General features: G+C 40.8%; 8 protein-coding genes and 3 long non-coding RNA genes across 15 annotated transcripts in view; 6 read left to right on the top strand and 5 right to left on the bottom strand.

The window, feature by feature from the left end:
* LOC134210707 (uncharacterized) overlaps positions 1–2,964 on the bottom strand; it is an 869,243-nt gene extending 866,279 nt beyond the window's left edge. For 3 of the 4 annotated variants that reach the window (XM_062686933.1, XM_062686936.1, XM_062686934.1), the window contains exon 1: positions 1,642–2,964. The gene's annotated coding sequence lies outside the window, so the exon portion shown is untranslated. The remainder of the gene's footprint in view (positions 1–1,641) is intronic. The other variant, XM_062686935.1, reaches the window with a different exon arrangement.
* Positions 2,965–73,879: 70,915 nt separating this feature from the next.
* Positions 73,880–76,570, bottom strand: LOC134209178 (uncharacterized protein K02A2.6-like). The gene is made up of 3 exons (XM_062685162.1): positions 75,696–76,570; positions 75,333–75,514; positions 73,880–75,276 (listed from the first exon to the last, which is right to left on the bottom strand). Exons 1-3 carry the CDS (start codon positions 76,568–76,570, stop codon positions 73,880–73,882), a joined length of 2,454 nt encoding a protein of 817 aa, XP_062541146.1.
* Positions 76,571–77,312: 742 nt separating this feature from the next.
* LOC134215005 (uncharacterized) lies at positions 77,313–80,056 on the bottom strand. Its single transcript, XM_062694270.1, has 2 exons — positions 79,707–80,056; positions 77,313–78,824 (listed from the first exon to the last, which is right to left on the bottom strand). The coding sequence occupies exons 1-2, from the start codon at positions 79,760–79,762 to the stop codon at positions 77,447–77,449; spliced, it is 1,434 nt and encodes a 477-aa protein (XP_062550254.1). The 5' UTR covers positions 79,763–80,056; the 3' UTR covers positions 77,313–77,446.
* A 529-nt stretch (positions 80,057–80,585) lies between these two features.
* Positions 80,586–81,209, top strand: LOC134215004 (uncharacterized). Its single transcript, XR_009979994.1, has 2 exons — positions 80,586–80,842; positions 81,033–81,209. It is a non-coding gene; the product is annotated as an uncharacterized LOC134215004 (long non-coding RNA).
* A 10,304-nt stretch (positions 81,210–91,513) lies between these two features.
* LOC134215003 (26S proteasome non-ATPase regulatory subunit 12) lies at positions 91,514–113,749 on the top strand. Its single transcript, XM_062694269.1, has 4 exons — positions 91,514–91,673; positions 91,791–92,492; positions 92,550–92,764; positions 113,178–113,749. The coding sequence occupies exons 2-4, from the start codon at positions 91,797–91,799 to the stop codon at positions 113,644–113,646; spliced, it is 1,380 nt and encodes a 459-aa protein (XP_062550253.1). The 5' UTR covers positions 91,514–91,673; positions 91,791–91,796; the 3' UTR covers positions 113,647–113,749.
* Positions 113,750–117,331: 3,582 nt separating this feature from the next.
* On the top strand, positions 117,332–117,941 carry LOC134215002 (uncharacterized). The gene is made up of 3 exons (XR_009979993.1): positions 117,332–117,605; positions 117,667–117,759; positions 117,886–117,941. It is a non-coding gene; the product is annotated as an uncharacterized LOC134215002 (long non-coding RNA).
* Positions 117,942–120,749: 2,808 nt separating this feature from the next.
* On the top strand, positions 120,750–250,599 carry LOC134210705 (ankyrin repeat domain-containing protein 12). Of its 2 annotated transcripts, none has more exons than XM_062686931.1 (6): positions 120,750–120,862; positions 121,291–121,447; positions 129,355–129,543; positions 129,680–129,937; positions 239,964–240,834; positions 249,014–250,599. In XM_062686931.1, exons 1-6 carry the CDS (start codon positions 120,842–120,844, stop codon positions 250,398–250,400), a joined length of 2,883 nt encoding a protein of 960 aa, XP_062542915.1. In that variant the 5' UTR covers positions 120,750–120,841; the 3' UTR covers positions 250,401–250,599. The 2 variants fall into 2 exon arrangements, with proteins under 2 accessions (XP_062542915.1, XP_062542916.1); XM_062686932.1 differs by having other exon boundaries at positions 120,850–120,975; positions 121,038–121,447.
* A 3,593-nt stretch (positions 250,600–254,192) lies between these two features.
* Positions 254,193–255,533, bottom strand: LOC134215000 (uncharacterized). The gene is made up of 4 exons (XR_009979992.1): positions 255,399–255,533; positions 255,159–255,238; positions 254,940–255,099; positions 254,193–254,669 (listed from the first exon to the last, which is right to left on the bottom strand). It is a non-coding gene; the product is annotated as an uncharacterized LOC134215000 (long non-coding RNA).
* Positions 255,534–259,870: 4,337 nt separating this feature from the next.
* LOC134210703 (cytoplasmic tRNA 2-thiolation protein 2) lies at positions 259,871–261,371 on the top strand. The gene has a single exon (XM_062686929.1). The coding sequence runs from the start codon at positions 260,024–260,026 to the stop codon at positions 261,347–261,349; it is 1,326 nt and encodes a 441-aa protein (XP_062542913.1). The 5' UTR covers positions 259,871–260,023; the 3' UTR covers positions 261,350–261,371.
* Positions 261,372–261,443: 72 nt separating this feature from the next.
* On the bottom strand, positions 261,444–262,909 carry LOC134210704 (probable malonyl-CoA-acyl carrier protein transacylase, mitochondrial). The gene is made up of 2 exons (XM_062686930.1): positions 261,947–262,909; positions 261,444–261,870 (listed from the first exon to the last, which is right to left on the bottom strand). The coding sequence occupies exons 1-2, from the start codon at positions 262,718–262,720 to the stop codon at positions 261,454–261,456; spliced, it is 1,191 nt and encodes a 396-aa protein (XP_062542914.1). The 5' UTR covers positions 262,721–262,909; the 3' UTR covers positions 261,444–261,453.
* Positions 262,910–264,849: 1,940 nt separating this feature from the next.
* LOC134210702 (uncharacterized) lies at positions 264,850–282,082 on the top strand. The gene is given in 6 exon segments (XM_062686928.1): positions 264,850–265,006; positions 276,458–277,146; positions 277,149–277,513; positions 277,515–277,752; positions 280,242–280,420; positions 280,580–282,082. Coding segments are annotated over 6 exon segments (2,103 nt in total). The 5' UTR covers positions 264,850–265,004; the 3' UTR covers positions 281,210–282,082.
* The last annotated feature ends 6,276 nt before the right edge of the window (positions 282,083–288,358 follow it).

Here is a 288,358-nt window from a genome sequence, read left to right as displayed (position 1 = left end):
ATACAACACGGCAGACTACGGTGGGCTGGTCACGTTGTTCGTATGCCGGAAGAACGTCAAGCGAAGATAATATTTAGTAGAGAACCCGGAAGAGGCCGCAGGCTTCGTGGAAGGCCGCGTACACGATGGCTTTTTGCAGTTGAGGAGGACATGGCGCTCAATGTTCAGGGCGACTGGAAGCGATTGGCCCAGGATCGAGTCCAGTGGAGAAGGATACTCCATTCGCCGTAGGTTCATCGAAGAGCTGTAGCCCATCAAGTATCAAGTAAGAAGGGGGAGGGAGGGGGTCAAGCCAAGCGTTACGATCCATACAAAAAAATAAAACCTTCCATACAAAAAATATTACGAGGGGGAGGGTGGGGGTCCAAAATCACCAAATTCAGCGTTACGTAATTTTAAAAACAACCCTGACAAGTGCTAAAAAAAACATGCGTTATCTACAGCTTCACTTCGCATCTATTATTAGTTCTGCATTAGGAAATCTTTTCAATGGTTTTGTGTTTTATACTAGATCATTGTAGTTGCACCATTATAAGCAATAAGCAGACACACTACGAGATTCTTGAATACACAAAAACCTTCCAACATTTGGCAATCAGCTAAAAAAATAAAAATTTAGCTTAAAACCGATGTTTTTATTTGATAACTGGCTAACCCTAACCTACAAAACTATCGTACTTCCGGACGATTATAATAATTATGTACCTACTTCTCAAACCTAAATAATAACACTAATGCATACGATACGAAATTAGCATCATTAACCGAACTACGATAACTGAATTACCTCGCTTGTAACACCGTGAATATATGCTGATAAGAAAATTCATGTTCCCATTCCCCACTTATTGTATGCGAAGCTCATCGATGCCTAGAGCAAGTTATGTATAATGGAAAATGTGGAAAAGGCTTCCTTTCAGGTGCCTCTAAAGGAACAACGCTTCAACTTCTGCTGTGTACGTGCACTAAGCAACCACCCACATATACCTAGGTTTGCAATACTCTTGGAGGCCACGCCACGTTAATTGAATACAGAGCCTCGATTCAGAACGAACGAGTGAACGACGAACGTGCGACACCATGGAAACCATCATCCTACCCCCACATGCAGGAAACCCAAACTTTCCCAATCATAATTGGCACTTGGAGTTCAGCGTGAGTCTGCACCACGGTGACGCAGCAATTCGCCAAGATATGTAGCTCATATCAGGATGACACAGATTAGGGCATGTTTGACTGCTACCGCTGGCTGCTGCTACCGTTCTTCCTATCGACGACGACGATGACGGTTTTCACATTTCTCTTCGCTTCACCCGAACAAGATAATCCAGCTGTTCGGCATTCTTTGAATTTTCTGGTTGCCCGCGTCTTTCAACGGGCTATCCAACAGACGGCGAACCACCTAACCAACGATCAGCCAGGCCCTGATTAGCATATCATTTTTTTTATTATTATCACTTTCCTTCTCGATGATGCACGCGCTCGTGTTCACCGCTCGCGCGCGCCTGGCCACTTTCTTCCATTCCATCATCTTCGCACCGCACCAGCTTACCCGAGCAAAAATAGCTCTCCAAACGGAAACTTCACTATTCTGGGCTGAGAACCCGCTGCAAATTTGTCTTCGCCAATTTCGATAATTACCTTCGAGAACACACGAGACTCACTGCACTGCTGACTGAACAACACGGTTTTCACCTGAATCCCTCCGGTTCGCTTGGGTAAGGACTCGTCTACGAATCTCCACGAAGTCCCATGAAACGCACCGGAATTCCACAGTTCCGCACGCACTCACAATCTGTGTACACGGTGAACTCTCATTCGCTTATACAGAATCTGGCTATCAGCGAAATACACACAAAATAAAGCTCACTGTAGCTCACCAGTCGGTAGTTGGTTGAACGACGACGATTGCATGCACAGAGATGAACGGAGCACGAGAGTACGGTCAGAAAAACGTCTCTCGCAGCAGCAGTAGCACCCGTCCGTAGTGGGACTTCTTTTTCAATATTTCTTAAGCTGGCCCGTGTCGTCGTTGTGTGACGTACCCTCTATCGTTAGCCGAGTACGCGACGTCTGTATATGTAGGGGAGATATCGGAGCTAGATCCAGACGAATAGCAGCGAGAAAAAATAACTCTTCACTTTTGCATATTTGTGCTTATTTTATGTCTAAATATTTGTATACACAAAACTCCATTCACACGGAGTGTCAAAACTGGTCACTAATTCGGCGGGAGTGTCGTTCTATGGGTTATCGATGCTGGATGTTGGTCTCGCTGATTAACTGGGGGTCCCTTGAGTGATTAAACACACGATGCAGCTCTAACAACACTGATGTTGTGGGTTTTCTTCTTTCACCTTGCGAACTCCATGCTTCGAAGGGGAGCAGTGCCTTGACTATTCACACTGGTTCTGCTGCACACACATATGTAGCTCTCGGAGCGCCATATCATACCGATGGCGAGCAAAAATGTCACTTCCAGACACCTACTGTGTGCCCAGGTGTGCACTGTGCGATTGATTTTCTCCAGTCTGCAGACAGATCCGAGTTCCTGCGTGAAGCTGGACGTTCCCTCCGCCGAGCACTAAACACTTCAGCTCCCTAGAATTCCCCCACCACCCAGTCGGATAGCACTCCAGTTAGATCAAAAGTTCAATATCCATCTATGTTCGGCCTAGCGCACGCAGCAAATTCTAGGACAACCAGTCGAGATGTCCTTAGCTCGCCCGTAGACTACAGTTCCCTGTAGAACAATGGCTTGCGAATACTCACAGCTAGATCAGCTGAATTTTCCTATTCTTTTCCAGTTAACAAAACCGCCGAAGGAAAAGGAAATTTCCTCCTTCAATAGATGTGTCCAAACCTCACTCTTCTTCAGAGGTGAACCGTAACGACGAAACGCGTATAACGTACTACAGCGAGCAGCCAATATTGTCCATCAGCTAGCTAGGTCGAGCTATTACTGAAATGTCTCGACTGCACAGACTTTGGAACATCTTTTGCTCGGAGCGGTCGCCTCGCCTCACTTATTGGCACACTAACACAACCAGGTCGGACACTTTTACGAGCTCCACCATGATCCACCACCGTGAGGGTATGCGGCGCATGCTGTCTCCTTATGGTGAACAATTGAGAAGCGTACTACGTTGACGTCTCATAGGTTCTCACTTGTGACATGCCGTCTTACAAAGTTGACCCTCTGGATCATGTTCTTCGAGAATCAAGACTATGTAGAGACATTAGAAGGCAGTGTTATGAACCAACAATTGCGATTGTTAGACTAATGAAGAATCGCTTTTGTCCGTCATTATTTCTATCATCCTTTCTGAAGTCTACAATTTGATGTCTATCTGTCCATTATTTTCATTAATTCCGATGAATTCTATCCTATCTTTTCTATCTAGATCGATAAAATTCGGTACGTCGCACACCCTGAATCCATCGCCGAAATCATCGCGCACATAGCAATGGCAACAGCACCAATACCCACACCCACTTCGCGAGGTCCTGTGTTTTGACGGGCACCAGTACCACTGGCACTGGTAGTGGTCCGTTTCCATAAACTTCCTTCGGCGAGCACCATCACTAATGCTTGCACCCACCGTGCCGTAGCTGTGTGGTCGTCGTAGACAGCAGCACGCCGATCGATAATAAATTATGAAAAATGTTTTCACTCACTCTCTTGGTCTCGGCTCCGTATCGGATCGGATGCCGTGCTGGCTGAGGCTGCGTCTTCTACAATAACAAACCGCCCCTTGTGGTGGTGTGCTCGGTTTATGCTCTCCCGGGAGCACCCGTCCACCGCGAGCGCACACGCAACCCACATTCATATCAGACATGTGCGATTTCCACTGCTCCGATGCATCTGTTTATCTCCAGCCTCTCTCAGGTCACGATGCACCTGACTGATGCTCTCTATTCTCTTGCCCTCTCTTTCTACTCTCTGGATAGTGGCCGTCGAACAGATAACAAACTTTGTTCCCAAAGCATAAAGCCACCCGTTATGCACACAAACGCAGCAACATAAAAGGGTTGAATGGGTGGTGGGTGGTGAAAGAATTCTTCCAAGGATATCGATGCTGTTCGACTATCTGGCAGAGTGGTTCGGGAGGTCATGTTTGAGCAACTAAAATATCGTCGGGTCCTTGCGGCGGGGAAAGTAGTTCTAAATCGATAAATTACTTAAAATAATTCGATGGCTGTTGTGTGTGTGTGTGCGTCATCCTCTATCCCTCACCCAGCTGGGGGTATTGATCAAGTAGTACTACGAATAATTTGATCAAATCTCATGCTCCGTAATGGTGCCCTTTTTGTTACGAATACTAGTACTACAAAAAGGATTCACTTCTGAAGCAAGAAAGGTTTCTTCAGGGAGTGTGGGGAATGGGATGTACTAATTATTCATAACAGATACAGCAAAACTTCACAAGAACGCCCTTATTTGTAGTAACTACTCAGGGAGTAGAAGGTCGAGAAGAGCCACCGTTGCAAACTAAAGCTTGAACCGGATACCTGGGACTCCCACAATATCCGCGGCAATAGCAGCAAACGATGCCCTGTGCGTATTTAGTAAAATTTCATAAACATAGTATTCTGAGGCACTAAGAGAAAGAACTGGAACATACTCACCAACTTAGTTTGTCCAGAGTTTTGCATTTTCTATCCTCCTTTGCTTCCATTGATAACGTGATCACAATGCCCAACTATGGCCGATTTGGAAGCTGCGTTTGCTTACGCTGGGTTAGCAGCTGTGGAAGTTCTGGTAGCTGATAGTGTCATGCCGCTGCCTTTGAATAGGATCAACTGCGTTCATGGTATTGAAAAATTGAATTTGAAATTGAATTCTTGAATTCTGAAAATATTTGTTCAAAAGTAGGGAGGCAGTATCAAACATTACGACATAATAACATGAGTGTTATTGGAGATCCTTTACCTTGGCACTATGTACAGCCTGCAACCGCATATTTGTCCCATCTTTACTGGGTTTTCTATTCATATGGGAGAGATATGCGATTACAGGCAGTGTACCCTCGGGGGTACTCAAGAAACATGAGTGAGTAATTAGTGATTTTATAGTAATAGAATTTTGATGGAATTCCGTTACACTAACGTCATCTCTTACACGCTTCATTTTAACTGTAGTCATGTGCGTCGCTATGCCACGCCTGCGAGGGTATTTTACTTCCGCTGCCGATCATTTGTGCGTCGCTATTACAAAAATAATAATAATTGATTGTGTGGTCACATGATTATGAAAATATATTTATGAAATCATTAAAACATAGAACATAACAAAAACATAACACATTAAAAAAATTTAACAAAAATATGGGAAAAATGAGAATATATAAGAATACAAAAGTATGAAAATGTAATGATATGGAAGTATAGAAAAATGAAAAGATAAAAATATTAAAAATAAATTTATTAAAATATAATATATGGATTATGATCACATGGAAAATAAAAGTATAAAAACATGACGTAGTGAGCTATAAAGTTAAATAATAGATTTGCAAATACAAAAATATAAATATATAAAAACATGAAAACATAAAATATGCAATAAAGACAGAGAAAGTTACAAGAAACCCGCGTGATAGAGTGAGTCTCTTTCCAACAGTGTAATGCAATAGACTATAACAATGGTACTCGCAATATTTGTTGGGTTTCCGAAGGTTGGTTTCTTCCTATAGACTCTGGTAGGCACTGCAATTCCATCGTCTTCCAATTGCAACTTTAGTGATGCCCTAACCTAACCTAATTTGTAACTAAATTTTATTTATATGAGTAATGCAATATAATACGTAAAATAAAAAAAAAACAATATAAATATTAACATATATTTGTAGGATAGAATATTTATTACTTAATGCTCTACATATCTTTTTCCTTTAGAAGTGTATTTGAAAACCAGAAATCTATATACATAAAAATGAATTTCTGTCTGTCTGACCCTTATAGACTCGGAAACTACTGAACCGATCGGCGTGAAAATTTACATGCAGAGGTTTTTGGGGTCGGGGAAGGTTCTTAAGATGGTTTGAGACCCCTCCCCCTTTTGGAAAGGGGGGCTCCCATACAAATGAAACACACATTTCTGCTTAACTCGAGAACTAATCAGAGAATAAATCAATTTTAGGCGAAACAAAGTTCGTCGGGTCTGCTAGTTGAAAATATAGTTGTTATGTAATACCGTCAAGCTTGTTTTGCTATGATGTTTTGTTTGTAAATATAAATCATTGATTTAAAAGAATAATATTTCTGAATATCAAACGAAAGAATTATTTATTGCGGATGTGAGCCAGCCTAGGGCTGAAAGTCTCCTTAATAAAGATACACACTTTTTTTTTACCGGGATCTCTGCAAAATGTTCATCTTTTACCGAGATTCGCACAGCCGTGCCCCAGCAAACATGTTTTTTGCCGAGATTTCTGTCAAAGTTGCTGAAAATCAGCAAATAATTTGCCGAAAATCAGCTAACATTGCCAAGCTGCAGAAATAAAAACTAAGTGTGTAAAAAAAGAATTATTTATACAATGAATAATAAAAAGAAATAATATAATAACTATCATAATAGTAATAATAAATATAATAAAATAATAATAAATTATATTAAATGTGGTCGACATGGTCGCAATGTGGAGAAGAAATTCTATAAAACACACTAATAAATATTAGAGCTAGAGTATACATATTTACGAAATGTTTTGTCTGTTGTAAAATGAATTGAAAAACAAACAAAAAATGTTTAAGCAGTCACGGATAAAATAATAATATTATTCATATGAAGGTTATAAAATATTGTGGAAATAAATTTATTGATCAATATGAGATATAATATAAGAAGTTATTTTTTTTTATCTATCATTTATTTGGAAGGCTCATTTGCCGTGAAGCGTTACGGAGCCGGAATCATGTTTTTAAATACAGTTTATTATGATTCTTATACACTAATGTTAGTTTTGGGGAACCGTAAGACTCGCGGTTTGGTCGATGTTAAGGAATACGAAAAGGAATAATAAGGAAGGGAATTTAGGGTGCTTAAATTAATTACATATGCTGTTGATATTCACATAGTTGATATCATTGGCGATGTTTCATATCTGTAACGAGATAAACATTTTTTGGAAGACAGCAGCGAGAGGAAGCCATACGAGTGGGATTTAACGGTAGACATTCTTAAAGGACTACGACAACGAAGGGGATGGGTGGACTACGATTACAGTCTAACATCAGCCACTTTCAGAAAATGGTGGACAAGGGACATGTATTCGAGATCAAGACCCGCCAACACTTCCCTAATAGACCTCGGCTGCTTTCCTCGGACCCGCAGATATTCAGTTAGGGCAGATCTGGGGCCACGATGCTCCTCGCACGCCCACACGACATGGTCAATGTCTTGGCAATTCGCGCCGCAAACACAGAGATTGCTTTCTGAGAGCCCCACTGCATTTAAAGAGTAGTGATTGGACATTAGACGACACATGGTTCGAATGAAATCTCGTCCCAAATTCAATTTTTTGAACCATGGTCGCCTCGATACCTGTTGACAAATTGAATACAACCATCTACCCATCTCCCCATTTGTCCATTTTTGTTGCCAGCTGATCAAGGTTTCCTGACGAACTAATGAGAAAAATTCATCAAGAGTGATTTGTCGATCATAAATATCACCTTCCATAGCGCCCACCTTAGCCAAAGAGTCCGCTTTCTCATTGCCCGGAATCGAGCAATGAGAAGGGACCCAGGCCATGGTGATTGTGTAAGACCTTTTTGATAAAGCACTCAAAGCTTTCAGTATCCCATTCAGGAGATACGCTGAGTGCCTAACCGGTTTCATTGACCGAACAGCCTCCAAGGAACTTAGACTGTCGATGAAGATGAAAAAGTGGTCAGGAGGTAGGGATGCGATTTGCTCGAGTGAATAGTGTATAGCTGCTAGCTCAGCAGTATACACGGAACAAGACTCTTTGAGCTTAAAATAGGCGCTATGGAAAACGTTAAAAACATCGAAACCAGTGGAGTCATTCGATTTTGACCCATCTGTGAAAAAGCTTCTCTCCTGGCTGGCGTGCCCGTATTTGCTTGCAAATAATGGAGGTATTACCTCCGCACGAAGGAAGTCTGGTATTCCATGAACCTCCTGTTTCATGGACAGCTCAAATGATACAGAGGAACTGTAGGAGTCTAAGAAGTTAGCACGATTGGTGTCAACTTCCAGCTTAATATACCAGTGATAAATACTCATGAAACGAGATTGAGAATTTTGTTCAAGCAGCTTCTCGAAATTGTTAATGACCAATGGATTGAGAACCTCACAACGGAGGAGGAACCGGAGCGATAATTCCGCGAAACGATCTGTCAAAGGAAGTACTCCCGCAAGTATATAAGAAGTTATGATGCACTAAAAACCAAAAGTTTATGGTAAATGTATTAAGTAAAATTTTTGATTCATCTACTGAACTATTGTTCGCCATTTCGCATCCTTTTCCATATTAATTCGGAACAACTTGAAAACTGGAAATTAAGATTCATTTGATATAGGATTTCTACATATTGTTATCGTGATATTCAACACTTATCTTACAAGCGGATGGTCATTCCCATTCCCAGCCCCTCCACGAAACCCTCATCAGTCGCCGGGTGTGCAGCTCATACGGTGGCGTTTTGGGTAACGCGCCTTACCGTCACGACTGCCTGATGAGGAATGACAACATTGAACGAACATGAAACATAAATATTTAAAAACATGAAATCATTAAAATGAAATCATAAGATGGACTGGTAACAACAACAACAATGATTCTGTGTGGATTCTGTACAGCAGCTACTATGGTATTATGCTCAGCACATTCAGGTCACACGGCCGTGAATGTCGTTTTACCGAACCTTATGACCCGTTCAGGAAATGACATCTTTGGCCGTATGATCCGTTCGGCCAAATGGCACTTTCTACCAAACGACCATTTTGGCTAAACGGCAATTTCGGCCAAATGATCGATTAAGGCACACGAATTTTTCGGCGTAACTGCCCCATGAGCCGTATGGCGCTTTCATCTTTAGAACCGTTTCGGCTAAACGTTAAATTCGGCCAAATGAAATTCGGCTTGATGACTTTTTGCTCAACGTGTAATTCGCCCAAGTGACATTCGAACAAATGGCTTTCCGTCGAATGACTGTTGGTTTAACCGACACCATGAAGCATTTAGCCGAACAAACCATTTGGTGGAAACCGGTTTCGCTGGGAATGTCATGTGGATAAAATATATTTTTATTCTACTTCATTTTTTGTGAATTTTGATATTTGGATCAGTTTTTCACTAATAACATAGACTGGTCATTTGGTCACTGGTCATTTGAATTATTATGGCATGATCGGTGATAAACAAACGCTAATGAAAGATCGAAAGAATAAAGTACGCAAGTACGAGCGCAGGACTAAAATTACTTTTGAGAATTCAGCTTGGGCCATATGATCAAAAGTTAATTGATAAGTCAGCTTGCATTCGTCCTGGATTGAAATCTTTTGAACGGCTTTTATAATATTGTAATGACATTACTACCGAGACTGGCGAAAGAAAGCTGTCTTATCACGCTGGTAACTGCTGTGGTGGATTATCTTACTCTATCGATATCGTTTACTTTCGTATCGTTTACTTTTGCCAGTCTCGGTAATAATGTCGTTACAACATTATCCGAGCCGTTCAAAGGATTTCAATCCAGGACGTTTGGCAAAAGCAAGCTGACTTATCAATTAACTGTTGATCATATTCGATCTTTCATTAGCGTTTGTTCATCACCGATCATGCCATAAGAAAATAAATCATCATATTATACAACGATGACCAAAAATAATAACTGGTCATTAGACCAAAATAGTCGTTGGGCAGAAACAAATCGTTTGGTCAAAAAATTCGTTTACCAAAAAAGTCGTTTCGTCGAATAGCTCATTTGCTGCTCTGCTGCTCTGCTCAATTGACTGTTCACTTCATAGTTGCTCACTGATCATTCTTTGGAGTTTCATTAATTCAAGAAGAATAACGATGCCAGACACGTCCTCACAGTCAATTTAGGGTTAGGAGAGGAAAACTAGCTGAACACTCATTACGACAAGAGACCGAGCAACCCTCTGCATCTCCGTGAGCGCCACGGGCAAAGGATAGTTGGTTAGATGAGAAGGTAACCTATAGAAAGTCGCCTTGGTAAGCAACCAAATAATTATTTTGTACGAAATTATGTCAAAATAATCCACTTTGGCAGAAAAGATCGTTTGGCCTAATAGGTAATACTTACTTGATGGGCTACAGCTCTTTTAAGAACCTACGCCGAATGGAATATCCTTCGACCAATCGGCAAATCCTGGGCCAATCGCTTCCAGTCGCCCTGAACAGCCTAATAGGTCATGTAACCTAAAATACCGTTTGGCAACAAGCGCCATTTTTGGCCATATTACCTGTTCAACAAATTATTTATTCGGCCGTTTGAACCGTTAGACTAAATTGCATTTTCGGCCAAATGGCCCTTTCGGTCAACCGAACATTCCCCGTAACGCTGGGTAGAAGCCTTTTCGTGATATGTTACGGTGTAAGTTCTACCATGGTCACATTGTCAGCTACAGGCAAATCCTGGCCCAACGAATACTTTCCCTAATATCTAACTCCGTGGTACTTATGAGGGTGTCGCTAAGTCGGGGCCTCGCATTAAGTAAGTATAACATCAACACTTTCTTCCCCTCCCAAGTTACGATGAAGACGGGTGTGGCCAGGAATAGTAATCCTCATGCTTTTATGATTTTTTTCCTAGATTGAAATCAAAAGAAAAACAGAGTATCCCGAGTAACAAATATTGCTTTAAGGCACATTTCGAATGTAAGCGTCACTTGATAAACCAGAAATAAATCTAAAATTCCTTTAACACCTTAATAAACTAATCGTAAATTACCCATAAGCTCAATTTAGCCCACTCTACAAGAAGTTGTGAAAAAATGGAATAAGAATATCTTAAAAAATATCAGATTTATCCAAAACATATTTCTCATGGTTTTTTAATCTTTCATAAAATTATTTCAAAGGTTATTTAGGCTAATTTATAATATTCACATTTGCAAATACTTTAGACCTATTTATATTTATTATTATAAAAGAAAAGGGGGAATCACAGAAAATAATGTAATGTAAATATTTCACACAAAATAATTTTCGCCATGTTTCTAAACACAAATAATTCATTTCATATTTTTGCAAATTTTAGTTTAAAAATAAAAAAAAATCTGTTTCAGTGCCATCCTTAGTGGATGGTAAGCAAAAGGCATCCTCTGTTGACCGAAACAACACCGGGTTCCAGTTGGAATCATTGATGCCGGGCGATAAATGGGAGAAGATGAACTGCGTTTCCAAGCTTATCTTCGTTCTGGTTAATATGTTTGTATCCTGTTTACAGAAACTCATCCTCCAACTGTTCTAGTGTTTCTTTTTTTAGTGAAACTGTGCGCCGACTGTTCGGCTATTACTGACTTGGGGACTATTGCGCTTTGGCCAAATGGCATTTTCAGCCTAATGTGGAATTCGAACCAGATGAGATTCAGCTTAACGTGTTATACGGCCAAGTGGCATTTGGCAAAATGGCTTTCCACCGGATGACTTTCGGCCAAACGACCTTTCTTCATTACAAAGAATTTCTCGTGAAAACTTCAAAGTATTCCTGTGAAAAATCCGAAAAAAAAATCAATCAAATATGTTGATGGAAAGATGCATTTACTCATCAACTGTCAGGCAACGATACCCTAGTTCAGCATTTCGAATGCAGCGATGCATTATTGCGACTGATGCATTATTTCAACATGTCAATGTTATTTTGGTCGTAAAAAAGCCCTTCTCCACTTGAGGCCAACTTTAGGGGTTATTTTATTTACAAGCGTATATAGCATCAAGATTATTTGGATTGTTTCTTTATTTTTAAAACCATTTTTCATGGGAAATCCCTTCAATGATTTAAGAGAACCTACAAGAACTCTTCATGATCCGTGGTGAAATTGTGAATGAGTTCCTCCGGTAATACCCCCATGAATCCTTTCAGGAATTCTTTTACAAACAACTTTTACAAGATTTTCTTCGAAAAACGAATTCCAAGGAAATTTCTCTCAATATTGATACTCAAGCAATAGAAAATCTATAAAAATAATCTCAGGAATTACTTTGGATATTCCATTGAGATCTATATTAGGAATTTTTTTATGTAGAAGATTCTTCTATTTTTTTCCCATAATTATTTAGATAATTTATTCGTTATTTATTCGGTAAATTATGGGACGACCTCTCTTGGTTTTCCTGTGGGAATTATTCTGACATTTTTTGAAAGCCTGATTCTTCATTCAAATACCAAAGCTACAAATCGTCCATTTCGGCAATCACGTGCTTTTTCCAGTTATGTTTTCAGGAGCACGGACTGACAGAACAATTACGGTGATACAATGGTAGATCATCAAAGCATAAGTGAGCGCTGAAAAATCGATTTTTATTTCAGCACTGCACGAAAATAATTACATCAGACTTGGGATTTTTTTTATTTGAGAGGCTCAGTCGTGTATTTACACTTTGTGGAGCCGCAAGCTTAATGTATATAAAAATTATACAAAAATATAAACTAATTATCAATGTAAAATTCAAGATCATCTACATTAACATTCATAGCTTTAGCTATACTTATTTTATCTTCTGCTATCAGCAGCCGACGTTCGTTCTCATCTGGTAGCCATTCATACGAAGCTATTCTACATCTCTCCTTCCCGGGCGATGCGTTTGCTACGATGGTATTAATACATGCTTTCTCGCTGGAAGATTTCTTGGTTGTACTTGTCGTTTCGGGTACATGGTCTTCCGTAGACGACGCATCTGATGACTGTTGTCGCTTTGTTTTTACTTTTATTAATTTAGTCTTTTGTTTGTTGCTGCCGGGCTCGGCTTGAGTCATCTCGGCGGCAGCTCTAATATTTTCTCCTCTTTCTGTAGCTTCTTTTGGTGTACCATCACCTTGCTCTATCACTACAGCTTGCTTTTGCACACTTTGCCGTTCCAACCTATTTGGACTTGACTTCTTTTTATGCGTGTCCGCCTTACAGGCAAAACACTTCGGTTTTAGTCCGTCATAATAAATTCTCCCCTTCAAAGTGCGGAAATAGAGAAACTCCAAGTAAACACCACGGACCCCAGTGAATATATTCAGGTTATATTCTGCTGGGAACCGTTCACGTATCGTGCGTCTTATTTTTCCGAATTTCGCCAACACAAATGATATGTCGGAATCCGAAATTTCCGGCGGCAGATCGAAGATCCTCACATAGCGGCTATTACCACCAGCCACAGACATCTGCACCATTACCACTGTACCATTGCTATAGTTGAATGGAAGCATTTGTTCATTGCTTTCAAAAGCAAACTTCATCGCTTCTTCCGAATTGAAACGAAAAAATACGGACTTTTCGTCCGATATTTTGTATGCTGTTTCCATCATTGTCTGGTCCCCTTTCAGCGATTTTATGAAACCAGCCATATCCACTAGATTTGGCTGAGTTGCACTTTCGGGGAATACGAAAGCCAGCGTGTTTTTTACTGCAACCTCACAAAACATTGCGATCGGTAGGTAGATACCACGTTCGATAAAAACAACGCCAAAAATTAACCTACGAGTGAACAAACGCGTGAACTCACATCGAGGTGTGATCGTCCACTGGACTTAGGATTTTGGAAATGGGAGTAGAAAAACATGTGGTGAATTTGAAATTCATTGGTAATGTAACTTGTATACATTAGGGTGGTTCAAAAAATTGATTTTGCTCCACAGTGCTCATCTTTATCATGTTCTGAGTATCCTCTGAAAATTTGAGCTCATTTGGATTAAAACTGATTTAGCACAAGCGATTTCAAGTTTGCATGCAAATTAGTATGGGGAAATTTAGTTTTTCATTATACTGTTGATGACGCTTCCCCATTAAGCGCAGGTTAAAAGAAAACCTACATAGCTAAATGGAATACTCATCATCTTTCACTCAGTGAAAACCGCATCTTAATTGATCGTTCCAATAATTAGTAATCAAATTTAATCTATACCATGGTTTTTTGGAGCTAATTGCATAACTCCTCAACAGGCAACATTGCTGCTCGTGGCGCGAAAGATAGCACACACAAATTCAGGCTACTATGTTGCACTGCACATTTCAGTGATGCCCTCAAAGAAGTTTAACGATCATGACTAAAGATTCGCAATCTGTATTAAAATCGATTACTAATTACTGGGACGATCAATCAACATGCGGTTTTCGTTGGGTGAAAGCTGTTGAGTATTACTTTTAACTATGTAGGTTTTCTTTTAACCTGCGCTTAATGCGGAAGCGTCATTTACAGTATACTGAAAAAATAAATTTTCCCATGCTAATTTGCATGCAAACTTGAAATCGCTTGTGCTAAATCAGTTTTAATCCAAATGAGCTCAAATTTTCAGAGGACACTCAGAACATGATAAAGAATCAGATGAGCACTGTGGAGCAAAATTGATTTTTTGAACCACCCTAGTATACATATTTTTGTGTTGGAGACCATATTTCATCGCACAGCTGTGTAAAACAAGTGGAAATGCATCATCACACAAAATAGCACAAAACTTATATGAACGAAATTTATGATCATTCTTTTTGAACCACTGTGAGCTACTGCACCACCCAATAAAAAGCAAGCAATCAATTGAGATGCTTGGGGAGAAAAGTACTACGCTGAGATGTTGTAGTGTGTGTATGTGACCTAAAAACCAATACACCCTGATGCGGTCGCCGCCGTCCTCGTCCGTTGCTTGGGCTCGAAACGTGAGGTCTTGATTGCTTTGCAGACCCCACGACCACCCGTCGACCGCAATCACCGACCCACTCTCTGTGGGGTGTAATTATGCAATGGATATGTATTTCGTGCGGTTTGCGGTGAGTTCGGGATACATTGAATGCATATTCGGATGGTGCCGGGTACAAGGAGGTGGTGAGTTTGTATCCCCTTGGGTGACCGATGATGAGTACGAAGATGACAGTTGACGGATGATGATTGGACTGGAAGAAGAAATCAGTTAGAGTTTTGTGCGGTTATTCCATTGTGCATCATCTGTTCAAACCACATTATGATGTTTTAACCACCGAGTAAACCTATACTAAACTCTATGTTACCGTGGTGCTTCGAATCCTGAACATTTATGTGCATATGAAATAGTCTTTAGAAAATACAAATCGAATGCAAATAGAACGTTCGTCATTGATACAACTGCACGAGGACCTCGATTTTTTATGTGCTCCACTTGATTGCATTGAAAGTAATAAAAAATATGATGAAATTACAGACAAAATCAACACATCTTGAATCGAAATCTGTCCATCATGGACGGATTTCGAATCATAGGATCATAATCCGTACAGCTATTTTCTAACAACATATTTAAATTAAAGCAGACCAATTGATTAGACTAACACTGTAAATAGCGCACTTTGAGAAGCGATCCTTTTGTTATTTATGCTGCTGATCTTACACTAACAATTGCGATTTACGATTTAAACACAGTCACTTTCGGTACTATAGCGTCCAATACGCAAATAAAATGGCACCTGAAACTTCGCGTATGCGGAGTGACGACTTGTTTAATTATGTTATTTTAATTTCAGAGACTACTTTCCATTTCAATGGCCACAACGTTTACTGTCAATTTTATGTTTACACCCAACAAGCGGGTGTTACTCTCTCTCTGACTATTCCGTATAAGCAAGGGGCCCTTATAATGATATTGAAAAAAGCTTGCAAAATTGCAAAGTGTCAAACAATCTTTAAATAACAAACTAGCAATTTAGCAAATTCTCACTTCTTCCATTCACCTTTGTATACAATGGAGCTCAGTAGACCCAAAAAATCCTATTTCTACTAAAAATGACTTGAAAAAAGCTATCTAAAGGCATACAAAATGATAGATTGTAAGTCATTTAAAGCTCGTCGTCTGATAAATTACCTTCCAATAACGTCTAAGTCTCTTAGGTCAGATGATCACAAAGTACGATAAGATTGGTTTTTGAGACTGTCGGCAATGAAGAAATTATGTATTTGAACAATTAGAGTTTGTAGTAGCCATCGAGCAAGTAAGTACAGTGCGCGTTTTAGTCGTCGCGAAGTAGTTAAGATATCGAATCAGTCTTCGGGAAAATACGATAGACACGAGTTGCTTTTCCATTTTGGTATAATCATCATTATGGCGACGTCCAAAAGAAATAATTTGTCGCTATTCCTTTCCAGGGCGCTCATAGAGATGCAGATGATTCCTCAATATTTTGTAGCAATGAGTGTCGAACTAATTTTCTTCCCCTTATCCTAATTGCTGCCTTTGAGGACGTGGTCAGCATCGTTATTGGTCTTGAATTAAAGAAACTCCGAAACATGTACAGTGAGAATAGCTTTCAAAACTATTCAATTTGTGTTCATATGTGTTGTTTCTCGGCCAATCACGAGTAGCAACTACGATGTGGACAGTCGATCAAGCTAAGCTAAGCTAATAAATAAATTATTTGAACGATTACGTAGGGATAACAGTCCAAAATGGACCTCTCAAGCTTTTTCGACGTTTTCACCAATGAAAACAAGAATACCGAACCATTCAACGTGCAGATGCAGAATTTACAGAGCCAACTACCTTTTATTACGCGATCTCCTATTCAAAACAACAAGGTTTCTGTGACTTTCTAACGCATTTGAAATATGTTTTAAAAATGGGCCGGGACAAAACAACCGAATAATGGTGTAAAATGACTCCATTGCATGTGAAATAATGGTGAACACATCTTTTAAACATACGGAACGATGGAGACGCGTGGTACTGAAAACAGATACCAGTCACTTTTTTAATTTATTTTACGTTTAAATCAATTCATACTAAGCACACAAGCCCCGTTTCTTCGTCTTGTTGTATTAATGCTTTTGACGTTGGACTATGTCTTTGTTTTAATACGGATATGGGGGTTCATTTCAAAATTTGCAAAAAATGACAACGTCACGAAAAAAAATAGTTTTTTAAGGTTAAAAAGTAGAAGATTTCTTAACGGATTTTCATGATTTTGTCATCAATCGTTTGCAAATTTCCCTAAGATTGATTAATAGGGTGAGGAAGAGATAACGCTTTTACTACATTTTTAGTGAAAATTTGAATAAAATTCGAAAATATTATTGATTGAAACAGGTCTTGATTTGGTCCTGAGACGAGCCAGCCAAGGGCTGAAAATCTCCTTAATAAAGAAAATAAAAAAGGTCTTGATTTTTACTATTATTGGCTGACTGGCCGTTCTACTAGCTTGGACATTAGATGATGGTTCAAAACGCTTAAAAAATCAACAAATTCTGCTCATGCAATAGTTTGCTATTTTAATACGTTATAAAGTTACAAAGGGCTAGTTGTTTTGAATAGTAGAACAATACAATAGGTAGTCAGTCTGGTAAATTTTATTTTTGGATTACATTTATAGAAATGGCGGGGTTTTGTTTTCTACGTCATACGTTTAGAGGTCAAACAGCCGATCCTCTTATAGAAAGAAAAACAGAGAAGAAAGAAGAAAAACCCTGATTAATCCACCTAGCGGCGTTGGTGCCTTTCTCGTGCAAAAAAATACAAAAAATAGTTGAGTATTTTTTTAGCATGTTTTGCGCCTAAAAGTAATATTTTGGCCACAACTTCTAATCCCATAGTCCAATCTGGCCAATTTTCAACAGTTTCAAAAAGTGTGTCTACAAAATTTTGTACACATACACACATCAAAGACATCATCTCAATTCGTCAAGCTTAGTCAATTGGTATATAATTCTATGGGTCTCCTTAGTATTCGAGAAAGGCAAAAAACGATTAACGAACAAGGGAGCAGGAAAAAGAAAGTAGGAAGAAGGAAAAAAGGAGAAAGAAGAAGGATGATGGAGGAGTAACAAAAAACAAGAAGGAATAAGGAAGAGAAATAAAGAAAAAGGAAGAAAGCAGACGAAATAAAAGAAAAGGAATAAAAAAGAAAGAAAGACAAAGCAAGAAGGAAAGTAAGAAGGAAAAAGAAAAGATGAAGGAAGAAAAAAGAAACAAAGAGGAAAGAAGTAAAAATAAATAAGGAAGAAAGAAAAATGCAGAAGGAGGAAGGAGGAAGATAGAAAAAAGTGAAAAAATAAGCAAAAACGAAAAAGGAGAAGTAAAGAAAGAAGTAAGAAGAATATGGAAGAGTGAAGAAATAAGACGAAAGAAGGAAGACGAAAAAAAAAGAGAAAAAAAGAATAAAAAAAGAAAACAAAGAAGAAGAGTGAACTGGCAACAGTAAAAAAAACTATTCGGTATGCTTATATGCCGTATTTTGTTTATTTTCAGCAGTGAGCATGTTAGCAAAAAGAAGCGACGAAATTGGTGGCGTATTTTTTTTTGTTTCGCGATGAGATGAATATATGTTCAGTGAGATGGAAAACGGAACACTACTAAAAATCCACACATATATATTGTCAAAAATCCATAGATTTAACTTATGATGTATATCAGCGCACACATAACCATTCTCCACGCGAACTACTAATAAAATATATATCCAAATAAACTTGGTCTAGAATTAGCAATTATTTAATTAATGTGTGGTTCTATATCGATTATATTAGGGTGCAGCTATTGCTAAAATTTATAACGGCGACACATATATCTTATATAGATATTTTTGGCAGTGAACATTTCCCCTAGTATTTCCACAAATAATGCAACATTCAGAAAAAAATATTTTAAGCTCTTTTTAGTGGAATGTATTCAACCGTCTAAGACGAGTTTAGTACTCTCCATTTAATTCCACTATGTTTTGTTATCTTTGCAGATACGTATTTCGACCTCAACTGTGAGGTCGTCTTCAGTGTCTTGTACTTGACTCGACTTAGATCGAGTTGTATTTTGTAGAAATGTTTTTAATTTTTTTTTATGGAAAAAATGTTTGGAACTTTTGCTTTATTTGTAGAAATTTTTGATTTGCTTATCGGCATTATCATTCATTTCAGTCACGGTCGTAAAATCTGTTTCAATTGTGGAAATTTTATATTTATTTGTTACTAGTATCCTGATTTATTTATTGGCAATTTCCTAATTTTTATGATTTTTTTTTAATTCTTCGTCGAAATTTTATTTTGCTGCCGTTTTATATGAGCATAGGAGACGCATTATGCAATAATTCACCAACTCATTGTAACTTCTTGCCTTTCTCGCATACTAAGTATATGTACGTAAAGGCTATAGGAACCTACTCCAAAACGGAACTTTTGATAGAAGGCTAGGATACCTATAGTGTTATATACCAATCGACTCAGCTCGACGAATTGACGTGATGTCTGCGATGCATATTTCTATTTTATACTAGTCGACCCGGCAGACGTTGTCCTGCATAGTAGGCGAAAATGCGCGTTCTGAACTACTCAAGCGAAATTCTTATACAAATCTTAATTTCAGTTTTCTCATCCTTACTCGTAATTTTTACATGAGGAAATATCATATAAACCCGTCGGAAACTGTAACGAACATATCTGCTGAAGAAGTGAAGAAAATCCCTCCAGCCGTTTTCGAGTTATGCGAGTACGAACACAGACCATTTTATTTTTATTATATAGATGGTACATAACGGACCCAGATTTTTATTGAAATGGTGCCTACATGTAGCATTGAGCAAAATAATCGTGTTTGTGAATGTAGGCTATTATATTTTAATTGTTTTTTAATGCTTTGGAACATCCATAAATTGCGTGACATTGTAGGAGTAATGTTTGAAATATATGTTACACATCCATTACACATAGTTATGCCTGTTACTACAAAAAGCGACGATTGGGGCTGATAGATTGCTACATTTTTACATGACGTATTTTATGGATTTCTCCTATACATTTTATTGGAATGAAAAGCACAGAACTGTCACTGTCGTTGCGACACCAAAGCGTCAAACTGCCAGCTATAGCAACAGTCCCATCCAGAGTGTAAAATAATCGAAAATTTTTAGTGAAGTTCATTTTTCTTCATTTGTCAGTTCACTTCCGACACATTCATAGTCGGCTCTGGACAGTCAATATTCAGTTGAATATTAGTCATTGAATATTTATGCACATTCTACAAAATGATAAATTATCTGAAATCTGAACACGTTTCAAATGAGTAAAGTGATTTATCACACAGGACTGAATCCGATTTTCATCCGCGAGGCACTTTCAGCGGTAAACGTCAACATAAATAATGATAATTATGTTTTTTTCTGCACATAGTAAACACATTCAGTGACAGTCGAATGAATGAGTTCGTGGAGTAGTCGTCTGACTATGTCATTCTATGTTTTGAATATTCATGCGATGTTTGTCAAAATTCGGACCGAAGTTGCTTCATGAAGATGAATATTTTAGGCTCTGGTCCCATCGCGTTGGTTTGGAGAAACCTTTATTATGCTTCGTAATTTTATGAGTATAATGTGAGTATAAGATGCGTATAAGATGTATAACATGAGAAAATAAGATGAGTATGAAGATAACAAGGTGGGCAGCAGGGACTATGTCCAAGGGCTTGACGATCCCTCCCCAGGCCATCTGCGAGTTGTGGGGCTTGCCTAGGATGTGGTGGGGTTTGACAGTGGGCCCTGTTAAACCTCTATAAAAGCTGCATGTATCCGCAAGTAGGCTCCACCAAAGCGACCGTGTGCCGCTCAAAGCGCACAAGCCCAAGTCCTGGTGTTAGGTGGGACGCTAAACAGCCCTGACACGACGGCCCTCCGACGAGACAGGAGGTTTGCGCAGGCCCAATAAGCCGCCTAGAAAACCAATCATTACGAACAATATAAGAGATAATGCGACTCGATATAATCGACAAAGACCTAGGCGACGAATACAGGATCACGATTGGAAGCTTGGAACATGGAATTGCAAGTCGCTAGGTTTCGCAGGTTGCGACAGGATGATCTACGATGAATTACATCCCCGCAACTTCGACGTCGTGGCGCTGCAGGAGATTTGCTGGACAGGACAGAAAGTGTGGAAAAGCGGGCATCGAGCGCCTACCTTCTACCAAAGCTGTGGCACCACCAACGAGCTGGGAACCGGCTTCATAGTGCTGGGTAAGATGCGCCAACGCGTGATTGGGTGGCAGCCAATCAACGCAAGGATGTGCAAGCTGAGGATTAAAGGCCGTTTCTTCAACTATAGCATCATTAACGTGCACAGCCCACACGAAGGGAAACCCGACGACAAGAAAGAAGCGTTCTATGCGCAGCTGGAGCAGACATACGATGGATGCCCACTGCGGGACGTCAAAATCGTCATCGGTGACATGAACGCACAGGTAGGACGGGAGGAAATGTATAGACCGGTCATCGGACCGGATAGTCTGCACACCGTATCGAATGACAACGGCCAACGATGCATAAACTTCGCAGCCTCCCGCGGAATGGTAGTCCGAAGCACCTTCTTTCCCCGCAAAAATATCCACAAGGCCACATGGAGATCACCTAACCAAGAAACGGAAAACCAAATCGACCACGTTCTAATCGACGGTAAATTCTTCTCCGACATCACGAACGTCCGCACTTACCGCAGTGCGAATATTGAATCCGACCACTACCTCGTTGCAGTATGCCTGCGCTCAAAACTCTCGACGGTGTACAACACGCGTCGAAGTCGGACGCCGCGGCTTAACATTGGGCGGCTACAAGACGGTAGACTAGCTCAAGAATACGCGCAGCAGCTGGAAGTGGCACTTCCAACGGAAGAGCAGCTAGGCGCAGCATCTCTTGAAGATGGCTGGAGAGATATTCGATCCGCCATTGGTAGCACCGCAACCGCTGCACTTGGCACGGTGCCCCCGGATCAGAGAAACGACTGGTATGACGGCGAATGTGAGCAGTTAGTGGAAGAGAAGAATGCAGCATGGGCGAGATTGCTGCAACACCGCACGAGGGCGAACGAGGCACGATATAAACAGGCGCGGAACAGACAAAACTCGATTTTCCGGAGGAAAAAGCGCCAGCAGGAAGATCGAGACCGTGAAGAAACGGATCAACTGTACCGCGCTAATAACACACGAAAGTTCTATGAGAAGTTAAACCGTTCACGTAAGGGCCACGTGCCACAGCCCGATATGTGTAAGGACATGAACGGGAACCTTCTTACGAACGAGCGTGAGGTGATCCAAAGGTGGCGGCAGCACTACGAAGAACACCTGAATGGCGATGTGGCAGACGAAGATGGCGGTATGGTGATGGACCTGGGAGAACGCGCGCAGGACATAATTCTACCGGCTCCGGATCTCCAGGAAATCCAGGAGGAGATTGGCCGGCTCAAGAACAACAAAGCCCCTGGGGTTGACCAACTACCAGGAGAGCTATTTAAACACGGTGGTGAGGCACTGGCTAGAGCGCTGCACTAAGTTATTACCAAGATTTGGGAGGGGGATGTTTTGCCGCAGGAGTGGATCGAAGGTGTCGTGTGTCCCATCTACAAAATAGGCCATAAGCTGGGTTGTAGCAACTACCGCGCAATCGCATTGCTGAACGCCGCCTACAAGTCACTCCCCAAATTGTATGCCGCCGACTAGCACCAACTGCAAGGGAGTTCGTGGGGCAGTACCAGGCGGGTTTTATGGGCGAACGCTCCACCACGGACCAGGTGTTTGCCATTCGCCAAGTACTGCAGAAATGCCGCGAATACAACGTGCCCACACATCATCTATTCATCGACTTCAAAGCCGCATATGATACAATCGATCGGGACCAGCTATGGCAGCTAATGCACGAAAACGGATTTCCGGATAAACTGACACGGTTGATCAAAGCGACGATGGATCGGGTGATGTGCGTAGTTCGATTTTCAGGGGCATTCTCGAGTCCCTTCGAAACCCGCAGAGGGTTACGGCAAGGTGATGGTCTTTCGTGTTTGCTATTCAACATCGCTTTGGAAGGTGTAATACGAAGAGCAGGGATTAACACGAGTGGTACAATTTTCAATAAGTCCGTCCAGCTATTTGATTTCGCCGACGACATAGATATTATGGCACGTAACTTTGAGAAGATGGAGGAAGCCTACATCAGACTGAAGAGGAAAGCTAAGCGGATCGGACTAGTCATCAACACGTCGAAGACGAAGTACATGATAGGAAGAGGTTCAAGAGAAGACAATGTGAGCCACCCACCGCGAGTTTGCATCGGTGGTGACGAAATCGAGGTGGTAGAAGAATTTGTGTACTTGGGCTCACTGGTGACTGCCGAAAATGACACCAGCAGAGAAATTCGGAGACGCATAGTGGCTGGAAATCGTACGTACTTTGGACTCCGCAAGACGCTCCGATCGAATAGAGTTCGCCGCCGTACCAAACTGACAATCTACAAAACGCTAATTAGACCGGTAGTCCTCTACGGACACGAGACGTGGACGATGCTCGTGGAGGACCAACGCGCACTTGGAGTTTTCGAAAGGAAAGTGCTGCGTACCATCTATGGTGGGGTGCAGATGGCGGACGGTACGTGGAGGAGGCGAATGAACCACGAATTGCATCAACTGTTGGGAGAACCATCCATCGTTCACACCGCGAAAATCGGACGACTGCGATGGGCCGGGCACGTAGCCAGAATGTCGGACAGTAACCCGGTGAAAATGGTTCTCGACAACGATCCGACGGGCACAAGAAGGCGAGGTGCGCAGCGGGCAAGGTGGATCGATCAGGTGGAAGATGAATTGCGGACCCTCCGTAGACTGCGTGGTTGGCGAAGTGTAGCCATGGACCGAGCCGAATGGAGAAGACTCTTATATACCGCACAGGCCACTTCGGCCTTAGTCTGAATAAATAAAATAATAAATAAATGAAGATAACAAGAAAACTGATTTCGAAGATGTAAGAAAGGATAACTTTCTAAGTTATTTTAATTTTCTTGTCTTTGCCTTTTCTTATACATCAAGATGTAACGGGAAGGCTGTATGCTCACTCAAAAAACAAATTTTTGATAGGAGATCCGGAGGGGTAACTTTTATATCAACTTAGCTCGATGAATTGAGGTGATGTCTATAGATAAAGTCTTTAAATCTAAATCATTGGATGGCGATCTACTCACAACTGCAACTAGCGTGGAGCTGATCTCTGGCTAAAAGTGTGATATGGAAAATATCTTTAGCAACATGGCCACTGGATCCCTTTCAACATATTCTCGGCCTACTAGTTATGGAAATGACCTAAAGCTACTACTACTACTAAAGCTAGTTGTTATTCAGAAAACTAAGAAATTGCTCATTGAGCGCCACCCCGAAATTATTTCGTATTTCAGACTGATTTTTTTTGAAAAAATCCTTTGGAACTCAAACCAGGAATCCCAACGCGAATTTCTTCAGGAATTGCTTTAGGATATTCTCCAGGAAATCCTTTGGAAGCTTTAGAAACTGCTGTGGGAATTCTGAAACGAATTTCCGGGGAATTCTTGAAGTAATTTTCGGAGGAACTTATAAAGATATGTATGGAGGAATTCTTAAAGTAATTTCCGGGAAAATCCTGACGGAGTTTTTGAGAGAATTCATGGAGGAGTTTCTGGAAGCAAAAGTGGTAGGTTGTTGTTTTGAAATATTGCTGCAAATTCCTGAGAAAAACCGCATGCAATTTTGAGAAAATCAGGCAATATTTCAGATGAAAATAACAGCATCGGCATAAATATTCTATATCCTATCAGGTCACGCATATTAAGGGGACTCTTGCTTACAGATTCCGTCTATGCTCCCTTGCATTATGTGGCCTACCCATTTCCACCAATGTTCTCGAACATCTACATATTGTTATCGGTATTTGATGGCTTTTATGTTGCTCGGCACACACTATCCAACTGAAAGCTCGTCCGAATTGTAAATTTTAAACATCATCTGCGTTATCTTTGCCTATATACTCCACACGTTTCAAGATTGAGTGGTACATTCAAACTTTGGTGCGTGGATCCAAATATTTCGATAACTCGCAAAGGTATCCCCAGCTCGTGGTTTCATGTCGATCCCAATTTCGCTATCTGCTGATATCAGACTGTCAAGATATTTAAATCCTCCGATCGCCCGGCTACTGTAAAGCTTGGGGGGCTGCTCCTGTCATCCACCTGGTCCTGCTGACTTTGATGGCAAGACGCCGCAAAAAAGCAAACGGTCAGTCCTTTGAGCCCACTCAGCATAAATGAGCGTCGCAGTACTAAAGCTTATCCAAGTAAAATTTCAGACACCCTCATCAGACATCTCATCAGGCAATTTTTGAAAATTTTCACAAACCACTGATCAATTTACATGCCAGCTGAATCGGTCTGCTTTATGTGCTGCTTTCAGATGTTTTGAACACGCCCACATTGATAAAAATGGCCACAAATCAACTGGACAGTACCTAAGTGTCCAAAATTTAACGTGGACAGGCTTTAATATAGCGTTTCGTGATCATTAGCCAATACTTCAAATTGTATGCCTCGGATGGGCGGTTTTTGAAGAACACTGGTTGAGACTTGAAGACGCTGTTCGAAGTTCTCGAACCAACACTTCAGCTGTCCAAGTCAAAGAGCAATTGAGGCAATAACCTCCGGTTGCTGCAGCCATCTTTTCTTCATCGGTCAGGAAGTCCACCTATGCCCGCCTGTGCTCTCTGCAGCAGCGTCCGACTTCCATTTACAGGAATACATACCGTTGACAGACTCTACTTTACTTCTCTGATTCTTCACTGTCCTCACCGTTTGCTTCTCTACGCTCCTCAATCTTCCGTCGGGTTACATCTGTATTCCATTCTTATCGCTGAGTGAGCAGCTCACCCAACTCTCAGAAAGCAAGCTTGTTTTCAGTGTATCGTACCTTGAAGTAAGCTGAACCAAAAACTGCAACCGACACTTGCCGCTAACAAGTAGCATGGCATTTCAATAATTTTAGGAACGTGATCTGTTATGACGTGCTTTACCGATTCTTCTTCAAACTTCACCTATCTATTCCGTATAGTTCGGGAAGCCGGCAATTCCGAACATTCATAAAACATCAATTTTCAGACAACACATCTCTGATTTTAAAAGTACACCTGACCATTGCCCCAGTACAACCAATTTGAGCTTCATACTTAACCTTAACAAAAGCTTATAATTCTAGCCGTACTTTAAAAATGTTAGTGTTATGGATTCAACAGTTTAGAGTCCATCAGCAAAAACTTTCCCAAAAAAAAACTAAAATTTCTACGGAAATAAGTTCTAGTATTTTTTTAATTATATAAGGTTTGTGCTAAGTTCATCACTGGATAAATATGTTACGAATATTCATATTGTTTGCTTTCTCTAACATTCTTTTACCATTAAATTCAAAAAAATTTCATGCATTTATTCCCATTTTGGACTGTTTTTTCGTTTCCTTGTTATTATATTTATCCCCCCTCATGTTTTCCAAGAGCTGTCGGACATAAAATAAATTTAATATTTGTATCGGCCTAATAAGTTTTTCTAAGAATATCGAAAAATTCCGGGATCCCGGGATTTCTCGGGATATATGGAAAATTTCATCCCGAATCCCGGGACAGCGAAAAAGATCAGGAAATGGAAGTAAATTCATTTAGAATCCATCATACATTTGTTGAGGATATCTTCAGTAATAGGGATGGAAAATATCAAAAGATAAAACTTGTAATCAATTTCAACTTCTACCTAAAAATGTCAACCAAAAAATGGATAATTTCTGACATAATAACACGATTGATGTAGGCACCAATGGATCTAATGATGCGCATAGTTCAGATTTCAGAGATCCTATCGAGCTGGGTTCGACTCAAATGTTGCGATCATCATTATGAAGCGTAACAATGTAACCGAGGCGGAAACGTACATTAGTCTAAATGATTGAGCCAGGTCGGTCGGGTCATTATGTATTATATATCAAATGCAGAAGGATATCACAAATAATAACAGGGAAAATAAAGTCATCTATAAATAATAATTTGAATACCACCTCGTTATACACTCCTGAATACCGATATCAACTGGAAGTCAATTGAAACAGAATAACATTTTGATCGGATCCGGTTGGAACTTGTTACCTAGCCGTTTTTTTCCCACCAAGCAAGCCCACCTGACCCCCACACTCCTCCCAATCATCTACTGTGTAAAAGTAAATATCTATGTGGGAAAAGGTCATCGAGGAAGTCGTTTTCCAGTTGAAGAAAGACCCTTTTTTTCTCTCTCCACAATGCAACCGTGTAGGAGCATTCTATGGGACCATGACCCATCGCCTTCCGCCTGAATGGCCTTCGTTCAGCTCAGTTCTAACTCGGCAGGTCCAATGTCAGAAAACATCTCTTCAGTGTTTGCAAAATAGACTCTACCCACTCTCGACATGGAAGTTTATCTTGCTTGCACCTGATGGCAGATATTTCCTCAGCTTTTTTTTTCTGCTCTCGCATTTCATTTCCATGCGCGCATCAACAGCCATTCCGGCCTGATTGATATGGACTTCTGGATTAGAAGGTTACCTGGTGACACCACATCGCACCGGTCGTCGGTATAGGTCGGGTCGGCGGCAAACGGGCAGGATGGCTGCCTACCGGGTACAACTGTCGTGATTGAAACGATGAAAATTGCGAAGGACGTTAGGTGATAATGGCAGGGTGGGGTAGGATTAGAGAGCTTGATTTTAATGGCAAAAGCGTTGTCGTCGGGGTGATTAAGCTATAGGCTATGAGATTTTTTTTTCGCTTTCAGTTGCATATTTTGAATTGGTTCGGACGGTTTTCGTTACGTGGGAACCCAGTGATTCGGGACTCAAGCTAAAAATAGTTAGCTGGGGCGAGGTGCGATTTGAGCAAGAGGTGTTGAGTAAAGCTTTGCTACATTAGCGGCAATTTTGATGATAAACTTTGGGACAAGGTCAAATGGCTGAGACGTCAGGATGGAAAATGAAGAAATGCTTTCAGCTGAATAAAGTTGTAACTAGAGGGAAACGTATTTCTCACTCCTTCCGGGAGGACAATATCTCATACATATGTACTGTGATTGAGTAAGATGCATCGAAACTAGACTTGAAAATGTGTAGGGCGTATGGAGAAAGTATTTAAACAACAGACAAGAGGATATGTAAAATTCATATTTTCCCGTGGGAAGAAACATCCTACGTTTTTGTGAAGCAAATCGGCTTCACAACATTCGCCTACAATGTACCACGCGCCTCCACACGGATCCACACGCTGCTGTCTAATGGTGTCCATACCATACAAAAAAGAGAAAAACATACTTTGCTCGTTAAGTGATTTCTTCCCTGCCAGACGGTGTACCTCAGTTGTTCTTGTCCTGGGAACAATATTGTCATAAAATCATGCATTCACTGGTTAGGTGTACACTGTACATTCCTACTGGAACTGGGCCTGCTTTTCAACTTAGGGTCTATCTCATTTGAAAAATTAAACTAAAATTAAACTTAAAAGTGACATTTCGATAATCATCGAATAACCCTGCTCGCAGAGCAAGATTACTTTTGACAGATATCGAATTATTTTTATCGATGTCTATTTAAATTGTTGGGTTAGCCATTCTTATGATCGGGTGAATTTCTAATATTCTAGTATTCCATTAGAATTTTATCAGTTATTAATTGAAAGCTGCTCTATGTCGCGACATCAGGTGTACCACAAGGAAGTCATTTTGGGCCGATGATATTTCTGGTTTATCTCAATGATGTAAATATGCAACTTAAATCTTTTAAGCTCTCCTTTGCTGAAGACTTTAAACTATACTAGATCATCAACGGCGTCTGTGATGCATTAGTTTTACAATCTCAGCTTGAAGTATTCACTGAATGGTGCGAATTAAATCGCATGGTTCTCAATGCTGATAAATGCTCCATAATTTCATTTTCCCGTAAGCGCACGCTAATCGACTTCAATTACAAGAAGAACTTTAAGTAGAAATTTCTTTGGAAATTCCGATAATACTCCTGTGCAAATTTCGGAGCATTTCCCGTAGAAGTTCTGGAGAATTTAGGTGGACATTAGGAAAAGAAACCCAAAGAATAAAATTTTAAAAAATATCTGCAAATTTCAAGCAACTTCTTTGGTAACTCTAAAGAACTTCTTGTGGCTTTTCCGTATAATTTTCCAAAGAAATTCTCAAGAAATTCCCGTTGAAATTCAAAGCATTTCTCATTGGATTTATGTTTTTAACGACGTAGGGCCGTTTGTCTAAGTTATTTGGCCGAAGACCACAAGGCTGAAAGTCGTTTGGTCGAACAAAACGTTAGACCTAAACTTATTTGGCCAAAGTCATTTGGCCATATTTGTCATTTGGCCGAAAAAGACAAACGATCATTTCTGCCAAATAATCTGTTACGGCAAACGTTTTGTTTTGACTAAATGGAAGTTGGCTTGATAACTTTTGGCTCAACGTGTTATTCCACCAGGTGACATTCGAGCAAATGGCAAATGGTCCTTCCTGTCAAAAAAAAAAACATTTTGGCCAAACTTTCTCGGCCAAACTACCAGTTCGTTCGTTTGTCACTTTCGGCAAAATGACATTTTCCGTCAAACTGTTTTCGACCTAAAAGCCTAATCAGGACAAACCATTAATTAGGCCAAATGTGATTCGGCTTGATGGATTTCAGCTTAACATGTTATTCGGGCAAATGGCTTTCTGCCAAACGACTCTAGGTAAAACGATCCTTCCCGCAGAATCCCGCAAAAAACCGGAGGAAAATGCTAAACAATTTTCCGTTGAAGTCCGAAGAATTTATTGTTGGAATTCTTATTTTGAAACATTTTCTCCGAAGTTTATTCAAAGCTAATGGCATATATTTAGCCACCCGGAGTGGTTATTAATTACCATGTCTGAAACTCGATTTATGCATATGCACAACCTGTGATAGATTTAGCACGAAACATTTTTTGGAGCGTCACCACTTTCTTCGGTGGGGTTTGATCCCACAAAACCAGTACGCTAGACAGGTGCTTTCCCTGAGTTCAGCGGTTCGCAACTTTTTTCTTGAGAGGTTCCCCTTCGAACTTTTGCGTGTATGGAGGTACCTCCTATTTCGGCGCTTACGCTAACTCATAAAACATGAAAAGGAAAATGAAAACTTACAGAGATTAATGGCTCTCCAAGCGGTTGTCTGGAATTTTCGTTACTCCGTGAAACTTTCCAATTCAGATTAAATTAATACTAATCACAAGTTAGTCCCATCTGTATCTGTGTATGAGGCTTCCGAGCCTCTTGAAAGGAGTCTTCCGAGCCTCTTGAAAGGAGGCTTCCGAGCCTCTTGAAAGGAGGCTTCCGAGCCTCTTGAAAGGAGGCTTCCGAGCCTCTTGCGAGGAGGCTTGAGCTTTCTTGAAAGGAGGCTTCTGAGCCTCTTGAAAGGAGGCTCTGAGCCTCTTGAAAGGAGGCTTCCGAGCTCTTGAAAGGAGGCTTCTGAGCCTCTTGAAAGGAGGCCTGAGCTCTTGAAAGGAGGCTTCTGAGCCTCTTGAAAGGAGGCTTCCAGGCCTCTTGAAAGGAGGCTTCCAGGCCTCTTGAAAGGAGGCTTCCAGCCTCTTGAAAGGAGGCTGAGCCTCTTGAAAGGAGGCTTCCAGGCCTCTTGAAAGGAGGCTTCCAGAGCCTCTTGAAAGGAGGCTTCCAGGCCTCTTGAAAGGAGGCTTCTGAGCCTCTTGAAAGGAGGCTTCTGAGCCTCTTGAAAGGAGGCTTGAGCCTCTTGAAAGGAGGCTTCCGAGCCTCTTGAAAGGAGGCTTCCTGGCCTCTTGAAAGGAGGCTGGAGCCTCTTGAAAGGAGGCTTCCAGGCCTCTTGAAAGGAGGCTTGAGCCTCTTGAAAGGAGGCTTGAGCCTCTTGAAAGGGGAGGCTCTGAGCTCTTGAAAGGAGGCTTCTGAGCCTCTTGAAAGGAGGCTTCCAGGCCTCTTGAAAGGAGGCTTCTGAGCCTCTTGAAAGGAGGCTCTGAGCTCTTGAAAGGAGGCTTGAGCCTCTTGAAAGGAGGCTTGAGCCTCTTGAAAGGAGGCTTCCTGGAGCCTCTTGAAAGGAGGCTCTGAGCCTCTTGAAAGTAGGCTTCTGAGCCTCTTGAAAGGAGGCTTCTGAGCCTCTTGAAAGGGAGCTTCCGACCTTCTTGAAAGTAGGTTTCCGAGCCTCTTGAAAGGAGGCTTCCTGAGCCTTTCTTGAAAGGAGGCCTGAGCTTCTCTCTTGAAAGGAGGCTTCTGAGCCTCTTGAAAGGAGGCTTCTGAGCCTCTTGAAAGGAGGCTTCTGAGCCTCTTGAAAGGAGGCTTCCGGAGCCTCTTGAAAGGAGGCTTCCAGGCCTCTTGAAAGGAGGCTTCCTGAGCCTTCTTGAAAGGAGGCTTGAGCTCTTGAAAGGAGGCTCTGAGCCTCTTGAAAGGAGGCTCTGAGCCTCTTGAAAGGAGGCTTCCAGGCCTCTTGAAAGGAGGCTTCCAGCCTCTTGAAGGAGGCTTCTGAGCCTCTTGAAAGGAGGCTTGGAGCCTCTTGAAAGGAGGCTTCCGAGCCTCTGGAAAGGAGGCTTCCGAGCCTCTTGAAAGGAGGCTTCTGAGCCTCTTGAAAGGAGGCTTCTGAGCCTCTTGAAAGGAGGCTTCTGAGCATCTTGAAAGGAGGCTTCTTAGCCTCTGGAAAGGAGGCTTCTGAGCCTCTTGAAAGGAGGCTGAGCCTCTTGAAGGAGGCTTCTGAGGCCTCTTGAAAGGAGGCTCTGAGCCTCTTGAAAGGAGGCTTCCTGAGCTCTTGAAAGGAGGCTCTGAGCCTTCTTGAAAGGAGGCTCTGAGCCTCTTGAAAGGAGGCTTCTGAGCCTCTTGAAAGGAGGCTTCTGAGCCTCTTGAAAGGAGGCTTCCGAGCCTCTTGAAAGGAGGCCTGGGCCTCTTGAAAGGAGGCTTCCAGGCCTCTTGAAGGAGGCTTCTGAGCCTCTTGAAAGGAGGCTTCTGGAGCCTCTTGAAGGAGGCTGAGCCTCTTGAAAGGAGGCCTGAGCCTCTTGAAGGAGAGGCTTCCGAGCCTCTTGAAAGGAGGCTTCCAGGCCTCTTGAAAGGAGGCTTCTGAGCCTCTTGAAAGGAGGCTTCCAGGCCTCTTGAAAGGAGGCTTGAGCCTCTTGAAGGAGGCTTCCAGGCCTCTTGAAAGGAGGCTGGGCCTCTTGAAGCTCTCTTGAAGGAGGCTTCCGAGCCTCTTGAAAGGGAGGCTCTGAAGGCCTCTTGAAAGGAGGCTTGAGCCTCTTGAAAGGAGGCTTCCAGGCCTCTTGAAAGGAGGCTTCTGAGCCTCTTGAAAGGAGGCTTCCTGAGCTCTTGAAAGGAGGCTTCTGAGCCTCTTGAAAGGAGGCTGAGCCTCTTGAAAGGAGGCCTGAGCCTCTTGAAAGGAGGCTTCTGAGCCTCTTGAAGGAGGCTGAGCCTCTTGAAAGGGAGGCTTCTGAGCTCTGAAAGGAGGCCTGAGCTCTTGAGGCCTCTTGAAAGGAGGCTTCTGAGCTCTTGAAAGGAGGCCTGAGCCTCTTGAAAGGAGGCTTCTGAGCCTCTTGAAAGGAGGCTTCCTGAGCCTCTTGAAAGGAGGCTTCCAGGCCTCTTGAAAGGAGGCTTCCGAGCCTCTTGAAAGGAGGCTTCTGAGCCTCTTGAAAGGAGGCTTGAGCCTCTTGAAAGGAGGCTCTGAGCCTCTTGAAAGGAGGCTTCCAGGCCTCTTGAAAGGAGGCTTCTGAGCCTCTTGAAAGGAGGCTTCTGAGCCTCTTGAAAGGAGGCTTCCGGGCCTCTTGAAAGGAGGCTGAGCCTCTTGAAAGGAGGCTTCCGAGGCCTCTTGAAAGGAGGCTTCCGAGCCTCTTGAAAGGAGGCTTCAGCCTCTTGAAAGGAGGCTTCTGAGCCTCTTGAAAGGAGGCTTCTGAGCCTCTTGGAAAGGAGGCTTCTGAGCCTCTTGAAAGGAGGCTTCCGGAGGCCTCTTGAAAGGAGGCTCTGAGCCTCTTGAAAGGAGGCTTCCGAGCCTCTTGAAAGGAGGCTTCCGAGCCTCTTGGAGGAGGCCTGAGCCTCTTGAAGGAGGCTTCCAGGCCTCTTGGAAGGAGGCTTCTGAGCCTCTTGGAAGGAGGCTTCCAGGCCTCTTGGAGGAGGCTTCCAGGCCTCTTGGAAGGGAGGCTTCCGAGCCTCTTGGAAGGAGGCTTCCAGGCCTCTTGGAAGGAGGCTTCCAGGCCTCTTGGAAGGAGGCTTCCGAGCCTCTTGGAAGGAGGCTTCTGAGCCTCTTGGAAGGAGGCTTCCAGGCCTCTTGGAAGGAGGCTTCCTGAGCCTCTTGGAAGGAGGCTTCCTGAGCCTCTTGGAAGGAGGCTTCCGAGCCTCTTGGAAGGAGGCTTCCGAGCCTCTTGGAAGGAGGCTTCTGAGCCTCTTGGAAGGAGGCTTGAGGCCTCTTGGAAGGAGGCTTCCAGGCCTCTTGGAAGGAGGCTTCCAGAGCCTCTTGGAGGAGGCTTCCAGCCCTCTTGGAAGGAGGCTTCCAGGCCTCTTGGAAGGAGGCTTCCTGAGCCTCTTGGAAGGAGGCTTCCAGGCCTCTTGGAGGAGGCTTCCTGAGCCTCTTGGAGGAGGCTTCCGGGCCTCTTGGAAGGAGGCTTCGAGGCCTCTTGGAGGAGGCTTCCAGAGCCTCTTGAAGGAGGCTTCTGAGCCTCTTGGAAGGAGGCTTGAGCCTCTTGGAAGGAGGCTTCCAGGCCTCTTGGAAGGAGGCTTCTGAGCCTCTTGGAAGGAGGCTTCTGAGCCTCTTGGAAGGAGGCTGAGCCTCTTGGAGGAGGCTTCCAGGCCTCTTGGAGGAGGCTTCTGAGCCTCTTGGAAGGAGGCTTCCGGGCCTCTTGGAAGGAGGCTTGAGCCTCTTGGAAGGAGGCTTCCAGGCCTCTTGGAAGGAGGCTTCTGAGCCTCTTGGAAGGAGGCTTCCGAGCCTCTTGGAAGGAGGCTTCCAGGCCTCTTGGAGGAGGCTTCTGAGCCTCTTGGAAGGAGGCTTCCAGGCCTCTTGGAAGGAGGCTTCCTGAGCCTCTTGGAAGGAGGCTTCCAGGCCTCTTGGAAGGAGGCCTGAGCCTCTTGGAAGGAGGCTTCCGAGCCTCTTGGAAGGAGGCTTCCAGGCCTCTTGGAAGGAGGCTTCCGAGCCTCTTGGAAGGAGGCTTCCTGAGCCTCTTGGAAGGAGGCTTCCAGGCCTCTTGGAAGGAGGCTTCCGAGCCTCTTGGAAGGAGGCTTCCAGGCCTCTTGGAAGGAGGCTTCCGAGCCTCTTGGAAGGAGGCTTCCGAGCCTCTTGGAAGGAGGCTTCCAGCCTCTTGGAAGGAGGCTTCCTGAGCCTCTTGGAAGGAGGCTTCCTGAGCCTCTTGGAAGGAGGCTTCCGAGCCTCTTGGAAGGAGGCTTCTGAGCCTCTTGGAAGGAGGCTTCCGAGCCTCTTGGAAGGAGGCTTTGAGCCTCTTGGAAGGAGGCTTCCGAGCCTCTTGGAAGGAGGCTTCTGAGCCTCTTGGAAGGAGGCCTGAGCCTCTTGGAGGAGGCTTCTGAGCCTCTTGGAAGGAGGCTTGAGCCTCTTGGAAGGAGGCTTCCAGAGCCTCTTGGAAGGAGGCTTCCGAGCCTCTTGGAAGGAGGCTTCCAGGCCTCTTGGAAGGAGGCTTCCGAGCCTCTTGGAGGAGGCTTCCAGGCCTCTTGGAAGGAGGCTTCTGAGCCTCTTGGAAGGAGGCTCTGAGGCCTCTTGGAAGGAGGCTTGAGCCTCTTGGAAGGAGGCTTGAGCCTCTTGGAAGGAGGCTTCCTGAGCCTCTTGGAAGGAGGCTTCCAGGCCTCTTGGAAGGAGGCTTCCTGAGCCTCTTGGAAGGAGGCTTGAGGCCTCTTGGAAGGAGGCTTCCGGCCTCTTGGAAGGAGGCTTCCGAGCCTCTTGGAAGGAGGCTTCCTGAGCCTCTTGGAAGGAGGCTTCCGAGCCTCTTGGAAGGAGGCTTCCAGGCCTCTTGGAAGGAGGCTTCCGAGCCTCTTGGAAGGAGGCTTCCGAGCCTCTTGGAAGGAGGCCTGAGCCTCTTGGAGGAGGCTTCCAGGCCTCTTGGAAGGAGGCTTCCGAGCCTCTTGAAGGAGGCTTCCTGAGCCTCTTGGAAGGAGGCTTCCTGAGCCTCTTGGAAGGAGGCTTCCTGAGCTCTTGGAAGGAGGCTTCCAGGCCTCTTGGAAGGAGGCTTCCGAGCCTCTTGGAAGGAGGCTTGAGCCTCTTGGAAGGAGGCTTTGAGCCTCTTGGAAGGAGGCTTCCGAGCCTCTTGGAAGGAGGCTCTGAGCCTCTTGGAGGAGGCTTCCGAGCCTCTTGGAAGGAGGCTTCCAGGCCTCTTGGAAGGAGGCTTGAGCCTCTTGGAAGGAGGCTTCCAGAGCCTCTTGGAAGGAGGCTCTGAGCCTCTTGGAAGGAGGCTTCCGAGCCTCTTGGAAGGAGGCTTCGAGCCTCTTGGAAGGAGGCTTCCAGGCCTCTTGGAAGGAGGCTTCCGGGCCTCTTGGAAGGAGGCTTCCAGGCCTCTTGGAAGGAGGCTCTTCCGAGCCTCTTGGAGGAGGCTTCCGAGCCTCTTGGAAGGAGGCTTCCAGGCCTCTTGGAAGGAGGCTTCCAGGCCTCTTGGAAGGAGGCTTCTGAGCCTCTTGGAGGAGGCTTCCGAGCCCTCTTGGAAGGAGGCTTCTGAGCCTCTTGGAAGGAGGCTTCCAGGCCTCTTGGAAGGAGGCTTCCAGAGCCTCTTGGAAGGAGGCTTCGAGCCTCTTGGAAGGAGGCTTCCGAGCCTCTTGGAAGGAGGCTTCCAGGCCTCTTGGAAGGAGGCTTCCGAGGCCTCTTGGAAGGAGGCTTCCAGGCCTCTTGGAGGAGGCTTCCAGGCCTCTTGGAAGGAGGCTTCCGAGCCTCTTGGAAGGAGGCTTCCAGGCCTCTTGGAAGGAGGCTTCTGAGCCTCTTGGAGGAGGCTTCCAGGCCTCTTGAAGGAGGCTTCCAGGCCTCTTGAAGGAGGCTGGAGCCTCTTGGAAGGAGGCCTGAGCCTCTTGAAGGAGGCTTCGAGCCTCTTGAAGGAGGCTGGGCCTCTTGAAGGAGGCTGAGCCTCTTTGAAAGGGAGGCTTGAGCCTCTTGAAAGGAGGGCTTCCAGGCCTCTTGAAGGAGGCTTCCAGGCCTCTTGGAAGGAGGCTCTGAGCCTCTTGAAGGAGGCTCTGAGCCTCTTGAAGGAGGCTTCCAGCTCTTGAAGGAGGCTTCTGAGCCTCTTGAAAGGAGGCTTCCGGGCCTCTTGAAGTGAGGCTTCCGGGCCTCTTGAAGGAGGCTTCCAGGCCTCTTGAAAGGAGGCTTGAGCCTCTTGAAGGAGGCTTCCGAGCCTCTTGAAAGGAGGCTTCCGAGCCTCTTGAAAGGAGGCTTCCGAGCCACTTGAAAGGAGGCTTCCGAGCCTCTTGAAAGGAGGCTTCCGAGCCTCTTGAAAGGAGGCGTCCGGGCCTCTTGAAAGGAGGCTCTGAGCCTTGGAAAGGAGGCTTCCAGGCCTCTTGGAAAGGAGGCTCGAGCCTCTTGGAAGGAGGCCGAGCCTCTTGAAAGGAGGCTTCCGAGCCTCTTGAAAGGAGGCTTCTGAGCCTCTTGAAAGGAGGCTTCCAGGCCTCTTGAAAGGAGGCTTGGAGCTCTTGAAAGGAGGCTTCCAGGCCTCTTGAAAGGGGGCTCTGAGCTCTTGAAAGGAGGCTGAGCTCTTGAAAGGAGGCTTGAGCCTCTTGAAGGAGGCTTCCTGAGCCTCTTGAAAGGAGGCTTCCAGGCCTCTTGAAAGGAGGCTTCCGGGCCTCTTGAAAGGAGGCCTTCCAAGCCTCTTGAAAGGGCTGAGCCTCTTGAAGGGAGGCTTCCAGGCCTCTTGAAGGAGGCTTCTGAGCCTCTTGGAAGGAGGCTTCCAGCCTCTTGGAAGGAGGCTTCTGGGCCTCTTGGAAGGAGGCTTCCGAGCCTCTTGGAGGAGGCTTCTGAGCCTCTTGAAGGAGGCTTCTGAGCCTCTTGGAAGGAGGCTTCCTGAGCCTCTTGGAAGGAGGCTTCCGAGCCTCTTGGAAGGAGGCTTCCGAGCCTCTTGAAGGAGGCCTGAGCCTCTTGGAAGGAGGCTTCCAAGCCTCTTGGAAGGAGGCTGAGCCTCTTGGAAGGAGGCTTCCGGAGCCTCTTGGAAGGAGGCTTCCAGGCCTCTTGGAAGGAGGCTTCCGAGCCTCTTGGAAGGAGGCTTGAGCCTCTTGGAGGAGGCTTCTGAGCCTCTTGGAGGAGGCTTCCAGGCCTCTTGAAGGAGGCTTCCGAGCCTCTTGAAGGAGGCTTCCAGGCCTCTTGGAAGGAGGCTTCCAGAGCCTCTTGGAAGGAGGCTTGAGCCTCTTGGAAGGAGGCTTCCGAGCCTCTTGGAGGAGGCTTCCAAGCCTCTTGGAGGAGGCTTCCAGCCTCTTGGAAGGAGGCTTCCAGGCCTCTTGGAGGGCTTCCAGGCCTCTTGGAAGGAGGCTTGAGGCCTCTTGGAGGAGGCTTCCAAGCCTCTTGGAAGGAGGCTTCTGAGCCTCTTGGAGGAGGCTTCCAGGCCTCTTGGAGGAGGCTTGAGGCCTCTTGGAAGGAGGCTTCCTGAGCCTCTTGGAGGAGGCTTCCAGGCCTCTTGGAGGAGGCTTCCGAGCCTCTTGGAAGGAGGCTTCCGGGCCTCTTGAAGGAGGAGGGCTTCCAGGCCTCTTGGAAGGAGGCTTCCGAGCCTCTTGGAAGGAGGCTTCCGAGCCTCTTGGAAGGAGGCTTCCGAGGCCTCTTGGAAGGAGGCTGAGGCCTCTTGGAAGGAGGCTTCCGAGCCTCTTGGAAGGAGGCTTCCAGGCCTCTTGGAAGGAGGCTTCCAGGAGCCTCTTGGAAGGAGGCTTCCTGAGCCTCTTGGAGGAGGCTTCCAGGCCTCTTGGAAGGGAGGCCTGAGCCTCTTGGAGGAGGCTTCCAGCCTCTTGGAAGGAGCTGAGCCTCTTGGAAGGCTGAGGCCTTGAGGCTCTGAGCCTCTTGGAGGAGGCTCTGAGCCTCTTGGAAGGAGGCTTCCGAGCCTCTTGGAAGGAGGCTGAGGCCTCTTGGAGGAGGCTTCCGAGGCCTCTTGGAGGAGGCTTCCGAGCCTCTTGGAAGGAGGCTTCCAGGCCTCTTGGAAGGAGGCTTGGAGCCTCTTGGAAGGAGGCTGAGCCTCTTGGAAGGAGGCTTCCTGAGCCTCTTGGAGGAGGCTTCCTGGCCTCTTGGAAGGAGGCTTCCAGAGCCTCTTGGAGGGCTTCCGAGGCCTCTTGGAGGAGGCTTCCGAGCCTCTTGGAAGGAGGCTCTGAGGCCTCTTGGAAGGAGGCCTGAGCCTCTTGGAAGGAGGCTTCCAGGCCTCTTGGAGGAGGCTTCCTGAGCCTCTTGGAAGGAGGCCTGAGCCTCTTGGAGGAGGCTTCCAGAGCCTCTTGGAAGGAGGCTTCCTGAGCCTCTTGGAAGGAGGCTTCCTGAGCCTCTTGGAAGGAGGCTCTGAGCCTCTTGGAAGGAGGCCTGAGCCTCTTGGAAGGAGGCTTGAGCCTCTTGGAAGGAGGCTTCCGAGCCTCTTGGAGGAGGCTTCTGAGCCTCTTGGAGGAGGCTTGAGGCCTCTTGGAAGGAGGCCTGAGCCTCTTGGAGGAGGCTTCAGGCCTCTTGAAGGAGCCTGAGCTCTTGAAGGAGGCACTGAGCCTCTTGAAGGAGCTTCCAAGCCTTGGAAGGAGGCCTGGAGCCTCTTGAAGAGGCTCCAGCCTCTTGAAGGAGGCTGAGCCTCTTGAAGGAGGCTTCCGAGCCTCTTGGAAGGAGGCCTGAGCCTCTTGAAGGAGGCTCTGAGCTGAGGCTCTGGAAGGAGGCCTGAGCCTCTTGGAAGGAGGCTTCTGAGCCTCTTGGAAGGAGGCTGAGCCTTGGGAGGGCTCTGAGCCTCTTGGAAGGAGGCTTCGAGCCTCTTGGAAGGAGGCTTCCTGAGCCTCTTGGAAGGAGGCTTCTGAGCCTCTTGGAGGAGGAGGCCTGAGCCTCTTGGAAGGAGGCTTCCGAGCCTCTTGAGGCTTCCTCTTGAAGGAGGCTTCCGAGCCTCTTGGAAGGAGGCTTCCGAGCCTCTTGGAAGGAGGCTTCTGAGCCTCTTGGAAGGAGGCTTCCAGGCCTCTTGGAAGGAGGCTTCCAGGCCTCTTGGAGGAGGCTTCTGAGCCTCTTGGAAGGAGGCTTCCGAGCCTCTTGGAAGGAGGCTTCTGAGCCTCTTGGAAGGAGGCTTCCAGAGCCTCTTGGAAGGAGGCTTCCTGAGCCTCTTGGAAGGAGGCTTCCAGCCTCTTGGAAGGAGGCCTGAGCCTCTTGAAGGAGGCCTGAGCCTCTTGGAGGGAGGCTTCCGAGCCTCTTGGAAGGAGGCTTCCGAGCCTCTTGGAAGGAGGCTTCCTAGCCTCTTGAGGCTCGGAGGAACTACTTTAGGAATCCACGATAGAATTCTTGAAGAAATATCCAGACGAAATCTTGAAGAAATTCCAGACGAATTCTTGGAAAATTGTCTTACTTGTCTTATTTGTCTTATTTGTCTTATTTGTCTTATTTGTCTTATTTGTCTTATTTGTCTTATTTGTCTTATTTGTCTTATTTGTCTTATTTGTCTTATTTGTCTTATTTGTCTTATTTGTCTTATTTGTCTTATTTGTCTTATTTGTCTTATTTGTCTTATTTGTCTTATTTGTCTTATTTGTCTTATTTGTCTTATTTGTCTTATTTGTCTTAATCGTCTTAATCGTCTTATTTGTCTTATTTGTCTTATTTGTCTTATTTGTCTTATTTGTCTTATTTGTCTTATTTGTCTTATTTGTCTTATTTGTCTTATTTGTCTCATTCGTCTTTTTTTGTCTTATTTGCCTTATTTGTCTTATTTGTCTTATTTGTCTTATTTGTCTTATTTGTCTTATTTGTCTTATTTGTCTTATTTGTCTTATTTGTCTTATTTGTCTTATTTGTCTTTATTTGTCTTATTTGTCTTATTTGTCTTATTTGTCTTATTTGTCTTATTTGTCTTGTTGTCTTATTTGTCTTTATTTGTCTTATTTGTCTTATTTGTCTTATTTGTCTTATTTGTCTTTATTTGTCTTATTTGTCTTATTTGTCTTATTTGTCTTATTTGTCTTATTTGTCTTATTTGTCTTGTTTGTCTTGTTGTCTTATTTGTCTTATTTGTCTTATTTGTCTTATTTGTCTCATTTGTCTTATTTGTCCTATTTGTCATATTTGTCTTATTTGCCTTATTTGTTTTATTTGTCTTATTTGTCTTATTTGTCTTATTTGTCTTATTTGTCTTCCTATTTATCTTATTTGCCTTATTTGTTTTATTTGTCTTATTTGTATTATTTGTCTTATTTGTCTTATTTGTGTCTTATTCGTCTTATTTGTCTTATTCGTCTTATTTGTCTTATTTGTCTTATTTGTCTTATTTGTCTTATTTGTCTTATTTATCTTATTTGCCTTATTTGTCTTCCTATTTATCTTATTTGCCTTATTTGTCTAATTTGTCTTATTTGTTTTATTTGTCTTATTTGTATTATTTGTCTTATTTGTGTCTTATTCGTCTTATTTGTCTTATTTGTCTTATTTGTCTTATTTGTCTTATTTGTCTTATTTGTCTTATTTGTCTTATTTGTCTTATTTGTCTTATTTGTCTTATTTGTCTTATTTGTCTTATTTGTCTTATTTGTCTTATTTGTCTTATTTGTCTTATTTGTCTTATTTGTCTTATTTGTCTTATTTGTCTTATTTGTCTTATTTGTCTTATTTGTTTTTTTTGTATTTATATCCTTGATCCACCAGCATCGCGATCATCACTTGAATCCTGCTTATTTGGACCCTGTATAAATAAACCTTTTATGATATTTTCCAATTTTGGACCAGCAAATGCACATGTTTTGATATTCCTAAACCAGCTGGAGTCTGTTTATTTTTAACTCCTCAACACGTTTTTCTTTCGCCGAACCGCTGCACGAAGGATAAAATTCTTCCCCATTGTTGCCAGTCCCTTTTGTTCTCCATTTGCTGAAAATTCTGAAGCAATTGTAAACTGAACAACAATAATTTTGGCGACTCTAAATGCTTCATTCTCGCGGGCTATATCTGGCGATTTTCTCTTTCGAAGAGAGCTGCCACGTGCTTTTCTTAACGGAAAACCATTCTCTCAGACCTTAAGGCTCCCCCAGACACAAACGATTCCATCGCCGCAACGGTGACAACGGAGATTTCCGGACTGAAACCCGTCCGTTAAGATCCGGGAAAAAGTCCATAATGACTGGTCCGATATGGGTCCTTCAGTACTTGGTTTTGCTCATCTGCGACGTTGGGTCACTGCAGGCAATGTTTCATTTACGCTTCCATACCAACGGCGACAGAATCGCAATCGCCAAGCGATAGAATCGCGTCGCAGGTGTTTAGAGTCTAACGTAAATAAAATGTAAAATGTTGAACGATTGTCATTCAGACTCACACTTTTGACCAGTGCATACAATAATTTCTTTCTTCTCGCTCACAACCATGTTATAATAACTGAGATTAAGAATACCTTCGATAAACTTTTCATTTTGTAATTAACAAAAAAGATCAGATAATTTGCTGACCTGGTTAACCTGGTGTCATTCACTCATTTCAAAGATCAGATCATCTAGACGGTTCCGGTTCAGAACGCCCATCTCTAGTTTCAGGTGGGTTTCGGTGTTGAACCTCACATCGATCTTTTTCCCCACAAGTAAACCACAATGTTTGATTATTTTGCCATTGAGTTGAGTGAGCAAGTATTCCAGTTGACCAGACGCACCCTAGCAGTCATTTTCGATGACAAAAAGTTCCAGAATGTGGACCGCAACTTGGTCGAAGAGTGGAGCCAACTGCTCCGGCACGAATCATCCGGAGGTAGAGGTTGCCCATATAGCAACCAGCGGAATCCAGAGGCAAGAAGCGGCGTCCATTCTCTGGTTGATGGACCAGATGTTGTTTGAATTGTGACTTCAGATGGGATCGAGGCTGCGGCAGCTACTAACCTTTTTTCGTTTGTGGCAGTCAGTGGAAAGAAATACGAGCTCGGTGGTCTAGTGGCTACCGCTTCTGCCTTATAAGCAGGAGGTCGTGGGTTCAATTCCAGGCTCGTCCCTTCCCTACTTTGTATTTCTATCTTAGTTCTTTCTGTGTTTCACGTTATACCAAAACGATTCCTACTGTTATAACCTTTCACACAAACCCAAAACCTCCCGTGGCATCTATGAGAGGTCGTAGAGTTCTCTACATCTTTCTTAAGTAGGTGTCCAACAAACCATCCTTCCCCTTCCTCAGCATTAGCAAGGACGTGGCCAGGACAGATCTCGACTATTGGAAAGTGCATTGCTTCCATCTAAGAGATAGTGGTTAGTCCCAAATCAATATCTGTGGTAACGGATGAAAGTAATGCTACTCTCATACAATAGTCTTGGCTTGTACCACCTACGAATTTGTGCGAATTGCTCAATGCTAATGCTAATGTAGCAGTCATTGGAAAGAAAGGGTGGGCGGAATTGTCGGAAATTTCGATCTTCGAGTGTTGGAGAAAAGCTCTGGTTTGGACCGTTTTTTGTAGACGCTTTCTGGCGGATTTTACAAAACTCCTCACGCTTCGTGCAGGTCGGTTCGTTGTGGCCCGGTGCTTGTCCCTACAGTAGGCGCTCTTGGGATCCGCTTTCTCCATCAGCTCGCAGCAGTCTACAGTCTACACCCTTTTTCTATTTGAAAAGTTATTTCGTTTTTCTATTGTTTCCATTTCTAGGGATCTGTCTCATTTGGAGAATTAAACTCAAATTAAACTTAAAAGTGACAGCACAATAATAATCGAACAACCCTACTCGCAGAGCTAGATTATTGTGTCGCCAGCACTAAATTGTATTCCGACTTCCGACGTTTTACTTCCGAGCTTACTTCCGACATCATGAACGTCAGAACAAAATTTGAATTTGCTACCAATACATTGTCGGAAGAGCGTTCGGAAGTGTGGAAATCGACTTCCGAACTTCAATTTGGTGCCAGCGACGTTGTCAGCGCCAAAACAAGCTCGATTTTGTGACAGATAAAACCGTGCAGTGCTGCATATTTATTTTATTTTTCCGTGTGAATCTCGTCGGAAGTGGGCCTTGCTGCCAGTTCATCAGCGTCATATAAACAGTTTTGATCTAAATGCACAATATTTTTGACAAATATCGAATCATTTTTGATCAATGCCTTATTGGAATTGCTGGGTAACATCAGCCATTCTTATTACCGGGTGATTTTTTTAATTTTCAAACTTTCACTTTCAAGTTTAATTCAGGAAATGTGACAGACCTTAAGGTTACGAGCTCAATTATTATTATATTTCTATCGAAATTGTTCATTTTACTGAAAGACCTCTGCTTAAAAAAGTTTCAATAGTTTACAAAGCAACAAGATTTAAAAGTTTAATCTGTACCTACTGTAAGAAGAGACTACTGATGTTATTTAATTCCTACCGGGAAGACTTTTTTCCTCTGATCCACCAGTTTCCACATCATCCCTCTGGGGTGGCACCATCCGCCCGGAGAGAGTGCCCGATCGTGGCGCATATAATAAAAAAGTTTGTTTTGAATACACGATTTTCCAGCTGGGAAAAGCGTGTCAAACACTCTGTCACGAAATGCTAAGCTCTGGCGGTGCGCTGAAGTCATGAATAAATGTATATTTTTCCTATTCTTGCCGCCCGGCCTGTTTGTGACACTCGTCTTCCATTCCAGTTAGTCGCCGGCTTCGTCCTTGCCACTTGCCGCCGCACTCCGAGTCATGTAGCATCGCAGCAACTACAGAAAGAACAGAGTCCAAAGAGCACCTCCATGCCATCGTCGTCGTCGTCGGGAACGGATTCAGGAAAAGTTTTGTGCGCGGCAAACTTCCCCCGGCGGGACCACAAACAATCGTGATAGCTACCTACTGGAGAAAAAAAGCGCATAATCAATTCAACAGATAGAAATTGGTGGCTATGAAGAAGGTACCCTGGGAGCGATGGAGAAACGGCCTTTCTTGAAGAACTTGTGTAGAACTGCGAGTGATTGACAGATTTCACGGATCCATACCCAACCCATCTGTGCCGGTGCGAGCATTGAGCTAGGTTATGTTCCTTCGCATGGCGCGAGGGAGTGTACCATCTTCTTTACTTGGGTTGATGGTTTTTGTGTGCGGATAATACTGCCTTTTGAATAATCATTCAAGTATGGCTCGAGATAGAGGGAAAAAAAGTAAATTGGGGGAAAATTGAAGGACAAGACCGAGAGGCAGATCATTCCGACAGATGAAGAGGACAAAGCCACTTGACCTTGCCGAGGACTACCTAATTGAAAACCGTTTTTGCGTAGGAATCTTCTTGCTTGGACGCACTTGATAACGATGACATGGGATGGGGATAGAGGCGTAAAGAAAAGTGAAGACGTCATCGTATTAATTCAGCACTTCAGAGAGCTAAAAGGTCAGAAGGATGGTGATGAAAATTAGGTTATGTCAAAGATGGAAAAAGGGATTTCGTGAATAGTATGTTGGTAGCTACGTTTTTCACCGGGTAGAAGGACTTCGTGTAGAAAAAGCGGTAACAAGTAAAATTTTCAGAACGTTTGGAATTAATTTATTTTACAACACTTGCGTCTTTCTCGTGCAATAAGTTTATGTGAAGCTTATAGAATCACTCCAAAAGCGAACTTTTGATATCAGGTCATGAAATTCGCACTAATTGAGTCAGCTCGGTGAATTGTGGTCATGACGTGTGTACATGAGGAGTCACTATTTGAGTTTTGCTTCAACCGATTTGCTACGATAGATAAGCGGTTTTCGAAATCCTGGGTGCTAACCCACTGGGTGGTCCTCCGAAAGATCCGGAATTCTAAAAGCAGAATCAAATTCATATTGATTCTTTGTATGTTGACTGTTGAGCATGGTGCATCGCCGCCAAGTAGTCCTCAAAAAGTTGCAAACAGCAGCAGTGAAGTAAAAATTCGAAAAACACATTCTATAAAGCACATCATTTTTTTTCGAAATCATTGAATCAATCAATCAATAACGTGCTACGTTTCTCTCTAAATCTTCCGTTGAAACAATAAACTGCAAAGTGGTCCTCGTTAATCATTTTAATAAATAGTGATGTAAAACGAAACTAAAGGTACGCACGCTAGACATATAATTCGAAGGTTCAGGTTTGCATGAAATCTTCTATTGGCTGACTAAAAGCCAAGTAATTACGGCAGCACGTTATTTAGCTGATGCCTAATGGCAAAAAAAAGTTTTTTTTTTCAGTTAGATACTGCAAGCATTTTAAGGAATAATGATCCTCTAGTTGAATGATAATACTTTTTCATTTCTCGCCATTCTTTAAACATCTTTCGTCTATTCTCTAATTCCATACACTTTCTTTATTTATTCATTTTTACCTTTCTCGTACAAAAAAGTTTTATCGAAATCATTTCACTTTAGAGGTGAACTTGTTATACGAGGCGTCGGTACCCATCCCATATGCTACGTTTAGACAAGGCAAGTGAATTGAGCAAGCCGCTTGCACCGAACGCGAATTGAACGTGTAAACACCTTAATTCAATTCACTTGAACGAAAAGAAATTTAAACTTTTGGTAAGTCAATTGAATTCAACTGAGTTGTTCAAATCACTTGCCATGTCAAAGCGTAGCTATAGTGTCATATTCCAATCGACTCAGCTACAGAAACTGAGCAAACGTCTGTCTGTCCGTGTGTATGTGTATGCACAAGCATCAAGAAAAACATTACCCAAGCAACCAAAAGTTCGTCATTGCATCACAAAATCTCCTTTGAAGTTTATAATAGTTCATATGAAGTTCCGACAGTACTTTCTAGCTGATTAAGAGACTAAATAAGTCTTAAAGCTACTTCTGACTCCCAAAAGTTCCAATGTAAACTTTTAGCAATATCAGGTTCTGAAAAAAGTTCCAAAGGTACTCTCTAGCAGCTACAAAGTAGAATAGAAGCTTCCTAATAGCGTTTTAGGAACTTCGAACATAAAAGTTCCAAAAAAGTTCACTCCGAACCTTTTAAGCGATAGGAGTCCATAGTTTCCAAACTGAAATTCCCATGCAAATCTTAATAAGAAAAAATATTTATACATTGTCATTTCATCAAAGTTTATTTAAAAGTTTAGGATAAAATTGATTCTTTATATTATATTTATGTAATATTTATAAAAAATATGGATATAGTAATATTCGAACCCGTAGACTTTGCATTAGAGCCGCAAATGCTAACCACAACACTGTCGAGGTGTTGTGATCTGGAGATGAAATGACTACAATTTCAATTTCATCATATTGACATTGACATTGAAGATTATTTGCAGTTAATCAGTAAGTGACATTACTCACTATAGTCATCTTTTCATGTAGTTTTTTCAACCGATTTCCCCACAACATGTTGCATTCGAAAGGTAATAAAGAATTTTTTAAAAACTGGAAAAAATGGTGTGTTAAATTAAAAAAGATAGGTGTCATTTTCTTAATAACGGCATTTTTCTTTTTTTTTGTCTTCATTGACGAGAACATTTTTCTAATATGTTGGAACCTGCCGGAAATACCCTCCGTAAACCTATATGAATTTATTTTGTTCTGAAAACTCAGATGAATATGTACATTATGTGGAAGATTTTGATTTGAAAAATGTATTGGATGTAACCACTTTCCCTTCGACGGGACGACTGACTGGCAAATAGCACACAACCACACTTGAACAGTACAATTTTTGTTCCTTCTTTTATACGTTCTTATTTTATATATTTTTTCTTTTCAATTCTTTTTTTATTTTTTTTTCACCTGTTAACATTTTATTTTTTTTTCTTCGCCTTGTTTCCTTCCTACTGTTTTCTGTTCTTTTTCCTTTCTTATTATTTTGTTTCTTCTTTCTTCATTCTTATTTTTTCTTTATATGGTCTTTTTTCACCTTCATTTTTTCTTCGCTCTTTTTTCTTATACCTTCATCTTTCTTTTTTATTTTTTCTTCTTTCTTATTTCTTATTTCATCTTCATCTATTCTGTATTCATCTATACTGTCTTCTTTCTCTTTTCTACTTTCTTTTCAATTCTTTCTAATTCCTTATTTCTTCTTTCTACTTTCTTTCTACTTTTTTCTTTTCTCTTCTTTCTTCTTTCTTCTTTCTTCTTTTTTCTTTTTTCTTTCTTCTTTCTTCTTTCTTTTTTCTTTTTTCTTTTTTCTTCTTTCTTCTTTCCTCTTTCTTCTTTCTTCTTTCTTCTTTCCTTTTTCTTCTTTCTTCTTTATTCTTTCTTCTTCCTTCTTCCTTCTTTCTTATTTCTTCTTTCTTCTTTCTACTTTCTTCTTTCTTATTTTTTCTTTCTGCTTTTTTCTTTCTTCTTTCTTCTTTCTTCTTTCTTCTTTCTTCTTTCTTCTTTTTTCTTTCTTTTTTCTTCTTTCTTCTTCCTTCTTTCTTCTTTCTTCTTTCTTCTTTCTTCATTATTTTGCCTAATGGCAATTCGGACTAATTACCATTCAGCCTTATGACCTTTGTCGTCTTTCTGTTTTTACATTGACATTTTGAAATTATAGATCAGATATTCTTTTTCTTCCTTTTTTTCTCGAAATAAAGAAGAGACATACCTACCTACCACCTACCTAGTTCAACACACCATTTTCTTCATAACTTTTGATTAAATTCAATAGTGATCAAATAGGGCTTGTCCCCCGTCGAATGCGAGAGAATCGATTGAGAATTACTATATGAAAAAGAGGCTAATGTTTTTCAGTTTTCGTGTGCACACCATGAAACCATAACGCCAAATAGATGATATAACGGGACTGTTGACAATAAGCTGATATTAGTAAAGATTAATGCACAGACAAACAGACGTAACAGCCTGAACATTTTTCGCGCAAGCAATCAAATCCAAATTGATCATTGAAGTCATGGTCGATGGTTATTTCTCTAGTGTTACGTCTGTTTGTTTGTGATTAATGTTTTAATGAAAGTTCTACAGTATGGTCCATAAAAAAATGCGAAAACATCAAAATTATAGTTACGTAGTTACATAGTTGAGAGACTATGTTACATAGTAACAATTGTTTTCATTAATACATTCACTAGATACAAATGTTTTTTTCATTATACGTTTGCTTACACACATATATATGAATAGTAGAAATAACCCTTTCATGTATAAAAACATAAGTTGAAAAATATTTTCGCATTTTTTTATGGACCATACTGTAATATCGTTTGAGTACAAAATTTAAGGAGTTGTTGCCGCCTACTGTTTTCACGTGAAAAGGTTTCACATGAAAATTGCAATCATTATCGTCTGATAATGATTCAGCACAACACTGGGTTCAACCAAGAAAAAAGATTACTTATCACACAATTATAGGTACGAGCTTATTTTTTGCCTTTCTCGTACAATAAAGTTGTGCCGAAATGCTATCATTTCACTCCGAAAACGAACTTTTTATAGAAGCCTCGGAGACCCATATACCAATCGACTCAGATCGTCGAGCTCAGCAAATGTCCGTCTGTCCGTGTGTATGTCAAATAAATATGTTTCAATTTTTCATTGATTTACGTTTTATTGGTATGCATCACAGTCCAAAAAATCCTGAATAATCACCATAGCGGTAATAACACCTTTCTCGTTCATTACAAAAAAATAATATTTTGGTCATAAATTTTTATCCCATAGTCCGATCTGACCAATTTTCAATAGGAAACAATCAGACAGGATTCCCCGTCGAATGCAACTTGTTGCAAGCAAATCGGTCAACGCTTTGTTCCAAAAAGTGTGTGTATAATAACTAGACATGCCTAAAAAACACATATATGAAATAAACTCTGATTATTTCAATCAATTATGTGTATAAAAACTGCATAAAAACGTTATTAAAAATAAGTTAAGGGACAACTAAAACGATATTGAATGATTTATCAATAAAATGAGGGTGCCCACAACCGAATTTCGCAGCCTTTTTGGAATGTGAAGAAAAAAAAATTCGCGCTAAAATTTTGATGGCAATCATCATTGAGCCTCAAAATAGAATTTACTAAATATAATAAATAAATTTACTGCATTACTCACATTTTGAATTAAAAATTTATAACAAAAAAGCAAAAAAAAACTTTCGTGTTGTTTTTCTTGTAAAAAAACTCTAATTGATCCACTTAGCAGTGTTTGTGCCTTTCTCGTACAACACTAAAAAAAAATGAGTGAGAATTTCTTAGCGTGTTTTTTTGCCTTTCGCGTATACTAAGTATACGTAAAGGCTATAGGATCACTCAAAACCGAACTTTTGATAGAAGGCTCGGAAACCCATAGTATTATATACCAATCGACTCAGCTCAACGAATTGAGGTGATGTCTGTATGTGTGTATGTATGTATGTGTGTGTGTACAAAAAAAAGTGAGACACACTTTATTGTACTTAACCTTATCCGATTTCCTTGCAACAGGTTGCATTCGACGCGGAATCGCGGAATTTTTCGCTATTGAAAATTGGCACAATCGGCCATTGCGTTTCGGAGTTATTAAACAAACATTTTTTTTGCCCCATTTCGAATTTTTTTTTAAAATCGATTTTTTTTTTCAAAGATTGCTGCGATGCATTTAAATGATTTATGTTCATGTGAATTGATGGAAATAACTGAATCTATCTCCCTAAAGGGCAATTTTGGCCTCTCTTATGTGCTTTTCTTGTTACTTTAATGCACACTTAAAATAAATCGCCGAATTCGGTAAAATTTTACCGAAATCTCAACAGCAGAACTGTTCGGTAAATAATTTAACCGATTTTCGGTGATTTTGACAGTTAAGCAATGGAAAAAATTACAAAAAATCTGTAAAATAAATTACCGAACAGTTCTGCTGTTGAGATTTCGGTAAAATTTACCGAATACGGTGAAATGAGTTAAGTGTGTGTGTTTTCTTGTTTCATAATACACGAGAAAGGTACCATCACCGCTAGGTGGATTATTCTGGGTTTTTGCAACAATCAAATAGGATCAATATGAAAGCCTAAAAGATGTTTGAGTTTTATTTTGCGCACACACATACACACAGACAGACATCATCGCAATTCGTCGAGCTGAGTCGATGGGTCTACGGACCTTCTATCACAAAATCGTCTTGGAAGTGAATATATAGCCTTTTCGTTACACCTTGGTGTACGAGAAAGGCAAAAATTGATTTGTTTCTAGTTCAAAGTAGAGATGCCTATCCGGTTTGATATTGACAAAGATGGCAAGAAGCAACAAGATACCCGACTTCTAGGATTTTACGGAGACACGATAAGCGCCGCAAGTGAACAAAACCCGAACTAGTACACTGTTAATTTTAATCGATCATCTTTTGAAGAAATCTTAACTTTTCAAAAGGACCTAAGTAACATTTTTTTCATGAATTAATTTGAGTAGTGCAATCAAAAGCATTCATATTGGTCTGTTGATTGCGCTATTCAAATTAATTCATGAAAAAAATGTTACTTAGGTCCTTTTGAAAAGTTAAGCGAGAAATGTCAATAAAATAAACAGTAACAGCTGAGCCATTGCACCATGCAAACAACTCATACAAGGCGATGGCCAAAAACAGTTTCTTTAAAAGTGAACTGGCAAACTGTTAACCAGTCTTATTATTTATTTATTTATTCAGACTAAGGCCGAAGTGGCCTGTGCGGTATATAAGAGTCTTCTCCATTCGGCTCGGTCCATGGCTACACGTCGCCCAACCACGCAGTCTACGGAGGGTCCGCAAGTCATCTTCCACCTGATCGATCCACCTTGCCCGCTGCGCACCTCGCCTTCTTGTGCCCGTCGGATTGTTGTCGAGAACCATTTTCACCGGGTTACTGTCCGACATTCTGGCTACGTGCCCGGCCCACCGCAGTCGTCCGATTTTCGCGGTGTGAACGATGGATGGTTCTCCCAACAGCTGATGCAACTCGTGGTTCATTCGCCTCCTCCACGTAACGTCCGCCATCTGCACCCCACCATAGATGGTACGCAGCACTTTCCTTTCGAAAACTCCGCGAAAGTGCGCGTTGGTCCTCCACGAGCATCGTCCAGGTCTCGTGTCCGTAGAGTACTACCGGTCTAATGAACGTTTTGTAGATTGTCAGTTTGGTACGGCGGCGAACTCTTTTCGATCGGAGCGTTTTGTGGAGTCCAAAGTATGTACGACTCCCAGCCACTATGCGTCTCCGAATTTCTCTGCTGGTGTCATTTTCGGTAGTCACCAGTGAGCCCAAGTACACAAATTCTTCTACCACCTCGATTTTGTCACCATCGATGCAAACTCGCGGTGGATGGCTCACATTGTCGTCTCTTGAACCTCTTCCTATCATTTACTTTGTCTTCGACGTGTTGATGACCAATCCTTTTAGCTTCCCTCTTCAGTCTGATGTAGGCTTCCTCCATCTTCTCAAAGTTACGTGCCATAATATCTATGTCGTCGGCGAAGCCAAATAGCTGGACGGACTTATTGAAAATTGTACCACTCGTGTTAATTCTTGCTCTTCGTATTACCCCTTCCAAAGCGATGTTGAATAGCAGACACGAAAGACCATCACCTTGCCGTAACCCTCTGCGGGTTTCGAAGAATGCCCTTGAAACTTGAACTACGCACATCACCCGATCCATCGTCGCTTTGATCAACCGTGTCAGTTTACCCGGAAAACCGTGTTCGTGCATTAGCTGCCATAGCTGGTCCCGATCGATTGTATCATATGCGGCTTTGAAGTCGATGAATAGATGATGTGTGGGCACGTTGTATTCGCGGCATTTCTGCAGTACTAGGCGAATGGCGAACACTTGGTCTGTGGTAGCGCGTCCCCCCATAAATCCCGCCTGATACTGCCCCACGAACTCCCTTGCAATTGGTGCTAGTCGACGACATAAAAGTACCCTGTAGGCGGTTTTCAGTAATGTGATTGCTCGGTAGTTGCTACAATCTAGCTTATCGCCCTTTTTGTAGATGGGACACACGACACCTTCCATCCACTCCTGTGGCAAAACTTCCTTACCAGTCTTATTTTCATTTATTTTATTTACCAATCATATTTTTATTTAATGAAGTGCATATATTAAATTATGTTTAAGGATGTGAGACCCTGGACTGAGTTTTGTCAAAACCCGGGTATCAATAAGAGCAGTCAAATCTGCTCGAAGCATTTCGCCAACTCTGCTTTACAAATCACAGAAATAAATCTCAAGGGTACGATTATAAGCTAATAAATCCATTTAGCTTAAGGCATTTCGCAGCTCCATCGCTTTCCCCGGCCAATCCGGCAGCAGTAGTATCAACTCCGAGGGAATATATGCTTCATCGAACGAAGAAGTAACTCCAATGGATTTAGACCACGAATATGAAGATAACGAAATTGATATTGCTGGAGAAGCTGATTTGGGAAATGTTGACATCCTAACACACCTAACTAACGAAAATACAAGGTAAACTCGCGACAATCATCTGGTCCATGATCATGATTACGCATTGGATGTGGAACGAGTTATTAATTCTTTGGAGCGACTTGTTGTCGTGGAAGAGGAGAACAGAGTTTTCTTTTAACAAATAAGGAGCTATTAGAAAAATATGTCTTAACAGAAGTCAAGAATCAATCTCGTTGCAGAAACAAAAACACAGATGGTGTTGCCGTGTAACTGACGTTTGTGTTCTTTACATTCTCGATACACGATGAACAAAGACCTTCAAAAATAGTATTAATGCTTGAGTTTTTGTGCAACAGATGGAAGCAGTGTGTCTCCGGTGAGATGTATGAAAAGTTTTGAACTCGGTTATCTTGTTGCTTTTGACATCTTTGATATTGAGCACAAAACATCATGCTACAATAGCAAAAAAATGACAGTTGTCAGAATGACAGCATCTCTTATCTGTCAAAAGATACATATGGGTGCCAATAACCGAACGGTGCCCACAACCGAGCCTCCTCCCCTACTTGTGATAACAGAAAGTAATCATTTATTCATTTCTTTAAAATGGTTAAACTGATCAATTTGACCCCGGTGATCAAAGTTCCCCGGAATGCCCCGGATTACGGTACTTATTCACTTCTCATGGGTTTTAATTTCTCAAATACTTATTACGTATTTCAAAAATTTTCTCATCTTTTACAATATAGGAGATTTTTCATACTATTCAGCCAAATCGCATTCAGTAAAATGGAGTTTGGCCAAATAAGCGTTAAGGGTAAATTTTTTTGATCATGTTGCAATTCAACCTTCTCACTACTGATAGCCTTAATTAATTGCATATTGTTTGACAACTGGGCCGTACGAAAATAATGTTTTTGTTAAATATCTTGGCTGTGCATATGCACAGAACATGTTTACAAATGAACAAATTGATATGAAATTTGCAAAAAGAATCCACGTTTCTCGGAGGCACTCGAACCCTCAATCTCCTACTCTCTAGATAGGCGCGATAACCCCTACACAACAAGACCACTTAACGGTCACGTTTGCGGAAAAGCTATCAGTCTACGTTCTATTTAACCTATATAGTGTCTCCTGGGGCCCTCCTTAGCCGTGCGGTAAGACGCGCGGCTACAAAGCAAGACCATGCTGAGGGTGGCTGGGTTCGATTCCCGGTGCCGGTCTAGACAATTTTCGGATTGGAAATTGTCTCGACTTCCCTGGGCATAAAAGTATCATCGCGTTAGTCTCATGATATACGAATGCAAAAATGGTAACCTGGCTTAGAAACCTCGCAGTTAATAGCTATGGAAGTGCTTAATGAACACTAAGCTGTAAGGCGGCTCTGTCCCCAGTGTGGGGATGTAATGCCAACAAGAAGAAGAAGAAGAAGAAGTGTCTCCTATAGCCTAAACGGATAATTAAAGGGCAATCACGACAGAGCTCAAAAACAAATACCACAATGGCCGCCCAGGCTCCCATATCATGTTTTTGACGGCAGTATACTGCCGTGAATCGCAAAGGTGATAAATGCATCTGAAAATCATTAGTGCATGCGTGTTCACCGAAGAATATATTATATTTTTTTCACTGTTGCCTGTGTTTGCTTTTGAAAATTTGTGTTTCTATTTAAGAAATTAGATTCTAACGCAGTTCATCTTAGTTTGCATAATCGTTTAAAAGATAAGTTCTGTGTGTTTCAACCCATGTTTAATTTGAATAATCAATAATATTCTAAATTTAAATTTTTCCCAACATTGTCCGCTTCTTATTTTCACTTTTTGTTTCACATTTCTCAAAACTAAATTCTTATGAATAGTTGGCAGTAGCTATCGAGCAAGTAAGTACGGTGCGTGATTTAGTCGTCACAAAAAGAATAGAATATCTATCTTATGTTCGGTGGCTCATGCGCATATGTATTGCGTTTTGCTCCGTCGTTCTTTGTTTGTTACAACAGTTTGCAGTAGCCATCGAGCAAGTGAGTACAGAGTGCTGCGCTTTCGTTCTGTCACCCAAAGCGCGATTCTCCTCAGTTTTCATATGCCACCGGGCGTACATGTTTTAACTTTTAACTCGTCGCGAGACAGCGTATTACTGTTTTTTCCCATCACATAGATCGCATCGCTTACCGAAGTGAATCCAGATAAATTATCCTATGTAACTAAAACAATATCCTATCCCAATACAATCATGGAGATGCAAAGATATACTCGGTCTCTAGAAGCAACAAGAGTCGGACTAACAATCCTTCCCTACGTGGTTCCCTACGCCGTTATTAACTTTAAATATTTGAGCTCCCGAAACGTGTACATTGAGAATGGGTAGCTAATCCCAAGTCCCATTTATTGTGTTCAGTCAATCACGGAGTAGCAACTACGAATTTTGCGGTCATGATGCTTAATACTCATGCTCACATTTCTCAATACTAAATTCTTGCTTTTTAATTTTTCACTTCGTATTTCTCACTCGGGATATTTTTTTTACTTTTGAGTCGAATGGCATGCAAAAAAGTTTCTCATGTCAGTGCCGATGTTGGTAATGTTGACTTTCTTACATTACGCAGCTGGAATCAATTTAAAATACCACGATCATAGCGTACAGGCTTCCGTTATTTTGATATGCAATTTGATTTTATCCTGATTTTATCCTAATTTTGTACATGATGTCTGCTGAGGATGAGATGAGCGTGATTTTCTCACCAAAAAGCCCAAAGTGAAAGTTGCATAAATAGAAATCATGTGATTTGAAAGAAATCTTTCTACCGAATATTCAAAAACATAAATGAGCTAGCAGCATAACTATGCGATGGAACTAAAACAACAAAAAACGGAATACATTGTGCTCTAAAAACCATCACAGAACTATCTGAATAGAAGTCCACAACTGGTTATCATTAACTGGCAGTGGCACCACCAATAATGCACCTGGATAATGGTTTTTGTGTTGGTACCCTCCTGCTCTGCGCGGCCCATGCGATGCAGCCTCACTGTTGGCCTTGGTCCTTGCGTTGCGAGTACCAAACACCTCACTGCTGCTAAGAGCATCATTTCACCTTTACGGCCCCCCTCCTGAATGGAAAAATATCCATTCATTCATCCAGGAACATCACCACTCTTCTTGCGCCCACGACCGACTTTCTCCGCCCCCTCCCTCCCCGTAGTGCACATTTCCACCGCCATTCTATAGCGCATCCCAACCAACCGGACCTGGCAACTGATAACCCAAGCACCGCCCGGTGTGCGTTCTTCTCGGCCTTGAAATATGCATTTGCACTGCGAGCGGACCACAAGGACACCTTCTGATCCCGATGCGGATGGTTGTTGGTGCTGGTACAGTTGGTGCAATGGATGATGACGACGATAACGAGGACGACAGCAAGGACGACGGTGGCGGTAATGATGGTGTCAGTGATGACGACGATGATGTGGCGTTTCTCGAGCGCGCTTTCCGGTCTCGAAAATGTTTGCTCGCGCTATATTTATGCACAAACAGGTGCGCGCAAACGAAATTCTATGAACCGCGTGGATTGATGGACTGGGACCTGAGGGGGGGATGAGCTGCAGGTTGTCTAGGGAGAGCGGGTACCGATTGAGATGGACCGAGAACGCGGCTTCTCATCAGCTGCTGCTGCTACTGCTACCACTGGTGGCGGTGATGCTGCAGTGCAGCCTTAGCAATGCCAGGTCATGTTTGCAGATACAACAAGGTCCTCGCTTCACTTCGTAACATTAGCATCAATAGACCGGTTTTCCACGTCGATATTTCCATTCACTCGTGCTGGTTTCCGAAGAAATTGCTGAACATTTGCCCCTGCTCTGGGCTCAATGCTATCCTGGGTGTGTGTTGATTGATTTACAGTTTCCGCTGAAAGCCTTGTGGGTATTTCCAAAAAAGCAAAGAACGGTTTCTACTTGTGTATAAGAGTATAAGAATAAAGATAAAACATCTTTATTAACCTATCCCAGCGGTTCTCAACCTTTTTCTTGAAAGGTACCCCTTCACACTTTTGCATTAATTGATGTACCCCCTATTTTTTGCTGTAAGTGGAAATAAGCGTAACCCACGAGATCCTTGAAAAATGGACCTGAAAACTAAGGGGCCATACACTAATTAGGTAAGCCTTTTTTCTGGGTTTTTCAACCCCCCTCTCCCCATGTAAGAAATTTTCATTATTCCGTGAAACTTTCCAATTGAAATAAGTCTATACATCAAGCTTCCGAATATCTTGAAAGTAGGCTTCCGAGCCTCTTGAAGGATGGTTTCTGAACCTCTTGAAGGCAGGGTTCCGATACCCTTTAAAGGCAGCTACTTAAAATGAGACTGCTGAATATCTTGAAAGGACGCCTCTGAGCTTCTTTGAAGTAGGCTCTTGAAAGAATAATTCCGAGCCCTATGAAGGGAGGTTGTCGAGCCTCTTGGAAGGGGGCTTTCGAACCTCTTGAAATGAGTTTCCAAATCTCTTAAAAGTTTGCTTCCGCGCCTCTTGATAGAGGGCTTCCGAGGCTCTTTAATGGCGGCTTTTGAGCCACTTAAAAGGAAACTTCCTAGAATGTTGAAAGGTTGTTCTGAGACACTTGAAAGTACGCTTCCAAGTCTCTTGAAAGAGGAATTCCTAGCTTCTTGATGGGAGGCTTCCCAGCCTCTTGAAAGAAGGCTTACGGGCTTCTTGTAAGGAGGCTTCCAGGCCCCTTGAAAGAAGGCTTACGGGCTTCTTGTATGAATGCTTCGGGCCTCCTGAAAGGTGGCTTTCGGGCTTCTTGAAATGAGGCTTCCGGGCCTTTTGAAAGAAAGCTTCCGAGCCTCTTGAAAGGAGGCTTCCGGGCCTCTTGAAAGGAGGCTTACGGGCTTCTTGTAAGGAGGCTTCGGGCCTCCTGAAAGGGGACTTCCGGGCCTCTTGAAAGGAGGCTTCCGGGCATTTTGGAAGGAGGCTTCCAGGCCTCTTGAAAGGAGGCTTCCGGGCCTCTTAAAAGAAGGGTTCCGGGCTTCGTGAAAGGAGGCTTCCGGGCCTCTTGAAAGGAGGCTTCTGGCCTCTTAAAGGAGGCTTCCGGCCTCTTGAAAGGAGGCTTCCGGGCCTCTTGAAAGGAGGCTTCCGGGCCTCTTGAAAGGAGGCTTCCGAGCCTCTTGAAAGGAGGCTTCCGGGCCTCTTGAAATGAGGCTTCCGGGCCTCTTGAAAGGAGGCTTCCGGGCCTCTTTAAAGGAGGCTTCCGGACCTCTTGAAAAGAAACTTTTGAACCTTAAAAAAAGGCTTTAAACCCTCTTGAAAGAAAGCTTCCGGACCTCAGGAAAGGAGTCCTCCGAACCTCTATGAATGAAGCTTCCGAGTATCTTGATAGGAATCTTCCGAGCTGTTTGGAAGAACATAGCAAAAAGTTTTGAAAGTTCAACGACGTGTTAAATTGCAATGGATATTCAATTAAGTTTGACTGGATTTTATAAGAAAGAACAACTAAAAATGTATTTCGATTTAAAATAACAGTACGCTTATTTTCATGCTCCAAATATGTGCATGAAAATACATTTAAAACCACAACATATTTTTATCTGTAAATGCTTCTTGGAAGAAGGCTTCCGAGAAACGTAGAACAATGCTTCCAATCCTCTTGCAACGTGGTAACCGAGCTATTCGAAAAAAAAGCCTTCATGCCTTTCAAACGGAGGCTTCCGAACCTTTAGACTCTAGATTTCGTTCAGAAGCATATTGTTAACATATTATTCAACATTTTGTTTCGATCAGGTTTTTTTTTTAAATTTGTTAATTCGAAATTTTGTCCTTTTGATCTTTTGTTCTACAGCCTGTCATACACTGATTGTTGAAAGCAGGATTCAATTGACTTTGATTTATTGATCACCATGCATATTATTTACAAGTTTAAGACAAAGTTATGAAATAAAAAAATGCACAAGTACCAAAACTTTATAAATGAGTTTTGATTGGAACTGTAATACGTCCGCCATTACGGATTTTTGCCCGAGGTACCCTCTGGGGCCAGCGAAGGTACCCCCAGGGGTACATGTACCCCAGGTTGAGAACCGCTGACCTATCCTATCGATGATGTTGCCTTTGATGTGTTTAATAGCTATTTATGCAACAAAAACATATTTTTACTTTTAGTTTTTTTCAACCACTAGCAGACCCGACAAACTTCGTTTCGCCTAAAATTGATTTGTTCTCTGAAAAGATCGAGTAATGAAGAAATTGGTGTTTCATTTGTATGGGAGCCCCTCTTTTCAAAGCGGGGAGGAGTGTCGAGCCATCTTAAGAACCTTATTATTATTATTCATTCAGACTAAGGCTGAAGTGGCCTGTGCGGTATATAAGAGTCTTCTCCATTCGGCTCGGTCCATGGCTACACGTCTACGGAGGGTCCGCAAGTCATCTTCCACCTGATCGATCCACCTTGCCCGCTGCGCACCTCGCCGTCTTGTGCCCGTCGGATCGTTGTCGAGAACCATTTTCACCGGATTGCTGTCCGATATGGCTACGTGCCCGGCCCACCGCAGTCGTCCGATTTTTGCGGTGTTAGCGATGGATGGTTCTCCCAGAAGCTCATGCAACTCGTGGTTCATTCGCCTCCTCCACGCACCGTCCGCCATCTGCACCCTACCATAGATGGTGCGCAGCACTTTCCTTTCGTAAACTCCAAGAGCGCGTTGGTCCTCCACGAGCATCGTCCAGGTCTCGTGTCCGTAGAGGACTACCGGTCTAATGAGCGTTTTGTAGATTGTCAGTTTGGTACGGCGGCGAACTCTTTTCGATCGGAGCGTCTTGCAGAGTCCAAAGTAAGCACGATTTCCAGCCACTATGCGTCTCCGAATTTCTCTTCTGGTATCATTTTCGGCGGTCATCAGTGACCCAAATATACAAATTCTTCTACCATTTCGATTTCGTCACCACCAATGCAAACTCGCGGTGGATGGCTCACATTGTCTTCTCTTGAGCCTCTTCCTATCATGTACTTTGGCTTCGACGTATTGATGACTAGTCCGATCCGCTTGGCTTCCCTCTTCAGTCTGATGTAGGCTTCCTCCATCTTCTCAAAGTTACGTGCCATAATATCTATGTCGTCGGCGAAGCCAAATAGCTGGACGGACTTATTGAAAATTGTACCACTCGTGTTAATCCCGTCGATTAGATTTACCGCCGATTAGAGCGTGGTCGATTTGGTTTTCCGTTTCTTGGTTAGGTGATCTCCATGAGGCTTTGTGGATATTTTTTCGGTGCTTCGGACTACCATTCCGCGGGGGGCTGCAAAGTTTATGCATCGTTGGCCGTTGTCGTTCGATACGGTATGCAGACTATCCGGCCCGATGACTGGTCCGCCTTTTATCGCCACTCACACATTCGGACGTGAGAATCTCACTTGCTCCATCTCCAATCGATTGCCAAACGCGGTCCCAATGAATTATTGACAGTGGCAGATTTTCCACCCGCCGCTGTCACATCCAGGCGCTATAGTATATGCACAAAATAGCCAGCATGAGTTAACCACCAGAAATTTGTATGGCGAAAGACATCTAACCCGGGTTTTCTCAAAATTAGAAACTTTTCATGAAAAACTATTTGGTACTGGTTAAATATGTAGGAAGGTGTCCGCTACTACGCCTACCAAATATTTTTTCGATGAAGGAGCTTATTTTCGAGATATTAAACATTAGATGCTTTTCGCCATACTGATTTCCAAAAGTTAACTCCTAGTGTGCCGCTGTAAGCACGCTCAAAGCAGGCGATTCATTTAAAATACATTTGAATTAACGGTTGCGGATGTTTACACACGTATCGGATGCCAGCTTCAATATCTGTTATCTGTGGTAGTACTTTCGATGGAAGATTCACCACCTGGAATAACACTTTGACACTTTTGTTGCCTTTCGTATGCCTCAATAGAACTTGGCCAACTGCGAGTTAGACCGGGACCATCGTCTCTAACCCCTAATCCCAAGGCGTTAAGGCGACCCGTGCGAGGGGATGCATGGCCAGGGGGGTGAAATAATGAGCTAGGCCTTTAACGGAGCCTGTGGGGTAACTGGGCACCCTCCACAGTAATTGTCCCTTACCGCGTCATGCTGGGCTCTGGCGTGGTGGACCTCTTTTCCCGAGCAACTCGTGGGACCAAAATGGAAAACCAAGTCAATTCTTCAATTAGTGGTAGTAGTGTAGGCGACAACCCCTTCGCAAGAGGTGGGTTGTTCAGGTCTCCGCCTAGGAGGCCAGAGGCAATAGTCGGCAGCTCAGTGCGCAGCGCCAGTGTGGGTCACTCAACCTTCCTCTCGGCTAGAAAAACGCCGGTAGGGGTTATTGACGGCCCATGGCTTGTGGGGGCGATGAACCGCAAACGCGATGGGCTTTCGGCCTTCGAGGTGGCGACGGAACAGCTGGACGTCATCATCGACTTTGCGTCATCGAAGCATAATATCAGCAAGGACCTCAAGAGGAGCTTGCAGAAACTTCGAAAGTCGATGCTGGACGCCAAGCTGGAGACCCGAGCAGCACAAGTCTGACAAAAACGGATGCAGCAACTTGATTGTGACTGAATACATATAAGTTACAGTAATCTATGTGGAACATGGGTGCTGCTAGGGGAGGGCGGTCGGAACGGCCAAGTGTAAACCCGTGAAATCGGTGGAGTCGAGGTCTACTCAGACTGAAGCCCAAGGATTCGCGGACTCGGGCAAGGTCGAATCGACCGAAGGCGTGCCAGCGAAGACGGTGGTGCCAAAGTCTACCCAGATTGAGGCTCAAGTATTTGCGGGTACGTCGGGGGTGACTGTTCCAACGGAGCAGACACAAAAACGGGGGAGACAGTCTCCAGGGGATGAGCTCCTGGGGCCGCTCCAAAACGCGGAGGGTTACTACCCCGAACAAGGGTAGTGGGGCTGGGAAGCTGAACCCCGGCCAGGTACCTCCAAAACCGGGGAGGAAAGACCTGGAAAGGTCCGTCCACTCAGGAAAGACGGTGGCAGGTTACGGCAGGCTGAAAGTTCTCAGCCGCACCAGACCAGGGAAATAGAGGGGATGACGCCTCCTGGACCCTGGTCAAGAACAAGAGGAAACCGAAGACGTCAAGGGCCGAAAAGAAGGCCCAGGCGAATGAGGGTAGCAAGAAGTCTAGGGTAGGCGCCAATAACTCCAGGGGCGATGCCCTAGTCATCACGGCGGACGAGGCTAAGTACTCGGACGTCTTGAAGGCGATGAGGAGTGACGTCAAGCTCGGTGAACTCGGCGCCGACGTACGTCGAATAAGACGTACCCGGATGGGCGAGATGATTCTCGAGCTGAAGCGAGGCGTCTCGCAAAAGGGCGCCGCCTACAAGAAGTTGGCGGAGGAAGTCCTAGGCGAGACGGTCAAGGTGAGGGCACTCACGACGGAGGTGAATCTAAGGGTTAAAGACCTGGACGAGATCACCGAAGTCGAAGAGCTCGTCACGGCACTGCGGCGACAGTGTGAAGTGGAAACGCCCACCGCAGCCGTTCGGCCACGGAAAGGTCCGGCAGGGACGCAGGTAGCATTGGTTCGGCTATCTGCAGCGGACGCCTCCAAGGTAGTCAAGTTAGGGAGCGTCAAAGTGGGATGGTCGGTATGCCCTGTGCGCATATACGAGCAACCCGAAGTTTGCTTCAAGTGCCTGGAACCGGGGCACAAGCAATGGGACTGCAAAGGCCCTGACAGAAGCAATTTCTGCCGACGCTGCGGATTAGAGGAACATAAGGCACAATGCTGCACGAACCCTCCCAATTGTTTGATTTGTTCCAGCAAAGCTGTGAACAGCAAGCACCCCATGGGGGGTTCGATGTGCCCGGCGTTTAACACTTACGTACCTGACCCCCTATTTCATGGAAAACTATTTTTTCAAAATGATGGTTCTCAGCAGTCTTGCATCGCAATTTGGTTCTGTTTTCTGCAATCGATCACAAAATTCCTATAGTTTTTGGAACATTGGTCATCGTTTGGAAAATGGCCATGGTTCCGGAGATATTGATGGGAGTACTGGGGTAACCTCCCATCCCGGAAAAATGGCCACTTCCTGATCAAGCCGGAAACATGACTTGCGACGTGTCAAACTTCATGGTTTTTCAAAAGAAGTTTATAGGAATGTGTTCTGAGGACATTCGGTCCATCTGACCTCATTCCGGCACACCCTGGGTTGCTGGTTCCCTGGGGGAAGTGGCTACTTTTTGATCAGTTCTGAAACCTGGGTTGCGACGTATCAAACTTCATGATTTTGCTAAAGAAGTTCATTGTAATGTGTTCTGAGGGCATTCGGTCCATATGACCACATTCCGCGACACCCTGGGTTGCTGGTTCCCTGGGGAAGTGGCCACTTTTGATCAGTTCCGAAACCTGGCTTTCGACGTATCAAACTTCATGATTTTGCAAAAGAAATTCATAGGAATGTGTTCCGAGGGCATTTGGGCCATCTGGCCACATTCCGGCATACCCTGGGTTGCTGGTTCCCTGAGGGAAGTGGCCACTTTTTAACAGTTCTGAAACCTGGCTTGCGACGTATCAAACTCCATGATTTTACAAAAGAAGTTCATAGGAATGTGTTCTAAGGACATTCGGACCATCTGGCCACATTCCGGAACACCCTGGGTAGCTGGTTCCTAGGGGAAGTGGCCACATTTTGAACAATTCTGAAACCTGGCTTGCGGCGTATCAAACTTTGTGATTTTGCAAAAGAAGTTCATTGTAATGTGTTCTGAGGGCGTTTGGTCCGTCTGGCCACATTCCGGCACACCCTGGGTTGCTGGTTCCCTGAGAGAAGTGGCCACTTTTTAACAGTTCTGAAACCTGGCTTGCGACATATCAAACTTCATGATTTTGCTAAAGAAGTTCATTGAAATGTGAAGTTCATGTGACGTTTGGTCCATCTGGCCACATTCCGGCACACCCTGGGTTGCTGGTTCCCTGGGGAAGTGGCCACTTTTGATCAGTTCTGAAACCTGGCTTGCGACGTGTCAAACTTCATGATTTCCTAAGAAACGTTCATAGGAATGTGTTCTGAGGGCATTCTGTCCATCCGGCCACATTCCGAGACACCCTGGGTTGCTGGTTCCCTGGGGAGTGGCCACTTTGATCAGTTCTGAAACCTGGCTTGCGACGTGTCAAACTTCATGATTTCCTAAGAAAAGTTCATAGGAATGTGTTCTGAGGACATTGGGTCCATGCGGCCACATTCCGAGACACCCTGAGTTGCTGGTTCCTGGGGAAGTGGCCACTTCTGGTCAGTTCTGAAACCTGGCTTGCGACGTGTCAAACTTCATGATTTCCTAAGAAAAGTTCATAGGAGTGTGTTCTGCGGACATTGGGTCCATCCGGCCACATTCCAAGACACACTGGGTTGCTGGTTCCCTGGGGAAGTGGCCACTTTTAAATGGTTCTGAAATACGTCTTGCGACATCTCAAAGTTCACGATTTTGCAAAACGAGTTCAAAGGAATATGTGTTAAGGGTATTTGGTCCATCTGGCCACATTTCGGAACATCCTGGAATACTGGTTCCCCGGAGAAAGTGGCCACTTTTTGAATGGCTCTGAAATCCGACTTGCGACGTCTCAAACTCCATGATTTTGCAAAACAAGTTCAAAGGCATGTATTTTGAGGGTACTTGGTCCACTTGGCCACACTCCGGAACATTCTGTGATGTTGGTTCCCTGGGAAAAGTGGCCACGTTTTGAATGGTTCTGAAATCCGTCTTGCGACATCTTGAAGTTTATGATTTTGCAAAACAAGTTCAAAGGAATGTGTTTTGAAGGTATTTGGTTCTCCTGGCTACATTCTTGAACATCCTGGGATACCGGTTCCCCGGAGAAAGTGGCCACTTTTCGAATGACTCTGAATTCCGACTTGCGACATCTCAAAGTTCATGATTTTGCAAAACAAGTTCAAAGGAATGTGTCTAGAGGGTATGGTTCTGAAATGTAGTTTGCGACATCTCAAATTTCATGATTTTTCAAAACAAGTTCAAAAGTATGTTTTTCAAGTGTATTCGACCTTATAATGCTTGTTTTCCGGAGCAAGTGAACACTTTTCGATAAGTATGTGAATGTGTTCCTAAAGAATGTGGTCATCTCCGGATCCGGATTCTTGGCTGTATACTATAAAGGTATTATCGATACTAGGTGATATTTTGGGTTTTTTGTTTTGTATTTGATTTTATGAGTAGTTTATTTCTGATCATTTCAACATTTCAACAACTTATACCATACAGGTCCGGCATATGTCAAAATATTTTGATTCTCGTTTTACATGTCTTTCGCAAATCGCACTGTTGCACGATACACAACTTATCATCGTTTTTACATCTTTTGTTTCGAGGGCAGAAACTACACCTTTTAGACTTACGGGTAATATGTTGCAACTCCGGAAACTCGTTTTGGGACTCAAAGCAGTTTGGGCATGCAAAACACTGAACTTTCCGGCAATGTGAGCTGCATGCTGTTTTACCACATGATTCACAAACCTTTAAATCATCCGTTGAAGTGCATGATAGACAAATAGATGTCGGTGAATTCGACTCTCCATACATGTCCTCGAAATTTCGAATGAATAGCTCGATTTTGCTTTTGACCTCATGGTGCAGACCTGTTTCATTTTTCCTCGATTTGACGTGTTTCAAAGCTAATTCCTTTGACAACCAGTCTAAGTATTTGCGCTTTTTACTGCGGTCATTCGGAAGATATGTTGGATGAGCTGCTAAAACGTGTGGAAAGAATTATGGCCGCAAATGTCTAAAAGTTTAGAAAAATTGCGAGAGGATATCTGTCCGTGCGCCTTTTGCATGAGTAGCTTCCTGTCGCACGATCTAGAGTGTCCACACCAGCCTTTAGAGAGTTATATAGCTCCACCACTTTCGGCTTTTCCTATAAAAAAAATATGTTTGTCAAAATATGCTCAATTGCTGTTGTATATCGAGTAATTTGTTTATCTCACATCAATAAAATAAACAAATGGATTATCTATGTTGCTTCAATCATTCTACTCACCACCACCGTTCTTGTGTCAGTTTTCGAAGAACTGGGAGGACACTCAGCATTCAGCTGATTTTTTCTCAATCGTTTCCACATCCGGTATGGCTTCAGGATCGGTCGATAATAGAAGAACGGTTTTGTTCTTTTCGCTGTCCATGACACTAACATTAATGGATCATGAAATCCATATCTAACCGTTCCTGGGGGTTTTGAGTTACCGAGAAACTCTACGGGAATTTCCTTTTTATTTGATCTGAGTGTTCCAATTGACACCATGTCTTTCTCCAAGAGTTCATATGCCAACGGAACGCTGGTGAAGAAGTTATCGAAAGTTATTCTTCGATGTGTGCTGCAAAACGGTTCACAAAGTTGTAAAACAACACGCATAGCTTGGTTTTTCTCCGGTTTGTTTCCAATTTTTCCTAGAATTAGGTAAAGTACTCAATTTTTGTAATTGATGAATATTTTTAATGGAATTTTTCAAACATTTTTAGTGAACTATCATTCGAGTGGTATATATATATATATATAAAGTATATAAAAAGTTAAATGCTTACCGGCGTATATATCGAAATTAGCAAGCATTGAGTTGTGAACGTCAACTGCGCACCACATCTTTATACCATAACGGCAAGGTTTTCCTTTCATATATACCCGAAAAGCACATTTTCCGCGAAACGGAATCATTCGCTCATCTACAGTAACATCTTTCGAAGGTTCATATATGGTCAAAATATTTGTTTGAATACGGTCAGAAACTTCTCTAATTAGTCGTAAGCGATCATGGCTATTCTGATCTTTGGATGGTTGTTTGCTTGTATTTGATCCACGAGCTGGGCGTCTACTCAGCGAATCATCAAACCGAATATATTTATATATTTGCTCATATCTTAAAATGCATAGAAAACATATCAAATGAATTTGATTTCTAGAAAATTTATCAATCATCAAACCTATCTCTTGACATTATTGCTGAGTAGAATACACGACTCGTGACTTCGTCTGTAGACCACAACTCTCGTATATGAGTCTTCGAATCGTGATTCTTGCCAGCTCCATATAACACTCCAATCCAAGCGAGAAACTCGTCATATTCCAATGGTTTGAATTTTGAATCGTGGGCACCTTCGGCGTTGGTGTAGCGGCAAATCAAATCAATTAACGATGAATCAAAAAATAATAAGAATGCATCCATTGGAGTTTTTATTTTACTAAGATCCACATTGAACTTGGGGCCAAAACCCTCACTACCAGATTTATTCTTATTTGGCCAAGGATACTGCTCCATTTTATATTTCCGCACTTTGAAACATATTCACTACTCTCTGCTTCGTCATCGGAATAAAATGGATCATCCTCAACTTGCTCATTCAGTATATCATTTTCGACACCAATTGCATCCGGATCGGCAATACTTGAGCTTTCCGACTCCGAATCACTTAACATTTTGAACACGAGATCGAACAGCGACTTAAACGTACGGATAATTTGTTTACATTGAATTCCCGGAAACAGTCATCGTAAGTGTGGTGGCTCATCTGATGCAGCAAAATAGGCGTTTTAGGGAAAAATGTTAACAATTGACTGATGAGCAATGCTCAGACACGTGATTCCTGTAACCTGGTGGAATACGTTCAAACTTGTTATCTAAATGATGATTTCATGTCTGAGGCTTACATATAAATATGTAACACTGAATCAACAATTTGACGCCACAATACATGATGCGAGACCACATCTCTCCATATTTGGTTGCGGCTCACGCTCGCTAAATAGTTATGTTTTGGTCCGTCAACCGTCAGCCCGTCGCTGCGCTCTACGCCTGTCGGTGCGGAAGTGGGTTTGCTGTTCAGCATTCTTGTACCATGTACTGCCCATCGTACCCTTCCAGCTTTAGCAACCTGAAGCATACTGGGTTTTTCTAAATGTTGAACGATTTTGAATAAAACAAATCAAGTTTGATGCGATTTATGTTATAATTGCATGTTGATACAACAATTAAAGGGATGAATTCAGGGACAGAAACAGTCACTTCAACTACTCCCAAACAGTTGACATTCAACACACAATCAAATCACCAGTCATTTACAAATTTGAATGTGCGAATGAATAGGACGGCATGTGCACGAACAGCAGCAAGCGTCTACTCTCGGTGTCAGCATTGTTGTGTGCGGTGTCAAAAGGGATCTTCAACTTGGCACATTGATATTCAATTTTCAATCTCAAAATATGAATATCGTTTCATACTGCAGTGCATGGATTTAACATTTTGAAGTCAGATTTCTAAAATAAATGCATCTGTTTAGTATATAAAGTAAAATAATCAACATTTTTCGGTGCAAATCAACCACAATTCCAAATATTCAATTCAGCCCCGGTAGATATTCATTTTTTACACTCGGTTATCAATCGGCTTTTGAAGATCGGATTTGGTATGGAAGTTTGACAGCATGCTGCGAGATATTCGTGCCTGCATTGCCGATCTTCTGATCAAAACAAACACGAGTCAATGACGAAGCTGCCTACCGAGCGTGGATGCAAGTGATGGTAAAACGAAGTTTTCCTTCCTTGCTTAAATGTACAAAAATAAACAAACAATGAGTGGACCACCTTCAAAATGAATAATACTAATAAATTTTAAACTTATGATAATCACACAATACTTAATTACAATTAGCATTAGCTGATTTATTCCATACACCAATGGTTTGTATGTAATGTGTCTGATTGACAGAATGGTGAAAGTATTTCGAATGATATTTCTAAATTTTATAAATTCCTAGAAACCAGCATTCCAAGATTTTAAGGAATGCACTTGGTCACTTGGTCACTTTTTTCCCGGGAACATCCTAGGATGTTCCGGAATGTGGCATGATGGACCAAATACCCTCAAAACACATTCCTTTAAACTTGTTTTGCGAAATCATGAAATTTGAGACTTCGCAAGCTAGATTTAAAACCTTTTAAATATTTGCCACTTTCTACAGGATACCGGCATTCCAGGATATTCCGAAATGTGGCCAATTGGAACCAAATAACCTCAAAACACTTTCCTTTGGACTTGATTTGCGAAATAATGAACTTTTAGATGTCGCGAGACGAATTTCAGAGCCAATCAAAAATGGCCACTTTCTCCAGGGAACCAGTATTCCAGGATGTTCCGGAGTGTGGCCAGTTGGACCAAATATCGTCAAAACACATTCCTTTGAACTTGTTTTGCAAAATCATGAACTTTGAGATGTCGCAAGTCGGATTTCAGAGCCATTCAAAAGTGGCCACTTCCCTGGGAACCAGCATCCCAGGATGTTCCGGAGTGTGGCCAAGTGGACCAAATACCCTCAAAATACATTCCTTTGAACTTGTTTTGCAAAATCATAAACTTTGAGATGTCGCAAGACGGATTTCAGAGCCATTTAAAAGTGGCCACTTTCCCGGGGAACCAGCGCCCTCTGGGTGTCTCGAAATGTGGCCGGATGGACGAAATGCCATCAGAACACATTCCTATAAACTTCTCTACGGAAATCATGAAGTTTGACACGTCGCAAGCCAGGTTTCGGAACTGATAAAAAGTGGCCACTTCCCCAGGGAACCAGCAACCCAGGGTGTCGCGGAATGTGGTCATATGGACCGAATGCCCTCAGAACACATTACAATGAACTTCTTTAGCAAAATCATGAAGTTTGATACGTCGCAACCCAGGTTTCAGAACTGATCAAAAGTAGCCACTTCCCCAGGGAACCAGCAACCCAGGGTGTGCCGGAATGTGGCCAGATGGATCAAATGGCCTCAGAACACATTCCTATGGACTTCTTTTGCAAAATCATAAAGTTTGATACGTCGCAAGCCAGGTTTCAGAACTGTTAAAAAGTGGCCACTTCCCTCAGGGAACCAGCAACCAGGGTGTTCCGGAATGTGGCCAGATGGTCCGAATGCCCTCAGAACACATTCCTATGAACTTTTTTTTGCAAAATCATGAAGTTTGATACGTCGCAAGCCAGGTTTCAGAACTGTTAAAAAAGTGGCCACTTCCATCAGGGAACCAGCAACCCAGGATGTGCCGGAATGTGGCCAGATGGCCCAAATGCCCTCAGAACACATTCCTATGAATTTCTTTTGCAAAATCATGAAGTTTGATACGTCGAAAGCCAGGTTTCGGAACTGATCAAAGTGGCCACTTCCCCCAGGGAACCAGCGACCCAGGGTGTGGCGGAATGTGGCCAGACGGACCAAACGCCCTCAGAACACATTACAATGAACTTCTTTTGCAAAATCATGAAGTTTAATACGTCGCAAGCCAGGTTTCAGAACTGGTAAAAAAGGCCACTTCCCCAGGGAACCAGCAACCCAGGGTGTGCCGGAATGGGGTCAGATGGACCGAATGCGCTCATAACACATTCCTATGAACTTGATTTGCAAAATTATGAAGTTCGACACGTCGCAAGCCAGGTTTCAGAATTGTTAAATAGTGATCACTCCCCTCAGGGAACCAGCAACCCAGGGTGTGCCGGAATGTGGCCAGATGGACCCAATGTCTTCAGAACACATTCCTATGAACTTTTCTTAGGAAATCATGAAGTTTGACATGTCGCATGCCAGGTTTCAGAATTGGTCAAAAGTGGCCACTTTTCCAGGGAACCAGCAACCCAGGGTGTGCCGGAATGGGGTCAGATGGACCGAATGTCCTCAGAACACATTCTTATGAACTTCTTTGAAAAACCATGAAGTTTGACACGTCGCAAGTCATGTTTCCGGCTTGATCAGGAAGTGGCCATTTTTCCGGGATGGGAGGTTACCCCAGTACTCCCATCAATATCTCCGGAACCATGGCCATTTTCCAAACGATGACCAATGTCCCAAAAACTATAGGAATTTTGTGATCGATTGCAGAAAACAGAACCAAATTGCGATGCAAGACTGCTGAGAACCATCATTTTGAAAAAATAGTTTTCCATGAAATTGGGGGTCAGGTACGTAAGTGTTGCGTGCTGCAAAATCAAAATGCGGGTAACGCAGCTGGCTTGCTCGGCCTCGCCCGAGGGTTTGGTGTGCGCAGGTTTAGAGGAAACGGCGGAACACGTGTTGTTCGTGTGCTCACGTTTTCGCGCAATGCGTGACCACATGCTTGCCACATGTGGTCTGGACATTATCCCGGACAACCTCGTTCGGAGGATGTGTAAAGATGAAGTTGGCTGGAACGCCGTTTTATCGGCTATCGCCCAAATCGTCTCGGAGCTACACAGAAGGTGGCGCGTGGACTCAAGGATGGCTAGCTCAGGCGCAAATAAGAGGTGGTCCAAGGGATCGGAGTCGGCTTCATGGGTCATACCGGTGGTCATGCTCTGTGGTCGAACTCGATCCTTTTAGCGAACAAGTGGCCGCGCGAAGAACAACATGGTATCGTCGCTTTCGCGGCGTTGGTCAACCAGGCGGGTTCCGAGCCCGAGGACGGAAAGGGGTCCTCGTCAAGGCTGGGGCAGGCGTAGGCACCGCGCCGCTGTGTGCTGGCGAATAGGCCCTATCGTAGAAAGGTCAATTTGGGGTGCACGCGGCATCATCATTCTTGATACCAGTCGTGCAGAGGGAAGCAGGCGCGAAGTCGACCCTGCCCACCTTCCGAGGACATAGGGCGTGGTAAGGCCACCTGGAAAGCCGGCAACGCGCTGGCACGATACCATGGTGTTCTTCTAAAAAGCGAGTTACGATGTTCGATGCTGCAAGGACACGCAGCTAACCTCGAGGGTGCGTTGTGCACTGGCCCCCCTTTGAAGCATTACTTTCTGGTTGTACCGAAGGGACTATTGGCTTGGCGGCAATGGAAACGGTTTAGCGGGTCGGGAATGTAGTCCTGCCTCCCTCGGTGATCCCTAACCCCGCACTTCCTGGTCAACTCAGGATGTCTGTTGAGCAGATTCCCCCTCCATTGTTTAGGAAGAAAAAAAAACCGCCGTGTCCAGGCGCTAACGTATATGTAAAAATAGCCGGCAAGAGTTAACCACCTGAAGTTTGTATAGCGAAAGACATCTAACGCGGGTTTTCTCAACAGTAGAAACTTTTCACGAAAAACTATTTGGTATTATTAATTGCATATTATTCGGCAACTCGGCCGTACGAAAACCATTTTTTTGTTAAATATCTTGGCTGTGCATATGCACAGCATATGTTTCGAAATGGACAAATTGATATGAAATTTGCGAAAAAGAATCCACGTGTCTTGGAGGGACTCGAACCCTCAACCTCCTACTCTCTAGATAGGCGTGATAACCCCTACACAACAAGACCACTTAAAGGTCACGTTTGCGGAAAAGCCATCAGAATCCGAGTACCAACCTCCACCGCGGTTAGCTCTCTTTTTGCAAATTGAATATCTTTCGGATGCTTGATTTGTCCAATCTCCACATGCGCTTTACTATTGTATATCCACAGCCAAGCGAGTGCACATTGTTTATTAAACGAGAGGATCGCACTCCATGCCCCCCAGTAACTGTCTGGGCGGGACGGTATAATAGAGGTAATAAACTATAGAGGACGCTTGTCGCTGTCGTCACTGGCGAAACATCTTTTGCTGGCGAGAATACGGCACCAAATGTCAACAAAGGAAAAATCAGAACGTTTTGACAGATAGGTACCCAACATGTTTGGGGACGATAACAAAGGGAACCGCAGCGACAATCGTCCTCTATAGTTTATTACCTCTATTGACGGTATAGAATGCGAATTCAATCGCACTCTGCTGTGCCAAAGGCTTGCTTGGCTAAAGCACAGATAACAGACATTGAAGCTAGAACAAATTTTATTGAAAATCCTGTGTAAACTTTTGAATTGATATACGTTGGCCCACTACTGCCATCTACTCAACTGATTGCGGCAGTACTTAAGGAAAAATTGAATTCATTCGATTAAGTTTTTGAGGTTATGTTTGTTTGGTGTAAAACCTTATAATCCTTGCGCCATCTCCAATCGATTTCCAAACGCGGTCCCAAGTTGAAATACATTTGAATTAACGGTTGCGGATATCCCGTAACACGGTAGATCACTTTGACGTAGTGTGTTGCGGTGTAAGATCTACCAAACAGAGCCCTAGCCTAATCCATTTTTCTAGCTAGGGCAATAAGTTGTGGTAATTAAGGATTCATCGTATTTAGTCCTCGCTACCAACAGCAGTCTCAAAAATAAAACATAATTAATGTTACCTTGCAGACAGTTGAAAGACTCGAATTCCTTTTGTTTGAGGCTAAACTGTATGCAGCGGAAACAACTTTTCAAGCAATTAGTTAAAAAACCTCGGTATCCGGTCCTAGGCTGAACTGACTGCTGGAAAAATCGAGTTAGGGGTTTAAATACGTACTAACTCTTCTTGAACTGGTGAACAATGGTAGTGAGAGGAAGACACGGAAGTTCTTATTACTGAACAAATTCTCTTGCTTGAAATGGTCTTGTAGACAGAGCTAAATCCCGGGTTTTTAAGAGTTTCACTGGTGATATTCTAGAGGCAAGACAAGGATGTGGCTAGGGCTCCGATGCATGGCCAAAAACAGTATTACGGTTCTGTTTTCTCAAGAAAGAATTGGTTTCCTACACACAAAAAACAAACATGGTTTTAAAGAAAGTTTTGTACTTTCTCCTTGAAAAGTACATTATTTTCTTGAAAATGAAAATGAATCTGGTCTTAGTAAAAGTTATTTTTTCATTTAAAAGTTGTTTTTTTGTTGTTCCTTATTTATATTTAAAAGTTCTTCCTTTCAACCTGAACATTGTAGAAGTGTCAAATCAATCACCGATAAACCATTGAGCAAAAAGAGAAAATTAAAAAAATACTCAGTGCTCCTCTCAGTTCCACTATGGAATACATGAAGTGGTTAAAAACCAAACTGTGGTAAATATCCAAATTTTCACCGTCCATTTTTCAAATTCCGAAGATTAGGAGAAATCGACTGTACGCTCCAAAACTAGATTTCTGAATGACGATGATGTGCTCACGTACTCAATTCATCAACTCTCTCTACCTCCTTTCTCACTCACTCTTTCATATTTTAATCCCGATCGGATGATTTACCTTTGTATTGGTCTAATTTTCAAGATCAATTTGTAGAAGAACACAACTTATTTTCAGCTCAAACTCATCCTGCGCACACACATACAATTAAAATAATGTATCTGTATATAGAATTACTTCGCACACTATTGTCCCTTTCCTTAGTGATTTATTTTACCTTTTACGTCAAAAGCTCATCTGGGACATCAACCCTACACATAATTTCTTTTCCATTCTGTTCCATTCAAAAGTCAAGGACGCTCAATGCTAAAACCATATTTACCCGAATCACAGCAATCGGAGAAAATGTCAATTTTTCATACTTTGTTTTGTCTCTAGTTCGTTCGATTCTTTTTCATTACTTCTATCTAGTCTGTATAGGTCTGTACGTAAATAAGCAAACGGTAAGTCAAGGTACAGTTATTTTCGTTTTATTTTATTGTTATGCTAATCCTCTACATTTCTTCCTTCCTCTACTCTAATAGTGATTGAGATCACCGTCTACTGGAACACCATATAAACAAATTTGTCATCGAATCTGCCTGGCCGCTTGAGGGTGTCTCGACGGCGGAGTTGTTTATGCGGCGAAGTGTGTGGATCCAAAACACTATCCGAAACGGATGCATCTGGATCACCGATATCCGTGCCACCATTTAAATCTCCTTCATCGTCAACATCTGGAAGTGCCGCACAACTGGAATTGCCGCGAAAATCGTCCCCGACTGAAGACTCGTTTGTCGACCAAGGAACTTTTTTGATGTCCTGCACATTGCGAGCGTATTGTATACCATTCCGGCTCATCACAACAACTTTGGGACCATCTCTCGCCACGACCTTGTAGTGTTCCTGTGAGAAGATTGGATCTGTTTTGGACCTCTTTTGCTGAGCCAGTAGAACCGTATCTCCAATTTTTATCACAGACTGTTTCGCACCGCGAGCTAAATCTGCATCCTGTTTGCTTCTTAATTTCGTTTCAGCGTCTTTTTCACGTACGTCCGTACGATCCAGCTGCTTACTTGAGCTTTCCCAGAGACACGGAAAATGACCACGAAACTTCCATCCACACATAAGTTCGAAAGGTGTTACCATTAGTCTGGAATGTGGAACCAAATTGTTATGATTATGTGTGTACAATTGAAGTGCGCGTCTCCAGTTCTGCCCATCAATCTTAGATGCTGCCAGTGCTTTCGTTATTCCTTGGTTCTGTCGTTCCACAGCCCCATTTGACTGTGGACTAAGTGGAATCGACTTGCGCACTTTAACGCCTTTGTCTTCCCAAAACTTAATGAATGTAGTTCCTTGGAAAGGTGGTCCATTATCGCTCTGTAGTATCAATGGGCACCCCCAGAGTTTGAATACTTCGCAAAGAGCAGAGTTCGTACTATTGGCATCCATGTGCTTCATTTCGATTACAGACAAATAGCGGGAATAGGTGTCAACAATCACCAAAAATTCACCTGAGCCAAAACCGGGAATACTGAGAAAATCGATCTGTAGTATCTGCCATGGCCCTTCCGGCAAATCTCTACTGCTCAGGGGAACAGGAGGATTCTTCCGTGATAGACGCAAACATGTATCACAGTTTTTAACAAATCGCTCCACGTCTGATGACATCCTTGGCCACCAAAAATAATCTCTCAGGGTTCGCTTCATCGCAATTTCCCCAATGTGGCCACCGTGTGCCGTATGCATAACACGTTGCCTTAACGAATTCAGCAGAATGGCTCGATTATCTTTGAATATTAAGAATCCAAGCGAGTGTAGGTGTTTCTTTTGTGCTTCGAATTTACGGAGCTCTGGAGGCCATTGATCAAGCTCGATAGCATCGTGTAGTAATTTAAGCTCCTCGTCGTTCTCGGAGTCGACTTCAATTTCTTCCCATGTTACATCCAAGGAACCTAATAAAAAAATATTTAGTTCAGTTTGTATAAATAGTGAACTATTTCAACAGTACCTGTGTCAATCGAAAACAAGAAATGGTTTTCGTCATCCTCTTCGAAGGGAATTGCTTTTTTTGATTGCTTTATTAATCTTGATAAGGCATCTGCTACGTTTGACTGCCCTGGAATTCTTTTCATCTTAAAGTCATATGGTTGTAGCCGGAGGGCCCATGCGTCTGCCCTAGCGATGGCTCGTCTGCCGATACGAAATTTGGACCCAAAAATGTACTCGTTTGCTTCCGCATCGGTTCTTATGATGAAGGTTCTACTCAAAAGGTAGGAAGCGAATCGTTCTACGCCCCAGACGACGGCCAATGCTTCTTTATGTGCATGTGGGTATTTCTTCTCGGTGGGAGTTAACGACTTTGAAGCATTACGTAATAACTCTCGGTACGCCAGCTTCGTTGAACTGCACCAAAACCGCACCGAGACCAATAGGAGAAGCGTCTACGTACAATTCTATAGCGTCTGTTGGACTATAGTATCCAAGTGTCTTTATAGTGTTAAGTGCAGCTTCCTGAAGATACCGAAACTCTTGTTCTTCTTGTCCAGTCCAGTAGAAGTGATTAGCATTAGCTAACGCTCTAAGATTTTCCGTCTTATCTGCTCTGTTTATGATGAATCGGTCAATGAACGTCACCAATCCAAGAAAACTTTTTACTTCACTGCAATTCTCTGGTTTTCGGAACGATTGTAGAGCTGTCAACTTTTCGTCGTCAATTTGCCAGCCTTCCGGTGTAAGAACAAACCCAAGAAAATCGACTGATTGACTTCCAAATACGCATTTGGATTCATTCAATTTTACGTTATGTTCCTTCAGTCGAGCAAGTACCACAGCTAGATTCTCGTCATGTTCTACTTTTGTTTGTCCATAAACCAGCACATCATCGAGATAGTTTTTGCAACCTTTACATCCACCTAGTATCTTTCTTTGTAAGATCTCCTGAAACAAATCCGGAGCGTTGCATAGACCAAACGGTAGCCGCACACAACGGAACATCCCGAACTCGGTAAAAAAATTCGTCAGATGGCGGGATTCAGTATCGAGCTCCACGTGGAAGAAAGCATTACTCAAATCAATCGTCGAGAACCATTTGGCTCCGTTCAGATTGGCAACAATACTTTCCAACGTGGGCATGCTGAACGGTGTCCGGTGAATGTACTGGTTAGGTCCTCTAAGGTCAATGACGAGACGAATGTCATGTTTTCCTTTGGGTACTACTATCATGGACGAGCAGAACGATGTGTCCATATCGTCTGTTACTTTTTCGATTATATCAGCGTTTGCTAGTTGCTGGAGTCGTTCTTCTACTAGCGGTCTAACTGCTTGGGGAATATTTAGATAGATGTTTCGGCATGGTGGCTTAGATGTATTATAGGATATTTTCACTGGGGGAATATTGAATTTTGGAAAAATTTCACTCGTATCTATCGTAGCTATTTCACCCGTAAGAAAAGATACTGTAGAATTTCGTTCATTGCTTATCGGTACCTTCACACCCAAAAGTAGTACACTATATCGTGTCGCTGTTGACCGACTCAGAAGTGATCTAAGCTCTCGAACGACGTAGAATTTCTCAAGGAATATCGGTCTGTCGTTTGAAATAAACAGATATGCCTCGAACGTTGCCAGAACTTCTATTTCGCCCACTGAAGCGTATGCTTTTAGTGAACGGTCTGCTTTCGGCTGTACGTTATAAATCCCGCTACGATATCTGGAATCCGAGGTTATCATGCGATATAGTCCTTCCGTGAGCGTATTGACCTGTGCTCCAGAGTCAATAAGGAACTTGCATGGCATGCCTGCAACGGTAGCCTCAATGATTCCTTCATCTTTTATTTCTTTAATCGTTGCAACCTCTCTAGTCTTCTCTTGTTTCATCGATGCAACAGCATGTACCTGTCGAAAGAATTCTCTTGTAGGGTAAATGTCATCATTTTTATATCTTAACTTTACATTTTATTATTCCATTTTTAGTTTATTTTCCTGAATATTTATGCAAATTATATAAATTAAACATTTTTTGTAAACTCAAAGCTATGAATAACAAAATGACAAAAATGAAACTTTTCGAAGAGTAAATTAAATGGTCTAAACTTCAAGTATTAGAAGGCTTCACACACAAACTTAATTCTCGTTCTCATCACTTACTTTTTCAACAGGAACATCATCACAATCTTCTTTCTGGATTGCGGCAATTTTGCGCGGAGGTGCCTCGGATGTGGCTGTGTCATACTCAGATTCCCGTTTAGTACCCGTATGATATGTTGACTCACAAGCAATTTGTATGTGACCCTTGCGTCCGCAGCTCCTGCAAATTTTGCTAATAGCATGGCACATGGCGGCATCATGGAAAACACTGGTACACCTCCAGCACCTGGTGCCTTGCGCTCTTTGGTTGCCTTGATGAACAAACGGGGTTCTGATGTTATTGGAGACACGCCTCCGTGATGTTTGACGCATTGGGTATCCACGAGTTAAACCACGTTGACGTAGAACGGAAGCATTGAAGTTCTGCCTTCTGTATTGCTGAGCATGATGTGGGAAGTCTGCACTAACCGGCGCTATGCTTGCCGGCTCCTTTGGTTCCTGTCTTTCCTTGAAGAACTGTTCGCTCAGCCTTATGCACTCGATTTCACGCACCTTATCGATGAGGTCCGTAAAGGATCCTTTGCGGTGTAAAATTTTAAGAGCAGCTGTACGGACCTCCTTAGTTCGAGCATGGTCTGCAACCGTTCCCAATATTGCCTCCGATTCTCTATCCTCGCCAAACTCGCACAACCGTGCAGTCGTTCCAACCCGTGTTATGTAGGCCGAATCAGATTCACTCGATTTCTGAAACATGAGTGATAGCTTTCGTCGCTGGAACATAGTGTCCGAACCGGAGCCGAAGAAATTTTTCAGTCGGTACATCGCATTTGAGAATGGAGTGGATCCGAAATCAGGTGCATTCTCATCTGATTTGGCATTTTTGTAAATGTCCAGCAAACGTCTCCCTGCTTTCACCTTGAAGATCATAAACTGTGTAGCTTCATCAGATATTCCAGCCAGTTTCAAGGAGTCTTCCAATAAATCTTTCCACTGCTCAAATGCATGTCGATGTATTTCTCCCTCTTCTCCTGTTGGCATGCATTCAGGGATATTCACCGACGAGATAGATAATTGGTTGATCGACGACATGAACCGGGACTCCTCCAAAGATGATTTGTCTTTCCGAGTGCTGTGTGGTCGGAAGTTTGCGCTATAGTCACTTACGCTTTGATTTTCAATATCAGTGGCCGGCGCAGAACTACCGGCATCTTCGAGCGGCTCCTTTTGCATTCGAATACGTTCCAGTTCTCGTCGAAGCTCATCCGAACGCAGCTTTTCTGCCTCCAGCTCGTTTGCCATTGCGTCGAATTCTTTGATTTTGCGGGCCATATCCTTCTTCTTCATCTTCTTGCTCGCAACGGCGGTTGTCATTGAAGTCGATTCTCCGCTCGCTGTGTTTTGTACAGCTTTTTTCCTTAAAATAGAAAACATATATTTTCGTTGGAGTAATTGGCCATTTGGTTTCTATTTTCTTTTTATATTTGGCTAACTGTATTCTAGAAAATTCTTTCTAGCCTATTTAATACCACTAGGCATACTACACATGTTAGGAAATAAACCCAATCTACAGATTACCATTTGGAAAAAAAATCTCTATTCTTCCGTTTTGTTCGATCTGTGTCCTAGTAAGCCTATTGGTAAATTGTACCAATCTACTTACCATTATCAGAAAACATCAAGGTTTATTTTTCTTTTTTTTTTATTATTTTGACCTGTGTCATAGTAAGCCTACTGGAAAATCTATTCCAGCCTACTTACTACCATCAGGGAGCATCAATTTTTCTCATTTTTTTTCGACCTGTGTCATAGTAAGCCTACTGGAAAATCTATTCCAGCCTACTTACTACCATCAGGGAAAATACATTTTTTTCATTTTTTTTGTTTTGCCTGTGACATAGTAAGCCTACTGGTAAATTATACCAGCCTACTTACCACCATCAGGGAGCATTAAGATTTCTCATTTTTTTCGACCTGTGTCATAGTAAGCCTACTGGAAAGTCTATCCCAGCCTACTTACTACCATCAGGGAAAATCTATTATTTATTAATTTCGACCTGTGTCATAGTAAGCCTACTGAGAAAATTATCCCAGCCTACTTACCACCATCAGGGAAAATCTTTATTGATTTGAGCCTTTGGTAACTGTACCACTAGGTTAAACTATAATACTATATCTCCATTTTGTTTTTTTTGCTGACCTGCTAGGAAAAGTCCACCAAACCAAAATGGCGGCACACAACCCTTTTATTAATAACTTTCTTCGATCCATGATTACATTACTGCGTTTTAATACTTACCCTTTGGGAGCATTTGTAGCGCCATTGTGGTAAATATCCAAATTTTCACCGTCCATTTTTCAAATTCCGAAGATTAGGAGAAATCGACTGTACGCTCCAAAACTAGATTTCTGAATGACGATGATGTGCTCACGTACTCAATTCATCAACTCTCTCTACCTCCTTTCTCACTCACTCTTTCATATTTTAATCCCGATCGGATGATTTACCTTTGTATTGGTCTAATTTTCAAGATCAATTTGTAGAAGAACACAACTTATTTTCAGCTCAAACTCATCCTGCGCACACACATACAATTAAAATAATGTATCTGTATATAGAATTACTTCGCACACTATTGTCCCTTTCCTTAGTGATTTATTTTACCTTTTACGTCAAAAGCTCATCTGGGACATCAACCCTACACATAATTTCTTTTCCATTCTGTTCCATTCAAAAGTCAAGGACGCTCAATGCTAAAACCATATTTACCCGAATCACAGCAATCGGAGAAAATGTCAATTTTTCATACTTTTTTTTTGTCTCTAGTTCGTTCGATTCTTTTTCATTACTTCTATCTAGTCTGTATAGGTCTGTACGTAAATAAGCAAACGGTAAGTCAAGGTACAGTTATTTTCGTTTTATTTTATTGTTATGCTAATCCTCTACACAAACCAGCTCATTTATTTAGATAGTTAGCTAATAAATTATTAATTTGTTGTTAAAATATCAATACATTCGGATTAAAAATGCTACTTATTTAAAAAAAATAAAAAAAACTTATTTCACAAGAAAATATATATTTCCATCGATTAAAATTATTTTTGACCATTAATTGATTCAGTGTCAGTCACAGTGCGCTCTAAACATCGATATTTAGTTGATTTGCATATCCTTTCCTCTCATTCGCTTAGCGTACAATAACAAAACAAAAATATGTTTTCCAACCGAAGCAAACAAGAGTGACCGCAGGACCGTAGAACAAGAGTCCGGTGTTGGCGATTGCGGAAAACTGGTGGTGCCGAGTGCTAACAGTTAGCAAAAGTGCCTCACAAATGTCCCATTTGGATTTCAGGCTTGCTGACCAGCCCATAATACGCCGCAGAAATGTCAGACCATCAGGCACGGCATTGCTCATCTCTCGGAGCCAGCAAAAGGTAAGGTAAAACATGAACATAAAAGGGATCCGTAGAAAGAAATTGGTACCGGTGTCGCGGTACTAATTCCAGCCAGCCAAAACGCTTAACTCCGGTGTTTCAATGACGAAAACAAACAAACAAAGGCGCTACTTTCGCTGGCCGAAATTTTTGCATATCATGGTATAAGATTTCTGTTTTCTGTTTCCAGATAATCTTTGTATTTCGGAGGTCGAAAAAAAAACCGGAAAAATGGTGCATGTTGACGACTACGATGCACACTCCGATGATTGCCTACATTGTTCTGGTGAAGCGGCCACATTTAAGTATAAAATACTGGAATAATCTCCGGAATAATTTATTACAGCAATAAAAAGAAAAAAAAACATTAAGACATAATTTTATTTGGAAGAAAAGGGTTAATCGATGGGGCTTAGGACGTACTTTTTGGGATAATGAATAATTAATTTGGGATTGAAAATAAATATACCACTCATATTTTTCACAGTGTGAACATTTAGATTTGACAGTTCAACAGTTTTGGTATGAGTATTCAAACTTTTAATTTCAGAGTGATACGCAGCTTTTAAAGCATGGTTGCCGTAAAAGTTGGCGCACTTTTATTTCAAACATACACAACTCTCTACGAAAAAGAACCAACGAAACTTTTTATTTTAACCAACGGTTTTCTTAATTTTATTAACGATTTTTCTTTCTGTGTATTGATAAGGGGCGCGCCTTCAATGGGATTGCTCTCTATGAAGGGTCTAAATCAGAGTGTAAAATAATCGAACATTTTTGGTGAAGTCCATTTTTCTTCATTTGTCAGTTCACTTCCGACACATTCATAGTCGGCTCTGGATTGTCAATATTCAGTTGAATATTAGTCATTGAATATTTATGCACATTTTACAAATTGATAAATTATCTGAAATCTGAACACGTTTTAAATGAGTAAAGTGATTTATCACACAGGACTGAATCCGATTTTCATCCGCGAGGCACTTTCAACGGTAAACATCAACATAAACAATGCTAATTATGTTTTTTCTGCACATAGTAAGCACACTCAGTGACAGTCGAATGAATGAGTTCGTGGAGTAGTCGTCTGACTATGTCATTCTATGTTTTGAATATTCATGCGATGTTTGTCAAAATTCGGATCGAAGTTGCTTCATGAAGATGAATATTTTAAGCTCTGGTCTAAATAGCTGGACCTTGTCATGGTGGTCTTGAGAAAACAAAACAACAACTGTATCGAAACCGATACTGCATTGCTTCTCAATAGCACTGGAGTAATTCGACATGCACTTAAACACTAAGGATACGGGTAACGCTACAATAGATCTAATAATTGGTCGCAGTGGCACACCCGAACAGGAAAAAAAAACCCAGATTAATCCACCTAGCGGTGATGGTGCCTTTCTCGACCTTCGTAAAATGTGTGTGCTTGAAAAAAGATGAGCTAGTGGCTAGGAGTAAAAAAGACAAATTTCTTTGTCCGTTCTATGAAAATCAGATTATTTATGGTAAAGATATTGTAGATCCAGTTGAAAACCGAAAATCATATTTTGTCCCATTTCCGGATGTCGCAACTGCATCGCGAGTGGTGCCCGACTATGGCACAGTTGCGCACTACTCGCGATGAAGTTGCAACATCCGGAAATGCGATTTCGCGAGACCTCGGTTCGGTTTTCAGCTTGATCTACAATATGCTAATAAGAATTTCGACATTTTGTTTCCTTTTCCAATCTTTTGACGTACATAACCCTGTTTTATTTCACCCAGTCATATATTTTAAGGATATCACTTTTGGATGTTAGTTGAACTGAAGCTCCGACTACACAAAAAGAAAACGAAAATGTCATTCCCATCACGCGAGCGGAGGGCAATATTTGTTATGATATAAATCTCATGACCGTCTTTCTGCCAAACTCCCGTATGAAGTGGGAGAGACAGAGACATCATCTCAGTTCGTCTAGCTGAATCGATTGGTATATAACACTATGGGTCTCAGGCCTTCTGTAAAAGTTTGGTTTTTGAGCGAACATACAGCCTTTTCGTATAAAAAGGCTAAAATGGTGTTTCGGCCATATCTTCCGATCCCATAGTCCGATCTAGCCAATTTTCAATAGGAAACAATGGGACAGGATTCTGCGTCGAATGCAACTTGTTTCGTGTGAATCGGTTAAGGTTAGGTGTCCGAAAAATAGGTGACATTTTTTGTGATTTTTATGAAAAAAGGTATTTTGGTCATAACTTCCAATCCCATAGTCCGACCTGTCCAATTTTTAATAGGAAATAATGGGAAAGGATTTTGCGTCGAATGCAATTTGTTGCGAGCAAATCGGTTGAGAATAAGTGCCTGAAAAATGAGTGACATTTCTTACGCAATATTTTCGTATGAATTTGTATTTTGGCCTTAACTCTCGATCCCATAGTCCGATCTGGCCAATTTCAAATAAGAAATAATGGGACAGGATTCTGCGTCGAATGCAACTTGTTGCGAGCAAATCGGTTGAGGATAAGTGTCCGAAAATGAGTGACATTTTTACGCGATTTTTTTGTATGAATTTGTATTTTGGCCATAACTTTCGATCCCATAGTCCGATCTGGCCAATTTCAAATAGGAAACAATGGGACAGGATTCTGCGTCGAATGCAACTTGTTGCGAGCAAATCGGTTGAGGATAAGTGCCCGAAAAATGAGTGACATTTTTTACACGATTTTTTCGTATGATTTTGTGTTTTGGCCATAACTTTTGATCCCATAGTCCGATCGGGCCAATTTCAAATAAGAAATAATGAGACAGGATTCTGCGTCGAATGCAACTTGTTGCGAGCAAATCGGTTGAGAATAAGTGCCCGAAAAATGAGTGACATTTTTTACGCGATTTTTTCGTATGATTTTGTATTTTGGCCATAACTTTCGATCCCATAGTCCGATCTCGCCAATTTCAAATAGGAAACAATGGGACAGGATTCTGCGTCGAATGCAACTTGTTGCGAGCAAATCGGTTGAGGATAAGTGCCCGAAAAATGAGTGACATTTTAACGCGATTTTTCAAATGAATTTGTATTTTGGCCATAACTTCCGATCCCATAGTCCGATCTCGCCAATTTCAAATAGGAAATAATGGGACAGGATTCTGCGTCGAATGCAACTTGTTGCGAGCAAATCGGTTGAGGATAAGTGCCCGAAAAATGAGTGACATTTTGTTGAGTAGTTTTGCGCACACACACACACATACACACACACATACACACACACACACACACACACACACACACACACACACACAGACATCACCTCGATTCGTCGAACTGAGTCGATTGGTATATAACACTATGGGTCTCCGGGCTTTCTATAAAAAGTTTGTTTTTGGAGCGATCATATAGCCTTTACCGTATACTTAGTATACGAGAAAGGCAAAAATGGTATAATTTTCGATCCCATAGTCCGATATGGCCAATTTTCAATAAGAAAAAACAGGACAGGATTCTACGTCGAATGCAACTTGTTGTGAGCAAATCGGTTAAGGATATGTGCCCGAAAAATGAGTGACATTTTTACGCGATTTTTTCGTATGAATTTGTATTTTAGCCATAACTTTCGATCCCATAGTCCGATATGGCCAATTTCAAATAGGAAACAATGGGACAGGATTCTGCGTGGAGTGCAACTTGTTGCGAGCAAATCGGTTGAGGGTAAGTGCCCGAAAAATGGGTGACATATTCTACGCGATTTTTTCGTATGAATTTGTATTTTGGCCATAACTTTTGATCCCATAGTCCGATCTGGCAAATTTCAAATAGGAAACAATGGGACAGGATTCTGCGTCGAGTGCAACTTGTTGCGAGCAAATCGGTTGAGGGTAAGTGCCCGAAAAATGAGTGACATTTTTTACGCGATTTTTTCGTATGAATTTGTATTTTGGCCATATCTTCTGATCCCATAGTCCGATCTGGCCAATTTCAAATAGGAAATAATAGAACAGGATTCTGCGTCGAATGCAACTAGTTGCGAGCAAATCGGTTGAGGGTAAGTGCCCGAAAAATGAGTGACATTTTTTACGCGATTTTTTCGTATGAATTTGTATTTTGGCCATAACTTCTGATCCCATCATCCGATCTGGCCAATTTCAAATAGGAAACAATGGGATAGCATTCTGCGTCGATTGCAACTTGTTGCGAGCAAATCGGTTGAGGATAAGTGCCCGAAAAATGAGTGACATTTTTTACGCGAGTTTTTCGTATGAATTTGTATTTTGGCCATAACGCTCGATCCCATAGTCCGATCTGGCCAATTTCAAATAGGAAACAATGGGACAGGATTCTGCGTCGAATGCAACTTGTTGCGAGCAAATCAGTTGAGGGTAAGTGCCCGAAAAATGAGTGACATTTTGAGTAGGTTTGCGCACACACACACACACACACACACACACACACACACACACACACACACACACACACACACACACACACACACACACACACACACAGACATCACCTCAATTCGTCGAACTGAGTCGATTGGTATATAACACTATGGGTCTCCGGGCCTTCTATAAAAAGTTTGTTTTTGGAGCGATCATATAGCCTTTACCGTATACTTAGTATACGAGAAAGGCAAAAATGGTATAATTTTCGATCCCATAGTCCGATATGGCCAATTTTCAATACGAAATAACGGGACAGGATTCTACGTCGAATGCAACTTGTTGTGAGCAAATCGATTGAGGATAAGTGCCCGAAAAATGAGTGACATTTTTTACGCGATTTTTTCGTATGAATTTGTATTTTGGCCATAACTTCTGATCCCATAATTCGATCTGGCCAATTTCAAATAGGAAACAATGGGACAGGATTCTGCATCGAATGCAACTTGTTGCGAGCAAATCGGTTGAGGATAAGTGCCCGAAAAATGAGTGACATTTTTTACGCGATTTTTTCGTATGAATTTGTATTTTGGCCATAACTTCTGATCCCATAGTTCGATCTGGTCAATTTCAAATAGGAAACAATAAGACAGGATTTCGCATCGAAGGCAACTTGTTGCGAGCAAATCGGTTGAGAATAATTTCCCGAAAAATGAGTGACATTTTTTACGCGATTTTTTCGTATGAATTTGTATTTTGGCCATAACTTCTGATCCCATAATCCGATCTGACCAATTTCAAATAGGAAAAAACGGGACAGGATTCTACGTCGAATGCAACTTGTTGTGAGCAAATCGATTGAGGATAAGTGCCCGGAAAATGAGTGACATTTTTTACGCGATTTTTTCGTATGAATTTGTATTTTGGCCATAACTTCTGATCCCATAGTTCGATCTGGCCAATTTCAAATAGGAAACAATGGGACAGGATTCTGCGTCGAATGCAACTTGTTGCGAGCAAATCGGTTGAGGATAAATGCCCAAAAAATGAGTGACATTTTTTACGCGAATTTTTCGTATGAATTTGTATTTTGGCCATAACTTCTGATCCCATAGTTCGATCTGGCCAATTTCAAATAGGAAACAATGGGACAGGATTCTGCATCGAATGCAACTTGTTGCGAGCAAATCGGTTGAGGATAAGTGCCCGAAAAATGAGTGACATTTTTTGAGTAGTTTTGCACACACACACACACATACACACACACACACACACACACACAGACATCACCTCGATTCGTCGCACAGAGCCGATTGGTATATAACACTATGGGTCTCCGGGCCCTCTCTAAAAAGTTTGTTTTTGGAGCGATCATATAGCCTTTACCGTATACTTAGTATACGAGAAAGGCAAAAACGGTTGCGGATGTTTACACACGTATGGGATGCCAGCCTCAACATCTGTTATCTGTGGCTAAAGCATTTGATGAGTTAAAAAAGAGTAAGTAAGAGTAAGAGTAAAAAAGAGATAAGAAATGATCTCCGCTTCGGTGGACATAAACAGTGAACGTTTGGCAGAAGATTTCCGGGATTTCCAGCAAGCGTGGGAAATTTTCGTGCTCGCAGCTAAGATTCAAACCACAGATAACAGACATTGAAGCTAGAACAAATTTTATTGAAAATCCTGTGTAAACTTTTGAATTGATATACGTTGGCCCACTACTGCCATCTACTCAACTGATTGCGGCAGTACTTAAGGATGCAGCTGAATTACAACCGTCGAACGCAGCCAATGCATTTGACAGCCGCAATCGGGCTGCGTTTTCAATAACAATGATCCTTGCGCCATCTCCAATCGATTGCCAAACGCGGTCCCAATTTAAAATACATTTGAATTAACGGTTGCGGATGTTTACACACGTATGGGATGCCAGCCTCAACATCTGTTATCTGTGACTCTACCTATTTATGGGTACTTGATTCACCCATATTTGAGTATACCATAATTATGGGTGAAATATACCAATAATATCAGTAAAGTTAACTTATAATGTTGGTGAAGCATGCTTTACCCATATATGGGTAAATGAGTTTACTCATACCGTGGACCCCCGATAATTTGAACGCTACCTCATTCAAATTAACGGGGTTCATTTTTAATTTGAACTTCTGGTTACTCTATTTGCATCAGAAAAACTGGTTTCTGGCTGCTCTCTTTGCTGGTTTGTTTTGATTCTGCGTTCCGTTTCACGATGCTCCATTTTTCTTTTCTCGATTTCACGTGGTAATGACGTTTGAACCATTTTTAATTTGAACGATGTTCAAACGAACGGGGTTCAAATTAAAAAGTGTTCAGATTAAAAGCGGTCATATTACCGGGGGTCCACGGTATTTGGATGAAAAATAAAACATTTTCGTTCAGCTCAGTCGAGAACAAGACAGACTATAAAGTGTGCTCCTCGGTCGTGTTCACAATTCATTCCTTGATTTGGAATGCTTGCATTTAAAGAAGTTTTAATCATTTACTGGTGAATATTCAACTGAGTAAGTAATGACAATGGCTAGAAGCATTTTATTTTTACTTTACGCGTACATTTTCTTCCGTAATTTCAGATTTTACTTTTGGCCGGACATCAACTACAGGGAAACTGCAGTCGGCAGTAATTGAAGCTAGTCTTCTTCTTCTTATTGGCATTACAACCCCCACTGGGACATTGCCGCCTCGCAGCTTAGTGTTCATTAAGCACTTCCACAGTTATTAACTGCGAGGTTTCTAATGTCGAATTCGTTTTTAAACCTGGGTCAGTGCCAACCCGAACCCTGAATAAAAAAACATTTTCAGTTCCATCTGTCATTGGATATGGTGGTGTGCGTGGCATCGTGTTTGTTTTGATTCGAAACATATGATCGACACCATACCGGACTTTACCAGTGCACTGGCAGTTTGTGGGCCACAACGAATCAGATCATGATAAAAATGATCAAGTACGCGCACTGATTTTCGCGAATTACGAAATTTGCTTTTGGATTGATATCTACCCCAGATTCTCTATTCCTTTTCGCTTCTTCAGGAATTCCTCCGCAAGTTCTTGCAGGCATTTACTCGGAGTTTCTTTCCGGAATTCCTCCGGATGTTTCTTCAGGTATTCCTTTGGAATCAGGAATCTATTCAGAAGTTCCTCTTCTTCCTGAAGTTACGTTCGGAGCTCGGGAGTTCGTTAGGAAAGTTCCAGTTCCTTAAGAAATTTTCTTCGGAAGTTCCTTCAGAAAATCTTTGGAACATTCCTTCAGGAATTCCTTTGAAAATTTCTTCATGAATTCCTCCCAAAAATACTTCAAAACTTCTTCCGGAAGTTCCTTCGGTAAAACCACCTTACACCTCGGGAAAATTTTCCTTCGGATTTTGGTCCCCGTGCATTTTAAATGGGGCCAGGATTTGAATTTTTCGTGTCTAAATCCCGGAAACATCGCATAAAAATGCATGGGGAAAAATTCCGCGAATCAAATTCCCGAGGTGTGAGGCTAACTTAAATCATTTGGAAATTCATTCACGAAATCCTACTCAAATTCATTTAGGAATTCCTCCAGAAGTACCGTCAGGAATTCCTCCGGAAGTTCCTCCTGAATTTCCTCCAGGTATTCTTCCGGTGGTTCCTCCAGGAATTCCTCTGGAAGTTCCTCCAAGAATTCCTCCGAAAGTTCCTCCAGAAATTCCTCTGGAAGTTCCTCCAGGGAATCTTCCGGAAGTTCCTCCAGAGATTCCTCCAGGAATTCCTCTAGAACTTCCTTCAGGAATTTCTCAGGAAAATCCTCCAGGAATTCCTCCGGAAGTTCATCCAGGAATCCCACCAGCTGTTCCTCCAGGTTTTCCTCAGGAAGTTCCTCAAAATTTCTCAGGAAATCCCTCCAGAAATATCTCCCGAGAAATTCGTGGAGGAGCCTTCCTGATAGAGCTTCCGAAAGAACATCCGGGAAAATGATGAAAATGATGATGGAATTTCGTGAAAAATTTCCGGAGAAATTTCTGGAGGAACTTTCGGAGGAATACCTGGAAGAATAGCTGGTGGGATTCCTGGATTAACTTCCGGAGGAACTTCCTGGAGAAACTTCGGGAGGAATTCATGGAGGAACTTCCGAAGGAATTCCTGGAGGAACTTCCGAAGGAATTCCTGAAGAAACTTCCGGAGGAATTCCTGGAGGAACTTCCAGAGGAATTCCTGGAGGAACTTCCAGAGGAATTCCTGGAGGAACTTCCAGAGGAATTCCTGGAGGAACTTCCAGAGAAATTCCTGGAGGAACTTCCAGAGGAATTCCTGGAGGAACTTCCAGAGGAATTCCTGGAGGAACTTCCAGAGGAATTATTGGAAGAAATTTCGTAGGAACTCGAGGAATTTCCAGATGAACTTCTGGAAAAAAATTATGAAGGAATGCCTAAAATATTGCTCTAATGCATTCTTGGAAGAATTCGTAATGGAATGCATACAAGACTTCAAGGAGGAATACCAGAAAGAATTATAAGAATTCTTTGAAGAATTTCCGTATGATTTTTTGATGAACTACTTAAATAAATAATTATGGGGGAATTTTAGAACAATTTGCAAGTTGAATTATCGAAGGCTAATAATATTTCCGTTTAAAACAAATTATCCTGGCCCTGGCCCCTGGCATTACTGAAAAAAGTCCTAAGGGAATTTAATTATAATGCAAACGTAGACAAATATCACGGGGAATAAAAAATTTCCGTAAAACGGCTTTCGATGCGCATTCTTTATTAAATGCACAAACAGTTTCGTTTTTACTCTGGTTTGTATTTCCCTTCGGCTTGTTTATTCCACCCATATGGTTTTGACAGTTGAAATGCAGTTGTATTGGTGAACCTGGTGCGAAACCGTGAAACAACACAGTGCGAACCCGACAGCTTTGGGGTTGGAACTAGTGCGAACTATAGATAGTAGAATCTATAGATGAGCGAAAGCATGGCTGAGTCGATTTTTTTGACCGTGCACGCGCGCATATGACGTCACAGCCCTTAGCGTTTCCATTGAAATCGTGACGTCATGCTCGTTTGGAGACACGTTTGACAGTTCGTTTGGAGACAGAGGATTTATCTTCGCTCATCTATATATTCCACTATCTATAGTGCGAACCTAGTTCCAACCTGAGCGAATAAAAAAACACTTTGACAGCACTTAGGTTGGAACTGGTTCCAACCTAGGTTGGAACTTTTTAAAAACGAATTCGACATAAGCCAAAATTGAAGCTAGTATTGCGAGTAAATTCGTTGAAGCTAGAACAAATTTTATTGAAAATCCTGTGTAAACTTTTGAATTGATATACGTTGGCACACTACTGCCATCTACTCAACTGATTGCGGCAGTACATAAGGATGCAGCTGATTAACAACCGTCGAACGCAGCCAATGCGTTTGACAGCCGCATTTGGGCTGCGTTTTCAATAACAATGATCCTTGCGCCATCTCCAATCGATTGCCAAACGCGGTCCCAATTTAAAATACATTTGAATTAACGGTTGCGGATGTTTACACACGTATCGGATGCCAGCCTCATTATCTGTTATCTGTGGTATAACGCTCCGTTTTATTTTCTGCAGAATTGAACCACGATTGAAACACGAGATTCAAATATCTTTCAATTCTTTGGGTGTATGAATGCGTCATTTTATCTACGGATCAATCCACTTTGCGCCTTTCTTGGTAGCAACATAACGATTTCATTTTATTGAAAATTTGAAAAACATGAATGGAACACTGCTGGGGAAACCAGCGAGTTTGTTCTATTTGGCTCCAGATTCAAACTAGAATATAGTGGTCGAAAATTTGGAAAAAAACTGAATCACTCCTGATTTCACAGAGCAAGATTACCGGTGGTGAGTTTAAGCCGTTTGGCAGCGCAGTATCATTACTTGACACTTTACCGGTTGCTATTAAACGCGCTGCTATAACAGTAGCGCAACTGACAGGTGACCAAATTTGGTAGCGCGATAAGAGCGCTGCTATTTGATGAACTGTCATCTGTCAAACGTCACCGGTACGGAATACAGCAACCAAATTGAGAGCCGAAAATAGTGACCGATACGGAAACGAGTTACGAAACTAAAATGAAAGCGCTGCGCGGGTGATTATTAATGCTCGCGACCGATAATGATGCTCTCATTGTATGCCGTTCGCTAATTTTTCAGCATTTTTTTACCTATATTGAAATAGTCGTGTTTATACCAGTTTTTGGCTGCGTTCTGTGTTGCCAACATGGAGTCACGAAACCATTTTCTAAATGCTGTCAGTTGAGAAACGTCAAACTGGTCAAACTGCTTTTGGATTCCGATTTCGCTTGCTCATGTTCGTTCTGTTTATCCGGGTTAGTTGCAAAAAGTCTTTAAAACAGAAAAATTAACAGTAGAACAGTATTTAAGTAATTACTCCTATTACTGTTTCAGTACTGTAACGAATTTAATTTCGGTAAGTAGTGGTTTTTTGATGAATATTCGTAGATACACTGTGTAATATCTTTTGTTTCGCGACTGCATATTCCCCTTCGTCATCCTGTCTATGGACTTGCTCTTGTCTCCCCCATAGATCATCATGGATCAAAACATGGACATAAATGCGTTTGAGGGTCGCATCGTCAAGATGGAAGTGGACTACTCGGTCACTTGCGATGAAAAGATCCCCCTGTGCAAGGAGATGGCCAAGACCGAGAGCAAATTCAACGAGGCGTTGGAAACGTTGCTTCAGCTGGAAAAACAGACTCGAATCGGTGCCGACATGGTGTCCAGTTCCAGGGTTCTGATAGCAATTGTGCAAATTTGCTTCGAGGCTGGTAACTGGAACTATTTGAATGAGTATATCACGATCCTGGTGAAGCGTCGCTCCCAGTCGAAACAAGCCGTGGCCAAAATGGTGCAGGAATGCTGTACCTACGTGGACAAAACGCCCGACAAGGAAACCAAGCTTAAGCTCATCGACACGCTGCGGACGGTGACCGAAGGCAAGATCTACGTCGAGGTTGAGCGAGCGCGACTGACGAAGATGTTGGCCGACATCAAGGAAAGCGATGGGGACGTTACGGGCGCGGCGTCCATTATGGAGGAACTGCAGGTGGAGACATACGGCTCGATGAATAAGCGAGAAAAGGTCGAGCTGATCCTGGAACAGATGCGGCTGTGCTTGGCCAAGCAGGACTTTGTCCGAACCCAGATCATCGCCAAGAAGATTAGCATCAAATTTTTCAACGATGCCGAGCAGCAAGATCTGAAGCTGAAGTATTACGATCTGATGGTAAAAAATGGTGCTTTGATTGAGCTTGAATTTTCAGTAAATGAAATTTATTTTTAGATTCGCTTGGACAAGGATTCGTCTTTCATTAAGACTTCGAGGCATTATTTGGCGGTGGTTGATTCGGAGCTAATTGCGAAGGAAACCGAGAGGCGTCAGAAGATGATGATCTACGCCGTGTTGTACTGCATTTTGTCCCCATATGATAATGAGCAGGTTGACATGATGCATAATTTATCTAAGAACAAACTGCTGGAAGAGCTACCCGTGTACAAGTAAGTCGATTTATGCTGTAATATTCTCTGCGATATGTCTATTTGAACTACCACTGCTCTGTAACATTATTAAACTAGTTTATAATCCAGGGGGCTCAAGAATCGGAATGTTTAGCAATCCCAATCGACGATCACCATGTAAATCTTATCAAAACCCATTTTCATCGGATGCTGTTTACTTTAACTCTGGATGTACCAGTCGTGGTTATAGCACCAGTAAAAATTGATTTTGCTTAATTTTTGGCGGCCTTTGCACCAGTTGTCGCACTAGTAGTCCCATTATGGCCAATCCCATAAGAAAACAATGGAATTTGCCATAGTAGGAATCAAAATTAAGAATAGTGCCAGAACTGGTACATGATTTCCTATTATGGATTTTGGGCACAAACACAAATTTTATTGCGGTTTTCACATTTGTTCTAAGGAGCAGGAATGGAAACCTTTCGTTTGACATATCAACACCATGCACATGTTTTTTTTTATTTATTTATTAAAAATAGTTGTTATTAAGTATGACGACGATTGGTACATCCACCCTATTTCTGTACCCGATTTGCGCAATAAGCTCAATTTAAAGCATTTTATCTTCTTTGCCTTTCTCACACAACAAATTACACCACCACTCCACAATGAACCACATGGGTGGTGGGGTGGTTGGAGACCTGAACCATCTGATTTTTAACGTTTGATAATATAAGAAGATCTGGACAAATAATATTTAATGGATGTATAAGAAGTAGTACACATCATTTAATTATCAAACTTCATAAACCTCTAGATTCAGTAGAAAATATTGGTATGTCATGTGTCATGCATCAAAAGCAATTTCCTGAAAAAAAACGCGGATTTCGAATACTTTTTTAAGAGAAAATTTCTTTACGCAGTTTTTGTACGCCTGTTTTGTCAATTTTGTGAGTTTCATTTTGCGCACATACAGAAGACGTGGGTTCAACTCCATGCTTGTCCCTTCCCTACCGTCGTGCGGGGTTTCTTTTGACAAATCGGGGGCTACTTTGGACATTTTGAAACAAGAATTACAGCGTGAATTTCTATCAAATGGCCATTATCAACATTCGGATGTCTTGCTGATAGTTGAATTGCAACTTTCTGTTTCAAATTTGATATTTTTTCAATTTAATTTTTCTAGAAAATCAAAAATCCAAAGTAGCCCCCGGAGTCAAAAGAAGCCCCGCACGACGGTACTTTGTATTTCTAATTAGGTTCTTTCTGTTTTTCACGTTCTACCAAAACAATTTCTACTGTTATAACCTTCCACTAATAATCCCAAAAAAAAACTCCCGTGGCACCTATGAGAGGTCGCATTCGTCAGCATTCGTAGCCCGGACAGATCTCGACTATTGGAGAGTGCATTGTTTCCATCTAGGAGATAGTGATTAGTCTCAAATCAATATCTGTGGTAACGGGTCTACTACGAAAGGCCGAATTACAAAAGGCTGAATGAACTCGGCAGAGCAACAAAGTGGACCGGAGCGAGCGCGCGAGTTGACCTTTACCTTATAACCAAGGATGTTAACGATCATTCAGTAATTTGCGTTCGATCATTTAGTAGTTTGTCAATAACACATTCCAGAAGCTGAATTTCAAAATATGTTGTATGGTGGACTTCTAGTGCGAAGGTTTTTCTACAACTCTGCCCAATGGTTCGTTGTTTGAATTCCACTAGAAACGGAGTTATAGCTATAGTTTCAGTAACTTAGACTAAATGATAACAAAATTCCAATCATTTAGTTCAAGTTACTGCAACTAGCGCTCTAACTCCGTTATTAATTGAATTCTAATAACGAACCATTAGGCAAAGTTGTAGAAAAACCTTCGCACTAGAAGTCTACCATACAACATAGTTTGAAATTCAGCTTCTGGAATGTGTTATTGACAAACTACTAAATGATCGAACGCAAATTACTGAATGATCGTTAACATCCTTGCTTATAACACACTAAATGACAGATAGTCGAATTAAATAAAATTAAGGAACAGGAGACTGATATTAGATAATTCTGGCGCAAATCTTTAGACTAGTGACCATCGATAGACGGTAAGACAAGAGACAGAATAACAATCAGAACATTTAATTTAGACTATCGCAGGGCTAGTAGCACCTCACTTTTTAGTGACTTTTTCATTTATTTTAAGTCTATTTGAAAAAATAGTGCACCAGTATCAAACATCATGATATAATTAGTAGAACGAATTCTATTTCAGATCCCACATTTTTTTCGTATACTGACTTAAATTATTTATTTATTTACTTATTTATTAACAAACTCCATATAGTAACACAAATAATCAGCTACTGATTTTCAAAGCTTATGCTACTATGCAACATCTAATACCAATGACTAAATAAATAAATTATTCAAATTTCTTTTAAAAGTAGAAAAACTTCTTTCACTCCTTTGTTTTCGAGGTAGATCATTCCAAATTTGTATGGCTCGTAAACGATAAGATTGTTTTAAACTATTTGAAAGGCATCTAGGAACGATGGGTAATGAACTTCTTGAAGAGCGTGCATGTCTGAAGACATCTCGAAGGTAAATTGGAGGGTCGTTTATAATTTTGAATATTTGGATACAGATTCTAAGCTTTAAATGACTTGAAAAATCACATCCAAGTATTGCCTTTTTATAATTAGATATATGGTCGAACTTTTTAAGACTAAATGCATATCTGGTGGCTGCATTGAACGGTTCTATGACACTAACCCGAATGTCACTGCCCCGAATGTCACTACCCCGAACGCCAGTACCCCGAAAGGTCACTACCCCGAATATTCCACTACCCCGAATGACCACTACCCAGAAAGGCCATTACCCCGAAAATCATATAAATATATTACGCAATAATTTTAATTATTACTTTTGCATATGCTAACAATTATCCTAATATTTGAGCCGGGAACGTTCGGGTTAATGCGAAAGAGCGAATGCCAGAGACCTTGCCACAGACGGTGCTTATATAGAGACCAACAAAGAGAATGAAAGCAAATCTGGCTTCACGACCTTCACGAGAAATTTGTGATGTGACTTTCAGTATAAGCAATTATTTCTTTTTCTTTAATACATGTCCTGTCTATGGAACGGATATTAATATCTTCAGCAACAATTAATGTTAATGCGCTTAGTACAATAAACGCACTTACCCGGGACAAGGCGAGAGAGTAAATTACTTTTTTCTTTCAAATTATGCACTTGCCCGGAATGAGATGGGAGAGTGAATGTCTCCTTGTAAAGCGTGCTTGCCCAGAATAATGCGAGGAAGTGAATGCCTCCTTATTTTAAAGCACGCATCTCTCCGGAAAAAGGAGGGAGAATAAATGACACCTTCTTTTAAAGCACGTGCTTGCCTGGAATCATGCGAAAGAATGAATTTCCCCTTCTTTTAAAGCACACATCAGTGGGAAAGTAAAAGACATCCTTTGAAGCACGTGCTTGCCCAAAATAAAGAGTCCTGCACAAACAGTGAACGCCTCCTCCTTTTAAAACACGCATTTTCCCGAACTAAAGCGCATTTTACACCTCCCGTGAACGTGAACGTGAACAAACTGTTTTTCGATAATAACTTCTTGATACATACTCAAATCGTGAGGGAATCATGTTAAAATGAAAGGCAGATGCTGCATTTAGTAGTGAGATGCATAAAAACATGAAAAACATCAATAATATCAGATTTATGAGCATTCCACGGTCATGCCTGTGAAATCATCGTGAAATCGTATCTGCGGTGAACTCATCGCAAGTGTAAACGCGACGGTGAACATGAACGTGGAGCTGTGGTGAATTCAAAAATACATGGAGAATAGATTGATTTGGATTGGGAGTTCACACCGACCGAGAGTGTTTACTGTTCTCGTTGAATCGGTTTCGGTGGGTTCCTGCTTTGTGTCGCTGTCGCTCATTTTAGTACTCGTATCGGTTTGGTCGGAAGGAAACTAACTCAGTAGTTTCTCATAAATGAATTGTATTTCTTTTTTATTATTTGGTAATATTATTTTTTCTTTTTAAATATTTTTTTATTTGAATACTTCAATCATTCGTATATTCAATCGAAAAATTTATATTTTCATAGATAGATTACTTCATTCATAAAAAAATTAATTCATTCTTCTTCTTCTTCTTCTTCTTCTTCTTCTTCTTCCTCTTCAATGGCTCTATATTACCACTGAATCTTGGCCTGCTTCTTTACTCAATTTCCATTAACATTTCAACAGTTATTATTTGATGTTTCTATTCTGTACCCGTCCATTGCATGGATATGTGTCTTATGTTGCAAGTACAAAGATATGCTATACCCAGTGAGTCGAGATTGCCGAAAACCCGAAAAAAAACTTTTAGACCGCAACGAAAATCGAGAATAATCCGCCTTTACTGGCAAGGCTAACTAGAAACCATTGTATTTATTCATAATTTTATTTTTTTTATTTTAAGATTTATATTTGATGTAATAGTTAATTTATGTACAAAAGAAATACGACTGGAAGATTTGGTTTTTTATTGGTGTTTTATTTTTATTAAATTATATTAATTTATACGGGTCTCCAGTTAGCCTTGCGATCAAAGGCGTAGGATTCCCAACACAAATTCCAACGAGTTTTCATATTTTTTCTATATTTTATCTTTAGGAAATTTCTCTAAAATGTGTTCATCTCTTCACTGTGGATCCATAGAGGTGCACTAAATATGACAATAGTTAGAAATTTAAGGGAAGGTCAAATAGGCATCAAAGTGCGTTTTATGTAAATTTTTCATGTATTCTGTAAAAATAAATAATATTTACAGATAATTGTTGATATTATTTTCCAAAAATGTTGTACAGACATTGATAAATGTTTGTGAAACAATAACCAATGAAGTAAATCATTTCGCAAATGTTTTGTTTTGTGATTTATTGGATTAAATACAATTTTAAATACTTCTTGATAGAGCCGATGTCGAACATTTCCAAACCATACCCGATCGCACAAATAGACAAGAGTTATCATATTATTTGAGAGTCGATGTGACAATAGATAGGATGAGATCGAAATATTCTTTTCTCATGCCTTTTCGCCCAAATTCCTCTATGCAATTATATAGTTCAATAATTTGTCAATTATACTATGAAAATAACAAATACTCGTATATTGCATTGAAAAAATGGATTCGAGTGTTTTTGAGGTCAACAAGCTCAGAAGCTTATTTTATATTAAAAATAAATTCACAAAAATGCGCTTTGATGATTATTTTACCCCAAAAACACTTTAATTTTCAACTTTTGACAACAAAATATGTATAGTGCTTTTTGAGGATCCACAATGAAGAGGAAAACACAATTTTAGTACAATATATTAAAGATGAAAAGACGAAAAATATGAATAAAATTGATTTATGGGACATTGGAGTAAAACGAGCTCAATAACTACATACAGTATCAGAAAAATATATTAAGCTCGTTTAGTGGAATGTATTAAACCGTCTAAGACGAATTAAGTACTGTCCATTTAATTCCACCAGTTAATTTTCGTTATCTTTGCAGATACGTATTTCGACCACAACTGTGTGGTCGTCTTCAGTGTCTTGTACTTGACTCGAGTCAAGTACAAGACACTGAAGACGACACACAGTTGTGGTCGAAATACGTATCTGCAAAGATAACGAAAATTAACTGGTGGAATTAAATGGACAGTACTTAATTCGTCTTAGACGGTTTACATACAGTAGTTTCCCGCGTCTATAAAAAATCACTCACTGAATATCTTTGAAAATTTTCTTTTAAATAAGCTCTCATTCTCCTCTGTCGTCCGTGAAAAATTTATCCTATTTTGTAAAAAAAATATATTTAATGAGCTTTTAGACTTGTATGGCCCCAAAGTCCCCTATAATTCAATACATTCAATGAAATATATGATTATTTGTTATTTTCATTATATCATTGGAAAATATCATTTAAATTAATAATATTTTCAGTTTCGCTGGTAACAAATCGCGTCGATCACTTTTTATGCACCTTTAAAATCGTCGCCAATATCTTTATTTTAAATCAAACAATTTTGTTCGTAGTTGATCTGACAGATCTTATGGCCATGTTTGCTGGCGACAATTTGCTTTGCGACGATTTCAAATTGACGCGGCCGGAGATTCAAATAAAATGCATTTTGACGCTTATTAAACACCAAAATCCCTGAAATTTTCAACTTTTTCCAGCAAAATATATGTAGTGCCCTTCTGTCGATCCACAGTGAAGAAATAAACACAATTTTAGAGCAATGTCCTAAAGATAAAATGACAAAAAAATGTATAAACTCGTGATGTATGGGACATTGGGGCAAAACGAGCCTCATAACTACATACAGAAGTGTTCCACGTTCTTGATTCTTAAATTCTTTGGAAAATTTCTTTTTGAATAAGCCATTAATCTCTTCTGTAAGTTGTCGGTAAAGAAAGTTATTATTTTTTCCTCTTTTGAAAGCGGATTACCTAATGTGCAATGAAGGAAAAAATATCATTTTTTTTGTATTTTGTATTTTTTACAACAACATCATTATTGTTCATTAATTATAATTTGTTCATTTGCTTATTTATTAAGTCACTGATTTACTAGGTTTCAAAAGAAATTTATTGATTTATTATTTTTTGTTGTTGATATATTAGATTTTTGAGTGATTAGTTTATTAATTTCTTTTTAATTTATTAATTTACTGTTCATAACAGCAAAACTTTTCCATATAGATAGCAAATCATGTAAATATTGGACAGTTATGCTTGCAGCGGCAGTTTAGTAATTTATTAATTATTAATTGATTAATTTATCAATTTTTTATTCATCAATTTATTAATTTATTATTTCATTGATTTATAAATTTATAAATTTGTTTATTTATCAATTTGTTAATTTAATCATTTATTAAAATACCTTTATAAACTTATTATGAAATATTTTTTATTATTTTACTATTTTATTTTTGATTATTTTATTATATTTATTTTGTTTTATTCGATAATTTATAAATTCATTCATTTCTGAATTTATTAATCTAAAAAATTATCCACTTATTAGGTTTTCAAATCAATAATTTTGTAATTTAATCGATTGTTCATGTTTTTAATTTATCAACCCATTAATTTGAAGTCATTTATTTAGTTATTAATTCTTTTGTTTATTCAAAGTCTTAGCTATATTGGTTATAAATGCTTGGCATACTTTTTCTGCTTTGCTACTACCGAATCATTTGATATGCTTCCGATATGCTTGTGCATCGTCTCTGTCGTTCACGGTGAACCGATTTTCAGAATGCTTTTGCCATTCGAACGTGAACGAGCTCCGCGGAATTTTTTAACCACATTTACCAGAGAAAGCTTCTCTCCTCTCTGATATATACACCATATACGCCATATATCCACCACAGCAATACAGGGAGAATGAAGAATCTAACAAGATGTGTAGATTGCCTCTCTGTCGTTTTCATCCTGCCTGTCTGTCTGCCCTCGTTTTTTGGTACACACATGCTCGTATGCTCTTTGCGTTATGACCATCCACGAGGTACAGATATTAATATTAATTATCATTCAGAATGTTTGTGATTAGGTATACCTATATTAGTTTATTCAATGAAGTTGTTCATTTGAAACAGTTTATGTGAGTAATTTACATAATTTGGATAATGACTTTGGATAATGATGATAATGAATTATTGAATACATATTAAGACTTTCAAAAGTAAACACAACAATTAAATACGGTACGGATATACGATACGTGATCAATTGAATTTAATACACGAAAACTTGAGCAAAAATTGGGTTTTTTTATTGGCGAACTGGTCAAATATTCAAACAGTAATTAACACTATTCGAACAAATGAATAATAAATTAAAACAAAAATGAGATGAAGAAAAGTATTAAACAAATGTAAGCCAAAATAGAAAGTCAAAAATGATATCTAGCAAAAGTAAAAAATATAAAAAACTCATCATCAAATTAAAATTGATACTACATGTAAAAATCAAACGTTCAAATGGGATAGAAGTCACTAGATAGAAAATTAGAAGAAATTACTTCTCTTTTCGTAAATTTGTATTTTCTTAACTATAATTGCATAATTGAACATTATTGTATTAATGTGTGGAACAGAATGAATCATGTGAATTACATGCTTCGTGGGTAGTTTTGCCAAAACTCCTTTGATGCGAACCAATCGAAAGATAATATTTGGATTCAGGTCAATTGATCACCGGAACTTGTTAATTCAGCTTTGAACGGTGCAAAATGTATACATTTGGTAGCACAGTTGAAAATTTGCCATTCAGAAATCATTAAGTACATGTACCTACTGGCTTTTCATAACAAAATTCCTGAACATTTAAACGAAAAGATGATTAAAATTAATCAACTTGATCAATATCGTTCCGTAGATTACCCACTCAAATAATTCATATACATATATGCGACAATATGTTTCATTTTTATTTTCTTCGTTTACTACTGCACACTTACTTGCTGCCTGCATTCGTGGGCAATAATTCAACACTTCCAACTAGACTCGATTGTCCACGACGATGTTCACTGTGAAATTATCGCTCTTTCTCACCTCTTGTTCATGTTCATGTTCACGGGAGGTGTACAGAGGGCTTAATGTGAAAGAGTAAATAACACCTTCTTTTAAAGCATCCGCTTCTCCGGAATAATGCTTCCTTCATTAAAACTAATGCTTCCTTCTTTAAAGGCACGCATCTGCCCGGAATAAAGTGGGGGAGTAAATGACACCTTCTTTTAAAGAACGCACTTGCCCGGAATAATGCGAAAGAGTGAATGCCTCCTTCTTTTAAAGCACGCATTTGCCCGGAATAAGGTGGAAGAGTAAATAACTTCTTTAAAGGAACGCATTTAACCGGGATGCGGCGAAAAAGCAAATGTTTCCTTTTTTTAAACAACGCGGTAGCCCGGAATAAGACGGGTGAGTAAATGACTCATACTTTAATTATTTTGAATATGTTATTTTTGACTGATTAGTTTCTATTTTCAATTTCATTATTGAAACGCAATCTAATAAAGTAATAAAGTGAGCAAGAAAGTGAGTACATGTTTTTTTTTAATTTTTGACAAATTCGGGGTAATGGTCATTCGGGGTAATGATAATTCGGGGTAACGGGTTATTCGGGGCAATAGCCTTTCGGGGTACTGGCGTTCGGGTTAGTGACATTCGGGGCAGTGTCATAGAATCCATTGAACACCTGGTTAAGTTTTCTTGAATTTTTCTTAGTTACAAGGCCAAACAAAATATCTCCTTAATCAAACAATGGAACTAAGAGAGACCTAACCAATTGAACCCGGATATGTTGGGGAGTACAATGTCTCAGTAAGACAAGCGAATGTAAGGCATTATAAACTTTACTGCAAATGGTATTAACCTGGGATGTCCAGTTTAAGTTTGAATCCATCATTAACCCAAGATTTCTGACTACATTAGAATATTCAATGATATCGTTACCCACTCTTATTGATGGTACATTAACAAGAACGTCACGTTTAGTGTGAAAAATAATCGTTTGAGTTTTTCCTCCGTTGACTATCAGTCCGTTATTCTCGCACCATAGCAAGATACTCTGAATGTCAGAATTAATTCGATTTACAATTTCAGATATTGTATCAGGCACTCCTGATATGTATAATTGACAGTCGTCTGCATATAGATGAAATCTACAATATGACAGATTTAAATGTAGATCCTTGATGTACAACATCGAGAATAGTAACGGTCCAAGAATTGAACCTTGTGGCATCCCACGTAGGATAGGAATCAGTTCGGATTGTTGGTTGTTGAAATCAACGTATTGCATTCGGTCGGATAGATACGACTTAATTTTAAGTATACTTCAACTTGTTGCACAACTGTCTATGAGTAATAGAATCGAATGCTTTATTGAAATCCAGAAGAGCCAATAAAGTGACAATTTTGTTGTCTAATGCTTCTCTAATGTCGTTTTCAATTTTAATAAGAGCAGTCACAGTGCTGCATGATTTCCGATATCCAGACTGGAAAGTACATAATAGATCGTTGTGTGTCAAATACTCATTTAGTTGCTTAGAGAGTAATGATTCGAATATTTTTTGATGCACAAAGAATACTTACTGGACGATAGTCTTTTTCAGTAACAGGGTGATCAGTCTTACCTATTGGAATTACTTGTGCGATGTTCCAATCGAGGGGGAAATCTGAGGAAGTAATACAATAATTGAAGATGTTTTCAATGTATTAAGGACATTTTTAAAACATTGAGCGAAATTAAATCGTTACTAACAGCATCACACGAAGCAGTAACGAACTCAGAGAGTATTTCATTATTTGTAACACACCTAAATGAGAAATTCGGATGTGTTCCAACATCATCATTTTGATTGAAGCTAACTGGTGTGTAGTGAGCAACAAAGAATGAATTGAGGGTATCTGCATTAACATCCCTCCACCCATATTATTATTTGTTTGTTTTAAGCCTAATCGTTTAATGTTTTTCCAAAGTTGCTTAGCAGGAAGGTCAACGCTTAGTTGGGAGGAGAAATATTCTCGTTTCGTACGTTTGACCTCTCGATTTGTTAAGTTGCGAAGACAGGTAAAATTTCTCCATTTACTCTGACTCTCTCTATCGTGTTTCCAACATTTATAAGCTTTGGACCGATTTTTAATCAATCGATGGATACGAGTGTTGACCCCAAGGAGTGCTTGGATCTTTGACCGTTTTTTTCCTGAGCGGGGCATGCTTATCAAGAATGGCGAAAAATAGATCATTGAAGCATTTTAGTTTCACATTAATCTCTGCATAGTTGAGTACAGCATCAAAATCTACGCAGCGCAAATCTGCCAAGAAAGAGGATTGATCTATTTTGTGATAATCACGTGTCCAATAAACATCAGCACAAGTTTTAGGAAGCTTAAATTTGTAATCAATGCAAATGAAATCGTGATCACTGATTCCACCCACAGACGATTGATAAACGTTGTTCAAGTTCTGAGTGCCATTACCTGTAAATATATCAATGGTTGATGCAGAACCGGGCCTGTGGTAAGTTGGATGAGTGGCAATAGACTTATGCAGAGGTTCATGAAATTCACTCACCCGATGGATTTTGACATTTGAGCGGGTCGTCTTCTCGAACAAAAGTTCATTTTGCGTTCATTATGCGACCCGCTCAAACGTCATAATTTCTTGGGGGAGTTCATTTTGCGTTAGTCTATAATGCACTTAAATAGTCGATCAGTTTCAATGTATTGTTAGAATTTTCTATCTTCAAATTTATGTTAAAATCGCCTGTCATCAGAATGTTAGGTTCTGTAGCTGCAATTTCAGAAACAATGCTAGAAATTGCATCGAGTTTCGTTATTGCAACGTCTGGGGGTTTATACACGACTCCACAGACTAAGTTAGCCTGTTTTAATTTGATAAACAAATAGTCAATTTCGCTTTCTTTTTCAGATTTTGTGATTACAGAGTATTTGATGTTTTTCCTCAAATAAAAAGCGACTCCCCTTCCTCTTGATTTTTTCCTATTTTTACGATCAGAACTGATAATCTTGTAGCCCTCAAGCTCTACTGACATGCTGGCGTTAGAAGGTTTGAGCCAGGTTTCCACTACAGATGAAACATCTAATTTTGAATTTACTACAAATGAGCGATAGTTTTCAATGTTGTTATTTAAACTCCTGGCATTATGGAGTGCTATTTTCATAAAATTATTAGAATGTTTCTCTAGAATAGTTTTCATTTTCAAATCAGGGTGACCACTGAACCGGGAATCACCCGAGAATTTGTTAGAACCGGGAGGAAAAACCGGGAAATAACCGGGAATTCAGTTGAAATTAAAATTATTAATCAAATTCAAAATGTTCAGCGTGCCAATTTAAATATTTTCGTAAAACTGGAATTTTTGATAGTTTTTAAAGATTCTTGATTGTTTGTAATAATCTTTTTTTGGCTCTGGGAAAATTATTGGGTCACTTTTTAAAGCCCTTGAGTTGATGAAGAAAGAAAGTTTATTTGTTTTAGAAGCCTACAGTGACACAAATTTAAAAACTAATGGCAAAATGAAAAAAAAGTTCTTGTATGTGAAATAGCTGATTCTCATACCAGCGCACTGCATGTGCACGGGACGATCACAACTACTCTCAGCCTAGACGCTTCTGGGAAGACGTAATAGCATTTCAATTTCGTGTTGTGTTCTTTAATGGCTCTCTGCTTACTTCTGTTATAGAATAATATTGCTTCCATGATATGGCTTTCTGTCTCTGGGTTTTTTTTTATATCTTTATTAAAGAGGCTTTCAGCCCTTGTCTGACTCACCTCCGCGCTATGTCTCTGGGTAGATCAAAACGAATATATTCCGAATGGCTTGACGTTTCGGCAGGATGTATTCTACCTTTTTAAGGGAATTTTTGGTTTTCATTTTCAATATTTGTCACTCCATCAGTATTTTTTTATTTTTTCGACATTTGGACCCTAATATTCGCGTTGTTCAAATGATAAATCTGTTTTTCGTTTTCTGTTTCGTGATTTGTCATTTTTCAAAAATAGACACCTTTGTAATCATTTCAAACAAATTGAAAAAGTGGACATCAGGGACTTTGGAAAAAACTGCTATTGTACAAGACTTGCCGGTTCACTAATAGCTGTTAAGTCCCAAACCATATTTTTATGGAATACAGCTTTTGCAGTATTTAATCAAAATCATTTTATTACTTTAAACTAGCAGCTGTGACGGCAGGCTGCTAAATTCAAGGATATCATTTAGAACAGGGTTTGTTAATACGATAAAAGGAATGTAAGCACAAGTGGAGGAATGTATACACGCTGGGGGTTGTTTTACACGGATTTCGTGAAACTAGCTTTGGAAATAATTTTGTGTTCAACATTTTTCATCTTGTCCTGATCCTTCCAATTTTTTGGAACTCTGCAATTTAATCTAGAATGCAAAGCTATTTCATTTACAAAGCATTATTAGAATGTTTTATATGTGCCATCATGTAAATATTGAGGTAGATTTTGTATGGCAACTTTGTTTCGCACAGATTTTTCCACAGTGATGAATTTGTTGAATAATCATTTCCTATAGACGAATCCAAGTAAAAATAAGAAGAAGACACACGACGGTGTTAACTTTGACAGATCCTACAGCACAGCATAGGAAGATCATTTTAAAATGCTTATAATAAATTCTAGACAAATTGTAATTAAAATCTGATTGATGTATGATACGGAAAAAGTTCCGAACTGTATGATAGATACATTTTTGGAAAATATACAAAAAATTGAGATAAGCTTCTAAATATGTAATTCAGAACTTTTTCCGTATTGTACATCAATCAGATTTTAATTACAATTTGTCTAGAATTTATTATAAGCATTTTAAAATGATCTTCCTATGCTGTGCTGTAGGATCTGTCAAAGTTAACACCGTCGTGTGTCTTCTTCATTTTTACTTGGATTCGTCTATATCGATACAGCTCAGTCGGGAAAATTTCAAAATTTGAATCGGGAAAACGCAGGCGCATCGAACAACAAAGGAGCTTAAGAAGTATTTGAATCAGTTTGTGCATTGGTATTACGAAGTGCATTACTTACGCTAATCATTTCGGAACTAGCCGGCTTGGTATGCTGTCCCAGGGTACGCTCACGTTTTTTGGCTGAAACTCGCGAATTTCTACACCTTCTGGTCAATAAAACGGATCGTTAACAGAGCATTTTTTATCGGATTTTCAGAAACAGAGAGTTTAAATGATACGAATGATAGTTCGTTAATATCCTTATTTCGTGGCACTAGCTTAACACAATTTAGCGTAGAACGGTCGACGTTGATGGTTTCTCGCAGATACTCGATGATATCATCTTCCGTTTGTTCGATGTGAAAAAGTGTGACGTAGAACGATTTCATCATTTCTACGTTTGGTGTCTGACGCACTGGTAGACGCAGGATATTTACCACTTTCAGTCGGCAATCTTGGTTTGGGCCATAGAGCGGGTGAGATTCAAGCCTACTGTGTGGTTGATTGAAGACGAATTAGTTGGAACACGATTCGAAACAGCAGCAACAGCGTTAGCTCCTGAGGCGACAGTGGCGTAGGTGGTAGCGGTGGATGGAGCGATCACAGTAGCGACGGGGTTGACGGTAGAAGTGGTGACGGAGGAGGCAGCGACGGAGGAAACGGTGGCAGTATTTATAGTTCTCGTGATGACTTCAGCATTCGTTCCCGTAGTTGATGCGACAGGCAACATGACGTCGGCAGCATTCGGCGGTACATTCAATTCACGATTGTTACTATCATCATTATCCAGAGTTACATCTAGATCTCCCAAGTCTGCAAGTGTGTTGTTGGCAGCACTAGACCGTAGCGATTGATCGAGGTTGAAACGCTCGATACTGGTGTGAAATTCAGTAGGATCGTGCATTGCCGGACCCGACATCGCGAACTATTGCAATCTCTTTGAAAAGTTTGAGTCACGTCTGACTGATGCGGAGATTGACATTAGCCCATTCAGTGTTTTCAGATTTTCGTCCAACTGACCAGATTTTCGCCAAACTGACCAACACGCAGATCCATTGAGTCAACACGCAACAGAAGATTCCTCATCGTTTTCAGGATCAAAGCTTCTAGGTCCATAACGCTCGGGTGGAAATTTACTCGGCAGTTAAACCAAAGCAAACCAACATTCGCTGCCCATGCTTTGAATTTTGTAGCATTCAGACCAACACAGCCAGGATGAAAAACCCTTCCACACGACCCACTGCACAAAACACTCCTATCAGACCGCACAAAATTCCTAGCATAGCGCACGCCTTACATGCCTCCGTGATTACAAATTATCTTCTATCCAACAAAAATACACCCCAAAATGTATTTCCACAAACACCGGCCAAGGAGCTTGGAAATCTACCGACAGGTACAAACGCGGTTGTTGAATAAAGATCAAGGAAATGGTAGCTCCTGGCTCTTCAAGTTTATACCTAAGCATTAAGCGCAACAAGCGAGTAGAAGTAAGCACCGTAGTAAATGTACCTAGATAAATTATTATACCTACGCATAGTATAAATAGTGTAAGCTGCGATCATTTTCTTCAAGTCGAGTCAAGTACGAGACACTGAAGACGGCCTTACTGTTGAGGTCGACATACGTCAGGGACTACTTCGAAAAATTCTTTGGAAATTACTTCAAATATTTTTAGGAACTTTCCATTTTTTTTTTGGAATTCCTCCGAAAATTTCTTTAGCAATATATTTGGAAATTCGTATTTTTTTTTCAAATATTCCTTCACCTTTGGAAATTATTTCAGTATCTCCTAAAGGAGATTCATTCAGGTATTCCTTTGCAGATTTCCTCAGCACAGAAATTCCTCCTCAAAAATTTCTTCACGACGTTTATAGAAATTTCTTTCGGAATTCCTTCGGGATTCCAATAAGAAATTCTTTCGGAAATTCCTTTTGAAACTCCTTCGGGAATTAGAAATTCCTTTGCAAATTATTGCATTATTATTTCTATAAAAATGTATTTTGAATTGTTTTGGATTCTTCATCAGAAATTCCTCATTCACGAGTACTTTCGGAAATTTCTTCAGAAATTGCATTGAAAATATTTTCATGAGTTTTTTCAATAATGCCTTAAGCAATTTCTACGGCATTTACTTCAGCTATTTCTAGAAAGATTCTTTATAAAATAGCGTATGGTTTAAATAAGGAAAGTTTCGAAGTAATTCAAAGGTTTTCGAAAAATTTCCAGAGAATTTTCAGAAGGATTTTTCGAGGAAATATTTGATGAAATTCTTCCTAATTTTTAAAATAACTCTTGAAGAAATTTTCTAGAGGAGTTCCCGATAGTATTCCCAATGCGATTCCCGAATAAATTCTAGAAATTTCTGAAAAAATGAAGATTTCTCCAGTAGTTTTAAGCAAATGCCTCAAGAATTTCTTACGGAAGTTCTCCAGATATTAATAGTATCAAAATTCGTTTTTTTTTGCAGATACATTTTGGCGTATATATTCAAATTTCAAGAATACATTCAATTTGGTATGCCTCATCGTGCTTCAGTTTAATTCTGCTAGTCAACAATACTTTAGTATCCAAACACGTTATATCCAAATAACGTTTCAATTATCGTTTGAATGTTTCTGCACTCTTCACGATATTCCGTTAAGGGCACTCCTCATGGAATCCAAATTTCAACGTACTCACGATTTCATGGACACACCACTCGATACGGAAGTAACGAACAACTGTCATTTCTTTTTTTTTTTCACGCATGCTGCAAAGCTGAAAAAATAGACTGATCGTATTATGGGCCAAACACAATAGATACGTTTGCGTAACGCAAACGTATCTATTGTGTTTGGCTCATTACAATTCTGAATCTCCGGAACGCCGAATTGTGCCAAGAGCTTAGTCTTTGTCTCTGAAGCTTTTGGCAGTAGTTCCCTTAATAGTTGTTGTGACAATTGTGGCTTATTATTACGTTTTGGTCCCAAATATCTAGTTTCTTCGTTTGCTTATGCCTGCTCTAGCATACCCATCCGCTTCAATATTGTCCAATTTTCCGAAAAACCGTTGATCTTACATTCGTTTCTGTTCGTATCTGCATTGTCAAGCTTTGTTGAGAAGGATTTTCGAATCTCTCTGGAGAATTGCACATGTTTTAGAAGTACCTTAAAAATATACACCTTTTAAAGCAAATTTCAAATTTTAGCCAAATATTGTCTGAAGTACAGTTCTTGGCGTTTTGTTTGGAAACTAACTTTCTTCAATGTATATTTTGGCTAAATTTAAACTGGAAAAAAGGGTGAACCCAAACTTTTGGCCGATGCTTACCATGCACTTGAGTAAACATTTTGATTTTTTTTTAAATAAAACTAGATTTTTTCGCTGAAATTCTATCAATGCATCTCAAAGATGGATAAAATTGGGTTCCGTTCCACTTCTTATTTCGAATTTTTTTGTGCTCAATTTTCAGAAAAATCCACATATTTTTACAACATAAATATAAGAAAAATAAAATGTGTATCTTAATGTAATATTTTAACTCATAAAAAATCAAAATTGTTAGTTTAAAATACCTACGATGCAAGATCTACTCATATTCTTTGTATTAAGCTAACAATACCGGATGTAAGACGGTGAAAATACGACCAAAACTTTTGCCTATATTTTTCGAGGGTGAACCCAAACTTTTGGCCGGGAGTGTATATCATTTTTTTTTGTGATGCTCATTTTTCCCAAACTTGTGAAGTGTGCTCCTGTATCCCTATAGAAAACCAAGAAGTATTCAACTTAAAAAAACACCTAGTAGTTTCAGTCAGCAGGTTTGCACTACTCTACATCGAACACCTGAAAATTTCCTTCTTTTTACCAACGTTTTGGCGAAAATATTGAGCAGAGTTTTCACGCGTTCAATGTAGTACAAGCCACGATTTTTGGGAAAAATAAATTCAATATCCAACATTTTATGAGCACTAATGACTGTCTCGCTTGAGCTCAGTCAAAAAGCGTAATAATTTCAAAGCTCCATTAATTCTCGTACATTGAAATTTAGTATTTTTTTCTGGCAAATTTCTAAGACAAATAATCTTAGTTCCAAATATAAGGTCATCATGCGCATATTTGTCCCATGTTTGCTGGAATTCTCATGTACATGCGACAGGCTTTTTAATAGTATCATGCTCAATGTTTGGCCCTCAATATCACTTCACTTTCAGAGAACATTGTGTACAATGTAGAATACTAGCTACATGTGGAAAAGGCTTTTGTTGGGAATAAAGTTACGGCAGAGATCACTAAATTGAAAGAGATCTTTAAACTCCACGTTTTCAATAATGCAAAGATGCTGTACACACGTAATGGAAAAGTCTGGTTTGAAGAATCGTTTATAAAACATTCCCAATGTCTTAATCCGCCAGCCGTTGCGTCCAGTGAAAGCTTCAAGTATATTGTAGACATCTTCAAGTTACTTTCGATTCAAGTCAACTACCGTGCTGTGCCCTTATTCCAATCAGCGCCTAATTCCGTTCACGCAAGACAAAATGATAAATAATAAAGAGTTTTTGTCTAAAAACAACAGAAAAATATCCTTGTATTTTTCTATGGTTATGTATGCATGAAATGAAATGAAAACCAGCGTCATTTTTAGCGAATGATAGTGAAAATTTAAACAAAATTTGTTGGTCGTCACTACGAGCGCCATTTTGACTGTTTTCATTAACCCACTTGCTAAGAACGTCTGTCATAAATTATGAAAAAAATCAGATCATGAGTAAAAATCGGCTAAATTCATGCCAACTTGGTGCTCTACTGCGGTCTAATCACTGATGCTTTCTAGATCGTTGAAATTTGGTGTTCGTTGATTCTATGTTTAAAGATCTTCATCGCTCACCAACGGGAGACAACTGAGTGAGGCAAATCACTTGGTAACCTAACAATGAGTGTTGTTACCACACGCTGTTAGAAAAATCTTTTCAGACATTAGGAAAATTACCTCCGATATAAGAATGGAACTCTGATACACTGCATCGAAGGCTTCGATACTTTCTCTCCTCCATCCCAGCTACTTGAAAGCAGAATGAATAAAGCAGAACACCTGATGTGTTTTGGTTTTATTCTAGTAGAGCGAGCGTAACACAAATGCTCCAATCGTAGCTTCCCTGGATACCATACCAAGTTTGGCTTGGCGAACTCTGTTGCTCGTTGTTTACGCAGCAACGATCGCTCATAATCATTGTTTGGTGTCCATCTGAGCAAGGCTGTTCACTCACTGGCAAAGGATGCTATGATTCAATTAGATCAATGCTCGTCCACTTCACTCACGCTTTCAATGCCTGGTCATAATATTTAAGCATTTTTAAGTGAAAATTTGCCTTGGATTTCAAACATAGCAGCATAACAAAACAAAACAGGTAACATTGCCTGTATTTTCCCGATAGAAAATGCTGAAAAGTGTAAAATATCTTGACCGGAATAAGGGTACATCTAAATCTACTCGTTCCTTATTCCGATCATTGGGTTTGGAGGATGGATTCCGAAAACTCTGTGTTTGAGAATAAAATCTATGAGCAAGAAAAGGTACATCGTACATGAAGCCATATGAATGGTGAACATATGAAATTCTATCCCGCAAGCAGACAGACCGAAAGGAATTCCGTTAACGATAGGTTATGGTCCCATAACCTATCGTTAACGGAATTCCTTTCGGTCTGCCTGCTTTTTCAACTCGTGCCGGGAAAATACAGTTTTTTTTAGTTAATGATTTAATGATGATTTATAAAGTGAATGCTGGACAATGTTAAGAAAGGGTTTCCGGAGAATACGGACAGTTTTAAACAGCACAATCCATAATTTCGGCTTTCTTGTTTAAAAGCTTCATCCGGAAATTTCTTGGCGAAATTCTATAAAAAAAACTGCCCTCTCTGAGCTGCAAATAAGGTTATGTTTTACCGAAATCTGTTAATACTTCGTAGAAGTAGGGTTATCCGGTACTTTAAAGAACTAGAAAAACTTTTAAGAATATTCCATTTGAACGAAACAGTGGTACGAACAATTCCAAACAAACAGAGACATTGCTTTGGAAGGTTAAGGTCAGAATTAAAGGCCTAGTATCCAGGCTCTAGTCAAAATTACGTTGAGGATAAGGTGTAAAACTCCGATAAGGAATCGTATATGTCCTTTTCTATGGTACCTAATGCAACTGGGCAGCTAGCATCAATGTTCATGTTGAATATATGTATCTCGAATGGTAAGTGAAACAAACGAAAAAACAGTCAACTTGGCTATACCAAGGAAATATCATTCATTGTATTTTAAATTTGGAAGGAAATTACATTTTAAGCTTTTTATTTGAAATATTATAATAAATGAAAAGATGGATTTGTGAAAAAATGATGCCTGGTATTAGCATCTCCATGAAATCAAATGTTTTTCGGGTGATTGGAATTAGGAACACGAATGAACGGAATTAGGAACAATGTCATTTCAGATGATTGGAATTAGGACCACAGAATTGCTCAAGTTTGTTTTCACTATTCGAACCTAAGTCTATGAATGCATCCCAACATATTTTATTTTCAATTGTATATAGCAAATGATACTATGTAGCGAAATTGCAGCTTCAAAATACTAAACGGCTGTTTTTTAGAGCTTTTAGACATAGCGCATTGTCTTAGGTGAACGGAATAAGGGCACAGCACGGTATGATCTAATTCGTAGCGAATGGAACTTGTTAAAATGCGAAGTGCTGACCTAAAGTACAGAGTACGGAATTTAGGTGTAAGGGCCTATGTGTACATAGTCCTACACCGAAACCATTTCAAAAAGGAATTTTCTACTGAATCCTCTTACATTGACTGATTTGAACTTATTTGAAACATGTTTTTTTACAATCCTTTTCATTCATAGGGAACTGCTTCGTCTGTTCATGTGCAAGGAGTTAATCAATTTTGACGCCCTATGTACCGTATACGGTGCCGAACTGAACACGCTCGACATCTTCAACCAAGAGTCGACCCACGGCAAAAAGTGCTGGGCCGAACTGAAGAACCGCCTAATCGAGCATAATGTGCGCATCATCTCCAACTACTACACCCGCATCAACCTGAAACGCATGGCCGAGCTGCTGGATCTGAGCGAAGGCGAGTGTGAGGAGTATCTCTCTCGGATGGTCAATGCCGGCACGTTGACGGTGAAGACTGATCGCCCGGCCGGAATCATCCACTTCTCGACCAAGAAGGCCGCTTCGGAAATCCTGAACGATTGGGCCTTCGGACTGAACGAACTGATGAATCTGGTGAACAAGACGTGCCACCTGATCAACAAGGAGGAGTGCATCAACAACGTGATGCCGGCCCCGACTGTCACGTCGTCCTAATTCGCTTGAAATTGATAATGCATTAGGGTTAGCTAGAACTGTTGCACTGAGCAGTATGATAATTTGAGTACATAAAGCTTCTGATCATTATATGTATATAAAAGTCTTATAGATTACTAAAATATCCGATATTCTTAAATCTTCAGTTATGATGGAAGTATTCATCTCTACAACGTTCTCAACAAGTACTTACCTGATTTTCGATCCTTTCCACAATCGAGAACCGAACGGGAAATTCGACATTCTCAACTTGTACCCAAAACTCGTCGTGTTGACGTGCACCCTCACTTGCATTACCATTTTCACCATTTAGTATACGCCGACCTTGCTGCCACTTTCTGCGACCGATATTTATGTTCCACAGCATACAGGTGGTGTGGGGAAACATTTTTTCTTCCACTTGTTATATCTGTTATCAATAACTTTCTAGAAGATTGCCAAATCTACTTTAAATGTGATAGGAAATTAACACTTTCTGGATATGTAGAATTATGTACGATTCATACCACATTCACAGGAAAACCAAACTCTAAACATTAATTTACAATTAGCTTATGTGTATTTTTAGCGCACTGTGACCACCACCTACAATATCACAAATTCTAGAATTTATCTTCCATCTTTGCAACTCACTTGCCTAGAATCGCCTAAACTCCCTGCTTTCGCAAAACACTAATCAGAGACATTTTCCAAGTTCTCTATGCAAACAAAACGGATATGTTGTGTAAATACTAAGGTACTCAGCATGCAAAAGAGCGTGTCCTGGTGCACAGCAAATGATGCTGATAATTATTACCTATATAGAATATGAGACTCTACTAACTCCGTTTCGTTTCGCCGCAGTTCGCGCGAACGAGAGCGAAGCAATGCATCAAGCGAGAAAGGATCGTCCAGTTCAGTTTAACACGAGCTGTGCTCCTTCAAGCCGGAGCGTGTTAGCACGGTATGCTCATATGCTGAGGGGGAAATTGTTTGTGTTTTTTTCCATATCCACCCCATTCGCCACCCACTTAATGGTGCAATCAGCTGTGAGGGTTGTTAAATATATCTTACGCTAACGGTGTTGCTGAAGCAGGAGGTAAAGGTATTTTTTACAATTTCTCAAGAATTGGAAAGAAGCAATACATATTCGTTATAAAAGTCGTGTGATTACTGTGTGAAAATTTCACAATGATAAGTGAAGGTTCTTCGTTACTGAACAGGCATTTAACAGACACTCCGGGTTGAACATCATATAAGCCAGCCAAGCTGAGATTGCTTCTACGTGTTCGCAGCTGTTGGAATCGATTTGCAGGCGGGTTTTTGTTATGTTGCTCTTGGGTATAGGACAATCAGAGACGTATTAGCAGAAGTCAACTGACTACCAGTAGGAAGTACCAAAACATTTTTATTTTCATTGCCAACAACACTGGTTGCAAGATTTTCAGGCGTTCTCCAACATTTGCTCGCCAGATTCCATGCATGTTAACATGCCACTGCAACCTGCAATATCTATTATCTTTATTGTAGAGATTTCCAGCTCTAGACTGGCTCTTCTCTAAAGCTCGATGGGGCCCTTGAGAACTACTGGAGTTCAGCTAAAGCAGTCATCAACGTCAGATTCTGGAGGAGAAGATCGCAGCGTGGATGGTCGCGTTGCAGTAAGAGCGGCAGAACGTGGAACCACAGACAAACAGACGTAACACTTCTCACTTCAACGTCGTTTACGTGTTTAACGGTTCATTTGAAATTCATCTGTGTTACGCGATTGTGCCAAGAGAGGCGCTAGTGCTCAATCGCTTTGACTTTTGATTAGTGTATATGCTGCTGAATGTTTTATGTGTTGATGACGATGATGATGATAATCATGGCCGACTGCGTTTCTCGCGATTCTGATAATAGATGGCAGTAGTGTTCTCTGACCTTTTTCAGATGACGATAACAATTTATATGAAGAGTTACGTCTGTTTGTCTGTGGTGAAACGCTATACACGCACAGCTGAAAGTATGCTCTTTTTGGCAGAAATACACTCTTTTGCGGGAGAATGGGACTACCCACAAAAGGGAATAAAATTTGATGCATAAAAAGGATATGTTGTAATTGTAATTGTGCATTATATTTATTCCTTTTTGTGTGTAGTCCCATTCTCCCACGAAAGAGCGTACTTTGAAGTCATAATTGAATACTTTATAGTCAAAAGAGCACCCGAATAAAAAATACAGTAGAATAACAATTCAATTTATTGTAACACTACTATTAATAACATTAAATTGGCAATAGATTATATTGTAAATGAAACCATTGAAATACATTAGAATGCATTGTTATGAACCATTTACTCAAATGTAAATGAAGTTTTCGCAATAGAATGTACGGGTTGTTAAGTATCGTAACTATACAAATTCTGAGATTTTTCCATACATTTTTTTCGTCACACAATAGAGTGTATGGTTAATATATTGTTGAAATATCCGAACAAAACTGTTCAAAATACAATGGATTGTATTGTATTTGTATAGTAAAACAATACGATTTTTGATTTCTCAGTGGTGACAGCTTTACAATGAGGCAAATATTGTAATATAGTTTATATGCAATGTAAAGAAATGTTTCAAAAGTTATCAATGTATGAATCTTATGTACGAAAACGTTTTAAAAACAATTGCAAATATTGTTACATTAGAGAAATATGTTGATGTATTGTATCCTCAGTGTTGATACAATCTGTGCAACCATCAAGAATCAACATATCCTATTGTATATGGTACATTGTATGGTAATTAAATTGTTTACACTATTGAGCCAATAGTACATTTTTATCCGGGCATACTTCAAAGTCTTTTGTGTGTAAACTTTTTTAGCAGTGTATGGAAACGGTGACTGCCCTCAGGAAAAGAAACGCCGTCTGGACGAAGTGGATTGCGAGAAGATGGAACGGATGGAACAGCTGTGTCGCGCTCAAGAAACCAGTAAGTTCTATCAGAAGCTCAATGCATCCCGCGAAACTTCGTGTCGCGAGCAGAAATATGCAGAGATAAGGATGGGAGCATTTTAAGGTCACTCCTGACGGAATCCAATTTTCAAAGTACTCGCGTTTTCAAGGGCACACCATTCGATACGGAAGCAACGCACAACTGTCATTTTTATTTTTCAGCTTTGCTGCGTCGTGAGCATGCAGTTTGCGTTGGGGAAATACCGCTTTCCACAGATTTGGAGCAATGGAAATGGATACCAACAAAGATGAATCCAGCGGACGAAGCTACAAAATAGAGAAACGGTCCCAGCCTCCATCCAGCAGCTCCGTAGTTTTGCAGCCCTACAATTCTCAAACAGGATGATTTTTTTTGTAAAACAAAAAACCAACACCGCCCAAGAATTGCGAACTATATATATGTGTACATTAGGGTGGCTCAAATTAGTATGGGAAAAACTTTTTTCAATTTTTTTGATGGGCCGCCCTCTTATTCGATTCTTTTTGATGCCCTGATGCTCTGGACAAAATTTCAGCCAAATCAGTCAACGTTTGGGCGGTGCTAAACTCGTTGGAAGTTTATATGCAAAAATGTATGCAGAAACCAGAAACATCCAAAAACAGTGAATTGCAGTTGAACGGCACAACTTATGAAGAAGGACTGTGATAGTCATGCAGATCTTGAAGAATTTAATACATCACGCAGCTAAATTTCGTACGATTAAACTAAAAAAGTATATTGTTGATTCTAACAATCGATTGATTATTGAATCAAAAAGATTTGATTGTTGATTCAACAATATTTTATGTTTAAACAACAATATTATTTTTATTTCAACAATTTTTATTGTTGAGCCGAGTTGCGTCCATAAAAATAGCCGTGTATGTTTACCTTTTATATTTGTTCTTTGTTTTAAAAGGTTTTAAACAAATTAAACGATTCCTTCGTGGTAGGAAACAAACTGTTTCCACGAGAAGTGAAAAAAAATGTTTGGTGCAAACATGATTGTACGTAAGTTAAACTCAAACATTATTATTATTTAGTTACACGTTTTTGTCTCATTTTCAGGATAATGAGGATCCGGAACCAGAAAAGGAAAGAGATACACGTAGATAAGTCGTCTTCATTCACTCCCGGCTGAACGGATGATGAAAAGGCCAGGTATGAAGATTTATTTTAATCATTATTTCGCAGTTAATCAAATTATTTCATTATAAAAATAAACCTATAGTTTCAAAAGATGAGTTTCAAACGGCTTCAAAAAGTAAAAAAGTATTTCATTTTCAGGGCTTTTCTGCAGAGACATCAGTATCCTCTACTTCCGTGCCCAGCTTCGCTTCACATTATAATCAACAACAGAAGATTGGCCAACAAAATAATATGAATATTGTAATCAAATGATAAAATAAAAATATTTTATGTGCATTAACTTGTTTTTGTTTACTATCGAAATGAAGAAATAAGGTACAAACATATACATAATTATTTCAACAATATCATATCGTTGAATCAATCGTATTCATACATTTAATCAACAATATTATAACAATTATTTCAACAATAATATTGTTGTTTTTACAATAACGCGACTGGTTGAATGATTGTAAAAACAACAATATTATGGATTGATTCAAACGATAAATATTATTAGCCCTCAGCTAACAATATTTATTGTTGAATTTGATCCAGAATATTGTTGTTTCTACAATAAATTTTTCTGCGTGAGAAGATTAGAGTTTGCCCGGCTAAGTTACTAGCATTTCTTTTACCTTTGAAAAGAAATAAATTCACCCCTACAACACTCCAGTAAAATGCTAATATCTTTGCCTAATAAACTCTAATCTTCTCGCGGTTTTCAGCATAACATTCTGTATTTAATTCTACAAGAACTGAATGAGTATCACTGTTCTTGATCGTAAATTGTGCCGTCTAACTGCAAATCACTGTTTTTGGATGTTTCTGCATACATTGTTGCATATAAACTTCCAACAAGTTTAGCACCGCCTAAACGTTGACCGATTTGGCTGAAATTTTGTCCAGAGCATCAGGGCATCAAATAGAACCGAATAAGAGGGCGGCCCATCAAAAAATTTGAAAAAGTGTTTTTTGAGCCACCCTTATGTACATACATTACTCCATCGTTGATGCGACGCTGTTCAGTAAATGGACGAAATTGCGTACGTCTATCGATATACAGACGAACTGGCAAAAGCAGAACGCTTCCTTTGGAAATTAATACAAGTCAAAGCATTTCCTGAAGAGCTTACCGTGTTGAGTGGTACGAAAGGGCGTCCTGAAACACGACATCGCACTGTTTCGAAGTCAAATATCATCTACAGGAAATCGGCCTTCCTGGCCGAATACGGGGTTCTCCGAATGGCGGGAAGGATTGGCGCTGCTCCCTTTGTCCAATATGAAGCAAAATATCCAGCTATTCTGTCTTCTAAGCACCCATAAGAATTCTGTTAGTCGATTCGATATTCCCAAGCAGTAAATAAAGTGATGCGTAGTTGCACATGGTGCTAAATAATGAAGGCAACTCCTCAACCTCCGGTAATGGGACCTCTGTCAGAAGCTCGCGTTAGACCGTTCGTCCGACCTTTTACGTACGTAGGGCTATAGGTGGCTGTAGATTACTTTGGCCCGGTATTCGTGAAAATCGGAAGGAGTCAAGCAAAGCGGTGGGTGGCATTTTTCACTTACCTGACTATCAGAGCTGTGCACCTTGAAATAGTCCACAGCCTGAGTGCAGTATCGTGTATAATGACCATTGACCATACGTAGATTCGTCTCTCGGCGTGGTATATGTACCTGCAGAATTTTACACAGATAATGCCACTTTGTTCCAGGCGGCAAGTAAAGAGCTAGGAGATAAAGTCGCAGAGGGAGGCCATCGCCCTCACGTTTGCCAGCGCACAAACTAAGTGGAATTCCATTCCACCCTCCGCTCCCCATATGGGCGGGGCGTGGGAGCATCTGGTGCGTTCCTCTGATAACATACTGGCAAGCTGGCGGCCATTACCGCTCGCGGAGAACTATAGGAGATAGGCTCACACGCGAAGGCTTTTACAAAAATCAAATCGGCCATATCTGCATCAGCTTTGGAGTACCAAATTTCTTTTTTTTTCTGAATCGTCCTGAGCCGACGTTCTGATACCTGAGTAGATGGCATGCATAGTAGTGGGCCAACGTATTAATTCAAAAGTTTACACAGGATTTTCATAAAATTTGTTCAAGCCTAATTTAATATCTGTTATCTGTGGTGTTATATACCAATCGATCCAGCTCGACGAATTGAGGTGCAGGTGATGTCTGTATGTGTGTGTACAAAAAAATGTGAGACACACTTTTTTGTACTCATACTTATCTGATTTTCTTGCAACATCGACGCGGAATCCTTCCTAACTTTTCGCTATTGAAAATTGGCCCAATCGGCCATTATACGTTCCGAAGTAATGAATCGACTGCATTGAGCGTGCTTACAGCGGCACACTAGGAGTTAACTTTTTGAAATCAGTATGGCGAAAGGCATCTAAGGTTCGATTTCTCAAAATTAAGCACTTTAATTGAAAAAAATATTTGGTAGGCGTAGTAGCAGACACCATCCCTCATAACCGGTACCAAATAGTTTTTCATGAAAAGCTCCTAATTTTGAGAAAACCAGCGTTAGATGTCTTTCGCCATACAAACTTCTGGTGGTTAACTCTTGCTGGCTATTTTGTGCATATACTATAGCGCCTGGATGTGGCTGCGGCGGGTAGAAAATCAGCCACTGCCAATAATTCATTAAAAAAAATATTTTTTTGCGCCATTTTTCCCAAGGGTCCCTTGGATTTTTTTTTCAAAAACTGCTGCGATGCATTCAAATGAACGCAAATAAATGTAAAATATGTAATGGTAATAACTGAATCTATCTCCCTAAAGTGCTATTTTGACATCTCTTATGTGCTTTTTTGTTACTTATGTTATGTGTTTTCTTGTTTTATAATGCACAAGAAAGGCACCATCACCGCTAGGTGGATAACCCTTAAACAAAATAACAAAATAAGAAATAATAATCTATGTACAATGTACATTCAAAACCACTGTGATGCAACATTTTTATACAAGAAATTGTCATTTGGACGCAGCCATTTGGCTGCCGCACTGCAAAAAAACTGACAGCATACAGTAGACAAAATTTGCCAGCTTGCGAAAAAAAAACGATCCGAGCATTTTGCTGCGCTGCATTTGTCACTTTGAAATGAACAACTTCCAAAAGAAAGTGAGTCCCGTTTTTTGGTAACAATTTTTCCAGTTCCGTCGGCCGAATCTGAATCATTAGTGCAGTGTCCCATTCATCATCCGTCCGCGCGCCCTGAGAAAGTGCCCGTAAAAGTGCTCCATTCGCCATCGAGCTGTGAATTGCGTGTTAATTTTTCTGTCTGCTTCTATCCCAGAAAGCTGTTGTTGCTTCCCTTCCCTGGTGGCCTACCGCGAGTGCTAGATTTTGACGTTTGGTTCGATATCTTCCAGACGGTTTCGTTTGTGACGAGCAAAAACCTTCCCAAACTCAACGAAAACGGCCCCACGGCCGGTGAAACCATCGGGACTTTCTTCGGGCCACATCCGAACGTCAACTGGCCGTGTCAGCGATCGGTGTTCCTCCCGTAGTAATTCAGTTTTCCGTTTGTTTACGTTCGCGTCTCGCAGGATGTAAGCGGAATGCCTTCCCAATCGAGACCACGAGGAATGACTGGCACTGGATCGGGTGGATCTGGACGACCAGCGGTACCGGCACCAATGTCCGAACGGCAGCAAATGGCCCTACTGATGCAGATGACTTCCACCAGTTCCGGCAACGAGGGAGGTAAGTGTATGGAATTGGGATCCCGTGCGGATGTTGCACGCGAGTTAACGCAGAAGTTGCACGAAGTCTTGTTCTCTGTGTTCATAATTCATAATATTAAGTTTTGTGTTTACAATTATAGGGGCCTCTCGTTGCTCATCAGATACAGAACAGGTTATGCTGTTCGTGGATGGGTTCGAAACCCATTCTAGTCTATGTAATTTTTTGATGGAAAATGGTCATGTATACGCATTGTACTCAATATACGGATGCATAAATTGTGGCCAAGGATGTTAACAATCATTCAGTAATTTGCGTTCGATCATTTAGTAGTTTATCAATAACACATTCCAGAAGCTGAATTTCAAAATGTGTTGTATGGTGGACTTCTAGTGCGAAGCCAGGTGCGAAGGTTTTTCAACAACTCTGCCTAATGGTTCGTTGTTTGAATTCCACTAGTAACGGAGTTATAGTTAGTCTAAATTAACTAAATGATAACAAAATTCCAATCATTTAGTTTGAGTTACTGCAACCAGCGCTCTAACTCCGTTATTAGTTGAATTCTAATAACAAACAATTAGGCAAAATTGTAGAAAAACCTTCGCACTAGAAGTCTACCATACAACACATTTTGAAATTCTGCTTCTGGAATGTGTTATTGACAAACTTCTAAATGATCGAACGCGAACATCCTTGATTGTGGCAACCCTAAAATTAAAAGCAGGAGAAAAGTTTAAATGATGAAGCTTAACTATTAATGTACATAAGGGTGGCTCAGATTAGTATGGGAAAAACTTTTTTGAATTTTTCTGATGTGCCGTTCTCTTATTCGATTCTATTTGATGCCCTGATGCTCTGGACAAAATTTCAGCCAAATCGGTCAACGTTTGGGCGGTGCTAAACTCGTTGGAAGTTTATATGCAAAAATATATGCAGAAACATCCAAAAACAGTAAATTGCTGCTGTACTACACAACTTACGATAAAGAATTATGATTCTCATTCAGATCTTGTAGAATTTAATACAGAATGTTATGCACGAAACTGCGAGTAGATTAGAGTTTGGCCGGCTAAGTTATTAGCATTTCTCTGAAGTGGGTTGTTTGTTTGTTTGTGTATTTACGACACGTTACACCGGAAGGGTGCCCTCGTGTCGGAGCTGGGGTTTGAGCAAATTTCGTTTCTTTTACCTTTGAAAAGAAATAAATTCACCCCTACAACACTCCAGTAAAATGCTAATATCTTTGCGTAATAAACTCAAATCTTCTCGCGGTTTTCAGCATAGCATTTTGTATTTAATTCTACAAGAACTAAATGAGTATCATGGTTCTTGATCGTAAATTGTACCGTCCAACTGCAAATCACTGTTTTTGGATGTTTCTGCATACATTTTTTCATATAAACTTCCAACGAGTTTAGCACCGCTCAAACGTTGACCGATTTGGCTGAAATTTTGTCCACAGCATCAGGGCATCAAATTGAACCGAATAAGAGGGCGGCCCATCAAAAAATTTGAAAAAGTGTTTTTTGAGCCACCCTAATGTACATACAAGTTAATATTAATGGAAGCAAGTTTTCTAAAAGAAAAAGTCGAGAAAGACAAAAATATAAATAAGGTATGGTGGGACAGAAAATGAATGAACTGTATGTTTAAGTCCAGTTGAGCATTAATTCATTCATTTATTTAGTTTACATCTTAACAGATAACACTGAATCAACTATTTGACGCCACAATACACGGTTCGAGGCCGCATCTCTCCATCCTCGAATGCGCCCCACGCTCGTCAAGTCGTTTTGCACCTCTTCTGCCCATCTCGTTCGCCGTGCTCCACGGCGTCTCGTACCTGCCGTTTCGAAAGCGAACACCATCTTTGCAGGGTTATTGTCCGGCATTCTTGCAACATGTCCTACCCATCGTACCCTTCCGGCTGTAGCTACCTTCTGGATACTGAGTGCTGGTCGAGCTCGTGGTTCATTCTTCGCCGCCACACACCGTTTTCTTGCACGCCGCCAAAGATGGTTCTAAGAACCCGTCTCTCGAATACTCCGAGTGCTTGCAAGTCCTCCTTGAGCATTGTCCATGTTTCATGTCCATAGAGGACAACCGGTCTTATCAGCGTTTTGTACATGACACATTTGGTGCGGTGATGAATCTTTTTTGACCGCAGTTTTTTCTTGAGCCCGTAGCCCACAACTAACATTGTTATCAGCCGTTAGCAAGGATCCAAGGTAGACGAATTCCTCGACCACCTCGAAAATATCCCTGTCTATCATAACACTGCTTCCCAGGCGGGCCCTGTCGCGCTCGATTCCACCCCCTAGCATGTACTTTGTCTTCGATGCATTCGCCACCAGTCCAACTTTTGTTGCTTCACGTTTCAGGCGGATGTACAGTTCTGCCGCGTTTGCAAATGTTCGGCCGACAATGTCCATGTCATCGGCGAAACAAATAACTTGACTGGATATGTTAAAAATCGTACCCCGGCTGTTACACCCGGCTCTCCGCATGACACTTTCAAGCGCAGTGTTGAACAACAGGCACGAAAGTCCATCACCTTGTCTTAGTCTCCGGCGCGATTCGAACGAACTGGTAACTGGAGTGTTCGAAATCTTCACACAGTTTTACACACCATCCATCTTTGCTTTGATCAGTCTGGTAAGCTTCTTCCCTGGGAAGCTGTTCTCGTCCATGATTTTCCATAGCTCTACGCGGTCTACACTGTCGTATGCCGCCTTGAAATCAATGAACAGATGATGTGTTAGAACCTGGTATTCACGGCATTTTTGAAGGATTTGCCGTACAGTACAGAGACGAGCCAGCCTCGGGCTGAAAGTCTCTTAAATAAAGATAAAAAAAAAAAAAAAAAATGCCGTGCAGTAAAGATCTGGTCCGTTGTCGAGCGGCCGTCAACGATACCGGCTTGATAACTTCCCACGAACTAATGGTGAAAGACGTCGGAAGATGATCTGGGATATCGCTCAAAAGTTCGCACACTCCAGCTTGTCGCCTTTCTTGTAGATGGGGCATATAACGGCCTCCTTCCACTCCTCCGGTGGCTGTTCAGTTTCCCAGATTCTGAGTATCAGTTTGTGCAGGCAAGTGGCCAGCTTTTCCGGGCCCATCTTGATGAGCTCAGCTCCGATACCATCCTTACCAGCTGCTTTGTTGGTCTTTAGCTGTTGGATGGCACCCTTAACTTCCCTCAAGTTGGGGGCTGGTTGGCTTCCATCGTCCGCTGAACTGACGTAGTCATCTCCTCATTGCCTGTACTCTCAGCGCCATTCAAATGTTCTTCGTAGAGCTGCTTCCACCTTTCGATCACCACACGTTCGTCCGTCAAGATGCTCCCATCCTTATTCCGGCACATTTCGGCTCGCGGCACGAAGCCTCTGCGGGATGCGTTGAGCTTCTGAAAGAACTTGCGTGTTTCTTGAGAACAGCACAGCTGTTCCATCTCCTCACACTCCGCTTCTTCCAGGCGGCGTTTCTTCTCCTGAAAAAGGCGGGTCTGCTGTCTCCGCTTCCGTCTATAACGTTCCACGTTCTGCCGGGTACTTTGTTGCAGCGCGACCGCCCGCGCTGCGTCCTTCTCCAGAATCTGTCTGCACTCTTCGTCGAACCAATCTTTCCGTCGACTTCGTCCCATATACCCGACGTTGTTCTCCACTGTGTGTGTGTGTGCGTCATCCTCTACCCCTCACCCAGCTGGGGGTGTTGGTCAAGTAGTACTACGAATAATTTGATCTGATCTCATGCTCCGTTATGGTGTCCTTTTTGTTACGAAGACTAATACTACAAAAAGGATTCACTCCTGAAGCAAGAAAGGTTTCTTCAGAAAGTGTGGGGAATAGGATGTATTAGTAGTTCATAACAGGTACAGCAAAACTTCACAAGGACGCCCTTATTCGTAGTGACTACTCAGGGAATAGAAGGTCGAGAAGAGCCACCGTTGCTTACTAAAGCGTGAACCGGATACCTGGGACTCCCACAATATCCGCGGCAATAGCAGCAACGATGCCCTGTACGTATTTAGTGTCGAATTTGATGAATTTATATATTATAAAAGCAATTAAAAGTAAAGAACTGGAACGTGCTCACCCGATTTGTTCGTCCACTATCAAAATTGCTCCAGTTTTGAACAAGATAGATATCCAGGAAGAAAACATAATTCACATGCATTTTGAACTTTTCACCCTCCTTTGCTTCTATCTGAACTGTGGCCGCAATGCCCCATTGTCGCCGACGCAGTTAATTGGTTCATCTCCGCAAAATTATGGTGCGTTCACATTGAGTCTTGCAATATTGTTTTGCTCTATGATGAAAATTATCATATCGAATGACGTTTTCTACAAGTAAATGAAAATTAAAGTTTAGCGGTGATTTTAAGATAAGTTAATACGTTTAGAAAACCTCTTATACAAACTACAAATGCATTTTTATGTTTTCAAATTTTCCATTATGAGAAAAGGGTTTTGACATTATGATCACAATCCAAAATTAATCAAATAACATATAATAAATCATTGCTTAATTTTTGAGCAGTTGGGTGAATGTTCCTTCTTGATGACAATGAAGCACAAATTTCACATGTTTTAATATGTTGATTATTGAATAAAATTGAAATAAAAAAAAATTGATACTATAGGTTAACATGAATTGTTATAAGACAATATTATTGTTTCAATCTAAAACGGTTAAATTCAAAGTTAATATTGTGCTATATGAAAAAAAAACCTTTATCAAAAACATATTATTATTCTGAAATGAGATCTGACTAATATTGGATTGTGGTCACGTAACTTCAGTATAAATGTACCTAAGTCAAAAAGAGTAAATAAATGTCATAGTTCACATATCTTTTTTACTGGAAATAATGTATGAACTTACTTTCACGCAATCGCGATTGAGTAAGATCGAGTCTCTAGATTGAAGAAAAAAAATAAACCGATTGTTGTACCCAGGATTTACATCAAGCTACAAAACATCAAGTTCACTATATATGGTTCATCACATTAACTTACTCTACCACACCATATACCCAGTATCAACAGAGTAGACACATATAATTGAATCGTAAAGTACATTGATATCTATTTTTAGTGCCGTTGACTTTGCCGTTTGCTTTCTGTAATTCCTGCGAAATTATTTACGATATATTAAGTTTTTGATAAGTTGGATGCATTATTCTGTGGTGTTATGCCAACGCTAATACAAAAAGGAAACGCGAGTGGATACGACGCGATACAATTCTACTCTTTATTCGCATAGTAAACTTCAATGGTTAAATCGTAAAATAAATATCGTTTTCCCTGCGATAATCCATAGCACATTTGTCATTCGTTTATCGACGTATTAATTTATAATAATACTCATGGTATAAATACTGATAAATCAATATATGTAATTAAGCCGATCACGTCAAAGTTATCAAGAATTTGGGAAGAAAATTTGTGACATGAAATTCGATTGTGTGAAAATCTAGGAGCTCTTGCTACTCTCTCAAGAGACGTTGAAATCAAAATTTGAAAAAAAAAAAATGTTGCATTAGTGGTACATTTTGAATGCATTATTGATACATTTTTTCATATGTGGAAATAATGAATGAGGAAATGTAATAATGGAGTAATAAGGAAAAATATAGAAGAAAAAAGTGAAGAAATTAAAACACAAACAATTGAATTAAAATTATACTTAATGAATCCAACAGATCAAGGAAGATCTTGAATTGATCACCCAAAACACGCCGAATGCCAACTGCCCAGTCAAGTCTTTTGAACGCTATCTCACTGCGTTCACCCGGTCTTCGGTTTCCGATGAGCCTTCGATTTGTCGATGTGGATTGCCAATTCATATCCATCGGATTGCCAACTGGTTCAGTTTCACACAACGGCTTAGTATGGCGATGACTTGATGACCGATAACCTACGGCCTTTGATCTCACTCCGGGAGTTTAAAAAGGGATCAGCCGATTTTCATCCGAATATAGGTAAATAGAGATTCAATATTTTTGAAACCACCAAAAAAATACGTCAACCGCTAGGCACGGCTTACTATGCTCTTCTCATACCCGACGTTGTTCTCCACTGCATCGTTAATGGCTGCTTTGACTGTATTCCATCAGTCCTCAAGAGGGGCCCCATCGAGCTCACCCTCTTCCGGCAACGAGATGCTGCGCGTATGCAGTGGCGACATCAGGTTGCTTCAGTCGCTCTAGGTCGTATCGCGGTCGTCGGTACCGAACATTGTTGATGACGGATAGTTTTGGGCGCAGTTTAACCATTACCAGATAGTGGTCAGAGTTGATGTTAGCGCCACGATATGTCCTGACGTCGATAATGTCGGAAAAGTGTCGTCCATCAATCAGAACGTGGTCGATTTGTGATTCTGTCTGCAGTGATGATCTCCAGGTGTACCGAAACGGAAGGCTGTATTGGAAGTAGGTGCTGCGAATGGCCATATTCTTGGAGGTGGCGAAATCAATTAGTCGTAGGCCGTTTTTGTTCGTCAGCCGGTGAGCGCTGAACTTCCCAATAGGCGGTCTAAACTCCTCCTCTTGGCCAACCTGAGCGTTCAAATCTCCTATGACGATTTTGACGTCGTGGCTTGGGCAGCTGTCGTATTCACGTTTCAGCTGCGCGTAGAATCCGTATTTATCATCATCTGTGCTTCCGGAGTGTGATTCCGTTTTAAACTTCGCACCATTGATCCCTTCCAACAAACCTCTTGCAGCGCTACGATGTCAAATCCACGGTCCTTGAGCACATCGGTGTGTACGCGTGTACTCCCGAAGAAATTGAGAGATTTTTTCAGTTCCACGAACCGAGATGCCTTTCGAAAAGGTCATTTGCGCATATACGATAGCGCCTGGATGTGGCAGCGGCGGGTAGAAAATCACCCACTGCCAATAATTCTCGCTTAACTTTCAAAAGTTAGGTCCTTTTGTAACATTTTTTCATGAATTAATTTGAATAGCGCAATCAACAGAACAACATGAAGGCTTTTGATTGTAGTATTCAAATTAATTCATGAAAAAAATGTAACTTAGGTCCTTTTAAAAAGCGAGAATTCATGGGTGAACTTAGGCATAAACATAATAATAAATATTTCAGGATCTCCGTAACAACCCTGAAAGTGTATTTCGCGGTAGAGGTTGGTACACGGATTCTTTTCCGCAAAACGTGACAATTGTTGTGTTGGGATCATTGTTGTGTTGTGATGACATTGTTGTGTTGGGATCATGATGCCTTTCTTTACACGGAACCGTGAAACAACTCACTTTACGGTTCCTTTCACTCAAATCCGCCCTTGCGTGGAAGAAGCCAAAAATAAGTAGAATGCGAAAAAATCCGGTGAGTACTTTGCCTTTACTCCCGTGTTGAATTTTCACCCACTATGAAGTTTCACCAACTCAAATTTATGTTATTTTCACTCACTCGAGACTATGGTGAAAACTAGCAACCCTATAACCAGAGTATTTCTAGTGAAAACAACTCAAATTTGGCTTCTTCTACGGAACAGCACACGTTGAGTCGATGCAGCTCTCTTTGTTTATAATATCATTCATGAGAGGGAGTGAGAAAACTACCTAATATTGAGTTAAAATTTTGAACTTCGTAGTCAAAGTTGAGTTCTTTAAACTGTTTTTTTAGGTTCTTTATTTTTTCTGTGGAGAGACTAGAGTAAAGAGTAGGACGTTGAGGGTTCTAGTTCCTCCAAGACACATGGATTCTTTTTCTCAAATTTAGTATCTATTTGTCCATTCCGGAGGCATTATCTGTGCATATGCACCTTCCAGATATTTAACAAATAGCTTTAGCCACATTAAAACCGTCCCAATACGTTAGTGGTTCTAATACTTTAAACAATGTATTTATATTAGTCCAATAGTTATCCATATCCTAAACGTGGTTTCATTTTTTTCGTTTTAGAAATGAGTCCCGGCTCCAGTGGAGGCACGGGAACGACCCCAATTGGTGGAACCAGCGGTCACTCGCGCCGTGATCGGATCAATGAACGAGGCGAAACAGCATTGCATTTGTCAGCGAAGAAAGGTGACCAGGAAACGGTCAAGAAACTACTGGAACAAGGTTCCAATCCGAATGTGACGGATTTTGCGGGTAAGTTTACTGGTCTAACACTATTAGTCGCATCGTGTTTTGAGGTTTTGATTTTTCTATAAATGATGTCTATCTATAATGCTAGATTTATTTTGCTGGATGTTATTCTTAATTTTTCTCCCAATTTAACTTGTAGGTTGGACACCGCTGCACGAAGCGTGCAACCACGGCCACTATAATGTGGCGCTGGCATTGATCAAGGCTGGAGCCAACATCAATGCCACCGGACTGGAAAACGATACTCCCCTGCACGATGCAGCTATCGTGGGGCAGCTCAAGCTATGTAAGATGCTCGTTGAACGGGGCGCCGATCCAACGTTCAAAAACCAGAAGGGAAAGATGCCGTGCGACGTGGCGGCACCGGCAGTTTACAACTACCTTTTACAGGCACGAGGTAAGTGGCAAATATATGTATGCGTTATTCTCGAAAAAAGGGGTTTCAAGGTTACCCTCGATGACCATAACTGTCTCAGTAATGGAAGTTATCAATTCATAAAAATTTATTTATGAGACTTCATAATATGCGCTCAATGCATACAGACATTGAATTCTTGCCAATTTGCAAAGATATGAAGATGCTGATATCATTTTCACATTTAGACGTACATTTTTATGATAGAATTAGAGGCGAAAGTATAGATTTGATTCGCGTTACGGGATAAGTTTGCTTCAAAATCTACTTCTTCTATATAGAAAAAAAAATTCATGCTTGCCCTATCTTAACGGAACTATCTAATCTATACTTTCTTCTCAAATTATGTCATGTAAAAGAGATGATTAACATCTTTATTTAAAATGAGTTTCACTTCACGTAGAAGTGATACACTCAACCAATAAATAAAGTTTCCAATTTAACTGGGAGAGAAAGTGGGGAAAATCGTCTTATAGGGCAGGATTGCCAACGTTGATTATGACATTAGTGAAAAAACATCATTTTTGTTTCAAAAAAGTATAAAAAAACCCAGATTAATCCACCTAGCGGTGATGATGCCTTTCTCGTGCGGTAAAAAAAATAGTATTTTGGGCATTACTTCTAAGCCCATCGTCCGTTTGGGCCAATTTTCAATAGGAAATAATGAGACAAGATTCTGCGTCTAATGCAACCTGTTGCGAGGAAATCGGTTCAGGGTAAGTGCATTAAAAGTGAGCTAGATTTTTTTACGCGCTTTTTTCTGAGAAAAAGTATTTTGGCCATAACTACCAAGCCCATTGTCCGATCCGTCCAATTTTCAATAGGAAACAATGGAGCAAGATACTGCGTCGAACGCAGCCTGCTGTGAAAGAATCCGTTTAGGGTAAGTGCATTAAAAGTGAGCTAGACTTTTTTACGCGCTTTTTTATGAGGAAAAGTATTTTGACCATAACTTCTAAGCCCATAGTCCGAATCGGCCAATTTTCAATAGGAAACAATGGGGCAGTATACTGCGTCGAATGCAGCCTGTTGTGAGGGAATCCGTTTAGGGTAAGTGCATTAAAAATGAGCTAGACTTTTTTACGCGCTTTTTTATGAGAAAAAGTATTTTGGCCATAACTACCAAGCCCATTGTCCGATCCGTCCAATTTTCAATAGGAAACAATGGAGCAAGATACTGCGTCGAACGCAGCCTGCTGTGAAAGAATCCGTTTAGGGTAAGTGCATTAAAAATGAGCTAGACTTTTTTACGCGCTTTTTTATGAGGAAAAGTATTTTGGCCATAACTTCTAAGCCCATAGTCCGAGTCGGCCAATTTTCAATAGGAAACAATGGGGCAGTATACTGCGTCGAATGCAGCCTGTTGCGAGTAAATTGGTTGAGGAGTAAATTGCAAAAAAGTGAGCTAAACTTTTTGCTCTTTTGGTGCGCACATACACACACATACACACACACACACACACACACGCACACACACACAGACATCACCTCAATTCGTCGAGCTGAGTCGATTGGTATATAACACTATGGGTCTCCGAGCCTTCTATAAAAAGTTTGTTTTTGGAGTGAACATATAGCCTTTACGTATACTTAGTATACGAGAAAGGCAAAAACTTTAAGCTTGTCATCTCTAATAATTCTTGAAAAACGTAATGCACTACCACAGTGTAGCACTACCAAATCATCTAAATATGTTTTGCCTTCATCTGAGATGGTTTAAAACTACTATGGCTGTGACCTTCAGAATTAGCGACAAAATTTGATTATTCTCGAGTGACAGACTGACCAGGTGTCCACAATTAAATTGCATTACTTTGAACTACCTACTCGCCAAAAATTAGCATGTTAATTGATTGTCATAAAACTTTCAGGGACTGAAATACAATACCTTGGTTTACATATAACTATTTCATGAACCACAAGAAGCATAGTAGAAATATTGTCCTTATATATCAACATACGTCAAAGCAAAACTGTGTCTTTTCCGAAACATTTTATCATGTAATCCCATAGTGAGCCGTAGCCAGTAGTCACGCATCTAAACCGGGCAGAAATGTTCCGAATGCACGCGATGTTTACGGTAATGGGATCTGATTGTTTTCTTTGTAGATTGCATTACGATGACTTATCCAAGGATCTCCAGTAACCTTGCCGGCAAAGGCATATGATTTCCAATCCGGAGATGGCGAGTTCGATTCTCGGTCCGATCAAGGATGTTTTCGGGTTGGAAACTTTCTCGAATACCTGGGCATAGTGTATCCATTGTACTTGCCACACAAGATACATACTCATGCAATGGCGGACATAGAAAAGCTTTCAATTATTAACTGAGGAAATGCTAATAGAATACTAAGTTGAGAAGCAGGCCAAGTTCCAGTTGGAATGTAGAGCCATTTATGAAGAAGAAGAAGATTCGAGGGTAAATCATTTCTATGACACAACTGCATAAAAATTACGGTGTAGCAAAGTTTACAATATTGCTTCAAGCTGACACATATTCAGAGTTTTGTATCATATAGCAATCAGGAATGCTGTGAATCTTCTCAATGCATTAATCTGGATAGGCATAATCATTGGTAAATATCATGTTTAATTTTTGAAGAATATTACTAAATTATTGTATAAATCTTTTTATTGATTATTTACCTACCTAGGAAAAAATCTCTGCTTTGCCTGGGTGTTTGTGTTGCAAATGTCACATTAATACGCGTACTTTTAGTATGTATAAACCTTGCGGATTCTAAAACGAATTGATTAGGAAAAAAATCTTGCAAATCGGTCAACCCGTTTGCTTAGCTTAGTCTGACTGTACTTATCAATGGTTGCTACTCCATGATCGAACAGAACTGGTGCAAATTTCACTACGATTCAAGTGAATAGTGGTTGGGATTTACCATCTATTCTCGGAGTGCACGTTTCAGCATGCTCGCAAATAACGGCGCCGCTCAAATCCTTACAGTAAGTTGGGGAAGGGAGGGAATGTTAGTGTGTGGTTATTGTTGCTACTGGAGACCGAGAATACCTCTGCAACTCCACAATTACCACGGGAAGAAAGTTGTGTAATTGGGTAATTAGTAACATAGATCGGTGTTCTCCATTGAAAGTGATGTGACCTATGCAACTTCTACACACACAACAGTATTAGCATTTCCTTAATTTGTTCAATTGTTCATCTTTCGCGAGAATAAACAATCAATCGCTCAAAGCGAGCGATTGTTCATTTGAATTTCGGATTGGGCACCCGCGTCCTCATTTCTTTAACGTAAGGAAAGTAAAAAAGAAACGGGATTAAAATTGAAAATAAAGTAATATTGACGGCCTTTCAACCACATTGATAGTAATCGAAAAGCTAATGTCAATCAGCAACCCTTATTTGATCTCTATTTGATGTTAGCCAGAAATATTTTGTAAATTTACGTTTATTTTACATGTCGTTTATTTTGCATTACTTTCACGCGCGTGTGTGTTGTTTGCCGTGACCAGTATACAGTAATCAGGATCTCACTGGTATTAATCATGATGTGCCGGTTGGCACTCATGTAAACGGTCGCTGTCTGTTACCCATCAATTACCCATTATAATTGTCTATTACCCATCATTATAATAATGTGAATACAATGATTACTGATGTCATACTCAACTTTGGCTATATTGACCCATAAAGCGATCTTACCCACATCTCGTGACATTTGGAATTTTTTTTCATGGCTCAAATAAGGCCCATCCCAAAAGGTATTTTTAGCGTAGCCCATACCAACAGAAATAACGTACGTCATAAAGCTTAATATCGTAAATAATAAATGTCAGCCTTGATCAATATGTAATTTAAATCAGGGATATGCACCCAATATGACTAATGAGTTTAATTAATTGAAAACTCATTCTAAACGAAGGAGTCTGATGGGGATGTCTATAGCCTGACCAACCCCTTTAAAGCTTTATTTATTGTAATTCGTGTTCAATGAGTTAATTTGTTGTGGTCATTAGTGTCATAATATACTGTGTATGTAACAAACGGTAAGTAAATATATCCTATTATATTTTTCCTATCAGAAAACATTCACCGATGACCAAAAATTCAAAAAATATACCAACCTTGCCGCTTCTTTTTGCTAACACGCGCGCTCACTGCTGTAAAAAATCACAAAAATTAGAAACAAATCGAACACCTTTTCATTGCTTTGTTTTTGATGGGATGGACATTGGACAATAATTCCACACTTCGCGAGATGAGAGGCTTACCAGATGATTTTTTCTGAAAGGAGGACATGTGGTTCTACGGGTGGTTAAAAAGGAGGACATATGAAAAAGTACGATTTTTACTGTTCTCAACATTATATTTTCCCATTTCTTACAATTGTTGTCAGATTTTCTGAAAGCATTCTACAATAGCGGTATATAATACCTGATTGAAAACAAAACTAAACAAAATATCGATATATTTTTGAACAACGCAAGGATCATTCTTTGACCCTAGGTACGCAGTAATTGATCCTCCGGAAGCTCCTGAACATCTATAAAAGTGTCTTTTTTTATTTGTCCTAGAAAGCTACCTTTTTTTAACCATTGATATAAAATCTAAGAGCTAAATCAGAGCCTGCGGAGTGACTTGTCAGGGTTGTTACGACTTCGCGGATTTTGCGGTTTTCGCGGATTTGGCGCGGATTTACATAACGATTTTAGGACTTCGCGCGGATTTGGCGCGAATTTATTTTTTGGTGAAAATTGATTTTTTCTTTTAAACTTATTTTATTTGCTAATTAATACATGCATTTATCACTTAGACTAGGTGTTCCGTGTTTTCTTAACACTATCATCCTTATTTGCTATGTTGCGCTTTTAGTTATTATTAATACATTTCAATTGCCTCTGGCAGTTAGGATATTTCCTCTGGTAGAATCAAACCATGAAGGAATTACAATGTTTTCTACTTAAACTAAACTTAACCTAATTGATACTAAGGGTACAAGGAGCTAATCGTTGCAATAGAAGATTGCAACGATTTTTGTCTAAAATTGGATATTATTTTGTTGGACATTTGTTGCAATGTCTCAATATTAGAAATTCTATGAAGTTCATTGGTACTATACCACGGAGGCAACTTCAGAATCATTTTCAGAATTTTATTTTGAATCCTCTGAAGTGCCACAGCATACAACATGGCTGGTCTAAAAATTTGTTTGTAAATCAAAAGTTTGTTCTTAAGACAAAGTTTTGATTTTCTATTAATAAGTGGATATAGACACTTAATATATTTGTTACATTTGGCTTGAAGGCCTTCAATGTGATTTTTAAAAGTTAATTTTTGATCTAGCAGAAGTCCTAAATATTTAGCTTCGCTAGACCAATTAATTGGAACCCCATTCATAGTGACAATATGTCTGCTAGAAGGTTTCAAATAAGAAGCTCTCGGCTTATGTGGGAAAATTATAAGCTGAGTTTTGGAAGCATTCGGGGAAATTTTCCATTTTTGCAAGTAAGTGGAGAAAATATCCAAACTTTTTTGCAATCTACTACAAATGACACGAAGGCTACGCCCTTTGGGAGAGAGACCTGTGTCATCTGCAAACAAAGATTTTTGACACCCTGGTGGTAAATCAGGTAAGTCAGAAGTAAAAATGTTATACAATATGGGCCCCAGTATGCTGCCTTGGGGAACACCAGCTCTAACAGGTAATCTATCAGATTTAGAATTCTGATAGTTTACCTGCAGTGAGCGATCTGATAAATAATTTTGGATCAGTTTAATAATGTACAGAGGAAAATTAAAATTCATCAATTTTACAATCAAACCTTCATGCCAAACACTGTCAAATGCTTTCTCTATATCAAGAAGATCAACTCCAGTCGAATATCCTTCAGATTTGTTGAGCCGAATTAAGTTCGTAACTCTTAATAATTGATGAGTGGTTGAATGCCCATGGCGAAAACCAAACTGCTCATCAGCAAAAATAGAATTGTCATTAATATGAACCATCATTCTATTTAAAATAATCTTTTCAAACAGTTTGCTTATTGAAGAAAGCAAACTGATTGGGCGATAACTAGAAGCCTCAGCTGGATTTTTGTCCGGCTTTAAAATTGGAACAACTTTGGCGTTTTTCCATTTATCTGGAAAGTATGCCAATTGAAAACATTTGTTAAATAAATTAACCAAAAAGGATAAAGAGCTCTCAGGAAGTTTTTTGATAAGTATGTAGAAAATACCATCATCACCCGGGGCTTTCATATTTTTAAATTTTCTAGGAATTGGCTTTTGAGGTTTTTTAAGAATTTTCGTTAATTTCCAAAAAGGTTTCGAACTGGGATCCAATTTCGAGATATTATTCTCAAAGTTGGTATTTCTCAGAATAGCGAAACATTTTTTAATTTCATTTTGCAAATCTCGCCAAATAACTTTCAAAGCGGGATCGCGAGTTCTTTGGTATTGCCTTCGCCTCACATTTTTAAGACGGATCAGTAGCTGAAGATCGTCGTCAATAATAATGGAGTTGAATTTAATTTCACATTTAGGAATTGCAATGCCTCTGGCTTCGACAATTAAATTTGTCAAAGATACGAGCGCATTGTCAATATCACTTTTGGTATTCAAATGAATATTAACATCAAAATTCCTATCGATATATGTTTTATATAAATCCCAATCAGCTCTATGATAATTAAAAGTAGAGCTGATTGGATTATAAATGGCTTCTTGTGAGATTTCAAACGTCACAGGAAGGTGATCAGAGTCAAAGTCAGCATGAGTTACCAATTGGCCACACAGCTGACTTGAATCCGTTAAAACTAAATCAATTGTAGAAGGATTTCGACTGGAAGAAAAACAAGTTGGTCCATTGGGATATTGAATAGTATAATATCCCGCAGAACAATCTTCAAATAAAATTTTGCCGTTGGAATTGCTTTGAGCATTATTCCATGAACGGTGTTTGGCATTGAAGTCACCAATTACGAAGAATTTTGATTTGTTGCGAGTCAGAATTTGAAGATCAGCTTTCAACAAATTCTTTTGCTGCCCATTGCATTGAAAAGGTAAGTAGGCTGCAATGAAGGAAAATTGTCCAAAATTTGTTTCAACAGAAACTCCCAAGGTTTCAAAAACTTTGGTTTCAAACGAAGAAAATAATTTATGTTTGATACGTCTATTAATGACGATGGCGACCCCACCACAGGCGCTGTCAAGACGATCATTTCAGTAGATAAAATAGTTTGGATCTCTTTTAATGGAGAGTCCTGGTTTTAAATACGTTTCAGTTATAATGGCAATATGCACATTATGAACTGAAAGGAAGTTGAATAATTCATCTTCCTTACCCTTTAGAGAGCGGGCATTCCAATTTAGAACTTTCACACAATTATTTGGATCCATTAAAACGGAGTCCGATAACAATTTTTTGTGTGTACTTTATACCAACCTGAACAGCTTCAGGTATGGTATTTGCTTTGAACATTGCATCAACCATCTGATGTAGTTGTTCAGTTAAAAAATCAAAATCGGAAGCGGACATGCTACCTGAATCGGCAACATGACCGGTATTTTCCTTTGGGACATGGGTATAAACCTCATTTTGAATTTTGGAAAAATTGGAATTTACTGAAGTGCTTGCTACCCGTTGACGAGCGGCAAAATTTGTTTGTAAATTGTGGTGGGTATGAGTTGCTCGACCGGTAACTGGTTTCGAATTTTGAGCGTGTGAAAAATTTCTACCCGTCGAATCTGGGATCCGATTGGAATTTCCCGTCATCAAACACGGGAATTCAAAACTTTATTGCGTGAAGGGCATTCCCAGAAATTGGATTTATGATTACCCCCACAATTTGCACATTTAAATGTATTGGAATCTTCTCTCACAGGACATGCGTCCTTGGCGTGAGAGGTTCCACCACAAATCATGCATTTAGCATCCATGTGGCAATGTTTATTTCCGTGACCCCACTTTTGGCACTTACGGCACTGAGTGGGGTTTTGGAAATTTCCCCCAGGCCTGCGGAAATGTTCCCATGTAACACGGACATGAGACATAATACAGGCCTTTTCCAAATTTTTCATATTATTTAGTTCACGTTTGTTAAAATGAACTAAATAAAATTCTTGAGAAATGCCCCTCTGGGAAGTACCAGAGTGGGATTTCTTTTTCATCTTAATTACTTGGACTGGTGAAAATCCAAGTAATTGAGAAATTTCAATTTTAATCTCATCCAGTGATTTATCATCACTGGGGAGACTTTTCAAGACGACTTTTTGAACAATCGCTCAGTTTTGTTATCGTATGAGAAGAATTTATGGCGCTTCTCAGTTTAATACTGAAGAAGACGTTTGCGATCGTCAAAGGATCCCGGCAAAACGCGGCAGTCACCCTTCCTAGCAATCTGAAATGAAACCTTGATCCCCTGAAGGTTACTCAAGATTTCATTCCGAAAGCCAGAAAACTCGGCAACAGATACCACAATTGGCGGAATCCGTTGTTTCTTCGCTTGAATCGAATCACCTGGGCTAGAGGAAGATTCGATTTCCTCAATTTCATCATTAATCAAATCGAACTGATTGCTCAGTTCGATAGGAGAAGAAATAATGTCAACGTTAGATTTAGAAGGAATATCTGAAGTCTCCAGCTTCCTTCTATTTTTTCCGCGCTTGGGCAAGACGGTCTTGAAACCTTGTTTCTTTGAAGGAAGTGGAGAATTCAGAGACTCCCCCTTCCTCTTGTTTTTATTAATGCTCATTGCTGAGCGTGGAGGCGTGACCTTCTAAGAGTTTTTTTTCCCAGAACGGTGTCCCTGCAGGATTACTACCGCTTGCCGGAATTTTACTTCCGCAAACGGGTCCAACGTAAAACGAAGGCACGGGTCCTTGCAAAGATCGTAACGGGATCAGTGGGTACAAATAGCGCTAAGAAGTACCGTTGAAATTAAAATAGCTTCGGGTAGTATTAAAAACTTCTTTCCGCAAAGAGAAAAGAACCGCACAGCACGAAAGCACGATGCGGTCTGTGAAAATTGAAATAAAATTCTAGGTCTAAGGACGTTTATTTAAAAATTAGTTTTATGTCTATCCTAGATGGGCTTCATTATCGTAGTTTTCGAGAACTTAATTTACGTTTGTAGCTAATAAATCACATTATTTTTCGAAGCCCTGCCACTCTAACAATGATTACACTCTTGAGCATTGTTGTCATTTTTGCCTTTCTCGTGCAACAAAGTTGTACTGAAAGGCTATCATTTCACTCTCCGCTCGGAGACCCATAGTGTAATATACCAATCGATTCAGCTCGATGAACTGAGTAAATGTCTGTCTGTCCGTGTGTATGTGTGTGTGCGTGCATTTGTGCAATAAAAAAACATTAGCCAATTTTTCACATAAGTGCTGTCCAATGAGCAGCTCGAAGTAGCTCGAAGTTGTTCCCATCCCTCTCATGCCCATTTGTTGACAAAAAAGAACGAGCAGGACGGGAACAACTTCGAGCTACTTCGCTCATTGGACAGCATTATAGTAATTCTTAACCGATTCTCTCACAACAAGTTACATTCGACAGAGGATAAAGCGTAGTTGATTACTATTGAATTTCATAACTACAGTCAAATTTCACTCGTTGGGCTATCTTTAGATGGGCTACGATTTAGTTGGGCGCCCGTTAGTTGGGCTGTAGCCCACTTAAAACGAAGGTGGACGTCAAATTATGACATCAACGGCAGTTTTTTTTTTCTTTTTCGCAGTTGGCAGCTCTGAATTTCTATTGTATTCGCTGATTTGACAGATGAAATCTCAGCCCAACTAACGAAAGTCTTCCACTAGATGGGCTACGAGTTTAGCCCAACGAGCGAAAGTTGACTGTATTGCGCATTCCAAAAAAAATTTCAATATTAGAATAGTTAAGAAACTTAATAATTAAGTTATAGCATGCCATAAAATACCTGGAAGTTAAACTCGATTTAGTACACGACTTTAGTACAACAATTGAAACGCAAGCTTTGATTGCATGCAAATTACGACGCATAACGCTATAACGTTTCTGCAGCTTTATGGTATAATAAAAAAAAAAGTTCGCATTAAACGCGCACGCTAATAATACTTTACTTAGTGATTTTAAAAGTAATATCACAAATTATTCAGCATTTCAACAAATTTCCCGATAATGCATTTAATTGTTTGATTGGGTTGTTTATTAATGCACGAGAGAGGCGCAATCACTGCTAGGTGGATCAATCTGGGTTTTAAACCATTCTGATACATGACGCATACAAAACATGCCTGTTAAAGGACATGAAAACCCCTTTTTACCCCGGGAATTCGTCGTAATTCCGAGATATTTGTCAGTTTCTGATTGAGCATTTCTCGAAACTTTTTATTTTTTAGCAATCTAGAACAAATAAGGGTTATACAACACAAACATGATTTCTGATTTTATCCAGATTTTAATAAGTGCTTCCGCAGAAATTTGTTCAAACATTGAAATGTGTTCTTTAAAAGGTGTTTCTAAAAACGCAATTATTTCAGGAGCAGTTTTTGTGAAACTTTTTAGAAATATTTTGGAGGAATTTTCACGGAAATTCTTGGAGCGCTGATCTTAGGAATAACTGTTGAATAATCCGCCTGATTGATGGACGGCACTTCTCCGACATTATCGACGTCAGGACATATCGTGGCGCTAACATCGACTCTGACCACTATCTGGTGATGGTTAAACTGCGCCCAAAACTATCCGTCATCAACAATGTTCGGTACCGACGACCGCCGCGGTACGACATAGAGCGACTGAAGCAACCTGATGTCGCCACTGCATACGCGCAGCATCTCGAGGCAGCGTTGCCGGAAGAGGGTGAGCTCGATGGGGCCCCTCTTGAGGACTGCTGGAATACAGTTAAAGCAGCCATTAACGACGCAGCGGAGAACAACGTCGGGTATGTGGGACGAAGTCGACGGAACGATTGGTTCGACGAAGAGTGCAGACAGATTCTGGAGGAGAAGGACGCAGCGCGGGCGGTCGCGCTGCAGCAAGGTACCCGGCAGAACGTGGAACGTTATAGACGGAAGCGGAGACAGCAGACCCGCCTTTTTCAGGAGAAGAAACGCCGCCTGGAAGAAGCGGAGTGCGAGGAGATGGAACAGCTGTGCCGTTCTCAAGAAACACGTAAGTTCTACCAGAAGCTCAACGCATCCCGCAAAGGCTTCGTGCCGCGAGCCGAAATGTGCCGGGATAAGGATGGGAGCATCTTGACGGACGAATGTGTGGTGATCGAAAGGTGGAAGCAGCACTACGAGGAACATTTGAATGGCGCTGAGAGTACAGGCAGTGAAAGTCAAGGCAGCGGAGGAGATGACTACGTCAGTTCAGCGGACGATGGAAGTCAACCAGCCCCCACCTTGAGGGAAGTTAAAGATGCCATCCAACAGCTAAAGACCAATAAATCAGCTGGTAAGGATGGTTTCGGAGCTGAGCTCATCAAGATGGGCCCGGAAAAGCTAGCCACTTGCCTGCACAAATTGATAGTCAGAATCTGAGAAACTGAACAGCTACCGGAGGAGTGGAAGGAAGGGGTTATATGCCCCATCTACAAGAAAGGCGACAAGCTGGAGTGTGAGAAATTTCGAGCGATCACTATCCTTAATGCCGCCTACACAGTGATATCCCAGATCATCTTTCGTCGTCTGTCACCATTAGTAAATGAGTTCGTGGGAAGTTATCAAGCCGGCTTCGTTGACGGCCGCTCGACAACGGACCAGATCTTTACTGTACGGCAAATCCTTCAAAAATGCCGCGAATACCAGGTCCCAACGCATCATCTGTTCGTTGATTTCAAGGCGGCATACGACAGTATAGACCGCGTAGAGCTATGGAAAATTATGGACGAGAACAGCTTCCCTGGGAAGCTTACCAGACTGATCAAAGCAACGGTGGATGGTGTGCAAAACTGTGTGAAGATTTCGGGCGAACACTCCAGTTCGTTCGAATCGCGCCGGGGACTAAGACAAGGTGATGGACTTTCGTGCCTGTTGTTCAACATTGCGCTAGAAGGTGTCATGCGGAGAGCCGGGTGTAACAGCCGGGGTACGATTTTTAACAGATCCAGTCAATTTATTTGTTTCGCGGATGACATGGACATTGTCGGCCGAACATTTGCAAAGGTGGCAGAACTGTACACCCGCCTGAAACGTGAAGCAACAAAAGTTGGACTGGTGGTGAATGCGTCAAAGACAAAGTACATGCTTGTGGGCGGAACCGAGCGCGACAGGGCTCGCCTGGGAAGCAGTGTTACGGTAGACGGGGATACCTTCGAGGTGGTCAAGGAATTCGTCTACCTCGGATCCTTGCCAACGGCTGATAACAATGTCAGTCGTGAAATACGAAGGCGCATCATCTGTGGAAGTCGGGGCTACTACGGGCTCCAGAAGAAACTGCGGTCAAAAAAGATTCGCCACTGCACCAAATGTGTCATGTACAAGACGATGCTGGGTCATTAGGCCGAAGGCCATTAGGCCGAATGGTCACTAGGCCGAACGGTCATTAGGCCGAATGAGAACTGGGGAGGGAGAAGTTAGTATTGCGCAATGGGAAAGAAGTAGAAAGGAAGAAGGAAAAAGGAGGAAGAAGTAAAAAGTAAGAAGGAAGAAGAAAGAAGGAAGAAGTAGGAGGAAGAAAAAAAGAAGGAGGAAAGAATAAAGAGAAGGAGGAAAGAATAAAGAGAAGGAGGAAAGAATAAAGAGAAGGAAGAAGGAAGAAAGAAAAAAGGAAGAAGGAAGGAGGAAGAAGGAAGAAGTGAAAAGAAAGAAAGAAGAAGGAAAAAGAAGGAAGAAGTAAAAAGTAAGAAGGAGGAAGAAAAAAGGAAGAATTAAGAAGGAAGAAGAAAGAAGAAAGAAGAAAGAAGGAAGAAGAAAGGAGGAAGGAGGAAGAAGGAAAGAGGAAGAAGGGAGAAGGAAGGAGGAAGAAGGAAGGAGGAAGAAGGAAGGAGGAAGGAGGAAGAAAGAAGAAGAAAGAAGGAAAAAGGAAGGAGGAAGAAGGAAGAAGGAAGAAGAAATAAGGAAGGAGGAAGAAGGAAGAAAGAAGAAGGAAAAAGGAAGAAAGGAGAAGAAAGAAGAAGGAAAAAGGAAGTAGGAAGAATAAAGAAGGAAGAAGGAAGAGGAAGATGGAAGAAGAAATAAGAAAGAAGGAAGAAGAAAGAAAGAAGGAAGAAGGAAGAAAAAAGAAGAAAGATGGATGAAGAAAGAAAACGGAAGAAAAAAGAAATAATAAAGAAGAAGGAAAAAGGAAGAAGAAATAAGAAAGAAGGAAGAAAAGAAGAAGGAAAAAGGAAGAACGAATAAGGAAGAAGGAAAAGGGAAGAATGAAGAAGGTAGAAGGGGTAAGGTGAAGAAAGAACTTCTCTCTCATGGCCATTCGGCCTAATGACCGTTCGGCCTAATGGCCATTCGGCCTAATGACATTAGGCCTAATGGCCGACATTCCAGTAACACGGTAGATCACTTTGACGTAGTGTGTTGCGGTGTAAGATCTACCAAACAGAGCCCTAGTGTAATCCATTTTTCTAGCTAGGTCAATAAGTTGTGGTAATTACGGATTCATCGTATTTAGTTCCCGCTACCAACAGCAGTCTCAGAAATAAAACATAATTAATGTTACCTTGCAGACAGTCGAAAGACTCGAATTCCTCTTGTTTGAGGCTAGACTGTATGCAGCAGTTAGTTAAAAAACCTCGGCACCCGGTCCTAGGCTGAACTGACTGCTGGAAAAATCGAGTTAGGGGTTTAAATACGTACTAACTCTTCTTGACAATGGTAGTGAGAGGAACACACGGAAGTTCTTATTACTGAACAAATTCTCTTGCTTGAAATAGTCTTGTAGACAGAGCTGAATCCCGGGTTTTCATTGTTTTACTGGTGATATTCTAGAAGCAAAACAAGGATGTGGCTAGGGCTCCGATGCATGGCCAAAAACAGTAACACTGTTCTGTTTTCTCATGAAATGATTGATTTCCTATTGACAAGGGGCGCACCTTCAATGGGATTGCTCTCTGTGAAGGGTCTAAATAGCGGGACCTTGTCATGGTGCTCTTGAGAAAACAAAACAACAACTGTATCGAAACCGATACTGCATTGCTTATCAATAGTAATGAAGTAATTCGACATGCACTTAAACACTAAGGATACGGGTAATGCTACAATAGATCTAATAACAGGTCGCAGTGGTACACCCGAACAGGGAAAAAAAAAATGGCCTGACACCGTACAAGACGCTGATAAGACCGGTTGTCCTCTACGGACATGAAACATGGACAATGCTCGAGGAGGACTTGCAAGCACTCGGAGTTTTCGAGAGACGGGTGCTTAGGACCATCTTTGGAATGAAGAATGAAGAATGAACCACGAGCTCGCCCAGCTCTACGGCGAACCCAGTATCCAGAAGGTAGCTAAAGCCGGAAGGGTACAATGGGCAGGGCATGTTGCAAGAATGCCGGACAACAACCCTGCAAAGATGCTGTTCGCTTCCGATCCGGCAGGTGCAGAACGACTTGGCGAGCGTGGGGCGTATTCGAGGATGGAGAGATGCGGCCTTGAACCGTGTATTGTGGCGTCAAATTGTTGATTCAGTGTTATCTGTTTAGATGTAGACTAAATAAATGAAATGAATGAATAGGGAACAAGAACGTCCCGAAAAGAAACATGAAAATCAAATGAAGTGTCGACTATAGGGAAGCAATTTCCGATTATGGACCCCCAGGGGGTCTACTATACGGCGAATTCAGTCAGACTTTAAAATGTTAATTTCAACGAAGAACGTCGTGTTTTTGAGTGTTTTATGTATGTATCGTGAAGAGGAGATGCATAACTTTTTATTAGACATCAAGCAGTATTAATATGTTGAAAACTTCTACTCCTTATGACAGGAATAACAAAATTCCGCTACTAGGGGGTCCACTATTGGGCATTTTACCCTATCACTATGGGTCTCCGGTAAACAGTTCATACAGTTAGTGTAAAGGCAAAAAGCATCTCTCGATACACATTGTCACATTCTTTTACAGTTCTGTCTTGGTGTCATATATCAAATGTGATTAGATCTTATGCTATACATAAACGTATTTTATTGTTAAACTGAACTATAAACTAATTAACGTTATCTTGAATTGAAGCAGACTTCATCCATTTTCATACTTCATATGAAAACAGTGGATTTGGACATGCGATTTTTTTTGCGAAATTTCTTACAAAGCTTTTCATTAATAATTTCTTTTGTCGAAATACACACAAAACCTCTGATAAAGCCGCTGACGATGGATGCACATCCTATTGCGTGTCTGACGATCGATTTTATCTTGGTGCGTGTATAAATAGCTACACTCATTCGTTATCGTCTTCGCCTGACCTTTACTAATTAATTGGCACGATATTCCCCATTGCCCATTACGGAGTAACACTGCTCTCGCTATAGGAAACTCATCACGTGCGACTGTGCGCGGGGTATCAGTTGGCCTGACGAAACGTAAACTTTTGCCTTGTCTCTTCTGGTTAGACATAGCATTTATCATTTTTTTTTGTTTGCGATCATACCTATCCCTTTCGAGGCAACGCAACAGCAGTCGAGGGACATATTGCGGTGAAATATGAATATGCTAAAATTTAGTCCCAGTGCTCGTATAAAATGCTTCTATTTCAGAAATAATATTTGCATTTTGGATTTGTAATTTTATACTAAAGTTTACAAAGTTAAACTGTTATCTCCAATAGAATATTGAAGAGATGTTTTGCATGGAAAAACAAATCTGGAGTTATATGAAAAAATAAATAAATAATAAGGTGAATCGTTTGTCCCAGAAGGGTTCGTGGCGTTAGATTGTCGTTTTCGCCAGTTTCTCCAATCAAGTTGATCTATCTTTAGAATCCCGCTCCTTCATTATACACTTCAGGCCATAAGTTTGGGATAATCTCCTATAAACAAGACATTGTTTTTGCGTTTCGTGTTATGCATATAGCAATCAATCAACTCCACAAAGTGTGTCTTGTGTAGCAAATTGCATGATTTTGCTTTGTCCAATTCATTTGTGCCTTTCAGTATTTATTGACATAAGTATACGAAAGTGTAGGAAATATTTCCCGGACAAAAAAAATGAAACAAGTGTACCAAAGAAAATTAACACGATCTTACATAACACGCTTTATTCGACTTGAATTTTCAGGATTTTTGATTAAGATGAATAGTGTAATTAATAAAATGTATTATGTTTTCTCTAATAATCTTTCTTTTTAATGACACATATAGCTGTAGATATGAATTCGAATATAAACTTAATTATATTACTCAGAATGCGGTCTCAAACATATGGCCGTTGGTGTACATAATATCGGCTTCATATAATCGGCAATTTGCTCAATATTTCAATATACTACTCGATTCACCAGTTTTCCGCAGGTCCACCTTATTATCATGCGACATTCAACACCAACACAATAATCTTCACTCAGATTCCCGGGTGAACTTTGTGCGCCCGCAAGATCTTCCATTCCCGCAGTTTCATCATCGGCTTATTAAGCTGTATATAGACATAGACGCAAAACGCAAGATTGCTCACGGTGTGGTTCGTTTTTGCCGGAAAAATATGATCATTTGCGATTGCGAGAACGAATCGAACGAACGCCTTGCCTCTCCAAGCAAGGCTGGCAAAAAGTTTGTCGTCATTCTCCTTCACCTTCCTATCATTTGTTGACTGAAGATATTATTGTTTTTTATATGCCTATTAAAAATCGTACCGCGAAGCAGGCCTAATACATAACTTTTAAAACATATTGCGCTTACTAATCTAGAGACTGACCTGTTTCGAATAGAGATATATGCATTCATTTTGGTATGGTTCTTTATTTCTTATGGGAAAATATTCGTTATTTTTTATTTATAGGTTGCCAATTCATTCGCTAAAATATTCTTTCCCTAATTAGTAAACCCAAAAAAATAATCTATTAAATGTACCACGTCTGAAATTTCCCTGTGGGGAATGTAATGTCACTACCCGGAAAACCTGGAATTATCAGGGAATCATTTTCAACCTGGAAAATTCATGGAATTATCAGGGAATTCTTGGGACAATCAGGGAAATCTGCAAGTGAGAAAGTGAACATGTTGTATTCACATAATAAAGGAGTCGTTTATACACGTTTTAATGCAAGAATAAATAATGCATATGTCATAGGCCGACAGTGAGTCACAAATAAGCTGTCAAACAACTCGCCTTACAATTGAATCAGAAAAGCATTTGTTTCTTGTGGATTTGAACACTGGCGAAGTTGAACCATGCCCCTTCAAATTGAATATTTCTCCTCAAATTTGGAAATATACTCCACGATTTCTCTGAAAAAAAAGGATTTTTCACCAATTTAATCAATTTTTGTATGAATTTTTGAAAGAATTCCTGCAAGAATTGACGACGGAATTCCAGGAGGTATTGAGAAATATCCTCGGAACTTGTAATTGGAATTAATTCTGGAATTTCTTTAGGAATTCTTTCAGAATTCCCTCCAACTTCTCCTAGGAAAATATCATCAAAAATTCTTCCAGAATTTTTTTTAGCAATCCGACAGAAATTCTTTTTGGAATACCTCCTCAATTTTTTTTGAGAATTCCTTCTGAAAATTTACTTAGAAATAATTTAGAAAATTCCTCCAACGATTTCTTTATAAAATCCTTCGGAAATTCCTTCGAAGTTTCTTCTCCAGGTATTCGCTTAGAATTTCCATACGGATGTTTTTCCGGATTTTCCTTCAGGAATTCAGTGGAAAATTAGTTTAGGAATTCTTTCGAATAGAACCCTTCTAAAATTTCTTCATGAATTTATTTGAAAACACATTTCAAATATACTTTAAAATTCCCTTCGGAAAGTCAGTCCTAAAAAAAACCAAAGTAATTCCCAAAAGGATTTTTGAAACAAATATTAAAAGTATTTCCGAAGAACTCCTAAAGGAGTTTTCGAAAGAATTCCTGAAGAAAATTCCGATGGAATTCCTAAAAGAATTTTCGAAGTAACTTTTAAAGGCATATTTAAAGGAATTTCTGGGAGAATTTTCGGAGGAATCCTTCAGGAATTCTTTCTGAAATTTCTTTAGGAATTTATTCGGAAATTTCTTTAAAAAAATATTAGAAAATTTCTAGATTTTTTTAAGGAATTCCTGGAAGAAATTTCAAAAAGAACAGAATTTCCGAAGGATGGATTTTACGGAATGGATTCTTCAGAGGCTCTCCAGAAATAATTGCCGAAGGAATTTTGTGAATGTATTTCCAAAGGTTTCCTTCGGAGTATTTTGTAAAAAAAATCCGAGAAAATTCCTTAAGGAGTTACTTACTACATTTCAGAACGAATTCCCGAAGGTGTTTTAGAATGAAATCCTGATAGATTGGCTGGAATAATTTCCAAATGAATTTCCTAAAGAATTCTTTAAGGATGAATTTCTGAGATAACACCTTGAAGATTTTTTCAAGATATTTCAAGATGAATTTTTGAAGGAACTCCTGAAGCAAGCTCCTAAAGATTTCATGGAATTTTGAATAGAAAATCCAAAGGTGTTCCAAAAGAAACAATCCAAAGAATTCCCGGAGGCTTTCGCAGTTAATTTATCGTCTGGTTAGATAAAATAAAATAGAAAGTTCGTAATGTTTAAAACTGCCTAAAATGAGCCAAGAAAGAATTTAAGCATTCAATGTTATTAAATCTTCATAGTTTCAGAATTAATGGCAGTCGTCTTTAGTAAACACAACACTTTTACTGATTGTTCGCTTATCTGATTAATCTGCTTTTATAATGACAACCACTTCTATATTTATCGATTTTCTATTTCTATAAAAATAGTAAAATAATCTGCAACATGTGCATCATAAAACCGCGAAAGCTGCTTCGAAATGTTATGTGTTTATTAAAAGTATATTGTTGAGAGGATTTGATATTTATTTATTACCAGACTAAGGCCGGAGTGGCCTGTGCAATACATAAAAGTCTTCTCCATTCAGCTCGGTCCATGGCTGCACTTCGCCAACCACGTAGTCTGCGGAGGGTCCGCAAATCATCCTCCACCTAATCGATCCACCTTGACTGCTGTACACCTCGCCTTCTTGTTCCCGTCGAATCGTTGTCGAGAACCATTTTCATCGGATTAATGTCCGACATTCTGGATACGTTCCCGGCCCACCACAGTCTTCCGAGTTTCGCGGTGTGAACGATGGATGGTTCTCCCAACAGCTAATGCAACTCATGGTTAACCTTCGCCTCCACCACGTACCTTCCGCCATCTGCACCCCATCGTAGACGGTACGCAGCACTTTCCTTTCGCAACACCCAGTGCGCGTTGGTCCTCCACGAGCATCGTCCAGGTCTCGTGTCCGTAGAAAACTACCGGTCTAATGAGCGTTTTGTAGATTGTCAGTTTGGTACGGCAGCGAACTCTATTGCGGAGTCCAAAGTACGTACGATTTCCTGCCACGAATTTCTCTACTGGTATCGTTATCGGCGGTAACCAGTGGGCCCAAGTACATGAATTCTTCAACAACCTCGATTTCGTCACCACCGATAGAAACTCGTGGTGGGTGGCTTACATTGACCTCTCTTGAGCCTCTTCCTATCATGTACTACGTCTTCGACGTGTTGATGACTGTTGTTTTAGCTTCGCTTTTCAGTCTGACGTAGGCTTCCTCCATCCTCTCAAAGTTACGTGCCATGATATCAATGTCGTCGGCGAAACAAAATAATTGGACGAATTTCGTGAAAATCGTACCACTCGTGTCAATCCCTGCCCTTCGTATTACTCCCTCCAAAGCGATGTTGAATAGCATACACGAAAGACCATTGCCGTAACCTCCACGCACCGTCCGCCATCTGCACCCCACCATAGATGGTACGCAGCACTTTCTTTTCGAAAAGTGTGCGTTGGTCCTCCACGAGCATCGTCCAGGTCCCTTCGTATTACCCCTTCCAAAGCGATGTTAAATAGTAGACACGAAAGACCATCACCTTGCCGTAACCCTCTGCGCGTTTCGAAGGGACTCGAGAATGCCCATGAAACTCGAACTACGCACACATTGATCAACCGTATCAGTTTATCCGGAAATCCGTTTTCGTGCATTAGCTACTATATCTGGTCCCGATCGATTGTATCATATGCGGCTTTGAAGTCGATAAATAGATGATACGTGTGCACGTTGTATTCGCGGCATTTCTGCAATACCTGTCGTACGGCGAACACCTGGTCTGTGGTAGAGCGTTCACCCATAAATTCCGCCTGGTACTGCCCCACGAACTCTCTTGCAATTGGCGTTAGTCGGCGGCATAAAATTTGGGAGAGTACCTTGTAGGCGGCGTTCAGCAATGTGATTGCGCGGTAGTTGCTACAATCCAGCAATCGCCATTTTTGCAGATGGGACACACGACACCTTCCATCCACTCCTGTGGCAGACCTTGGTAATTACCCAGTGCAGCGCTCTGGCCAGTACCTCACCACCGTGTTTAAACCGCTCTCCTGGTAGTTGGTCAACTCCAAGGGCTTTGTTGTTTTCTCCATCTGGATTTCCTGGAAATTCGGAGCCGGAAGTCGCATGTCCTGCGCCCGTGCTCCTAGGTTCATTTCCATACCGCCATCTTCGTCTGCCACATCGCCATTCAGGTGCTCTTCGTAGTGCTGCCGCCATCTTTAGATCACCTCACGCTCGTTTGTAAGAAGGTTCCCGTTTATGTCCTTGCACATATCGGGCTGCGGCACATGGCCATTACGTGAACGGTTTAACTTCTTATAGAACCGTGCGTTATTAGCGTGGTACAGTTCCTCCGTCTCTTCACGGTCTTGATCTTCTTGCTTGCGCTTTTTCCTCCGGAAATTTGAATTTTGTCTGTTCCGCGCCCGTTTATATCGTGCCTCGTTCGCCCTCGTGCGGTGTTGCAGCAATCTCGCCCATGCTGCATTCTTCTCTTCCACTAACTGCTCATATTCGTCGTCATACCAGTCGTTTTTATTTTATCCGGGGGCACCGTGCCAATTGCAACGGTTGCGGTGCTACCAATGGCGGATCGAATATCTCTCCTGCCATCTTCAAGAGACGCTGCGCCTATCTGCTCTTCCGTTTGGAGTCCCATTTCCAGCTGCTGCGCGTATGCTTGGGCTAGTCTATTGTCCTGTAGCCGCGGTGTTCGACTACGACGCGTGTTGTACACCGTCGAGAGTTTTGAGCGCAGGCATACTGCAACGAGGTAGTGGTCGGATTCAATATTCGCACTGCGGTAAGTGCGGACGTTCGTGATGTCGGAGAAGAATTTACCGTCGATTAGAACGTGGTCGATTTGGTTTTCCGTTTCTTGATTAGGTGATCTCCATGTGGCCTTGTGGATATTTTTGCGGGGAAAGAAGGTGCTTCGGACTACCATTCCGCGGGAGGCTGCGAAGTTTATGCATCGTTGGCCGTTGTCATCCGAGTGTGCAGACTATCTGGTCCGATGGACGGTCTATACATTTCCTCCCTTCCTACATGTGCGTTCATGTCGCCGATGACGATTTTGACGTCCCGCAGTGGGCATCCATCGTATGTCTACTCCAGCTGTGCGTAGAACGCTTCTTTCTCGTCGTCGGGTCTCCCTTCGTGTGGGCAGTGCACGTTGATGATGCTCCAACTACAGGGAGAAACGGCCTTTTATCGTCAGCTTACACATCTTCTCGTAGATTGGCTGCCACCCAATCACACGTTGGCGCATCACTCAGCACTATGAAGCCGGTTTTTAGCTCGTTGGTGGTGCCACAGCTTTGGTAGAAGGTAGCCGCTCGATGCCCGCTTTTCCACATTTTCTGTCCTATCCAGCAAATCTCCTGCAGCGCCACAACGTCGAAGTTGCGGGGATGTAATTCATCGAAGATCATCCTGTCGCAACCTGCGAAACCTACCGACATGCAGTTCCATGTTCCAAGCTTCCAATCGTGATCCCTTATTCGTCGCCTAGGTCTTTGCCGATTATATCGAGTCGTATTATCTCTTAAATTGTTCGTAATTATTGGTTTCCAGGCGGCTCATTGGGCCTGCGCAAACCTCCTGTCTCGTCAGAGGGCCGTCGTGTCAGGTCTGTTTTGTGTCCCACCTGACACCAGGACTTGGGCTTGTGCGCTTTGAGCGGCACACGGTCGCTTTGGCTGGGCCTTCTTGTGGTTACATGCAGCTTTTTATAGGAATTTAACAGCCCACTGTCAAACCCTACCATATCCTAGGCAAGCCCCACAACTCGCAGATGGCCTGAGGAGGGATCGTCAAGCCCTTGGACCCTTGGTCCCTGCTGCCTGCAAATTAATTTAATATGTCGGATTAAAAAAAAATGTCACACTTAATCATGTACAAGGACAATAAATCTATAAACTCTACTGAGAATTACCGAGCAATGATATACAAAAATATCACAGTACAGTTTTAGTTGAGGCAGCAAACTAGGACCTACATTGGAGCTTTTACACTATATTTCTTGAAGCCAGAACACTCATATTTTCCTTCAAAATTAACCCAAGAAAAATGTATAGCGAAAATCCACTAATATCGAGAAATTATTCTTTCACACTTGTTCGGCTATCCAGCAATTATTGCTTCTGGAGGAAAAGTGTTTCCCATTTCAACTTGAGAACCGCTGACTAGGCACTTCCGACAGTGCTTTTCAGGGTCAATCGCGATGATAGCGATGGTTAAAAATTGAGATTGCTCACATGGTTCGGTATAAAAATACACAACTTTTATTATTCAGTACAGGGTGTCGTGCGGTGCTCTAATTGAGTGGATGTGGTGATAATGAAGTCTAATTGAAACTATACACCACTTCATTGGACGTCCATAAAAAAGTGCGAGAGAGCAAGCTCTGGATGAACGAATCTCAGCATCCAACCAAACGTTCGTTTCCGTGTGCGGTGAGCACAGTTGTAGGATGCTTCATGAACCGTTGTGCTGCCCGCTCTCGGTAGTAGAAATAATAAATAATTCAAATGACTCGATGTAAAGGTTATCGACAAGATTAATGTGTGTTGTGTTTTGTTTTTGTTCTGATGATACCCGCTTGGCGTTCAGCACTGGGCCATGTCCTTTTCGATTCAAACACGCGCGGCTCGTTGGCGCGACCATTTGAAATCAAATGGACACTGCACGAGGCCTGATGACAGCGATGCTCTGTGCATACATCGCCGAAATGTGTTATCGAACACTTTCCTCGTAGGGTTGCCATGTACAAATGACTGGAATTAAACTGCTTGGTAGCTGGTTTAGTTAGCAAATTACTGTCCGTTTGCAAATAGGCATATCTTATATAAATAGTTCGCCTGTTGTAAGAAATTACTACGAGTTAGACGGACAAGATATTTAGAGTTGTGTAGAATAAGCTCCTAATTTTCTATTCTTTCCAGATAAAAATATAATACCGTTGTAAGAAGTGCAGCGAAATAGAAACAATTATTTTATATCCTTAACGTCTGAGAGATTCAAGAGTTATGGTTTCAAACGAACAAATTACAATTCTTGAACTTTATCTGGAAACCCTAGGATCACGTTGTATTTCTTATTCCAACCATCTCTACCATTCCAACGCTGCGTTCCAAGTTACTCGCGCAAATTCTTCTCCAGAACTCACGTACCGAGAGAAGGTGATATCGCAATCGCGATGTGCTTTTTTGTTTTCCAAGTAGGGGTAGACGAGGCAAGATGAGAATCCCAAGGGCACAATAATTGGTGTCGTCACGCCGAATCATTATTATTTCGCTAGATATACCTAAGAAGTAATCATCAAAGTGTAAGAAGTTTGCTTCTGAATTACTTTACCAAATATAGTTGATGAAACGTATGTATTGCTCGATTTGCTATGCACCACATCGACCAACAATAAGGCTTTAAATATGGTATGGTTCTACCAAATTTGCTACCACCTATCCATGATGAGACTTGTAATGCGTTTTGATCAATAGATGCTCGATTCATTACTTATTTCATTCTTTTGATTCACTGTGAACATGCTTAAGGTAAAGGAAAAAGTTCTAGAACAAAAACGCAAATAAGGGAAAATGTTTGAGACTTCACATGTCGAAAACAGTATGCAATCCATCTCTCTTTGTATCAAAATGGTTGAAAGGCAAAGCGTGCCTACATTGCTCCATGATCCCCTGTGTTTCCATTCCATCCACCCGGTCGGTCGGTGCCGATGCGAAATGCGATGCGCGTTGTGGTGGATTCAAATCGAGCTGGCCGTAGCCGTAGCGTACGTGTGTAGAGTTAGTTGATCCTCTGAATCACCGCGCGTCGGCCTGGCCGTGAAATGCGCTCTAACGGAAAAGGTTGATCACCTCTTTCGCTCCGCTGCTGGCCCGTTTGCACCGATTGTCGGGGTATTGCGCGGCGCGATGACGCATTACCCTTTAAATGAGCTCCTATTACGCTTTCCCAGGCGCTACTGGCTGACTGGTAGGTTATGTGGGTAATTGGTGCCCGGTGTGCAATACTCTTTTTCCTCCAACATTTGAGTGCATTTTGGGATGATTTATAGGGTATCATACCACCGTTGAAGTTCGCCGCATAATGAATTCTCAGTTCCCACAGTATTCCATAGACCTTTAAATTCAATGGCATTTAAATTGAAAAGCTTTTTTAAAGTCAATTAAATATATTGTGCTGGGAGAGTGCGAAAGTGCGTAAAGCAATGAAAAAATCTCCGAAGTCAAAGACAGCTCAAAGATTTCGGATTTAAATTCTCTCGGTATGGAAGACCAACGCATATTAGCTTTTATTTTTCATTTATATTATGCTTGATATGCCGTCTTCATCGATTGGACAATACATGTTTGATATTTTTCCATAATTTTGAAATTTTGGCTTGGTCATTCATTTGTCATTTGTTTATATTCTGCCGAACTGAACTGACATGGACAGAAGGAGATATGCACGCTATATTACGAAACCTCGTCAGCCCGTTAAAGGCTGTTCCTTATACATACCACGTGTACAATTCAGACAATTCAGGGAGAAGGGGGTTTAGTGATTGTCCGCAAGTCATAATTTTAAATTGAAAATTCGTATGATAAACCTAGTCCACGTTTGGGAGTGGTACTCAAATATTAACTAGGGGAACGGTTCGGCACTTCATCCTATAGGTCCTATTTCCATCCAATTAAAATCAAAGCAATGAAAATGAATTTGGTTTGTATCTTATTTTTGTGATTTTTTCACCTGTAAGCACGCGTGTTAGCAAAAAGAAGCGACGAGATTGGTGCTGTATTTCTTTGTTTTGCGATGAGATGAATATATGTTCAGTGAGATGGAAAACGGAACAGTAACTGTAACTCCTATTACAGCGGTTCTCAACCTTTTTCTTGAGAGGTACCCCTTCAAACTTTCGCATTGATTAAGGTACCCCCTATTTTTGGTGTAAATGAAAATAAACGTAACTGAGATCGAAGTATGTTGTGAATCTGTAAGGATGCATATTTTTTCTCTAAACTGTGAAAATAAATTTGAAAAAACGAAAATTTCACGCTCGCTAAAAAGTAAATTCAAGCTCGCAAGACCAAAGACCTCTTATGGATGATCGGAATGAAAAATTGAGAGCCTTTCCAGATGTTCTACTCAACCAGACAAGTTCACGCCCCTATTGGAATCTGTTGCCCATTGTTTATGGCATCGCCCGTCGGAACTAACAATAACGTTTAGCGGACAGATTGGATGAATGCATTATCGCTAAGGTTTTGTCATCTACCTTCCTAATGCATACCGATAAGGACCAAGTAAGTTCACACCATTCCACTGGTAGAGAAAGCAACGTAGTAAGTACACTTGGAAGCCAAGTAGGTAACCTTTCAACATGTTTACTATATGCATTCATGTATCCATGCAGTGTGGATCGATCTTCGTTTCTAGTTCTTAGAAAAACAAGATCTGTTCAAAGTTTCTATTATTTTATTCAGCATCCCAGTCGCAACTACTCATAATTATATTAGTATATACACCCAACCAGAGATTGCAACATTTTATTGCAATCTCGCATTAGTTTCGTGTACAGTTTGCCATAATTTTCGACATATGCACAGATTGTATTAAGTAAACGGCAGGCCCTTGTATTAGGTCTCCGGTCACGAGAAAATAAGAACTGGTTATGTGTCAGTGTCTAACATTGAATCTAATTTTACACTCCCCCACCGAGAAGTGAAATGCTGCATACTTCGACAACCTCAGCAACCATACAAAAAAAAATCGGCCAAAGACGGTAATTGAACCCGAACCCTCCACCCTTAGCACATCTAGAGTGACGCGCTAACCATCTGGACTATTTACCAGTTGAGGAACCACGCGACCAAAGGCAATCATAATCTACATTTCATGCTATGCGGATGTGACAAGTGGAAGGGTAACAGGGATAGCAATGAGTGATACGAGAGGAATAAGCACCATGCATATTTGCGTCCTTTTCAGTTATCAAGCTAAATGGAATCGGGAAGATTGTGTGGGTTAAAGTTATACTGCTGTACGGAATTCATATACTTGTTCTAGGAGGAGCCAATAAGATTCGTTTGGATGTATTGATTGAAACCAAATAAACCGGCTTAATACAATGAGCTGTATTAACAAGTATGACATTCTCTGATCGGTTTGCATGCGAGATTTGATACAAAATACTTAATGCAAAGAATGTCACACAGAATTGTTTTGGGTGTACATATTACACAGTGAAAATCTACAACATGAACAATAGTATAATAGAAGAAGCCGGATCAATTCTTTTTGTGTGGTATTGGGCGTATTTCTTATGTAGCGTAATAAGTAATAACGGGACCACCGTAACCATAAGAATAAGGGAGACAAGCTTTTGAGTGAATCAATAACTATTTTGCATTGACTAGTTTGAGAAGAATTTAAAGAAACCAAATTATATTTGATTTCATTACGACAAAAAAGTTATTTGTATAGTAAATTTTCCCCACTAAATCACCTATTAGATAGATCACTGCGGAGTTATTGTACATACCTGGACTTCTGGATACTTTGAAAATCTTACATATCCTCGGAATATCACTTGACCCTCTTCATTAGCTGGTTGTATGCAAACTATCCGGTCCTTTCCCTTGTAGATCAGGTTCGCGTTCTACTACCTTGAATTTTGATCAGAGAACTTGTCAGCGAGATGTGCTAGATTTCGTTTTTTTCTGCTTCTTCAGTCAAGCAGGTACCCGGGAACCATCACACAGGTCATTTGGAAGTCAACCAACAATCTGGTCACTGACTGTGTTAATTGCCAACCATCTTGTTTATTTTCAACCCGTCCAATTATCTTCTTCCTTGAAAACTTATCCAGTATGGCGAAAGGCATCTAAAGTTTATTTTCTCGAAATTAAACACCTTAATCGAAAAGTATTTGGTAAGCGTAGTTGCGGATACCTTCCTGCATAACTGGTACCATATATTTTTCCCGATAAAGTTCCCCATTTCCAGAAATCCCACGTTAGATGTGTTTCGCCATACACATTTCTGGCGGTTAACTAATGCTGGCAATTTGCGCATAGGTATACGATAGCGCCTCGTTGCTGGCAGCGGCGGGTAGAAAACCAGCCACTGTCAATAATTCATTTTCACAGGAATTTGTTCTGAATTCCTTCAAGAATTCATTCTGAATTCTCCCAGGAATTCACTCTGAACTCCCATAGGAATTCATTTAGAATTCCCCCAAGCGTGTGTTATTCAAAGAATTCTGGATAAGCACTAGGATTAACTCTAAGATAAGCTTCTGGAGAGACACAAAGATGATTTTTTGAACAAACTTTAAAAAGAATTCCTGAAAGAACTCCAGAAGGAATTCCTGGAAGAGCTCCTAAAAAAAACTCCGAGAGTATTGCTTGGAATAACTCCAGGAGCAATTTCTTGAGGAACCTCTGAAGTGTTTTCTGAAGGTGCTTCATGAAGAATTTTCGTAGAAACTCCAGGAAAGATTCCTAGATGAACTCCACTAAATCACCTATTAGATCACTGCGGAGTTTGTTTTTGTTGAATATTTTTTGTTGAATACCAGCCCACCACAGTCCAAAATATAGGGGAACTGTTCCGATCTCCATCTCACTGTATATATATCCATCTCATCGCTAAACAAAGAAATATGGCACCAAATTCGTGGCTTCTTTTTGTCAACATGCGTGCTCACTAGAGTGATTCAAATTTTGACTTTTTCGCTCCCCTGTGCTTAAACGATTGTTTTTGTTATTTTAATAGTCCTCCCAAATTTTTAGCTGATTTGGATGTAATTTGGTTGTGCACGTGCCGTTTGAAGGTTATATGAAAATTACTATGAGAATTGCCACTCATGTAAAGGATCGTTTCGGGAAGCAGTTCAGAATCTATTTGAAAATATTTAACGCATCGCCATCATAGAGTAGATCCTAAGCTAAAAGTCGGTTGTTGTTGCGAAGCAATCTGACTTTTGTGAGCAAAATTATAAAGAAAACAAAAATGCTCATTATTGATATTGATGTTATTCTTTTACGTGTTAAATTGAATTTCCCACAATTCAGTATTTTCCTAATAACTTTTGTTGTCAGCATCAAATCGTTTAGCAACAACGACGATATTTTCCCTTGTGAAATTTCCTATGTTGCTAATGTATTCATACATTTTTAGAGCTCAATGGGCAATGATGGGGAACGGTTTTTCATAAAAGTTACTGTTTTCATGGTAATTTTCATACAAACTTCAAACTGGTTGTGCTCAGTCAAATTACGTCCAAATTAGCTTAAAATTTGGGACGACTATTAAAATAGCAAAAGTCATCGTTTTAGCCTAGGGGAGCGAAAAAGTCAAAATTTGAATCACTCTAGTGCTCACTGCTGAAATAAAATCACAAAAATAATAAACAAACCAAATTCCTTACCATTGCTTTGTTTTTGATGCGATGGAAATAGGAGCTATGAGATGAAGTGACGAACCGTTCCCCTAGTTGTTTTGTACTTATCACGTTTATAAATCCTCTGATTACAACGATATTAGAAAAAGAAAAATAATGTCTTTGAAAAAAAAAGTTCGTTGTACGAGAAAGGCAAAAAAATCAGAATACATTTTGATATTAATCAAAACAGTTATGTTATTATGTATGATACTGCCATCCGTCTTTTTATTTTATTTCATCTTTTCAGTAATCAAGAAGTCTATTTTTCTCTTTTTGAACAAGAATGAAGCATATTCCCCGATCCAAACCAGCACATATCTTGAAGAGCTATTGGTTTTCTATTTCTGAAGACATAAATCTAAAACTGGCTGGCGTTGAAGAAAGGTCCTTTCTCGTCCAGGACATGGAATTGAAACTTGGTGAGAGAATGCCATTATATATATATTTACCAAATTATATTGAAACTATACGATTATATACCATAAAAAACCATCAGGGCACCCGATTGAAGCGATTTGGATAGGAAGAGTGGAATCGCCAACTTCCTATTGTTAACATCTCGTGGATAAAGGGCGGGCACTTCTCCCCATCTATTGGGTCAATCTGGAAACGAGGGCTAGATTATAAAATTGTATGTACGAACTTTCTTCTGGAAGGAGATTCTCTATTCATCCCGTGGATTCGCATAAGTGTCTCTGCTTATGGAACCACCCCACCCATTTTTGGCCCTTCATACAGGAGTCTGATGAAATACAAGCAATAGTATAATCATGATCAAATCGTTTGTCAGATATGGCCAGTGCTATCGGCAGGTGCCTTGCTACAATAGATGGTAGTATCATCATCATCATCATCATCATCAAATGAAAATAAACGTAACTCACGAGATCCATGAAAAATGGACCTTGATAACTAACGGGATATATGGCTCTCCATAAGTTGGGCTGACATTTTCATTATTCCGTGAAATTTTCCAATTCAAATTATATCATTTATTAAAATATCAAGCTTCCGAATATCTTGAAAGTAGGCTTCCGAGCCTCTTGAAAGAATAATTCCGAGCCCTTTGAAGGGAGGTTTCCAAGCCTCTTGAAAGGGGGCTTCCGAACCTCTTGAAAGGAGTTTCCGAATCTTTTGAAAGTTGACTTCCGCGCCTCTTGGTACAAGGCCAATGAGCCTTGAAGGGAGGGTTCCGAGCCTCTTTAATAGCGGCTTTTGAGCCACTTAAAAGGAGGCTTCTTAGAATGTTGAAAGAACGCTTCTGAGACACTTGAAAACACACTTCTCAGCCTCTTGAAAGGAGGCTTCCGGGCCTCTTGAAAGGAGGCTTCCGGGCCTCTTGAAAGGAGGCTTCCGGGCCTCTTGAAAGGAGGCTTCCGGGCCTCTTGAAAAGTGGCTTCCGGGCTTCTTGAAAGGAGGCATCCGATCCTCTTGAAAGGAGGCATCCGATCCTCTTGAAAGGAGGCCTCCGGGCCTCTTGAAAGGAGGCTTCCGGGCCTCTTAAAGGAGGCTTCCTGGCCTCTTAAAAGGAGGCTTCCGGGCCTCGTGAGAGGGGGCTTCCGAGCCTCTTGAAAGGAGGCTTCCGGGCCTCTTGAAAGGAGGCTTCCGGGCCTCTTGAAAGGAGGCTTCCGGGCCTCTTGAAAGGAGGCTTCCAGGCGTCTTTAAAGGAAGCTCCCGGACCTCTTTAAAGGAAGCTCCCGGACCTCTTGAAAGGAGGCTTCCGAGCCTCTTGAAAGGAGGCTTCCGGGCCTCTTGAAAGGAGGCTTCCGAGCCTCTTGAAAGGAGGCTTCCGAGCCTCTTGAAAGGAGGCTTCCGGGCCTCTTGAAAGGAGGCTTCCGGGTCTCTTTAAATAATACTTCCGGGCCTCTTTAAAGGAGACTCTGAGCCTCTTGAAAGGAGGCTTCCGAGCCTCTTGAAAGGAGGCTTCCGAGCCTCTTGAAAGTAGGCTTTCGAGTCTTTTGAAAGGAGGCTTCCGAGCCTCTTGAAAGGAGGCTTCCGAGCCTCTTGAAAGGAGGCTTCCGAGCCTCTTGAAAGGAGGCTTCCGAGCCTCTTGCAAAGAGGCTTCCGAGCCTCTTGAAAGGAGGCTTCCGAGCCTCTTGAAAGGAGGCTTCCGAGCCTCTTGAAAGGAGGCTTCCGAGCCTCTTGAAAGGAGGCTTCCGAGCCTCTTTAAAGGAGGCTTCCGAGCCTCTCGAAAGGAGGCTTCCGAGCCTCTTGAAATGAGGCTTCCGCGCCTCTTGAAAGGAGGCTTCCGGGCCTCTTGAAACGAGGCTTCCGAGCCTCTTGAAAGGAGGCTTCCGGGCCTCTTGAAAGGAGGCTTCAGGGCCTGTTTGAAGAAAGCTATTGACCCTCTTAAAAGTAGGGCATCCGAGCAATTGAAGGCGGCTTCCAAGCCGCTTGAAAGAAGGCTTCTGGGCTTTGGAAAAAAGGCTTCCGGGCGTCTTAGAAGGAAGCTTACTTGTCTCTTGAAAGGAGGTTTCAGGCCTCTTGAAAGGAGGCTTCGGGGCCTCTTGCCGTAATTTATGGATCTTCTCAAAGAGGCTTCCGAGCTGATTCGAAGAACATAGCAAATAGTTTTGAAAATTCAACGACGTGTAAAATTGCATTCCATATTCAATTAAGTTTGACTGAATTTTACAAGCAAGAACAATTTAAATTTATTTCGATTTGAAAGAACAGTAAGATCGATTGATTGTTACGCTAATTTCCATGCTCCAAATATGTGCATGGAAATACATCAAAAACCACATATTTTTATCTGTGAATGCTTCCTAGCTACTTGGAATATGGCTTAAGAAACGTTAAGAAACGTAGAAGAATGCTTCCAATCCTTTTCCAACGTGGGAACCAAGCTATTTGCCAAAAAGCCTTCATGCCTTTCAAATGGAGGCTTCCGAACGTTTAGACTCTAGTTTTAGTTCAGAAGCATATTCTTAACATATTATTCAACATTTTATTTCGAACAGGTAGATTGCATTGAAGAGTTTTTTTTTAATTGGTAATTCGAAGTTTTGTCCTTCTGATCTATTGTTCCGCAACGTTTCATACACTGTGCTGGTTGTTGAAGGCAGGATTCAATTGACTTTGATTTATTGATCGCCAAGCAAATTATTTACAAGTTTAAGACAAAGTTATGATATAGAAAAATACACAAGTATCAATACTTTATAAATGAGTTTCGATTGGATTTGTAATACGTCCGCCATTACTGATTTTTGTTAGAGGTACCCCCTAGGGCCAGCGAAGGTACCCCCAGGGGTACATGTACCCCAGGTTGAGAACCGCTGTCCTATTATGTCCAGAGGCGTATCCACATTCCGAGTCATGGGTAGGACATATATGATTTGGATGGATATTCAGTTGGACACCTACTTACGAAAGGTTCAGAGAGTTCAACGACAATATGAACAATTTTAAATTAAAAATAATCAGGACTTTGAAACATCTTTGAACATAATTTTAGCAATTTTCTTCGATTTTCATGACAAATAATGCTTTTTAAGACTATTTGAAGATTTCCAAGAAGTATGACATACATCTTGGAATTCTTACGATACGATTATCGAATATCTTTACAAGCTTCACAAGCAGCAAAGATCACAGACCACAGACAGTCTATCAAAATATGTAGTGCGTATGCCGGAAGAGAGACCAGCAAACGTGATGTTTAGCAGAAAACCTGGAAGAGGACTTAACTCCGGGGTAGACCTCGCACTCGCTGGCTGTGGTGTGCAATCGAGGAAGTTGTGCGTGCGGCCGGTGTGCTGGGATTTGGCCGGCAATTGGTGGACCAAGTGTGCCGATCTACTATAAGCCCGCGCGGCGGCAGCGTGAACGCAATTTTCTAACGGCGGCGGCGGCTCGGATCTGCGCGGTTCAAGATTATCGTTCAAACATTTCGTCGGTGGGTAACGAAAAATACCTACGTTGAATTTTAGCTTTTCTCGTGCAGAAAAGAAAGAAAAAGGAGGTTCCAAAATTCTCAAACGGGCAATTCCTTAAAATTCTTTGAGTTGGAATTCTTCAGAATTCCTGTAAAAAGAATCGCTGATGGCGGAGTTTCCAGAATTGAATTTTCTTAAAAATGATACCAGGAGGATTTTCTGGTTTGGTTCCAGTTATGTAAAAAGGTGTTCGCTAATATGTCTAGCTCTTTTGTGTGAACTGCTTCAACGTATCGCACCATCTGATGGCACATCACATTAAAATATATGTGTTAAGAGTAATCAAATCAGATTTCTTTAGAAAAATACCCAGTGAATCACCCGACAAACAAATTTGACAAATTGATATGAAATAAGCGAAAAAGAATCCACGTGTCTTGGAGGGACTCGAACCCTCAACCTCCTACTCTCTAGATAGGCGTGAAAACCCCTACACAACAATACCACTTAAAGGTCACGTTTGCGGAAAAGCCATCAGAATCCGAGTACCAACCTCCACCGCGGTTAGCTCTCTTTTTGACGTAAACTACGTCTAAGGGGAAGACTCGGATACAGGGTGACAAATGAAAATTTCCAAATCCGAGACCGTCACGAAATCATGTAAGATTTTGAACGTTAACAGTTCCATTATCTTTCGATGGACTTTCGAGATTTTATCATCAATCGAATCGGAAACTCTCCAGCAATTGTTTAAGCCCATTGGAACTATTGATTATCAACGTAAAAACATTGATAATTCCAATTCTTTACCAACCCAGTAAAATTTCAGAGTTTCGTTACGACCGCCGTCTGGTGCCGTTGGTTCTTGCGCTCTGCTTTTGTGCAGTGATTCGCACAAAAAGTACAACAATAGAACCAGAGCAATGACTGCGGTCGGAGCAAAAAAGTAGTGATTATGAAAAAGTTCTACAGATGCTGGACATGTTGATGTAAGCAAGAAGTGATTATTAAAATTGATTATCAAACAAGGTTATCTTACTATTTAGGCAAAAAAACACTTCAAAAGTCACACAACAGTCGGAGAAAGGAAAGGCATCATCTAGACTGGCCCAGGAAACAAAAAGTTGTCTAATTCCACGGGGCACCCCCCAGGATTGTGTCTTTGAGTGAGAAAATTAATCTCTGAAAATTTCAGCTCAATCGCTTGTTGCATAAGCTGGCGCATTTGATTTGAAGTTTGTATGGGGATTTCAGCCAAAATGTATAGGAAAATACACCTCCGTCACTCATTCGATCTGGAAATTGGTTCTGATTGCTCGATTGACCTCAGAATTGCAAAAATGGCAGTTGGTATGCTACAGAACAATTTCACAGAACATTGTATGATGATTAAATGAACTTTTATATAGGTTTCGGCTGATGCGATTCGATCAAAAAACCCAAAAATACACAAATCAGCTCCTAATAAATCAGCCGAAAATTATATAAAAGTTCATTTCATCATCATGCAATGTTCTGTGAATTGTTCTGTAGCATACTAACTGCCGTTTTTGCAATTCTGAGGTCAATCGAGCAATCAGAACCAATTTCCAGATCGGATGAGTGACGGAGGTGTATTTTCTTAAACATTTTGGCTGAAATCCCCATACAAACTTCAAATCAAATGCGTCAGCTTATGCAACAAGCGATTGAGCTGAAATTTTCAGAGATTAATTTTCTCACCCAAAGACACAATTCTGGGGGGTGCCCCTTGGAATTTGACAACATTTTTTTCTCCCCATAGTAATCTGGGCCAGTCTACATCACCACTGCGGAATAATAAATTTGGGGTTTTTAAATGAAAATTTTAAATTGACATATCCCATCATTTTCATATATTGAGTTACGCTAATTTTGTTCGAAACACAAATGAACTGGTGTGCGATCAAACATGATTTGCCGAAAAACTACACATTACACGCGGCAAAACGTTTACCAAAACGAACCTCGCTACCTCCCGACCCCATATATCCCAAATCCCAATGGTTACTCGTGGAAGTGCAGATGACTCGTCGGCCTCTATTAATGCGAGTATCACGTCAACATATTCCTACCCATTCATTAATTGGTTCGCGTTCGGGCAATTGGGTCACCCGTTTTTATACATTGAAGGTGATATTAGTCTCAAATATCATCTGTTGGTTCTCTTTGTAATTACATCTGGCCTGGCAGAAATAGAAACACGCTAAAAATGAACTACTCAAAATTGAGTCGAATCCGACTCATTTTTATTAAAAACGGGACAACTCAAAATTTGAGTAAAAGATACTACTTCAATAAAATGATGATTTCGCGAAAGTTAAGCTTGGCCTTCCATCAATTTTTAATACGCCTTCCATCAATTTTTAATACGACAGATGCGAATCAAGTTTATCTATCTATCTAAGTGCATTTTACGACAAACAGACTCCTAGTTTAAGTGCAATCATCATTTTATTGAAGTAGTATCTTTTACTCAAATTTTGAGTTGTCCCGTTTTTAATGAAAATGAGTCGGATTCGACTCAATTTTGAGTAGTTCATTTTTAGCGTGAATAGAGTAATAACCGTGACAGTCAATCATGCTCATAAGAGTGGTTCAAATTTTGACTTTTTCGCTCCTCTATGCTTAAACGGTGGTATCATTTGCCTTTATGGAACTTCCCTATTTTTCAGCAGATTTGGTTGTAATTTGACTTAGCACGCGCGATTTGAAGTTTGAGAATTACTATGAAAACAGTAACTTTTTTGGAAAACCATTTTGCAATGTTGCTCATTAATATCTAAAAATATATGAGTACGTTGGCAACATAGGAAATTTAGCGAGTGAATAAATCGTTTTTGTTGCGAAACAATTTGCTGCTTGCAAGAAAATATATTAAGGAAATACTAAATCGTGGGAAATTCAATTGAGCACGTAAAAGAATAGCATATCAATAATGAGCATTTTTGTTTTCTTTATAACTTTGCCTACGAAAGTTCGATCGGTTCGCAACGACAACCGTCTTACAGATTTGGAAATATTCTTCGAAGTCTTCGGGTTGATTATATTTAGGGGGAAATCCTCCAGTGCCGGACACATAAGCCATGTGACAAAAATAACTCTAACTATCCGGATTATGTTTCTTTTTATACCTTATTCATAAAATTTGGCCATTGAGGAATCATACAAGCTATATTTAATCATTTGAACGCGTTTTACGACGATGAATTTTGGAGAAAGATTTCACGGTTCAGAAAAATGTCTCCTAGTACCGGACACTATTGCATCAAATAATATTGTCCAAATGTGACTGTTACATGAGTAGAGACATCATTCAGAATAATCATATTTTTTACGTGCTTCAAGCTGTAAATATTAAAAATTGTAAGAGCTTATTCTCTTCAGCTAAATTTTTTACATCATAATCAAAATTTTTACCTTTTTGAATGTCCTCTTCAATTTTTGTTTCTGCCAACTTCTGTGGCTTTCTCAGCAGGAAGAAACAATTGAATTGAAGTAAGTGCAACAAAACAGGTGTAAAAAATGGCTATGAAAAATCTCAATGTCCGAACACCACAATTACATGGTACATCTAACAAATCATCATCATTATTTGAAACATGGCTCATATGGACCATCTTCACATAATCAGAATGCATTAGATTGATTTTAATATTGTTGGTTCAAACCTTCTAAAATAACGCGAAACATCAAAATTTTAAGCATTTTTATTCAATTTCAGATTTTGTACAAAGCTTACCACATGAAGATCTGATACCCCATGCCATTAAAAGCCTTTTAAATAGCTTCCTTTTGTACTTAATAAGCTGTAGAGTGGGAGCTCTGCAAGTATCGTTTTAAGAAGTGTCCGGTGTTGGGAGGTGTCCTGCGCTGGGAGGTCTCCCCCCAAATAGTTAATGAGTTGCCTCACGATACGATCATTCACACACGGGGCGATTTCCAAACAAACTTCAAGCTGCTCGTACTCAGTTAAATTACAACCAGTTCAGTTGAAAATTTAGGAGGTTCATCAAAACAGCAAATATTATCGTTCAAGCATAGGGGAACGAAAAAGTCAAAATTTCAATCACTCTAAGCTCTACCCAAATTAATTATTAGGGGGATTCACTTAACGGCGTAGGTTGCTGCGTATCTGATTATAGAAATGTTTCACACTCATTCACAAGGGACATATTTCAAATCGCCTATGAAACATTTCCATAAACAGATACACAGCAACCTACGCCGTTAAGTGAATCCCCCTATTATCTTATGATCTGTTTTACGTAGTTTACGTCGGGCGGTTGTATCTTGTATATAACCCTTCTGATTTTTGCAAATTGAATATCTATCGGATGCTTTATTTGTCCAATCGTCACATGTGCTTGACTGTTGTATATCCACAGTCTACAAATTTGACTGAAAAAGCTAGATTGTTAGCTGAAAAAGACTATTTCTGGCCGAAAAAACGCTGAAAATGTACTGAGCTCGATCAAACGAAATAACAACTAAAAGTTAAGTTTCTGCTCGACATTGTGACCTCCGTTGTTCATATACAATGACTCACAATCTTTTCGTTTCCTAAGCTGCTTTCGAGCAAATAATAGTAGTTTGTGCAACAAGTTGCAAAAAGATGAGGCTTGAGTTTTGCAACGAGTTGCACATGCTATTTTTTGCATTGAAGAAAAATTAACTTTAATTTGAAGGTGCAATAATGTTTACTATGGGCTCAAAAATTTTCGGAAAATCTTTGCTTGTGTATTAAAATAGAACTTTTTATGATAGAAATTTAGTTAAATAATTTTTGGACATAGATTTAATTTGACTCACTTTTTCTCGGAAAAAGTCACTATTTCAACTATTTTGAAACTACTGACTAGGTTTCGTTAAGAGCATCGTCGCATAATGAAAAACAAAAGTTGAAGAATTTGAAGCTATATCCATCGGAAAATGCGTTATTCATGACGGATATATTAAAAGAACGGAATTAGGAAAAAGACCACTTAGTAATTTTTGGCCAGAAAGCTGTTCGCAAATTCTTAGTGACTTCAAATTCGCTCTGCTACACAATTTTTGATACATATTTTGTTGTTTCGGGAAAACCTTGTAAAATAGTGAAACTCTTTCGGATTACGTTGATTTATCCGTGTCTTTTACATAAGTACCAGTAAACACTGATTAATGAAGTTTCAATATCTTTTGAACTGTGTTTTAAAAAGGTGTTTTTATGATGCTTACATTTCTGTTTACTGTTTTTCACTGCTTGGCGGTTGTGTCGATTTTTGCTCCGTTTTCTAAAGTGATTGTTGTTGTTCGTACCTATGCTTTAAATTAATGTAGAATTGATAACTGTTCGCCGAAGGTCTTGAGTACAAAACTGTAGTGGATCCAAACAAGTTTAATCTTGAAAACCGTGAAAAAGTACGACCATTTGCTGATCGACGTTATTAATTCGGAAGCCATAATGTCTACAGTGGAGAGTGACAAAGTTTGCCGAGAGTGCTCTCTTATAGTCAACGATGACTTCTACACCGTGTGTAAAGGAGATTGTGCTGGATTTTTTCATGGCAACTGCGTTGGACTGAGAGACATCCATGTAAATATTCTCTTCCGATCGCAGAATATCATCTGGTTATGTGATACATGCATGAATGATTTTAATCGAAAAAAGAACTCTTGCCTTTGCGATGATGCTGATGCGAAGTCTCAATCATCGATCGAAAATGACGTTAAAGAGCTGAAAAATAATGTAACCGTAATTATGGACATCATTTCTAAACTGGTACCGAAGTCATCTGAAATCAACCCGCCTCCCCCGCCTCTGCTTCATTCCACGCCAATTTCATCGTTTACATTGCTTCATGGATCAAATGAGTGTAATCAAGGAGATTTATTGGAACAACGTACAAAGGAAGACGATTGCTACTGAATATGATGTTAAGCAGCTAGTTTCTCGTGCTATTGTTTCGCTGGATTCTGAACAGATAGATGTCACTAAGTTAGTTTCATATTGGAAACGGAAACCAAAATTAGATTACATTTCATTCAAAATTATTATACCACGACAATATAAATCATACGCAATGGACCCTGTGACATGGCCTAAAAATGTTAAGTTCAGAGAATTTTTCAACAAGAACGATGCATAGAAACCTTGATTTTGATTCTCTTACTAATTTTGTCTAAAATAATTTAAATGATTATTTTGTACTTCTTATGTATTATTGTGTAGTTGATGATTGCTTGTGAGATTGTATTATAAGGATTGATGTATCTTTGTATGGAATTGTTGTAATGTGGATGTTTATAAGTAAATAGATTTTAAGTGTGTTCTCGGCGTGTTCAGTAGAACAATATTATCACAAAAAAATGAGCATGGCTAAAATTTCAACTACGTGAAAATATAGCTTCTTATCTTTGGTTCAATCAAAGGTAATTGCCTATTTCCGGGGATTAAACAACCCGACTTGGACGTTAATTTACAATGTTATGAAAACTCATATGTGAATATGTACGTTATGTGGAAGATATTGATTTGGTAAATGTATTGGAGGTAACCACTTTCCCTTCGATGGGACTCGAACCCATGACCCTACATGACCTTTCACATCCTGGGTATTTCAAAAAAAAAAATCTACCGGGGGGTCCCGAAAAACTTTTTTTTCCTTTCCAAATGGAACCTGCATTCTAATCTAATACCAGCTGCCAGTAACAAGTCCCTCACGAGTTGACTCGTCATTTATTTATTTTTTTAACTATTTTTCATGAATTAAATGCAAGGAATGAATATTCTTCATGTTCTTTTATTTTGAACCTAATTTAAAAGGCTCAAATATGGAAAAGCATGACGGAGCCAAAATTATTAAGTTCAACATTTGGCTAGCAAACATACTGCTTCGCAAGGGTTGAACCCACTAATACTTTTAAACAGTGTTTGTTTAGCTTCAATTTTATACTTTTTGGATTTAAATGAAAATTAGCGAAATTCGTAGAAATTATTCCAGATAATTGAGAAATTTCAAATTGATTGTTTGAGCTCAAAAAACGACAGGATTCCGACATTCAAGACATAACGATTTCTGAAAACCTAATGATTTTTTAAAACATTTCCAAGATAATATAAAACTATTTTAACCTACCGAGATAAGCATGCCAAGACCATGCTGCAGGTGGCTGAGTTGTATTCCCGGTTCGGTCTAGGAAATGTTTAGGTTGGACATTTCCTCGGCATTTCTATGTGGGATGGTTTTATAAAGATATTTTTGGTTTTGAAAGTAAGGAATACATTTTATTCTATGGAGTTTTTATAAATATTAACGGGGCTTAATAATTAGTAAAGCTTTTCTAAATTACGCTTCTGATCATTGTTGAGCTAGATTTTTTCCACTAGATAGATGAATAAAAGTAAAGCTCATCGATTACTTCAAAGTCTGGTGGTTGTACCAAGAGTCATGAAAATAAGTGTCTTTTTAGAAGAAGATACATTTGATGCATAGGGCAGGAGATTGATTTTCGTTCACTGGTTAACTTTTCTGAACTCTTAGGCAATTTAGATTTTATTAGAGTCATCCCTTCAGCACGATTTTTGTGTCTAAAAATTCAAATTCTTCTCCAAAAACTTCTAAAACTACCCTGGTTCTGATCGTCCAGGTTTTGTGTTTGCGTTTTATGTTGGTGGTATTCGGCTTGACCAAATAGTTGAACGTTATTGAAAGTGATTGCAGGGTTGTTACGACTACGCGGATTTCGCGATTTTCGCGGATTTCGCGGTTTTCGCGGATTTGGCGTGGATTTACATAACGATTCTAGGGTTTCGCGCGGATTTGGCGCGGATTTAGTTTTAGGTGAAAATTTCTAAGAAAAAATCTATGGAAGTTTATTTGAAAATTAGTTTTATGCAGGCATTGGGATATTATCTTTGCTTTGCAAAGATATTATCCCTAATCAAAGAGCACTCTGGAAATATATTATCATTTGAGCAATTGATGATGATCCTGATAGCCAGCGCGATTCGGGGTTTGTTCACGTTGCGAGGCCGTTGCTACAACAAAAGTAGTGAAGCAATGTTTCTCCATGTCGAACATTGCACTTTGTTTACTGAGCAGATAGATAACTAAGATCGATATCCCTTCATAACATCAGTATCTTTGCTCAGAAGATCGAATGATGGGATAAATTGCAATGCCTGGTTTTATGCCTATCTAGATGGGCTTTATTTTCATTACCAAATGTTGTTAAGAACAAATTTACGTTTCAAGTTTATTAACATTATTTTTTGGATATGTCCAAGTCCTTATTTAATAGCATGCATTACACCCTCAAGCATCATTTAAACAAATGTTATGAGGAGAGATACGCCACTTGTTTTCATTTTAATCCATTCTAAAACACGACGCACATAAAACATGTCTATTGAAGGACATGAACACCCATTTTCATCTTGTCAATTTCTTCGTAATTCCAAGATATTTGTCAGTTTCTGATTGGTTGTTTCTTTTACGATGAACCACTCAGCATATCATTTTTCAAAAGTCGTCAGGAATTCTTTCATAATATTATATAAAATTATAAAGACATTTTTGGAGGAATTTCCTGGAGCGGTGACCGCAGGAATGACTATAGAAATCGAAAAGAATTGAATTTGAATTTACAAAAGAGTTATAGCCATGATCACAGATATTTCTTTAATAAGTGCTCAAAAATTGAACCGGGAGTTTTTCCGCAGGAAGTCACTAATAAATTTCTGCAAGAATTTCTAAAGCGATTTCCGTAGGAATTCATGAAGGGATTTCTGCAAGTAAGCTCTGAAGATATTCCGCAGGTTATTTGTGGAGAATTTACTTGAACTCACGACAAAATTCCCAAATGAATTACAAAATAATTTCCCAGGGGAATTTTTGTAAGAATACTCGGAGAAATTCTCACAGATGTTCTCGGAAGAATTTCCACAGACAATTTGGAGCAACTTCTGCACTTCAGCAGATCCAAGGGCAGTTGGATATCTGCAAACATTCCCATGAAAATTTCCGGGAGAATTTCCGGAGGATGATCCGCAGAAATCTTTGGGATGAATCAGCGCACGAAAAATGAATTTCTACAGGAGTTCTCGGAGTTTTTGAATGAAATTCCAGTAAGAATGGTAAAAAAAATCGGCGTGAATTTTTAGAAAAGCTTGTGACAAGAATTGAAGGAGAAATAGCGGACTAATTTCTGTTGGACTTTACGCAAATTACTCTGCCGTATTTCCAAAGAAATTTCTTCTGAAATTTCTAAAAAAAATTCCTCTGGAATTTTTGAAGAAATTTACGTTTGATTCTGACTTAAAAATCAACGGAGCTTGAGTAACTATGTTAGATTTTGTATTATTTGTTTCTTGATATGAATTCAAATATTTGTTTCACAGAAGTTTTGTTTAAAACGGAGCTTCATTGTCTAATTCCTTAATATTCCTTAATAAGTTTGTCAATAACTACAACAAAGCTGCCTAATTAATTACTTTAAAAGAAATTGCGGTTTTGGCAGATATTTTAATATTTGGCACGTTTATCTTTAATCAATTAAAATCAAATCTGGCCTTAACATTCATTTGTAATCAACGTACCTTGTTTTTATGAAATTCTATCAACAAAAAAACTGATAATAACGGAACAAATCATGCCAAAGCCATCATCTAATCCAAAAAGCGGTGCTTATGCAAATAGTTTTGACTGTTTAGTTCTTGTTCCCTTAGATTCAGTACTTCTAGTGGCGAATAAGGCCATTTTGAAGGGTGCCGGTTTATTAGGCCTATTAGCATTTTGATACAAACATATGTTGCAGTCTTGAAACATATTTAAAATCAGTAATAATTGTAAAAAAAGAACTTTTAGAGAAGACGCTCAAGAAATTGTTATACAAAAATTGACATTTAACCTGTATTTGCTTAGAATTTAGATCTGGATCGCACGGATTTGGCGCGGAATGGATTTCATGTCGCGCGGAAATGGCGCGGATTTGATTTTAGTCGGCGCGGAAAATATTTCAGGATCTTCCAGGGGTATAGCAAAAGTCAAAATCACCGAAGCAAACATAAAATACATACCTAAATATGTTTAGTCTTTTATTCGTTGACTTACACAGATTTATGACTCAAAAATGATTTATTCCTCTGAGTCGTGTAGTGCACTCACGTACACGCCAAAAAATAACGAGTCGTTTACAAGAATTAACCCCGTTGAAACTCATGGAAAAAGGTCAACTGAATTAAGCGTGCACAAACCGAGAATGTCAGAATGCCCAAAACTGTCAAAATTTCCAAAAATGTCAAATTCATGTTTACTACGGTGCATATGTATGGGGTTGACAGCTGCGCTATATCCCTGGGATCTTCGTAACAACCCTGTGATTGCCAAAAGCAAAATAGCAATAATGCGACAACACAATGAAAAGTGGACTAATTTTTAAATTGGTAATGAATTTCGAGTGAAAATAATCGTTTCGAATGAGTATTTCTCCAAGCTCACGCAGTGCAATATCATAGAAAGTTGCATGTTTGCCACAACATTTGTAGTAAAATGAATTTGCTTGTCTGGATGAATCACTCGTTCTCATCAACTATGCATCGCAGCGATATGATCTCTAGGACAAAATACAGTACATATTTTTAAGTTTTTTTTATACCCATGTCTCTTTTTGTTGAAATCAGAAGAGATTTTATTTTAAACTAAAAGCTAGATATTTACTTCCATTTTTGCCTTTATTGTGCACTTAGCATGACTCATTTTTGCGCTCATCTGTTTACCGTATATCAATTGAAATCTGATTTCTATTTGAATGAGGTATTAAGGATTTCTATGAGCATGTTGGATAGTTTTTAGTGATAAATTGAAGTTACACAATCAAAAATACGACAGAAAAAAAGTGTAAAAAGTGAATTATGTGTATCTACATTACTTCTCCTTCTTCGTTTTGGCATTACATTCCCCACTAAGACATTGCCGCCTCACAGTTGAGTGTTCAATCAGCACTTCCACAGTTATTAACTGCGAGGTTTCTAAGCCAAGTTACCATTTTTTTACTATCAAATTTACCACCAAAGTTTCAACTTTGGTATATATTTGGGAAAGAATTGGGTGTATATGTGCATAAGATCACGATGCAGACAAGGATGTTATCGATCATTTAGTAATTCGCGTTCGATCATTTAGTAGTTTGTCAATAACTCATTCCAAAAGCTGAATTTCGAAATATGTTGTATGGTGGACTTCTAGTGCGAAGGTTTTTCTACAACTCTGCCTAATGGTTTGCTGTTTGAATACCACTAGTAACGGAGTTATAGCTATAGTTTCAATAACTTAGACTAAATGATAACAAAATTCCAATCATTTAGTTTAAGCTACTGCAACTAGCGCTATAACTCCGTTATTAGTTGAATTCTAACAACGAACAATTTGGCAGAGTTGTAGAAAAACCTTCGCACTAGAAGTCCACCATACAACATATTTCGAAATTCAGCTTTTGGAATGAGTTATTGACAAACTACTAAATGATCGAACGCGAATTACTAAATGATCGATAACATCCTTGGATGCAGAGCATAATCTCCATCCAAGCCTTTCTTAGCTGTTTGCAGGGGATAACATAAATATATCGAGTTCGGCTTCGTCATGCACTTTGACGCTTGAGCTCCAACAAACTATTAATTTAGACTATAACTTGGTAATTTCGGTACCCCTGAGTTTATATACGATTATTGGAATAAAAAAATCCAGGAATCTCATTTTAAATGGGACGCGATAAATAATAATCGTTGGTCTTCCAACTACAAAGATCCGTTTCAGGGAGAAAAAAAGTTGTTCGAGACCCCTCGGTAGATTTTTTTCAAATAGTCACGAAATGAAAGCTTAAGAGCTATATTTTCACGTAGTGAAAGTTTTGGCGATGCTCATTTTTTTTGTCATAAAGGTCCCCCATACACACGCCGTGTGTTTGATAAGGCTACACAAAGCCAGTCGAACCTAATACAACAAATAAACAATTTTACTATAAGGGGCGATATGGACACCTCTTGGGGCAAGACGAGCAAGGATCAAAAATTATATCAAAAATGTGCTGAATTTATTTAGAACGGGTGACACATTTCTTGCACTTCTAGCAGGCTTGGTAGCGAGTCACTTTTTAGTGACTTGGTCACTATTTTGAGTCTAGTCACTAAAAAGTCACTATTTGCATCCAAAAGTCACTATTTTTCGGAAAATGGTCACTAAAGCACTATTTTTGCATTGCCTTTTTTATTTCTTTATTTATTTGATAGGCACCGCTACTGTGCCGAGATCTACTGTGGTATTCTGCAGCCAGAATCCACACAGAATCTATTTTTAGATTTTTCCATTATTCATTGTTGTTGTCGCTGCTGGTCCATCTCGTCGTGAGTCCATTGTGTTCGTTTTGTCCATGTCGTGTATCAAATGATCGTTGCATTGTCCGGTTGCCATTTATCCGGGTAACGTTGGAGGAATGCCTCCGAGAAGAACAAGTTGTCAGTCGTCATCAGGCAGCCGTGACAGTGAAGCGTGCACCCCAATACGCCACCGCATAGACTGCGCATCCGACGACTGACGAGGGTTTTGGTGGAGGGGCTGGGAATCGAACCCATGACCATCCGCTTGAAAGGCGAACGTGTAGCCAACTACGCTACGGGACCCCCCAAAAAGTCACTATTTTTGCATTGCCTGTTGTAAAAAAGTTCAAAATAAAAATCATTTGTACCTAGGTATTATGATCTACCAAATCAAATGTGTTAACGGGCTTGGTGGTCATGGTATGGCTACCACTTCTGCCTCTTACGCAAAAGGTCGTGGGTTCAATCCCAGGCCCTTTCTATTTCTATCTTCTACGTTACATCATGACTAGTTCTGGCGGTTCGATATCTGAGCGACAAAGCTCGTTTCTGGCGTCCAATTTACATATACCACCTTTTCATCACTACCACATTAGCAACAACCCGTTAACCAAGACGAACCTATGCCATGAAAACCTCTAGATTTCAATAAAATTCCGCATGAACTCGTGGCGAGTCCAGAGGCGTTCTCGGCTTACAGTGGGCGAGTGACTGCAGCATCAATTCCTTCCCATCCTCGATAGACCGTGAGGACGTGACCAGCGCCGTTATAATTCAAGAGCTCTCGGACTGCGTACATTGAAGTTGGAGAGCAAATCCCATGCTTCTATCAATTGGTTCCCTGTGCAATTACGATTGTTCTGGTCAATCACGGAACTACAAAGTGCACGGTCATCTTACCCATGATCAATCAAATCAAATGTGGATCTGGTAGCAATATATTATATTAGGGATATATGCACCCGAAAAGTTCCAAGTGTGTTGTGGAAATCGTGAGGTTATTTCCGATTCATGTCAACTATGATCTTTTTTTCACGAATTTTGTTAAAATGCAGAATGCGAACCTCAAGTAAAGAGTACAGAATTTAGAAGTTTTGGTAACAGAACCACATAGTCTGCGTAGAATAATGAGCAATAAGGGCGTCGATGTTAAATGGTTGTTAAATCCGTTTATGATTGTTAAATCCGCCTTGCGACCCTTCGAGATAAGTCTCGAAAAAAAATTGTTGAAGTGATTCTATTTATTAACAATTAAGAAAAGATACCCAAAAAACTAGCGTGGAGGTGAATGAATTGGTCGGATTTTTTAAATCTAAAACAAAACAAAAAAACTAATTAGATTTAAAAGATTTTTTAACTCGAGATTATTTGGCCACCCATTTTTAATTAACTTTAATACTAAAGTCTGCCATTTAGAAATTAAAGTTTATTAGAATTTTTGGATTGGTTTTATTGGATTTAAAAATTTTTTCATTATTTCAATTACTTTGTATTTTTTCAAACAATAATCATACCAATTATTTATAAACTTTGTGAGTCCAAATAGTCTAGGAATCTATAAGATAAATTTATATAATTCTTTAGCTGTAACTTCGAGCTCATAGTAAACAACAAATGTTGTTGTAATCATCCACGTCATTTTGTGATACTCATGAGAGTGTCGCAGACGCTGGCCTCTTGCTTTCATCCTCTCCCTTCTTACTTCTTCTGATAGCATTCTACATAAGGATTTCAAAAAATAACACACTAGTTTGCAATCTACGAATTAACAATGCTAATGCAACTTGTAGTTCTATACCCGGTTCAAAACAACATACAAAAGTCACTATTTGGTCACTTTTTTTGCAATTGGAAAGTCACTATTTGGTCACTTTTTTGTCATCGTTGGTCACTAAAGTCACTATTTTGAACGGCATTCATCGCTGCCAGCCCTGTTCTAGGGATTATACAAATGATGTTTCATTTGGGCTTATTCTACGAGTCGAGTGACGTGAGGTGAGTCGATTTTAGCAATTCTCACGTGAGGTGACCATGTAATTAAATGGGGCTATACGACTCTTCTCACGCCATTCGAGCATTCTCACGTCACTTCACTCGTAGAATAAGCCCAATTTAAAAATTCCCTATTCCGTGTTGACTTTTGGCCTCAGGCTCTACCATAATATATTATGATGACAATTTAGACATTCGAAACTGCATAAACTTTGGATATTCCATTAGAAAAAAACCTTGTTTTTTAAAGATTTTTATTATTTTCAGTTTGACTCACCGATTAGTAGCTTGAACTTCTTGTTGAGGCTTTTCGAAATTATGAACAAAATCCTTTAGGTTTCGAAATGATTCTTGGGTTTCAGATTTATAAATTTTGTGAGTCATATTTAATCTATGTTCAAAAATTATTTAACTATATTTCTATCATAATAAGTGCCATTTTAACACACAAGCAAAGATTTTCCGAAAATTTTTGAACCCATAGTAAACATTATTGCACCTTATTTTGTACGACTTGCCTTACATTGTGTTTTCCAGTGAGTAAAGGGGCGGAAATACAAAAAATGAATATTAAAAACTTTGTTGTACGAGAAAGGCAAAAAAAATAAAATAAAACAAACTCATCAGATTTCATTTGTCTTAAGACGAACTATTCTATTTAATTCCAACAGTGTCTCATACTTGGGGCCCTCCTTAGCCGTGCGGTAAGACGCGCGGCTACAAAGCAAGACCATGCTGAGGGTGGCTGGGTTCGATTCCCGGTGCCGGTCTAGGCAATTTTCGAATTGGAAATTGTCTCGATTTCCCTGGGCATGAAAGTATCATCGTGTTTAGCCTCATGATATACGAATGCAAAAATGGTAACTTGGCTTAGAAACCTCGCAGGTTATAACTGTGGAAGTGCTTAATGAACACTAAGCTGCGAGGCGGCTCTGTCCCAGTGTGGGAATGTAGTACGTCCCGAAACGAAAGATGAAAATCAAATGAAGTGTCAACTATAGGGAAGCAATTTCCTATTATGGACCCCCAGGACGTCTACTATAGGGTGAATTCAGTCAGACTTTAAAATGTTAATTTCAACGAATAATATCGTGTATTTGAGTGTTTTATGTATGTATCGTGAAGAGGAGATGCAGAACTTGTTATTAGATATCAAGCAGAATTAATATGTTGAAAATTTCCACTCCTTATGACTAGAGGTTCTTGTTTCCCTGACTATGAAAAATCCCGGGATCCGGGATTAAATTGTTCGTTATACTGGATATCCTGGGATCCTGGATAAAAAATAAAATACTTGCAATTTCAATTTCTTATATTTGTTACATTTTTAAGAATGGTAAAATATGTATGAGTTCAATTTTCTAACAAATCGCCACTTGTCTACTCGCTGGCAATACGGTTTAAGAAATGTTTAGACGTTGATATGCTTGAATCCGACAAAAAAAATCTTCTTAGTGCAGTTATTTCAGAATTATAGTTAGTCAAGTTTTACGCGCTGTTTATTTTTCATAATTATTTTCTGTATAGTTTTCAGAACATCCTGAACGAGTTGAAGTTGTTGCCTAAACCGTTTTTCATCCTTTCTCTGGAACATTGAGTTCTCCACTGGTGAGCGACGGAAAATTCGAGCAATGTTTCGGATCCGTTTAAATGTTTCTCCAAAATCGGTTTTATATAATCGTGAATTAAATTCAGCAATTGGTCAAGAAAATTAATATAATATAAGTTCAGATATTACCAAATGAGAACGAATTGAATTCGTCATCTGATTCTTCACTACCATTACCACTAGCATTATCTGAAAATTTTGATTCCGACATGATCGTCTTGGACTTGGGCGCTTCGATCATTGTGAAATCTGGAAAGATGATTCTTTATTTTCATCAGCTCCAAAAACAAGTTCGCTCCAAAAACAAAGTCAGAAGGCTAGGAGACCTATAGAATTGAGAAGATATCTGTGATTGCTTGTTTGTGTATGTTTGTATGCATGGGTGTGCATAAGACATGCGGGCAAAATAAAAGTCGATGAGCTAACAAACTAGAATCGGTGCAATTATGCAGAACATACATACATTAATTTTTCTTAAATATTTTTGTTAAGATCAGGGTTTCAACTTTTCGTTTCAGTGAAACTAAAGCAAGCGTTTTTCAGTCCAAGGAGACTCTTTTTCGTTGTTTATGTTGAGGATCATCTTTCACCCATCAATCTATTCTCTAGAATTAGCCTTGGAAGATAAACGAAAATCTTGCCTATTAGATGAAAATCCTTCTTTTAATCACTTTTACCTCTCACCCTCTTTTCGCGAGAATTATCGCAGAACAATTACAAAATTGTATGGCCGCGCCGGGATTCGAACCCAGAATAGTAACAATAATAGCCGTAGGGATGCGCTTACTCTAGCCACATCACCACGCTATCTGTATGAAAGCATTAAGTTATTTGTTCCACATAAGCTACTACCATTTGAATTGATGATGCCACGAAAAGTCTCGAATATGAAAGAAAAAGAGCAAACCAACGTTTGGCGGAAATCGAAGTGAGGGAAAAATGGTTATCACTCTCCGGGCTGTTTTTCTTTCCCGAAAAGCGATTTCCCCCCCAAAATTTTGGTGAGGGAGCATCCTGTGCTCCTGAGATTGAGTGAGCATTACGAACCCTGGTTATCATGTATTTTTTTTTTTCGAGAAATCCCGGGATTCACATAAAAAAATCCCGGGATCCGGGATGCATTACATCCCGGGATATCCCGGGATTTTTGTCCCGGGATTTCCCGAACAAGACCCTCTACTTATGACAGGAAGAGCAAAATTTAGCCACATTTGAACATTTAGGCTTAAGGACAAGCATCACAGAATCCAAAACTAAATTCTGTCACGTTTTCACTCAATACGTGCCCTTGAAATCGCGAGTAAATTTTCTTTTGGAATCCGAGATGCTTGTCCTTAGCCGTATTTTTCGGTTCAACATTTATTTTTATCCGCCAAAAGTTGCATAATTTACTGAATATTCGGTTTGTATTCAAAATGTTTTTAAGAAAACGAACGACTAGTAGTTTCATTGCTAAAAACCGACCTTATTTGTTTAAAAAAAACTAAACCGAGTTCGGTATTATATTTTAAGCGTGTGTTCAGATTGAACCTTTCAGGGCATCGTCGCGTCACATGCACGTGTTAAAACCATTGACAGAACTACTATTTCGATTAACAGCGCTTGCTTCATCTTGGTTGATTTTACATATATATAAATACTGTTCTCATTAGAGGTGTGCGCCGGTTCGATATTCAGCGGCGGCGGCGTTGGTCCGAATTTTGGTCGGCGGCGGCGGCGTTTTCGGCCATTTTAGCCGGCGGAGGCGTGAATCGGCGTAGCGTTTTTTTAAAACGTTCCTTTGAGATTTTCAAGACATTAACGAAACAATCTTTCGAATTTCGCCTGAAAAATCTGATGAACTTCTTCAAAAAATTCTTTAAGTTTTTCAAAAATATTCATTTGGAAATTAAACTCGGATTGTTCACGGAAAATACTTTGAAGTTTAGAGAATTTTACGGAATCACCAACAGAAGCTATTTGGTAATCCAAAAGAAAATTGTTTTGAATTTCAGCAGGAGATTCTTTGGAATTTACATAAGAAATTGTTCCAAATTACTACAGGAAAATGTTCGGATTATCCGCGGAAAGTTCCTGTTGAGTTTCTGTTGAATATTTTTCGAAATTTACTCAGAAAATTCTTCATAATTGTAGAAGAGTGCGGCTAGTAGAATGTGTGTTTTAACGTTAGCTTGCTCAGTCTAGAAAAACTAAGACGGCTAATTTGGCATGGTCATCGTTAAAACAGAAAATTCTTCAGAATATTCGCGGGAGACTTTGGAGTTTTCATAGGAATTTCTCTGAAATTTTCACGAGAAATTCTCCGGAATTTGAATGGAAAATTCTTTAGAATTTCCGCGCAAAGCTGTTCAAAATGTAGATTTCAATAATAAAATATTTGGATTTCAACGGAAAATTGCTCGGAGTTTTTAAGGAATTTCATTGGTTTTCCAAGTAAAATTCATTGTACAGCAGACGTTCGATAATTCCAAGTCTTTTCGACTGCAATTCGATAGTTGCAACAGTTTTGCAGTTATCGGACCTCTGAACTTTAAAACGATTTCAAACCAAGTCGATGATAGCTACATTGTGCTGCACAATCAGGTGCACTTCTATTGCATCTGACGTCGACTGACAACCGTTTGATGTCTAGAATGCGTTGCAGTTATCGAACGACATTCGCTAACTGAAACATAAACATGTTGCAGTTATTTAACGACTAGTGTATTGTCCATAAGAAATTCTTGGGAAATTCCATAGGGGCCGTACACATATTATGTAAGCATTTATGGGGGGAGGGGGGATTCGTCATTTTCCTACACACCATATAAATAAAAAATCATTTGTATGAAGAAAATCTTACATGGGGGGAGGGGGGATCGAAAAACCCAGAAAAAATGCTTACGTAATATGTGTACGACCCCATAGGGTAAAAGCAAAATACGACCGAACTGGTAATTTGACAAAAAAAGTCGTTTTCCCTAACAAGTCGTTTGGTCGAAATGGTCATCAGCCCGAAAAGCCGTTTCGACGAAATGGTCGTTTGACAGAATAGGGAGTCTAGCCGAAAATGTTGTTTGGCCCAACTAGTCACATGGCCAAATGTCAATTACTGAACGGATAATATGGTTAAAAATGTCCACCCATTTGGCCAAATGACATTTACTGCGAAATGGCCTTATTGCAACCTCTCAATTTCGCAACCTCTCTACTTTGTAAGCTGATTTAAGGTAAAAAATATCTAACCAAATCGCATTAAGCCGAATTGAACGTATATCCGAAACCGATATTAGGTCAAAAATGGTTTGTCCGCAAATGTTGTTTGGCCGAAAACGACATATGGTTGAAAGGGACATTCGACGTAGTTTGGCCGAAGAAATCATTAGACTAAATAGTTTATTTCTAGGAACTTTTTTCAAATAGGCCTAATTGATTCTGACCTTGATTTTTGAAATGGCGATTGTGCTCTGAATTCAAACTATTTTGCACAACTAATACACCCAACAGAAAGAATAGATTGCGATCTATCAGGTAGTAATGTCAATTGAACGAAATTTGGAGAATAGAGAGAGTATGCGTCCTTTCCAAATTTCATGGTCAAATAAAGCTAAGCCCCAAACGCAATTCAATGGAACGGCGACGGAAACGAAAATTTGACAGAAAATATATGGGCTAACTTTCAAATCTGCCGTTTCCGTCGCCGTTCCGCTGTATTGCGTGGGGGCCTCTTACGCCTATTTGAAAAAAGTTCCTAGATTTGACCAAGAATATGCCGTTTGGTAGGGATGGTCATTTGGCAGATAAAGCCATTTGACCTGAAAATGTCCTTTCTGCAAAACAACCCTTTTGGCCAAACGGAATTTTCCGTCAAATTACCTACTCGGCTAAACGACTTCTTACAAAATTTAATTCTTACCAAATAGCATTTTTGGTCAAATGATCTATTCGATCATACGAATTTTTCGGCCGAACAGCATTTTTAGTCGAATGTTCCTTTCGGCTGAATGTTGCTTTCGGTCAAACTACATTTCCGGTCAAACAATTTCCGACCTGATATCAGTTTAGATAAACGTTCACTTCGGCTTGGCTAAATGGAAATTGGTCAGACTATTGGCTGAACCGCCAGTATCGGCTTAAAAAATAAAAAGGTTACGGAATTGTGTTCAACTGTCATTTGACAATTTCGCCAACGAGTGGCCATCTTTTACCATATCTAGGAACTTTTTTCAAATGGAATTTTGATGTTTACTGGCCTTGTTGTTTTCTAATTTCTTTGCAGCGAGAAAGAGACAAAGCAGTCCGTGCAGTGCCCTATTCAAACAATTTTGGTCAACTCATGCACCCAACAGAAATAATAGATTGCGACCTATCTGACAGTAACGTCAGTTTAGCAAAATATGCTGCATAGAGAAAGTAAAAATCGTTTCAAATTTTAAGGTCAAATATAGTTACGCCTATTTGAAAAAAGTTCCTAGATATTATCCATTCAGTAATTGACATTATGCCAAATGCCGTATGCCAAATAACATTTTCGGCCAAATGGCCAAAAGGCATTTTTGTCTAATGACTTCTGTGGCCAAACGATCATTTCGGTCAGACGACTTGTTAGGGCAAACGGCTTTTTCAGGAAAATTACCAGTTCGGCCGTCTGGTGCTTTCGGCCAATCGAATTTCCCAAGAATTTCTTATGGACAATGCAAAGAATTTTTTGTAGAAATCCAAAGAAAATCCTTAAAAAAGTTCGAGCAATTTTCCGTTGAGTTTTCCAAAGTTTTTTTTTTTTTAATTTACATTTTGAATAATCTTCCGCGGATATTCCGAAGAATTTTCTGTTTTAATGTTGGCTATGCCAAACCAAACTGACCATCCTCATTAATTCAGATTGAGAAAATCAACGTTAAAGCATCTTCCAATCACAAGAAGCATATTCTGTGTAAATTTTGAGTACACAAAAGAAACTCAACAAAAACTTTCCGCGGATATTCATAAAAATTTTCTGTAGAAATTTGGAACAACTTCTGACTTCAACAACAATATCCTGATGAGATTCTCATATAATATCTGAAGAACTTTTTGCTGAAATTCCAAACAATTTCCGTTGGGAAATCCAAAGAGCTCCACTTGGTAATTCCAAAGAATTCTCGAAACTTCAAATTAAAAAAATAATTTCGGGACTTAACGCGAGTTTTTTCTTAGTTTTTACAGAGAGTAACGTATTTCCGTGGTGCTTTATTTTGGCAATTTCTGCATCGCTAGATATCAGCCGCAAGGTAAAGTTGTGTGTTCGGGTTTTTAACAAAGCTGAATGGAATTTGAATAGATATAAACTATTTCATCAATTATGTACATTGGTGGTAGGTTTTGATTTTATATTCGGGGTGGAAGCAGAGGCGCGTCGGTGATTGACTGCACACCACCAACCTTTACCTTAAATCAATCACATAACTCAGTTTTATGATCTGCAGGCTGCAGTATGTCGAAATTCCAATATGATGATAATCTCTATTAGACTGAGTATTTTCATTGATGCTGTTTTTTTTCGCTATTATTCAACTATTCAATGCATTGATTATTAGATTGGCTATTTTATGTATAGCATTCAGTTCACATATTTCATCCCAAGGGTGTCCAATCAGCTTTGTGCCGTATCACACAAGCTAATTCCATCGTATCAATTAACTGTCATTGTTCAGAAACTTTCCCCATGGTAAGCTCACTGACTGATTGATAAGCACGTTCATTCATTCGTTTCTTGACTAATGAATGATTCACTCCGCGTAACGAAGGAAGAGCGCTTTGGCGTGCGCTCTCTTCGTTCAAGTACATGAGTATACGGTACGAGAGAGAAAGCTTCCTTCCCCTTTGTGCCGGCACTTGACTCGCAACTGATTCGCTCTCCATATTGATGGAAAGCTGCTACCGCAGCCATACACCGTTACCAAATATCGGCATTCTTGCGTGTATGAATGAATGATTGAATGAACGTAGCGCCTCCCTTTTGGCGTTCGGAGGAGCATTTGTTGTACCATCACTGACTGGCTCCGTAGCGCAGAGAGTTCTGTCTGCAAACGCTACGCGCTGGTTGATCGGGAATTTCGAGAAGCAGTGTGTATAGTAAAGCAGAAGCGCTCTGTGGTCACGACGAAGCCAGCTCACAACATCGCCGTCAATGCCGTTTTCGGTCTCGCCGTAGTCGCACACAGCAACAAGCGCTAAACGTACTAACTAGCTTACATATAGCGTGCGGTGTTTCATCGTCCGTCGGTTGGTTCGGTTTAGGATCTATACAGCAGTGCTTCTGCCATCTCTGGAGGTTCTGTTCTTGCTGATGCCAATAAAGAGTGCAACAATATTCAGAATTGTTCCCTGGTGTATCGTTGCCGGGGTGGTGCAAAATGTGTTAGTACAGTTTTTTTATATCATGTTAGTTGCTTTTTAATGTTCGACTGTGTCGAATTACAGTGTTGCGTGTTTGGTGTCCCTTTCGTGTCGTTGATCGCTTGCTGAAATTTAATCAACATTTTCTTATTTATTTCTTTATGCTCGAATAGATTGAATGTGTGTACAAAAGAAGGAAAAGTAGAAGTGTGAGACCCATAGGAAAATTCTGAGAGTATATTGCCCCTATGATGAGTATGGATGTGGAGTGAGTGCAATCGGAGAGAAGAGTTTCGAACATGGAGAGAAGGGAAGTTTATTGATGCGACTAATAGCTCTGTTACATTTTGTTTTAATCGCTTTTGGTGCGTTTTGAATGTATGCGCGATTCGATAGAGGAAGATGTTACCGCTGTGCTTCGATAGGTTTTTGAGTGAATTTTGCATTCCTGTCAGTATGAATGAGGGAAAATAAATTAAAATATGTTCATTTGCCATGGCGGGCGGTGGAGGTGCACGGCAAAAGGACAAGAGAGCAAGATGAATGGGAAAAACGAGTGAGACATTATATCTACTCGAAGGAATAGCCAGCCCCCTTGTTGTTCTCTGTTCGATGTGTAGCCAGAAGTGTATAAACGGTGTCAGTCAGTTAGTTGATCTGTAAGGAAATGAGAACAGAATGAGCGTATGATGATTCGCGGATGAAATGATAAAGAGTTTGGCTAAGAAGATTGCTGAAGAATAATAGTAGTGCGATTAAGTGATGATTTTGGAAGAATATCTTTTTAATGTTATCTCAATTTAATTTTAAACCTAACAAAGTATATGAAAATCAAATATAGTTAAGTGGAATGAAAAGAATTTGATGGTGCACTTGGAAATGCCAGGTAAATGGGGAATGACCAGATATATCAATCAATCACATTGATTAATGATTGTTCCGTCATTTTGCTAGTGAATGTCCAAAGAATTTATGTGACAAGCAAAATTAATAGCTTTTCGTTGTTGAAGTAGAGTGAATGAACACAGTGCGATCGGAGCTCCAATTATGGAGTATATGATAGGGGTCATGAAAAATCCGAGTGACGAAACGCGAAGCCCCAAACTGTCGGATATCGGTTTCTGAAATGATTCTTTGTTTTACTTCGAGTGATTTATAGTGCTGCTGAAATTATTTCAGATTATAATGGACGATTTCCCAATAACTTTCTTACCAACACAATCATTGCCAACATGTGTGATTCGTTCATTCTGGCTCTCTCAGTAGAACGTTAGCTTTTTCTCTCGTATGGTTTCTCTCTTGCAAAAAGTTCATTCACCTACACACATCGCGGCGGATTTCAGCGTCCATTGTCCAGTTGTTTTGTTCTGGTACCTCCCACTTCCGAAAAGTGTGCAGTACTAGCTTACACATCACACGTACAACGTCGAGCATCTCGGTATTTACACATACTACACAGTTCGATATGCCTCTGTGTATAAAGGAAAATGCAAAGTCGTAATATTGACATTCTTTAGCAATCTCTTTTCCTTTCGTTGGCTTTTTTTTGTGCTCCATGTTGCAAACTTGCCCAACCGGAGACGAAGAGTAGCGTATCGTTCGTTGATGGAAAGTGCCGAGCGGTAGCCGGCACGAAGTATTATAGATGGTGGTCATGGCCGGACGATTAAGTCCAATTGCACAGAGGATGACCACCACGTTGGGACCTTCTGATTTCTTCGGAGAAATTCGCCTGCACCGTTGGATGCGCTCTGAATGCACCGCATGCGCTCCCTACGTATGATACAGTTCACGTTTATTGCACTCCAGTTGAATGCTTTTATGACGATCATCAAAAGTTTTGTTATTCCCTCGAGAGCGCTACTGGTTGGGCTGGCGGGGCCTTTGGAAGCCCACGGTACTATTATCAACCTTGTCAGGGTCTCGTGAGCGGCGTAATAGAAGAGCTTGCTTTGCGCACTTATCGCACTCGTCATCATCCTCCATGGCGACCTGCCTGGTGGTGGATGGTGGGTGACTATTTATCGCTGCTAGACGACTAACTAAATGCTGCATCACAGTGACGGACAGAAGACGAAATCGGCAACGGCAACTTGTCGTGACCCATTATCTTTATTCCATTTCAACATATCTAATAGTTACTCTATGTCGCAGTGGTGTTGAGTGAAGTGGATCGTCCCGATGCTCGATTTGTACATAACTCAATTACTTAGTTCGGAGTGCTTAGCTTACGCGTTTTCGCTATTGTTTGTGTTTTTTTTTTATCCCGCCGATTGTAAATGTTAATTTGATGAAGTGTTCTAGCTGTGCTAATGTTTTCTGCATTCATCGTTGCGGTTGGTAATGCTTCAACTATTTCATTTTCAACATACAAATTACTCTCCTTTCATTTAGGGTTCTTATAATAGAATGTAACCCTTCCTTCATAAGTATCTATAATTTCGCTTTATAGGCGCAAAGTTAGATTCACTAAATAAAGGCGAGCTCGGTGGTCTAGTGACTTCTTCTACTAGAGCCTCGGAAGCCTCCTTTCAAGAGGCTCGGAAGCCTCCTTCTAAGAGGCTCGGAAGCCTCCTTTCAAGAGGCTCGGAAGCCTCCTTCCAAGAGGCTCGGAAATCTCCTTCCAAGAGGCTCGGAAGCCTCCTTTCAAGAGGCTCGGAAGCCTCCTTCTAAAAGGCTCGGAAGCCTCCTTCCAAGAGGCTCGGAAATCTCCTTCCAAGAGGCTCGGAAGCCTCCTTTCAAGAGGCTCGGAAGCCTCCTTCTAAACGGCTCGGAAGCCTCCTTTCAAGAGGCTCGGAAGCCTCCTTTCAAGAGGCCTGAAGCCTCCTTTCAAGAGGCCTGAAGCCTCCTTTCAAGAGGCCTGGAAGCCTCCTTTCAAGAGGCCTCAAGCCTCCTTTCAAGAGGCTCAGAAGCCTCCTTTCAAGAGGCTCAGGCCTCCTTTCAAGAGGCTCAGAAGCCTCCTTTCAAGAGGTTCAGAAGCCTCCTTTCAAGAGGCTCGAGCCTCCCTTTCAAGATGCCTGGAAGCCTCCTTTCAAGAGGCTCCTGGAGCCTCCTTTCAAGAGGCTCAGGAGCCTCCTTTCAAGAGACTCAGGAGCCTCCTTTCAATAGGCCTGGGAGCCTCCTTCAATAGGCTCAGGCCTCCTTTCAAGAGGCTCGGAAGCCTCCTTTCAAGAGGCTCGGAAGCCTCCTTTCAAGAGGCTCGGAAGCCTCCTTTCAAGAGGCTCGGAAGCCTCCTTTCAAGAGGCTCGGAAGCCTCCTTTCAAGATGCTCGAAAGCCTTTTTTCAAGCGGCTCGGAAGCCTCCTTTTAAGAGGCTCGAAAGCCTTTTTTCAAGCGGCTCGGAAGCCTCCTTTTAAGCGGCTCGGAAGCCTCCTTTCAAGAGGCTCGGAAGCCTCCTTTCAAGAGGCTCGAAAGCGTTCTTTCTAGAGGCTCGGAAGCCTCCTTTCAAGAGGCTGGGAAGCCTCCTTTCAAGAGGCTCGGAAGCCTCCTTACAAGAGGCTCGAAAGCGTACTTTCTAGAGGCTCGAAAGCGTACTTTCTAGAGGCTCGGAAGCCTCCTTTCAAGAGGCTCGGAAGCCTCCTTTCAAGTGGCGCGGAAGCTTCCTTTCAAGAGGCTTGCAACCCCCTGTTTCAAGAAACTCGGAAGCCTCCTTTCAAGATGCTCGGAAGCCTTTTTTCAAGCGGCTCGGAAGCCTCCTTTTAAGAGGCTCGGAAGCCCCCTTTCAAGAGGCTCAGGAAGCCTCCTTTCAAGAGGCCTCGAAAGCGTTCTTTCTAGAGGCCTCAAGCCTCCTTTCAAGAGGCTGGGAAGCCTCCTTTCAAGAGGCTGGGAAGCCTCCTTTCAAGAGGCCTGGAAGCCTCCTTTCAAGAGGCCTCAGGCCTCCTTTCAAGAGGCCTCAAGCCTCCTTTCAAGAGGCTCGAAGCCTCCTTTCAAGAGGCCTGGAAGCCTCCTTTCAAGAGGATCGAAGCCTCCTTTTAAGAGGCTCGAAAGCCTTTTTTCAAGCGGCTCGGAAGCCTTTTTTCAAGCGGCTCAGAAGCCTCCTTTCAAGAGGCTTGGAAGCCCCCTTTCAAGAGGCTCGAAAGCGTTCTTTCTAGAGGCTCGGAAGCCTCCTTTCAAGAGGCTGGGAAGCCTCCTTTCAAGAGGCTGGGAAGCCTCCTTTAAGGGGGCTGGGAAGCCTCTTTTCAAGGGGCTCAGGCCTCCTTTCAAGAGGCTCAGCCCTCCTTTCAGGAGGCCTGGAAGCCTCCTTCAGGAGGCCCTGCCTCCTTTCAAGAGGCTCAGAGCCTCCTTTCAAGAGGCTCGGAAGCCTCCTTTCAAGAGGCTTGGAAGCCTCCTTCAAGAGGCTCAGCCTCCTTTCAAGAGGCTCAGGCCTCCTTTCAAGAGGCTCAGGAAGCCTCCTTTCAAGAGGCTCAGAACCTCCTTTCAAGAGGCCTGGAAGCCTCCTTTCAAGAGGCCTGGAAGCCTCCTTCAAGAGGCCTGGAAGCCTCCTTCAAGAGGCCTCAGAGCCTCCTTTCAAGAGGCTCAGAAGCCTCCTTCAAGAGGCTCAGAAGCCTCCTTTCAAGAGGCTCAGAAGCCTCCTTTCAAGAGGCTCGGAAGCCTCCTTCAAGAGGCTCAGAAGCCTCCTTTCAAGAAACTGGAAGCCTCCTTTCAAGAGGCTCCAGCCTCCTTTCAAGAGGCCTGGAAGCCTCCTTCAAGAGGCCTGGAAGCCTCCTTTCAAAGGCCTCAGAAGCCTCCTTTCAAGAGGCTCGGAAGCCTCCTTTCAAGAGGCTCGGAAGCCTTTTTTCAAGCGGCTCGGAAGCCTCCTTTTAAGAGGCTCGAAAGCCTTTTTTCAAGCGGCTCGGAAGCCTTTTTTCAAGCGGCTCGGAAGCCTCCTTTCAAGAGGCTCGAAAGCGTTCTTTCTAGATGCTCGGAAGCCTCCTTTCAAGAGGCTGGGAAGCCTCCTTTCAAGAGGCTGGGAAGCCTCCTTTCAAGAGGCTCGGAAGCCTCCTTTCAAGAGGCTCGGAAGCCTCCTTTCAAGAGGCACGGAAGCCTCCAAAAGTCCGCTTGTAGGAAGCTTGATGTATAAACTTGTATAAATTTTAATTGATTTTTTGCCACCTGTGTAGGACATCTCTGATAGGGGGTACCTCAATAAAAGAATAAGTTCAAAGGTTGAGAACCGTTGCTGTAGATCATTCGAAAGCCTATTAGTCTGATTTTCTTTATGGAAAAGTAAACAATGCATTTAAAATTCTTACATAAAGACTGTGATTACAAAGACCCAGTTGGAAGTTTACGACAATTTGATCACAACATACTGTCGATGAATAATAAGGTGAATACTGTATACTGAATACGCTACGTGGGCATCGGGCCTTAACTCAACCGGTGATTGTTAGATTCTCGAACAATTATGTTTAAGAGCCTACTGAAACCTGTATGAGAAGTGAGCATATGCGAAAATGCTAGATTATTATACAAATATTGTGAGACCTTACAATTTTGCAAGCTTTTTCTACAATATTTGTTTGAGAGCTTACATTTGTCGTATAAGAATCGTAACAATTTCGCATATGCCCAGTTCTTATACAGGTTTTGGTATAGATTCTTGTACAGAATTGTTAGAAAATCTAACAGTCACTAGTTGGGTGTATACTTTGACATTGTCTATTCAGAGATAAACATAACATTGCCCTTCTATCGATGCCGACGTCTAGCATCGATCTTTTAGTTTACTATATTTGGTAGTGCAGTACACCAACTTTTACCCTTTCATCATATTTTTTTTAAACCTTCGTTTATTTCTTCACCATAATGTTCAACTTCAAATCAAAAGAGGAATAACTCCTAAATACCTATCAAAAATAATATCGATTTTTGCAGCATTCTGACAAAGCAAATCATTCGAGTTATCAACATGTCGTGAAAGATAGATTACAACCGTTTAGGAACAGTTTTACCTTCCTACCAACTTAAATTCATAAACACCCGAAAACACCAGAGGAGAGCCGTAGAAGGCGTCATTCCAATGCCTTGTTATGATGCGCTGCTGGTAGTCCCTATAGTTGTGCTGCTCCACTTTTGCCGGATTATGATTTTACCTGTTATTGGCTGTAGCAGTGCCAGGCAGGCAAAAGCAGATGCAATACACCAACCAACAACGCCGCCGTCCCATCATCACACGGTGGGTTGGCATTGAGCCAATTTTGATACTATTAGCGTAATCACACCAAGCACACATGTGCCGCCTGTCGCCGCGCCGCGCACCGCGAGCTCTTTTCTTGCTTCCCGCTTCTTGTCGTCGTCGATTGGAGTGTTTGGGTTGTTGTGTCCTCCGTCGTGCATTTGGCGCTTCACCAGTACCTTACATATAATGTACAATTCGATACGATGGTTTCATGGAGCGCCCATGCAGAAGGTGTGTAGGTGGGCTGGTAGTAAGTTTTCGTTTTTCATGGCTCGGTAGCCGGTAAACGTTCCCCACAAGTAGTTTTGGGGTTTAAATGGGATTTGAGATCGGTGTGTCGTTCGTCGTTCGGTTCCGGAGTTTATTAGGACATGAATACAATTGGCAACGGATGTGTTTGAAGGTGATTAGATTGAACAGAAGCCAAATAGGCGATTTAGTTATGATTGCTTGTAATCCGTTGTTATTGTTCTGAAATTTGGAGAGAGCCTTGGAAATATTTGATCTTTTGCCTTTCTCTTACACTAAGTGTATCCATATAAACGATCGAAATATGAAAACAGAGAAATTGTTGATGAAGACTTCAATTATTTGAATCAACACAAAAAAAATCCACTAAGCGAAAATTATTTGCTATAGCAACTCAATGCAAAATACGAATGCAAGTAGGTATAACGGCACACCATTATTGACCTGCCCTAATTTCCGCGAAAGGAAAACACCTTTCCGAACTGCTGCACCTCTGGCTTTGTCACCAGCCACCACCACACCGGACGACAACGTTGCAATCGCACAACTTAAGCCAGGCAACGATGTCAAGAACAAAGCCGATTGACCGATCCGACTATTCCCCAGTCCCCCACTTCCATGCTAACTTGCTGCTACACGTGCCTTCTGTGGGGAAGGTCTCAAGCGACTACGAAGCCGAGGCCAAAACGTAGCGGTACGGGATGGACTCGGGTGGATTGTGCTGTATTATGGCTGGGCTGCTGTTGCTGTTGCTGCGCTACCCACGTCACCAAATTTGGCTTCGAGAAGTTGGCAAACAAAATGCAAATTCCGCACTTTTGCGGTCGGATTGGTGTTGTAGAACACTGATTGTTTTATTTATTTATTTGCTTCTTTGGTTTTATGCCTGATCTCGTACCTCGTTGTTCTGGGCGGGTCGCTGGAACGGCTACTGATGGAATTGAAATTACGTTATGGTTACGAATGCATTTCAATTGTATACATATTGATTCGAATTAGTTCTTCTGAATTGGTTACTTTTGACACATATCTTTCTACGATATTGATTTGCTCAACATAACTCACTCATTTTACATTTATACATCTTCTTCTTCTTCTTATTGGCATTACATACCGCATACCCACACTGGGACAGAGCCGCCTCGCAGCTTAGTGTTCATTAAGCACTTCCACAGTTATCAACTGCGAGGTTTCTAAGCCAGGTTACCATTTTTGCATTCCTATATCACGAGGCTAACACGATAATACTTGTATGCCAAGTCGAGATAATTTTTAATCCGAAAATTGCCTAGACCGGCACCGGGAATCGAACCCAGCCACCCTCAGCATGGTCTTGCTTTGTAGCCGCGCATCTTACCGCACGGCTAAGGAGGACATTTATACATATGTAGAGTAATATATCATATATCTAAAAATCGATTAGGGGCAGCAGGGACTATGTCCAAGGGCTTGACGATCCCTCCCCAGGCCATCTGCGAGTTGTGGGGCTTGCCTAGGATGTGGTGGGGTTTGACAGTGGGCCCTGTTAAACCTCTATAAAAAGCTGCATGTATCCGCAAGTAGGCCCCACCAAAGCGACCGTGTGCCGCTCAAAGCGCACAAGCCCAAGTCCTGGTGTTAGGTGGGACGCTAAACAGCCCTGACACGACGGCCCTCCGACGAGACAGGAGGTTTGCGCAGGCCCAATAAGCCGCCTAGAAAACCAATCATTACGAACAATATAAGAGATAATGCGACTCGATATAATCGGCAAAGACCTAGGCGACGAATACAGGATCACGATTGGAAGCTTGGAACATGGAATTGCAAGTCGCTAGGTTTCGCAGGTTGCGACAGGATGATCTACGATGAATTACATTCCCGCAACTTCGACGTCGTGGCGCTGCAGGAGATTTGCTGGACAGGACAGAAAGTGTGGAAAAGCGGGCATCGAGCGGCTACCTTCTACCAAAGCTGTGGCACCACCAACGAGCTGGGAACCGGCTTCGTAGTGCTTGGTAAGATGCGCCAACGCGTGATTGGGTGGCAGCCAATCAACGCAAGGATGTGCAAGCTGAGGATTAAAGGCCGTTTCTTCAACTATAGCATCATCAACGTGCACTGCCCACACGAAGGGAGACCCGACGACGAGAAAGAAGCGTTCTACGCACAGCTGGAGCAGACATACGATGGATGCCCACTGCGGGACGTTAAAATCGTCATCGGTGACATGAACGCACAGGTAGGAAGGGAGGAAATGTATAGACCGGTCATCGGACCGGATAGTCTGCACACCGTATCGAATGACAACGGCCAACGATGCATAAACTTCGCAGCCTCCCGCGGAATGGTAGTCCGAAGCACCTTCTTTCCCCGCAAAAATATCCACAAGGCCACATGGAGATCACCTAACCAAGAAACGGAAAACCAAATCGATCACGTTCTAATCGACGGTAAATTCTTCTCCGACATCACGAATGTCCGCACTTACCGCAGTGCGAATATTGAATCCGACCACTACCTCGTTGCAGTATGCCTGCGCTCAAAACTCTCGACGGTGTACAACACGCGTCGAAGTCGGACGCCGCGGCTTAACATTGGGCGGCTACAAGACGGTAGACTAGCCCAAGAATACGCGCAGCAGCTGGAAGTGGCACTTCCAACGGAAGAGCAGCTAGGCACAGCGTCTCTTGAAGATGGCTGGAGAGATATTCGATCCGCCATTGGTAGCACCGCAACCGCTGCACTAGGCACGGTGCCCCCGGATCAGAGAAACGACTGGTATGACGGCGAATGTGAGCAGTTAGTGGAAGAGCGAGATTGCTGCAACACCGCACGAGGGCTAACGAGGCACGATATAAACAGGCGCGGAACAGACAAAACTCGATTTTCCGGAGGAAAAAGCGCCAGCAGGAAGATCGAGACCGTGAAGAAACGGAGCAACTGTACCGCGCTAATAACACACGAAAGTTCTATGAGAAGTTAAACCGTTTACGTAAGGGCCACGTGCCACAGCCTGATATGTGTAAGGACATAAACGGGAACCTTCTTACGAACGAGCGTGAGGTGATCCAAAGGTGGCGGCAGCACTACGAAGAGCACCTGAATGGCGATGTGGCAGACGAAGATGGTGGTATGGTGATGGACCTGGAAGAACGCGCGCAGGACATAATTCTACCGGCTCCGGATCTCCAGGAAATCCAGGAGGAGATTGGCCGGCTGAAGAACAACAAAGCCCCTGGGGTTGACCAACTACCAGGAGAGCTATTTAAACACGGTGGTGAGGCACTGGCTAGAGCGCTGCACTGGGTCATTACCAAGATTTGGGAGGAGGAAGTTTTGCCGCAGGAGTGGATGGAAGGTGTCGTGTGTCCCATCTACAAAAAGGGCGATAAGCTGGATTGTAGCAACTACCGCGCAATCACATTGCTGAACGCCGCCTACAAGGTACTCTCCCAAATTTTATGCCGTCGACTAGCACCAACTGCAAGGGAGTTCGTGGGGCAGTACCAGGCGGAGTTTTATAGGCGAACGCTCCACCACGGACCAGGTGTTCGCCATTCGCCAAGTACTGCAGAAATGCCGCGAATACAACGTGCCAACACATCATCTATTCATCGACTTCAAAGCCGCATATGATACAATCGATCGGGACCAGCTATGGCAGCTAATGCACGAACACGGTTTTCCGGATAAACTAACACGATTGATCAAAGCGACGATGGATCGGGTGATGTGCGTAGTTCGAGTTTCAGGGCATTCTCGAGTCCCTTCGAAACCCGCAGAGGGTTACGGCAAGGTGATGGTCTTTCGTGTTTGCTATTCAACATCGCTTTGGAAGGTAATACGAAGAGCAGGGATTAACACGAGTGGTACAATTTTCAATAAGTCCGTCCAGCTATTTGGTTTCGCCGACGACATAGATATTATGGCACGTAACTTTGAGGAAGATGGAGGAAGCCTACATCAGACTGAAGAGGGAAGCTAAGCGGATCGGACTAGTCATCAACACGTCGAAGACGAAGTACATGATAGGCAGAGGTTCAAGAAGACAATGTGAACCACCCACCGCGAGTTTGCATCGGTGGTGACGAAATCGAGGTGGTAGAAGAATTTGTGTACTTGGGCTCACTGGTGACTGCCGAAAATGACACTAGCAGAGAAATTCGGAGACGCATAGTGGCTGGAAATCGTACGTACTTTGACTCCGCAAGACGCTCCGATCGAATAGAGTTCGCCGCCGTACCAAACTGACAATCTACAAAACGCTAATAAGACAGGTAGTCCTCTACGGACACGAGACCTGAACGATGCTCGTGGAGGACCAACGCGCACTTGGAGTTTTCGAAAGGAAAGTGCTGCATACCATCTATGGTGGGTGCAGATGGCGGACGGTACGTGGAGGAGGCGAATGAACCACGAATTGCATCAGCTGTTGGGAGAACCATCCATCGTTCACACCGCGAAAATTGGACGACTGCGATGGGCCGGGCACGTAGCCAGAATGTCGGACAGTAACCCGGTGAAAATGGTTCTCGACAACGATCCGACGGGCACAAGAAGGCGAGGTGCGCAACGGGCAAGGTGGATCGATCAGGTGGAAGATGACATGCGGACCCTCCGTAGACTGCGTGGTTGGCGACGTGTAGCCATGGACCGAGCCGAATGGAGAAGACTCTTATATACCGCACAGGCCACTTCGGCCTTAGTCTGAATAAATAAATAATAAATATCTAAAAATCACCGGTTGGTTGTTTTTGGTCCGAATCTGGCAGTTGACCGACATTCCAATTAAAAATGGCCAGATGTGAGCACTTCAAAGTTGTTTGCATCAACTGACATCTCCATAATCGGCCAGGAAATCAGACAAGCGTCCACCTGCACAAGAAGAGTGTTAAAGTCCTGAATAGTCGATGGGTTATCACCGATAACTTTGAGGATGTGGATCCTCGCTGATCGCACTGCCGATTCCCAAATGGCCTCCAAAATCGGAAGTAACAGAAGAATTAAAATGCAATTGTATGCCATTCTGAGCATCATCTTGCTATCTGGCGTTCTGATATAACTGAAAAAGCGTTGAAATATTTTTTCTGATGTTCTAGGCCGTCCAAACTGTTCTGGAGTACATATCCTGGAATGTATCATGAAATATGTCTAGAAACAAAATGCAGGCTTGCCAAAAACTCCACAATGGATAACAAATCCATACGTAAACATAAAACGTTTCGATTGGGTATTGCCACTTTTTGGAGCGAAATCATTTGTCGGCGAATGAGCGAAACGATGCGATTCTGCGTGAAAAATTCATACGCGATGCTCTCCATGCAGAATCGCAAGCGAGTCAGCTCGTGCATGAGGCCTCGAGATTGAGATTTGAAGATGATTCTACCAACACTGGTTGCAGCTAGACCTGTGCGCCGCCACGCCACGCCACGTGATTTTCTCACATCGCCGTCGCCGTCAAAAATGCATCGGCGCGCCGCTGCTTGAAAATTTTCCACGCCGCCGAATAATTTTGTAGGACTATTAAGCCAGTTTCGCAATTTTTTTTTTACATTTTTACTAGTGAGTTCATTCTATCGGAAATACATATTTTCAGTCAAGTTCATATTACATTTATCTACTTCCAAGTATGCAGAAATTATTAGATGGTGACCTACTCACATAACTGTAACAACTTTCGGAAAGAATTTCTGTAAAAGTTTCTGTGAAAATTGTTCAGAGAATTTCAAATATTATTATTAATATCTTTATTTGAGAGGCTTTCCGCCCTTCGCTGGCTCAAATATATAGAATTTTGGGAGAGATTTTCTTGTGCATTCCACAGGATTTTGTTCATGAATGTCCAAGGGATTTTCTGAAGGACATACTGAAGAATTTCAGAACGATTTTTCAAGAGGCTTGGAGGAATGTTTTGGAAAATACCTGGAGGGATTGCCGGGTTAATTTCTATAGGAAGGGGGGGGGGTGAAGTTGGTTTAGAAATTTTATGTGATTCGAAAGGAGTTCAGAGGAAGTTTCTCGAAGTAATTTATGAAAAGTTCTTGGAGGAATTTCCGGAGTAACTCAAGGGAGAATTCAAGGAGAAATAGCTCCTATGGAATTTCTGGACTCCAGAAAAAATGTCCTTTGGAGGAAATGCTTGTGAATCTTCCGAAAGAATTCCTGCATGAATATCCGGAAGATTTATTTGAGGAACTTACAGACGAACTTCCTGAGAAGCTTTTATTGAATTTCTGATGAATTTTTATACAACTTTTGTAGGAACTCATGGAAGAATTCTTGAAGGACCATTCCGAATAATTCTTGGAGAAGCTTTCTGGAGGAACTGGAGAAACATCTCAACTAATTTCTGGTGGAAACGTCGGGAAAGTTTCTGGAAAAACTTCCAACGAGCAAATTTTAAAGGAAATAATGGAGGAAATTCCGGACGAATTTCCGGAGGAACTTCTGGAGGAATTCATGCAGAAACTTCAGGAGAAATTCCTGGTGAAACTTCAAGAGGAATTCTTGTAGGTATTCCTGGAGAAGAGTCGGTAGAAATTCCTGAAGAAACTTCCGGAGGAAATCCTGGGGAAACTTCAGAAGAAATAGTTTTAGAAAATTCCTGAAGAATCCCTGAAGAAATTTTGATCGAAGCTCCGTAGGAGTTCCGGGAAGAATTTTTGGAGGATTTTTTCGGGGAATTCCCGGATGAACTTCCCGACTAATTCCTGGTGGAAATTCGGAGGAATTCCCGAAAGAACTTCCAGAGGAATTCCTGGAGCAACTTCCTGATGAATTCCTGGAAGCACTTCCGGAGGAATTCATGGAAGAATTTCCGGAGGAATTCCAGGAGGAACTTCTGGAGGAATTCCATGAGGAACTTCCGGCAGAATTCCAGGAGGAACTTCCGGAGGAATTCCTGGAGGAGCTTCCGGAGGATTCCTTGGAGGATCTTCCGAAGGAATTCCTGGAAGAACTTCCGGAGAAACTACCGGATGAATTCTTGGAGGAGCTTTGGGAGGAATTCCTGATGGAACTTCCGGAGGAATTCCTGGAAGAACTTCCGGAGGAATTCCTGGAGGAACTTCTGGAGGAATTCCTGGAGGAGTTTTCGGAGGATTCCTTGGAGGATCTGCCGAAGGAATTCCTGGAGGAACTTCCGGAGAAACTAACGGAGGAATTCCTGGAGGAACTTTGGGAGGAATTCCTGGTGGAACTTCCGGAGGAATTCCTGGAGGAACTTCCGGAAGAATTCGTGGAGGAACTTCCGGAAGAATTCGTGGAGGAACTTCCGGAGGACTTCCTGGAGGAACTTCCGGAGGAATTCCTGGGGAACTGTCCAAAGGTATTTCTTGATAAACTTTCCAACGAACTCGTGGATGAACTTCCTGTGGAATTCGTTGAGAAAATTTCGAACAAATTTGTTACGCTTCAAATTAGTTCACGCCGACTCACACCGCCGCGCCGCCGATTTCCAACGGCGTGACGCCGCCACACCGCCGCCGCTGGCTGAAAATGATCTATCACGCCGCCGCCGGTAAAATTTCAATCGGCGCACAGGTCTAGTTGCAGCAACTCATATATGACTGAATGTGGTCCATGGGTCACAGTAACTCGTTTATGATAATCGATTAACATGATTGTCGATGAAATCCTGATTAACATTTTTGCTGAAGAAACTGGGACCTAGCTCTCTTCTTTGATTTTTCTCAGTCAATCTAAAACGTTGTGCAAATATGAAACTCACGGTCCGTGTTGATAAAAAACGGAACATATCTGTATCACTAAAATAGAAAATCGATCATTATAGTTACGCCCTTATAATTCTAAGCGCAAGATATGTTTTATCGCTTTTTATACCACACAACGCAGGCATCTATGATTGCATGGGTATGTTTTTCAAGGAATTCAATGAATTCCAACCCAGTTCCTAATAAATCATACGAAAACTAAATAATCCATTTATTCATTGTACAATTCTTTGTAAAACTGTGCTTTAACATACCAACTGCCAAATTCCAGAAGAAAGAGTGATAGATATGTATTTTCATATATACTTCGAGTGAAAACCTCATATGGTCGAGGTTCTGCCAAATCGCACAAAGCGCCAATAAAAAATACCCATTTTCTTGGGCAAGTTTTCGTTTAGCAGATCTAACTGGTCACAAATCGTATCGGTTATCCTTCTTCCCTATAACTGATGATATTCAACAACAAACGTAGGAATAAATTGAAATGAATTCTTTCCCTTTTTCATTCTACGAACAAAATATCACAAGTCAAAAAGGCGTTTAGTGCGTTTGCGCTGAGCCACGACCATATTACCTTCGAACCAAATGCGCCAGTATATGAAACAATCGATCAAGCTGAAATTTTCAGAGATTGATTTTCTCAGTCAAAGGCACAATCCAGGGTGTTTCCCCATAGAATCCGACAACTTTTTGTTCTTCGCATACTAGGCTGGCCCAGTCTCCAAGGCATATTAGGCCAAGATTTTTGTCCCGTATACATATATCAGCATTTTGGCATCCCAAAAGGCCAAGGGCTAATTGCATTTAACCTTCTGTCTGTGCTCTGGGGTCAAATTGACCCCAAATTGAAATTGCTATAACTTTTTTATTGTTTGGCCAATTCGCAGTTCGAAATGGGTAGGATTTTCAGATATAAGTAAAATAAGCATAAAAAATCAGTGTTTTTGTACCCTTTTTTACAAAAACCCCTCATCGCGATGTACCCGCTCGCCTATAGTCAATCTTTGGTTACGACCTGAAAGATGATTAAAATTATCTTTTGAAACAGCCCCAAAAATAAAAATTGGCCAAACATAAAAGTTATAGCAATTTCAATTTGGGGTCATTTTGACCCCAGAGCACAGACAACGTAAGTTTTTTGAAAAAAGTACACTGTACCGCATATTTTTAAGATTTTTCAAGATTTTTTTGCACCTAGGAGACAGATCTCGGCGAGTTTTACCAAACTACCAAAAATTATGAGAATCGGTTGAAAACTAAAAAATGGCAGCCACTCAAAGTGGCCTGGGGTCTTATTGACCCCAGAGCACAGACAAAAGGTTAAGCTCGCACTATAGTCGCTTTGATTTTAATCCACATCACTACTATTTACAATGCAGTAGATAATAATTTTTCGCTCCATTATTGCGCTGTCATCGTTTTCCGTACAAAGGTAGGTGGATATAAACAACTTTCCCTTCACATTTTTGCATAACATTGTTTTTGCCAGAATTAGCATCCACCGCCGCAGCATCACTCTTTGCTTGCTATCGCTATTTCCTTTCCTGTCGCCTGCGCCTCTTTGCGACTGACTTGGTTGGCCGCTGCTACTGCTAATATAATAGCAGCGACTGAAGAGCCACTTCATGCATATAGAAGCGAGCTTCTTCACAAGTCAAGAACGAACGATCGACATCCGACGAATTCGACTGACTGGACTGGGCGAGCTCGAAAACACAGAATTGGGATTTTCCTGCTTCGCAGGTCGTTCATTTCGCGTTTAGAATAAATCTGCAAACGATATTAAAACCAGTGGCACGCCACGGGTATTATTGATACAAATTGCTCAACAACGTGATTCATGTTCCGCTCGTGTGTGAGAGAGAGTGCTGGCTCTGGTGTGTCCGGCTGAGGATGAGGGGTTGTTCGTTCATGGGACGAGAACGTGTGTAGTGTCAGGATGGAGGCGAGGAATACCTTCGGTTCAGGTTTGTGTGTGCATTTGCGCCGATGATAAGGTGACCGTTTCGACATGTGTGTATTTGAACAACTGGAGCCACAAACTCCGGCGTGCTCAATGAATGTAATATGCTAAGGGATAAAACAAGCCTGTGGCACTCTAAATTTGTACTCCGCAGAATCTGTTTTCTTCCATGTCCCTTGAATGTGAAGAAATTTCTTAAATCTTGGACAGTAATTGCATCTAATCGTTGAGCTACGGAATTATATCACTGTTTTATTTAAGATCGATAGTAAATGAATAAATGCTTTACTGCCGCAAACCGCAAGTCAGTCCCATCTGTATATGGCAGCCATATACAGATGGGACTGACTTGCGGTTTGCGGCAGTACATAACGAGATAAATTTGACTATACGTGCGTGGGACCGAGATGTCAATCAAGTGCCTTTGCAAATTTACATAGGCTAGATGTACCAGTTGTGGCTATAGCACCAGTTGTCGCACTAGTGCTTTATTTGCCAAATGGCCAATCAAATCACTGCAAACCAAGTTCATATCGATAAAGCATATTCATATGATACGATAAAACCTTTGATCTCCTCCAAAACAAGCAAAGCATAATTGTAAAAATTGATTTTGCTTAATTTTTGACGTCCTTTGCACCAGTTGTCGCACTAGTGGTCTCTATTTGGCCAGTCCCATAAGAAAAAAAATGGGATTTGACAAATAAAGAACCAAAATTAAGAATAGTGCCACAACTGGTGCATGCGTTCCTATTATGGATTTATCAATTTTGATGATTATAACAAATTTTATTGTGGTTTTCACAGCTGTTCTAAGGAGCAGGGAGTAAAACCTTTCGCTTGATATATAAAGTCCACCCACATGCCTTTTACTTAATTAAAAAAAATAGTTGTTCTTATGTATGGCGACAATGGGAACACCCACCCTAGAATGAAATGGGAACTGTTATTTTTGATAAATTCAATAACAATGCTATGGCGATGAAAACATGATATTTCTCTTGCTAAATTTGTAGTATAGAATAAGTTTTTTGGCTTAGCTTTGCTCCATGATGTACTATTTATTTCTCATTTATTCTATGTCTATGGGCAAAGAAACTAAAGGAATTCAGACGAACGTTTACCTAAAACTTGAAATGTTCTGTACACATTTAAGTTACCCATATGCAGAATGGGAACCGTATAGATGATGGCCCTTTCAAGTACTGTTTCTATCCATAACGAGCTACAACGGAAGCATACAAAACGAATGAAAAATAGTTGTGTGTCATTTATTATTATAATGCTCATACAACTGATGTATATTCAGCATTTTTTCTTCATTCCTGCCTCAATCAGTCTATCCCCCCCGGACAACATTCACGGGATTATAACTCTATGATCAGCAGACAAGTGTGCAGCACTCCCAGAGATGATTGAAGAAATAGTTACCATTACACAACTTTAGTAGGTAGTAGTGCAGTGCAGACTATAATAATATAGCGAAGAGAAGAGAAAAAAGTGCACTCAAGATAGAAATTATATTCAAATTAATTGAACTGGAAAAGCTGTGTTCGGTTTTAGTTCCGAGTGGTAGCAGAAAAGGTGACACAGAACGACAAGAAAAGTAGTGTTTCGCAACGACCAACAACTGTACAGCACCGGCCAACGCAACGCAACGGTGTGGCCGTCGGGGTGGTGGTAGCTAAGCTATAAACGACTTCGGAGAATTTGCGTCATGCAACGACGTCCGCCAGCATCGTCGCAGCAGAATAATAAAGGTAAATAAGGCTCCCATAACAACGAAACAAACCAGAAGCTTGGGTTCTGCTGTATATGGACTCACTGTGCGCGAATCCGATAAAAGTGGGTGCCATGGTAGCGCCCGCCACCGCCGCCACCACGTACCCGTCCCTCAGAAGCGGTGTGCTTCCAAATATAAACTTTATCACTGGGAAATAGGAGTTATCGGTTTTATTCTTACCTACTTATCGATGTTCCCTTCTCACCGGTTGTTGTCAATTTCGATTTGGTTTCCACTGATGAAATTGAGAAGCTTCAACTTTAGGAGGTTGTGGGTTTGAGTTTAATTTATCTATCTGAAAAATAAGTGCGGTGTATGTACGAAGTCAAGTAATTTAAAAACTTGATTTATTGTACGAATATCCGAAAACTACGCAAACTGTTGCGCGGTATTGTTTTCCATAAAAAAAACTACAAGAGACAGCCCTATGATTGGCTTTACGAACTGTGGACGTAGAATATGAAGCTACTATAAAATTTGTAGCCGAATCTAGTAGAACATGCAGCAAAAAGCCGAATCTAGTAGAACATGCAGCAAAAAAACTCATGCCTGAGGGTCGTACACTAATCACGTATGCATTTTTCTGAGTTTGTCGACCCCCCTCTCCTCCATGTAAGGTTTTACCCATACTAATTATTTTTTGTATCTATTGAGCGTAAGAAAATGACAGACCTCCCTCCCCCTGTAAGTGCTTACGTAATTAATGTACGACCCCTGAGTTGAATCATCGTAGGTTTTCTTCGGCTATCCTTTGTAAAAAAATAGCGCATTGGCGTTTGTCGTATAGAACCTTAAGATACCCGTAAAACGCTTCTTGGAGCGAAATGACTTTTTGGCAAATGAGTGAAACGATGCGATTTAGCATGAAAAACTCGGTCGTGATGCATTTCTTCAAATTTGCAATCGCTAATCCTCCATGATGTCCAGGAATTTGCGTTGATTTCTTGGTCCCATCCAAAGTTGCCGTGCATGATAAACGGTGATAGCAACCCAGAAGGATCGGAAAACTCCATAGTACAGCTTTCGACTACCGTCGTCGGGGGTGACAATGGGTCAAATGGGGGTGAGAATAGGTCACTGTTTCAAATACTCAGAATGCTTATAGAATAGATTGAATGTATCTGAGGGCGAGAAGACTAAAATATAAGAGACCTTTTTGAACGATTTTGCTATCCGACCTCCATTCTCACCCCCAGACCCATTGTCACCCCCGATGGCGGTAGTTGTTTTGTCGGCCACTTTCCTTCCAGCAGGTACGGCTACAACTCATCGCGATGCGGCGTCGAGAATGAGAACTTGGCCTCTTTCGGGTAACAAATCACTCGAAAAAGTCTCTCCTTGGACGTTTGCATGTCTCGACAGAAGTGTACCGGCGCTTCGGACTTTTGCTCCCCCAGACTCCGTAGAAATGCTGGCGAGTTGGACACCAAATTCCGAACCTTATATTCTCTTTTCTGGTGTATGAATCTAACCTCATGCGCCAGATTGGCAGCCGCTTTCACAGAGTCGATGCTTTCAAAATAGGCTGTCGACGTAATGGCGATGGATGATCGCCGTGCCGTTTGGTAATAAAATACCTGAGCATGTTATGCCTAAAGTACTCTGGCGCTGCAAGCTGCTTCATTTTTCGTCTTCCACAGTAGCCCGGCTTCGAAACGATTGGCGACTCGTTGTACGATCCAGGATTCCCCAAGCGACCCAAACGATTCCCCTTTTAACGACTTGGGAAACTCTTGTTGAAGAATGTGTCTACGTTGCCCCCCCACTCCCCTTCAACCTGTTAACCTTGTCGAGCAAACTCTCGCTTTACTGTTCGGGCAACCATAATGCCGATGTAGCTTCTCTAGGTCTCTTTTTCGGCATCACGCCGTAAGTCATGTAAGCCGGCGGCAGCGATCGGCGTGGAAATATTTAATAGCATTCACTTGCCAGGAAGTTTTCTAAGATTTTTCCAGGATTTTCTTTCTGAAATTCGTTGACATATGAAAAATATCCCGATTTTTTAAAGGAAATTCCTCTAAACTTCTTCAAGCAAATTCTTCGTATTTTTTTCTAAAAATGCTTTGGAGTTTCCCCGTGAAAGTTTTTCGCCAGTTCCTTGGCAAATTCTTTGGGATATCTACGGAAAATTTCCGTGGGAAATTCTACGAGATTTCCTTCGGTGTTTCCTCAAAAATTTCTCTGAAAATTCTTCGGGAAATTCTTTGGAAGTTCTTTGTCAAACTCTTCGAAATTTCTCCTGGATTTACTAAGCAAGGATTTGGATTAGGCTCTATGGGTTTTCCTCGGCTAATTATTTATAATTTCCTCCGGGAGTTATTCGACAATTTCTTCAATAGTTACTTGGGAAACCCGGAATTACTTAGCCAAATTCCTCGGGATTTCTTTGAGATTCAATTCTTTCGTCAAAATTTTCTTAGCTGTTTCTTTGGAATTTCCTCAGAAAAATCTTCCAAATTTTGTCCGGAATTTCTTCGAATTGGTCGGGAAACTCTTCGAATTTTTTTCGGAAATTTTTGCGGAAATTCTTCCAGATTTTTTTCGGGAAATTATTTGGATAAATCTCGGGAAATTCTCTGCAATTTATTTGGGAAATTCTGCTAAATTTCGCCAGGAAATTTTCTGATTTTTTTTTTTGGAAGTTTGCTCCGGAACACCGTCAGGAGACTCAACCAAATTTTCTCTGGAAATCCTACGGAATTTTCTTTTGGAAATTCTTCGGAATTTCATCGGTGAATACTTTAAAATTCACATTTTTTTTGGCAATGCATAGGATTTTCATCCGGGAAATATTTAGGCGCGACCTTCCGTTTCTTCGAAATTTCCACAGCATGTTTTTGGAATTCCCGCAGAATTCTTCAGATTTTCTACGAGGAATTCTTCGGAATTTCCACTGATTTTTTTTCGATTTTTTTCCAATCATGTGAATTTTAATAATTTAAATCAGTTTGGAAATTTTTGAAAAATATAGGCTTCTAAGAATTTTTAACCGGCGTGAGAAGTTTTAGATCAGCGGCGTGACAAACAGCGGCGCGCGTCGATGCTTTCACATATTTTGATAAAATTTGCTGGAATTTCAAAGTCGACACTCGACATCTGTTTTATGGTCGCCATTTTCTTCTCGAATGTCTTCTGGCTCGCCTCGCCTCTAAGGCATGGTTTCCCAAACTGTGGGTCGCGGCCCCCAGGGCTGATCATAGAGGGGTCGCGAAAGACAAGCCTTGCTTCATACTTTAGTTCAGTATTTTGCCCAAAAATCTATACCAGATTTCAGATCTTAGTAATGGATAAATTACTAGAACAAATTTTACGAGGTCGATAGTCTTCTTTTGTTATCAGAAAAAATTGAATAAACAGTCGACTATCTACATCTCGATGTTCTACATCTCGATATCTCTCCCTATGTCGATGGTTTCCTCAGTCCCTTCAATCTACACACATTTGAGCTTTCTATATCTCGAACCTCCCTATCTCGATGTGTTCTGATCATATTTTGTTCATGATTCACTCTCCTTATGTCGATATGTTCAAATTTTTAGGCTACTAGACCATCTTTGGACAATAACAAACACATCAACAACAGGAAACGACATTTGTTTTGTTGTCATTTTTCATAGCAACGAGCTTTTTGGATCTAGTACCCATTTCAATTTTCCTTCCATTCCTCGATCTCTCCCTATCTCGATGGTCCCTTCAATATCGAGATGTGGAGAGGCGACTGTATAAATACTGAACTGAGGTGGATACTCCGAAATAGAATAAAAAGTTGCTGTTATTTTGGCCATTAAAATCCAATCCAAATCGAATTCCAATTCAATTCAGATCCAGAACCAACCCTAATCCATATTCATTCCAAGCCCAATCCAATTCCAATTCAAATTAGATACAAATAAAATATAAATCCGATTCGAATTCAATCCAAATCCAATCCTAATCCAATCTATATTAAATTTAAATCTAATGCAAATCCTATCCAATTCGAATCCAAATCCAATTGAAATTTATCCATCAATCCAAATCCATTTCAAATCAAATACAAATCTTATCCAAGTGCAAATCTTAATCCAATCCAATTTAAATCCAAATCTAATTGAAATTCAGTACAAACCCGATCTAAAAATAATCCAAATCGTATCCAAGCCCAATCAAATCTAATCTAAATTCAATCCAACTCCAATCTAAATCCAATCCAAGTCCAATTCTAATCAGATCCAAAGCTAATCTAAATCTAATTCAAATTTAATTCAAATCCAATCCAAATTAATTTTAAATCTAATCCAAATTCAATCTAAATCCTATCGAATTTAAATATAATCTAAATCCAATCGGAATCCAATCCACATTCAATCTAAATCCACTCCAATTAAAATCTAATCAAATTCCAATCCAAATCTTATCTAAATCCAGTACAAATCCAATCTAAATAGAATCAAAATATGTATGAAGTATGAAGCAATTTACAACTTGCTCAATCTAACGCAAACTCATTTTATCCAATTTCTAAAAATCGATTCTCGGTTAACTTTTCAAAAGGACCTAAGTAACATTTTTTTCATGAATTAATTTGATTATTGCAAAGAACAGACCATCATAAAAGCTTTTTACTGCAGCACTAAAATTAATTCATAAAAATTTTTTTTACTTAGATCCTTTTGAAAAGTTAAGCGAGAATTCATATTGTACCTGGTGGGCCCCAAGCAACGTGGGATTCTGGTAGGTAGGTTAAACAGTTATATCTCTCTCTTCTTCCGCAGTTCCTCCTCAAGCTCCTCCATCCGCTGCACCTGTCCATATGAGTATTCGAGTTGTATTTGTCGGATTCATTGGCTCCCTTCTTGGTACGGGTCTAATGCTTCTTGACGGCCTTCTACCTTTGAGGCTCTTCAGCAATCTCCTGACAGGCGTCGCGTGGGCAGAACCACTTTTTCGGCAAATTACAAATACCTAATTCGTGAGGGAATCTCTAAAGTAATTTTTGAAGGAATATCAGGAACAATTGCTTGAGATGTTTTCTAAAGGTTTTGTAAAGGAATTTTCTAATGAAATGCTGGAGGAAGCTTCGAAGGAATTCCCAAAGGGACTCTTGAAGCAATTCTTAGAATTCCCTCTTTGAAAGAATTTCTGAATTCCTTTCCGAGGGATATTCCGAAGGAATTCCTGGAGAAACTTTCGAAAGAATACCTGGAATTGTTTATGAAATGTCTGAAGCAATTTCTGAATGAACATGTGAATAAATTCCTAGAGGCATTTCCTAAATAATTTTTAAAGTAAATTACGGGAAATGTCTGGAATGAAATTCTCAAGGAATTCCAGAAATTTGAAGAAAAATTTAGAGTAATTCGTAGAGACTTTTTCAATGAAAAAACCTCAAACACCCCATCGAAGGAAGTGGTTACCCTCCAATACATTTTTCGAAGTAAATCTTTCACATGCTGTGCAATTGCACAAATCGAGTTTCAGACATAGTAATGAATTACTTAACAATATCAAAATGATAAACTATAATTAAAATAAGTGATGAACCTAATCTCAAATATAAAAATCATATAGTGGTAGAAAAAATACAGTCATAATTTCGTAATAGGTATTACAAACTGCTTGAAAAATGTGACCAGATTCAGTCAGAATAAGGTTGCTGCAACCAGTTTTACCTGACGTGTGCTGCTTGGGTTGAGAAAAAAGAATATATGGATGAGTGTGATTGAACCGCAATGCCCTTAGTTGGTGGGACTGTATTTATCACATTAAGATAGCAAAATGAGGTGGTTAAGGTGATTATAGAATGAAGCCCGTGGTGAATTTCAAATTCACCACACGTTTATCTACATTCATTTCCAAAAGCCCAAATCTGGCGTAATAGTTTTCGTACAGTGCCGAAATTCAAATTATGATTGTTCAGCATAACTAAGCAAACGATCTTCCATTATTTCAGCCCCATACGCGTTATGGTTCTTTCATCTCGTGCTCTTGAAAAAAATATTGGAAAAGCACGTGGTTTACAAAATGGCCGATTTCTGGCTTCATTCTATAATCACCTTAAATGTTCGAGATTTTTTGAAAAGAAGTTGAAAATAGAGAAAATAGATGAAGGGGCTGTTTGTGCTGTTTGTTGAAAATTTTTGAACGTTCAATCCACACCACCAATTGAAAGATCTTTATCCTGGGCCTTTGCCAGCTATCGTCAGAACCAGCTGGTAGAGATTAATGAGGAAATTTCTCGAGAAACTCGAAGAACAAGAAATTCTCAAACGTTCCTTATGGAACTTTTTGATGACTATCTTCAAAAGTTTCAAATAACGATAAATAATTTCAGAAGATGTTTTCATGAAAACCAAATAATCCACTTAGATTCAAAGAATTTATTTAAAAAAATGTGGTGGAACTTGAACAGCTATCAAGCTATTTTTAATAAATTAGGCCGATACAAATATTTGAAAAAAAAATTGTCTTTTCGGATTTTTTTGCCAAAACATAATATTTTGAGGGGCCAACAAAATAAAATTTTGAGGATTTTCAAAACATTCTTCAACAAATCCGAGGATATTTTTATTTTTTTATTTTAATATTTATTTTCTATTATCTCCCCCCTTGATCTTTCGGAGACCAGTTGGACAAAATGTTAATTAGGGGAAACCGCCAAATGTTGAACGGCTGTAATTCTTGCCTATTGTTGAACCCCCATAAGAAATGCACGTGCGTTCAACAATAGGCGAAGAAATTAGCCGTTCAACATTATTTAACGAATTACCCTAAATATTTGTAACGGCCTTATGTTCGAAAAAAATCTGGAGCTCAGAAAGATTTTATGGTAGAATTAAAAAAAAAACAAGTTTCAAAACTCTAAAAATTCTAATTTGCAATATTGTATGAGAAAGATTTTAAAACTTTTAATATGGCGAAAGCCCGGCAGTGATGAACAGAATCCAGAAATGAGCGATGAGTCAGCCTAGAGCCGTAAGTCTCTGTAATAAAGACATAGAAAAAGATTCCAGAAATTTTTTAATTGGATGAAAAATCTTGAAACCCTTGTATTACCCAAAACGTACCAAGAATGATTTAAGAAAGTGTTTTTGAAAATGTGGGTCTTAGAGGGTTGAAGAACATCATAATTAAATTTCTGAAGCAATTCCAAGAGATTCTAGAATTATGGAGATTGAACCTGTCTTGAAGAATTGAGAGGCAAAAAGAAACCTAAGTTGCTTCAATAAATTTTGCTTCTACTTTTCTCTATTCTAATAAAAGTTATATGTGTAGGAATTTCTTGAATATGGTTTCCAACTTTTTTGTTTGTGGATTTAATTTAACCGGGTTAAAATGTGACAAAAAAGGGATTGATTCATAATGAAAGGCATCTAGTCCTCTTCTAGACAGTTATGTGTATAACGGCAGTATAATACATTCAAAAATATTTTCCTAACATGACAAATAAGAAATTCTTTTATGATAAAAATGATCTACTCAACAGATAAGACCAACATAAAAAAAAATTCAGATGAATTTTAATGGTTAGTTGCGTCCATCTATTTAAAAATATCCAATTGGTTTCATCATATACTCGGGCAAACCTTCTGATTGTTTTTTCATGGACATTTGTATGATCCTGGTATGAATAGTGGAACTGGCACAGTACCAGCAGGAATTACTTATGGAAAGTAAGCTGGAAGGTAATTTAATACAACTTCTATTGCTTGAAACTCACAAAGTTGCGGATAGTTGCAGCTGTGATGTATATGATTTCATATATGTCTTTTTTCTGAGCTCCAAACTACATTACATTTAAGCATTTTTTATCGAACAATATTTTAACAAACTTATCATTTCTGTTTCTTGAATTCATAGTCTAATTGAACTGATTGTTTAATTTAAATATATTGATTTTTGCTTAAAATCAGATATTTCATTTAGCAATTTAATGACTTCATGCAGCATAAAAAAATTAGAAACGTGTTCATAAGTGTGTATGCTAATCAACACTCGTTCACATAACAAGCACTATGTACAAATAATTTTTTGTACAGAAAATGCTAGACAACGAATTTTTTAAATTACATTTTTGCCAATGAGTCAACGCACTGTGCGTTCCTCTGAAAAAAAAGTTAGCTTTCAGCACAACTTTGTTGCATTAGAATGGCTTCAGTCTGCTCATTCGTGTTCCATCCGTAATTTTGCATGTGTCAAAACATCACACTTAACCATGGTGATGATAATTATATTTATGGGGCCCTCCTTAGCCGTGCGGTAAGACGCGCGGCTACAAAGCAAGACCATGCTGAGGGTGGCAGGGTTCGATTCCCGGTCCCGGTCTAGGCAATTTTCGGATTGGAAATTTTCTCGACTTCCCTGGGCATAAAAGTATCATCGTGTTAGCCTCATGATATATGAATGCAAAAATGTTAACTCTGGCTTAGAAACCTCGCAGTTAATAACTGTGGAAGTGCTTAGTGAACACCTAAGCTGCGGGGCGGCTCTGTCCCAGTGTGGGGATGTAATGCCAATAAGAAGAAGAAGAAGATAATTTATCGCAGCTCAATCGAATCGGTGGTATCCGTCGCTGGTTGCACTGACCGGTCAGGATCGATGGTACTCCCGCAGTTATGAACGTCGGGCAATAATTCATTTCCACCGTCACTCGACTACAGTAACGACAACTTGACGCAACGGCAGCCGTTAAAATAAAACCGCCCAGATATTCTATTTTCTGTAAGATTTATGATGCTGTGTAATTCTTTTTGTTCCTTCTTTTGTGGAACATTAACGACTACAAGAGTGTGTGAAGGGTTGGCCTTGATTTGATGGAAGAGCACGTCGGGTATCACAGGCACCATAAGGGTAGAAACAGTGCAGTGCAGTAATTGCACATTGTAAAGCTGACAAAAGGTCGTAAAACATTGTGGCAGCACTGCAATGATTCACTTCCTTAACCGGATGTGCCTCAGAAAGGAGTCAGTGTGGGTTTTGTGTCCAGCAGTAAGCTACCAAGCGATGGATGACATTGCTTTGTATTTTGAAATTGTGAAAGCTTGTTCCAAGCACAACATTCTTAATCACACTTTACTAATAAAAGAGTTATGTTGTGAATTTCAGCATACGAGAACAAGATAAAGTTGTGGAAATAAACATATCCACGGTTATCGTAGATTATGCCACAATCTACAATTAGGCGGACCCAATTTATTCCACAAACCTTGCTACGTGCTTACAAGTGTTTTTATTTTATGATTGTCCTATCATTTGCCTAAGAAACATTCGGCAGTCAAGATTAGGTGTGCAGAAATAAACGCCAAATACAACCGAATTCTTAAAAGAAATTATTAGTCGAACTGTCAACAGTGCTACAAATAAAACGACCAATAATATCAAATTTATAAAGTACTCTTGTATACTGCCTCAAAAGGTAGTCACCAGAAGTAGGAAAATGCACTCACTTATTTAGCAAGCACTGGGCTGCCACCAGCGACGAAACACCGACGGTTGACTATGTGAGAGGTATTTGCTATGATGATAGCAACTACGCGCGATGGAGGTGTTTCCAAAGATCAAAGTAACATCATTGCAAGCGAACAACAGCGCTGCATTATCTACAGTGTGCTGGTTACAGTAAATAATACGCAACACAGCAGCCAAATGGCGGTATGTGGCCGCTATTTCTATCTACCCATAGCACATTTCCTTTGAGCCCTTGTTAACACCATGCAGCGCTTGGCTGACGGACTGGAGGAAAAGATCACACGCGTGCTACTGCTGATGTTCCGCCGCTACTGACACGACACGTAGCTATGCTATAGCTATAGTCCTACATATATCTCTGCCGTGCCTACAAAATGTCAAACTAGGCCCAGCAACATCAACGGGAGTAGAGACACGGACTGCATTCGTCGCACAGCCTGAATGGAGATGGCGCATGGGAAAAGGTTGCCCGCTTGCCACCACCAAAGGCCGGATAGATGGAATGACGGAAGGAAGGAAAGTATTTTGCGGTTTCGCGGTTGGGACGACCAACCGGGAGTTGAGTTGTGGCGGAGAACGGCAAAAAAGGTGGTGCGGTTACACAAGTAAGAAAGAGGAGAAACATTTGAAGAGCTTTAGCTGTGCCGTGGGTTGACGCGGCATGACGGCGATGATGATGGTCTACCTACTGCTCCCGTTTAGTATAGTGGGTTTCCGATTGCCATATCCCCTTGAATGTGTTGTAGCGGTGTAGATGGCTGGGGAATAGTACTAGATTGATTTACCATACCACCACTACTATCGCGTCCCGGTCATTTTATTTCAACATGTAGTAGTAATCTGGTACCACGAGCATAACATTTGATTGAAACGGAGATGGCCCGGCGGCGCTGTATTGATGTTGAGTGACACTCAAAATGTTCATCGAGACTGTGCTGATAGAAAATATGGCATTTTTATTTGCAAGCCTCTGAAACTTTATGAGCGATAAATGCACAAGCAATTTTGGACAACTTAAACAAAACATACTTCCTGTGACATCTGTGATGATTCAGAGGCATTCTCGCTTTGTTATTCTGACCTTACTACCGTTCTTGGATTCCACTGACAAGGGATGTAATAGATGATGACTATTTAATAATGATACGGCAAATATTTCTAAATCATATTCATCACTCTCCTCGTCCCGTTTCAGCATTACGTAATGTGGCTAAGTCAGTACTCCAGATAGTGTAGTTACCATACTATAGATTAGTAAACAATTTAACCATCCACTGATTTTCCTTTACCCATGTTAACATACTTTCCGGTATGCATTTCTCTACAAACCTGTTCCGGAGCATCCTGTACGTTTTATTGCCACACTTGCGAATGAACTTCGCTAATAGCGGTGCAGATGAACATCGATCTTCTCTCGGCGAGGAGTTCGCCACGACGCGACGTGAACAGCGGTGACTCAAAAAAAGCTATTTAAATCTTCATTTCGCGTGTAAATACCCTTTTGGCGAGAGCAGTCAGCGAAAGAATACGTATCTCGTTTCAGTTGATGTTCCAATATACATACGGCTGAAAGGGCGGGTGCATGCGAAACGCCAAGAGGAGCGTCACTTCGGAAAGAGGAATATGAAACGTTGCCACAATGTTGTTATTTTTATTGCATAAGTTTTTATGACCATTTTTTTCGTTCTAACGATGAAAATTTGTGCCAGTTTTCTCCGCTAGGATGTGCTGTGGCGCACAACATTTAACTTTGTTCTATGACAAAGGCCACCCACAACCGAAGGACTTTATGGAATGCGCTGGATGCTCGTCTAATTTATGCTAATAAGTTTTAAAATTGTTCCAGCCAAGGACAAATTAATTACAGTTCTTTGGTAACTTCTTTGGCACCTCTTCCAGATAGATGGCTTGACCGAGCAAGGTGTGTCTTCGTCTTTTGCAGGAAAAACTTAGACCACAGCGACCGTAATGGTGGCAATATGCTCAAAACTTGGCTTAGTTGAAATATTCGTTCAATTAGAATCTTGTGTATTGTGTGAAAGTCGGATTTAATCCGTGGTTGCTCGAGACATAACCAGAAATAGCTAGCCTTAAGTTAGAACTGTAATATTGCGTTGAATTAGTTCTACCTCCTGTTTGAAATTTGAAGATAACTCTGCATCACCATTTGCATAAAGACCATTGACCGAACTTTTTTTTTTAAACAAAAAAGTGAATACGTGGGTAGGATTTGTAGAAAATTTTGTCGTTTATGGTGATTATAATACAAAGCTACAATTCGGCCATCCTGAAATCACGTGCTTTTTTCAGTGATTTTTTAAGAACACGAGTTGGGAGAACCATAACACTCATCGGGGTAGAACATTGGTAGATCATTTGATTATTTTATGCTATACAATCGACTTTATTTCCAACACTGTATGACAATTATTACGCTAGTTTTGGAATTTTTGAAATAAGAGAAAAAAATTTGAAAATCATCACGGGTTTAATTGCCCAGCAAACCAGCAGTCGTATAAGGATGTCAAATTAAAATTATATAAATATCCAGATGGAGTTAGAATCATATAGAATGCAATATAAAATTAATTTAAATCGTATATGATACGAATTTGTGATTTTATTATGATCTTGTTGACGAAAATATATATGAGTTTATTGGATGTTAAGATGAAGTTATTTAACTTCTTACATAAATAAAGTTATAAATGAAGTTATTTCGAATCATTTTAAATCATATCAATAATTTTAAACATATGAAGTAGAATGGTGTATTCTACGATTGATGTGTTTTCCGTTGAAAATAAATTGTCATGTAGATATATGAAAACTATTTCAAAGCATAATAACTTGCGCGTTGTTGTTCCACGCTAAAACCAATAGAATCATTTGTTTGAGAAACTGTATAAGTCAATTTTACACAATTCCGAGAAAACAAAAAAACTGTTTTCGAACAAATTCGCACCGAATCTTTCGATTTCTTCGATACAGATCAATAGTTTTGGCAAAACTCAACACCCTGGGGCAATTTCAGTGCAAAAATGTAAGCAGTACTCCACAATTGCTCTTCAAAGTACGTGGACTTATGTAGTTTTTCAAACAAACGAAAAAATTTCATACATTCCTGAACAAAAAAAATTTTTTCAAGTGTTTTTGCCAGAATACGTTTTTGGACGAGGATTCAGAATATATAAAAATCTCATTTTGGCCAAAAATGTTACATATGCAGTTTCTCAAACAAACGGTTCAAAAGTCCTTGCGAGTTTGGGAACCAATTAGAAAAAATCGTAAAGAACGAAATAAATATCCGAATCAAATTGTATAAAGGTTATTTTGAATCATATATGAAGCAGTAAAAAGCATTATAAATGAAGTCATATTGAATCAGATTGAGTTACTAATCCACACTTTATAATGCGATGTGCAATTTTTTGTTCACAATGTATATGTTCATGTGGCTTTGAGGATTGTTGGAAGACTGGCATCTCGAAGATCTTTGAATCGGAACTGGGCATGTCCGTTATTTCAAAATTTGTTATTGCAGAATAATTAGAAGAGAACTTTAAAAAACATTATAAGAATTCATCATGGATCAGTGGATTTTTTTGCCACAGTCATTCAATTTACCTTATATTGCTGAAAAAAAAGCATATTGCCAAAAAGATTTTTTTAGATATGGGTACTTTTAAGTTGTTAATGTTACAATGTTGAGTTATAAATTGATACATACGAAGTCATAAAAACCGACAAATATAGTTATAAACGAAGTTGTATAAAGGATCTTTTTACTTCATACGTAATCATTTAAACAACAAAATTTATTCCGCATGTACGTATATGGCCTCCAAATTTGTACGTATAGGTAGAATCTATACAATTTATATGATCTTTTTGACCGAATAAGTATCCACTTAACAAATGGCATAAGTATCCACTTGGCAAATGAGTTATACGGACAGAAATGTTGGCTGGGTGTATAATCACCTAAATTATTTTTAACCCAAGCCGTCGTGGCATTTGCAGTACCGTGGATAATCAAATTTCGGAGATATTAAAACTTCGGACGCTTCAATTCGAATGGGAAATTTTTTGAAACATTTATTTCATCGAAATGTTTTATCAAACTGGATTGAAAGGACTAATGGTTCAAGCTTTTTATATCGAAGTTTACCAGTATTTAACGTTAAATTTAGAAAATATTTAGCTTCTATTTTGGGCCCTGAAAATTGTTTGCATTAAATTGACAATTTTACGGTGCCTTTTTGTTAAAAATCACCTAGTAAAAACGTAGAGTCAAATTTTCATTGGAAGTGAATAGGAATGTTAGTATTGTCGTCTAGAAGTGGTTGCAAATATGTTGCGAAGGTTAGAAAACCTCGAACAAGTGTGGCATTAAGGCATCATGTTATAGTGCATCTTTGGTTTCATCGCCAACATCGATTTGACACTTGTAGTACCAGTACTTTGGCTGCCAGGTCGAAGTGACCTAGATGTTACACCCAACCGGTGGTTGCTAGATTTTCTAACAATTCTGTATAAGAATCTACCAAAACCTGTATAAGAATTGATATATACAAATTGTAAGATTCTTATACAAGTTTTCTATAAGAATCTAACAATTTTGTAAGTTTTTCTAACAATATTTGTTCGTTTTTTTGTATAAGAAATAAACCATTAGGCATATGTCTAGTCCTTTTACAGGTTTTGGTAGATACGCATACAGAATTGTTAGAAAATCTAACAACCGTCAGTTGGGTGATAGTCACGCAAACAGGAACGACATCAGCCATTTCATACTTTTGAATTAACTGAGTTGAACGTCACTTCAAACAATTGATTATCTGAAGCTCTGCTCAGCACTTCATTTTTGGGTGAGAAAATCAATCTGTAAAAGTTTCAACCCATTCGGTCACTGGCGTCACTGTTTCGCTCTTGAAATGGCCTTAGATGCAGGGCCTTGTTTATCCTTGCTGACTTTCTTTCCATCTAGTAGGGGACAACTCTATCCACGCCTGGGTCGAGATAAAATCTTAACCTTTATAAAATCATTTCTTTATGTCTTGTTTGACAACATTGGGCGCTCGCATTAGTAACGCTTTCTGGCTTCCGAATGGTAAGTTCCTTGTGCCTTCGCGATGTGAGCGATCTGCAATTCAATCAAATCGATTTAATTACAGCTATATTCGAAATAATTAGGTTGACTTACTTGGCCATTTTTTAAATCTGATGAGCGTTGGAAACACTTTTTCAGAATATTAGTTGGATAACACCTTATGTAGATGTTTTCAAGCCTCTTTTGTCGCTAGTTAACAAATTCATTTCCCAGTTCGGCAAATTGAATTGAGCTTTTTATCAAAGGTAATATGCTCAGAAAGACAGAATTTGTAAAAGGTAATTCATTTGTTCATATGGCTATTTATCCAATTTTAACATTTTTGCCTTTCTCGTACAACAAAGTTGTACCGAAAGGCTATCATTTCACTCCAAAATCGAACTTTTTATAGAAGTCTCGGAGACCCATGCTGTTATATACCAATCGACTCAGCTCGTTGAACTGAACAAATGTCTGTCTGTCCGTGTGTATGTGTGTGTAAAAACATAAAAACCAAAAACATTAGCCACTTTTTTCAGATAGTAATTCTAACTGATTTTCTCGCAACAAGTTGCATTCGACAGGGACAAAGCCTTGTTAATCACTATTGAGTTTTATAACGATCGACCATTGCGTTTAATAGTTATTAAGAAAATGGAATCGAACTATATAAGCACCATATAAGGTTGGTGTCTTGGCTAAATGCGAGAAAGGCAGTACCACCACTCGATGAATTAAGTTGGTTTTTTTAAGAACATTTAGTGCCTCCCCAATCCACTAAGTGCCGCAAGAATGGTTAGTTTAATCCTCACCCAACGTTTCTGGTGGCACACATGTCAATAAATTAATTCTCAATAAAATTGTGAATCACTTTTTCACGCATGCTGCAACACAGCAAAGACGAAAAATGTGTTGTTTGTTGAGATTTCTACTTTTGATGTTGTGAGGCATACTTTCGTCATGAAAGGGTTAAGATGAATTGACTTTTTATTTAACGTCAATCAAGTTACGTTTTTTTTTCACTGGATCCTGCCAAAACTGTAGTGTAGAAAAAATAAAAAGGCCTTGAACAATTTTTCTCGGGTATCCTAGGCCGGCCAAACAGCATATATGAGTAGAAACAAAATGTCCTAGACATATTCCGAATAATATGCGTATGTAATTATGCAGTTCTTAACATTCGATCTCCGATCAACCATGTCGTGAATGATGTATCCGCGTACCGAAAATGTTCCAGCAGGTCCATTGAATGCATAGTAGAAGCATAAGTATTAGAACGCTAGAGCCGCTGTTATCCCATACACCTTCCAATTTTTTTAGGAATTATCACCATAAGCAAGTGATAACAAAATGGGGTCAAATACTTTGGGAGTTGTGTTGTTACAGGGGCCAATTTCTTCACCTCCGCTTAACTCTTAAGTGATGCTTTACTCCATACGCTTAAACCTGGTTTAAGCACTAAGCGGAGTTGAAGAAATCGGTCCTAAGAAAGTTAACTAAAGAAATGGATTTCGAGTGATTTGACTATGCGTCCAATTTGGGAATCTCGAGCTCGTTCAGTTGCCGCTAGGTTGCGAAGGCCGACGGAGGTCTTCCGTAGCTTAGTTGGTTAAAGCACCAGTCTAGCGTACCGTAGGGTCATGGGTTCGAGACCCATCGAAGGGAAAGTGCTACCTCCAATACATTTTCCAAATCAATATCTTCCACATAATGTACATATTCACATATGAGTTTTCACAACATTTTAAATTAATGTCCAAGTCGGGTGGTTTAATCCCCGGAAATAGTCAATTAACTTTGATTGGACTGAACCTGAGTTGCGTGCTCTTGCCTACGCAATGCGGTCGGGTCCAGTGTTGTAAAACGTCATTTGCATTCGTTTGTATAATTTTCCCAGAACTTTTTCCAGAAGGTAGCTATCAACTCATGATGTATGACGAACTTATAGCGCTTAAATGTGCCTACAACTGAGCTTGACGACCGACTGGCAAATAGCTTACACAACCTCACTTGATCAGTACAGTTGCTGATGAAGAATGTGTAAAGAATGTCTAAATACTTATGCTCCTCTAATGTGAAAGTGTACTACACACATGTGGAATAGTTGGTTTGAGAAATGGATTTCGAGTGATTTGACTATGCGTCCAATTTGGGAATCTCGAGCTCGTTCAGTAGCCAGGGCTGCGAAGGCCGACGGAGGTCCTTCGTAGCTTAGTTGGTTAAAGCACCAGTCTAGCGTACTGTAGGGTCATGGGTTCGAGTCCCATCGAAGGGAAAGTGGTTACCTCCAATACATTTTCCAAATCAATATCTTCCCCATAATGTACATTATTATTATTTATTTATTCAGACTAAGGCCGAAGTGGCCTGTGCGGTATATAAGAGTCTTCTCCATTCGGCTCAGTCCATGGAACAATATACGAACAACAACATTACGAACAAAATAAGAGATAATGCGACTCGATATAAAACGGCAAAGACCTAGGGCGACATAATGTACATATTCACATATGAGTTTTCACAACATTGTAAATTAATGTCCAAGTCGGTGGTTTAAGGTCTGAGGGAAGCTCTCTCGTGGTAGAGCGCTATATTCTTTCTAAAATGTGTATAACTCGGAAATGGGGAACGAATTTCGCTTATCTCAACTGACAATCTCTTTGGAATTTTTTAAGGCATGTTCCTAGAAAATTTTGTGGACCTACTATTTCCAAAATTTGAATTAAGCTCTAAATACTAAACAATTGTACAACTAAAATTTTCGCTTCTCAGTACCTCTCCGATGATTTGAGGCATAAAGAAACCGAATTTTGCAAAACCCAACTGACAAAAGTTTTGGAATTTTTCATCTATCATTTTGATGTAATAAAAAGTATATGTGACCGCATTAAATTTTGAAGGAAGCCCTTTTTACTTCAACCAAGTTTTCCAAATTCCATATCAAAATTACCATTTCGGAGAGCAGCCAACAGCATATTTTCTTGTGGCGCACGGCAGGAAAGGAGCGATGAGAGCGATAGAAAGTCCGTCAACTTTGTATGTAGCGTGACACTAGAAAAAGTCTATTCCCATTTATGTAAACACGGAGATACCAAATAAATAAATAGAAAGGAAATGTAGGAATTTAGCGAGATTAATGATTGATGATAAATAAGACAAGAAGTTCCTCCAGGAATTTCTCTGGAAGTTTCTCCAGGAATTCCTCCGGAAGTTCCTCCAGGAATTTCTCCGGAAGTTCCTCCAGGAATTCCTCCATAGGAACTTCGGAAGGATTTCCCGGTGGAAGTTCCGGAGGAACTTACGTAGGAATTCCCGGAGGAACTTCCGAATGGATTACCGGAGGAATTTCCGGAAGAATTCCTGGAGGAACTTCCGAAAGAATTCCTGGAGGAACTATGTAATATGTTCAGAAAGACAGAATTTGTAAAGGTAATTCATTTGTTCATATGGCTATTTTTCCAATTTTAATATTTTTGCCTTTCTCGTACAACAAAGTTGTACTGAAAGGCTATCATTTCACTCCAAAATTGAACTTTTTATAGAAGCCTCGGAGATCCATGCTGTTATATACAAATCGACTCAGCTCGATGAATTGAGCAAATGTCTGACTGTCCGCGTGTATGTGTGTGCACATAAAACCAAAAAACATTAGCCACTTTTTCAGATAGTAATTCTTAACTGATTTTCTCGCAACAAGTTGCATTCGACAGGGGACAAAGCCTTGTTAATCACTATTGAGTTTTATAACGATCGACCATTGCGTTTAATAGTTATTAAGAAAATGGAATCGAACTATATAAGCACCATATAAAGGTTGGTGTCTTACCTAAATGCGAGAAAGGCAGTAACACCACTCGGTGAATAAATTTGGGTTTTTAAGGACATTTAGTGCCTCCCCAATCCACTAAGTGCCGCCAGAATGGTTAGTTTAATCCTCACCCAACGTTTCTGGTGGCACACATGTCAATAAATTGATTCTCAACAAAACTGTGAATCACTTTTTCACGCATGATGCAACACAGCAAAGACGGAAAATGTGTTGTTTGTTGAGATTTCTACTTTTGATGTTGTGAGGCATATTTGGAATTGGATTCTATCGCGTTTCATCTTAACCACTTTCGTCATGAAAGGGTTAAGATGAATTGACTTTTTATTTTACGTCAATCAAGTTACGTTTTTTTTCACTGGATCCTGCCAAAACTGTAGTGTAGAAAGAATAAAAAGACCTTGAAATATTTTTCTCGGGTGTCCTAGGCCGTCCAAACAGCATATATGACTAGAAACAAAATGTCCTAGACATATTCCGAATAATATGTATGTAATTATGCAGTTCATAACATTCGATCTCTGATCAACCATGTCGTGAATGATGTATCCGCGCACCGGAAATGTTCCTGCAGATCCATTGAGTGAATAATAGAAGCATAAGAATTAGAACGCTAGAGCCGCTGTTATCCCATACACCTTCCAATTTTTTAGGAATTATCAGCAAAAGCAAGTGATAACAAAATGATGTCAAATACGTTGGGAGTTGTGTTGCTAAGGGCCAATTTCTTCACCTCCGATTAACTCTTAAGTGGTGCTTACCCATACTCTTAAACCTGGTTTAAGCACTAAGCGGAGTTGAAGAAATCGGTCCTAAGAAAGTTAACTAAAGAAATGGATTTCAGTGATTTGACTATGCGTCCAATTTGGGAATCTCGAGCTCGTTCTAGTTGCCGCTAAGGTTGCGAAGGCCGACGGAGGTCTTCTTCCGTAGCTTAGTTGGTTAAAGCACCAGTCTAGCGTACTGTAGGGTCATGGGTTCGAGACCCATCGAAGGAAAGTGCTACCTCCAACACATTTTCCAAATCAATATCTTCCACAAAATGTACATATTCACATATATGTCTTCACAACAATTTAAATTAATGTCCAAGTCGGGTGGTTTAATCCCCGGAAATAGACAATTGACTTTGATTGGACTGAACCTGAGTTACGTGCTCTTGCCCATGCAATGCGGTCGGGTCCAGTGTTGTAAAATGTCATTTGCATTCGTTTGTATAATTTTCCCAGAACTTTTTCCAGGAGGTAGCTATCAACCTGCGATGTATGACGAACTTATAGCGCTTAAAATGTGCCTACAACTGAGCTTGACGACCGACTGGCAAATAGCTTACACAACCTCACTTGATCAGTACAGTTGCTGATGAAGAATGTGTAAAGAGAATGTCTAAATACTTATGCTCCTCTAATGTGAAATGTACTACACATGTGGAATAGTTGGGTTTGAGAAATGGATTTCAGGTGATTTGACTATGCGTCCAATTTGGGGAATCTCGAGCTCGTTCAGTAGCCTTTAGGCTGCGAAGGCCGACGGAGGTCCTTCGTAGCTCAGTTCGTTAAGCCACCAGTCTAGCGTACTGTAGGGTCATGGGTTCGAGTCCCATCGAAGGGAAAGTGGTTTCCTCCAATAGATTTTTCAAATCAATATCTTCCACAGAATGTACATTATTATTATTTATTTATTCAGACTAAGGCCGAAGTGGCCTGTGCGGTATATAAGAGTCTTCTCCATTCGGCTCAGTCCATGGAACAATATACGAACAACAACATTACGAACAAAATAAGAGATAATGCGACTCGATATAAAACGGCAAAGACCTAGGCGACATAATGTACATATTCACATATGAGTTTTCACAACATTGTAAATTAATGTCCAAGTCAGGTGGTTTAAGGTCTGAGGGAAGCTCTCTCGCGGTAGAGCGCTATTTTCATACTAAAATGTCTATAACTCGGAATTGGGAATGAATTTCGCTTATCCCAACTGACAATCTCTTTGGAATTTATCAAGGAATGTTCCTAGAAAATTTTTTAGACCTACTATTTCCCAAATTTCAATTAAGCTCTAAATACTAAACAATTGTACAACTAAAATTTTCGCTTCTCAGTACATCTCTTCGATGATTTGAGACATAAAAGAATCGAATTTAGCAAAATCCAACTGACAAAAGTTTTGAAATTTTTCAACGATCATTTTGATGTAATTAAAAGTATATGTAACCGCAATAATTTTTGCAGTAAGCTCTTTTTACTTCAACCAAGTTTTTCCGAATTCCATACAAAAATTACCATTTCGGGAGAGTAATCAACATCATATTTTCTTGTGGCGCACGGCAGAAAAGTCCGTCAACTTTGTATGTAGCGTGACAATAGAAAAAAGCCTATTCCCATTTGTAAACACGGAAATACCAAAAAAATAGATAGAAATCAAATCTAGGAATGTGAAGCGAGATTAATGATTGATGATAAATAAGACAAGAAGTTCTCCAGAATTTCTCCGGAAGTTTCTCCAGGAATTCCTCGAGTTCCTCCAGGAATTTCTCCGGAAGTTCCTCCAGGAATTCCTCCATAAAGGAACTTCGGAAGGATTTCCTGGAAGTTCGGAGGAACTTACGTAGAATTCCCGGAGAACTTCCGAATGGATTACCGGAGGAATTTCCGAAGAATTCCTGGAGGAACTTCCGAAAGAATTCCTGGAGGAACTTCTGAAGGAATTCCTGGAGGAACTTCCGAAGGAGTTCCTGGAGGAACTTCCGAAAGAATTCCTGGAAGAACCTCCGGAGGAATTTCTGGAGGAACTTCCGGAGGAATTCCGGGAGGAACTTCAAGAGGAATTCCTGGAGTAACTTACTTGTTTTGTCTTCTTTGTCTTATCCATCTTATTTGTCTTATTTGACAACAACAAATTAAAATCTCCTTTCTCCACAATTTTCTACGTGTGGCGTATCCCCCTAAGGTGTGGCGTCTCACCATATAAAAAGTAGTCCGATTTTATTTGCTTTGCAAATGATTTCTATACAATGTAGTAGGATCCCTAAACTATCAAAAACAATAAGAAAAGTTTGAAATTTACTTTTTGTTTTGGAGAAATGTCGATTTTAAAAAAGGTGTGGTATCTCACCCAGATTTACCCTACATGAAAAATTATCTTCTTCTTCTTCTTTTTATTGGCATTACATCCCACACTGGGACAGAGCCGCCTCGCAGCTTAGTGTTCATTAAGCACTTCCACAGTTATTAACTGCGAGGTTTCTAAGCCAAGTTACCATTTTTGCATTCGTATATCATGAGGCTAACACGATGATACTTTTATGCCCAGGGAAGTCGAGCCAATTTCCAATCCGAAAATTGTCTAGACTGGCACCGGGAATCGAACCCAGCCACCCTCAACATGGTCTTGCTTTGTAGCCGCGAGTCTTACCGCACGGCTTATCAATTGTGTCCTAAAGCCCAACCCCATTTATAATTACAAACGATAGTGTATCGGTCAAAAATAAACCGGTGTTTTATAAATTCAGTAAAAATTATATATTTATGTTTTGAGACATTTTAAGACAATATATAAAAAAAAACAAGTTTTGGGCTAAGCAACTTCTGTTGCTGAAAAGGCAACATTTCAGATCTAATCATCAGCCAAAAACGTCAAATTATACAAAGCATTTTTCATCTACTTTTAAATTTCAAATTAAACCATTTCCCTTCGACTTCTGAACTTGAAAAAAAAAATCTAACGCGTTCCGGATGATTAGCTTCATCGTTTCCTGAAAGAAAATCGAATATCGATTATTCATTTTGGGACCAAATTTTTATTTTGAGAATTTAGACAATTTTCATACATTTCGTGTTACTAATCTAATGCGTGATGCTAAATAGATAATAAAAATTTGCGTTTCTGGTAGGGTAATTTGTGCACAATCCAGCACAAAGAATTCGCTGCTTCTATCAGTGGTGTTGGATCACGTGAGTGGACTCAAATTGACCCACAAACGACGAGAGATGCTCTTGTTTACAATAGCAGTGTCGCCCTTTTGAAATGTTGGTGCCGAATTCATTCCGAAATTAGTACATTTAATATTCAGGAGCTGCTGGGGCACGCTTGTGCAAATCTCGGTAAAAATTCAAAAAAATTGATGAGATACCGGTAAAAAAATTAAGTGTAATTGAGTGTAAAAAAAATCTATCTATAATATGGGACTGCGCAGTCCTTAATAATTTATGGTCAAAACTTGCCATGCGGAAAGTTACACTATTCTTCGCTGAAATGGCCCTCTTCCTAACAAGATTGCTTACAACTCGTATGCAAATAGACGATTCACGTCAAATATTGTATACATTTAGGCTATATCCGTTCTGGAATTACGCTAATAATGACGTTCCATTTATGTGCATAATTTTTAGCGTAAATTTCAGTGGATTTTTCTATTTGTGTAGTTTCCCATGCGAAAATAACGATATTTAGATGAAATTTTAATGAAATTAGTTTATGCAAAAAGGCATGCGTTGCGCTTCAAAGCATACATCGCTGAAAATCTTAGAATGCACACAATAAGTTAATGTCTAAATTGAGAATTTAAAATGCAGAAATCATCTTATTAAGGCATGCTAATCGAGATATAAGACTTCGCTTCGGCTTAATTGACCAGAGTGAATTGTAAATTCGCCTTTTAAGAGACTTAATTGGGGGTGTCCAAAATGTGTACATTTGAAAATATGTTGCACTATCCAGAACGAAGAATATTTTCATTTCATGAAGTTGCAAATTTCACCGGTATATCAATAACTTCAATAATTTCATGAACAAGATTTTCATCTTTAAAACCGTGTGATTTTCGCCCGTATCGAACCCGTAATTTGATAAGTAGGTATAAGCAGATATTGAAAAGGACTTCCTCTGGGGGTCCAAAGTCGGACATTTACCATAATATAGGAGATTTTTTCAAGAGGTGTAATGAGCTAAATATTCACCTTAGTAGTAGTTAGTTACAGTCGATTGTTTTTGCCTCTTCGTAGATCAGTCAGCTCGAGAGTGTACCTTTTCCCTAGAAGATCAATTTCTTGTCAAAACTTGTTTTTTGTGTTCGACTGGTAAGTTTTAAAAGTTTGAAGAGGATTTCGTTTCTCTTACTAGTTTCACTGTTTAGCTTCAGTGGATGGGTGCTTTTTCACTTCATCTAGGGTCAAGATCGAGATATCCAAAGAACATTCCAAATTCAGTTTGTACCCTTCCTTCTCGCCTGTTCGATTAATAACATAAGTATTTCTCCATCTGGCATTTATTCTTATGCGATGGCTTTAATAGTTATGTTTATATCATGATTTCGGCATGACATTTGTATGGAGAAATTACAGAATCAGGAAGGCCTCGGATCCATTTTCTTTCAATTATTCAATTCATTCAATCATGTTCGTTCGGTATCAACGTGTTCCTCTTCTCTTCGACATTCTTTTGATCTTCTCGTAAAACTTTCACTCAGGGATGTAAATTGTACTCACTAACAGTGTTGTGCTGAATCATTATCAGACGATAATGATTGCAATTTTCATGTAAAACTTTTCACGTGAAAACAGTAGACGAGTTGTCGCCGGCGACAACTTCTCAAATTTTGTTCTCAAACGATAATAAACACAGAAGTTTCATTCAAACATTAATCTTTACTAATATCAGCAAATTGTCAACAGTTCCGTTATATCTTCTATTTGGTGTTATGGTCTCATGGTAGTGAGAAAAGGAGTTCAAAATGTAACGGTAAATGCTTCAAATCAAGATACGATTTTCAAACGATTCTTAATCAATAGCGAGCATTTATCACTTGAAAATTTAAAAGTTAGATAGCGGGTGAGTTTGATCATCCTCGATTTTTTGAAAATTTGATTTTTCTTATCCCTGCTCACTAAGAATATTGCTGCTGTTAAGTGGCTATCAAGAAATTGCATTATTCAATGCATGTGTGTCGAAGTTTTTTTTACTTTATTAATGTGTCGAAGTTTATCTTATTGGTTGTGCCTGTTGTGGAAAAAATAAACAATATTCAAATATGTTGTTTTATAATTTAAAATTAGTCTAAAATAATTCAATTTGGATTTGGGCGGGTAAAATGGTCAGGCGGTGAGGCAAAGTGAACAATCTTGTAAATAAAGCAAATCATGTTCTCTGACCGCAGGAGAAATTATGAATTATTTGAGGGCATGTCAAAAATGATAGCTTTTGTGCGCTTAGTTTTTTTTTAATGGGTGAAATATTCTTGCTTATTATATTTTGGGGCCCTCCTTAGCCGTGCGGTAAGATGCGCGTTTACAAAGCAAGACCATGCTGAGGGTGGCTGGGTTCGATTCCCGGTGCCGGTCTAGGCAATTTTCGGATTGGAAATTGTCTCGACTTCCCTGGGCATAAAAGTATCATCGTGTTAGCCTCATGATCAGGGTTCGGATTTCTCACTCACTCACGCGACAACTGATCACTCCACCATGCATTTTATCCGGATAAATTACAGTGCGATAAACTCCGGCACAAGCGATGGTGCGAAAAATTGTTATCCTTCTTCCCATGTTTCGCGAAAATCAAATGCTGCTTACTTTGCCTCTCCAAGCTGATTGAATCTGACGATGCGCCACGATAAGCAGAAGGTTCAATACAGCAATTTTTCCCTTCGCTTTCAATCAAATTATGTGGTGACGTGGTTATAGTGGGCGCTCTAAATATTTTAAAATTGTTTTGGGTTCGAATCCCGTTGCGGTCCTAAATTTTTGTAAATATGCTTGTAAAATTTATCTGGTGAGGCGACGAGAAGGAAAATTTGTGGATTAAAATTAAATTATCCAGCTAGCCGGCGCTCACGAATTTATCACCCGCTATTCTATCCTGATAAAAATGTTGTGTGAGAATATTTCCTCACAGGGGGACCATGAAAAATCACACTCCGCTTAATGGATTAATCGCAGGTTTTTATTCATATGAGTGAGAATTCCGAAGCCTGCTCATGATATACGAATGCAGAAATTGTAAAATACTTGGCTTAGAAACCTCGCAGTTAATAACTATGGAAGTGCCTCATGAACACTAAGCTGTGAGGCGTCAATCTCCCAGTTGAAGATGTTAGGCCAATGAAAAAGAAGAAGATTCTATTTTTAATAGAAGTTAAAGCTTCTACTGCGTTAATTGTTATATTGATATGAATGTTATGCTGAAAATCACTAGAGTTTACCCGACTAAGTTATTTAGCATTTCTCTGAAGTCCATCAACAAATTTCAAAAGTGTTCTTCCGGTTACCTTCATAAATATTTTTAACTTTGATCTTATGGCCCACCTTATAATGCGTCAACTGCTAAACCGTCAAAATCGTAAAAAAATCCGTCAGTTTTATGATTTCAACCCCATAATTTCACTCATTAGTAAATACTATTTCACTAGGCTATTTATTTGTTCTGCCTTTTCCGCTTCCCATGCCATATCGCATCTTGTCGTCACTGTTTTTTTTCTACTCCAACCTCCTTCACCGATGCCGCCAACCTCCTTGATGGTACTTATTTGGGTGAGTAATCCGCGCCTGGCTTTGGGAAACGGATTGCCTTTCGCTGTTGCTGCAACAAACTTCGCCTGTTCGGTGATGGGCAAAGGAAAACATTAGACGAAGTGCATGCGGATGAGGCCGGACACGTTTGTTGGGTTGTTGAAAATTGCGATGCCGACATCGACCGACAGCCAGGGCGCAGATAGGCGATAGGCGACGGCCGACGACGATGGGAACCACCGACGAAAGAGCGCAATTTCGAATTTATTAATAACAAAAGCAGTGTTGTTATGCTCATACAACAGACAATATTTGTTTATTTAGTCTGACTGTCTGGGCCGCGGCGTGCACCCGATTTATGACAGAGTGCGCTTTTTATAATTATGTAGATTTACTATGCACTACCAATTTTACGTTGTTTGAAGGAATGCCGGTATCGAATGGTCCTAGGTCCGGATGGAAGATGTTTAGTTTCGCTGCAATAGCAAACGTGACAAATAGGTACGAATCATCATTTCAGAAACAGCAAGAACGCTTTAGTCATATCATAATATGTTTTGTCTTGAAACTCATTCATTCAGTGGAGTATCATCTGTGAGAATGATTGTGGCGGGTTGTTGCCACAAGTACAATAGTTCATAGGAGCCACGGATGTTACTAGAAACTGTTGTTCTTGTGCTCAGATGTGGCAATAAACAATATTGTTATCTTCAGAATAAGAATTTACATTCAAAACCAGTAAGGTTTAATTTTTTTTATTAAATTATTGGTACATAGTACTATTTACTACCCCAGTTTCATCGATTCTGTTTGCTAACTTGCATGCTCAGTGCAAACGAAATCACGAAAATGTGGAGTCCATTTGCTTTTCATTGTTTCGTGTTTGATTGAATGAATATATGAGTTATGAGATAAGCTACCAGAACAGTGAATTTATTGTTTGGTACTCTGTCGAACAGTATTAGTAAGAAAACAAATCAAATTCCTTTTCATTGCTGTTTTTTCTGGGGTGAACATGGGAGCTATAAGATGAAGTGTCGAACCGTTTCTCCATTAGAACAAATCTGTATTGTTCATGGTTATAATACTGCTACTGAGAATCTAATCACATAATCCTCTCTGCTTTTTAATTTAGGTCTGATTATTGCATTTCACTTCGTCAACGTTGTATCTAGCATAATCAAGATTCATGCTATCTACCTCATTGTCAACAGAACACATTCTGTAAGCATTTACGCAAGTCGCAACGCGGTATGGCAGTCACAATTGTATGAGCCTTGTAAATGTGAAATGTGTATGCTCGACAACGTGTCTGTCCATTCCCCAGCTACGCCCTTCATCCGTTACATCTTTGTTTGGTTTGGACCCGTCCGTGCCACTGAAGTCTAGAAGCTGGGCACTCAAGCCGTACTATAATCCAGTTTCATGAAATTTTATTTATTCGAACGCATTTACGCGCAAGTGCTGTAATATAAATCATAACTTTGGCTTTATTATCCTGTGTACGATGGTGGCATACCAAAAATAAAGCATGTACACAATATCGGCTCTTTCATTTAACAGTATAACAATATTATCATCTCAACAGCTCCGGTTCAGTTCGAGCAGAGCTTATTCACTGTAGACATCATCAAGTGCGCTTCCCGGCTTTGCGTTTGTTTCATTTTATTCGTCGTCAACTAAACTGCCGTCGTTCACTTCCGTTCGTTGACTATCGTACTCTATCAACGATATTTTTCCGCTCACTCGGGCTAACATAATAAATAATATGGAAGTTTCATTGAACTTGTTCGTCGAACGCTAAGGGCACCTATTTTGTCTATTCTGAAATCTTAAAAAGATTTCTCAAACAGCACAGTTTACAATAGCAATCATAAAGCTAAAACCCTTGACTGATCCACCTATCGGTGATTATGCCTTTCTCGTGCATTCTAAGTACTAAAAAATAGTCCGATTGGGCCAATAGGAAACATGGCTAAAGAATAAGCTTCATTTAGGCGCTTATCTGGCGAATAACAGTCTAAAATTAGATTTCAGCTCTCCTTGTTTTTTTATTGAGGCGTTGAAACATTCATTCATTCATTTATTTAGACTACAACAGATGACACTGAATCAACAATTTGACGCCATAATACACGGTTCGAGGCCGCATCTCTCCATCCTCGAATACGCCCCACGCTCGCCAATTCGTTTTGCACCTGGTCTGCCCATCTCGCTCGCTGCGCTCCACGTCGTCTCGTACCTGCCGGATCGGAAGCGAACACCATCTTTGCAGGGTTGCTGTCCGGCATTCTTGCAACATGTCCTGTCCATCGCACCCTTCCGGCTTTAGCTACCTTCTGGATACTGGGTTCGCCGTAGAGTAAGGCGAGCTCGTGATTCATTCTTCGCCGCCACACACCGTCTTCTTGCACACCGCCAAAGATGGTCCTAAGCACCTGTCTCTCGAATACTCCGAGTGCTTGCAAGTCCTCCTCGAGCATTGTCCATGTTTCATGTCCGTAGAGGACAACCGGTCTTATTAGCGTCTTGTACATGACACATTTGGTGCGGTGGCGAATCTTTTTTGACCGCAGTTTCTTCTGGAGCCCGTAGTAGGCCCGACTTCCACAGATGATACGCCTTCGTATTTCACGACTAACATTGTTATCAGCCGTTAGCAAGGATCCGAGGTAGACGAATTCCTCGACCACCTCGAAGGTATCCCCGTCTATCATAACACTGCTTTCCAGGCGGACCCTGTCGCGCTCGGTTCCGCCCACAAGCTTGTACTTTGTTTTTGACGCATTCACCATCAGTCCAACTTTTGTTGCTTCACGTTTCAGGCGGGTGTACAGTTCTCTCACCTTTGAAAATGTTCGGCCGACAATGTCCATGTCATCCGCGAAACAAATAAATTGACTGGATTTGTTGAAAATCGTATCCCAGCTGTTACACCCGGCTCTCCGCATGACACCTTCTAGCGCAATGTTGAACAACAGGCAAGAAAGTCCATCACCTTGTCTTAGTCCCCGGCGCGATTCGAACGAACTGGAGTGTTCGCCCGAAATCTTCACACAGTTTTGCACACCATCCACCGTTGCTTTGATCAGTCTGGTAAGCTTCCCAAGGAAGCTGTTCTCGTCCATAATTTTCCATAGCTATACGCGGTCTGTACTGTCGTATGCCGCATTGAAATCAACGAACAAATGGTGCGTTGGGACCTGGTATTCACGGCATTTTTGAAGGATTTGCCGTACAGTAAAGATCTGGTCCGTTGTCGAGCGGCCGTCAACGAAGCCGGCTTGATAACTTCCCACGAACTCATTCACTATTGGTGACAAACGACGGAAGATGATCTGGGATATCACTTTGTAGGCGGCATTAAGGATAGTGATCGCTCGAAAGTTCTCACACTCCAGCTTGTCCCTTTTCTTGTAGATGGGGCATATAACCCCTCCCTTCCACTCCTCCGGTAGCTGTTCAGTTTCACAGATTCTGACTATGAGTTTGTGCAGACAAGTGGCTAACTTTTCCGGTCCCATCTTGATGCGCTCAGCTCCGATACCATCCTTTCCAGCTGCTTTATTGGTCTTTAGCTGTTGGATGGCATCCTTAACTTCCCTCAAGGTGGGGGCTGGTTGGGTTCCATCGTCCGCTGAACTGACGTAGTCATCTCCTCCGCTGCCTGTACTCTCAGCGCCATTCAAATGTTTCTCGTAGTGCTGCTTCCACCTTTCGATCAACACACGTTCGTCCGTTAATATGCTCCCATCCTTATCCCTGCACATTTCGGCTCGCGGCACGAAGCCTTTGCGGGATGCGTTGAGCTTCTGGTAGAACTTGCGTGTTTCTTGAGAACGGCATAGCTGTTCCATCTCCTCGCACTTCGCTTCTTCCAGCCGGCGTTTCTTCTCCTGAAAAGGCGGGTCTGCTGTCTCCGCTTCCGTCTATAACGTTCCACGTTCTGCAAGGTACCTTGCTGTAGCGCGACCGCCCGCGCTGCGTCCTTCTCTTCCAGAATCTGTCTGCACTCTTCGTCGAACCAATCGTTCCGTCGACTTCGTCCCACATATCTGATGTTGTTCTCCGCTGCGTCGTTAATGGCTGCTTTAACTGTATTCCAGCAGTCCTCAAGAGAGGCCTCATCGAGCTCACCCTCTTCCGGCAACGCTGCCTCGAGATGCTGCGCGTATGCAGTGGCGACATCAGGTTGCTTCAGTCGCTCTAGGTCGTACCGCGGCGGTCGTCGGTACCGAATATTGTTGATGACGGATAGTTTTGGGCGCAGTTCAACCATCACCAGATAGTGGTCAGTGTCGTAGAAGTGCCGTCCATCAATCAGAACGTGGTCGATTTGTGATTCTGCCTGCAGTGGTGATCTCCAGGTGTACCGATACGGAAGGCTGTATTGGAAGTAGGTGCTGCGAATGCCCATATTGTTGGAGGCGGCGAAATCAATTAGTCGTAGGCCGTTTTCGTTCGTCAGCCGGTGAGCGTTGAACTTCCCAATAGGCGGTCTAAACTCCTCCTCTTGGCCAAGCTGAGCGTTCAAATCTCCTATGATGATTTTGACGTCGTGGCTTGGGCAGCTGTTGTACTCACGTTCCAGCTGCGCGTAGAATGCGTCCTTATCATCATCAGTGCTTCCGGAGTATGGGCTATGGACGTTGATTATGCTGAAGTTGAAGAACCGACCTTTGATCCTCAACCTGCACATTCTCTCGTTGAGCGGCCACCACCTGATCACGCGCCTTTGCATATCGCCCATCTCTATGAAAACTGTTCCCAGCTCGTGTGTGTTGCTGCAGCTCTGGTAGATGGTATGATTATCTCTACACGTTCGCACCATTGATCCCTTCCAACAAACTTCCTGCAGCGCTACGATGCCAAATCCACGATCCTTGGGCACATCGGCGAGTATGCGTGTGGTCCCGATGAAAATGAGAGATTTTTGCAGTTCCACGAACCGAGTTTCCAATCGCTAGTCCCTTTTTGTCGCAGTGGACTTCGCCGATGGTTCCGGTCCGTACTCTCTTGTTGATTGTTCGTTGCGTGAGTTTTTTTTTGGGTGGCCATTCCTCCTTATTTCCGGTGGACCATGGTGCACAGTTTCACTTAGACTCCCTCGCTGGCACTCGGACGATGATCAGCCGCCCCTAACATGGAGAACAGACGCGATTGTGAGCCGATCCTGACATGGAGAATAGACGCTCAATAAGATTTGCACCTCAGGAGAGGAGCAAAACCCCCCTTCCATGTCAGCATACGACCATAGCTCCCACCGGGGTTGGTTACCCGATCTTCCCTAAGGTTGCTCGTATCCTGCCGACTCCACTGGGAGGTAGGGATAGGAGTTGCTGTGTAAGAGGCTAAGGACCGCGAGATGGGGTCTATATTATTCCTTCAGGTACGCGAAGTACCAATGGTACGCTTTACCCAGCATTTGCCGTGCCGGCGTTGAAACATATCATCAACAATATTCTACGCCAGTCTTTGCCCACATGTTCTTACTCTTTGTTTACATATTCTAACATTGAACTCAAATCAACCACTGATTTCGGAATGCAGTCACGGATAGAACACACCAGACTCTAGAACATCAATCTTGCATCTAAATCAAAAACAAATCATCAACAATATTCTACGCAACTATTTGCTTACATATTCACACATTGATACCCTCTCGGGGGAATTATTGTTTACCTTACCCTATCAGGGATACCCTCTCGGGGGAATGATTGTTTATCCTATCAAGGATTACCTTTCGGAAAATTATTGTCTAGTTCACTACTAATAATCCACACTTTGAAATCTATAGATTTAATCAACTAAGTTTATCAGAGCACACATAAATATCTTGTTGATATTAGTACTAATCGAATAATTAGAAGCTGAAATTAGTACTAATCGAAAATATTGACGTTAGTGTTGTTAGCCAAAAAGAAAGTTTATTGTTTCGCCCAAAAGTAATAAGTTAGCAAATACATTTATTTTGTATTCACAATTTAAATTTTAACGCTTGCTCTTCGATTCGATATCATTTTGCAGAGCAAACGTTAAAACTTCTTTTTTCACATTGGGTTTTTTTTTTGATTATATGGGAGCCTCCTCCATTCTAGAGCGAGGAGGGGTCTCGAACCATCATAGAAACATTTATTATTTTCAAAAACCTGCCAAATTTGACACCATTTGCTTGATTAGTTCCCGAGTTTTGCAGAAATCTGTGTTTCATGTGTTTGGGAGTCCCCCCCCCCTTCTAGAGCCGGGAGGGGTCTCAAACCACCATAGAAACATTTCTTGTCTTCAAAAACTTATCCTACTCGGTTGGCATTGCACAAAACGATGCGTGTGAAAGAGTTGGTTTAAAAAATAGATTGCGAGAGAGTTCGGCTATGTGGCTGGTGTTGGAAATTTGATCTCATCATTAGCCTTCTGAGCTGCAGAAGACGATGGAGGTCCTTCGTAGCTTAGTAGGGAAAGCACCTGTCTAGCGTACTGGTTTCGTGGGATCAAAACCCACCAAAGGAAGTGGTTACCCTTCTTCTTCTTCTATGGCTCTACGTTCCAACTTCTTTCTTGGCCTGCTTTTCAACTTAGTATTCTATTAGCATTTCCTCAGTTATTAATTGAGAGCTTCCTATGCCCACCATTGCATAAGTATGTATCTTGTGTCGCAACTACAATGGATACACTATGGTAGTCGAGAATGTTTCCAACCTGAAAACATCCTAGACCGGACCGAGAATTGACCTCGCCATCTCCGGATTGGCAATCCTAGTGGTAACCTCAAGTGGTTACCCTGCAATACATTTTTTTAAATAAATCTTTCACATGTTAAGCTATTCCAAACTCAAGTTTAAGACATAGTAACTTTGTAGAATAATTTTTATTTTCTTTAAAGTATAGTTTTGGTAGAAAATGCATCTTTACTCGTAAATCTTGCAAAAGGGTCATAATGATAAAACGAATAAAAAGTGTTAAAGCTGTAGATTTTTTTTACGAATGAAATTCTGAAAACTATTGGGGCTTTTCAGGACGCATGTTTTTCTATAAGAACATCGTCTGTATCTTTTTCCGTTGTGGAGTTAGGGTGGGTGTACCAATTGTCGCCATTTTTTTTCTCGTTTGTCGGGTGAAGATCACTGCGTCCAGATTTTAGGATTATTGTGATTTACTCTTTTTTGGTGAAATACGCAAGTTATCTTAGTAACATGTTTGTCACTGAGATACCTTGGTATCGACTGAACTCAAGACCATCTATTATTGATGAATAGAGATCCTGAGTTACAGTATGTGACTCCCCATTCTGGCGAGACTAGCTTTATGAAGCCAACCACGTCCTTGGGGGATAAGATCCATATGTCAGCAGGCCCTAAAAGGGCTTGCTGAGAACTTTGAACCTACGTTGGGTGAGTGCACTGCAATAGCAGAGGATGTGTTCTGATGTTTCTCTCTCCTCGTCACAGAAGCGGCAATTTGAGGTTTGGATTGCTCCGATCTTTTGTAGATGGTATCTGCAGGGGCAGTGTCCAGTTATTAGACCGGTGTAGATGTTGAGATCCCTTTTGTTGAGACCTAATAGTTGTTGGGTTTTCTTGGGGTTAATCGTTACGAGCCCTTTGGATTGGCTCGTATGGGGAAGTGCATTCCAGTTTGATGTGATTTGACTGACCATATATTTGTTCAGTTCCATTTTTACAGAGCAGTCTGAGATCCCGCAGAAGGGCTCAGGGCCAATGAACCTTTCATTAGATCCATTCCTGGCTATAGCTCATCAGCAATCTCGTTTCCCTCTAGACCCGTATGTCCTGGGATCCAATATAGCTAGACTCGATTGCGTATGGATAAGTTTTTCAAAGCCAGAATGCATTCCCACACTAGCTTTGAGTTACAAGTGTAGTTATTAAGCGACTTAAGTGCCGCTTGGCTGTCAGAGAAAATACATATTTTTGCAAATCTATACTTTCTCCTCAGGCATAATAACACGCATTCTAATATTGCATATATTTCCGCCTGAAATATCAGGGCCACTGTCCTAAGTGGACAGAAATTTTTGTTGTAGGGCCATAGATTCCGGATCCTGTCAGATTATTCATTTTCGAACCATCTGTGAAGAAATTTATAGAGCCTGTTGGAACGCTGGGTCCACCTCCTTCCCACTCCTGGCGGGAAGGAATGAACACATCGTAAGGTAAGTCATAATTGACTACCGTTTCCATCCCGTCACTACAAATTCCTATTGCGGGATTTATGACAAATTCATTTAATATGCTGAGGTGACCCGTAAGGTCTCCCGACAGCAGTGTTTTTGTTCTCTTTAACCTTAGAGCACTTTTTTCCGCTTCCAGCTTTATGAATTGATCTAACCGGGGCAGGTGAAGCATTGCGTCTAGGGCCAAAGTGGGTGTACTACGAACTGCACCAGTGATGGCTATGCAAGCGGTGCGTTGGATTTTGTTGAGCTTAGCTCTTGCAGCAGCCTCATTAGTTTTAGGCCACCAGACAAGGGAAGCGTAAGTTGTCCTGGGACGGACAATGGTTTTATATATCCATAGGGTGGTTCAAAAAATCGATTTTGCTCCACAGTGCTCATCTGATTCTTTACCATGTTCTGAGTGTCCTCTGACAATTTGAGCTCATTTGGGTTAAAACTGATTTAGCACAAGTTGTTTCAATTTTGCATGTAAATTAGTATGGGGAAATTTATTTTTTCATTATACTGTTAATGACGTTCCCCCATTAAGCGCAGGTTAAAAGAAAACCTACATAGCTAAAAGGAATACTCAACAGCTTTCACCCAACGAAAATCGCATGTTGATTAATCACCCCAATAATTAGTAATCGATTTTAAGATAGGTTGCGAATCTTTAGTCATGATCGTTAAACTTCTTTGAGGGCATCACTGAAATGTGCAGTGCAACATAGTAGCCTGAATTTGTGGGGTGCTATCTTTCGCGCCACGAGTAGCAATGTTGCCTGTTGATGAGTTATGCAATTAGCTTCAGAAAAACTACGGTATAGATTAAATTCGATTACTAATTATTGGGGCGATTAATCAACATGCGGTTTTCGTTGGGTGAAAGCTGTTGAGTATTCCTTTTAGCTGTGTAGGTTTTCTTTTAAACTGCGCTTAATGGGGAAGTGTCATTAACAGTATAATGAAAAAAATAATTTCCCCATATTAATTTGCATGCAAACTTGAAACGGCTTGTGCTAAATCAATTTTAATCCAAATGAACTCAAATTTTCAGAGGACACTCAAAACATGGTAAAGAATCAGATGAGCACTATGGAGCAAAATCGATTTTTTGAACCACCCTAATATCCACATGATCATACTTGGTTTTAGGCCCCATCTTTTACCAAGGGTTTTTGAACAAACCCAAAGTGTATTGAGACCTTTCTGCACAACTGATTGGAGATGAGAGTTCCAATTAAGCTTTGCGTCGAGTATGACACCTAGATATTTTACTTCACTTGAATAAACTAATTGTGTTTGATTCAAGAAAAGGGTTTTCAGTTGTACCTTTCTCCGTTTGGTGAAAGGGATAATGGAAGTTTTTGTAGGATTTATGCCTAGTTGATCCTTTTGACACCAGGAAAAAGTGTGATTTAGGGCAGATTGCATTCTTTCCACGATAACACTTTCGAATTTGCCTCGTACAATAATGACAACGTCATCAGCATATCCAACCACTTCGAAGCCTCTTCTCTCTAAGCTGTCTAGAAGCTCATCCACCACCAGTGACACAAACAAAGGAGAAAGCACTCCGCCTTGCGGACACCCCCTTGTTGCTTTAACAGTGATGTATGAACCGCTAAGCTCAGAGGAGATTTTCCGATTAGCTAGCATAGCATGTACCCAGGTAACAATGCATGGGTCGAATTTTCTCCTCAACATTGCTGATCCTATAGACGAATAAGAAGCGTTATCGAATGCGCCCTCAATATCAAGAAATGCTACAAGAGCAATTTCTTTTGCATTAAGTGTTTTTCGATTTTTGAACTACCGTATGTAGTGCCGAGATCGTAGATTTTCCACTTTGATAAGCGAATTGGTTTTTTGACAAAGGCATTGCTTTGATAAATTTGTGATTTATGTACTCGCATAGTACCTTTTCCATAATTTTGAGCATTACAGAGGATAAACTTATCGGCCTGAATGCTTTGGGGTTGGTTTTATCTCTCTTGCCTGCCTTCGGAATGTAGACAGCCCGGATTTGACGCCAATCGTTAGGTATGTGCCCCAAAATCAGACTCGCCTTAAAAATCTCAACCAAGGGTGGAACCAGTGTTTTCTCCTCTTTTTGGATCAACGCTGGGAATATTCCATCCATGCCAGGAGACTTAAATGGCTCGAAAGATCTCACAGCCCTCTCAACCCTGGCCCGAGTGAAAGCTTCCTTTGCAACCTTTATTGCGTCTTTTTTAGATCCAGAAATCCATGATTGGATCTCTTGTGGATCTGAGACAGCAATTCCAGTGCCTTGGTCGCCGATGCTCGACTCAGGGATTGTCGCCATACATAAGAACAACTATTTTTTTAAAAATAAGTAAAAGGCACGTGGTTGGACTTTATATATCAAGCGAAAGGTTTTACTTCCTGCTCCTTAGAATAGCTGTGAAAACCACTATAAAATTTGTTATAATCATCAAAATTGATTAATCCATAATAGGAACGCATGCAACAGTTGTGGCACTATTCTTAATTTTGGTTCCTTATTTGGCAAATCCCATTGTTTTCTTATGGGACCGGCCAAATAGGGACCACTAGTGCGACAACTGGTGCAAAGGACGCCGAACATTAAGCAAAATCAATTTTTACAATTATGCTTTGCTTGTTTTGGGGGAGATCAAAGGTTTTATCGTATCATATGAATATGCTTTATCGATATGAACTTGGTTTGTGGTGACTTGATTGGCCATTTGGCATATAAAGCACTAGTGCGACAACTGGTACTATAGCCACAACTGGTACATCTATTCTTAAAAATATCACATTAGTGAAATTGACCTAACCTAACATTTGATCTGCAAAATACTATTGTGTGGAATATATTTGGATACCAGCATTTATTCTCAGTGTAACGAAACTTTTCGATATATCAATGATAACTGTTCAAAAGTCACCACAACTCACGTCTTCCATATTTCCAATTTCTTCCATTTCCAGATAATGCAACTAACCGTGTCCAGCAGCAGCTGAAAAAACCTTCGGACGGTACCGGAGGAAAAAAGAGTTCCAACCAGGACAGCGATGCAGACGATGCGAGCAGCGGCGGCATTGCCGGCTCCAACGCGTCCTCCGCCGTCAACAAGGACGAAGATGACATCTACGAGTTCAAATCGACACCGAAGGATTCCAGCTCAAGTTCGAGCGACGAAAAGGAAAGCAACAGTGACAAGAATGAAAAATCCCCTGGCGATAAAAACAGTGTTACCGGCGGCGACGGTGATACCAACCAGAGTGCAGGGGCCCCGGGGTCTGGTTCCGGTGCAGTCAGCTCCAGTCTATCGAAACGACCTTTTTCGGAAGTGAATGATACGGCTGATGATAGCGCCGGTGCCTCAAACGATGACGATAATAAGCGGAAGAAGCGAAAAGACTCAGATACCACCAATAAGGAAACCACGAAAAGTGTCACTGGTGGTACTCGGGGCTTAGTTTCAAGACCGGACAAGAGTGGAAAGCTGCCTGGTCCACCGTCGAAGACTCTCGGTTTAACCGCCAAGAACGTTCTGGATAGGAAAAGCCCATGCGCAAGTCCGAAACCGGCCTCGAACGCGTCGTCGTCGGCTTCAGCTAACAAAACATCCAGTAGCAATGCTAACGATAGTGACGCCGATTGTGATGATGCCGGAAGCAAAGGGAACGATTCGAACTTCAACACTGGGGGAGGGCCAAAGGTTCCACCATTGAAAATCGTCATACCACAGCAGAGTTCAGGAGGCGACACGGAAACCGGTGGAAGCTCCAGGAATGGCAAAAATGCCTCAGCCAGGAACCATCCTGCGCTACCATACGTAGTAGCGTCCTCAAACAGGTGTGTGTACTTTCAAGTTATTATTTGTTATTGAGATCCATTTTCACCGGATTTATGCCCGACATTATCATTATTGTTATTTATCCGTCGCAAACCACGTAATCTGGGAAGGGTCCCCAAATCATCTTCCACCTGGTCAATCTACCTTTCTCACAGCATAGGTCCTTCACGATTTATTTATTTATTACCAGACTATAGCCGGTATGTGGCCTGTGCTGCAAATAAAAGTCTTCTTTGTTCAGCTCGGTCCATAGCTGCACGTCGCCAACCACGCAGTCTGCGGAGGGTCCGCAAATCGTCCTCCACCTGACCGATCCACCTTGCTAGCTGTTCACCTCGCCTTCTTGTTCCCGTCGAATCGTTGTCGAGAACTATTTTCACCGGGTTACTGTCCGACATTCTGGCTACGTGCCCGGCCCACCGCAGTCGTCTCATTTTCGCGGTGTAAACAATGGATGGTTCTCCCTTAAGCTCATGCAACTCGTGGTTCATTCGTCTCCTCCACGTACCGTCCGCCATCTGCACCCCACCATAGATGGTACCCATGGTAGCTTTCCTTTCGAAAGCTCCAAGTGCGCGTTGGTCCTCCACGAGCATCGTCCAGGTCTCGTGTCCGTAGAGGACTACCGGTCTAATGAGCGTTTTGTAGATTGTCAGTTTGGTACGGCGACGAACTCTATTCGATCGGAGCGTTTTGCGGAGTCCAAATTACGTAAAATTTCCTGCCATGATGCGTCTTCTCTTGAACCTCGTCCTATCATGTACTTCGTCTTCGACGTGTTGATGACTAGTTCCATCCGCTTAGCATCCCTCTCCAATCTGATGTAGGCTTCTTCCATCTTCTCAAAGTTACGTTCCATAATATGGGTTCATTCACAAATTACATAACGCATAAAGGGGTGGGTGGGTACACAACATTGCGTTACAAAATGTTACGGTTTGGCTATGGGGTGGGTGGGTTTGTTTAATTCTGTTACGAGTAACAATAATAATAAAATAATATAAAAAAACGAACTTTCTAATTGAATTAAATTTTGACAATATTATTATGTACTATGAAGGAAGTTAAGGAAGAGTTCAATAAAAATACCAATTTATCATTTTTGTGAAATTTTAGTAAGACGTTATGCGTCACAGAGGGGGGTCGGTGGGTATGAAGGAAATGTTACAAACAAGTCACGGAGGGGTGGGTGGGGGTTCAAATCTGTGTTTTTTGCGTTATGTAATTTGTGAATGAGCCCTATCAATGTTGTCGGCAAAGCCAAATAGCTGGACGGCCTCCGGAAAATCGGGTTTTACCTATTCCGCGCCCGTTTAAATCGTGTGCAGAAACATCCAAAAACTGTGATTTGCAGTTAGACAACACAATTTATATTGAAAAACTATGATACTCATTCAGATCTTGAAGAATTTAAGGTGACTTGGGGTGGCACTCCAATCTTTCTGTAGTTGTACCATAAAAATCATCAACTCAATAATAGTAGTCGTGAGAAACTTGACACAGACAAACTTGAGGCAGACAAAAATAAACCCTTTTTTGTTAACATCCGATCACCGTAAACATTGCATTAATGTGATCGATTTCAGTCTGAGTTGCACTCAGAATTACTCAATACGGTTGAACTATGTCATAAACTATCGAAATGTGTCCGAAAATCAACAGATTTGCTTTGATTTACGTTAATATTTATGTGTTATGTTTTCATTAAGCTAGCTGTTTATGTTCACATCTTGCGACATTGTTGCCAGCTCTTCAAACACACAAATATCATAATTGAAATTTACTGCGTTTTCTCTTTCATTTTTCAAGACGTTCCAAATTAGAATAATAATGATATAATTACCACATTAGTAGATAACAGGTTGGAGGGAGATTTATTATTTTTTCGATATTTTACATGTTTTCACTATGATTTCACAGTGTTTTATGTTGACAGCACTGTCTGCTGCGATAGGGAATGATCAATGACTGCTTGCATACGACGCTGCCGACGACGAGCAACCGACGACGTCGTTGGCATGGGCGGTTTTTTTTCTTACTTTACTTATGGATCCTGTACACCTCCGGTGGTGCAAAGGGCCGACTTGAAAGATCTCCATCCTGAGCGATGCCCGGCTATCGCTTTAACCTGTTGCCAGGTTAGATTTCGGTCGACTTCTTTTATTTCTTATTTCGCCGCCATGAGCCTCTGGGTCTGCCTCTGCTGCGATGTCCCGCTGGGTTCCAGTCTAATGCTTGCTTACAGATTTCGTTTCCGCCCCTACGTAGAGTGTGGCCGACCCAGCCCCACTTCCGATCCCGAATTTCTGTTGCTATCGGCCTCTGGTGACAACGACGATGGAGCTCGTTGTTTGAGATCCAGTTGTGAGGCCACCAGGCCCGAATTATATACCGCAGGCATCTGTTAATGAACACCTGCAGTCGTTAAGTGTTCTCCACTGATACACACCATGTTTCGCTAGCGTATAACAGCACAGATTTCACATTAGAGTTGAAAATTCGTATTTTGGTGCGTTCACTTATCTGCCTGTTTTTCCAGATATTTCTTAAACTCGCAAAGGCAGCCCTTGCTTTCTTGATCCGTGCGCCTATGTCGATCTTGGTACCGCCGTCTGACGCCATTTGGCTACCAAGATATTGGAAGCTTTCAAAATTCTCCACTGGTTGCCCGGCTACTGTGAAACTGGAAGGAGTCGCCGTGTTTACATCCAACGATTTGGTTTTGTTGACGTTGATGACTACGGTCAATTGCACGGTCAATCGCATCTACCAGAATCTCATCGATTACGATGAGGAACAGTAACGGTGATAGAATACATCCTTGCCTCACACCAGCTACGACCCGGATAGGGTCGGACAGGACCCCATTGTGCAGCACTCTACACGAAAAGGCCTCGTACTGTGCTTCGATGAGGCCGATGATTTTCTCAGGAACCCCCTTGCGTCTCAGGGCGCCCCACATATTCTCGTGATTGAGACGGTCGAAAGCTTTTTCATAGTCAATGAATACCAAGTAAAGGGACTCGAATTCGTTGACCTGCTCCAGAATTATGCGGAGCGTGACAATATGGTCCACACAGGATCTTCCGGCACGGAATCCGGCTTGCTGCCGCCGGAGAGTCGCATCGATCTTCTCCTGAATCCGGGCTAGGATAATTTTGCACAGAACTTTGAGAACGGTACACAGCAACATAATGCCTCGCCAGTTATCGCATACAGTCAGGTCACCCTTTTTGGGCACCTTCACTAAGATACCTTGCATCCAGTCGACCGGGAAAGTTGCGGTGTCCCAGATATTACGAAATAAACGATGCAGTAGTTGAGCGGATGTCATGGGGTCAGCTTTGAGGATCTCGGCTGATATGCGGTCGACCCCTGGGGCTTTATTCGATTTCATGCTTTGGATGGCTGTTTGAATCTCTAGCAGTGATGGAGCTTCGGTATTGACACGTGTTATACGTCGGATCCTAGGCAGATCATGCCGAGGTGGTGATGGCCTGGTTGGCACTTGAAAAAGTTGTTGGAAGTGCTCGAACCAGCGTTTCAGCTGGTCAGTTGGGTCGGTCAATAACTGATCATTCGCGTCTTTCACAGGCATCGTTGCATTCATCTTCGCCCCGCTTGAGCGTCGTGAGATATCGTAGAGGAGGCGAATGTCCCCGGTTGCGGCGGCTCTCTCTCCTTCGTCGGCCAGAGAGTCTGCCCACGCTCGCTTGTCCCGTCGACATGAGCGTTTTACTTCCTTCTCAAGAGCCGTGTATCGGGCTAAGACTTTGGCTCCTCTGGTTTTCGATCGCTCTATCGCGGCTTTGGCTTCTCTTCGCTCCTCTATCTTCCTCCAGGTCTCATCGGTGATCCATTGTTTTCTCTGGGTGCGTAGTTCACCCAGATTGTTCTCGCTGGTGGCGATGAAGGCATTCTTGATGGCGGTCCATTGGTCTTCCACGCTGCCACCTTCCGGAATATCTGCAGCACGCGTCTCCAGTTCTTCAACGAAAAACCGTTTCACCGAGGCATCTTCCAGTCGGCGTGTGTTGAATCGTCGTCCAACTCTTTCCTCCTGCCGACGAATCCGCGCAATGCGCAGGCGTATTTCGCCGATGAGGAGGTGATGATCAGACGCGATATCGGCACTACGTTTATTCCGTACATCAAGAAGGCTCCGTTTCCATTTTCGGCTGATGCAGATGTGGTCGATTTGATTTTCTGTAAAGCCGTCACGGGAGACCCACGTGACCTTGTGAACCGGTCGATGAGGGAAGAGCGATCCCCCGATCACCATGTCGTTATTACCACAAAATTCTGCGAACAGCTCTCCGTTTTCGCTCATTTCTCCGAGACCATGGCGTCCCATAATGCGCTCATGGTTCGAGTTGTCGGATCCAATCTTCGCATTGAAGTCGCCCAAACAGATCTTGATATCACCCTTCGGAATTCTATCTACGACGGCATTGAGTTGACTGTAGAGGTTCTCTTTGTCTTGCAGATCGGCAGCATCGGTTGGCGCATAACATTGGATTATAGTAAGGTTTCGGACCCGTGTTCTAAATCTGGCAACGATTATCCTTTCACTTATAGGTTCCCACTTCATAAGCGCAGAGTGTGCCTGCGCGCTTAGTAGGAAGCCAACTCCGCGATGCCGGGGAGCGTGTTCACCTCGTAAACCAGAGTATAGCAGAACTTGTCCCGACGGCGTTCTGTGTTCTCCAAAGTTTGGCCAACGGACTTCACTCAGTCCCAGGATCTCAAGCTTCATGCGGCGTGCCTCATTGGCAAGTTGTGCCAATTTACCCTGCTGGGCTAGGGTTAAAACGTTCCATGTTCCTATTCGTGTCCGTTGTTTCGCGCTAAGAGTCGTCGCCGTAAAATCAGTCCGTATTCTTTCATTATCGGATTCTCGAACAAATTGATGTTTCGGGAACAGTAGGTTGTTGGCCCAAGGTTCCCTATCCACCGGGATGGGGCTGCCATCTTAGGTATAGCTTCCGGGGAATAGCATTTCATACTCAGCCGCTGGATGCCAGAACAGACGCTGTTGGAGCCGCACCTCCTTGGTGGACAGACGCTCGATCAGTCGGGTCAAATTTGTTTAAAGTCCCACCCAACACCAGGACTAGGCTAGTGCGCTTTGAGCGGCACACGGTCGCTTTGATAGGGCCTGCTTGGGGACACATGCAGCTTTTTATAGAAGTTCAACAGAGCCCACTGTCGAACCCCACCACATCCTAGGCAGACCCCATAGTACGCACCCTCTCACTCTAGCTGATGTCAGAAGGACAACAGTGCCCAGGCTGCACTACCAGCTAAGTACGCAACCCTTAGCTGGCGGTCAATTGTCATCGGAAGACCCGTGGAAGCGTGAGTATTGGAACTTGTGAGGACCAGAGCTATGTTAGGGGCCCCTTCCCGGATGTCAACTCACCATTTCGCAGCCCAGGAATTTTTTTCACTTGGTTTTATTTTCATTGAATAGACGCCAAATGTGCACTAAATGATTCGATTATATTGTCAATAAGTAGGTTTAGGTTCAAACTTAGTTCTGATACTTTTTCTAGTGAAAAGATAATTAGGTGTAACGGAAATAAGCTGCTTAGTGCTAATCGGAGTGAGAAGGTGGGTAATTGTAAGATTGTGTTGGTGAGCCGCAAGGTAGCCATTCTGAATGACACCGTATCAGGTATCAGGTATCAGAACGTCGGCTCAGGAGGCACGTTCCCCTCAATTTGGGAGATTTGTGCCATCGCCTTCACTGGCCTTTCTCATCATTTACCTGACGGAAAAGGAAGTGAAAAGGGGAAAGGAAGAGGAAATGGAGTTGGAAAGGAGAATGGGACCATTTATAGGAAAGCCAATTATGTAGACTCACACGCATTCAGCTAGGGACTAAAGAGAGGTGTCACAAAAACATAGAGGACATAACAATGGACGAACGTCAAAGACGAAACACAGAGTGCACTGTGAAAAACGCATAATGCGAATCCATATAGGTGACAATCACAAAGTACATTGTGAAAATCGCATAATGCGAATCCATATAGGTGGCAATTTGTTGAAAACTTAGTAAAACATTTATTCATAACCCCATTCTTATTGAACCTCACGTTGAGATTGAACAAGAGTAGCCGAACCCGAACGTCAAGAACGAAACACAGAGTACACTGTGAAAAACGTATAATGCAAATCCATATAGGTAACATACACAAAGTACATTGTAAAAAAAAAAACGCATAATGCGAATCCATATAGGTGACAATTTGTTGAAAACTAAGTAAAATACATATTCATAACCCCACTCTTATTTAACCTCGAGTTGAGATTGAACAAGAGTAGCCGAAGCCGAACGTCAAGGACGAGACACAGAGTACACTTTGAAAAACGCATAATACGAATCCATATAGGTGACAAACACAAAGTACATTGTAAAAAAAACATAATGCGAATCCATATAGGTGAAAATTTGTTGAAAAACTAAGTAAAAAACATATTCATAACCCCGCCCTTATTCAACCTCGAGTTGAGATTAAACAAGAGTAGCTGAAGCCAAACGTCAAAGACGAAACACAGAGTACACTGTGAAAAGCGCATAATGCGAATCCATTTAGGTGACAAACACAAAGTACATTGTAAAAAAAAATGCATAATGCGAATCCATATAGGTGGAAGTTTGTTGAAAAACTAAGTAAAACACATATTCATAACCCCACACTCACGTTGAGATTGAACAAGAGTAGCTAAAGCCGAACGTCAAAGACGAGACACAGAGTACACTGTGAAAAACGCATAATGCGAATCCATATAGGTGACAATTTGTTGAAAACTAAGTAAAACACATATTCATAACCCCACTATTATTTTACCTCACGTTGAGATTGAACAAGAGTAGCCGCAGCCAAACGTCAAGGACGAGACACAGAGTACACTGTGAAAAAACGCATAATGTGAATCCATATAGGTAACATACACAAAGCACATTGTAAAAACCGCATAATGCGAATCCATATAGGTGACAATTTGTTGAAAACTAATTAAAACACATATTCATAACCCCACTCTTATTTAACCTCACGATGAAGTTGAATAAGAGTAGCCGATTATCTCGGAGAAGTAAAAAGTCAACTACGCCATAGCTCCGGTTAGCGCAGCTAGGGCACAAATACTGTGAAGGGGGCCCTGGTGCTTCACAGGCTCCGTTTGCGGTTAGGTTCTTACTAGACCCCCCTAACCATTCATTCGTAGGCACGGTAAGCATAAAGCCGCATCACACCGAGAATTAGGGGTCACCTGTATGGTGGACTTTTACCACTGGAACAGGCAATCCGTAATGTTATTCTTAGCCAGATAACCAGCTGCCGACACCACACGGCTATCTAGGCTGTTCGTGGAGAGAAGTTGACATTGACTTCACGTCAACTCTCAATGTGGCCGCCCCTTCCCGGATGTCAACTCACCATTTCGCAGCCCAGGAATTTTTTTCACTTGGTTTTATTTTCATTGAATAGACGCCAAATGTGCACTAAATGATTCGATTATATTGTCAATAAGTAGGTTTAGGTTCAAACTTAGTTCTGATACTTTTTCTAGTGAAAAGATAATTAGGTGTAACGGAAATAAGCTGCTTAGTGCTAATCGGAGTGAGAAGGTGGGTAATTGTAAGATTGTGTTGGTGAGCCGCAAGGTAGCCATTCTGAATGACACCGTAAGAGGCCTTAATACAAAATGCTGAAAATCGCGAGATGATTAGTGTTTTCCAGGCGAAGTTAGGGGTGATCGGGGCAATACGGGCCACCTAAGGAAATCGTTCCGCAAAGCGCTGAAAAGCTCAACAAATCATCATTCAAATGTAGTTGACTTATACTAGGGACTGTTACCTTTCATATTACGTCGTTGAATGGTGAAAAATTCGTTTGGAAATTGTTGGAATGCACTTTTAAAAATGTATTGATTCGATAATCGTACAATAGGCTTACGCTGCAGCTTCATGACTGGTATCCACGAATGCATGCACGCTTCGTATTCGGGAAAATAATACCATAGTACTAACTCGTCTTCTAACAAGTGAAGAATTGTGAATATATTAATCATTTTTCAAGCAGAACTTGTTTATGTTATGAATTTTATTGAATAAATTAGTTTATCACAGCATGTGATTGTACATTCCGATTTTCTTGTATCTTCCAGCAACGACTCCAGTGCCGACAAAGAGAGTACCTCATCCCGGTCGGCAAGCCCATCCGATTCCAAGAGTTCGGACGAGAAAACAACATCTAAATCGAATGACGAAAGGGCTCAGTCACGGGTACTTCGCAGTCACCGTGGTGGCAATGCATCCTCCGAAGGAGGCAGTGGCCGTAGCAAAGACAATCAGAGTGATCGCTCGGTGGACCGATCGAACAACTCATCGCCGCAGATGCAACAGAGTAGCGCAGCGCCCTCCCCTGCATCCAACAGCGGCGATGCTGGCATTGGAAACAACAGCAATAGCGGCACAAACAAAGACAAAGACGGAAGCACTGCAAGCCCTGCCAGTGCCAATCAAAAAGACAATGAATCAGAAATTGGTTCTAGCACAGGTACCAATCCCAAAAGCCCACCTGTTTCGTCCAGCTCTACTACAGCATCCGTAAATACGAGTAGTAGCACCAACACCTCTAGTAACACCGGTTCGAACTCAACTCAGAGTACTCAATCCACCACCACAACCTCAACCTCAACTTCAGAAACAGCCGTTCATCCGAGAAAACGGAAAATCAAAACCAGTAAGGATCAATCGTTGACTGCTGCCTCAAGTTCTTCTACTCCCTCCACATCTGCATCTGCTTCGATTGCGAACGAAGAGAAAAAAGAAATCAAAGAAGAACTTCCAGACGTTCACCCGCACGATCAACCGATCACCAATTGCTATCAAATGTTTTTGAACATTCGAAGACAGATTGAACGCCGCCAGCGAAGCCTTTTCCCCGTGCAACCGAAACCTCCGCAAGGTTTCAAAGATTACCTACTGAATAGATGCGCCTATGCTTTGGCCGGCAAAACTCCCGTTGAACCCAACATTCAGCCCCCAACGAACCTGCAACAGCAAATGAAGGAAACATTCACAACTCAGGAGAAGGAACGCCACAAGTTAAAAATGCAGCACATTGTCGAAAAGGAGAAACTGGTCCTGGCAGTCGAGCAGGAAATCCTCCGGGTGCACGGTCGAGCTGCACGAGCTCTGGCCAACCAATCGCTTCCATTTTCCGTCTGTACCATCCTGAAGGACGAAGAGGTCTACAACATTATCACACCTGAGCAGGAAGAAAAAGATCGCAATGCACGATCGCGCTACAACGGTCGGCTGTTCCTCAGCTGGTTGCAGGACGTCGATGATAAGTGGGAGAAGATCAAGGAAGCCATGCTGCTGCGGCACCACAACGAAGCGGAAAGTCTGCATGCGGTCCAGAAAATGGACTGGGAGTGGAAGATGAAGGAGAACTCGCTGTGTGAGTTCAAGGCCAAGCCGGTCATCGAGGAGAGCCATGTTCCCATGGTGAATGTGAGTGATGACTTCGATTTATTGCCCGCCTAGATAACAGCAGGGCAGTTTAGTGTACGGAATGAGCAGGTGTACGCCCTGGTCAGTCTGACTGATGGACCGACATAGGAGGGCACTCGCTTAAGTATGGTATGTAGATGATATTCATAATAGGCTTATGAATAAGTTAATAATATAATAACAATTATTCGTACGATAGAAATTATGAATAGATGTATTTCTTTTACTTATATGGCAGGTTTCGAAAAATAATATTTATGCAATCCGAAAGCCAAATTGTATTTTTTGTTACTGCGAAGGGTAATGCGCCGTGAAGCGTTACGGAGCCGACATTAAGTCAATACAGCTTTATCTAATATAATTGAATCCAAAAGAGAATGAAAAAAACTCTCACTTATCATCTCTGTGTACATTTAAAATATGTAGGGTAAAATGCCCAATAGTGGACCCCCTAGTAGCGAAATTTTGCTCTTCCTGGCATAAGGAGTGGAAGTTTTCAAAATATTAATTTTGCGTGATATCTAATATCAAGCTCTGCATCTTCCCTTCACGATACATTTTTTTTTTTTTCTCGTTTGTCGGGTGAAGATCACTGCGTCCAGATTTTAGGACTATTGTGATATACCCTTTTACTGTGAAATACGCAAGTTATCTCAGGAACATGTTTGTCACTGAGATACCTTGGTATCGACTGAACTCAAGACCATCTATTATTGATGAATAGAGATCCTGAGTTACAGTATGTGACTCCCCCATTCTGGCGAGACTAGCTTTATGAAGCCAACCACGTCCTTGGGGGATAAGATCCATATGTCAGCAGGCCCTAAAAAGGGCTTGCTGAGAACTTTGAACCTACGTTGGGTGAGTGCACTGCAATAGCAGAGGATGTGTTCTGATGTTTCTCTCTCCTCGTCACAGAAGCGGCAATTTGAGGTTTGGATTGATCCGATCTTTTGTAGATGGTATCTGCAGGGGCAGTGTCCAGTTATTAGACCGGTGTAGATGTTGAGATCCCTTTTGTTGAGACCTAATAGTTGTTGGGTTTTCTTGGGGTTAATCGTTACGAGCCTTTTGGATTGGCTCGTATGGGGAAGTGCATTCCAGTTTGATGTGATTTTCACGATACATACATAAAACAATCAAATACTCGACGTTATTCTTTGAAATTAACATTTTAAAGTCTGACTGAATTCGCCCTATAGTAGACCCCCTGGGTGTCCATAATAGAAAATTGCTTCCCTATAGTCGACACTTCATTTGATTTTCATGTTTCGTTTCGGGACGTTCCCTATTATGGACCCCACAAAATATTCCTATAACGGACACTCTCGTGTTTATTTTTTACAGAATTATAAAAAAACATCTATTTTACTTTCCATAGCATTTTCAATGCATGTAATCAAATCATTGGACTGTAAGGTAGGTTCTCCCGATGGAATGATAATGAAAAAATGTCTGGTCCACTATTGGTTGGGGGTCCACTATTGGGACTTTTTTTCGCATGTTGTCATGATAAAGAACTGAATCGGGAGTTACTATGTCTGAAACTCGATTATGCATATGCACAACATGTGATAGATTTAGTTTGGAAAAGGTATTGGAGGGTAACCGCCCCTTCGGTGGGCTTTGATCCCACGACCCCAGTACGCTAGACAGGTGACTAAGTGCAATACATAAAAGTCTTCTCCATTCGGCTCGGTCCATGGCTACACTTCGCCAACCACCCAGTTTGCGGAGGGTCCACAAATCGTCCTCCACCTGATCGATCCACCTTGCCCGCTGTGCATCTCGCCTTCTTGTTCCCGTCGGATCGTTGTCGAGAACCATTTTCACCGACATTCTGGCTACGTGCCCGGCCCAACGCAGTCTTTCGATTTTCGCGGTGTGAATGATGGATGGTTTTTCCACAACAGCTGATGCAACGCGTGGTTCATTCGCCTCCTCCACGTACCGTCCGCCATCTGCACCCCACTATAGATGGTACGCAGCACTTTCCTTTCGAAAACTGCCAGTGCGCGTTGGTCCTCCACGAGCATCGTCCAGGTCTCGTGTCCGTATAGAACTACCGGTCTAATAAGCGTTTTGTAGATTGTCGGCGGCGAACTCTATTCGATCGGAGCGTTTTGCGGAGTCCAAAGTACATACGATTTCCAGCCATGATGCGTCTCTAAATTTCTCTGCTGGTATCGTTATCGGCGGTCACCAGTGAGCCCAAGTATACGAATTCTTCAACCACCTCGATTTCGTCACCACCGATAGAAACTCGTGGTGGGTGGCTTACATTTACCTCTCTTGAGCCTCTTCCTATCATGTACTTCGTCTTCGCCGTGTTGATGACTGGTCCAATCCGTTTAGCTTCGCTTTTCAGTCTGATGTATGTTTCCTACATACTCAAAGTTACGTGCCATAATATCAATGTCGTCGGCCAAACCAAATAACTGGACGGACTTCGTGAAAATCGTACCACTCGTGTCAATCCCTGCCCTTCGTAATACTCCCTCCAAAGCGATGTTGAATAGCAGACACGAAATACCATCACCTTGCCCTAACCCTCTGCGCGTTTCGAAGGGACTCAAGAATGCCCCTGAAACTCGAACTGCGCACCTCACCCGATCCATTGTCTCCTTGATCAACCTTATCAGGTAATCCGGAAATCCGGTTTTCGTGCATTAGCTGCCATAGTGCCGATTGTATCATATGCAGCTTCGAAGTCGATAAATAGATGATGTGTGGGCACGTTGTATAGAGATGAGTGACGTTTAACGTTCGCACACTGATGTGCAATTCGGCATGTGTAAATACATGTTTGTTTTCCTTCTGCTCATAACCTCAAAATTGATCGAGTCATCACAATGGTTGCGAAGGAGTCAAAAACTATATGAAAAATATACTCATTTTTACCCAAACTTTGCTGAGTAGCACTCCTAGATGTGTTTGTTTTCCTTTTATCGCCACTCACACATTCGGACGTGAGAATCTCAATACCTGACGTACGGCGAATACCTGGTCTGTGGTAGAGCGTTCACCCATCCGCCTGGTACTGCCCCACGAACTCTCTTGCATTTGGCGGCATACAATTTGGGAGAGCACCTTGTAGGCGGCGTTCAGCAATGTGATTGCGCGGTAGTTGCTACAATGCAGCTTATCGCCCTTTTTGTAGATGGGACACACGACACCTTCCATCCACTCCTGCGGCAGAACCTCATCCTCCCAAACCTTGGTAATCACCCAGTGCAGCGCTCTAGCCAGTGCCTCACCACCGTGTTTAAACAGTTCTCCTGGTAGTTGGTCAACTCCAGGGGCTTTGTTGTTTTTCAGCCGGCCGATCTCCTCCTGGATTTCCTGGAGATCCGGAGCCGGAAGTCGCATGTCCTGCGCGCGTGCTCCTAGGTTCATTACCATACCGCTACCGTTGTCTGCCATATCGCCATTCAGGTGCTCTTCGTAGTGCTGCCGCCACCTTTGGATCACCTCACGCTCGTTTGTAAGAAGGTTCCCGTTTATGTCCTTACACATATCGGGCTGTGGCACCCCGGATAAAAAATATCATTGAAAAACCATAAATTTTACTGGTACAGCACCATTTATTACATAATAATTACCACTGAATGTAATGGAAATGTTACAATAAAATTGCATTAGAACGTATGGTTTTGCACGATAAAATGAATGGTAAATTGGACTTTTATAATATAAAATAGGGGTTGTTTTGTATCTTTACAATAAAAAATTCGAAAATTTCCCATACAAAATTCAGAGCAAAATAATTAACTTTACGGTTCTTCCATGGGATGGTTTCTATGGACGAATCAATAGAAAACAATGTGTTGTAAATGTTTTCTATTACTTTTTTTATTGTTTTACCATGGAAGTACAATAGGATTTAGAATAAAAACCACTGCAGTATTACAATAGAAATACAATATAATTTGTTTTTTATTTCTTGTGGCAGGTTTTGTTTAGGCCTCCCAGTCGGACCAATAAAACGATTATCTGGTGTTTCTTATTTTCTGCTTGCATGTTGAATCCTGATCGGAATATCACGGACCTCTTGGGATAATGTCGGCAGATCACTCCTCATGTCTACTATATAAAATCTTCGAGCGCTATCGTTGGAATGATTTCAATATTATGCGCTATTATACTACTCTTGCAAATCCTTGGCGCAGATGGCAAGCATCGGGAATGCATTACGGTTAGCATGCTATCGTATATTTCCACTTGCTCTTTCCTATTTTGTTGCTTTGCTTACATTGGTGAATGATGTGCGTGGTATAAAGTTCCATAGTTCAACACCTGGTTCTGTCAAAGAAAAAGGAAATATTTGTTACTATTGAAGTAGAGATAATGATTATATACTCAATTCAACGGTAATCCGGAATCCTCGACTAGCGAAGTTATTTTTCTCACAATTCGTAAGATAACTTGAACGTCCTGCGGTACACTACATAGCGCTGAACTAAATGGAGACTAAGCACACTGTTCCTGAAGTAATTCGTACAAATTGCGGGTGAAAACCAACTTCCCTAGTCGGTTTTTGACTGAATTGAGAATAATCAAATCTTTTCTTACTATGAATATCGGTTGTTATTCCATTAGCTTGCTGTTGTCCCGGAAGCCCGACTCGATAACTGGCAAGGGGAGCAGGATGAGCTGCTAAGTTTCGGTCAATTCCAATCAAGATGTTCTGCTTCTGCTGAGTGCCTCTGCAGACTGAGATATGTTCCATTCTCTATAAATGGGTAAAATAATAAATGTTAGGATACAAAACATGAAGTTGTATTTACTTACCATTACGAATTCTGGAACCTGCTGCTTATAATCACATATCAATGAGATGCATGCTAAGGCAGGCTGCAGTTTTCAGTCAGCTTAAATCGGAAACGAAACAAGACAAAAAGTTAACTAAAACGGACCCAGTTGCTTCGGTGGAAAAAATCAAGGAGCCCCCGGAAGGTTCTTACAAGGCTTTTCCCTAAGGAGGAATGATTCGAAATCTTCCGGTGCTATATAACATTACAAAATACTTACCTTCAATACACGGCACAGCGGCCATTGAACCACCCTAAATCCCTTGGCAGAATCCCCTAACGAAACGGAAAGCAGCAAAAAGGAAGCGTCCTGCATGTTTGTTTTTTTTTTATTTTCACCAACTGCAAAACAAAACATTACACGCTGAAATGGAACTAGTTTCCTTCGTGTAAAAATTTTAATTGAAATTTTTATTTTATTTTTATTTCTATTGTTATAATAATACGAACATTTATTGATCTGCGACATTAAATATTATATGAAAAATTTAAATTATTAACTTTCTACTCAACAATGAAAGTTATTGTTATTTTATGGTTTTCAATTGTTGCTTTATTATAATGACAATTTCAAAAATCATAGATGATTTTCTAATCAAAGAAATAGAATTATTTTGAAAATTGATCAGATTTTTGTTAATTCTTGTGAACAATAAAAATATTAAAGAATGTATTGTTGACATTAGGTTTTATTGTAGTTTTAATGTGAGTACAATATACCGTGGACCCCCGATAATTTGAACGGTACCTCATTCAAATTAACGGGGTTCATTTTTAATTTGAACTTCTGGTTACTCTATAAGCATCAGAAAAACTGGTTTCTGGCTACTCTCTTTGCTGGTTTGTTTTGATTCTGCGTTCCATTTCACGATGTTCCATTTTTCTTCTCTCGATTCCACGTGGTAAATGACGTTTGAACCATTTTTAATTTGAACGATGTTCAAACCAACGGGGTTCAAATTAAAAAGTGTTCAGATTAAAAACGGTCATATTACCGGGGGTCCACGGTATGTGTTTTTCAACCGTCAACAATCTACAATAAATGTACAGAAGATTGTATTGTTTGCAATACAATCTATAGTATTCTAATAGTTTAAGCAATACAAGGTACTGTAAATTTTTATCCGGCACGTGGCCCTTACGTGAACGGTTCAACTTCTCATAGAACTTTCGTGCGTTATTAGCGCGGTACATTTCCTCCGTCTCTTCACGGTCTCGATCTTCCTGCTGGCGCTTTTTCCTCCGGAAAATCGAGTTTTATCTGTTCCGCGCCCGTTTGTATCGTGCCTCGTTCGCCCTCGTGCGGTGTTGCAGCAATCTCGCCCGTGCTGCATTCTTCTCCTCAACTAACTGCTCACATTCGCCGTCATACCAGTCGTTTCTCTGATCTGGAGCCACCGTGCCTAGTGCAGCGGTTGCGGTGCTTCCAATGGCGGATCGAATATCTCCCCAGCCATCTTCAAGAGATGCTGCGCCTAGCTGCTCTTCCGTTGGGAGTGCCACTTCCAGCTGCTGCGCGTAGTCTTGGGCTAGTCTACTGTATTGTAGCCGCCCAATGTTTAGCCGTGGCGGACGACTCCGACACGTGTTTTACACCTTCGAGAGTTTTGAGCGCAGACATATATACTGCAACGAGATAGTGGTCGGATTCAATATTCGCACTGCGGTAAATGTGGATGTTCGTGATGTCGGAGATGAATTTACCGTCGATAAGAACGTGGTCGATTAGGTTTTCCGTTACTTGATTAGGCGATTTCCATGTGGCCTTGTGGATATTCTTGCGGGGGAAGAAAGTGCTTCGAACTACCATTCCGCGGGAGGCTGCCGTTGTCGTTCGATACGGTATGCAGACTATCTGGTCCGATGATCGGTCTATACATTTCCTCCCTTCCTACCTGAGCATTCATGTCACCGATGACGATTTTGACGTCCCGCAGTGGGCATCCATCGTATGTCTGCTCCAGCTGTGCATAGAACGCTTCTTTCTCGTCGTCGGGTCTCCCTTCGTGTGGGCAGTGCACGTTGATGATGCTATAGTCAGCGGTTCTCAACCTTTTTCCTGAGAGGTACCCCTTCGCACATCTGAATTAATTGAGGTACCCCCTTATTTTTTGCTGTAAATGAAAATAAATGTAACTCATAAGATAAATATACGGTGGAGGCTCAGCGAAACAGCACTATGCGCCTTTTTGACTGACTTGTGACACTTTGTTCGTACAATAAGAATGGAAATCGTTTCATATCAATTCATTCGTACATTTGTTGTTGGATATCCTCAGTTATATGATGGAAGGATATCCAATAAGATTTGTATTCAATTGAATCTGTGCACGAAAACGGGTAATTTTTCATTGGCGCTTTGGGTGTTTTGGCTGAACCCCGACCATATGAAAAATGGAACTGAAAATTAACAGAATATATGACTCTCCATAAAGCTGTCTAACATTTTGATTATTGCGAGCACTTGAGCCTCTTGAAATGCAGCTTCGAGCAACTTTAAAGGAGGCTTCTGAGCATCTTGAAATGACGCTTCTAAGCCTCTTGAAAATATTCATCCAAGTCCTCAGAAATATTAATTCCAATCCCCTTGAAAATAGACTTCCGGGCTTTTTGATAGGAAGCTTTCGGGCCTCTTGAAAGGATGCTTCCGGGCATATTGGAAGGACGCTTCCGAGCCTCTTGAAAGGAGGCTTCCGAGCCTCTTGAAAGGAGGCTTCCGAGCCTCTTGAAAGGAGGCTTCCGAGCCTCTTGAAAGGAGGCTTCCGAGCCTCTTGAAAGGAGGCTTCCGAGCTCTCTTGAAAGGAGGCTTGAGCCTCTTGAAAGGAGGCTTCTGAGCCTCTTGAAAGGAGGCTTCCGAGCCTCTTGAAAGGAGGCTTCCGAGCCTCTTGAAAGGAGGCTTTCGAGCCTCTTGAAAGGAGGCTTCCGAGCCTCTTGAAAGGAGGCTTCCGAGCCTCTTGAAAGGAGGCTTCCGAGCCTCTTGAAAGGAGGCTTCCGAGCCGCTTGAAAGGAGGCTTCCGAGCCGCTTGAAAGGAGGCCTCCGAGCCTCTTGAAAGGAGGCCTCCGAGCCTCTTGAAAGGAGGCTTCCGAGCCTCTTGAAAGGAGGCTTCCGAGCCTCTTGAAAGGAGGCTTCCGAGCCTCTTGAAAGGAGGCTTCCGAGCCTCTTGAAAGGAGGATTCCCAGCTTTTTCAAATAAGGTTTACGAACCTCTTGAAAAAAGGCTTCTGGGCTTCTTGAAAGAAGGCTTCCGGGCCTCTTGAAAGAAGGTTTGCCTGATTTATTGAATGAAGGCATCCGAACCACTTGAAAAGAGGTTTCCAACTTCTTGAAATAAAAAAATATACATATATTAAAACTTTGTCCGCCATTATGCATTTTTATCCGAGGTACCCCCTGAGCCCGGCGAAGGTACCCCCAGGGGTACATGTACCCCAGGTTGAGAACCGCTGCTATAGTTGAAGAAACGGCCTCACTGGCGAAAAGGCCTTTTTTCCCTTCCCCTCACCAAGGAACGCCCAGTGAGCTTCCCTCCAGCTAGTGTCAAACAGTACAGTGACCGGTTGATTTTTACATACCGACAAGCCGCCATTACCGAGCGTGGAAAGCTGGATAGTTGAAGAATCGGCCTTTTATCCTCAGCTTGCACATCCTTGCGTTGATTGGTTGGCACCCAATCACGCGTTGGCGCATCTTTCCCAGCACTATGAAGCCCGTTCCCAGCTCGTTGGTGGTGCCACAGCTTTGGTAGAAGGTAGCTGCTCGATGCCCGCTTTTCACACTTTCTGTCCTTTTCAGCAGACTTCCTGCAGCGCTACGACGTCAAAGTTGCGGGGATGTAATTCATCGTTGATTATCCTGTCGCAACCTGCGAAGCCTATAGCGACTTGCAGTTCCATGTTCCAAGCTTCAAGACGCCTAGGTCGTTGTCGATTGTATCGAGTCGTATTATCTTCTATGTCGTTCCGTTCGTAATGGTTTTTAATGTAATGTTTTTAAAGGCGGCTTATTGGTCCTGCGCAATCCTCCTGTCTCGTCGGAGGGCCGTCGTGTCAGGGCAGTTTAGCGTTCCACCTGACATCAGGACATTCAGCTTTTTATAGAAGTTTAACAGGGCCTACTGTCAAATCCCACCACATCCTAGGCAGGCACCACAACTCGCAGATAGCCTGGAGAGGGATCGTCAAGCCCTAGGACATAGTCCCTGCTGCCCCATTTGTTTACAAAAGCATCAGATACCGTATAACCCCGCTCATTCAACAGTGATTGATGTCGAGCAAACGGGTATCGTTTTAATTCGACAAACTAGCTACCCTACACTTGTTCGTTTCATACGTGATTTGAAACTCTAATTGCGTTTTTGTTTTGGTTCTTTCCATTGTGTTGTAGTGCGTTTTGCGCCCGATGGGGAAGTGTTGGTGCGGTTAGAGCGAAATATGACAGCTGAGCACGTGCTCCAGCACTTAATTCGACAAGTGTCGAATTACCGGGGCACGAATGAAAAAGTGTCGAATTTAATCAATTTAATGGTGTCCAATGAGCGGGGTTCTACGGTGTGTCGTTTTGAAAATTTGGTATTGAAATCGACGTTTGAATCTTTGTTTACCTAATCACATGCGTCCTTTTGAACAACTACCCGGGATATAATCTTTCCGTGTATTTTTTAGATCTAATTCGCTTCATGCGTGAAACGTCAGAATGAGGATGTAAACACAAAACGTGTGTCGCGGTATTTTATTACCAAAAATAGTTCGAAAATATAATTTTTATTGCAATCTGTCTCCCTTCACGTGCTCAACCGAATTTATTGAAACCGTAAACGTAGTTTTAAGTGTTTTTGGTCATATTAAAATGTGCAGCATAGGTGAAGATGATTTCGGCGATGAGGGTGGTGCTCACGCCATGAAGGAAGAAACTCCACCGCTTCCTCTCGCCGAGGAAATCTGTCGTAAGTGCAACGAGCACCACGCAGTGCTAAAGCTAAACCAGAAGGAACCACAGTGTCGCAAATGTTTTCTGCATTACGTGAGGCACAAATTTCGAGCGTCGCTTGGAGCCACCAAAATCGTTCGCCGAGGTTCAAAGGTGCTGGTGGTGTTCAGTGGAGCGCCTGAGAGTGTCGCCATGCTGGATATGATTCGACATGGCTTGGAACAGGATGCTTTCAAGAAGTTGAGAATTGACCCGGTGGTGGTGTTCGTCGATGAGGACTTCATAGGCCAGGACCAAGTGCACTATGAGAAATGCGTTACAGACAAATTGGAAATTTTGGAGCAGTTTGATTATCCATCGTATTATACAGTGCTTGGGGCTCAACGTTGTTGCGAAGCAAAGGAAGATCGGTTAATGGAAAAGTTTCAAGCAGAGCAAGATATGATCCAGAACGTTTTGCGAGGAATCATGAGTATAACTTCGAAGCAGGACTTCATTGTTCAAACTAGAAAGCAGACCTACAAAGCGATTGCCCGGGAATTGCAATGTGGCTACATTTTCTTGTCCAGTATTGGACTGGAATTGGCGAAGACGTTACTATCGGACGTTGCCTTGGGTCGAGGCAAATCTTTGGCGCTGGACATAGCATTTTGTGACGATCGGGATGAGGAACGTAGAATTATACGTCCCATGCGAGATTTGAGTCCTGACGAAATACAGAACTACTTAATATTTGCCGAGAAACCCTTGAAAAGTGCAGCGGTTGCGGATTCGTTTATAGACAAACCCAGTTTGCAAAATCTGACTTCCAAGTTCGTCGATAACCTTCAGCAATCGTTTCCATCTACGGTATCCACCGTGTTCCGAACCGGAGATAAGTTGGGGACGCAGAAAACGCCAGTTTCCGAAAATCAATTAAATGGGGTTGATCATTTTTCAATATTGTTCGATAAAGCATTGAACATTACATCGGAAGCAGAAGACCCTAAAAGATGCAAGTTTTGTCATTCTACTCTAGATTACAGGGACTCGACCACGTTATTTGCAACCGAGTTCTCTAGGATGGTTTCGTCGAGAATTAACGTGGCGTTAAGTCATGAGGAAATAGTCGAAAGCACCAGACGCATGGAGCAGGACGCTTGCAAAGCTGTAAACGCTGAACTGGAGGAAGACGAAATGAGACAACTCAAGCGAGAACTGTGTCACTCATGTAGGAATATATTTGTTGATTTCCACGGGAAATAAGAAGATGCGTTTTTGGTCAAAATGTTTCTCATTTCATGTTAATATGATGACAAGGTCATGAAGGATCGTGAAATGTGAATAAAACGCGTTGGTGTGTCCTATTATCACGCTTCTATATTAAAAGACGAGTCCCAAGCTTTGGCATTCACTTGCTTGAGAATAGCTTTCAAGCCCTTTCCCGGCCCACATTCGAATGTACGTGGAAAGAATTCACCAACTTTTCGTTCGTATAAATTATGGAGGGTTTGCTCCCACTTGACTGGTTTCACTATCTGCTTCGGTAGTTGATTCAGAATGTGCCCCGCATTACGGTATCGCTTTCCATCGACGTTGGAGTGCACGCTGATGATGGGATCTTCGATGGTTATCTTTTTCAATGCCTGCGCGAATGGTTCCACTGCAGATGCCATAAGTTCGGTATGGAATGCCCCACTCACAGGCAATCGCTTCATTCGTTTTAGCCCATACTTCTTCATATTTGCTTCGAGATATTTGAGTGCATCTTCATTTCCAGCGATAACCTGAAATATTTTACAATTGAATTAGTGTTTTTGTGATTTCAACGGAGAGGCTATGCTACCGACGAAGTACTCTTACCTTACAACTAGGATACAAAAAGTTTGCTATCCGGCACTCCGGATTTTCTACTCCCCGTTGGATGCACCAATTCACAGCGTCCTTACAAGCTTCCCCCATCCGTGCATCCGGCGAGAAGAGCACAGTTGCCATTCCACTTTTGCTCTGCTGACTTGCCCACTGCATTGCTTCGGCTCGTATCTGGACCAGCTTGACGGCCTTATCAAATGGAATGGCCCCGGCAAAAACCAAAGCGGTAATCTCCCCTAGGCTAAACCCAGCCGTAGCAAAACAGTTCGAAATGGCATTCGGGCGTTCCTCTTTGAGCTGCTCGAGCGCTGCCAGGGAGGACACCATTACCGCCGGTTGGCAATAGATGGTTTGATCCAGTTTGTCCTTGGGACCTTCCACACAAAGCTTGAGTAGATCATATTTGAGCACCTCGTTGGCCAAAGCAAAGATGTCCCGTGCGCCAGGGAATTTCAGCAACTTGGATGCCATACCAACATACTGGGCACCTTGTCCGGGAAACAAAATGATGGACGTCTCGCGGGGATCAATTTTGGGTCTACTTGATTTTAGCTCCTGACTGCGTCCGAAGAATGTTCCGTCCACGTACGGTAGAGTGGCCCAAGAGTCCTGTTCACTTTGGGGTCGAATATCGTCGAACGTTGCGGCATTATCTAACAGATCTTTGACTTTCTCCGAACCCGTTGATGGTGGTCCTTTTGGTGCCTGTGTTTTGTACTGAAGGATTGACTGGTGGAACTTTCTCACCAGTGTGCGGGAAAACATGGTTGGCTACCAATAAACGTAAAATATTATACTTTGAAACGTTGCAGTACAAAGCTTCCGATAATATCACTTTTTCAACTTTCGGTTCAGGAAACACATCAAAGCACAGAATCAATAAAAGAAATCGAAAATCAAGCAAAGCATGAGAGCGTGAGTTGCACAGCTGATGGACGCCGATCACAACAAAGAACTGTCAAAGTTTAAAGCGATCTAATTTTTACCTTGTCATATTGTGGGCGAAATGAGGATCTCACACGGGCCAGAGTCGGCGTTCGATGAGAGCTTCTATTTTGCACAGCTGCCAGAAATGTTTCTTTACACAACAAAGTTTCATTAAGTTACGTCTTTTTAAAGAAATTTTTAGCCCGATCCAATTTAATCTTGACAATGAAATGAACAGATTGCGCCACCGTAGACATGTTCGGTCAAAAAAGCACATGATTGATCCTTTAAAACCCCTACAGTATTTTGGAACTTATTTTAATTTCATTTGTGTGAAAGGATCTAAACATTAAATTAAATTTTCATCTGTCGATTGTCTTCTGATGACTTGGGATTCGTTTTTATTCACTTAATATTTAGTGAAGCAAAAACTATTTGAACGGGAAAGTGGATTAAGACGGATAAAAAAAAATTGAAAAAGCATTTTAGGCTTCGGTCCGATTCGCAAATTAAAATCAAATTAAACTTAAAAGTTGCAGTTCGGAAATTATGAAATCCCCCAGTCATAAGAATGGCTGGTGCTACCCAGCAAGACCAACAAAACCAATATGGTGTAAAGAAGGTGAGGTGATCATATTGTGTATTACACAGCGATTTGATTATAGTAGTGAGTTGTTTCTTTCGCGCCTTAGCAACCTCTCAATTACATGACGACGGCTTACGTCACAGAAGTTGTTATCAAATTTTCTTCGTGTTCCCCTCTTATAGTCGTCGCGGCTCTTCGTTTGGTACCACCGTTTCTATAGGTAACCAGGATTTTGTTGTTTCAACAACAACATGAAAAAACACATTTCGTGGTAAGAACAGATCATTTTCCTGTTAACATTCAATTGTCTTTTTTAGGATACCGCGGATATTTGAGGATATCGAGCATCGCATGAATAGGCTGAACTTAGGTGCATGAGAATTTCAAAATTCCAATGTGTAAATAGACTAACGCAAAATGAACTCCCCCAAGAAATTATGACGTTTGAGCGGGTCGCATAATGAACGCAAAATGAACTTTTGTTCGAGAAGACGACCCGCTCAAATGTCAAAATCCATCGGGTGAGTGAATTTGATGAACTCCTGCACAGGTCTATACTACAGCAAACTAAACTACACGTCTTCGCAATTTATTATGGAGTGTGGTTGAACAACTTTTGCTGAGGCTCTGCATGTTACTGAAAAATGTGTGAATTGAGCTTAACCCTTTCCCGCCCACGACTTTTTTCAAAGATTTCAATAGGAAGGAGTTATTTGGCATAGCCAAAATTAGTGGAAAACGAAAAAAAAAGTTTTTGATTGTAAATCAATAGTTAATTGATTGTTTTCAATAGTTTCACTATTTGTACTCAAAATTGATTATATTTCCAGTCTAATGGAACCATAAAGATGTGTCCAATATTCTTTTTGTTGTTGAAACAATTCGATGAAGGTTAGAAGGTGCAAAATTTGATGGTGCACCACAGACACCATGGGCGGGAGAGGGTTAAAATTACTACAATTTTACATAGTTAGCTTGTGTTTGTTAGTGTTGCTTTAATTTTGCTTCTGCTAAAGATATATTTTTTCACGTTTTGGCTGAAAAATAAAATAAAATAGGGTTTCCCTGTGCATTGGTCATCAGGATGAGACTTTGTGACGTAACATACTTCCCCTCAAATTTTGTTTTCATTTTACAGTTTACTAATACTAGCAAACGTCCACTTCCTCCACACCTTTGTTTTATCATATTGCAACAAAACATCTATCAAAAATGATTCAATATCTGTCAAAAATAATCTTGCTCTGCAAGCAAGGTTATTTGAAAATTATTGAATTGTCATTTTTAAGTTTAATTTGATTTTAATTGGTGAATCGGACCAAAGCCTAAGTTCTTACATTTAATGAAAATTGCCAGCACTGCTTTGAGTGACCGTATCGTCCAGAAAACGGACCAAGCTGCATCGTCGGCGCCCAACAGTCGGTGCAGTTTGAGTGAATCACCCGAAGTGTTTGGACAGGAAATCCACGTTGCTCCGCTAATCGCTTTATTCTGCAGAAAAGTTTCCGCAAGGACCCTCCCAAAACTAGTGAAAAAATGTAAGTAAACCCAACGAGTAGCGTTTGTGATAATTTTCCATGCAGGAAAAATGTTGGTTCGCGAGAAAAAGTGGATTTTTGTTTGTGGGGTGTAATGATAGAAAATTTTCACTCTTGCAAGATGGCTGCCGGCTGTGTCGTTGCCAGCCATTTGTTGATGGAATTTAAAAGCATTTTCAAAGTTTTTATTACCTATGTTGCGAAAAAGTTAGTTTCTAAATCATATTTTAATTGAATACTGAACATTTAATTCATTTTCGCAGCTGATCTATTGGTTGCTAGAAACTTCCATAGCTGCAAGTGCTGAAAACGAATTTTCCAGTTTCCTCAGCTGGAAAATTCCACGAATCGATTGGGTGGGGGGAAATAATGCGCCTGTGCAGTAGTACCTAGCTGCTGCCTTCCTGCTATTTAACTGCTGCAACAAAGGCAAGATTTATTGCTCCGCTCAGTACAACATCGTGAGCACTATTAACCGCTTTCATTGCTGTGCATTCGAAAGGGTAGCACAGTGGGATGAAATCCAGGAAGTCCATCATTATGTCCAAGCCATGTCTGCCTATTGATTAGTAATACATGCATCGAAAGATGGCTTCAGGGCTGTTTTGTTTAGTTTTTTAAATTGAGAGATTTTCGGAAAATGTTAAACTCTTTGATTTAAATGTTTCATTTATTTGGTTTTGTTCCACAGTGAATAGCAATGATCCCACTACTGTAGTATAGGTACATAAAGTTTTTCTTTTCATTTTTTGCAATCTCAGCACAGCACTCATCGGGTAGCTGTTAGATAAATACCCACGAACGCTCAATACCGAATAGGTTGAAATTGGAGCGGTGTTGTTGCTGGGCAGGAAGTGGAGCGTTGGTTGGGTAGGAGGCATTTTGTCGTGCGCGTTACGATTAGTGCTTATTGAGACTCAATAGTGCTGTGGTAGCTAATATATTAGGGGGTGTATTAAAGCGTAGAAAAAAAATGGTTTTGGTGAAAATCCATTCAAAAATACAATACAGTCAAACCTCCATGAGTCGATATTGAAGGGACCATCGACTCATGGAAATATCGAGATGTGGAATAGAAAATCCTTGGGAAGCTGTTTCAAGGGATCATCACAGTAACCCAGAAAATATTTTTCAATATAGCATAATTTGCTTCCATGAGTCGATATCGAGTCATAGAACATCGACTCATGGAGGTTTGACTGTATTCATTTTGTTGCTTAAATGAAAAAAAAAATCTAAAAGTGTTCGTAAGTTAATAAAAAGGGTTAGTTTTGAAATCTACATATGTGGCAAATGAAATGTATACGATTTTGTTTTATGCATATATTTAAGTGTAAGTCGTTGCCTCGGTAGTTGCCTTGACAAATACAAAATTTGGATACATAGTTTTCTTTTTCTTTCCCATGATTGTTGTAAAGCTAGAGCGGGAAGCAAACCCCTTCCGAAGTTGTTTGGCCCAATAGCCCATTTTTTTGAATTGATCAAAGTCCTTTTTGGGCAAATTATACTTTGCTTTGAGTAAATTGTTTACATGTGATTAAACGCAAACTACCTAGTGCTAGGAAAGTTATTTTACTCAAATTTGGTATGTTGGCCCAAAGCAAGGCTTTGAGTAAAAACAACCCACTTTTTAGTAATTTTGGTTTTCAGTTTAGCTAATTTGGTTAATATTCCCTCCTTGAGTCCTCAACGTCTTGAGATGGGGCACAGTTTAGTCTAGAACGCTAGTGGGGCTGTAGCCATTTAATGCAGCGTACACACCAGTCAAGCAGTTTGACGAGCATTGACTCCGCCCCCAAGAAAACGCTTTGGTTGCTGCTTTGTTTGAACGAGTGTGCAGTTGTTCGAACAACCATTTGACAGTTGGCGGCTCGGTTGGAAAAAAATAAAACGGTTTGATTTTGGTTTGAGTTGTCGGGGGCGGAGTCAAGGTTCGCCGAACCTGTTTGAGCATTTGTAGTGAAGTTGCACAAACCCCCATATATTTTTTGTTGGTTGGTGCTCGAGTTGGCACTTCGGTCGTTCGTGTGTGATATTGTTGGTCGAATAAATTGATTGTTCGTGCCGCTGTTGGTGAAACTTGATGGATGTTTGAATAAACGAGAGGTGGAGTCAATGTTAGTCAAACTGCTTGACCGTGTGTACGTTCCATAAAGCATTTTGCCAAATAATGCTTCAACAAGATTTAATAGGCCATATATCTCGCGTAACATTTGAATAGGGCCTACAGCCAAAACGTAAACATTGAGAAAATGCCGTTCGAAAAAAATGCATCACAATTTCTATTCCTATTTTCCAGGTTTATGATATTTTAAGCAGCAAAAACTCCTAAAAGCACATAAGCTTAATTGCATCAAAAACATGCAAAAATGTGTCGAAATTGTTAAAATAAAATTTTAGGTCTATTTTCATTTTTTCTCCGGAATAGGCCTTCTTGATAAGTCATTCTGCATTCGCTTGTCATTCATAGACCCTTTGTTTATGGCATTTTTTGAAAGTAAACACCGGATAAGGCTTTTCGGGAGGGGAAATTATCTCCGAGGTCGGGACGATGAAGTTTCGGAAAAAATTCCAGTTGTCGGGCCGAAGTTGGAGAAGGCTTAACCCAGACGGTCGTTTTTTAGGGTGGACCTACACATATTTTGAAAATATGTAACACGTTGTAGGCCCAAAAATCAAATTTTAGTTTTTCAAAAATTAGTTTTTTCTAAGTAATTTATGTGAATGCGGAACATTTTTATACTATTAGTAGCTATTAGAGGATACTATCGAAGGGTGTTAAAATTGAATTTGTGTACTTTACATTGTAGGCCCTAATCAATTGTTAAGCGAGATATCATGTATCATGTTAAAGTGCATGTTTAGTTTCATCACCAACATCGGTTGGACACTTGTAGTACCGGTACTTTGGGTGCCAGATTGCTAGTGTCGCTCCTGTACGCGTGACCAACATCTAGTTTGCATTCGCCTAGCAGCCGAAGGACCGGTACTATAAAATAAATGTCAAACTAATGTTGTTGATGAAATGAAACGTTCCCTACAACAATAGTGCATCATAAACAGGCAGGTTCAGCTTGTTTAAGCATAATTTGGAAGAAAAATACTGTTACTGACTACAGTGCCACTTGTGTTCTAGAATATATGGTTCTACTTTTAATTAACAATCTTATACTTTTAAATCAACTAATTCGAATGTCACTCTCTACCGTGACACAGCATAAGCGCGTGTCACCAAGCATAATGATCTGCATTTTCGGTGTAGCCACTCATGTCTCATGTCTGAATTCTTAAATAGTAAATCTTCATGTATTACAAACATATTTCCTCATTCCTCATTGCATCGTATGTTTTCTATAATATTTTTTTTCGGTAAAGTAGTAAAGTAAAGTTTTTCGGTAAACTTGTCTTTATAAAATGTCAAGTACAAAAAATATTTTTTTCAGATATCAAATGCCAATCACTTTCATTGCCATTATATGTTAGCAAAGTGTGATAGCTTTCTGGTTTATTAATTGTACCAAGTTTAAAAATCAGATTGTTTGAAGAATTATACATTCCTGTTCTGACTGAGAGACTGAGAGGAACTGGTCCTGATGATGCAGTTCAACTTGCTTTACACAGCTGAGCAACAAAGTATGTGTCCAACGTAAAATGAGCGAGATATCATCACTTCTCGGTGGGGACTGCCTATCCGATTTTGTTTTTTTCGCACTTGCATACAAGTTTGATAATAAACTTGCTTTCATGACTTGTAATTTTAGAAACAGTTTATTGTCTCTTTTATCGGTGTTCGTTATCTAATGAGAGCGATTTCTGCATACCCTGGTCAACAGGTTTTGTCTTGTGTTTTTTTTTCAAACGGCATAAGATTTATTGATTTTCAGATAAATAAAGTGCTTAACACATTAATTGGCAATTCCTTTCTATTACAAATTTAGAACACTAGGATTTTTTTCACCTTACTCACTTGCTTATATATCTTCTCTAAATTAGCGCTATGTGATAATATCATCATACCGCCGCATAGATTGAACTTCGAACTAAGTCCAGATTTACTTTTCTGAGTGAGAAGATGGTGAGGTTATGTAATTAATATTTCTCGCGCTTTGTTTTATAGGGGTTAGAGATGTCGCAAATTAATAGATTACTTCGATTAATCGATTCATCGTTGTGATAATCGATTAATTTTGAATCGATTATTACCCAACGATTAATCGATTCAATAATCGAGAGGAATCGTGAGTAATCGATTAGTTACTAATCGATTAATCAGAATTTTACGACATCATAAGGGTGTCGAAAATTAATTGATTATTTCGATTAATCGATTCATCGTTGCGATAATCGTTTAATTTTGAATCGATTACTATACAATGCTTAATCGATTCAATAATCGACAAGAATCAAGAGTAATCGATTAGTAACTAATCGATTAATCGGGATTTTACGACATCTCTAATAGGGGTGTGAATGTATTGATCGATTTCTCTTAATCGATTTTATATTTTGTTAACAACTCAATTGTTTCGAAAGCTACAACCGTGATTATTGATTCTGGTGCAAGATACAATCATCATTTATCACACAAAATCTTTAAATCATCGACAAACTAGCGCAATTCGGTTCAATAATAAAAAGAAAACATCGACAAAGAGAAATCGATCGATACAGTTACGCCCCTATGAAACTAAGCGCGAGATTTTAATAAAATTTCTCGGTGCATATCGGGGTGGATGGGGTGGGTGGGTCGGCTTATTGTTTAACTGTATTGGTAAACCGCAAGGCAGCCATTCTGAATGACATGTCAAGCAGCCTTAGGGGCAAGCCAGAGTAAACGCGACGAGCGATGCGACGCGACGCGACTCACGTAAAAGAATAACAATCATTATCAACAGGCTGTCAAATTGCACTGTCGCGTCGCGTCGCATCGCTCGTCGCGTTTACTCTGGCTTCACCCTTAGGGGCAAGCCAGAGTAAACGCGACGTGCGATGCGACGCGACGCGACTCACGTAAAATAATAACAATCAGCCAGGCCTGGTAGCGGGTCACTTTTTATTGACTTGGTCACTTTTTTCGGGTCAGTCACTAAAAAGTCTCTTTTTTCGACCTCAAGTCACTAAAGTCACTTTTTCTCGAAAAAAGTCACTATTTTTAACTATTCTGACTATGTTTCGTGAGCATCGTCGTGGAATGAGAAAAAATGTTTAAAAATTCGAAACTTCATCCGTCGAAAGATGCTTTATTCATGACGAACATGAAATGACGAATTTAGGAAACTACTTAGTACTTTTTGGCCCGAACGCTGTTCGGAGCTTCTTCGAGACTCCAGATTCGCTGTGAATCTCGGTGTTGTCATTAGATTTTCAACAGCGATTAATGAATTATTGGCAGTGGCTGATTTTCTACTCGCCGCTGTTACTTCCAGGCGCTATAGTATATGCGCAAAATAGCCAGCAAGAGTTAACCGCCAGAAATTTGTATGGCGAAAGTCATCTAACGCGGGTTTTCTCAGAATTAGGAACTTTTCATTAAAAACTATTTGGTATCGGTTATGTAGGAAGGTGTCCGCTACTACGCCTACCAAATATTTTTTCGATTTAGATGCTTAATTTTGAGAAATCGAGCCTTAGATGCCTTTCGCCATACTGATTTCAGAAAGTTAACTCCAAGTGTGCCGCTGTAAGCACGCTCAAAGCAGGCGATTCATTGAAGGGTTTTCGTGTCACAGTTTATGATTGATAATGGTAATTGGTAAATTATGATATAGTAATGCAAGCAGGATTGGGCACAGCGGATTGTGAATCTAAATTATTCACAAAGTCAATAACTGACTCTGCTGAGTTTCAAACCTCTTTTGAAAATTGTTAAACTCTACACTCCATTAATTGTTAAAGTGTAGAGTTTAACAGTTTTTAAAAGAGAGATTTTAAACTGTTGAATATTCAGATTGGTCTTTTTAATTTTAAATACATTTCCTGTTGTTTCGGGGAAATCATTAGTGAGCGAGGGCTTGCTCTAATGCTCATTAGTGCATACCCAAAAACAAACAATTTTTCAGCTTTTTTTTATAACAAACACTTATATAGTTTGAAAAATAAAACTAAAATATTTATTTTTGAATCAAAATGGAGAAATTCTCATCTCTAATTGATATTGCCTATCCGGAATAAAACTAATACACTTTTTATACCGAAGTTGAATTTTTCTCCAGATACAGGCAACTTACCCAACTTTGGAATTTTAAATTCGCTAAAGATGCGCTAAACAACGCAATACAGTCAAACCTCCATGAGTCGATATTGAAGGGACCATCGACTCATGGAAATATCGAGATATGGAATAGAAAATCCCTGGGAAGCTGTTTGAAGGGAGCATCGCAGTAACCTAGAAAATATTTTTCAACATAGCAAAATTTGCTTCCATGAGTCGATAGCGAGTCATAGAACATCGACTCATGGAGGTTTGACTGTAATTAGTTTGACAGATAAAACTTCGGAAGAAAAGTTCGGTTCGGAAGTCCAGACTTCCGAATTCTAATTTGGTGCTACGCCGACAATACTGCAAAGGACTTGCCAAGATTTCTGTCAAAGTTGCTGAAAATCACATAATTTTTGCCGGGATATCAGTATTCATTTAGCTGGGCACACCGCTGCGCGGATTTTTGCCGAGCTGCAGAAATAAAAACTAATGTTTCCCTAAGGAGTAAAATGAATGGTCTATCGACATCTGCTCAGATAAATGCTTAAGAATTTTCCAATATATATTTTGATGACAATTTAAACATTTGAAACTGCATAAACTTTGGATATTCCTTTTAGCTTTAGCTTGAACTTTTTTTAGGCTTTTTAAAGTCCTAAAAGAAATCTTTAGGCTTTGAAAATATTCTTGGGTATCAGATTTATAAACTACTAGTTGGACGTACCCGATCTTGCTCGGGGTTGTATTATTTTGCATTCTAACTGTCAATTTTTGAGTTCATCGCAGCACTGCACTCTAGTTATTTTTTTGTGCGATCACATTGGGTTTTCTCTCAACTGGCCCTAATGTTGTATTTTGACAATTTTTCAATTTTCCCCGTCAAATTTGCAAACTTTTTGTAGATATGAACACAGCTGATCCCAACACGAATCGATTGGTGAAGAAAACAGCCCATCCGTTCGTGAGTTATATTGCATCAAAGGAAATGTAAACTCATTTTTATATAGAGAGATGTGAGTCGAATTAAATCTATGTCTAAAAATTAATTATATAAATTTTTGTTATAAAAAGGAGCTATTTTTACACACAAGCGAAGATTTTCCGAATAAGTTCGAACCCATAATAAACGTTATTGCACATTATTCTGTATGACTTGCCTCAAAGTTGTGCTTTTCCAGTGGAGAAGGGGGTGGAAAATAAAAAAATAAAAAAGAATCAAATAAAACAAACTTATTAGATTTCGCTTGTCATAAGACGAACTATTCCATTTATTCCCATCACTTTGTAAACTTTGAGCAGTGTCTCATAGTTGACTCGACTTGAGAGATTAAAGACGTCTTCACTGTTCAAGTCGAAATACGTATACTTGTGAAGATTACAAAGTAATATCATAATCAACAAGCTGTCAAATTGCACTGTCGCGTCGCGTCACATCGCACGTCGCGTTTACTCTGCCTTGCCCCTTAAACGTTTTCTAAGCTTTCCGCATATCATACGAAAATAAATAAAAATATCCTAAAACTGCAAAGCTGATTAAGAAAACCTTGTGCATAAATCATTAAAAAATGAATACACTCAAACTAGATACATTTAAAGGACATCGCGATTAAGAATTTCTATCCGCCGCTTCCACATCCAGGCGCTATCGTATATGCGCAAATGGACACCATGAGTTAACCGCCAGATATTTGTACAGTCAAATTTCACTCGTTGGGCTATCTTAGATGGGCAACGATTTAGTTGGGCGCCCGTTAGTTGGGCTGTAGCCTACTTAAAACGAAGGTGGACGTCAAATTATGACATCGACGGCAGTTTTTTTTTTCTTCTTCGCAGTTGGCAGCTCTGAATTTCTATTGTATTCGCTGATTTGACAGATGAAATCTCAGCCCAACTAACGAAAGTCTTTCACTACATGGGCTACGAGTTTAGCCCAACGAGCGAAAGTTGATTGTATGGCGAAAGACATCTAACACGGGTTTTCTCAAAATAAGGGACTTTTGATGAAAAACTATTTGGTACTGGTTATGAAGAATGTGTCTGCTATTACGCCAACCAAATATTTTTTTGATTAAGGTGCTTAATTTTGAGAAATCGAACCTTAGAAGCCTTTCGCCATACTGATTTCAAAAAGTTAACTCCTAGTGTGTGCCGCTGTAAGCACGCTCAAAGCAGGCGATTCATTGTTCGCATATTGAGTGATGTTAACAACATGACAAATGAGCAGCAAAAGCATAAAAAGCACCTTGGAAGCCGATGCGTGCTGTGCTCTATATCGCCTTAAAAAATATCTCACCAGCTGGGGCCTTTTGTTCTACGTTCAACGGCTCTACGGCAATATCTGAATTCCCTAAAGCTAATTTTTACTATAAACGATAATACCTTATCCATTGTTTAAGTCGTCTTTTATTCAGGCAGAAACTATTTCGATGATTTTTTAAATGCTTTTAAGGGTTGGCGACTATTAATCCTGGAGATGACCATGATCCTAATACAGTTGGCAAGACCGCCCCAAGTCGACATATATCCAACGATTTATATCCTATCGATCATAATTACTGTGAATCTTTTCAAATTATTAATGTAGATAGGCTATAGTTATATGAATGCCTTGGTAAATATAAATTTGTGCTGAAAAAAAGTAATTTTGATTTATTGCGTAACTACATCAATATTTCAAGAACAAGTGAAGTTGCCAAAGTGCGTTTTTCAGTTGTATAGCCATTTTACATTATTGATCACCATCCCTCGTAATAATAATGGAAATACAGTGTTGATCCGATTTTGTCACTCCCCGATTTTGTCTACCCCCGATTTTATCACGTTTTCGACCCGATTTTGTCACGTTTTCGACCCGATTTTGTCACCCCAAAAAAATTTGTCATTCTTTTTATTTTCGTAAATAATACCAAAAATAACATTGATTTTCATGAAATAACTTTCACCGCCTGTAGTTTATTATGAACGACTTCTGAGTACCTGGGAAATATTCTGTAAGCAATTTCGGCAAGAAATAACGGGTACCGTTCACGCATTTGGCCTTTCCAAGGCATAAAATGATTCATATTTGTGGAATGAATAAAATAAAAATGAAAATAATTGTTTTCCAATTTTGTCACATACCCTGTTTCATCACCCCAGAATTCACCAGGGGGTGATAAAATCGGGATATTACTGAATAATGGTCACTTAAGTCATAATCAACGTTGACAGTCTTGCCCCATTGCCCCATATGACGATCTTGCCCCACTTTTCCCTATTTAGAGAAAAAGGCATACAAGCGGTAAAATTAAAGGCTGCTCATCTTGCCCAAGGTGGCGATCTTGCCCCGTCCTCCCCTACAGTGGGGCAAGGAAAAGTTTTTTTCACCTGAGTTGTAGTAGCCACGCTTATATTTAGCTAGCTAGGCATTTATTGATAAACAATGTATTCAAGACAAAAGAGTCTTTACTACACTACATACTTCAAACATGTGTACTGCAAACAACTATAATAAATGTAGTGTTTTCTAATGATTTTTTTGTAGTCTGTTCTAGACGTTGCATCTCATGTCTTAGATGCAGGCGTGTTTTTGGGATATGTTTGAAATTTCCCTAATTGTGTCAGGAATTCTTTGATAATTCCAGGAATTTTCCAGGTGGTAGAAGTTTCCGTGTAAGTCAAATTCAACAGATGGTATCAAGAAAAGCTTCATTACCATACCACTGGGGGTTTAATTGGTTTTTTTTTCGTCAGAATCTGAGATGTCAGAATGAATTATTGGCAGTGGCTGATTTTCTACTCGCCGCTGTCACATCCAGGCGCTATAGTATATGCGCAAAATAGCCAGCAAGAGTTAACCGCCAGAAATTTGTATGGCGAAAGTCATCTAACGCGGGTTTTCTCAAAACAAGAAACTTTTCATGAACAACTATTTGGTACCGATTATGTAGGAAGGTGTCCGCTACCATGCCTACCAAATATTTTTTTGATGAAAGTGCTTAATTTTGAGAAATCGAACCTTAGATGCCTTTCGCCATACTGATTTCAGAAAGTTAACTCCTAGTGTGCCGCTGTAAGCACGTTCAAAGCAGGCGATTCATTAGTGTTTTTGGACGAGGATTCAGAATATACGAAAATTCCATTTTGGACAAAAATGTAACATAATATGCTTCCGTTAGGATACGGCAGGCATGAAGAATGTTTTTATAGAAGTCGATTTGAAGGCGAGCGGAGGGCAATATTTGTGATGGCACATATCGCACGACCTTCCTTCTGCCAAGCTCCCGTATGAAGGGGGAGGGAAGAATATCAGTGTGGAAGCTGATATATCTCCACTGGCTTTCAAATCGACTTCTATAAAAACATTCTTCATGCCTGCCGTATCCTAACGGAACTATCAATTCTATACTTTCGCCTCTAATGCTATCATGAACATGTACGTCCAAGTTTGGAAGATGATATTAGCATTTCCATATCATTGTAAATCGTTTAACTTCACGTAGAAGTAACACACACGAAATCATTAATTTAGTGTACTACCCTTGGTGGGGGCATCCATCAATTCAGCTGTTATTGGTCGACGGTACAGCAGCAGTGCCTTTCTCTGCTTTGTTCTTTCCGAGGCAGCCAAGTTGGTTGCGTGACGAGACGGACGCAATGAGAAAACAAGAACTGTGCAATAAAATCCTATTCGACTAAAATGCTGATGTCATATTAGAAATTTGGAGACAGTACTCGTCAATAGCAAATCTCTTCCGCACGCGATGGCATATGAGTTAAGTCAAACCACCTTCCTTTTGCAAGTGGAGATATATCAGCTTCCACACTGATATTCTTCCCTCCCCCTTCATACGGGAGCTTGGCAGAAGGAAGGTCGTGCGATATATGCCATCACAAATATTTGCCCTCCGCTCGCTTTCAAATCGACTTCTATAAAAACATTCTTCATGCCTGCCGTATCCTAACGGAACTATCAATTCTATACTTTCGCCTCTAATGCTATCATGAACATGTACGTCCAAGTTTGGAAGATGATATTAGCATTTCCATATCATTGTAAATCGTTTAACTTCACGTAGAAGTAACACACACGAAATCATTAATTTAATAATATGCTTATTTAGTATCGCATACATTTGGGGAGGAAATGCTTTTGAAAATTATATGGATATTTTTTACTTCCTTCCGAGCTGTAAGCAAATCGAATCTCCGCTCCTCCACTGCTTTTGGCTGCACATTAATCCTTTCAAATTTATTCCCCCCGTTTACGGCAGGTACGGCAATCGTCAGCAATCGTCCGGAGGATTCCGAGGAGGCAACCAGGGTGGTGGCCGTTCCATGAATGGAGGTGGCTTCCGCGGTGGCGATCGCAACTCGGGTGGATCCCGTGGCGGAATGGGTGGAGGCGGTGGTTTTGGCGGCAATCGAGGTGGTGGATTTGGCGGCGATCGGCAAGCCAACAACGGTGCCTCGCTGCGCACGCTAAAGTGGACAAACGAAGAGCTGACCCCGTTCGAGAAGGACTTCTACAAACCATCGGATTTTATTACCAACCTCTCGGAGGGCGAAGTGAAGGGATACCTGGACAAACTGGAAATCACGCTCAAAGGCAAGAACATTCCCCGGCCCAGTATGGAATTTGATCACGGTGGTCTACCGGACTACATCCTGGAGGAAGCGAACAAGCAAGGCTTCGCCAAACCCACGGCTATCCAGGCTCAGGGCATGCCAATTGCCCTAAGTGGGCGTGACATGGTGGGAATCGCTCAAACAGGCTCGGGAAAAACGCTGGCTTACATTGCCCCAGCATTGGTGCATCTTACGCATCAGGATCAGCTTCGTCGCGGAGAAGGTCCGATCGCACTTGTACTGGCACCAACGCGTGAGCTGGCTCAACAAATTCAACAGGTTGCCACGGATTTCGGACAGCGAATCAACGCAAACAATACCTGCGTGTTTGGAGGAGCCCGAAGGGACCGCAAATCCGTGATTTGGAACGTGGTGCGGAAATTGTCATTGCCACACCTGGTCGTTTGATTGATTTCCTCGAACGAGGAATAACTAACCTGCGTCGGTGCACCTATCTGGTGCTTGATGAAGCTGACCGCATGCTTGATATGGGTTTTGAACCACAAATTCGTAAAATCATGGGACAGATCCGTCCCGATCGCCAAGTGCTCATGTGGTCCGCCACATGGCCCAAAGAAGTTCGCAACCTGGCAGAAGAATTTTTGAACGATTACATTCAGATCAACATTGGATCGCTGAATTTGTCTGCAAATCATAACATTTTGCAAATTGTTGATGTTTGCGAGGACTACGAGAAGGACTCAGAAGCTCGCGAAGCTGCTGACGGAAATCTCTGCGGAGAATGAGACAAAGACGATTATCTTCGTCGAAACAAAACGGCGGGTGGACGATATCACCCGCAACATCAACCGTAACGGTTGGAGAGCCGTGTCAATTCATGGCGACAAATCGCAGCAAGAGCGCGATTACGTTCTGAATGCATTCCGAAATGGACGCCAGGGTATTCTGGTGGCCACTGACGTCGCTGCACGTGGACTTGGTAAGTGTTCTGGTCCTCGATCGGCTTGTCGTTCGAGCGACTCGCGAGTCGTCGGCGGATGAAAGCCCGGCTGGGTACTGATGTTTCGGTAGACTTGTCTTATGATCATTCAAGTTTGTTGCAAACGGCACACCCGCTCACACATTCACCGTTGATCGACTCGAAATCACAAAATGTTACCCAATGCTACACCAAATCAACCAATTCCTGGGATACTTATTCGCCTACAAAGTTTTGTCAGTCAATTGTTCTCACTCGGCCGAGATCGTCCGAAAGAGATTAACATTTCGAGGAGAATCAGTTTCTGAGTACACCACCTGTGACGAAATCCTTCAGTATTTGTTCGTACTGAGATGCCATTCCGTATCGATCGAGAAAGAGATGGATTTATGTATTTCCTGTATTCACGACCCATGAATTTATTTCTTTGCAGTTTTTGCAATTGAGCGCACCAGGAGGAAGTTGCGCGAAATTGTTTAATCCCTTTTTGAATCTTTCTTTACAGGATAGCACTTGCTATAACATCATTGGACATCGTTGACGCAGCATTCTGGATAAATCAGGTCTCTTATTACATTTCTTATTAATAGTGAATACCAGGAAAGATATAAACTGTGAATCATTTCTATTCTTGTGAGCATTAGCAGTTTGCTGGTGATGAATGTGTTTTGAAAAGCTTGGTAATTTTGTCTTGAGCTTTTCACGTAAAACAACAAATATGAAGGCAGTTGGCATTGCAGGGTGTATTTGATTTATCTATCGAAGCAATAACTTTTCAACCAATCGGCAATCTCGAATCATGCTCGAGAGGACGTTTCACTGTCCAGTTCCCCGACAAGGTCTAGGCGGTGACGTGCCATTTCTTCTAGATTGCTTGGCCTCGTGCTGCCACAGGGGCACGTCACCCGAAATGAGCTTGTCTTGATCCTCAGCTTTACGCAGATTCACAACATACTTCACATCGACCCCCCAGCAAGTGTGAATCCTTCTCGCGTCCCAGGGATTGCACGGAAAAGGCTATTGCTGTTGAATTATGTTTCATTCACTAGATTCAAATAGGCAAGAATTATAAACAGTGCATTGAACGGAAGACAAAGCTTTCCTAAATACATAGAAATGTGTATTTACGCGACATTTTCGATTATAGTTTAATCATGCGACTCCAATTTACCACCGAATCTATGCAACTTGTTAAAAAAGTCTGGTGGTATTGATGCGGTTAAAAGCTTAATGTCATTAACATTGAGAAAAGGAAATCGCGTAAAGACAAAATTCTGTGTATGGTATTTCCCTTGCTTTTCTAATGTCATTTTTAGCTTGATTCTAAAAAAATGGGTACAGCAGAGAGCTTAATCATTACTAAACATTTTTGTCGTAAACCAGGGGCCAGATGATTCCAATCAATTATTATGATTTATAATAGGTTAAATTACAACAGGTTTTCGGCGGTATTCTTCACTTTCATAGTAAGCCATTCTTTGGCAAGTAACAAAGAATTCGCATTAAAGTTAGTGAAAATTGATTTTTTTTGCTAGATGCTATTCTAAAAATTTATGGCAAAAACTCAAGAATACTGTGAAAATAGATCTTCTTTATTCGTAAACAGTGCATTTTACTGTTGCCCTATATAATTACGCCTTATTCTAAAGTGGCTTGGATTTATTCTTTTTGGAAATTAAAATTTTAATTTACGTTCAAAAAATATTGGAGGAATACAGTAAAAAAAAAATGATAAGTAGAAAATTTACTTCTGGCCCCTGTTAACACAATTTTGCCTTGGTCTAATTGATAATTCTTAACAGTATGAAACCTTCTTTTTCAAAATTTATACCCTACTAAAATTCTGCTTATGATACTTTAACCAAAAAGCTTTGAAAAGTTGCCTTAACTAGCTTTAACCCAACCCTGAAGTGAGTGAAATGTAAGGAAAATACCAAAATTAAATTTCTTCGACCATAATGATCTCGCGGCCACATTTGATTTGACTGAACAAAAGCTCGTAATTGAATGTACTCTTAAAACAGACAGTGAATTTGATTATTAGCCAATAAGTAGAATAATTATCTGAAACCGAACAATAATCAAAAGCACATTGAGAAAAAATAACTCATTGATGAAGAAACCGTTTCATCTGTTATAAGCATAGTGTGATGGCGTAAAGTTAAAATTTTGCTCGCGTATCATATACAAATCGGAGTCAGTCGGTAAACGCCCAAGCTTAATATCACATAACTTGCGGATGGAAGCTGAATTCTCATCAAATGGATCTCTTAAGTGGTGAAATCTGTTTTAAAGAACGTTTGAATATTATCCCAATTGTGATGCAAAAGTCATATTTTCCCTCTCGTGGCTTCCGTTTTTGCCATTCGCGGAAGCCGCCTTTTGTCGATGTTTTCGAAAATCAATTAGTCGATTTTCCGTCTGCGTCGTAATAACACGCTCTTCATGTACGTTACATGCTAATGCCCGTCCCCTGATCCCGCATTGAGATGTCGAAGACGTGAAGTTTGTAATCAATTACGACTACCCGTCAAACTCAGAAGATTACGTCCACCGTATTGGTAGAACCGGCCGTTCTAACAATACCGGCACCGCATACACGCTGTTCACCAATTCCAACGCAAACAAGGCCGGCGACCTCATCAACGTCCTTCGGGAGGCCAATCAGGTAAGATCATTCGTTTTTATTTTGTTTAGTTTTACCTGCTTCAGAGTTCTTGGTAAACGAGAGTTGTGCAAATTGCACATCGTCCATACCGATTACTCTGATTCAAACTTTTATGTACTTGTTCAAAACTGATTTCCCCTTTTCTGCTACAATCTACAGGTTATCAACCCTAAGCTAGCTGAAATGGCCAAACCGGGCATGAACAGACACGGACAACGTCACAACAGGTACGGAAACCGCTACGGAGGTCAGCAGAACAGGCCACCACGCGACGGAGGCTTCGGTGGACAGCGCAACGATGGAGGCAACCGTTTCGGCGGCGGTGGCATGAACAACGGAAACAAATTCGGCGGACCGCGCGGGGATGCTGGCGGTGACAAGTACGGTTCGAAACCGGCTCAGAACGGTGGCTACCAGCAACGTGATCAGAACCGAATGCCCAATGGATCTGGACCACCATCGGGAGCCCGTCCGAGTCGATTCTCTGCTCCGGCCAACGCACCTCCATCATTCTCGTCCAGTTCAAACGGTGGGAACAATTACAATAAGGGTAATTACCAGAACGGTGGCTCTTCCGGCGGAAACAGTGGTCCAACAAGCAATGGTTACGGATCGTACAAACCTTACACATCTGCACCTCCGTCCCAAAATGCTAACGGTGGAGCGTCCTTTGGCGGATACGCCAGAAGTACGCAGGCCGCTCCTGCCGCGTACCCGTCGTTCGGTGGTGCTCTGCCACAACCTGGACAAGCATTTGCATTCCCCCCACCTGCAGTTGCGATGAATTAGGTCTTTTAAGTTAATCATCCCTTGAATTCATTCTTATCTCATAATTATTTTATTGACACCATCTAATCCATAGAACAAGTGTGATTACTTAGTTTTACCTGTGAACATGATACAAAACCTAGCAAACGAAGTATCTAGGATTAAGGACGTCCTATTTATTTAATTGATTGTTATTAGCAGGTACTGATTCAAAACAAAGAATGTAAGAATTTGCACTTTCATGTAGCTGCGAGTTGGGTTTTTACCTTTTCTTCTTTTTTTACTATCCTCGATGCGATTGATTATATAAATGTGATAATGGTAGTACATAAAATCCACCAAACAAAACAAAAAAATCAGAAATTATTTCTGTGTTCCACTTTTCTCGAATGAGAACCAATTCGCAAATTTGTATTTATTATAATTTGTGTGGAGGCTGCCCTGCGTTGACGCGAGGGATCTACTGTGAATTTAATAGATGTATGATGTGAAATGGAAGTGGTGGTTGGATGTGTGAATAATAGGAAATAAATTAAGTAAAAAATACGAAACTTACAGATTTTGAAATTCACACGAAAACATTGACAAATGTGTGGAAAGCAGCAAAATTATCAACCAGTTGCTCATTAGTGGGTAGTTTGGGTTTTTTTTACGTATTCTAACGATAAGGTTCAATCCGTTTTGAATAGCACTGTAATCCACACATTGAATCTCCTATGTAGTTTGGAAATAGTGTACTAACTAACCCCATTCCTTGCAGCAATTAGTATGTACTAAAAAAAACTCTGAATCATGTGATTTGTTTTGCTGAAGTTTTCACTTTAGTGGAATAAAAGCCATTTCTTGGAGTAACACAAATGGTACAATAAAAAAGTGGTAACAAAATAATACAAAGTGTTTACACATTTAAGATATCCGAATTTTTTTTCTAGGGTTTAGTTGCTCGAATAGGATGTATGTAGGGGAACGGTTCGGCACTCCATCCCATAGCTCCTTTTTCCATCCCATCAAATGAAAGCAATGAAAAGGAATTTGGTTTGTTTCTTATTTTTGTGATTTTTTTCATCAGTGAGCACGCGGGTCAGCAAAAAGAAGCGACAAGATTGGTGCTGTATTTCTTTGTTTTGCGATGAGATGAATATATGTCCAGTGAGATGGAAATCGGAACAGTTCCCCTAGCTATAATACTGCCCATGATCGCATATTTGTAACACTTGCATTTTGGTTGATTTTGTAAATCGCTTGTCAATTCTCCCTACAAACTATCATTTCCAGCTTACCACAGATAAGCAAGATAGTAAAGCCTATTTTACTGTTGTGGGATTAGATGCAGCAAATTGAGCTTTCTGAACGATTCATAGGTTTTTTACAAAATGAACAAAAAGGCGAGTATTACAAATATGCGATAATGGGCAGTAAAACCTGATCAATTTTGATTGGGCAAGGGAAGTCTGTAAACAGACACCTGAGGAGGTTAGCTCAGGTAGGTAGTGTAAGAATGGGCTCATCCGACCTACTATAACCAAAACCCTTTCACCAGTCCTTATCACCCGGCCCGAAATTAAGCAATACATAAGGGGGGACTATTGAGAACGCTTACGCCTTTGCTAACGCACTCGACGTTATTACACACAACATCGACTTCAAGGGTGGTAACCTCACCACCTGTCGATCGCAAGCTCTGATAGCAATCTAGCGATCCGTATCATAATCTCACGTAGGAGACGAGCAGCCCGACAACAACCACCGCGCATGAACCGCAATGACCTCTATATTTACATACTGTAGTCCCCGCAGCCCACCCGCGGCATGTTGGTTGCCGGGGTGAACAAGGGGTTCACAGCATCAAAGGTTTCTACATGTTCAAAACGCCACCATCGCTGCAGCTTCAACAATCTATTGAGCTGCTGCGTTCACCGCATTCCAAATATCCTCATCCCGGCACATCCTCTTGTCCGGTGTCAAAGCCATACCGTTGACAAGCAGCATGTCGTTTCGCTCAATATCGAAACGCGGACATGCACACATCACGTGTTCCGCCGATTTCATCTCGCCTATGCATTCCGGGCATTTCGTAGATTCTGCGAACCCGAACATATGCAAAAACGGGTGTCCTACGAAAGGCTGAAACACATAAGGCTGAATGCTCATAAGGCTGAACTCAAAAGGCTGAAATCCTGAAAGGCTAAAAGTCTCAAAAGGCTGAAAGTATCAGAAGGCTGAAACGTATCGAAAGGCTGAAATTGATGGATGAAATGAATCCCAACTATACGATATGTTGTACCAACTATGTTGAGTGGTTGGATAGTGAATAATTGATAAAGAATAGAGAATAATGAATAAATTAGAATAAAAAAATAAATAATAAAGAATAAAAGGATAACGAATAAAGAATGATGCATGAAGAATGAAGAATGAAGAATGAAAAATGAAGAATAGAGAATAGAGAATAGAGAATGGAAAATAGAGAATAAAGAATAAAGAATAAAAATTTCACAGAGACAAAGGAAGGAGAAAAGCAGAAGGCAGAAGACGGAAGGAGAGAGAAAGAAGACGGAAGAAGGAAAAAAGATGAAAGATTGAAGAAAGAACCTAGAAGATAAGATAAAGATGAAAGAAGAAATAACGGTGATGCAAGAAGAAACAAGGAAGAAGGAAGGATAAAGATGGAAGAATGAAGAAGGAAGAAAGAAGAAAAAACAAGAATGAAGAAAACAGAAAGAAGAAGGAAAAAGGAAGGAAAATGGAGGAAGAAGAAAACAGGAGTTGCAAGAAAGAAGGAAGAATAAAAAACGAGAAAGGCAAAAAGGAAAAAGAAGAAGGAAGAAGAGAGAAGAATAAATAAAAAAATAGAAATCAATCTAGCAAGAATCAAAAACTAAATACAAGAACCAAGAACAATTAAGTCTTGTTCCCTTCTATGTTACCGCCATCAGGAGGACAATGGGTCTGGGGGGTGAGAATGGGTCATCGCTCTCACCGGCAGTCTGGAGGTCGTAGAGAGAAATCGTCCAAAAAGGTCTCTTATATTTTAGTCTTCTTGCCCTCAGATACATTCAATCTATTCCACAAGCATTCATTCAGTGACCCATTCTCACCCCCAAGACCCATTGTCACCCCCTGACGACAGTAACCTCAAAAATTTTATGAGCTGTATAGACTACAATATAAGAATTCTGTATATAAATTGAAAGACAACAAAAAGTCACAAGAAGGTTGGTATCATTTTAGTTTGTGCTCCTTTTAACGTCAAAATGTGAATTCTTCCACTAATATTTTTCTCACGATTTTTCAGCCTTTCGAGTTTCAGCCTTTTGTTATTTCAGCCTTATGTGAGATTTTTACTTTTCAGCCTTTCGTGTTCAGCCTTACGAGTTTTCAGCCTTATGTGATTCAGCCATTCGTGGAAGACCCGCAAAAACTTCTTGAAACAGCCATGTTCAGATAACACCTGTGTAAGGTGGAAGTTAAACTGCCCATGCTTTCTATCGACCCAACGCGATACATCCGTCTGTGAGTCCAACGACCTTTGACTGCGGTATCCCATGCTCTTTGCCATTTGAGCTTTCTTGACACGTCGCACTTGTACCTTTTCGTTAAAGCACTCCACATCTACCTCCAGAAGTATGTCTATGCGCTTGCGATCCGTAGACACATCAGCCGGTGTACTCTAATCAATTTATTGACATTGTACCGTGAAGTACCCTAATTTCGCGCACTTAAGATCTGACAAAGTTAAAACGTTCATTAAAAAACATGTAGTGGCCATTTGGAAACATTTGCTACTGCATCACGTAGTAGAAGGATTCTAGGTTCTCAAAAAATGTTACTTTGCAAATTTTGCCACTATTTAAAAAAAATGGAGTATGAATCCGAGACTGTTGTATGCTCTTATTTCTCGCAAGAAAATAGGATAGTTCCTAATTTCGCGCAAAAGTGTTCCTAACTTCGCTCATGTTTGGAATTGAATATCGTTATTGGTTTGATGAAATATAATCAATTAACCAATAGAAGCATGCATCCATTGTTCAAAATATGCAGATAATACTAAGGACACACTTGTGGTACTTGTACCATGGTACAAGAGGACAAGAAAATTATTCCAAGATTATCTTTAATAAAGATAATAATAGGTATGGTACTCGTTTCAAGATTATTGTACCATGGTACTTATACCACCAGCACCGACAAACCGACGTGCCTTCTCATATACAATTCTTCAAAATTCGTGGCAATTTATTCCACTAACTCCATCTGTTCGATGATTTACACAACAGCTCTCACATGTGTGCGGGCAAACTCGAGCATGCACTCACTAATGAATTTTATCAGCTATCGAATCATAATCAATATTCGGGATTACATTCCATCTGATAATGTTTATCATAAATATCAATATATTCATGCTAGAATTATTTTTTAAGCTAAAAACGATGGTAAAAGATTTTTACTGTCGATTATATAGCATTGTGAAGAGATTTTTAATTTGGGTTTATTTTAATTAACATCGCTGTGTAGATTACGCAAAGCGTGCATATGATGTTTACACCGAACAGCTGGTCGATTCTCGCGCATTTTTCCTTCTCTCTTTCTTGACTTCTTTTGTCAAATGATCACTTATGTCAGCAGTGACAGAACGAGTTACTACACTGCAAGTAAAACATCGTTAAATTTATTTGCCAATTTTGGAATTCGAGAGGCCCGTCGGTTTGTCGGTGCCACCAGTGTGTCATTAGTATAACGGTATCAGACAGCCGTCAGTGACCCATTCTTTAGTCGAAATGGTATGTGCCTATATTTCGACCCTGGAGCTTTGCTTACATTTTATTTTATGCATTTCAGTTGACACAAGTCATAATTCCTAAAATATCGTTTGCTTCTGAAATATGAACCATATTTTAAGAAAAAAGGCATTGTATGAGCAATGTTTAGCTGGTGTATAAAAAAGTTTAAATTTTCGAGACGTCATGAAAGAAAGTCTTAAATTCCGCTATCTCTTACATAGGACATCTTCAAATATGTGTTTTATACAAGACATCTTCAATATTATATACATTATCGAAAAAGCTGCTGTAGTTTTATCTTAAGTTTAGCATCATTTTACACATCGGATTTGATAGCTATTGCAGGCACTGATCTATAAGATTTTTCAAGTCAACATTAGTCGATGTCGGTGGTTATCCGCCTGAAAATTAGATAAAAAGCGTATGGGAATGAACTTTTCGGGTTCTATTCAGTGTAAAACTGTCTCAGGTATTAGGGAAAGATGAGAGGTTTTGTTCTATTATTGGCAGGGGTTTTGTCGACCAAATTTTATGAATTTTTACCACAATATTCTTTGATATGCAAAGAATGCTTAGGCCAAATTTGAGCATAGTCAGTCATAAAAAACCCCTGCCAATAATAGAACAAAACCTGCCAAAGCCGTCATTCCCCCTACATTGCTTTTGTTTCATTAGAATGTTGCAAATGAAACTACGCAACAACAATAAACGAAATTAGGCACCATAATTACTCCTATACCTATTTTCGCATAAAGCAAGTCTAAATAAACACAAAATACTAAAATTTACACTTTTCAATAGTAATGACGAATAAAATATCTAGAGAGCATAATGGATACAAATATTTCCAAAAAGTAGCCGATTTTGTACAGTAAAATCATTTGTTTACTTGGGTCATGTTCTTCGTCGCTGTGCTAAGCACAAGCGAATATGGCGGTTGATGGGTGATCAAATTGAAATAATTTTATTTGGTGTACTAAACCAAGTTTGTTTTTCAAATTTTTTCGTGAAAAGTAGGTTCACAACAAATTTGTCACATACATCACGGACAGACAGATATGTGCTCAGCTCTGTCGAGCTTGAGTCGATTGGTATATAATATATGGTGTCAGAGGCTTCTATAAAAAAGTTCGTTTGCGGAGTGAATGATACCTTTCGGTACAACTTAGGTACGAGAAAGGCAAAAAAATGATTTGAGCGCAGTTAAGGCGCGCGCGAAATTAGGGCACATCACGGTACCTGTCCTCAAGTGCCTTGTACCATGCTGGTACGCTGTATTGGATAACAGACAACGCTATTCCCGATGTAAGTCTACGCACCTGACCTATAACTATAAACTAAACAATAATATTTCATCCCACGATGGACAATGCTAGGTTGATCGCTTTTTAATTAGATCACGATCGGCCATTGCGTTTAAAAGTGATTTTAGGAGTTACACACCCTTCATCGTTTGATGCCATTTTGCATCGCATGGAACATGCCTTTGTTACTAATTTGCCATCTCGTCCAGCGATTGTAGCTTTGTGGAGTTCGGTCCAGCTCGGTCCATGGCTGCACTTCGCCAACCACGTAGTCTGCGAGGATCCACAAATCGTCCTCCACCTGATCGATCCACCTTGCCCGCTGTGCACCTCGCCTTCTTGTTCCTGTCGGATCGTTGTTGAGAACCATTTCACCGGATTACTGTCCGACATTCTGGCAACGTGCCCCACCGCAGTCTTCCGATTTTCGCGGTGTGAACGATGGATGGTTCTCCCAACAGCGGATGCAACTCGTGGTTCATCTGCCTCCTTCACGTACCGTCCGCCATCTGCACCCCACCATAGATGGTAGCAGCACTTTCCTTTCGAAAACTCCCGCGTTGGTCCTCCACGAGCATCGTCCAGGGCTTCGGTCCAGAGAACCGGTCTTATAAGCGTTATGTAGATAGTCAGTTGGCGGCGAACTCTATTCGATCGGAGCGTCTTGGAGTCCAAAGTACGTACGATTTCCAGCCACTATGTGTCTCCGAATTTCTCTGCTGGTATCGTTATCGGCGGTCACCAGTGAGCCCAAGTACACGAATTCTTCAACCACCTCGATTTCGTCACCACCGATAGAAACTCGTGGTGGTGGCTCACATTGACCTCTCTTGAGCCTCTTCCTATCATGTACTTCGTCTTCGACGTGTTGATGACTAGTCCAATCCGTTTAGCTTCGCTTTTCAGTCTGATGTAGGCTTCTCCATCCTCTCAAAGTTACGCCATGATATCAATGTCGTCGGCGAAACCAAATAGCTGGACGGATCTCGTGAAAATCGTACCACTCGGGTCAATCCCCGCCCTTCGTATTACTCCTCCAAAGGATGTTGAATAGCAGACACGAAAGACCATCACCTTGCGTA

The sequence above is a fragment of the Armigeres subalbatus genome, chromosome 2, assembly GCF_024139115.2.
Source record: "Armigeres subalbatus isolate Guangzhou_Male chromosome 2, GZ_Asu_2, whole genome shotgun sequence".
NCBI lineage: Eukaryota > Metazoa > Arthropoda > Insecta > Diptera > Culicidae > Armigeres > Armigeres subalbatus.
Note: the sequence above shows the minus strand (reverse complement) of the source record. Positions and strands in the feature narration are given on the sequence as shown.

Coding starts and splice junctions, on each gene's coding strand:
- LOC134215005 (XM_062694270.1), bottom strand. CDS start 79,762: ATGGACGGTGAAAATTTGGATATTTACCACAATGGCGCTACAAATGCT. Junction 78,825..79,706: donor GCTACAAATGCTCCCAAAGG/GTAAGTATTAAA, acceptor TTCTATTTTAAG/GAAAAAAGCTGTACAAAACA.
- LOC134209178 (XM_062685162.1), bottom strand. CDS start 76,570: ATGGACACATCGTTCTGCTCGTCCATGATAGTAGTACCCAAAGGAAAA. Junction 75,515..75,695: donor GGCGTACCGAGAGTTATTAC/GTAATGCTTCAA, acceptor TCGTATCGGCAG/ACGAGCCATCGCTAGGGCAG. Junction 75,277..75,332: donor CTTGTTTTCGATTGACACAG/GTACTGTTGAAA, acceptor TTTTTTTATTAG/GTTCCTTGGATGTAACATGG.
- LOC134210704 (XM_062686930.1), bottom strand. CDS start 262,720: ATGTTTTCCCGCACACTGGTGAGAAAGTTCCACCAGTCAATCCTTCAG. Junction 261,871..261,946: donor TTTTGTATCCTAGTTGTAAG/GTAAGAGTACTT, acceptor AAAATATTTCAG/GTTATCGCTGGAAATGAAGA.
- LOC134210705 (XM_062686931.1), top strand. CDS start 120,842: ATGAACAACTTCCAAAAGAAA. Junction 121,448..129,354: donor CAGTTCCGGCAACGAGGGAG/GTAAGTGTATGG, acceptor TTTTCGTTTTAG/AAATGAGTCCCGGCTCCAGT. Junction 240,835..249,013: donor GTAGTAGCGTCCTCAAACAG/GTGTGTGTACTT, acceptor TGTATCTTCCAG/CAACGACTCCAGTGCCGACA.
- LOC134210703 (XM_062686929.1), top strand. CDS start 260,024: ATGTGCAGCATAGGTGAAGATGATTTCGGCGATGAGGGTGGTGCTCAC.
- LOC134215003 (XM_062694269.1), top strand. CDS start 91,797: ATGGATCAAAACATGGACATAAATGCGTTTGAGGGTCGCATCGTCAAG. Junction 92,493..92,549: donor TGAAGTATTACGATCTGATG/GTAAAAAATGGT, acceptor ATTTATTTTTAG/ATTCGCTTGGACAAGGATTC. Junction 92,765..113,177: donor GAAGAGCTACCCGTGTACAA/GTAAGTCGATTT, acceptor TTTCATTCATAG/GGAACTGCTTCGTCTGTTCA.